This window comes from Myotis daubentonii, chromosome 10 (genome assembly GCF_963259705.1).
Source record: "Myotis daubentonii chromosome 10, mMyoDau2.1, whole genome shotgun sequence".
NCBI lineage: Eukaryota > Metazoa > Chordata > Mammalia > Chiroptera > Vespertilionidae > Myotis > Myotis daubentonii.
In genome coordinates this window covers 75,406,982-75,695,339 of record NC_081849.1, presented here as the reverse complement: position 1 = coordinate 75,695,339, position 288,358 = coordinate 75,406,982, and the positions used below count along the sequence as shown (strand labels likewise).

The window sequence follows — 288,358 nt, the reverse complement described above, 5'->3', positions numbered from 1 at the left end:
CCTCTCTCTCTTATCTCTGGCTGCTCCCGCTGTTATTGCTGGCTGCAGTCAAGTGAAGAGCTATTACCGATCCGAGGACTTCTCCATTACTCCCCACCCTATTAAAGCTCAACTAGCATGTGAGAGATTCAGGAGGCTTCGGAGGGGAAAGAAAAAAGAAGAAGAAGAAGAAGAAAAACTTCTTTGAAAGCAACCTCACCAACACGGCTTTAATTGTGGGATGTGCTTTTGTGCGAATGTTTTTACACCTTGTTCGGTCTTTAATGCAGTCAGAAGAAAGGAAGTGCTGGGTTTGTACTTCAGCCACAGGCTGAAAAGGCAGGCGCACCCTATGGAGGAACCGCTGGCTATTTTAAGAAGCCTTCTCCCTGGGGGACCAGCAATTAAACCCTATCCCCCCCCCCCCTCGAGTGAGCGGAGAAAGGGGATCGGGAGAAAAGAGTCCGCCAAATCCTTTCCTGGAATAAAAGCGGTTTCTTATGTAAATTCCTTACACACCCTGAGAAGTTGACTCCACCGGTCCCAGATTTGGGACCCACGCCAACGCCAAATCAAATGCACATTTCAAAGCAAACAATGCACCACAACATATAGGAAAATTGGTCTAAACATTTTTAAAGGAATTGGAAAATACTTACAAACTGTCCGATAATTCGGAAACCTAGAGCATCCTACGCCCAGAGCATTAAAGAAAATGGAAGGAGGAAAAAAAATCACCTTCAAAAGAGGCAAACTTTCAGCCCCAGTAATTTAAATCTGCTTTATCTCAAGCTCATTAGAAGGGCAATTTAGGATCAGAGAAATATTGTCCAAGTGTAGCCTTTTATTCCATTGGCAAACCAAGATGCATAATATCGTTTTAGCAAAAGTATCGGATGCAGAAGGGAAAGAAAAGCACGAAGTGCCCCCTTTGCGTTATCTGGGAGCTATTTATTGCCAAGTTCATGCCTAAATGGTTCCTGGGCAGGAAACAGGTGACCAGTGCAGGAGCAGGTGGGGCCACATGCTCTCGTGTCCCATCATTACATTGGTTGTGGTTTGCCTGTGGTTATTTTTTTAAATGTATTCATGCCTGAAAAGTGAATTTGATATGACACATGATAATCTATGAAAATGTTAATCAATACAAATAGTTTAAGCTGTCATCAAATGCACTTCTTTAGTCAATACTCATACCACTGAAAACAATGTCACTGTCACCAGGGCTTAATTTGCACAGCACTTAAATATTGGACTCTGTGCATCAATGCACTTCTTCTTCAAATACTGTAGGTAAACACATTTTCTCCCTATTTAAGGCTGAAGCACTCAGCACGCATTTAGCTGAGCCGAATCCTCCCTTTTGAATACCTTGATAGGTCCACTGGAGGGCAAAATTAATACTTAATTGAATCTCACAGTCATCAAAATAATCAATACTTTTTTATTATTTATTCTTTACAGTCTGTTGACTGTTTCAAACCTCTGAGGGAATGGTGGAAAGGATTCATGGCTTTGAAACACTGTCATTTAACAAGGTAATTTTCAGTGGGGCATTAGGGGTTGTGAAACATATAATAAAACAAAAATGGTGGCTTATAATAGGAAGAAAGAAAAGAATTATATTTCTGCCATCTAACAAAACAGGATAAACAAAAAGCAAGTGCAGAGAGAGAGAGAGAGCGAGAAAGGAGGGGGACGGGGGCGCAAGAAAGACTGGCTTTTGAAGGGTTTTATCATATCAAGAGCAGAGCCGAGCTTTCATAATGCTGACATTTCTCATCCTGACAATCCTAAACAAGTGGAAAGGATGAGACCGCAGATATCATCTTTCATCACATTCCCCAGCTTAAGAACCAACATGACAGCTCCTCTCCCCTTTACACTGTTAATTACTAAATAAAATACCACTCTCTGTCAGCATCAGCAGATGATTGCAGATAGCAACCACAAACATCTCTCCATCGTCCCCCCCACCCCCACCCCGCGCACCCTGAAACAGTAATACCTCCTTGAACTCTTTAGAAAATAAATGAGGCTTGTCTTCCTATATTGTAAATATCTGAAATGTAATCAATGTAATCAATGTGGTCGATCACAGTATTGGCAGCCTAAATTTGCTGGTGATAGATTAGCATTTCATCTACTGTGTTTGGCTGCTGTGGTTTGGAGAGCTTAAAATGAATTCGGGACCGGAAGCAGGCAGAAGGGAAAGGAGACACAAAATTCTCAGATTTCCCCCAAATTTCTTTCCTGTGTATCTAAGAAAGAATATGTGTTTGGATTCGTTGGATTCAGTTACTAGAGCTGAGTGGGTTGAGAAAGGAGCACTCACTGCTTTATCTCATGGCTTTGATATGTACACTTATCACATGAGGTAAAGAGCCTGGATTTACATTCTAATACGTCCTTTTTCTTTTATGAAATGCTCAGTACTCAATATCTCTAAGCTAATGGAAGGGGTGTGACTTGTGCCTAGTCTTTGAGGCCACCTTGCTCATTTGAGCATTTTTTAGGGTGTAGCGTTCATGGTAAACTGTGTTTAGAATGGCATGCACTACCTCATGATAAGCCAAATATGGTTATTAGTGTACAGTGAATATCTGGGTAATCTTAAAACAAGAATATTCTCTTCTTGCTTTATTTGTAAATGGTTCAACTGAAGCTTGAACCACAGAGAGGAGCCGAAATGCAGCTGCTAAGTTCAAGTGCACTTAAATCTCTAAGATGCTCAGTCTGGTTGATGTGTGCAAAGCATGTCCTGGCAGATGGTATATATTCACTGACCATTAGCTCTTCTTTTTAAAATTACTGTTATGTACCTCATACATGGCTAGGTCCTCAACTAGTATCTTTCGGTGACTTGAGCCTGGAAATTTCAGGAGTTTGTTATTCAAGTATTCATTTGATTTCTCATCTCACAAAACACTTTACATTTGCCATGATGCAGCTGCAGCCCACGTATATATGTGCCTGACATGGTTAAACAGGAAACCTCCAGTGAGGCAGAGAGCAGACAGCTTCTAATCACAGCTGCAGCCACTGGGGGGTCCATTTGAAAATGTGTCACAAGCAGTAACCACTGAGTACAGTCGGATATGTGATGGGGGAGTGCCTCTTTCAAGCAGCACAGGGCCTGGAAGTCCTTCTCTCCCTGCCAAAAGCGACGGCAGTCTGTAAAATCCCTTTCTGCCAGAGTGGAGAAATGGTTTTCCGATGTGCACCTGCGCAGGGGCAGGCAGGAATGTAAGAGGGCTGCAAGTTCCTCATGTACAAGGATGCCTGCAGCAGCAAACGGGAACGGAAAGAGCCAGCGCCAGCAAAAAATCAAGCTGGTGAAGACCTTTTACTTAAAAATCTGAAATTGTCACGTTACAGGTGAAGAAGCCGGAACTTCCCTGCAATGCATTTATCAGCCCTGAGAAAAGAAAGTGACTGGTCCGCTATGAACGATGGTGAAATGTGCAAGAACAGGACATAGTATGTGCCCATAAAGAACACTCACAAGGTTCATCGGAGACCCAAGAGCCAGACGGTAAGAAAAGAAGCGTGAGAGGTAGTTCCTATTAGCAAAATCTCAACAAAAATTTCACTATAATGGAAGGACTGCAATCAACCTCAGAACTACACAGAAATTATTTCAATCTCCTCCAGGCATTGTTACAGAATAAAAATACGCCCCATGTATCGAATGCCTTTACCAGATAGGCACTTCTAATATATTTAATGCCACCAAACGGTGCCAGGTATTAGCCCCGTTTTAGAGTTACAAGACTAAGACTCAGAGAGGCTAAGTGACTTGTCCCAAAGCCATACAGCTAGTAAGTGGTGAAGCTGTATTTGAGCCCCCGTAGACTCATCTCCAAAGACTGACAGCTTTCTATACTGGACAGCGGGCACTGCGTGAAAACACCCATGGACTTAGGAACTCATGGCGTTTTCTAGAACTTGAATTATGGACCATGAAGGGTCGTCTTAAACTCTGGATAATGGATTCCCAGAGGACGCTCTGTTGGTATCTCTTCCCTTCAGACTCTAAGAACAAAGCACTTGTCTGTCCGACACTGCGTGGGTGAAATCCATGGGGCGATAAGGTGTGGTAGGACACCAGGCGGTGTCAACTGTCCAGGCATGCATTCAGGTTCACTCTGTACATAAATTTAGCAAATCATTTAACCACTCGCACCTCTGGTTTTCTTATCTGGAAAATGAAAACGCTGGAATAAAACAGTATTTTCCAAAGCCCGTACCACAGAACACTTGTCCCAAAAGATATTCTACAATAAAGGAGTTTTGCTCTTGGCCAGTGTTCTCAGTGGTTGAGTGTTGACCCAGGAACCAAAAAGTCACCAGTTCAATTCCCAGTCAGGGCACATGCCCTGGTTGCAGGCTCCATCCTTGGTGGAAGGGTGCAGGAGGCAGCTGATCAATGATGTTTCTCTCTCATTGATGTTTCTATCTCTCTATCCCTATCCTTTCCTCTCTCTCTAAAAATCAATAAAACCATTTTTTTTTAAAAAAGGAGTTTTGCAATTACACACACATGAAAAATACAGTAGAAAAGTCTTCCAGGAAAGAAACAAATTTAACTCTGCTTAACATAACATTTCCCCAAATTATACAACTATGGAAGGCCTTTCCCTTATCATCTTTATTATATTACCTAATGGATCTAGTGCTTCTTGAAACTCATTCTAGAATGTGCACACTTAAATGGCAGTGAATGTACATGAGCACATGTAAGTCAGAGCTCTAACTTTTAATGATTCTGCAATAATAGGCTAGAAGGCTTCACCAAGTTCACTTCTGTCCAGTGCTTCTCATATTCTAATAATTTTTTACCTCTTTAACATTCCTTTCAGTTTATTTATATATAACTATATGCAGACTAGTACATGGTAATTCTCATCATATATTAATTCATAATATTTTAATATAATTTTTACATAAAGATTTCCCTGTGTATTTCTGTTGTAAAACCTTTATTTGAAGAACAGATATAAGGCACTGTATGAAGGAGGAGAATTCAACTTGGCTTTTAGCAAGTTGTTAAAAATGCCAGATAAACAAAGATATAATTCAGCTAAAGACCGTCAATAATTCAACCAAAAGGGTTTTGTGAGCATAATCATTCTCATTTTATAGTCAGAGAAACGAAAGACAGCAAGATTATTAACTCAGCAAAGCATCCGTGTCGAGTGACGGTCACGCGATAGAAATATCCAACCCCTCTAAACTGAGCTTGAACCAGGTCCAGCATATTTTTATGCACATAGAAGCCAACTATGAAACAGGCAGTCATAAGGGCTTTTAGGAAGATGTACATAAGACAGTCAAGCTTCAAAAATCCAAGGAAACAATCCATTTGGTTGTGAGGAGCCAGAGTGTGGCAAGGTGATACTCAACAGATCAATAGAAAATTTATATCAATTATAAAGATAAAAATGTATTGGATTCTCCCCTCTCTTAAAATGCCAAGATTCAAATAGGAAACATGTGAAAACAAATTATCTACAGCAAATTTAAGAGGCAAAGACAGCATCATATCTTGTGTTTAATTTCTCCCACTGAGAATAGGTAAAAATCAAAATCACAAATAGTTAAGAGGAAGAAACTAGACCTTCCTGGGTTTGGGGTTAAAGAAAACTTCAAGGGTTTTTTTTTTTGTTTATTTCCTTATTCACAAAGAAAACTAATCTCTGTCTTTCTTTTACCAATTAGCAATTAGTAAATAGGTTAGTTTTCAATACGATATTTAAGGTAGTATAGGATGTTTTCTCTCAAGAGAATTTCTAATTTTTTATCATTAATATTCCATCCTATCAACAATCTTTAAAAACACAATCTATTTGACTTTGGAGAATAAAGCATAGTTTATTTTTATGTTTTTTATTGATATAAGTATATATATTTATTGTTGAAATTTTGAAAATTAATGACAATCAATAAACACTGAAAGTGTCACTTCCTAGACTGCAAACAAAAATTGTTTTGCAAAAAGCAGAAAATCTCACATTCTTAGCAAATACTAAACAGACAGAAAAAATTGCATAAATGAACTTAATTTCTAAGCTTAAATATATTTACGCTTGATTATTTCACAATAGATATTCACAGCAAGATATTGATCCCAATCTACATTTCCTTCCTCAACCCAATAATCTCAACTGCTATTCCCCTCATCTCTCCACTTTACAGTTAGTGTGGCTGAAATCAGTGAATATAATCCAATCCCAAAATAAACGAGTATTGTGTGAAAACCAGGCAAGGTATTCAAAGTGAATCACCACCTCTTCCATCCTGGTTTCCATACCAACATGGCTTTATATAGCTCAAGGGGGTTCCTGTGACACTAGCGCGAGGTAATGTACAGATAATGTATATGAATATGCTTGGAACAATAGAAAGTGTCACACAGATAGCCATTTCCATCATACCACCTCCCACAAAAGACATGCAATTGACTGTGGTTTACTTTTCTCTCCACACCTTCAATTTGGAAGAGGAGAATATGCCGTAGTGGATGCTGTGGTGTGACGCCCAGATCCCCTTTTTTAGGGACCAACTTACTAATTTCCCAGCTGCCACAGATGATGATGGCTGAGGATGGCTCACAGCTGAGTCCTTCCCCTGGACTGGCCATTGCCTGAAGGTCATGTCCTTTCCTCATGGGGCAGCCCACATTTTGCTCCTGGCCTGCAAAGCCTAAAATATTTACTCTCTGCCTCTTTACAGAAAAGCTTTTCAGACCTCTGAGCTCCACCTGAGGATCAGTCCATTCCCTTCGTCAATGCTCAGGTGCCAGGGCTAGCATGTCATCAGAGACGCCCACTCCACAAACTCTTCAGTTCTATCTCTGTTCACTGTTCACTGCCCACCACTCCCTCACCCTGTATTTTACTGATTAGTATAATGTATATTAATTTCAGTAAAATTCCTGAGTTGCTCAGCATGAATGGGGGTTGGAATATGTACTGGCTAAAGTATTTTGGAGCTATCCCCCACTCCTGTGTGCAACCAGAGAATATTTAGAATCTAGCAAGTCCTATCACCTATGATCTTGAGGCCAGGGGACTAGGGAGTGACCCCCCATACTGTCCCATGTCCAGTCTTTCAGTCAGAGAGTTCTAGTTGCCTGATGCTAACTGTGGTAGAAAGAGATATTGCTTCTGGAATCTTGCTCAATCTTCCTTAATGAACCGTCCATGCAAGGTTCGTTAGGTTCACTAAAAATGACAGAATTATGACTTCATCAAGCTTACAGACACACTGAAAGAACTATTTTGACATTGTATTCAGTAAGTATCTCTATTTATGGGAGCTTTTGGTCTCAGAGCTTGTTTTCATTATAACTAGGTAGCTAGACTTTGGGGATATAGTCTCCAACTACTGGGGATTACCAAAAGGAACCTAATAGTTGTGCATACAAAACTGGTGTGAGCCCACAGTTAGAACACTCCCCTTAGGGGCTGGCAAGATCATTACAGAGTGAAATAGGGTTTAGAGCAGCCATGGGCAAACTACGGCCCGCGGGCCGCCCGTTTGAAATGAATAAAACTATTGAAAAAAAAAAGACCGTACCCTTTTATGTAATGATGTTTACTTTGAATTTATATTAGTTCACACAAACACTCCATCCAGGCTTTTGTTCGGGCCCTCCGGTCCAGTTTAAGAACCCATTGTGGCCCTCGAGTCAAAAAGTTTGCCCACTCCTGGTTTAGAGCCTCTGTTCAGAATATGCTCTGGGAAAATTACACTATTTGCTGCCCCCACCAATCCCTAACACTTTATCCGGAAGATATTTAGTTAAGGTGAATGTCCAGAATCACTCTGAAAGGATAAAATAAGACTGCAAAATATCTCCTTTGCTTCAGTGTCAGAGGATGGTATTTCATTTAACTGTGTACATGTCGGCACAGTTTGTCTCTTGTCTTTTTTTGAACCTCAAGTAAATGTGCAATCTCCTTCTTCACCATTAGTCCCCACCTATGGTCTCTATCATTCTTCCAATCCCACCCGGAGTGCCACATCCTCTTAGCAATGTTTATACTCTAGCAACAACCCCAATTAAAGAAAAAAGCAGTAGAAACAGCTGTATTGAAACAAAAACAAGCAAATAATACAAGCAAAACAGCTCATCAGTGCAAACCCGTAGGTTGAAAAAAACAACAGAACAGTCAGCCAAACAGGAGTCTGCCAGTTCCTGACTTCTACAAAGCATCTACTGTGCAGTTACACACATCTCATCTGAACCACACCTTGAATCTCTATAGCTCCTCTGCCCCCAAGAGGTTAAAATGACTGTGTGGGTGATGCTTCGTATATACTTATCTGGGAAGAAAGGGAGACACTGGTATTGACAACCTAATAGCACCATCAATTCAATTTCTGCTGCCTTTGTGAAAAAGCATCAATAAGGGTTCAATCTGGGCTCATCTAGATCTGGTCTTTTGGTAATGGGTTTATACAGCAGTATCGACATTGCATACACATACCCTATATTCATACATTCTTCATAATCTGATGGCTTCAAATGGGTATCAAAATTTAATCAGAATATAACTCAGATTAAAGTGAATTTCCATTTAGTTATTTGAATGTACAGAGAACATCTGATCTCTATCCTAAAAAAGCTTACTTTCAACATCTTAGAAATTCTAACAGACATAACTAATGTGTATATGTCTGCATACATATATACTGTATATTGTGTGTATATACATAATTTTGGGGTCTCAACATTTGTAACCTTTGGAGAAAGTGGATAACGCAGACCTGGTCTCTAGTCTCAGGGTTTTTAAACTGAGCACTGAACTGAGAAACCTTAAGGGTTTTAGGGAGATGCCTCCAAGACCTCAAAGGGAAGCAGGGGAGGACCAAAGTGCCCACTCTGGGTGTTTACCACCACACTGGCTCCTCTCACCTATTTTACATGAAGTCTTCAGTATATGTGAAGAAAGGCTTTCCCAGGCCTGCCTATAGTGCGTACTTAAAATGCATCACAGCCCTAACCGGTTTGACTCAGTGGATAGAGCGTCGGCCTGTGGACTGAAGGGTCCCAGGTTCGATTCCAGTCAAGGGCATGTACCTTGGTTGTGGGCACATCCCCAGTAGGGGGTGTGCAGGAGGCAGCTGATGGATGTTTCTCTCTCATTGATGTTTCTAACTCTCTATCCCTCTCCCTTCCTCTCTGTAAAAAATCAATAAAATATATTTAAAAAAAATAAAATGCATCACAGAAGCAATAAAATCACAACACTTTTTCTACTGGATATTCAAAAATACTGAAGTGTTAGACTCTACAGCTGAGATTTTTGAGTTCTTTGCAAGCATACATGTCTCAGAATTCCCAGTACAGGTCATTTTGTTGGATAGAAACAGGCTCCCAATAAAGGTGTTTTGATTCATTGATTAATGGATTGCTATGAGGAAGGAAAGAGGAAGGAAGGAAGGAAGGAAGGAAGGAAGGAAGGAAGGAAGGAAGGAAGGAAGGAAGGGAGGGAGAAGGAAGGTTGGTTAAGGGCAAGGATTGTCCTTGGTTGATATTTTTAACATTTTAGGAATACATTTAATTATGTCTAAAATTACCCCAATATGAAACTAAGGCCTTACCTGCTTATTCTACTTGTCTGGCATGTTCACACCTACACTGACCCATATTCTGCTTCTGGAAATGGAAGTAAATTTGGTTTTGTGTGATTGTGTTACTTTGTTTTACTGTAGGACAAAATGGAAGAATTTAATAGCAACACTGAAAGGGGAAAAAGTTTTTATTTTCCCTGGAACTGAGTTTGAATAAGAGAAAAGCTGCCAGCAGTCCAGGGAATAAGCTTGCCCAAGCAAAGGCACGAGCACTGGAGCTCAGGGTGGCCCCAGGTGAGTGCAGCCTCATAGCTCTGTCCATGCCCCTTGTTCAGCCTGGAAGCCTGACACCATCCTACACAGCTGACTCTTCCTTCCAGTATCCTTCACTGGGCATTCAGGAGCAGTCTCATCTCACACATACAGCATATTAGAAATACAATCTCTCTATATAAAAGCCTAAGAGACCATCCATTTGACCGTTCGACAGGTAGTTATGACGCACACTGACCACCAGGGGGCAGATGCTCAATGCATGGGCATGGAAACATGGAACAGACTGATGAATCTCAGAGGGAAGCAGGGAGGAGGGAGAGCATGAAGAGATTAACCAAAGATCTTATATGCCTGGTGCCAATGGGGTCCCTCAGCCTGGCCCGTGGGGATCAGGCTGAAACCAGCAGTCCGACTTCCCCCGAGGGGTCCCAGATTGTGAGAGGCCTCTAGTTTTATTATAAACTAGAGGCCCAGTGTATGAAATTCGTGTACTTGGGGTGGTCCCTCAGCCTGGCCTGTGCCCTCTCACAGTCCCGGAGCCCTCAGAAGATGTCCGACTGATGGCTTAGGCTGTCAGTCAGACATCCTTAGCGCTGCTGCAGAGGCAGGAGAGGCTCCCACCACCACTGCTGTGCTCGCCATTGAGCCCCTGGCATTGAGCGTCTGCCCCCTGGTGGTCAGTGCACATCATAGCGACCAGTCATTCCTCCGTTAGGTCGATTTGCACACTGCCTTTTATTATATAGGATGCTCTAATTCTGTCATTTTTCTCAGAGGCCAACATTCATTTAAATAATACATTAAATATGTGGAGACATCTAATTCTAGTCTTCCATTCTGAATGGCAAAGGACACACAGTTGAGGAGAAATACTTTTTATTCAAAATATGCCCAGTGCCCTATAGTTCCATAAATAAATAAAAAATTCTATTCTGCCCCCTGCTGACAAACGAATACTCTTAAAAATTCAGTGTGAAACCTGATAGTTTCCTCAGTACCTTCTCACTTAGGCCCAAAACCCTGCTTAACACACCAGACCCTCCACACCCAGCAGCTGCAGCGTAGAGATAGTCACTGCACAGCCACAGAACATGCCGTGCACATTTCTGTAATGATTGTAGACATGCTAAGACGATTTTCCGGCAGGTGCCCATACAGTGTCAGGGCACTGCCTGGTCTACCTGGCACAGAGACGCCTTCCCTTTGGCCACGGTGGCCAGCCTCACCAGGACCTTGCACATCCGGAGGCCTGCAGTGCCAGGGTGAGAACTTGGACACTGGAGCCAAGAGCCTGTGTGCACCCCAGGGGTCACCTTCTACTCACTGACGGGCCTGGGGCAAGAGACCTACTACATCTCTCTGAGCCTCAATGTCCCTGAAGGAAATGGGAGTAATTATAGCATAATGCCCCATGGGAGAGCTGTGCAGATTAAATAAATAATTCACCAATAGTGCTCAGAGTAGGCCGCCTGCACAGAAATAATACGAGATGTATATACTGCACTTTGCGACTCTTCTTTCAAAGCAGGACAGCGTGTCCGTTTTGTTATGGAAAAGCTCCTTAGTCTTCATCAGACTTTCAAAGAGATTAATGAGCCACCTCCCTAACCACCATCCCCCAAAAAAATCCTCCCCCCCAAAAAAACATCAATAACTAACCACTGCTGAAGTGCAGGGGCTGTCACGGCATCTCCTTACTCCAAACATTAGGACAGTGCTTGGCACATAATAAGCCCTCACTAAATATCCTCTCAAGTAAATATTGATTTTATTTGAAAAACAAAAACAAGAATCAATATTTATAAATGAAGAAAGGTCAAAAAATAGATTTTTGAAAAACGAAATTACTTTGACGTCTTTTGCGAAGGAATTTACTTTATGAATCCCACGGCTTTATTATTTTAAGAAATTAACCATCAGGGGGCTGTACATTCTGTAGAACTGCATCCCTGAACTAAAGCAATATCTGGCTTTTCATTTTCCAAGGTTCATGGGTCCACATTCTCTAAAGGAACCATTCCATTTCTGCTCAAAAGGCCACTGCCTAATTGATTTCACTAATAGGTGTTTTCCCTTCTTCCACTCTCACACTGCACGAGCACCGGCCCCTGGACACGGAGAATGTGGGTTGCTAGTTGCTACTCCCTGTCCTTCTGAGCAGTCCGTGCAGCGTCCTCTCCACCAACAGCAGCTCCTGTGGCGCTTTCCCTCATTTTCCGCCTTGGGTCTGTACACGGCTGCGCCTGGCCCCAGCTGCTCCCTTCCCCTCTCTCTCCTGTAATACACTCTCCTTTAATATTCCAAGGGTGACCCTTGACCGTCCTTTGAATGCTGCTCCAAATCAAAAGGCTTCTGAGCTTTTAGACTGAGCAGAGATAACATAATTCCAAGGAGATGGATGAGGGGAGGGAGGATGGGAGAATGTGATTGGAAAGATTAGCTAAATCTTCTCATTCCTGGGGATTTGTGGGCTCACAAATACAAGGACTGGGAGGTTTGTTTTGTTACGGGTTCCCCCCACCCCATCAGCTATCTTGTTAACCCCAATTAAAAATATTTTCTGCCGAAACCGGTTTGGCTCAGTGGATAGAGCGTCGGCCTGCGGACTGAGGGGTCCTGGGTTCGATTCCGGTCAAGGGCATGTACCTGGGTTGCGGGCACATCCCCGGTGGGGGATGTGCAGGAGGCGGCTGGTCGATGTTTCTCTCTCATCGATGTTTCTGACTCTCTATCTCTCTCCCTTCCTCTCTGTAAAAAATCAATAAAATATATTTAAAAAAAAAAAAAAAAAAAAAAAAATATTTTCTTTCCAACCCAAACTATAAAAAAAGAGACTTAACTAAATATTCCTTTAAATCTCTAACCTTTGAAATTGAGGACAACTTTAAAACAAGGCTGGCTTTTAGTTATTTATGTCCCCTTTGGTTTGCATGATTAGGGTGGCTCTGAATCAGGGTCTACGTAAGACAAAACTCATGCAATTCAACCAATATTTATTGAAAATTCATCCTGCATGAGGTGTTGTGCTAGGGACTATGGGGAATGTAAGGATCAAGAAACATTTGCTCCCATCAAAAATGTCACAATCTAGTACACATCAGTAAAGGAAACATTCCGCATCTTCTATGGGTCTAGTATACTTGCTTTCTGGTACATTTTCTTGGCGTCCTTCCCTCCCCTTTCTGCAAAATGCCAACGTATACTAAGCATTGGCACACACATGCACACACAACACCGTTTCTTTGAAGCACTGTTTTAACATCATTACAGATGCTAATGAATAAACATGTTGCTCCCCAGGGAGTATCAACTTGGTTTTTCTAGAGTTAATTCCACTGTGTTTCGACCCACACGCTAAAACAAGGTGTCAACACAGCAATCCGCAGGATCACTGGCTACCAAGGCTGCGAGGCCAAAGGAGCAGCTGAAGCATCTGAGTTTGCCACTGAGCATTTCTGAAGAACTGCTTCCCTAATATCCTCAAGCACTTACAGCCATGAGAATTGGTATTGTCTTGTCAAGAGGAAAACAGACTTTGTTTTAACAAATCAGTAAGGCACACTCATAAAATCACATAAAAACAGATGTGCTAAAGTCTTTATAAACAACTGGCTCTTTTCCGTGGGCTGTAGAAGCCTCCACCTACCCCCACCCCCACCCCTCTACCATTAACTGGCTTAGACTAATGCTTCCTAGACTAAAACAGACCATTTTATCCCAAATCTGACTGTGTAAGAGGGTCCATTCCCATGACACTGATGTACCAGTGCCCCAAGAAGGCCCAGCCAGCCCTGCTGAAACGTCACCTCATTACACAACGCTCTTCCATTCTGCTCCACTGAGCTCCTGCGCTCTTTCTCCACATGCACCCGCATATGGCCTGCGGAGTTTTCTGTTTCCTGCACAAAACAAGTGAGAAATGCACTGTTGCTGGGTTCTCCTGCTTTCCCACTACGTAGATGACAGGGCCTATGTCCCTACTTTCCTCCCAGCCCGCTAACAGGTGAGTCCCGCTGGGAAGCCTGTGGGATCTGCACTCTTCCTGGAAGGCTTGCCCTCGGCCTTTGGGTCTTGAGGGGCCCACCTGCGGGCGCTGGTTTCCTGAGTATGCCAAGCAAAAACACTCATCAGACCTGCAGAGGACTTTGTTTAAAAAATAATCAGTGAGAAATCATCTTTTTTTTTTTTTTTTTACTAAAAGCAAGCAGAAAAGTGAATCCAAATTAGCATTGAGATAAAGTAGGAGATAAATTTCCTAAGTATTTGACATAAAAGTAAATATAGTCAATTATGATAGATTTTGGAAAACTGGATAACGTTTTTAAATCCAGTGGCAAACAGTTTGGTTTGTTGTTGCACTTGGAGATTTTTTTTATCCTCATTTAACTTTGATATTGAGAGTGTTTTTTAATGCTAGTTATTCATTTATTAAACAATTATGTATCCAGTGAGTCCTGTATACCATGACACCTACTTGGCAAGGCGATGGGAACACATCATTGAACAGTGCAGGCCTTCCCACAACTAAAATGACAGTGGGGAGACGGACACTAGCAAATAAACAATTCGGGAAATATCGTGATGCTGGGTGGTGATGAGTGCTATGGACAGAAAGAAAGCAGGCTGAGGTGTGTGGGTGTGGAATTTGCATAACAAGACCAAGAGAGGACGCACAGATAAGGGAGTCTTGGAGATAAAAAAAAAAAAAAAGTTTTTAACAGCTTGATTGAGATGTAATTGATATACAAAACTCTGCACATATTTAATGTATATAATTTGGTGAGTTTGGACATATGCACATATGCGTGAAACCATCACTATATTACAGGTAATAAACATAACCATCACCTCCAAAAGTTTCCTCATGTACTTGTGGATAAATTTTAGATTGCAAAAGATGTACTGTACCATATAAGAGGTCTACTGTATCATTCCTATGAGACCAGAAAAAAATTTCAATAACTTGAATCTTATGAAAACCCAAATTTAAGCCACATTTTTTCCTTACTGTGTTACCACAACAGCCTTTATATCAACTTAATTTCTTTTGAGAAGTAATCAAATGAATCATCTCTCAGCTTTACCTGCCTTTGCAGAACCTGCACTGCTGTTTTCCTCTGGCCTGTTGGGCTTAGCGGATTTATCACAAGTGTCCCCCTGGACACCTGAGGCCAGGTGGGGAAGGGACTGGGTCCTTACTAACCTCGTAGAAGTCATAGAAGTCCGTTCTTGTTCATAGCTGATTAGCTCCCACTGCAGTTGTAGGACAACCACTTTAACTTCTCTGAATATTTCCTTCAGTTAAAATAATACCTGCCTCATCCCAGTGGGACTTAAAGACTGTACAGAATCTTAAGCTTATAAGAAAAAAGGACATCACCGACAGGACTCTCTCTTTCCAGGCACTGGTACTCCTCCCAGGGCCTGAATATCATTTGGTCCCTCAAATTCTGGGCTTCTGACCTAGTCCTTCATGATAAAACCCCCCTTTGAAACTGTTAATGGCTTGCACAGACCTCAGTTTACGGACCTCTGCTTTTAAGAGCCCTCTTCTTAATGCAGCTGTTGGTACCGTGGTGGCACTAGCAAGAGGAGCATGTGCCTTTTTGCCGGAAGCCAGTCCATCCTTGCTGTTTCAAGGGACCTGGCATATATGGCATACTGTTCTTAATATGTTTGCTCACCTTCTTGGCACTATGTGTTTTAACCAAGGTCACCTCTCTGAGAAAGGTTGTTTCCCCAGATAGGGATTTCCCCCTGAAGTTAGGGAGGGAATAAAACCCCTTAACTAAGTGCCAGGCGGGTAATTAATCCCTTTAACTACGAACAATCATGCTTAAGCTACATAATCTTTACTCCCTGGAATGGAGATAAGAAACGCCCTAACCTTTGGTATAGAGATTGATAGGATTGGAATCAACTGGTATAAATACAGATGTAACAAGACAACAGGAGACAGAACCTAGACACAGAACCTAGACACAGAACCTACACAGAACCTAGAGACAGAAGAACTTCGCTGGAGAGAACATGGCAAAAGATCCTGGACAGGACCTGGCTACAGAACTTGGTTGGAGAACCTAGCCAGAACCTGGCTGAAGAACCTGGCTACAGAATCTGGTGATTGAACCTGGCTGGGGAACCTGGGGAACCTGGGGAACCTGCGGAACCTGGCTGGAGAACCTAGCAAGAGAACATGGACACAGAACCTGGCTGGAGATCCTAACCAGAACTTCGCTGGAGATCCAGACCAGAACTTGGCTGGAGATCCTGGCTAGAGATCCTGGCTAGGCTGCTGATCAACTGAACGCTGTCTCCGTGTCATTCCTTCTTCACCGACTCCGTCCACACCTTTGGGGACCCCTGGACCTGCTGGGGCTGGACCCCAGCACCTTTTAAGTCTCCACTTCAACCCTAACCCATCTCTCTACTGTCATCTATTTTGGGTCACTAGTACCCACAATAGCCAGCCAGGTCCTGGGGATATACTGGTGAGCCAGTTAGGCACTATATTTACCTTCATAGACATTATTGTATTATATTGTAATCATGGTCTCAAAATTAAATATTATCCAAAGCTGTGATTTCAAACAGCTGCATATATTTACTCTGATTAATCTGCTATGATTTATTTAACTCTTTTCTAACTGCAGAATAGTCCACCCAGTCTATGCGCCCAGTGGTCTTTGGGATGGGGTACATGCACACCAGGAGATGGTTCAGATAATATGTTGAGGTACAGGAAGAAAGTATTAGAATTTCTATTTTTACTTCATTTTCTTTTCAGTTCTATTTGCTTTTATTTTTATTCTTTAAATATATTTTTATGGATTTCAGAGAAGAAAGGAGAGAGATAGAAACATAAATGATGAGAGGGAATCATTGATCTGCTGCCTCCTGCACGCCCCCTACTGGGGATCGAGCCCAGAACCCAGGCATGTGTCCTTGACTGGAATTGAACCCTGGACCCTTCAGTCCCCAGGCTGACACTCTATCCACTGAGCCAAACCAGCCAGGGCAATTCTATTTGTTTTTAGTGGTAAAAATGTACAGTATAAAAAAACAAGAAATACATTTACGTATATTAGAAGCATTTGGTAAAAAAATATTTTCATTGATAAAATTGGGATATCACAAAAACTTTGAGTCCCTTGATTTAAGATATGCTCAATTATTCACACAAAAGTAAAATTTAGACAGTTTTAAATATATTCTCAAGAGTGAAATTACAGGTGAAAGAGTATGGACTATTGCCAAACTGCCTTCAAGGTGAGTTGTGGAAAATCTATGCGCCCAGTATAGGAGAAAGCTTCTCTTTTGTATTATATTTAAAAGCTTTGTCTAATTTATTAACTGGAAACTGGCATTTTATTAATGCTTTAATTTGCATCTCATTAGCAAGGCTAAATTTTTCAAGTTTATTAGCTAATTAAGTTTCTTCTTTCATCAATTACTCACATCCTTAGCCTGTCTCTCTATTGAGTTTAAGAATTTTTACTCACTTAACTTTGCATAAGATATATACAAGCAGTAATAATTATAATAAATAATTGCTGACACTGTTTTGATCACTGGGCCGTGCTATAAATATATACTTTATTTTTAGCCTTCTAAACAACCAACAGCACTATTATTCCTATTTCATTGATAATGAAATTGAGATGAAGTTAAATAACATATAATTGGGCAGTCTTCCTGATTTCAAACTGTAAGAATTTCAAATAGTTTTTCTAGAATTCATTATTTTCCTTTGATTTTTATTAATGTTGATTTTTTTAAAAAAAAAAGATGTTATGTGGGTTTGTGGCGTTAATTGAAAATCTCACAATTCCACAAATAGTCAAATTTTAGAGCACGATTAGTTGAATAACCCATTTGCATATCACGCTTTCTTCTTTTTTGAATCAAAAACTTAGTTTTAATGGAATCTTGGTCTATTTTTGGACCATATACACATATGTATGACCATACATAATGCCATATATACATGTTAAGTATATAAATATATGCTATAAATAGTATATGCATTTTAATTTTGTATTTCTAATATATATTTTATGTAATTATATATGTATTATATATGTGTATTATATAGTATAAAATATATATAATATCTATTATAATATGTAGTAGAGCAAAATTCCTCTATACATTCTTATGTTTTCTCAATTGTTATTTTCCAGATGAACTTTAGATCACTTTGTCAAATTTTAAAGTTAAAATGTTATCTTTGTAATATTCTTTGTCACCATCAAGAAACTTGGTCCTCTTCATTTATTTAAATTTTCTTTTGTAATGTATAGTTATTTTTCATATCTATTACAGACGTTTTTATTTTAAAAATTTCAAGCCCTGTCTGGTATGGCTTGGTTGCTTGGGCATTGTCCCATGCACTGAAAAGTTGCCCGTTCAATGCAGGTCAGGGCAAGTCTAGGTTGCAGGCTTGATCCCTGGATGGAGGGAGGGGAGAGAGCATGCAAGAGACAGCTGATTAATAATAGTTCACTACCACATTGAAGTTTCTCTCTCTCTCTCTCTCTCTCTCTCTCTCTCTCTCTCTCTCTCTCTCTCTCCCTCTCCCTCTCCACTCCCTTCCACAATCTCTAAAAATCAATGGGAAAAATATCCTCACTCTTCCAGTGATGATTTAAAAAAAAATTTTTTTTTAAGAAACTGCTGTTGTATTTTATCAGATGCTTTCTCTTTTTCTTTCAGCTAACTTCCTAATGTGAAATATCATGCTGACAAGTCTCCTAAAGCATCTTTGGATTCCAGGAATATTATGTTGAAAATTAATCTGAGATTTTTTATAGATGTATATTTTTATTGATTTCAGAGAGGAAGGGAGAGGGAGAGAGAGATAGAAACATCAATGATGAGAGAGAATCATTGATCGGCTGCCTCCTGCAGGCCCCCTACTGGGGATCGAGCCTGCAACCCAGGCATGTGCCCTTGACTGGAATCGAACCTGCGACGCTTCAGTCCCCAGGCCAACGCTCTATCTACTGAGCCAAACCAGCTAGGGCTAATCTGAGTTTTGATTTCAGAGTATTTTATTGAGTATTATGCATTGATATCTACTATAAATAAAATTAATTTATATATTTTTTCAGGTGCTGTGTTGTATTTGAGTGTCAAGATGAGGATGGATTCATAATATGATTAAGGTCTTTTTTCATATCTATGGAATAATTTACATAGCAGGGGAATCATTGCCTTTTGAAATTTTGAAATAATTTACCAGTAAAAGTATTTGCACTGTGTCATTTTTATCCTCTCTTTTTTCTTTTGGAGGAATTTAAAAATACTTTTAGAGTTTTCCTATGGTATTTCTTAATCAATTTAGATAATTCATATTTATCACAATTTTAAAGTATATTTAAATGGAATTATGCATATCTTTTTATCATTTTAATCTCCTTCATATCCATTGTTAAATTTCATCTCATTCATGTTGCTATATTTTCCTATTTTACATTGCTTAGATTTATCAAATCTTTATTTTATTACTTTTTTCAAAGAACTTATTCTTTCATTTGTCAACTTAAAAATTATTTGATTTCTTTTGTCTTTAACATATTTGTCTGCCTGATGTCATTATGTTTCTTGATTTTCACACTTAGTTAACCCATATATTTTATTAAAACTAATGAAGGTGTGAATTTGACATGTCCTGTTAACCCTCAAATTCTTTCCTTTATATATATTTTTAAAATAGTAAGTAGTTCATCCTGTCATTTTTTTTCTGAGCTAACAATCATTTTGAAGATGTTTTAAGTATAGGAGAAGCTTTTTGTTTTTTGTTTTAAATTCGGCCTTTTTTATTTTTTTAATTGTAACATTATGGTGGAGAATGTGATGTTTTAATTCATTTGAGAGAATTTATGTGTGTGAATAAAATGAGTCTATCATTTCAATGAAAACAACAGAAAGTATTTGTTGCCAATGATAAAATTTGAGTTCTAAAGAGGAAATTATAATTTTTGCAAACTTATTATCTGCCATGAAAAGTTTGAGAACTTCCCAGTACTTAAAGACTTTTCTGGTGAAATAAGTGGTGATATAAAAAACATGATTTTTTATACTGTGTAATGAAATATGCCAATATTTGGAAACACAGTGAATGAATATTTTCCAAATGATCAATGCATGATGCTACAAAATTATGCATTAATAAAAAATAAATTCAAAATACAGGATACATCAATGAATTTATTTTAGTGTAAATGAGTACAAAAAGTTTATTAATATAGTTTTCCAATCTACATGACAACAAAGCTTTATAAAACAATCACTTGTCGCCAAAACCAGTTTGGCTCAGTGGATAGAGCGTCGGCTGCGGACTGAAAGGTCCCAGGTTCGATTCCAGTCAAGGGCATGTACCTGGGTTGCAGGCACATCCCCAGTAGGAGATGTGCAGGAGGCAGCTGATCGATGTTTCTCTCTCATCGATGTTTCTAACTCTCTATCTCTCTCCCTTCCTCTCTGTAAAAAATCAATAAAATATATTTTTTTAAAAAAATCACTTGTCAGAATTTGTGGTGGAATCAAAGAATAACCACAATTATTCTAAAAAAAACAGCAAAAATCTGCCTTCCTTTTTCTATCACATATCTGCATGACACCTAATTTCTTCATAAACGTTTACCGAAGGAACATATCACAACAAAACTAAATGCAGATGTAGATATAAGATTCCAGCTGTTTACACTTTTCAAAAATAAATATTTATTGTAACTTATAGCTTTTAATATGATCTTTATGTTAGAATGAGTTAAGTAACAATTATTGTTACTGTGGATGAAAGAAGGTGAAGAGATTAGCCAAAGAAATATATGCATAGCCCTTGAACACAGACGACAGATAATCAGAGGAATGGGGATTGGGAGATCCTGGTTGAGATGGGCAAGGTGGGCAGCGAATGAGAAATATCTGTAATAGTGTCAACAATAAAAATAAAGTAAAAGTAATAATAAAATTTTTAAATGCATCAATATGTAACATTTTAAATTTTTCCCAATTTGTATTTCTAATTTAATAAATATCAACAGATATTACCCACAAAAATGAAAGCTCTTTGCCTTTCTCAATAATTTTTGATAATTTAATGAAGTCCAGAGATCAAAAAGTTTGAGAACCATGGTTCTATTTTGTGCAGATAGAAAGAAACAACTTTCTACTTTCTGACCATATACTATTGCTGGACAACCAACAGCACCATTCATATTTCATCTGTCTTGAAGTTAGTAAAAATTACTCTCAGATTTGGATAATAAATAAGTGGATATTAATTTAGACTTGGGGATTTTTTTAATTGTTATGTGTTCAGTTCCTTTACATATTTAGTGGAAAGTTGAGAACTTTCAAAAAATTGAGATATAATTCACATGCCATACAATTTACCATTCTAAAGTATACAGTTCAGTGGTTTTTACAATATTCACAGAATTATGCAGCCATCACCAAGTAAATTTTAGAATATTTCAATACCTTGAAAAATAATTCTTTAGCTATACCCCCATCTCCTCATTCTCCCATCCCTAAAAAAGGAGCTAGTATTCTTTCTTTCTCTATAGATTGATCTCCTCTGGACATCTCCTAGACACTATGTGACATTTTGTGTCTGGCTTCTTTAACTTAGCACAGTGTTTTCAAGGTTCATGCATGCTGTAGCATGTATCAGTACTTCATTCCTTCTTATGGCTGAGTAATATTCCATTGTATGGATATACTGGTTGCTGGATGTCTGGGTTGTTTCTGCTTTTTTTGGTTGTTATGAATAATGCTGCTATAGACATTTATGAATAATGCTGCTATAGACATTTTTAGACAGGTTTTTTTTTATGTACATATGTTTTTAATTCTCTTAGAAATGTACTTAGGAGTGTAATTACTAGGTCATATGTGAATATTCAAATTTTAAAAAACTCCTTGTCCCAATATAAATCACCCATAACTTGAATTTTCATAGATAATCTCTCCAATCATTCAAATTACATGAAAATTTTAATGAACATTTTCAATACAAAACTAGTAAATGAGTAACCGCTTACGAAGAAGAAATGTTAGAATCCTATAAATCTGTTCTTTGTAATTCCAAGTTTCCATAGTGAGAGATCCACTCACCTCCAAATTCTACTCATCAAGAGCCCCCAAATGACTAGACACTAGAAACAAGAAGGCAGACTGATGAAAAAGATGCTCTACCAAATTCCAAGGGGAGATGTTGCCAGTGGTTGGTGATGCACGGGGACTGCTGCAGAAATGCATTCCCAAAGCACAGGCACTCGGCACTGTGCGGGAGACTGCGTGGTTCATGCCTGACCTGGCACTACCGACAGGCAAGGATTTCGCCACTAAGAATCTTTCCATTTCCCCCTCTGTTTCCCCCACCCCACCCCCACCCCGCACCCCCGTCAGTAACTGCACTCACTCTCCCAATTCATTTGAAAATTCTGGTGGACTCCGCGTCCAGAACTCACCAACAGGCTGGTGTATTGCCCTCTGAGACCAGTTCACATGAGAGAACAGAGGGTGTCTTAGGGAAGAGGATGTAGCACATTTAAATAGGGAGCGAATAAATTCTGTTTCTGGTTTTATGGAAGGATGAGAAAGTCTGAGTTGGAAGAGGAGAGACATTAACTTGAGTCAATCAGACCTTTATAGCCTGAGGACCTGCTGGGCACCAGAAATAGGCAGATTCTGTTCATTAACCCTGCTGGCCAGCCAGGAGCTGCGAGGATGGGAGGCTGGCCAGAGACAGTACTGATCTCCATCGGGAGGAATGAAGCAGCACCCAGCATGGGCCTCGCTATGTGAGGAATAAACCAGCTCAGAAAACACCACAGCAAACATCACCGATCAATGGGAAAGGAAGAGACTGTTTAGTTCACGATTTGGGGAAAATGATTTGGGAAACTCTCAACTGACATCCTCACCTCACATTAACAGTGAAATAAACTAGAATAAAGAGATAGACACAAAAAGTGAAACTAAAAAAAAAAAAAAAGAATAAAATTGTGAAAATTAATTGGTCTTAGAGTAGAAAACTATTTTCTAATCTTAGTGCAGTGGGAGAAATCACAAAGAAAAATATTAATTTACACAAAACTATTGAACTTCTATGTGTCAAAAACACTAAAACAATGAGGCGGCAAAAGCCAGGCTAAGACTAATTACTGCAACAAACGAGAGCTATGAGGTAATGTTCCTCTGCAAATCAAAAAGAAACAATAAAAATGGGTAAAGGTAGGAAGCAAAACACATTAGAAGAAATAGGGAAAAATAAAAAGAAATTGAATGATTAATATTAAAGAAAATGCAAATTAAACTAAACCCAAACTACTATTGTTTTTTAATCCTCAACCAAGGATATTTTTCCATTGATTTTTAGACAGAATGGAAGGGAGCGAGGGTGTGTGTGTGGGGGGGGGGGGGGGGAGAGAGAGACACACACACACACACACTGATGTGAGACACATTGATTGCTTGCCTCTCACACATGTCCTAACCAGGACCTGGGACTGAACCTGCAACCCAGATACCTGCCCTTGGCCAAATATCTAACTGCCACCTTTCACTGTGCAGGCCAAAGCTTCAACGACTAAATAACACTAGCCAGAGGACTACCTTTTTTTTTAAATTTAAAATATTTCATTAAAATTTGTTTCTGTTTTAAAATCGTGGTGTGCCGGGGTCCAACCCCAGCAGGTCCAGGGGTCCCCAAAGGTGTGGACGGAGTCGGCGAAGAAGGAATGACACGGAGACAGCGTTCAGTTGATCAGCAGCCTAGCCAGGATCTCTAACCAGGATCTCCAGCCAAGTTCTGGTCTGGATCTCCAGCGAAGTTCTGGTTCGGAGCTCCAGCCAGGTTCTGTGTCCATGTTCTCTCGCTAGGTTCTCCAGGTCCTCCAGCCAGGTTCTGTAGCCATGTTCCCTCGCTAGGTTCTCCAGCCAGGCTCTGTAGCCATGTTCCCTCACTAGGTTCTCCAGCCAGGTTCTGTATCCAGGTTCTAGTCAGGTTCTCTTGCCATGTTCTATAGTCAGGTTCAGTCCAAGATCTTTTGCCATGTTCTCTCACTAGGTTCTGTCTCTAGGTTCTGTTGCCAGTTTCTGTCCAGGATCTTTTGCCATGTTCTCTCCAGCAAAGTTCTTCTGTCTCTAGGTTCTGTGTAGGTTCTGTCTTCTAAGTTCTGTCTCCTGTTGTCTTGTTACATCTGTATTTATACCAGTTGATTCCAATCCTATCAATCTCTATTCCAAAGGTTAGGGCGTTTCTTATCTCCATTCCAGGGAGTAAAGATTATGTAGCTTAAGCATGATTGTTCGTAGTTAAAGTGATTAATTACCCGCCTGGCACTTAGTTGAGGGGTTTTATTCCCTCCCTAACTTCAGGGGGAAATCCCTACCTGGGGAAACAACCTTTCTCAGAGAGGAGGCCTTGGTTAAAACACATAGTGCCAAGAAGGTGAGCAAACATATTAAGAACAGTATGCCATATATGCCAGGTCCCTTGAAGCAGCAAGGATGGACCGGCTCCCGGCAGTGGTGTAAATGTGTTGTTTCCCAATTATCTCTTTAAATGCATGCAAAAATAATAAGGAGAATTAGAAACAGAAACAGAAACTCTACCTTCAGCAAAACCGAGAGACATCTGAAACCTTGAACTATAAAAGCAATGAAGGTATAGTGGGGTACGGGAAGACTTGGGAGAAAGGACCGCCACACCTGTAGAGCTCAGAAAATGCTACCAATGCACCCTTCTCCGAGGTGAAGGGCACACTGAGGTTAAAACCAACAATTATTATTTTTTAACAATGGAACTGGGGAACTGGAGCTGACAGAAATAAATCTCTGAATTTTGTTTGATTACAATGAGAAGAGAAGAATCAATAGCAAGTCATATTTTCAGGAAGCATTTTATTGGTAAGAGAGTAAAGAAGAAAAATTGTATATTGCCAACTTGTAAATGACCCTGCAATGCCTATCTCCATTGACTGGGGAGAAGTAAAGTCTAAAAGAGCACCTCATATGCACACTCACACAAGCTTGTCATTTAAAGACTTCTTGGCTGTCATGGAACATAGCATTGGCCAACACCACCCTCACATACACAGGCTCTGAGTTCTAATCCCAAGTTCTAGTTCTGAGTTCCGAGAGAATAATAATAAATGGGAACCAATATTTCAATCATATAAAAATAATACTATATTTACAATAGCTAAGATTTGGAAACACCCTAAAAGTGCTCATTCGCAGATGAGTGGATTAAAAAACTGTGGTATAGCCCTAACCGGTTTGGCTCAGTGGATAGAGCGTCGGCCTGTGGACTGAAAGGTCCCAGGTTCAATTCCAGTCAAGGGCATGTACCTTGGTTGTGGGCACATCCCCAGTGGGGGGTGTGCAGGAGGCAGCTGATCGATGTTTCTCTCATTGATGTTTCTGACTCGCTATCCCTCCCCCTTCCTCTCTGTAAAAAAATCAATAAAATATATTTTTTTTAAAAATAAAAAAGTCATGGTTGAAGGAAGAACAAAATTTCCATTTGCTCAAATTGAAGGTAAGTTCAATAAATTATTTAATATTCACACTCCTGAAGATAGAATTTTTTAAAGTATTAATCTGTCTATAGTATTAGTGTTCAGAACAGGATTTGCGGTCAAAAAAAAAAAAAAAAGGATTCTGAGTGTTCTGAGTCTGGTGGCTTCCTGAAACACATGATGAATCATCACCTGCCTTGAAGGAAGAAAGCCTGCCATTGCATCTTTTCTTTTATCCAAAAAGAAAACTGTAAACAACATATAAATCATAGCGCCACACAGCTCTTTTATACCTTTATTAATAGCCTAGACCACAAAGAAACCAAACAAAAACATTCTAAGAGTGGCACACTGAAATATCATTTTCCCTTTCTCATCACCCACACTTCATCCCCAAGGCTAATCAATTCATTTCCTTCACTATCTTTGGACTTTGTCTTCTACTTTGTCCCCATAGTCCACTGCTTCTAGTCCATGTCACTTCAGGGTGACCATTCTTGACCCTATCCAATCCATCCTCCTTTCTGTACTCAAAGTGATTTTAAAGAGCAAATATGATCATGTCATCCTCCCCCATCAACAGACACCAGCCCCCCTTAAGACTCTGCAGTGGCTTTCTGTCAGTTCCTTCAAAAAGTTAGGGACGGTCCTCTCCATCTTTCTTCCTCAGCCCATACCATAGCCATGTCCTACTCAGCTTTTGGGTCTGTTTCAAACTCCTCCATCATTGTAGTCTTTCCAGAGCTACTGCTCCCCTTTCCTCTCCGTATTTGTCTCTTCCAACTTGGTACCCATACCTGAAGGGCCATCATTTGTATAAATTCATATTTTCATTCTACTTCTCAACACCAGAAAATTAAGTAAAAGATGACTATTTTGAAGGTGTCAGAGACCCAGGATGAACCCCTCTTTTAGATTTCCCTTTCCTTCATTTATTCAATTTGTCACCATCTTGTAGGTCTGAGTAGGTTGCTTAAACTTCCTGTGGCTTAGTAATCTATACTAATAATAGCCTAGGTGATGTCACACCCTCACGTCATCACAAGATGGCCGTTCTGCCCGATCGCCGGCCCCACCCCCACCATGGGTTGCCCTCTGTGTGTGGGGCAACTCGCAGAGCAGAGGCCTTGGCCTGGCACCACCTGTGTCCCCCACCACCCACCTCCGGTTCCCCATTCGCCATCAGGCAATCAGAGCCTGCCAGCCGGGGAAAGGTACCAAGAGGTGGTCAGTGTGCCTCATTGTGACTGGTCCAGCGGTCATTCTGGTCGTTCTGCCATTGGGGTCAATTTGCATATTACCCTTTTATTATATAGGATAACTAAAAGGAAAGAAAATAGTGGGGAGTGGGAGAGAGACGAAAGAAGGGAGGGAAAAGGCCCAAGTCGGTTTGGCTCAGTGGATAGAGTGACAGCCTGTGGACTGAAGTGTCCCAGGTTTGATTCCAGTCAAGAGCACATGCCTGGGTTGCAGGCTCGATCCCCAGTAGGGGCTGTGCAGAAGGCACCCGATCAATGATTCTCTCTCATCATGATGTTTCTCTCACTCTCCCTTTCCCTTCCTCTCTGAAATTAATAAAAATATATTTTAAAAAATAGAAGGGAGGAAAAAGAAAAAAAAGAATCAGGATTCTCTATTAGAGAGTTCCTCAATGGACAAAGTTACCAGAGAACAATATAGAAAAGCAGTTTGACACACTACATTGTAAACTTTCCCAAAGGAATAAACTTTCTGGAATAAACATAAAAGACCCACAGGAGGGAGCTGCGATGCTGTCCCTGGGATTGACCTTCTGCACTTTAGGAGTTATTCCTGAAAAGGAGCACTAAGTCCTTCTTTCCCCATCATCCTAAAGGGACCATTTCAGCATAGATTAGCCCTGCCAAGGCCTTTTCTAGTGTTATGCACTGTGCCTCTTCAATATAACCCTGGAGTTTCTGATTCAGTAGGTCTGGGGCAGACACAAGCATTTGCCTTTTTAATCAGTTTCCAGATGATGCTCGCCTAGGGGTCCTGACCTTCAGGAAGCTCTGAAAGCCCAGAGGTAAGTGCACACCATATTGGAAGCAGAGTTAGGTTTTCAAAGAGATAGAAGAGTGGACAAAGCCAAGATCCAACATGTTTCTGGAATACATTGGCACCCCCAAAATATTGAACAGATGAATGAATGATGAATGAATGACATTGTTTTTTGCTAACAGCTTCTATGAATGGCCAAAGGAAGCAGGATATCAAAATAGCTCTGTGACATTTGATTATTATTAAATTTCTCTGGGCCAAAATTTTTCTCATCTTTTTATTGGGGTCAGAGTATCTACCTTACAGAATTATTCTGAGGATTCAAAATAATGGACATTAAACTAGTCCAGTACAGCACCTGTCACATTGTAAAGACACAATATGTATTGTTTATTTTCCACTGTTGTTCCAAAGTTCCCAAAAGTGACATGTGCCACCTGGTATGAAGTGTTTCAGAGCTGAATCCCCTGGTACCCAAATGATCATCAGTCAGCCACGCCAACACCTACTATAGCTACTGGTATGAGTGTGCCTAGCCAGGCTCAGAGTTCATGAATATGTGAGAAGTGAACAGCCACGCAAATGGAAAGTATATAGTGCACTTATATACTTTCCAGACAACACATTACTGTGCATTGCAAGGGTACCCACATCTTCATCAGCATAGAATGATGAACCAGAAAGAAGAAAAACACTCATCGGTACCGTGAGTTTGAGTAAGGAGCTAGAGTAAAACCTTTTTCGTGAGCTTCCTGTTCACTCCCCAACCCAACTAAATCCATATTGCTCCTGCGAACATGCATTAGTAACTGTTTTAACAGAACATTCTTCCTTTTCCTGGGGAAGATAGCAATCAGCATGAAAAAAAATAGCTATACCTCAGTGTTAGATTCACATACCAAGAGCTTTGACTTTTCCAGATTAATATTTCTGCAGAGTGTCTCTGAAAAGCACAGGTAGAGAAATGTGATCATTCTTCAAATGTTCTCTGTTCCTTAATCAGATACTGTACGGCCCTTGATATTATGCATATAAAGTAACAAACAGGCTGTTGAGCATCAGCTCTCACGGGCATTTCCTAACTAAATCCTTTCAAACATACATAATAAGGTACAATACAACATGAAAACTAGCCAGCTCTACAGTTTGATCTCAAGCAAAAACAAGAAGTGAGTTGTCATAACTGCAGGATTGACAACCTTAGAGGGTTTCAAGGAAAGTCATCACAAAGTGAGGTACCTATGTACCCCCCGAAGTCACTAACCAGAAGTCACTAACCAGCACAGCTGTTGCAAAGTAGATTATATAAGATTTGCATCTGTTGAGGGCCCAGAAAGAGGCAAAGTCATGCCCCTGAAATGATCACAGATAGTTCACCTTGTGCGACAAAAAACTAAAAGCAACAAATGAACAAACAAGAAAAACAAACAAAAACTCATAGACTCAGACAACAGAATGGTGGTTACCAAGGGAATGGGCTTGGGGGGTAGAAAAGGTAAAGGGGGTCAAATACAGGAGGACAGAAGGAGATTTCACTTTGGGTGGTGGGCACACAATGCAATACACTGATCATGTGTCGTAGAAATGTGCCCTTGAAATCTATATAATCTTATTAACCAATGTCACCTCAGTAAATTATTAAAAAAATATATTTTACATCATTTCAATTTAAAATGCAAATTAAAAAAAATAACACTTAAATACTATTAAAAATTCAAAAAAGGGGGGGAGCTGAAAGTAATACCAATTAATGTTTCCCAGTTAAACCAATCACAATTACAAAAAATACCACAGTCATGTGAAAATATATCTTTTCTTCTCTGGAATGCCAACTTGAACACATTTTTTCTGCCAAAAAAAGTGCTCATATTTATCAACGTATTCATGGGCTTGGTCAGCAGATTTTAGCCTGTGAGAAATGATGTCCTGTGTTGACCACAACTTGTAAGGACAGACATGGATTTCTAATTTAATCACAGCAAAGAAATCACCACTCACTTCTTGTTTTTGCTTAAGATAAAAAAGTTCAGAAAACATTTGTTATTTCACAATGGAGGTGACAATATTTTGAAAACAACTTTATATACTTGGGTCAGTCTCTGAAAAACTAACATTTTAATTTCAAATAATATTACCCTCTGTTCCTTTACTAAATATGACTCTCTCAAAATATCTTGAAGCCTTTCATTGTCACAAATGGCCCCAGTGACCCTGCACAGGTGGCTCAGTTGGTCAGAGCATCGTCCGTACACCAAAAAGGTTGCGGGTTCAATTCCCAGTTAGGGCACATACCTAGGTTTCGGGTTTGATCCCTGGACAGGGCGAGTATGGGAGGCAACCAATCGATGTTTCTTTCTCACTCTGATGTCTCTCTCTCTCTCTCTCTCTCTCTCTCTCTCTCTCTCTCTCTCTCTCTCTCTCTCTCTTCTCTCTCCACCTCTACCATCCCTTGCACTCTCTCTAAAAATCAATGGAAAAGATATCCTCACTCCTTGGGTGAAGATTTTTTTTAAAAAAGTACATATAGACAATATTATGGGGATTTGTGAAAACCTAGATAATTGGGGACCAAGGACAGAATGGATGCACACTAAACCAAGGAAGCAACTTGAAAATGTTTTCCTTTGGATGATGCAAATAATTATACTAATACAAAACCCAAATCATGTAACATCTGTGTCTTCTATGAGTATTCAAGCAGGACAATTACTAATAATAACCCCCCGATTACCGAGCAAGACATAAATGCAAGGCAGCCGGAGGAATCTGTGTGGGTATTACCATGTTCTTTTCTGGTCACAAATCCAGTTGCTGTGCAATTACTCCAATGTGACACCTTACATAAGCTAGAAATCATGTCTTCACTTTAAACATTGCAAATCAATAAAATTACATCGTAGCCAATGACAACACATACAATTTTGCCTGTGTGATGCCCCATTATTGCAACAGCACTCGCCTTGATTTGGAAAGCAGTCCTCTTCCTGAGAGCATTACAGGAAGTTTCCCCGCCTTGGTCTTCTTGCATCTACGACGTATGTATAGAGAGCAGTATAATCTCATGCAAATTGCTCACACAAATATTCCTTGCTACTTTATAATATTGGTATCCAGTCCTAGGCCAGAGTGTGAAATTTTCAAGAGTTCTATTTTTTTCCAGTATCTTTTGTTGCCATTATTTTAAAAAGATAATGGAGTTAATGACTGCATTACCAGATTAAATGAGTAATGTTAATCATAAAAATGTGCAACGTTTAACTTGTTAAAATTTCAATCCTATGTCATTATTTGCAGATGACATGATACTGTACGTAGAGAAGCTGAAAGATTCTGCCGGAAGCCAATTCCAGCATGTCATAATTGCAAGAGTTTCATCAAAAGGTTGATGGAACTTGGGGACTCAACAAGGGCTGAGTCACATATGTTGTCACCTGTTGGGAATGGCTGATGGCATTTCCCCAAACCTGAAAAGGGATGATTGTTTGCTGCCAGACAGCTCAGAGCATCTTAATCTACATGTTATTGCCTCCTACTGGCCAAACACCTGAAAAGCCATAGGCGATTCCCTCAAATCTGACAATGGACCTGACACTTTGAAGTGTATATCTCTGCCTCACCTCAGGACAATTTGTGTTAATAAAAAGCATGGGGTCCTGAGACAAGGAGATCTTAGTTTCTTTAACTAGGCTCCTCTGACCCCCAAATGCTTTTTAAAATTATGCTTCGTCTCTGGACTATTTAAGTTACACACAGCCCTTTCTCCAGATTGCTGAACCTTTATTAATGCTGGAACAAGAACCCCGGCAGATTCCATCAAAATCTACTAGAACTTATAAATGAATTTAGTAAACTATCAGGATACTAAATAATTATCCAGAACTTGGTTGCATTTTATACACCAATAATAAACCATCATAAAGAGAAACTAAAACAACAACAACAAACAAACAAACCCATTTACAATTGCATAAAAAAGTACTTAGGAACAAATTTTATCAAGGAGGTAAAAGACCTGCTCAGAAAATTATAATACACTGAAGAAAGAAACTGAAGAAGATACAAATAAATAGAAGCATATACCATATTCATGGATAGGAAGAATTAGCATCATTAAAATGTGCCTACAACCAAAACCAATCTATAGATTCAACACAATGCTTATCAAAATACCAATGGTGTTTTTCACAGAACTAGAACAAATAATCCAAAAATTTATATGGAACCACAAGAGACCTCCAAATAGCCACTGAAATCTTGAGAAAGAACAAAATTTGATGTCTGTATCATGCTATCTGATATCAAACTATACTACAAGGCTATAGTCCTCAAAACAGCATGGTACTAGCATTAAAACAGACATAGAGACTAATGGGACAGAATAGAGAACCCAGAAATAAACTCAAACCTATATGGTCAATTAATCTATGAAAAAAGAGGTAAAAATATACAATAAAACATACAATAAAGACAGTTTATTTGATAAATAGTGTTGGGAAAATTGACAGATACATGCAAAAAAATGAAACTAGACCACCTTCCTAAACCATATACAAGAATACACTCAAAATGGATTAAAGACTTAAAGGTAAGACTGGAAACCCATAAAACTCCTGGAAGAAAATGCAGGTAGTAAACTCTCTGACATTTCTCTTCGCAATATTTTTTCTGTATCTCCTCGGGCAAGGGAAATAAACAAAAATAAACAAATAAAATGGAACTACATCAAACTAAAACGTTTTTGCACAGCAAAGGAAACCATCAATAAAACAAAAAGACAACCTACTGAATGGGAGAACATATGTGCCAATGATACATACAATAAGGGGTTAATATCCAAAATTTAGGAAGACCTCATACAACTTAAGACCAAGAAAACAATCCAGTTAAAAAATGGGCAGAGCACCTGAACAAGCACTTCTCCAAAAAGGACATATAGATGGCCAGTAGACATATGAAAAGATGCTCAACATCACTAATCGTCAGGGAAATGCATATTAAATCCACAATGAGCTATCACTTCACACCTGTCATAATAGCTATCATCAGCAGTAAGTCAACAAACAACAAGGGTTCCTTTTCAACACATACTCCCATGACCACTACAGCTGAAGATCTCACAACCTAAAGAGAATATTCTGGATGGGTAACACACTTCACTCCTCCCTATAATCCTCTGGCCAGAACTTGTCAAATGGCTCTTTCTAACTTCAAAAGGACAGAGAAGTAAAGTCCTCCCATGGACTAGAAAACTGTAAACACTAAGAATGTGTATCACAATAGGGAGTATCATTTTAAAATCACCATTCATTTTACTTTAGGTATCTCACAGCTTGACCACTCACATTTTAACTGCCCATTTTCTTCTGCCTCCCTAACATCTTAATGTCATGGTCTTAACTAGCATGGGAAAGGAACTTTTATAAAAATGTTCCCAGGGAGACCAGCTGTGCTCTCTGTTCCTCCCACATTTTCTTCTGCCCAGCCTTTCTTTAGCAGGGGTCCTCAAACTTTTTAAACAGGGGGCCAGTTCACTGTCCCTCAGACCGTTGGAGGGCCGGACTATAGTTTAAAAAAAAACTATGAACAAATTCCTATGCACACTGCACATATCTTATTTTGAAGTAAAAAAAACAAAATGGGAACAAATACGATATTTGTATTTGCATGTGGCCCGCGGGCCGTAGTTTGAGGACCCCTTAGTGTATATGGCCAAGAAGCCAAGAACTATGCCATAAGAAACTATGACTTAACACTCAGGCCACACACACATTTGTAAACCTGGCCCAATGAATACTCATAATATTACCAATCATATTAGCAACTGCTCCTCGCAAGTAAAGAAGCAGAGAAGAGATCATTCCAACATTCTTTGGGTTTTTGGGTGGGAATGGAGGTGCCCTTTTCCATGAAAACATGTGGAGGAAGTCTTAAAGACATCACCAGTCTCTCTCCCTCTCCCTTCCTCCTGAAATCAATAAAAATATATTTGAAGAAAAGAAAGCTTTATGAGTGAGAGTTTTCTAATTTCAGTGAGGTAAACACTCTTACCATATTCCAGCTACTAATGGCTATATCCCAGCTACTAATCTTTAATAATAATTTTATAAGATATTTTCTTTTTTAATTTATTGATTTTGAGAGAGAGAGAGAGAGGAACATCCGTTTGTTATTCCACTTATTTATGCATTCATTGGTTATTTCTTGTATGTGCCCTGACCAGGGATTGAACCCAAAACCTTGGTGTATTGGGACATCATTCTAACCATCTGAGCTACCTGGGCAGGGTATTTGCATTTTTTAAAAAGTACATATGTGTGTGAGTATGTAAGTATGTGAGCATGTATTTGCATGTGAGCATCAAGGCACAGAAAATATAAGAGGAACTATAGCAAGATCAAGTGGGACAAGAGGCAAAGCACCTTTCATACTTTAACATGTATTACTTTAATAGTTTTCTTAAATCAAGATTTAAGTATAGTGGGGCCTTGACTTACGAGTGTCCCGACTAACGAGTTTTTTGAGATACCCGCTGTCTCTCCGACGATTTTTTTGCATTGAGTTGACAGAGTAATTTGAGTTAACGAGCTCCTTAACGAGCTTGGTCTCGGAATGAATTAAACTCGTAAGTCAAGGCCCCACTATATTTTATTAAAAGTAATATATTATGACTTTAGAAAAATTACAAACTATAAAGAGGATAAAGGAGAAAATATAAGTTACCCATAACTATTCTACTTCAGAGTAGCCACTGTTAATATGTTGGTGTAGTTTCTTCCAATTATTTTTCCTTAAAAAAACACAGCTTTGGGTTTTTTCAAACAAAGCTTACATTTTATAAATAATTTAAGTGTATATAAATGTTTACTTTGTTCCTGATTATTCCTTAGGAAATAGTGTTGTTTATTATTGTAAAACTGGTATTAATTACTGATTAAAAGTAAGATTATAAAATATATCTAAAATAGGATGATGAGATTTTATTCAATGAAATTTCAGACTAATATTATTCAACCATATTTTATTTCTTTTTTTTAAATCCTCACCCGAGGATATGTTTTCTTGATTTTTAGAGAGAGAGCAAGAAACATCAATATGAGAGAGAAACATCATTCAGTTGTTTCCAGTATAAGCCCAACTGAGGATTGAACCTGCAACCTTTATTATTATTATTATTATTATTGATTTCAGAGAGGAAAGGAGAAGGAGATAGAAACATCAATGATGAGAATCATTGATTGGCTGCCTCCAGCATGCCCCCCACTGGGGATCAAGCCTACATCCGGGCATGTGCCCTGACTGGAATTCAATCACGACTTCTTGGTTCATAGGTCAACACTTAACCACTGAGCCACACAAGCTGAGCTAACTTGCAACCTTTGCTCCAACCAACCCAGCCACCCAGCAATGGCCAGATTTTATTTCTTAAATGTACTAAAATCACATAGATAGGGTTTTTTTATGGCAGTAGAGATAAAGAAATGCTATTAATATACAGGGGTGGGCAAAAGTAGGCTTATAGTTGTGAGAATGCAAAAGTTTATTCTTATATTACTACTAGAGGCCCGGCGCATGGAATTCGTGCAGTGGGGTGGGGGGGTCCCTCAATTCAGCCTGCACCCTCTCTAATCTGGGACCCCTCGAGGGATGTCTGGTGGGATCGAACCTAAACGGGCAGTCAGACATCCCTCTCACAATCCAGGACTGCTCGTTCCCAACCGCTCACCTGCTTGCCTGCCTGATTGCCCCTAACCGCTTCTGCCTGCCAGCCTGATCACCCCCTAACCGCTCCCCTGTCAGCCTGATTAACACCTAACTGCTCCCCTGCCAGCCCGATCACCCAACTGCCCTCCCCCACCAGCCTGGTCACTCCTAACTTCCCTCCCCTGCTGGCCTGGTCACCCCCAACTGCCCTTCCCTGCAGGTCTGGTCCCCCCCAACTGCCTTCCCTGCAGGCCTGGTTCCCCCCAACTGCCCTCCCTTTCAGGCCTGGTCCCTTCCAACTGTCCTCCCCTGCAGGCCTGGTTGCCCACAACTGTCCCTCCCCTGATGGCCTGATCACCCACAACCACTCTCCCCTGCTGGCCATCTTGTGTCCACATGGGGCAGCCATTTTGTGTGTTGGAGTGATGATCAATTTGCTTATTACCTCTTTATAAGATAGGATTTATTAATGACTGTATTATTTATTTTTATTAGAACTATAAACCTACTTTTGCCCACCCCTATATTTGTTATATCTTTTATTACGTATTCATTATGTTACATGAAAAAAAACTGTAATGCCTACAACAGAAACAAAAGTCAGAAGTTGCTGGAGTTAATTCCAGATAAAGGAATTTAAGGGGAAGAAAAAGTGTTCCACAGATATGTCAGGAAGAAAAGAAGTATTAGAGAGAAAGCAGGACCATTAATAAATGGGAAAGATGAAGAAATTGGTGATGACTAAAATGGTAGAGCTACCAGTGGCTTTTATATATATATAAATATCAAACTTTAACAAGAAAAATAAAGCAAGCCAGTGCAGACATTTAAGAAGTAATGAAAATCTTGTCGATAGAGCTGCTGATATAAAGCAGATAAGGGAATTCAGTACAACCCACTTAAGCCCAGGAATCCAGACACCTGCCTTCACCAGGGATTTGAAGTCATTGAATCCAGCTCTGGAGCTAATTTAATGCCTTCCTTGTCAAGCCCCGAACTTCTGGTTTTACAGTCTAATTTCCAAATGCATTCTTCACCTAAACCTCACACAAAATTCATTGCTCAACAACTGGAAATGCAAAGTTTTAGAAATGTTTTTCATCAGGCACTATATCCAAAGGTATCTCAAGATCTGAGTATATGGCATTATGTGTGTTTCAGGCCAATTGTTTCACTTCGGATTATCAACCCACATGATCATAGTTCCTTACCCAACACCCACCCCCACTCCCTAAGTTATTTAAGTAATTGATAGAGCTATAATATCCATTGAACTAATTAGGATAACTGGGGAACACTATTGTACCTTCCTTTTTGCAATTACGAAGAATGTCCATAAGTAAAGTGAGTAAAGGAAAAAAGTATTCTCTCTCTTTAGTCAAATTCAATTAGTTGATGCATCCCTAAAGGGGCTCACCTATTCTTTGCAAAATTGAAGACACAGACATCAGAGGATATAGATGACAAAAAAATTCAATGGAAATTAATAAGGTATCTCAACTATTGATTCTACTTCTTCTTTTAATAAATTAGAGAATAAAGTGAATGTCCCAGAATCAAGGAAATTAAACGTGATGCCAGCATCAATACAATACAAGACTAACCTCTTGTATCTGCCATTTCCAAACAGAACTTTTGACTACAAGTAACACAGCAAGGGAAATGTTGAGCAAGTCAGATAGAGAGTAATGGAATCGAGGAGCCAATAAGCTGCAAATCAGTAGAAAAAGGGATACCCAAGAGACCCCAATTTGGACTCTGGTCAATATTGTGATACAATTATCCAACAAAAGTTATGTGAATTCAAACTGGCTTGGATCTATGCCATATATAGATAGACAGATAGAGATAGAGAGATAGAGGTATATAGAGAGATATATGATAGATAGATAGATAGATAGATAGATAGATAGATAGATAGATAATAGATAGATAGATAGATAGATAGATAGATAGATAGATAGATAGATAGATAGACAGACAGACATAGATAGATACCTCTTCCCAAGGAACCTAAAACATTTTGTAGGCAGTTTTGTCTTCCACCCTTCTTCAGCACCTACATTTTCCCCTCTGGTGTCTTTGTGGTGCCAAAATATTCTCTGTCCACTGAAGGAGAGACAGGGGTAAGAGGAAGCTCTATTATTTGCCCAGGACAAATCACAGAGGTACAATTAAGGTCAGCCCAAATAGTATTATTTTTAAAGGGGCGTATTTTACACCAGTCAAGATTTAACCAGAGAACTGAAAGAGTTAGTTAACAGGAAAAGCAAGAGTAAGTATAGAAAATAAGGTTTTCAGGGGTTTGGCAGCCAAGGTTTTTAAAGGGATCCACGAGAAAGAATAAATACTACATTTAATTTCAAGGTTCTAACAAAGTCAAGTCATATTGAAAAACCAGAAGACATTTCTCCAAGATTCAAATTGCCTTAAGGCTAAATTTTAGAGATGTGAAATTTTTTGTGAGGGACCTTAGCTATTAGTTATCTTCTTTTAAACTAACTTAAATCTTTTGGGATTCAAATACCTTTACTCTAGGGAAAATAAATCTACCATTTTCTCTGAAACAGAGGCCTTCAAATGTTCATAGCAATATTCAAATTCTTTAGAAATAGCTTAATTTTCTTCTGAAACAAATGCAAATTTTAATGCCCAGAGGACTAGATGACCTAGACAATGGAAAAGTATAGTACAGTCAGTACAGTTGACCCTTGAACAGCAGTATAGGTGAGGGGTGCTGACCCCCACCACTTGAAAATATATATATAACTTAACTCCCCCAAAACTTACCTAGATATGGCCCTTTGCATCTGCAAATTCAGCCAACCAAGGCTGGGAAAGCAAAAATATTCTTTTAGTTGAACCCCTGGATATGAAGGGTCAACTGAAGTTACTGAAAAAAGAATCTGTATGTAAGTGGTCCCATGATGTTTAAAACCATGTAGTTCAAGAGTCTCAATTGCATTAGAGAATAGTGTACATGGCAAAAAAAAAGAAAAGTGAACTGTACCTATATCTTGGTGGGACAGAGTAACAGGGACTCTAGAGTTAGCAAAGCACTTTCTTCTTTAATCTTTGAATTCTCAATTAGCTGCAGCTCCTATTGTCACAAGACTGTGGACAACACATTCATTCAGCTGGTCACTTCAGCACTTTACCCAAGAGAGTAAATGTTTCCAACAAGGGCCCCTTCTTCAAGATCATCACATAAACCTACTGTCTATTTGAATTTGGGGAGCTGTATGGGAAACTCCTTACTGCACATTTCCTATTTGCCTAATCTAATTTGGGGCGATAAACTGTGAAAAGATGTTTTCTTTCCTCTTGGCCTTCAGAAAACTAGAAAAACAGCCTAACCTCTACTGATGATACTAAACCATCAGGGTGATGGGAAAAGGATCTCTCAGAGAGCATGATCAATCAAAACCTTTCTCCAGAACTAGACCAATAAACATGACTTGTCAGTCTGTGATACTGAAACCATGGGAGGGGTGCCTCCAAATAAAAATGAAAACAAACCACAAAAGCGCAGACTCAGACCCTAAACCTCTTTATCTGCCTAGTGTATTGCCAGAGGTGCACCGCAGAAAGCCAACAATACAGGAAAGTGGGGTGTTTGGGTGTTTTTTTCTTTGAGAAAACAATAAATGTTTTCTCAAAAAAAAGTAAGATGAAAAAGACAACCTTCAACTATGAAATTGAAGGAAAGCCCATGGGGTCCAAGACTGAAAAAAATTGCACCCAAGCAGTTCATCTGGGTGAAGATATGACCTCTGTGATGTTCTCGAGGTCTCGAAGCCCCAGGGTTCTGTTCAGTGAATGTGGCTGCATAAGTTAGGGCAGGTAAAGGGACACTGTAATTTATATGCTCAATTTTTCTGAGATCTCAAAAGAGAAAAAAAAAGGAAGAAAAGTGAGGGAAGGGCATGAATGAGGTTAATTTTCAGGGTAGTGCATCCAGGGGTACTTTTGAGAATGAGGATTTTTCCATTATCCCAGTATCCTCACCTGAAGGGAAGTGATTTTGTAGGAAGAAACATCTCAGTGGCAGCTTCATTTCACCTTCTCCAAAAGGCCTCAGGGTCTTTAAACAGTGATTGAGTCTCTCAGATCCATTTTTTCAAATGAGGATCATGTAAGAAAGATTTCAGAATCATAATCAAGGAGTGGGGGGGTTGGGGAGGGGATCTTTCATTTTAAACATGGACCCTACAAGTAAAAATACTGGGACACTAAAAGAGTTAAATAGAATAATAAATAGAATAATAAGTATAAAAGTGAAATAATAAATATAAGGTATAATAAATATAAATGGAATGAAAATATAACAGAATACTAAATATAAATATCATATAATACACTGCAAAATATAAAATAGCATATGTTGTAAATTCATATGAAAATTACATTTACCAGGAATTCCTTCTTGGAATATAAAATATGTGATTTAAAAAAAATCTTTGTCAGAAAAAATTTAGGCATCTCATTATTTTTATAAATAAACATATTTTGGAAAGTAAGAATCGCAACTACAAATTTCAAAGTTCCCCTTTCCTCTTATTTTCAAAAGTCACATGTCTTACAGAATCCCTGGTTAAAAAAAAGAAAAAGTACATATCATTCTACGCATAAGGCAAAATTTATATTTAGTATTATGTAAAACTAGAGGCCCGGTGCACAAAATTCGTGCATGGGTAGGGTCCTTAGGCCTGGCCGTCGATCAGAGCCCATCTGTGGGGCAACCGGCGGGAGTGATGAGGGGGAAGGGGCCCACTGGCACCGCCTTGGCTGGCCTGGAGCCTGTGGGCTGAAGGCAGCTCCTGCATTGAGCATCTGCCCCCTGGTGGTCAGTGCACGTCATAGTGACCAGTCATTCCACCCATTGATCTGCTGTTCAGTCAATTTGCATATTAGGCTTTTATTATATAGGACTAGAGGCCCAGCGCACAAAAATAGTGTGCAGGTACAGTCCCTAATGCTGGCCTGCGATCAGGGCCACCTTCCCCAGCTGCCCGCAGCTGGCCCCGTCCCCTGCTGCCACCCGCCCCCAGTTCCCCATTTGCCATCAGGTGATCGGTGCCTGATGGCTGGGGGAAGGGACCAAGACGTCGGCTGTTCCCACCCACTTGCCAGCCCCGCACCTGCAGCAGGTGGCCATCAGGTGATTGGAGCCTGCTGTCTGGGGAAAGGGAACAAGAGGTGGTCAGTGCACCTTATAGTGACTGGTCCAGCAATTGTTCTGGTCATTCTGCCATTGGGGTCAATTTGCATATTACCCTTTTATTATATAGGACTAGGGGCCCGGTGCACGAAATTCGTGCACTGGGTGTGTGGGGGGAGGGGAGTGTCCCTCAGCCCAGCCTGCCCCCTCTCACATACTGGGAGCCCTCAGGCGTTGACCCCCATCACCCTCCAATCGCAGGATCGGCCCCTTGCCCAGGCCTGATGCCTCGGCCAGAGGCGTAGACCCCCATCACCCTCCGATCGCCTGATCGGCCCCTTGCCCAGGCCTGACGCCTCTGCCAGAGGTGTCAGGCTTGGACAGGGGACCCCCATCTCCCCCTGATCACTGGCTCTGGCCCCCACCCAGGCCTGAGGCCTCTGGCCCAGGAATCATGCCTGGGCAGGGGACCCCCATCTTCCTCTGATCTCTTGCTCCACCCCCCGCCCAAGCCTGACGCCTCTGACCCAGGCTTCAGGCCTGGGCAAGGGGACCATAATATCCCCCCAATCCCCGGCTCTGCCCCCCACCCAGGCCTGATGCCTCGGCCAGAGGAGTTGACCCTCATCACCCTCTGATCACCAATCACCGGATCGGCCCCTTGACCAGGCCTGAGGCCTCTGGCAGAGGTGTCAGGCCTGGGCAGGGGACCCCCAGCTCCCCGCGGTTGCAGGCTCCGCCCCTGCCCAGGCCAAATGCCTCTGGCCTAGGTGTCCGGCCTGGGCAGCGGGGACCCGCAGCTGCAGCGGCCCCGCGATCGTGGGCTCCGCTTTAGGCCCAGGCAAGGGACCCCTAGCTCCCGGGACTGCCAGCTTCGACCGTGTCCAGCTCCCATCGCTGGCTCCACCCCTACTTCCTGCTATCACTGGCCAGGGCGGCAAAGGCGCCTGATTCTCCGATCATGGCTTGGGGGCAGGGCAAAGGCGGCCCCAGGGCCGCCTTTGCCCTGCCCCCCAGCTCTTAGCTCCCCCCTGGGTTTCCAATCACTGTCAGTGGCAGGGGGCTTCTTCCTGCTTTCCCTTTGGCCTCCCTGCATTGTGCCTACATATGCAAATTAACCGCCATCTTGTTGGCAGTTAACTGCCAATCATAGTTGGCAGTTAATTTGCATATAGCCCTGATTAGCCAATGAAAAGGGTATCGTTGTACGCCAATTACCATTTTTCTCTTTTATTAGATAGGATAGAGGCCTGGTGCACGGGTGGTGGCTGGCTGGCCTGCCCTGAAGGGGGCCCCGAATCAGGGTGGGGGGGCCCTGCTGGGGGACGGGGAAGCTAGGGCAGGGGCTGCGGGATTTGCAGGCCGGCCCCACCCCCAATCAGGGTGGGGGTCTCTGCTGGGGGGCAGGGCGAGCCTGGACAAAGGGCTGCCCACACCCCCATCGGAATGGGGGTCCCTGCTGAGGGGTGGGGCTGGCCTGGGTGAGGGGCCTGGGGCGGTTTGCAGGTTGGTCACTCCCTGATTGGGGTGGGGTCCTCGCTGGGGGGTGGGACCAGCCTGGGCTAGGGGCCAGGGGGGGTTGCAGGCTGGCCATGACCCTGATTGGGGTGGGGGTCCCCACTGGGGGGGGCGGGGCCGGCCTGGGCGAGGGGTTGCCGGCTGTTTGCAGACCAGCCATGCCCCCAGCTTTGTCAGGAAGGACTTCCGGAAGATGTCCAGTCTAATTAGCATATTACCCTTATATTAGTATAGATTATTAGTATAGATAAGTGTTGATGACCCTCTTAAAAATTACTTATTGACTAGAATTAAATAGTATAGCATCTTTCATGACAATTAATTATAATGAAATAATTATTTCCATACCTTCCAGGTGTTTACATCATATTTCAAGATTCTACCAAATGGAAACATACTCTAAAATGCCATTTTTAGTATCTTATTTCTGAGTTGTTTTGGGCTTACTATAATAAAATACACAAACTCAAAATGGTTTGGCTAAACTTTAATCATTCCTAGAAATCATTAAAAGAACTTTTGAGGGTTAAGTGTGATAATGCAAACCAAATCACTACATACAAAGACCCATAATTGCAGGCACAAAGACACCCTATTTCAATGCAAAGGCCCTGAAAACAACATCCTATAGGCAAAATTCTTCCATTGTTCACAGCACTCCCTCCATTCTTATCACCTCTTATTCTCTGGGGGTATTTTTCCAGTTTCAGCACATAAATTTAGACCTCTTTGTATTTGACCTGTACTATTACAAATACACTCAATTAGCTCTTTTAAGAAAATGTTTACTTGAATGTGAAAGGCTGCCAGGCTTGTGTGAAGGAGCATGAATTTGGCTTTCTGCCATAGGTCAACAGTGATTTCAACTTATTTCCTCTTGTCTTCTTATACTAAATTAAAACCCTGTTAGTTCAAATTAAATTAAGTTTAAATTAAAAGCTGGCAGCAATGTTATCTTTTAGAGTGTAAGAAAAAAACATCAAGTACCGATTCCGTGGCAAATGGGTTTTAATGCAATGGACGGCTAATATTCCTTCATTTCCCCAGCTTCCTAGCCCTTCCCTAACTGATGTCTTTAGATTGTTTTTCTCAGTAGATCAGAACCCTGATTCACAGAAAGAAGTAAAGTTTTACCCTAAGGAAAATGCAAAATGGACCAGGTACTTTTGTCTTAGGGGCGGGCAGACCTCCTGGGGGAAAGAGTGAAAGAGGTGTCCCTAGAGCCTTACTTCGAATATTTTAATAATTCCAGTCTTTTCTCACTGGCCTTCTTCCCCAAACAGGAAGACAGTGCCTTCCCTCCATGACCTGTTTCCTAAATGGCATACAGCCTGTCTCAGTGGCAACGTGACAGGATGAAGAGGAACCAATAAAAGATTCCTCAGCAGTTCCAGCTTTTATTCTGGTGGGAAAACTGCATTTGTAATTTGTCCTTTTAAACAGGGCAGGGAGCAAGAGGGCTTGAAGAGCTGATGCAAAATCAGAACTCTCCCAGCTTCGTGGGGTATCAAAAGCCTTCCATCCACATTCCAACCCAACAAAACATTGTACACATTTATTTTACAAATGGTATTGATTGAAAATACATACATTAGAAAATCCTATCTTCCAATAAGCAAACTGTTGATGGATGGATAGATTATGGATGGGCAGCTGGATGGATGCATAGATAAAATATAAAAAGATTAGAAATATTTGGTTTCAGTAACCATTTGTTTTTCATTTTTAAAGGATCCCCTTACTTTTTGATTCATTAAAGTTAGCAAAACAAATAAAGAACAAGGTATCCCCCAGCAGTCAAGTAGCTACTCATTTGGTTGCTCAAATAACAGGGCGCCAAACTTGAAAGCAGCACTTGCAGAACGCCTCTCCTGTTCCTTATGCGCCGTATCATCTCATCTCAATTATGATAATAAACAGCCTATTTGCACTGCAATCTACTCTGATCTGAAAAGCTGAGCCAAATCCCATGTGACACGAGAGATGCACACCCAGCAGGGTCCACTTTAAATAGAAAAATCGCATTGATTGCATGAAACTCAGGGCTCATTTTGGTCCATCGATTCCCCTGGTGACCTTCCGCAGCATCCGAGCCCAGAGCGAACCCCGTCTGACCCCGACTTTATGTGCATTATTATATCGAAAGACAGGAGCTACTTACAGTCCATGCCATTGTCTCCATAGATATGTAATAAAGTATCTGAGAACTGCTCCTGCCGAGAGCACTTCAGGTGCGTCTCATTTCCTCCTCTCTCTCGCTCTCTCTCCTCTCTCCTACTTGCACGCAAACACTTCCACACCAGCCTCCTGCCAGTATTGAAATTCTTCGTTTAGGGAACCTTTCTTCCCTCCCAATGCAGAACAACTCGAAAAGCAACTTCAGACTTTGAGTAATGCTGAAATAACTCCCAGTAAACAACATCCTTCACCCAAATCCATAACTAATAATAATGCTCTTTATTAAGTTCTTCTGTGAAACAGTATGTCTAATACCAAGCTCCTCTCCACACTGTTTTAATTATAATAAATCACCTTCATTATGATGCATACTTCAGTATAGCATGCCGGCTGCTTCGCTACTCCAGAACTCCCATAATGAGGGGCAGCAGACGTGTACGTCTCCCTGTTATTTACACTCACACTGAGAAATTCTACAGCATCCCATGGCTTTGTAGCATGAATTTCAACAACTTTTATCTTGCCTTACTGTTCATAACATCACAGCTGAGAAGACAGGGGTAGAAAGAAAAAGCACAGCAGCTGAAAAATGCTGTTTACACAAATAACAGTACCCTGAATACATCCACTAGCATGGAGAAATAAGTCCTGCAGTACAATCATTTCTCTATAAATGTATGAGAATATTTCCCTGCCTGGTGCCACAAATCAGAGATGAGACTCTCGGCTGTGGCGTGCAAGTTCCAAGAGACTGCGTGTCAAAGTCAACTTCCCGGACGGTCCCCTGAGAACTGCGCTGGGCACATTCTCCTGAAAGGTGTGAAAATCTGATTTTCCAAAATGGATCAGTAATTCTCTATGAAGGGGAAAAGGATCGATAAATCTTTGCTAAGTAGATTGTAAAGGAAAAATTATTCTTTCAGTGACAGTACATTAGGATCCTCCAAACAATCTCAATAAACTGAAGACATAGCATTTCTCCACCAGCTACTTCTGACTTCTGATATATTTGTGTAATCTCAGATCATTTTGCAATGCACATACATTTATATTTGCTAGGCAGTGTTCCGCGTTGATGTGATTTATGGGTTTGTGCCATTGTAATGTTTGGCTGTGACTAGAGAAAGAAAATTATAAGCTGCTTGTGACCTGATAGATGTGAAACAACAAAATGCCATTATAACCGTACACACATCTATGTTTCTAACTACATCCGTTCTCCAAGTAGCCACATGGTAAGCTTCAGGCATTCCTCAGCCAAATAGGTCTGTGTCGTTTTTAGGTACCTGTTTATCAATACATAGTGTATCTCTTGATACCTAAAAACACCTGGGGTGTGGTGGGCCTAGAATCATGGGTGTTACTAGTCTTTCCAGGACTATCTCTTGCTCTTCCTAGGCAAAGACCAAGGAGTCCTAGTTGCTGGATTTATCGCACACACCAGATGACACAGAACTGGCGTGGCTACCAGTTCTTCCTGACTTACACATTCTCTGTTTGTCTCACAACCAGGGAGCCCAGGCTCTTTACAACTCCAAGGCCAAGAATCCTTGCTGAAGAATTTAGACGGAAGATGTGTGTCACGAAAACAAGCCTGGGAGCGGACCGAATGCCCCCAGGGGCTCCCTGATTGTGGCATCCTGGGCTGTGTGTGGCTGAGACCTGCCCTGCACTGTGTTAAAGTGGTTATTAAAAAATATGGGCTGTGTGGTCGCAGGGTATTTCAGGGGTCTCAGAGCATGCTGAATATCCTGACTGTTGTCATACCCGGATAAAGCCAGGCAACTCTCAGCATGCAGGCTTAAATCTGAATGTCCCCGTACTTCCTGCAAGTTTATGTCAGAATTAACAGCAGGAGAGCTCCTTTGGGAATGGAAAGCTCTTCCATGGGATGTGCTATTTTCCTCCTTGGATTAAAAAAAGGTAGACAAAGGATTGGCATGTTAAACCCTAGCAAACAGGTTTGATTACAGCATATATTGACCTACAGAAGCTTCACCCTTCTTTTAGTCATATCTCTTAGTTTCCCACTTTTGTAACTTACTCCAGGGTTGTTTATACCTAGGAAAACTAGTATCAAATAAATAGCCTCCTATATTTTAATTCTAAAAAAAATTTTTTTACAGAATTGTTTTCTGTTTAACTATGAAATCAATCTGGAATTTATTTTGGTGTACAATGTGAGATAAAGTTCTAACACTTTTAAACAGGTAATCTATTAAGTAATGGATCTTGGTGGGCCCTTTGGACAGCAGACACGGGGCTTTCTTTCGTACAAGAGAGAGAGTTTCTGATAGAGCACAGATCATCGATCCACTTCACTTAGCTCCCAGGATGCCGCCTATGCCAGCCTCTCCTCCCACTTCACTGGCACTCTTTCTGAATCTCCTTTGCTGTTTCTCAACATGCTAGGGGTTTCTTGAAGAACATCAGTAATGTATGGATTGGGTTTAGATTATCTGCTAACATAGCTTCTACCCTAGCATCGTCTTTTGCACTCTTTGAGAGCTCAATTCATCCTCTGCAAAGAGCAATTACTGGAAGGGGTCAGGGTCAATACCATTTTTGATCTAATGAACATTTTTAATTCCGCCAGCCCCCAGAGTGTTTCCAGTCCTCTCCTCTCATCTTGAGGACCACTTGAGGTCAACAGCTCTAACTGAATTCTAGTGCCTGGCTCTCCTCTGCCCAGAGTGGCACGACTACCCCAAAGCAGGGGGAATGCAATGGCCTCGGTCCGTAAGGACAGCAGCTCCAGGGCTCAAGTCACTGGGAGAGCATAGTGGCCGGCTCTGTTGGCCCACTGGTTAGAGAGGCCCCTCTACCTCTAAAGTGGCATCTCGTGTGTGTGTGTGTGTGTGTGTGTGTGTGTGTGTGTGTGTGTGAAAGCTCTGCACATTCTTCTTGGCAACTGTGTCCTACAAAATGAAGCAGAAGCTGATCTCCAACAGTCAGATTAGCAATGACAGTGAACGGTTATTGCTTCTACTGTGCCCAGTGCGTGACATGCCTTCCTTAACAGGCCAAGGAGGTAAGTACTGTTTGCTACATATTGCTCTACTAAAGGTCACCAGGTACGTCACATTGCTAAATCCAACAGTCATTTCTCAGCTCTCATAGGACTTGACCTTTTAGCAGCCTTCAAGACAGTCAATCACTCCCTTTTCCTTGAAACCTTCTTGGCTTCCAGGACACTACATTCATCAGGTGTCCTTTCTATCTTCAGGGCTTCAGCAATCTGTTTGCAGGTTCCTCTTCATTTCCCACCATATGAGCTCAGAAGCGCCTTAGAGCCCAGCCTCCTGCCTTTTTCTCCCCCATCTACCCTTTCTGCTTTGGAGGCATTGCTCAGGCTCTGTCTTTCAAGTCCATCCGTATGCTGATATCCCCAAATGCCTACCTCTAATCTAGACCTGGTTTCTAAGTGCCCATGTCAAACATTATACCATGCCCTTCATGTATGCCCACTTAAATATCTAATAGCGCGTTAAGTTTACTTGTCAAAAACTGAATCGCTGCTTTTCACCCCACCAAACCGGTCCCTCTTAAAAGCATCCACACCACAGCAGATGCCAATTTCATCCTCTTAGCAGCTCAGGTCAGCTCCCCACATCCCACATCCAATCTAATCGTGAGTCAAAATATAACCAGGATCCAAACACTTCTCACCAACCCCAGCACTTCCACCCGGCCCATGTCACCATTCACTAGGATTATCTCAATAGTCCCCAACTGCTGTGCCAGTATATCATCAGCAAGGGTCCCTTGTTCATTTCACGTCATTCTGAATAAAATACTCTGATAGCTTCTCATTTACACTCAGAAAAAAGGCCAGAGTCCTTTTAATGGCTTAGAATCATACATGACCCAGCCCACCAGCCCCTACTCACCCCACCTGCAAATACTTCCCCTTGGTCCCTCTGTTGCAGCTGCCCTGATCTCTCTGCAGTTTCCTAGGCGCCTCGCACACTCTCATCTCCCAGGCTCGGCAGGTGCTGTCCCTCTGCCTAGATGCGTCTCCTCCAAATAACCAAATGGTGCCCTTTCCACCCCTTCATATCTCTGATTCAAAATCATTTTTTGATAGGTTAATTTAAAAGCAAATGAAACATAACTAAAGAGAGCACTGAAATACTAGAAGATATAGCTAAAGAAATTTTCCAGGGTGCAGTACAGAAGGACTAGCAGAACAAAAACACAAAAGTTAAGTGAGGGGATATCATGGATGCAATGATAAGGCCCACTTTTCTTTAACAGAGTCCCAGAAGGAGAAAATAGACATAAGTTAAGGAAGGCAATGTTTGAAGAGATCATAAAGTCAAAATTTTCCATAAGTGATAAAAGGGTGAAGCCACAGATTTAGGAAATGTAACATTTTCCAAAATTACTAAATGAAAGTAAATGTAAACCTGACATATTATAGTGAAACTGCAGAACATCAAAGAAACAGAATTATGTATCTACTAGAGGCCCGATGCATGAAATTCGTGCACAGGTAGGGTCCCTAAGCCTGGCCGGCAATCAGGGTCCATCTGTGGGGTGACTGGTGGGGTGATCGGGGGCTCGAGGCAGCTCCTGCATTGAGCGTCTGCCCCCTGGTGGTCAGTGCACGTCATAGTGACCGGTCACTCTGCTCTTCGGTCAATTTGCATATTAGGCTTTTATTATATAGGATAAAGATTATCTTTCAAGAACAAAGATGGAAAAGAGACATTTTAACACATTGTTTGCGGGTAGTTTTTATCGCATGCTAACAGGTGGCGTGGGCCATTTTTGCTAATTTTTTGCGCAAATGGCAACGTTCAGTAAAATTACGATAACTTTAGTTTACGTATTTATACGTTACCCGCATTCTACTGCTAGTCTATAAAAAACATATTAATACGTGTCCCGCGCTCTACTACACTGGTAGAACGTATAAATACGTAAGACATATAAATACTTTTCCCGCATACAATGTGTTAATTAAGTACACATAGAAAATTTACTATCAACAGATTTTCACTATAGGATTTTTTTAATGTAGTTTAAATGTTTTTTAATGTAGGGTGGCTCATTTGGTTGGAGCATCATCCTGTACACCAATAGGTTGCAGGTTCAATTACAGGTCAGGGCACATAACTAGGTTGCAGGTTTGATTTCTGGTCAGGAAGCATACAGGGGACAGCTGATCAATGTCTCTCTCTCTCTCTCTCTCTCTCTCTCTCTCTCTCTCTCTCTCCCCCCCCCCCTTTCTTCTCTATCTAAAATAAATAAATGGATCCTCAGGTGAGGATTAAAAACAAATTATAAAATCAGCTATATGCTGCTCGAAACAGACATATATAAAACACAAGGAAATAAAATACAGGAAAGTTGATATAAAAGTTTAGGAAAATATATACCAGACATGTACTAATAAAAATAAATCAAAGAAGATAATATTAATTCACCTAAGACATTTCTGAATAGACATATTACAACTAGTGAAATTGAAGCAGTAATAAAAATTTAAAAAAACTCCAAACCAACAAACACCTTGGACCAGAAGGTTTTATAGGTGAATATTACCAAAAATTGAAAGAAGAATTAACACCTATCCTTCTCAAACTATTTCAAAAAAAGTCAAGAGGAAGGGAGACTCCCAAGATCACTTTACAAGGCCAGCATTATCCTAATTGCAAAACCAGATAAAGAAAGAAAAATATAGGCCAGTATACCTGATGAACATAGGTCTTCAACAAAATATTAGCAAACCAAATTCAGAAATACATGAAAAAGCTTATGCACCATGATCAAGTGGGATTTATTCCAGGGATACAAGATTGGTTCAATACCCCCAAAACAAAAAACGTGATGCACCACATAAACAAACTGAAGGATAAAAAACACATGATCATATCAATAGATGCAAAAAAAAAAAAAGCATTTGATGAAGCCCAGTACCCGTTTATGAAAAAAATTCTCAAAGTAAGAATAGAAGGAACATATCTCAACATTATAAATGTCGTATATGACAAACCTGCAGCCAACATCATACTCAATGGGCAAAACTACAAGCATTTCCCTTAAGATCCGGAACAAGATGGGGATGTCCGCTTTCACCACTCTCATTCAACATAGTACTGGAAGTCCTACGCACAGCAATCAGATAAGAAGAAGAAATAAAAGGCATCCAAATCAGAAAAGAAGTAAAACTGTCATTATTTGCAGATGACATGATATTGTATATAGAAAGCCCTAAAGATTCCATCAAAAAAACTGCTAGAACTGATAAATGAATTCTGTAAAGTAGCAGGATACAAAAATATATATCCAGAAATCAGTTGCATTTTTATACACCAATAATGAACTATCAGAAAGAGAAACTAAGAAAACAATCCCATTTACGATTGCTTCGAAAACAATAAAATACCTGGGAAAAAATTTAACCAAGGATATAAAAGACCTGCACTTTTTTATAGGGATATTATAAGACACTGAAGAAAGAAATTAAGGAAGATACAAATAAGTGGAAGCATAGACCATATTCATGGATAAGAAGAGTTAACAGCATTAAAATGTCCACACTACCCATAGCAATCTACAAATTCAATGTGATTTCTATCAAGATACCAATGGAGTATTCCACAGAAATGTGTATGGAACCACAAAAGACCCCAAATAGCAACAGCAATCTTGCAAAAGAACAAAGTTGGAGGAATCACCCTACCTGATATCACACTATATTACAAGGCCTAATAATCAAAACAGCATGGTACTAGCATAAAAACAGACATATAGTTTTAATCATTTGAAATGCAAATCAATATTATCTTTTAAATATGAACATTCTTTCAACCCGAATAAAAAAGAATATCAAAGAGTGAGAAACAAAAGAAAACAAAATAACACAGCATCTATAAATAGATGGAGGCTTGAAATAATATGACACCTTCAGAATATTCCAGATAACTGCACAAAGTTTTTATGATAGAGCACCAGGTGTATGTTAATGGGGGAAGGGAAGGAGATGTGATTAGCAACATGCAAAGAGGCAGCTCATGGTGAGCAGTTTTTACAGTGTTAGATGCTTGTAGTTTGTCCCATGTATCAAACTTTTCAAGCATTATTAGTCACAGAACCCCCTGAAATCTAACTTCTGAAATGTAAAAAATCACAATAACAGCTGCTCTACCTGGACTTAGAGGACATTGGTCCATGCGAACACAACCCCTCCTTGCTCTCCGTGTGGGTCTCTGAGGACATAGCATAGTGTTCCAAAGGTTTGGGCACAGGTTGAAAAAAAGCCCTTGTGGGAAATAAAGTTGTGAGCTCTGCAGGGTCCCAATCTTAATTTATGTTAGAGAAGCATCCTAGAACATCAGTGTGAGATGATGGCAGGAAGCCTAATGAGTGGTTTTAGAAGACACGTGCTCAAAGCACAGGAATGAATGGGCAGGATTTAAAGTTATAATATCATAGGTACCCAATGTTTCTCAAAGAAGACTCCAAGGTCTCAAGCATAACAAATGCATTTCCTATTACTCATTTAAATTGCTCAAAGCCCTCTGAAAGTACACTATAAGAATCTTGAGTAGTTTATTTGCATCGTTTTCTGTGCTATAAGGAAAAATTGCTCATGTCTTTTATTAATCCTAAGCAAAACCTACACGATACTACTTTCAATCACCAGACTATTGGGCAGTCAGAAGTAAAACAAAACAAGAATGGTGCCCTCGCCAGTTTGGCTCAGTGGATAGAGCGCCAACCCTTGGACTGTTTGGTTCCGGACAAAGGCACGCACCTTGATCGTGTACAGGAGGCAACCAATCAATTTTTCTCTCTCTGTGTCTCTCCCACTCCCCTCCACTCTCTCTGAAAAATTAATAGAAAAATATCCCTGGGTGAGGATTAACAACAACAACAACAAAAAGTAGAGGGAAGAGCAGTCAATTGCCTAAATACATTCCTGAGTATCAGATGGGCACCTGACCTCTGTGTATTAGTTTGCCAATCCCTAAAGTAGAAATGAAAATATCAATCTCCTTACACTTCAACATGAAGTACTCTAGCATTATAGTACAAATATAGCATACTTTTTTGGAGTATCAGTATTATTATAATAATAAATGATATAAGTGATCATTTAAGTTTTACATGAAAAAACACAAAAGGATGTTTAGAGTTTTTGAGTGAACATCACACTGACCTAAATGGAAACATGAGCTCTTTGACCCCTGGGCATTTTCCTTTCCTGGCTTCATTTTCTCCACTTGGAGAGTGGGGAGAATATTATCCAACCTAAGTGAGATTATGTAAAAGTGTACATAGAATAGAGCCTGAATCATAGTAAGTGTTCAATAAGTGGTAGCTATCGTATGCTGTAAAAAATAGAAGACCTTATAAATCTATCAATTAGATGAGAAAGCCTTCCCAATATGAACTCTCCCATAAGAAAAATGGAAAACTCATTGTGACATTTGTGTGTCATTTTAAATCACAATCTCTCAACCTCTCGGCTTTGATACTTGGGGCTAGATAAATCTATGCTGTGACGAGGCTGTCCTGTATATTGCAGAATACTCAGCAGCATCCCTGGCATCTACCCAGCAGTTGCTAATAGTACCTCCACTCAACTGAATTGGGATAAACAAAAATGTCTCCAGACATTGCCAAATGTTCACGGGGGGAACAAAACATCTTAGTTTGGGCATGGTATGAAAAGCAGCAACTATAAAAGAAAAACATGGCAAATTGGACTTTATCAAATTTTAAATTTCTGCTCTTAAAAACTTTTGTTTAAAAATGAAAAGGCATGCCAGAGACTGACAAAAATATTCAAAATATTTATGATGAAGGATAGAATACATAATATATCTAAAAACGTTTGTAAAAATTTTTAATCTAATTTAAAAACTGGGAAAATACTTGAAATAATACATCAAAATCAGATATACAAATTGTCAAGAAGCCTATGAAAAGAGGCTCAACATTATTAGTCATCAGAGCAGTGCATGCCAAACCCATGAGAAACCAGCACACACCTATTAGAATGGCCACAGGTGAAAAGACCCACCATCCAAGTGCTGGTGAGGAAACGGAGCAGCTGGACTCTCACAGCTGCTGTTGGGTGTGTAATGTGGTATGACCGCTTGGAAAGTTAGACGTTTCTTGTCAAGTTAGACATGTACCTATCCCATGACTTAACAATGCCAACCCTATGTATGTACCCAAAAGAATTGAAAACATATTTGTGTAAAGACTTGTGTAAGATTGCTCATTCATAGGAGCTCAAAACTGGAAACAATCCCATTGCCTAGGTCCTAGGAGATAAATGGATGAACATAATAGTTACTCCCCCAATGGAATACTCCTCAGGGGGAAAAGGAAAGAAGAAAAGTAAAAAGAAAGAAAGAAGTACTGACACATGCAAAAACATCCATGAATCTCACAGACATTGCACGGAGGGAAAGAAGCAAGACATGAAAGAGTACACACTGTATGATTTTTTTATATGAAGCCTTAGAACAGGAAAAATTAAATTGTGGTGGCAAAATCCAAACAGTGGTTGCCTCTGAGGCACTCGCTTTCTGGGCCAATGAAATGGTCCATGTCTTAGTTGGGGTAGTGGTTACACAGGCATACACATGTGTCAGAAGCTATTGGAATGAGCATCTGTGTGTTTTATTACAGAAAATGAGGAGCGAGGGGATAATCAGCTGAGCAATCAGAATTACTAACAGAAAACAGTGAATGCAGGAAACTGGAGAACATTAAATATCCATATACATTTGAGCCTTTTTGGTAAATTTTGAAAAGATATTTTATCCAGAAAAAAGGGAGCAAACTGCATGGAAAACAAGCAATTGACAGATGTCTGGAAGACAAATTAGTAAAGTCAAAGGCCAGAATTTTTTTTAAAAAATGCAGAAAATAACAAATAGAGCTTACCATGAAAGGAAAGAGAGAGAGAGCAGAGAAAAGGGAAGAAAAGCATTAATCAGAGATAAAACAAAACAAATTTCCCCTAAGTCACAAGTCTTTCTATCCAAAGGCTTTCCTAAAATCAAAGCAGACCATTTCCTGATACATCCTGGTAAGTTTCTGAATTCTAGGGATAAAGATAAAATCCTGAGGATGTGTAAAAGAAAACAAAAAACAACAACAAAGAAAGAAAGAAAGAGAATAATTTCAAAGAAAAAGTGCTAGGATTGTGGGTTTCCAGAATTGGGTTATATAACATTTTCAAAAATGGTTGCCAAATTTTATTTGTACAAGTAAAAATTTTATAAGGTCAGCATCATCTATCACCATCATCTAATATCAGCACAAGAAAACAGGAAGGATATGTCAAAACTACAAGCAGGCATTGCTCAAAAATATATATACACACACAAATATACCCATTTTTCTTATTTCTTTGCAGATCAGTAAATATATTTTCATAAAAAATTTCCAAACATTTAGATATGTAATAAGATTTCTAGAAATCAGCCCTAGCTGGTTTGGCTCAGTGGCTAGAGCCTCAGCCTGCAGACTGAAGGGTCCCAGGTTCGATTCTGGTCAAGGGCGCATGCCTAGGTTGTGGGCTTGATCCCCAGTAGGGGACGTGCAGGAGGCAGCCAATCGGTGATTCTTTCTCATCATTGATGTTTCTATCTCTCTTTCCCTCTCCCTTCCTCTCTGAAATCAATAAAGATATATTTTTTTAAAAAAGATTTCTAGAAATCTTCCACAAAATGAACTATTTTCCTGGAAATCTATTCTTATGATTTTCCTGGAAATCATTTTTATACTCTCAATGCAAAGACTGAGATATGACATCATGTGCCATTGTGAAATTATTATTTAAGGAAGATATGAATCAACATAAATATAGTAGAATGCAGGGAATTTATAATATACAGGAAATATTTTATGAATAAAACCAATAAAATAAATATTTAGCTTAAGAAATTAACAATATGGTTTAATAAAACTTAGTCAATTATGAAAAAAGACTTCTTTAAAGTAAAATTAATTAAATTATTTTTTAATAAATTCTGGAACTAAAATTTCATATACTTTCAATAAAATATGGCAAACTGGGTTAGAATAAATGAATACTAAAACTTTTAACTTATCCTATGATTATGAAGAGAGGCTGCAAATACAGTTTAGATCTTGCTCTGAGAAAAAAATATATATTTGGCCAAGTACATTTATTACAAAAATTAATATTACCCACTAGTGCAAGAGAAGTAAGATGTAGAACTTCCAAACCAGTAAGAAAAAAATATCTGACCACCCCAAGGAAAGATAGCACAAGATAGAAACCCACAAAACAAAATGTAGCAGGTAAGAATAAGACCAACACCAAACCAATCAATTAACATAACAAATAGAATAAATTAAATTTTTCTATAAAAAAAAACAATGCCTAAAATAGTGATGAGAAAATAAAGGCAAAATCCATCCAGAGGTTTTTTAAAAGAGCATTTTTAAAAAAGGCTTTATTGTTGAGAGTATTCCAGATGTCCCCTATTGCTCACCTCCACCCAGTTCCCATCGTGCCCCAGCCCTTCACCACCCTATTGTCTGTGTCCATGGGCAATGCATATTAGCGTATAAATTTTTTGGTTAATCTCTTCCTGCCCCTTTCCCCCCTTTGCTCTGAGATTGGTCAGTCTGTTCCATGTCTCCATGCCACTAGTCAATTTTAAATAAAATAATAGTGTTGAAAACAGTTGCAGATATGATAAGGAAATTGAAACAAAAGAAAAGCAGGTGGCAATATTACTATAAAAGTATAGCTTAAGTAAAATGCATTAAATGGGATATTTAATATTTATGAAATATACATTCTGCCAAACCAATATGTCAAGAAATTTTATACACTGGGAAAAAAAACTAATTTCAAAATATATTAGAAAAGAAACTTTTAGAAATACAATGAAAAATTGACAGAAACTGCAATCTTTAGGGAGATTTCAGAATGTGAGAGATCAGTAGATAAAAAATATAGAGAGTACTTCAGTAACACAATTAAGAAGTTTGATTTATTGAAAAGAAAGAGTAAGAGAAAAAAAATATTTTATCTACCAAACATAAAAATACTTTTTTCCCCCCAAAATTTTCAAGGAACAGTGATGAAAAGGAGTCATGGGCTGCAAAGACCATCTCAACAAAACCTTAAAGCAGAAACACCAGTTAGCCTACCCTTATTCTCAATGCCATGACTGTGGAAATTAGCACTACTGCATGGACTTTGGAAATGAAAGAGATCACATCAATAAGGGACTGAAAAAACAATATGGGTGATATCAGACCGTTACATAATATCCTAAGTAGATAGTTGAGTGTCTTGAGTAGATAAATATCATTTACTCCTTTCTATTCCCATTCTGAATATTTCATCTCACAGCCTTATAAAAAACTTAGTTATCTAGTCAGGGCCTGGATGAGGGAGTCCCCTCTGATCCTTGTCAACACTTTTTGAAATGGCAGCACTAGCTTCCAGAGTAAGGAGCGGAATCCACAGTGGGGACCAACTTTCTTTTGGGGTCTGGGAGGGCCACCCAACCTGATCACCTCCTCCTAGTTCTACCCATCACAGAGTGAATTCCGACCTAAGTAAGCTTCAAAGGAAAGCCATGATGGCAACACGTAATAATGATCTTACTCCTTTATTCATAAATATAAAAGGACACCAACTATTGTCTGATTCCTAAGAAAAATCAGAGTAAATAACCAAAAGAACCAAAAAGAATAAACAACCCACTGATGCTGGAGAAAACAAATAATTCAGAGATGAGAAAGGAATCTTAAAATAATTTTAATTGGTTTTATGAGAGAGATTTGACAGATTATTTTATGCATAATACAAGAACAGTTTGCAATGGTAAATAACGGTTTGTGAAAATTCAAAATGTAATTCTTGACATTTGAAAGCTTGATGAAAAAGTCAAGAAAACTTCCCAGAATCTAGAAAACAATGACATACAGAAAAGGTGAAAGATTTCAATACAGACAATGATTTCAGGAGGACTGACATCTACCCAGTAGTTCCAGAAAGAGGTAACTAAGAAAAAGAGACATGAGCAATTTACCAAAGGAATAAAAGAATGAAATTACCCCAAATTAAATAAACCAACAATAAATATATCCTCATTTTAAAAGATTCCATATGATGAGCAGAAAACAATTTCGGGGAGAGGGGGGGGATCTACATGTATTACCATAAAATTTCAAAACACCAGGATCTAAAGATGTATTATAGAATTGTACACCTGAAACCTGTATAATTTTATTAACCAATACCACCCCAGTCGATTCAATAAAAAGGAATTACTTGAAAATGTACTCCAATAATAAAAGCGACAAAAACAAAAGTTAGAGTTTAAGAGTTGGGAAATATGAGATTTAGGAAACCATGCAACAAATAAGGCATCAAATTGAGAGGAAATGCCAAGAGATGGCCCTGCTGTGGAGTCCTGGAACTCTGAAGGAAGTGTTTCCCAGAAGCAAATTAATTCCAAATAATAAATCTGTTGGTAGAGGAAGTGGATATTCTTGATGAAAAGGTGAAGGCACATTAAAATACTTAAAAGTAAAAGCACCCTGCTCTATTTGCCTCTCCACTTCCAACTTTTATTAACTGTTTTTCTACTTTTAGCAACACTGCTTTAAAGACCTAAGATTATATGTCTTAACCTATGAAACACTCTATTTTGTTCTATAGTGAATACTTCAAATACTGGGATTTTCCTTTTTTTATATTCAACTTATAAATAAACATGCAAAACGACTCACAACCCCCTGTGTGATTCCACTGGAGAAAGAAATGAACCAGAACTCAGAATTTCAGAGATTTTACAAGGATAGTACAATACTTAGACAATACATAAGTACAACATAAATATATTAAGTAACACTTCCAACATATTCTGGGACATCATGCTGATTAACATTTCTGCAGAAAAAAATTGTAAATGTTTGACATATCAGATCAGATCAGATTTTGTGAGCAAATAGATACAGATAATTGCCTCAAGCATGGTTAATCCTGCCACCGGACACAAAAATTAAACTCCAGGGTGGACTTTACCCCCAGAAAGAACAATCAGAATCATTCCGTATTTCCCACTCCAGGGAGAAAGTATTTCTGAGAATAAACTGATACAAAGGACAATAATGGTGAGAGACAGAGACAGAGGCAGCCTGAAATGCTTCTTTGAAACTCACAGTCCACCTCTTCCCGCAGACAGTCCTATATCTGGACTTACCAAGTAGGTAAGCCAGCTTGCTTAGCAGTTTGATTTGGGTTTCTCTCATTTGCAATGAAAAGAATTCAGATTGACCCTATACTTAAATCACCAGGAACTTTCAACAGGCTGGAAGAAAAGACCCATGCCTGCTATCACTATGAGATTCCTACATGGACATGCGAGTAATAGCCATAGAGCAAGACAAGAAAAAGAAATATATATAACTATTAGGAAAAAAATTAACATAATTAAGAGATAATATAATAAAAATCCAGAATAATCACTTAATAAATTAAGAGAATTAATAAGAGAATTCTGGGGGTGAGAGAGGAATCCATTCACATCACACAATATCTAGAAATAAGCTTAATAAAAGTTTCGAATGTAAAAAAGGAGTCATGTAACTATTTAAGGGAAGGGCATTCAGGCAGAGGGAACAGAAAATTCAAAGCCTCCAAGTTGAGAGCATGTGTGGCACATGCTTGGGGAACTGCAAGAATGACCAGTGTGGCTACACCAGAGTGGACAATGGCACAGGTGGTAAGAGATGAAGTCTACTGGACTGTAGAGGGACCATACCCATCAGATCACACTCCTAGAACTGTGGCTGGCTCACAGTAGAAATTAAAATAGTTGAATTAGGGCAATTATCACTACATTGCAATTATTTGTTGACAGTTTTTATGATAAATCAAAGCTCCTTGATTGCAGAAACCACGTATGTTTGTACTTTTATCTTGGGCATTCAACAAAATGCCTCCCACATAATAAAGCTGAACAAATATATTTTGATTAATTGGTGAGTGAATAAGTTAATGAATGAAATTAATGGGGAAACAAATGAATAAGCAAATTAACTTTTCCCTAAAACCAACTTCTACTTCTGAATTAAATCTCTTTCTATTTTATGTCATTAGAAGAAGAATATACATATAATCAGACCAACAGGTATTCATTAAAACACAGAAATTAGATTCGAAGAGCAAGAAATTATTAGGCATCCGCATTTTTTAAAAATTCTGCTTGTAAAAAAATTGAATATTCTAACCATTACTAATAGATAAATAGATAGATATAGATATGGGTATATAGATATATATAGAGAGAGAGATGTTTTAATTCAGTGTTGTTGTTGTTGTTGTTAATTTGTAGGTAAAAAGGTAAATATTCTTAGTGGTCATCTGAATGGGAACCACAAGGAGGGAGACAATAATTTATCCCCAGATGCAATTCTTTCGCCAAAAGGCTCTTGAACCCCACTAATAGAAGTGAAAGGTCAATATCAGCAGGAAGAAGGAAGCGATAGCTTCATGGAAATAATTCCGTTTTTTCCAAAAGGAAACTAAGAACTAGGGAAGGCCCAGCACTTATTAAACCAGGGATATATTTTTATTGCCTACTGTGAAAAAGAACTCTCCAACATTTATGAAAGGACGCTCCACATGACCCTTGAAATTCAGACAACAGGAAAAGAACTGGGGGAAAAAAATAAAAACAAAACCTGAAGAGGCTCCTTTCCAAGTCTAAGCAATCACGACAAGGAGACGGTAAACACGGAATTAAGATAAATTGGCCAAGCATGAAAATTCTACAATTCAGCTTCGTCTGAATCTCTAAGATTCCACATATAATATGTTAGTGGGATTCATCAGGTCAGTAAGCCTCGCCCTGTACACAGATTTCTCAGAAAACTACTCAATAGTGCTGTCTTCACATTACCCAAGACATAGAAGAAAGCTTTTTTAGCATTAAAAGTTGCTAAACCATGTCTAAAGTTTTATTATTTCTATAACACTAATCTTCCATTTATTTTTCAGTATGTTCACCTTCATTTTTAGAGTTACAGCAACTACTCTCAAGAAAACATGCTCTTCCAATTAGCGGGGAGAGAAGGCCACGCCACCTGCCATCTCCACAGGCCCATCTGAAGTCATCTCCTGCGGGGAAATGTTCATTTAAAGCAGCTTTTGCGAACTGCCGCCACTGGGCAAGGCTTCTCTGAAAGTTCGGCTGCTAAACACTGGCTTTTAAGTAACTGCTTAAAGACACTCCCAAGAGATAGACAGTTAATGGTCTCATAAAGAGTCGATTCTCCTGGCAAGAAAAGATATTTCCGCCACATTCATATTTGATTTTCTGGAAAATCTATAGTAGCCTAAACTTCACGCCAGTATAAGCTTATTATAAGCCTACAGTTTTTCTTTTTGTAACTTGTGTGGACTCTCCCTCAATGCTCTGGGGTGGAAATCCAGAAACAAAGTAACTTGACAAGCTGAGTACATAAATTAAGTGCATAAATTCTTTACAAATGGGGCTCTTGATAGTACATATAAAGTGCAAATAGTGGTTCTACAGCACACCCAAGGAGTTCATTTTTAAAATGAATGGCATGATGCTGGAAAGATGACATTTTAGAATTATTTTCCCCACTCATTGACTTACAGAAGCCCTGTTCTCTTAATGTTTTTAGGCGAATGCTGTTATTAGGAAGAAAGAAACGAGCTTCTGCATGCATGCTGCCTTTTTTTACACCGAGGAACACTATGAAATGGCATTTTCATGGAAAAAGCAGTTGATTATATTATCCCCAGTGTTCTAAAACGCTATCCACCAAGACACTCTGAAGACTTGTCCCATTTTAGAGAAGTATATGTATAATATAAAGAGAAGAGAATCAGAAAGCTGGAGACAAACTGTGTCCTAAATCCTTCAGCACTGACCTAGGTCCCCTTTAGACAACACTGTGCCTTTAAGACACAGGAAGTACATGTAGCTGGAATTTTCTTCCCCATCTTCTTCATAAGGGAATTGTGAGTATCACTAGCTTAATATCTTGTAAACACTTGGGGCTTTCCAGATAGACAGATCATATGGAAATGCAAATGTAAAATAATTACTCAAAGATCTATAGTATCATTCCCTGTAAAAGCCACACTCTACCTAGCTTATTTATTTTTAATGAGATATAATAACAGGAAATAAAAATTCCATAAAAGATCAGGTATTTGCAGTTTGTATTTAGATTGTAAATTCTAATAGTTAAGTATGTAAGCAATATGCACTCAATGCAGGTGTAAGCAAAATAAACCCCTATATCACCCATGGAAACAGGATTAACCACAGTTGGGAACAGGGGATGAACAGGGAATAATTCTGGTGTAAAATACATCTAACCTTCTGGAGAGGCAGCAGGTCAGGATAAAAGGGGATTTCACTGTTTGATTAAAGGAAATGTGGCAATGCTTCCCTCTCGGATTTATGCAATAATCTCACAGATTATAGTTTTGGGGAAATTTTCCTATTGGTAGGCTTTCTGAAAATCAACAAAATTCCTGAAGAAGTGCATTCATTTGCCACTTTCTCTTGTATCATTATAAGAACACTAGGGGCCCAGTGCACGAATTTGTGCACCTTGAAAGGAATGGTGGGCCAAGAGGCTGTGGTAGGCACAGGGGTGGGTCTTGGCCCATCCTCTATGCCCTGCCCAGCCCCTCCCGCCATGGCCCCTGATCCCCTGGCTGCCCGCAGCCCCTCTCAAACCACCCTTGCTCCCACACACTGACAGCGCCAGCCTCGCTTGCACTAGCTGACAGCGCAGAGTAGTTGAGGCCAGCACCAGCAGCAGGTGCAAGTGGTGGCTGCTGCCCTGACTGCCCCTCAGGAGCAGGGAGAGGTGGAGATCAGGACCATCAGTCACCGCTTGCACCCACTAATGGTGCTGAGCATTTGAGAGCGGTGTTGGGGCACCTGCAGCAAGTGCAAGTGGTGGCTCCAGTGCCGGCTGCATGTACGAGTGGGGCCGGCGCCAGCAGCAGGTGTGAACAGGGCCAGCACTGGGTGGGACCGTGGCGCATGGGAGCAAAGAATTTTCAGTAACCATCAAAGGCTCACCCTGATGAGAGTGACCGGTGCCCCACCTTGGTCTGGCACCCCCGCTCACCTGCTTCACCATCCTACCGTGGCTCACGCCCGCTATGTTCTGTGCACGCCCCCTGGTGGTCAGCGCACGTCATAGCGACCGGTTGTTCTGGTTATTCTACCGTTTGGTCTATTTGCATATTAGCCTTTTGTTATATAGGATTCTCTCAGTGTCTTAATAGTAAACAGCACATAGGGTCACACAACCCAAGAGAGTTCATGCCTAGAAGAAAACCCTAATATTTGGTTTAAATGATGGCATTGCAAAGAACACTCAGCTGAAATGACAGACATACTTCTGGTAGGACTTGGCAGATGGAAGACTACACAACTGAGTTCTAACTGAATGAGCTACAGCTCTTCCAAAGAACTAACTGTACAGCAACAACAAAGCCTTCATACCAGACGTCTTCTAGAAATAGAGGAAAAGTAATTTGAAGGTGTGGCCTGTAGATTAGTTTTGTTTTGTCTTGAACAAATCCTGGGTTTTACTATTAATAACCAGGATGAGGAACTTAGAAATACGATCAAGTATAACATGTTTACGAATGCCCCTGACCCCCACGCTTTTAAACTAGATCCTAACTCCGAGTCATGTTCCCCGACACCATGTAAATGCCTGGCACAGCATTGCCTCTCTTTAGAGATTATTTTTTAGGTGGAAAATCTGTTATTGTACGTTGTGCAATTAAACACTATCCCAGGCCTTTGCCAGAGATTAAATAAATATTAATTTGGCTTCAGAGAGCTCCTTTCTGTAAGGCCTATTGTGCCACTTGATGCCAAGATGTGATGAAGAGGTCCAATCATTTCTGAATATAAATACAAACTTGCAGAGTTCTGAAGAATCCTTTAGAAGATAAAGCCACTCTTGGCATTATTATAAATGGTTGGCTTTAGGAAAGTCTGTGCCAAAACAAAGAAAATCAACCCTGGATCGTATTCACTTCAGGAGTAAAACAGACAAAACAACAACCCTACCAGTGCAGGTCAAGGTAACATGTGACTATCAACCAGAATCCACACATTCCTCCCTCTCCCCCCTCCTCCCCTCCCCCCCCCACAAAAGCCTTCATAGTAAATATCCACTCAGACAACAAAAAGCCTCCGTTTTCCTACTGCTTTTGTGCGCTGTGTCAGGAAGCAGTTGTCACTGCATTCATGAGAAATAACAACTGCAGACACTCAGACACTGAGACACATGCCACAATGTTCCAGTGGAAATCAAACTCTGAGAAATTTTTTAAATGTTTTCAACACATCAGCATGAAGCATCGACCTAGTTGGAATCACTTAGATCTAAAGCAAATGCACTGATTGTTTTCACAGCAGGCTTTTCTTCCTGGAGCTGGAACAGGGACGCTGGCGCGGGCCGTGCGGAAAGGTTTTCAGCCCCCTGCCTCGGTCTGCTATAGCCTGTGACACGATCAATACCAGGGTGAGCAGCAGAGGAAGCTCAGGGAAGATTATGAAGATGAGACCAGCGACAGAATTGCCGTTCAGGATTTGTTCTTTCTCTCACCTTGAAGCTCATCTGTCTCGGACCTAGATGGAACACCATCTGGGCACAGACCAAAAATGAGAGGTGGACAGGGGGTAAAGGGCATCGGATACCATACGTGCCGAGATCCTGGCCATTGTGTCTTTTTACGGGTTACAATCATCAGGCAAGGCCAAGTCTTAGAGCAAATCAGGAGTGAGAGTCACTGATTACGGCGAAGACGAATGCCAGCATCTCTGGCAGGCCTGGCACACAGCAGGTGCACAGTAACTGGCAACCAGGATTTTCAGTATCTTTTTATTACTATTGATACAGTTACTTCTCCTGTTTGTACTTTTTTACCCTAGACAGGTACCATTCATGGAAATGTCACATAGGAAGTACAACTGACCCTTGAACAATGCACTCATCACTCCTTCCCCACGCAGTTGAAAATCTACCTGTAACTTTTGACTACCCAAAAACTTTACCAATAGCCAAGTTGTGACCAGAAGCCTTACTTATAGAGTAAACAGCCAATTAATACGTTTTTATGTTATGTTTCATATACTGCATTCTTATAATAAACTAAGCTAGAGAAAAGAAAATATTTTAAAAATCATAAGAAAGAGCAAATGCATTTACAGTATTTTTTTAAAAAAATATCTGCAGATAAGTGGACCCACACAATTCAAATCTGTGTTGCTCCAGGGTCAACTGCATTTAGCTTCCAGTTAAAACTATGGGATGGGATAGACAGGACTAGATGTGCTGTAGGTGCCCTCTAATCACTCATTTATTGGGGCGGGGGGCTCCTTTGCATGGGTCACTGCTAGTCCACAGGTTTTCTTCCCCCAGGCCAGGGGGTCCAGGGATGCCTAAGCAATTGGATCCGTTCACATATTGAGTTTGTCCTGTAGCTTAGCAGGGGCACTGAGGTTAACACAACCAATCCTATTCCATATGTCCAGAATGCAAGAAAACCTTCAGGAAACCCTCTGTTGCTTATTAACCTGATTGAACTCTCCTGATCAATTGCACAGAGTTGATAATGTGTCTAACAATCATATTAACAAGAATATGTCTGAGCTATAACTGCTTAACAATCCACTAGTTCTATCCTAAAGCTTGAGACTTCTTTGCATATCGAGTTTAAACAGTATATACGTGTCTAAGAAAGTCAAAACTCATATTCGCTCTTATTTATTTAAGCCCCTGGGTAAACACAGAAAAAAGTAACACATTCTAGGGCCTAATTATTTTCACCAGAACAACTAAATGAATTCTTATCTGGATCATCTTGTTCTGATTGTTTTCATAAATTATCAGTGTTTATACCTCTCATTTTAAAGGGAATACCTGTTCATTGAAAATTTAAGAAACATGATTTCCCAAACCTAGAAACTATACTGCCAAAAGTTTGGTTATTTATCTATGCTCTTTTTTTTTTCTACACATAGATTTTATATTTTACCTAAATAGTATCTTACTACATAAACTTTTTTTTTCATTTAACATTACACATTACATCATAAGTATACACCTAGATCATTCAACTTCTTAAAACAAAATTTTAATGGCACATCATCTGTGGATTTATCTTAATACCACTCCCCTCTTTTATGAGCTTTCTTTTTGTGTGTGTGACAAAAGTGACATAACTTGTTCACCCAGATGTCTGATTATTTTCAAAATTACTAGAATTACCAAGTTAAAGGACCAAACAACCTAACACTTTCTTTGTGGTTTATATTTAAACTAGAGGCCCCGGTGCACAAAATTTACGCACAGGGTGGGTGCATCTCTCAGCCTGGCCTGCAACCTCTCGCAATCCGGGAGCCCTTAGGGGATGTCCAACTGCCGGTTTAGGCCCAATCCCACTAAACCGGCAGTCAGACATCCCTATCACAATCCAGGACCGCTGGCTCCTAATTGCTCGCCTGCCTGATCATCCCGAACCACTCGCCTGCCTGCCTGATCGCTCCTAACTGCTTGCCTGCCTGCCAACCTGATCGCCCCTAACCACTCTGCCTGCTTGATCATCCCTGTTTGCCTGCCTGCCTGATCACCCCTGACCACTCGCCTGCCTGCCTGATAGCCCCTAACTTCTCGCCTGCCTGCCTGATCACCCCTAATCAGTCTGCCTGCCTGCCTGATTGCTCCTAACTGCTTGCCTTCCTTCCTAATCACCCCTAACCACATCTGCCTCGGCCCTGCTGTGCTGTCTTCATTCGGAAGGACGTCCAGAATGACATCTGGAGGTCGTTCGGCTGTCTGGTCCTATGAGCATATTACACTTTTATTATTATAGATATAGCCCCTTCATTGCTGGAATTTTAGAACTTAGGAAAGGAAAAAACAGAAAATTTTCTCAAAATATCCCACTAGTTAGAGGTTAATATCAGTGTATTCTTTATGGCCCTTGCATGCACATGTAAATATTTATATATGCATTTTATAGTTTTGTATTATTTATAAGATTGAAGCATGCAGTGCATAATGTGTTATAACTTGCTTTTCCCAATTAACAAAATAATTGAGATTCTTTTCATGTCATTAAATCTTCCAAATTCAAAAACAGGAGGTAAATATATTGTGTTGGTTTTTCACAAGTGATTGCCCCTAGATAATGGTTAAGACTAAATATAATCACCGGCAACTTAGCAAATTTTAAAACACTGTGTCAGTTCATATATAATACCTGATCCTAATGAAGCCTTCATATTTAGATGCAGGAGCAGGGAGAGACGGAAGAAATGAAAAAGCATGGTGGAAAGGGAGAAGCTAACCATCAGAAAATATTCAGAAATTCCCCGGGAAAGAAAAATAAGCTAGTGCTTAGAAGAAATTGATCAAATCAATAAATTACCAAAACAGCAGGTCAGTAATCATTTTATTGCCCTAAAATGTTCTTTCTCCCCGGATACTTGTAAAGCATTGATCTCAAGACATAACCAGAACTATATTAAGAAACTGGTTTCAAAACTCCTGGATTTTGCCTAAAAAAGAGCAGAGTAATAGCAGTCTCTTGTTTTTTTGTTTTTGTTTTGTTTCTAGAATTCATTACATAAAAAGAAAAAATACATTCGTGTTGGAAATATTGCTTGCTCCTTTGCCTCTAAGTATACGTTCAAGAGTAAATTGTTCATGGACAAAGGTAAGCTTAAACAAGTTATTTAATATCACCTTAATCATTATTATTCCTAGGTCTTCTTGGATAAAATGTCAAAGAGTGACATTTGATGTAACTTTGTTATTTTCAACATAGAGTAGTTTTAAACCTCATTATGGTTCCTAATCATCATCACCATCATATCTCCCCCATCCCATCAACAGCCTCAATAGCTCACCATTTAATCTTGAGGAGTTAACTTAAACATGGCCTGCCCACTTTCCCCACAGCCAATCATAATTCATCTTCTTAGCAATATTTTTTATTTTCATCCTGGTACTTACCACAATTTATAATTTTTCTTTGTTTTGCTTGTTCTTTTCCCTTATCTACACTGCAGCCTAGATGAGGCCAATGTCACTTATCTTGGCCATCATTTGACTTCCCAGTACATTATTTAGTGCCTGGCCAATAGCAGGCACTCAATAAAAATCACATCAATTAATTAATCAATTACCATTACATATCTTCAACTCTGGTTATAAACTCTAACCTAATTCAAAAAAAAAATCAAAATTGCCTGTGATGCCAAATGATCTTTCTAGGATAATTTGTCTCAGTATAGAAATTTAGTGCTGCTATACCCATAAGAAATTTTTTTAATTTTTGCTTTTGTCTTCTTAAGGCGTTATTTTTAAACTGTCTACAAACCATACAGGCACCATCAAGAACAAGCAGAGGAAGTGGCCTTAAAGTGGATGGACTGAGCGCTTGAGTGAACTGTTCACTCAGAAACACCTCTCACCTGCCCAGCACACAATCCCTGCCATTAAATTCACCTTTAAGTTTAACAGACTGCAATGCCATGAAACTCCTTTTTAAAATCTAATTACTATGTGGTAGTTCACATATTAACACTTAGGTGTGAACTCATCAGACTGTTTGAACAAAGAATGCTGGACAGGCCATTTTTGATTTGCCAAGGACTGGGGTGTTGGGAGATGTAAGGAAAAGGCAAATTCACATTAATACAGATGGACCAGATATTGTGCCAGGAGACCCTGTACAGGGGCCAAGGAAACAACGGACAAGAGTGGTAAAAAAAAAAAAAAAAAGAAGAAGAAGAAGGAGAAGAAGAAAAAATCTCCTTTTAGCTTCAGCTTTTCTAGATATTCTATAAGCAAAATTTATTTTTATTCCATTTCAATAAGTGTGTTTGAGTGAACCCACTCATGAGTTATGAAGGAGAAACAAAGAATCTAAGAGTAGTCTTGAGGCCAGGGCTCCAGATGTAAAAGAGGGATATTAAGATCTGGAGTGTGTGTGTGTGTGTGTGTGCACCCGCTCACGTACATGCTGAAAGGATGGAGAGGATGGGAAATGTGTTAAGGAAGTAAGAGCACACTAGCAGAAGAAATGCGGTGGAGAGAGCCTGGTGTTAACTGCTGATGTGTAATAAACACTGGTAAACTATCCTATTTGCCTCACTGTTTGAATGATCACCAGACGGGTAAAGGCCTTATAAGTAAATCAGTCTTAAAAAATAAGGTGCTCTCAATTTAGAAAGACATAGATACGATGACATTTCCCCTCAGAGAGTAAAACGGATAGATCTCCAAGCTCCAAATAACACACGCAGAACTATCTGCTGGCTCAAAGCCAACCTGTTTAAGCACTGTGCTCCCACATCGGCCAGGGACTGCTGTCGGAACCTGGAGCGGGAGCACTGCACTCCGCCTGACCTCTCCTAACGCCCTCTCACCAGGACACTGCCCCTGCCCTTGGCTTTCTATTCATGAAGCTCAATCGGGAACTCAGAGAAGAGCTAAGAGGTTTAGCTATTTTTCTAAATTTCAAGAAACTCCTTGTAATCTGTAACGATAAACAGACAAGGAAACGTGAAAGTATCTACTTTAAGAAAACAAAGCCACTACGTTTCATCTGTGGCTGCATGAGACAGGATGGAGTAACATATTTATTCTACGTCACTGAACCTAGGAACATCTTACATAATCCAACCATCCCTTGAATTGATCCTCCTTTCAGACTGTTAGGTATAATATAAAAGTACCCCTGACAAAACAACCAGGCATATAAAAATGACCTTCAGAAACATTATCATCGTGTTGCTAGCAAAAACACGATTAAGCACAGAGTTATCATTATCATCCACACATAAGCTTGTAGCTTGATGTGTCAACCAAACTGAGGGTCAGGGAGAGGAAGCTGGGCATGAAAAGGTCGTACGGTGAATATAACGTCTGCATAGACTAGTATGGCCAGCAAGGGCTTATCTTAGGTGAGAAAGGCCTGTGCTTCCCAAAACAACTGTAGCTTAACCAGTTACATATATAGGATACTGTGACACGAGAGCTGACACCACCTACAGAAATACTAAATACTACATATGCTCCAGGAGTACACGCTATTGTTGCTATGGGAGCTGTACGTTTGGAGTGGAAGTGAAAATGGAGTAAAAACCACCCACAAAGCTTTGGAGCATGTCTATATGGAAACCCTATGCTTTCACACACTGGGTAAATATGTATTGAGTGCCTACTATGTGAAAGCACTGTACTGGAAGCTGTGAGAATCCTGCCTCGGGTAGCTCATATGAGACTATACCCTCTGGGATCCTCCGGTTGTTCTACAAGAAATGGGGAATTCCTTCTTCTGTGGCCAATCAGCAGACGCTTCCCACCGTGTTCTTCAAATGCCATGTGGAGAAGCATGGAACGTGGAAATGCTACGAGAAACTACGCCCAAATGACCACTACTTCAACTCCAGCAACTGTCTCCGGGGCTAACCCTCCAATACCCATAGCTGGGTCTCCCACTGCTGGTCTTTAAATTACTGTGTTGGCCGACCCTGTCTTTCCTTGTCCCCTTCCAATTCACCCTAAAACAACTAACACAATAACCCCTTTCCACCCCCCACCCCCGCTCAAAAAATGTTTACTGCTTACATTTTTCCAAGCATTCTCCTTGAATTAAAAATACTTTGCAGAACACTGTCTAGCACGTAACAAGAGTTCATTAAGTGGGTGGGTTTGTAGAAAGATGTCTTTAGACTCCAACATGATGCCTGCCAGGGGAAAGCCCAATATCTGGGTAGACACAGTCAAAAATATGGTTAAGGCAGGAAGTGGATTCGAGAATAGATATGCAGAGAACTGACAAAGTCACTGAGGAAGGGCCTTGCTTCTGGAGAGGAGGAAGCAGCAGCCGCGAGTTAAATAGAAGAAGGGTAAGAAAACTAGGAGTGCAAGGGTAGGGTCAAGAAATTCAAGTTGTGCCCTGGCCAGTGTGCTCAGTGGTTAGCACTGTGTTGAAGATGGTGGTGATACAGTTCACCAAATCATCACCTTGTTTCTTAACCATATACCTATGAGTTCTAACATAACTGAATTATGTATAAAAGGTAAAGGAGATATTTAAAAGTAAAATCTACTTGGTCCTACATCCAAACACAGAAATGCAAATGAAATCATTGTTTTCTGAAAATTTCAAACTACTGAATAGAGAACAGATTTCTCTTTTTCAGCCTCAGTATAGTCTCCAGGACCAGAAATGTTAAAAATGCCATTTGACAGAAAGAAATTTAGTTGAAAACAGTTAAGCAGGATGAAAGATATCCTTTATTTACTTCAATTTTTTTTAATGGAATTATAATAGAATAAATACCACGAGAACTTATATGCATATATGTATAGCCCATGGACACAGACAATAGTGCCATGAGGGCCTTGGTGTGGGTGGGAGCTGAGCAGAGGGGGACAAAGGGTGGGATAATGGGGACATCGGTAATACCCTCAACAATAAAAATAAACAAAATTAAATTAAATGGAAAATAGTTCTCCAAAGTTTAAGAAATACCTCCTTGGTACAATCACTGATTTTCCATAACCTTAATCTTTAATTGAAAGGACAGGACAGGACTGATAGCTGTGTCCCTAACCCAGGGGTGGGCAAACTTTTTGACTCGAGGGCCACAATGGGTTCTTAAACTGGACTCAGAAGAAGGAGCTGTGGCTGTGTTTCCTGACGTTGCCATGTTAACACTGCTGCTGGTGAAGGAGCGGAGGGGAGAGCAAGAGAACCCTCCGCTCTTTCGGCTCTGCGGGCCGGATAGAACAGCCGAACAGGCCGGATCTGGCCGGCGGGCCGTAGTTTGCCCACGGCTGCCCTAACCCCTCCTCCAAGAAATAGCCACAGAATGTATCAGTTACTCAGCCTGCCCTTATCTCAGCCAATAGGAATGCAAGGGAAAACAAACTCAAGGCCAAAAGTATGCTGACTACCACCCCTGTCTTTGTGTAACCAGACCCTAGCTGCACCCTGCCCTTGCATCACTAGCCACCGGCCCTCACTCAACCAACCGGAATCGGCCAAATCAGTAGTCCGAGTGGGCCATCACCCCCCCCCCCCACTCACCGACCCCAAGCCCTATAAAGTCTTTGTTCTTTCAAAACTCGGGGCTCTCTCACATCCTACCGCTGTGCCAGTAAAGGAGGCAGAGGGACCAAGCCCGGGCTTGAATAAAGACTCTATGCTTTTGCATCAGACCCTGCGCTCCCTGGTGGATCTTTGGGGGATCTTGAAATCTGGGCATAACATTAATTACAACAATATAATTAGTTCATAAAAATTAGTTTAGATGTTCCGATGCCCATTTGGCTAGAATTTACTTGAGTTTTTATGAAGAAAGAAGAGAGAAAACAAGCTCATCTTGCAAATTTAATGTTTGAATTCAGATTAAGGCAAGATTGTTAATCAGTTAGATAGATAGATAGATAGATAGATAGATAGATAGATGATAGATAATAAATAGAATGTTAATCAATTAAAATATGAAAGACAAAAGAGTGAGGGTACTAATCTCAAATAGTGAGGACTATTAAAATATAAACTTATTTATATTTTATACACATTAAAACATATATTATAAAATGTAAATATTTTATAAATTATGTATACATATAATAAAATACAAACTTGTTTTTAAACCTTCCCAGATACCACACTAACCTCCACTCTTTTTTTCTGCTGTGAATTTTTGATGGGAGAGGGGAAACATGCCTTATTTAATCTTCACTGCATCCTTTCTTATTATTTCAAATAACCTTCACTCATTTTAAGAGGTACTATGATACAACACATTAGAATAACCGGTAAATCTTTTTAAAAATACCAATACCCAGATAAATTAGATCAGATTTCTGGGAATAGGTCCTGCATATCATATTTTTCAAAGGTTGTCCCACGTGGTACTAAAAGGCAGCCAACGTTAAAAACTGGTGGAGAGGAAAAGAGTCTTAGAAAAAATGTTGGGCTTCAAACCTCACTTCTACTCGGTAGTTGGCTATAAATAAGACACATGGCCTCTCTGAGTCAGTTTCCACTTCCATAAAATGGGAATGATGATTTCTAGCTACTTCTCACAGGTGTAAGTTTCACCTGAGAGCAGTACTCTCAATGGCATGCTCTGCAATTTGCTCCTGAGGACCTGTTTTGAGCCTCCACTGAGGGCGGCTGCTGCTTTTAAATCTATAAACGAAACATTATCATTTCCTACCAGGGCACTTGTACCAGCATTTGTGGGGAAGGCCAGAGAGGGAGAAAACATACACTCACCCACCCAGCAGTTCCACGGAATCAATTCTGAGAAAACTATCACCGTCAGCTCATACTTCCATCTTGTATACAGATATAAGATCTCATTATTACCGACTTCACTTTCTTCTTAGCATCTGTGTAGTGGTGTGATTAAGAGGATGAGCAGAGACATATCTTAAAAGAAATGTACACCATAGTTTTTCACATTCTCTTAAATATTTTAGTATATCTCTTGTCTACCTTACCAAAACCCTAAATTAGTTTAATTCAAGGGCTACATTGGATTAATTTGGATTCAGCCCCTCACTGGCTGCATTATTTAACCTATGAATCATGGTTGAAAGATTGGTCTGTCAATATGAAATACAGAAAACTGGAATTTAATTGACAGGAATTACCATGAATTTCTTCTGGTCTCTTTTTTCACCAATCTAGGATTGCTAATTGAATAATGCATTGAAAACATATATCTCTGTCAATTACCTTTTTACACAGCATTGAGGCCCATGAAATAAAGTATGCTATGCATTTTGTTCAGTTGAGTCGCTGGTTGGAATAAACATAGAGGTTTTAAAGTCACAATGGATCTGCTTGAGAACTGGTGCTTTAGGTCATTAGCTTTTATTTTTACTTCTTTATTACGAAGTAAAATACTGTGATCCTTATTGCTATTTTAGTTGGCCTGAGTATTCATTTTATAAATGTCAACTATCTATTCTTGTGGCATAAAGCCATCCTTCACTTTTAAAATTGCACCCATTTGGAAGATTCTGGAATTTTTTATGCTAAGAAATTAAACGCCTCTACTTGTTAGCGCCACTGCAGAGAATAACATTTTTTAAAAGCTAAACACTCATCAAGAGAAAACTGGTTACTTACTATGGTGATGATTTTGCAATATATACAAATTTGGAATCATGGTGTACACCTAAAACTAATACTTTATACGTTAATTATACCTCAATTAAAAAAAGAAAAATAATTGGTTAAACAACTCATAAAATGGACTACCAGACAATTACTACAATATTGGTAGTAATATGAGATGTACAACATGTTTTTAAAATGTAAAAGTAACTTGCAGCCCTGGCTGGTTTGGCTCAGTGGATAGAGCACTGACCTGCAAGGACTGAAGAGTCTCGGTTCGATTCTGGTCAAGGGCACAGGCCCGGGCTGTGGGCTCGACCCCCAGCAAGGACCGTGCAGGAGGCAGCCAGTCAATACTTCTCTCATCACTGATGTTTCTATCTCCCTCTCCCTCTCCCTTCCTCTCTGAAATCAATAAAAATATTTTTTTAAAAAAAAAAAGTAAGTTGCAGATCTCTATGCATACTATGGATCTACTCAGGTTGTAAAAAGTTTTTATTCTAATCTTACATATGCATAGAAAATTTCTGGAAGGATACAAAAGGGGTTATTGACTCTGGTTATTTGTGGGCAGTGGAATGATAGGGCACTTGCTTTTCACTTTGTACTCTCCTGTACTGTTGAAATTGTTTGTTATAAAGCATGTATTACTTTTATAATTTGTTTAATAGAAATGTTTAAGTCCTGGCTGGTGTGGCTCAGGTGACTGAGCATCATCCCATTCACCGAAGGGTCACCAGTTCGATTCCCCAGTCAGGGCACATACACAGGATGCAGGTTTGATCCCTTGTTGGGGCCTGTGCAGGAAGCAACCAATGGATCTCTCTCTCTCTCTCTCTCTCTCTCTCTCTCTCTCTCTCTCTCTCTCTCCGTTCCTCTCTCTCTCAAATCAATAAAAACATTGTTTTTAATGTTTAAAAGACTCATAGGGTTCCACCATGTAACTCACCTCAATCATCTGCATATAACAATTGTGTTCATGTTCTGCAGGTTTTACACAGATGCTCCACTAGCTCTGCCTGAACTAGATTCTATTTGATGGATAATGGTAGAAAGGGAGAAAGCAATCTCAGTTGATACGTTTCAGCACTGGTAGGAAGTAGCTATAAAATGGAAGTACATTGCAAAACAAAGCACCCCTGATTTTGGAAGGAAATAACCACAATAATCATTCCTTTACAGTATAGTGATCAACTATGTACAGAGATTTCTACAAGAATCTTTATTTCCAGAAGTTGCAATGTATTTTTCCATTCACTTGAACAACATAGTGTAGAGGAGCAGTATTTTAAGTAAAAATTTTTTCATGTATTAAACTAAAAAACAGAGACCTAAAATATTTTTAGATTATTAGAGGTTAATCAAATATTCCTAAAAGGTCTAAGGAGTATGTGTGTTTTCACTAATTAGACCGCCTCATTTTCATTTTTACTCTACATTCTTTAGTCCCTGCAAATCTAGACATAGTTCTATTTACAAATGGAAAGTTTTCAAAAAAGAAATAATTTTAATTCCTGAAATCAGTATTAACATTTTGCCAAGAAACCAAGTATGATTGTCTTGTTTGAGTAATAATGCTACCCTATGTTTCAGAAACTTTTTGAATATTACTAGAAACACTTTTTATATTAACAAAATTAGAAATACACTAAGAAATACATCGAAGAATATGTAAAAACTCACTCTGTTCAAGATTGGAAACAGAGAAAATGAATACACCAGTGTTCTGCTTGTTAGAACATATTTTACCATCTGCTGATATGAATAGTGAGAAATTTTCAAAGTTGGGGTTCATGTATCACAGCCAAATTTCCACAGAATCTCTTATTTTTTCCCCAATTCTGACCTGGGGCATTTTGTGCCACAATCATCACTTCTGCCTACCATTCAAACAGCATCTTGTCAAATCTGGCTGCAAGATTAAGTTTCCCGATTCAGAATTCAATATTGTAACCCTAAGGATATAAGATCCAAGCTGGAACATTCTGTGTTTTTTTTAAAAAAAAAAAAACGGATAAAATTGTTTCAGCCCAGAGACCACAGTGTGCCCTGACCATAATGATGAATCATCGGGACTGACACTAAGTGAAATGAGCTTGATGTCTTGTCTTTATTCGTGCGCATTAAGCAGCATTTTACATTTGTCCCAACTCTCAACCTTTTCTCCAAAAGGTTGAAAGAGCCTTGTTTCCCAGTGTTATTTAAGGCTGACAAAGTTAACCAGCTCTGTCGGGAGCAAGTCTGGCCTGTTACAGCCCAGAGCTGTGTGCCTGGCTCCACGCTCTCCCAAGCTGGCCTTCGGTTTTGGAGGAACACAGCTTAAGACCTAAGAAACATCTACCTGTTTCCTCAGACAGCTTCAATGTCAGTTCGAGTTTCTGGCATCCACACTTCTGTGTTGTTGCAAGATTACCTCTCACTCTCAACAATAATTCAATTTTGTTGAATCTGTATATGAATTCTGCACGGTAAACTAACCTCTCTGTAAATGGTGCGCTTTATTCTTTTCAAGAGTTTACCTGAGTGAGTTCTGATCTATGTTAAATAGATACAGAGGCAGAGCTGCCTCGAACAGACTGTCAAACTACAGCGGGAAGGCCGGGGAGGGTTGGGGGATAGGAGTGGGGCGGGGGAAGAGGTCAACCGAAGGACTTAAATGCATGCATATAAGCATAACCAATGGACATAAGACACTGGGGAGTAGGGGAGGCCAGGGGATTGTCAAGGGCGGGGGGGGGGGGGGGAAGGAGACATATGTAATACTCTTCGTAATACTTTAAGCAATAAAAAAATAAATAAATAAAACATCACTTAATAGGCATTTAATTTTTTAAAGTATATGTGTTTCATTAAGTTTTCAAGGGCTAGGGACAAATGTTTTCTACTTAAAATCGTTTATAATTATTCATGAAAAAAACCCAAGTCCTAAAATATGCAAACAGAGGCAACATCATATTAATAGCCAGAAGCATCTATTTTTAATAGGGCTGCTATTTCACAACACCCAAGCACTGATTACACTCTTGTAAAAAGGTCAAAAAACACAGGGTTGCTTAATTTTGAAATTCATGTTCCATGGCACAGGCACTGTGAAGGTTTTTATTTTTTTTCTTTTTGATTTGTTTTTTAATTTTCTGTCCTGGCCTAAAGCATTGTTTTACTGCTTACTTCTGTGATCTAAAATTGCTGGGTGAGATGACGTACACTCACGGAATAACTCGACAAAAACACTAACTACAGAAGCAAGTGTGGTGGTGAGTTTCCTGCTGCCCTGTTGCTTTGTCTTGCTTCAGGCTTTGTCTCTCTTTCCAGTGCCCTTTGCTGCCCAGCCAGCCCACAAGGATTCACTTCCCACTTATTGCTCATCAAACTCACTCCGGATTACAGTGGGAAAGAGAAGCAGAGCTGATGGAGAAATGATGTGAGGGAAAGAGCAACATACCAGAGCAATGCATTTGAGTAACTATTTCCTTTTCCACACGTTATTTTGTATCTTTGACCTTAGGAGGCGGGGGTTGGAAATTGTATAGGTCTCTCTTCCCACGGGAATATTCCACCCCCTGAGGGAAAAACAACAACAACTGAAAATAGGTTAGATTTAGAATATTCTCTTGATCCTCAATTTTCTTGCTCTTCAGGTTAGAAAAGTGCTGCTAAAGGGAGTAAAGATTCCTGAGCTCACTAGGAATCAGTTTCAAGTACCAACTGCTAATCTCTGTCTTCAGAAGGTTTTGAAGCAAGTGATAAAACAAAAAGTTATTTTCTGAAACCAGCCAATTTGAAAAATAAAGTGTTTCAACACCTAAAGAGCAGCCTTTGACGTAAATAATCAGAAATGTTTGCATTGTATGTAAGTGACTATTTACATACAATGCTTTTATATTTAGAACAGTGGTTCTCAACCTTCCTAATGCCGCGACCCTTTAATACAGTTCCTCATGTTGTGGTGACCCTCAATTTCATTGTTACAAATTGAACATAATTAAAGCATAGTGATTAATCACAAAAACAATATGTAATTATATGTGTGTTTTCCGATGGTCTTAGGCGACCCCTGTGAAAGGGTCGTTCGACCCCCAAAGGGATCGCGACCCACAGGTGGAGAACTGCTGACTTAGAAGGAGTGATAGCTCTGAAATGACAACATAGTCTATTATGGATGGGGTGAAGAAAATAACACAAGCATAGGGCAAACCCGGAAGAAGATCTTCAAATAAAAATTAGACAATTTTTGCCATAATCGACTCACATTGTTGAATGGGAAGAACAAGAAAATAATAGGGGAAAAAAGGATCTTACGGGAATGTAATGACAGTCTCACACAAGGCCTTCTTCAACCTAAGATTTAGAAGAAATATGTAAAAAATAAAATTGGTACAAATTTTGGATGAAATCAAGACAACATAGCTAATGAGTAATTGGTATGCAATCCCAGAACAAGGCTTGGCTCAGTAATTTACTTTATTGGGCACACATCTCACCTACAACCACTCCTACTACTAATAATAATGAAGGGAGAAAGAGAGTGAGGGAAGATGGAAGGGAGGGAAGGAGAAAAAGAACACAAATGGAGGTTTAGAATTATATTTAGAACAGCTATTATCTCCCAAGTAAAAGTTTGGCCACAAAATACAGATTAATGTAAAAGTTGCATAATTTGTATTTTCTGTTAGTGTTCGAATAATGGTCACTATTTAGTTTTTTGCATATTTTTTCTTCAAGCCCGATCCTTTTAATTTTCTCCTTATTTCACAACCTTACTTTTTACTCAATCAAATGTTAGGAAAAAGCAACAGTTCATAGGATATTACAATGCAATTGAAAAGTGGAGTTCTACAGTATTTGCAGACATTAAATTCTAATTTTGGTAAACAATAAGGATGAAAACAGAAAGATGCTTTCAACTGTCGGATAAAATGCGGTTTACACAGTGAAGAAACAGTTAACAAAGAGCCTTTTTTCAGCCACCTCTACAACAACTACTACATATTTTACACATAAACATGTTACATTCAAATTTTCTTTCATAAGGGGGCGGGGCCGGCCAGCCAACCTCCCGCATCCCCTCCCCCCCCCCCGCCCCCCCCGCGCCCCCCCCCCCCCCCCCCCGCTGATCAGCTCTGCTCAGGGCAGGCCAGCTGGACCCCACCTGTGCACAAATTCGTGCACCGGGCCTCTAGTAGAATATAAATAACTAACATCAACTTCCTCTAAGTAGAGGTGGAGCACTGAATGAAATGTGTAAGGTCAATTAGAAATACATGGAATAAATTTAATATTAGTGACCCCCCACACTTAAAAACTGAATACTAGCACTATTTTGTATTCATAAAGAATAATCCTTAATTAATTTGTATTTTCCTACTATGTTATTCACCTGTAATACCCTAAAAAAGGTATTAAATCCAAACAACAATTTCACATCCCCAAAATATATGTCTGTTGAAATGACACAACACCTACAAAAATGAATTTTAGGAGCATATGAGTTATGCCTAGTAGGTGTAAAACAGGGTCAGGTTAGCCCCAAAGTGTAATTTCCATACAGAGGGCATGAAAATCAGTCTAATTGGGCTGAGAACAATCTGCAGCCATGTTATTCCTGCCAGGTCCCCTCCCCTAGACCACTTTCCCTTCGCATCAGCTGCAGTATGTTCTAGGTAAGTCACATTAAATACTTTTTTGGAACAAGCGAGGGGAAAATAAAACGATACATAAAGTTGTTTTGATACTAGAACAGTAAAATATTTTTGTGCCCTAGTTTATATGAGAAAACATGCACTGAGATGCTGTCAAATCAAATGCACTGTTACCCTCACTCCCCCTCTGAGCCATTATTAGCATGCTGAGCATCTGTCCGGGACATCTGCATTCACTTTCTAATGTGCCACTTTCAACCACTTTAAAATGTCTGACTAGACCTTGAAGAAAAGACCCATGTAACTGGTAAGCAAAATGGCAAAAGGTTTTGATTGCACTTGCAATGTTCTCAAATCTGGTTTGTTTGCTCTTGCACTAGTAACTTGGCCATGTCTACAGCAGGTGCACCCATGAGTACTTTTAACCTGCGTTGTCTCTCCCATTCCCCAAAGTATTCATAGATATGCTCAATAAATATTTTTATCTAATTTGCCTCATCTGTTGTTTTCTTATTAAAAACCAATTTAATACCCTCTGTTTTGTAATATTTGCAGGTGTCAGTATATAGATATGTGCTGCCAGCCCAGGCCCTCAGGCCTGCGAATCAAGATGGCAGGCTGATCAAGGGCCCTCTAGGGACAGCCGTGCCAGAAGAAGGAGGCTTGGAGGTGGTGACCCGTCTGTGTGAGATGAAAAAAAAAATCAGGAGGTCTGTAATTCTGCTGAACTAATATGTCCCTCACAAGCTCAGTTTTGCAAGAAAAGAAAAGATGCAGTAAACATATAATGACTATGAGAGGTGGAAGTGTGAGTCTTCCTTTTTAAATGATATTCAAACCCTCTGCTTGACTGTTTAGTTTGAAGTGTTTTTAAAAATCATTCGCAAGTAATAATCCATCCTATAGTTCCAAGGGTTAGAAGGCTCCCTACAGATAACTATCAAAAATCTGGATTTATTTCCCAAAACTGTATGGATGACCCAAGTTTCTTGATCTTGATATGCTAGGCTGGAAGTATAAGTATTAGACTGCTTAATTGCTTGCTTGGGGGAGAGTCCTGGGGAAAAGATCTAAGCAATATCTGCTCCATGAAGTCAGTACACTCTCCCCAGCTGGATCATGGCCAGCAACCCAGAGGTCTTCTCCTTCCCCTCCAGTGGAAGCAACTGGATATTTGATCCTAGAGATGAATGGGGGGAAAAAACTAACGATCATATTTCAAGGGAATCTATCAGTCTCCTGAATGGAAAATGTCATTGAAAACTGGTTATTTGCTCTTCCAACCCCAAGCCATTGAGTAACAGAACTGAGAACAGAAAAAGAAAAGGACAAAAATAATTATTGCAATATGTATTTGAAAAGGAACACACATAAACAGTCTCACGATCAAATGGGACTTTCGCACCTGCTGAGTAGGTATAAGTGATATTGAAATCCAGAGCGGACAAATAAACCACCTCTTTCTGATTATGAGTGACTGCAAAGCAATAAAATATATGTTCACGTTCTTTTATTTACAGTTAGGAGCAGTCATTTGGGTCAATATTATTATCTGTGCTATAACAATTAAAAGGAGATCATTTCAAATTTGCATGCCCTCTTTCTTTGTATATGTATAGATGCAGTTTCAATTTAGGTTTTCTGACTGTTATGTATGCATATGGGACAGTATACCATGTTTCTGTCCTTTTGAATACTTAGTGTTTTTGTTCTAAAAAATAAGGAGCATTTTAGTTTGTTCATTTTTAGCAGAGCAAATTTTACAACCTTCAGAACAATTGCTTTTATAATTTACTAGCTTGACATAAGTATCTGCGTTTTTAAACAAATAATTTATGAGAAATTAAATCTTCAGAAGACTTTGACACAATTATTTATAAAACATTCATAACAAGTAAATCACATATATAGTTCCTGGACCTACTGAGCCTTTAAAAATTAGAGTACATACAAAATACAGAGAGAACTATGTAATAATAACCAATTTTAAATCCTGACAAATTAGAAGTTAAGTCTGGTATCTGTAAAGTGTATACTGATTCCTTTTTTAAAGTATATACTAGAATCTTTTAAAAGTATTCACCTTTGCAATTATTTCCAATAAACATTATTAAATGACATATTGCAAGTACATCTCCTGTTTTCTCACCCATCTCTTTCCCCAAGTAAGAAAAATATATACAGAATAAAATCCTATTTCTTATTTGGTACTAAAACACAGTAATTTTGTACAGTATTAAGATCATACTATGACATATGGAAGAGAGAATATGCTTGCAGTCTAAGTAAAGTTTCATTAATCAGGTCAAAACAGTTATCAGGAATTCGCTTTATTTACATACAAAAAGGTCTTTAAACAAATATTTATTTAATCCTATATGCCAAATTTAATTATTTAATCTATATTTCATATACTTACTCATCGTTGAACATGTACACTGAAATGCATATCAACAGTATATAAAATCAGTTCTTACATATTTTCTTCTGAAAAATATATGCCTGAAGACTTCACTTTATATATGTCTGTATAACAAAACCAATTTGAAAGTTTAAAACAATATTGTTCTGCTTTTAAAAGAGGATAAGCCTGTGGAAACATATCTGACATTTTCCATCTAAAAGTACATTATGAAGCATGCTGGTGTTAATAAACCATGTGCTTTCAGAACCCTAAAGTGCTCTGCTGTAATTTTGTTGAAAACCGATTAAGATGGTTTATCTTCTCCCCATACTATTAATATACAGCCAACAAATTTCATGCCATCACTTTGCCAGGATGTCTTGATTGGAAAGTGTGCAAAAAAAAAAAAAATCCCACAACTTTTAGGAGTTTATCAATGTTCATAACCATATTCTGAATGCTAAGTTATAGTTCATAAGTAAGCACAGAGAACTTAGGAAAATGCTGGTCAAAAAATACATTACAAAACAACAACAACAAACAAACAAACCCCATATATTCTCTTTTTCCTCACCCCACCCCCACCAATCGTCAGAAAAATCACCCTTCCTTTGCAGCCGGACACTAGCATTCCTTTCACCACTTCAGTTATCTGAAAGCAAATGAAAATACAACGATCCTTTCCTCCCCCGATTTAGCTTCCAAGGCAAACATTTCCACACAAACAGAAAGTACCATGTAACAGAAAGCACGGAACCGAAAGAGCAAGACTCACTGACCCATTTGGAAGACAAAGACGACAGAATAGGAAAGCTCTAAACATCAGCTCCTGAGGCCTCTGAGAGAGATTCTTCTGGCATTTCATCACGGCAGCCCCAGACCAGTTCACCTCCCTGGATACCGGGAGGAGGAACTGAATAGAGCTGTTTATTAAAGCTGTGGTGCTGGATTGCATTAGGAAACGCAAGCAGACCACCTGGACCTTTTAGATTGTGTCAGTGTTTAATTTGCAGCCTGCCCCTCTGCAGCAGCCAGGACCACTACTACATTTACCAGGCTCGATCACACATCTCCTGGGCTAGAAGTAAAGGCACGTGTACGTATATATTCACATTTTCCAGAGAGAGAGAGGAGAGAATATAAAAAATATCAAAATAAAAATATTGAACAGAACATTTTTAACTACTACCTAGGAAACATAACACTTTATTCTTGCCTCACACTTTCTTTTCCAAGATCACAATATCCACAGAAAATCAATTCTTAAAAACAGATTTTTTAAAAAACATTCAGACCAAATTGTAAATTAGGTTTGTTCTAGAATAGATTTTTGTTGTTGTCTGAGTTTTAATTTTTAAATATCGCCATGAAGTTTTAAGCTGAGGTTTCCTGGCTAGATTTAATGGGTGCCTTTTGCCTTTTGCACTTTCAGCACTACCCTGGCAGGTAACTGGAGATACAGATAGAAAGATGGTACTGTAAATATGAATTATGTGAATGATATGGTGAGACCCTTGCGGAAAAAAAGGGGGAGTTGAGAAATGGCTGACTCCATACCTGACCAATTACAGCTTGCATGGTCCCTGTGTTCTGCTGGGCTGAGAGATCGCAATCCATCATATGTTGTCTTTGAAAAGGAGAATGGGGGTTTCTGGCATGCATCTGTCAATCAACTTCTGTACTCACAACCATCACCAAAAGCAAGGGGGGGGAAAAGTCAAGCTGCTCCACCAAATAGGATGAAACCGTCATGTGACCTCCGGCAGGCACGCACACACACATTCACTACCTCTATAGAGCGTAAGAATTTTCTGTAGATATGAAATGACATTGACAAATATCCAATACCAAGTAAATAAAGTGAGACAAACAGCTATTCACCAAAGACAAAACATCGGCTGTGATCTTTCACTAAAGGTTTAATAAACCTAAGAGGATTTTTTTTAATGCTCTAAGAACCTATGTTTAACACAAAAACAAAAACAAAATTAACTGTTTCATGTGTTGAGACTTTGATTTCCACATACCATATAATTTTTTTCAATTATAATTAAATATCCTACTTCTCTTAAGTTGTCCCTAATGATTTTATTTTCACATTCTCTAAATTACCTTTCAACAATAGGCAGTAATCTCTGCAGTTTTAGTTAACATCACCTTCCTAGGAGAGCTTAAATGTTAACCCTCGCATAACAAAGGTACCTTAACATTCGCTGATTAAAAATGGATGTATACAATCATTTGTGGAAACTGTGATGACCACTCAAATATAAAATATTCAAAGTGTGTAAACAGTAGTCACTAAACTTTTCATCTTCTAAAACAGGGGTTCTCAACCTGTGGGTCGCGACCCCTTTGGGGGTCGAACGACCCTTTCACAGGGGTCACCTAAGACCATCGGAAAACACATATATAATTACATAATGTTTTTGTGATTAATCACTATGCTTTAATTATGTTCAATTTGTAACAATGAAATTGGGGGTCACCACAACATGAGGAACTGTATTAAAGGGTTGCGGCATTAGGAAGGTTGAGAACCACTGTTCTAAAAGTTTAAGAAATCATTTATTTGCAGCTCATCTGAACTGATGTAATATGATGACAAATATTTCAACTTTTTCCATTGAATTTAAGCTATTTGATCCCACACACTCTGAGGTAGGTGGTCGATGTGTTATGGGTCAGCTATTGTAAGGGTAGCATGAACATAATCTAGAAGCTGCTTAACCCTCTCAGGATTAACATCAGAACCCAATTTTCCATACAACCTGACAGATATTGCAAAGATGCTCTTTGAAAATCCAAAACCATAGATTGTATCCACTAATTTGGTAGCTTTGTGGAGTTACTGAAGTTTGCATTTGTCCACTTTTTACCTTTAAGCTCATTACTTGGCCTACCCCAACTTTTCAAAAAAAACTTACAGGAAAACTTTGTGTTGTTAAAATGGGGCTGCTTTTTCTTTTTTTTTAAAAAAAATATATTTTATTGATTTTTTACAGAGAGGAAGGGAGAGAGATAGAGAGTTAGAAACATCGATGAGAGAGAAACATCGATCAGCTGCCTCCTGCACATCTCCTACTGGGGATGTGCCCGCAACCCAGGTACATGCCCTTGACCGGAATCGAACCTGGGACCTTCCAGTCCGCAGGCCGAGGCTCTATCCACTGAGCCAAACCGGTTTCGGCGGGGCTGCTTTTTCAAGGTTCAAAACTAACGTTAAGATGGAGAGGTAGGGAAGTTATTAGCAATGTTTAATGCTGACTATATACTATTATGTATTTTATGGCATTGTAGTATAGCTTTAAAATTAAATAAAGGGAACTTAAAATAAGGAAATTTCAATACTTTAAAAGAAAGCCCCAGGAGATTGAAGTCTCATAGATTTCTTATTAGGAGTTGCCCCACAGTATAAATAGAAACACACACACACACACACACACACACACACACACACACACACACACACACACACACACACACACACACACCCCAGCATCCCCAACGTGAAACCTAAAGATGATTAAAATGCACACTCCACGCTGAAACCTGTCCATGCCCCTGGAGACACAGACCTACCGGGGTGTTTCTGCAGGGACCTCAGAACCGGATGCCGCTGGCTGGTCTGTCCCCACCCCTGGTGGGGGAGGAGAGGGAGGCGCGGCAGCGGCACCTGGATCCCAGCCCATCAGCCAGCCCGAGCCCTGGGGGGAACCTGCCTGGGCGGTGCCAAACTGGCCTGAAGCCTGCGGGCTCACAGAGGGCGTGTGCAGCGTGACCACTGCTGGTGTCGCCTTCCTGGGACTCTGCCCACGCACACGCCAGACACTCATGGAGTGTGGGGGCACCAGGGAAACTTGTGGAAGAGGGGGGAGCTGAGTGGCTTCCACTCGCTCTGACCACCCATCCCAGGGGCTCTGTCATACAAGGCGCCCAGAGTACTGAATTGCACCTCCTACAGCTGGCAGGTGTACCTCCCTGCACCTCTTACCGCAGCCCCAATGGCCACTTGCCTCCACCTCGCTGCAGGCTCCTCCCTCCTCTGCGACCTAAGCTTTTTGGGCGCCTCCCCAGGGAGGTACAGGGGTAGGGGTGGGGGATGTCCAGGTTGCAGGATGAGGCCTAAGACCCTCTTGGAAGCTCCATCCTCTAAATTGCCATGGTCCAGGCCGGCACAGGGACAACTCAGGTTACTTCCGTGTGGCTTACATCTGGTCTATATTAATTACAACCATTAGTAGGCCACACTGATGGAGTCTTGAGCCAGGCACTGGGTCAGACACAGACTTATATTTGCTCACTAAATCCTCAGCACAACTCAGTAAGGCAGATACAATTATTCCCATTTTACAGATGAGATTCAAAAAAAAGAGGCAGATAATTGCCCAAGATACACAGGGCCATGATTTGAACCTGCTCTGAATTCACAGATGGAGCTGTATGTATGAAAACGGGTAACAAGGAGCATTCTGAATGTTGGCTACCATATATAAAGCATGAGACTCATTTAATAAATATTTATAGAGCCTTACTATGTGCCAGGTACTCTATTATGTGCTAGCGATACAGCAAAACAGACATCATTCCTCTGAGAGCTTACATTCTAGCAGTTTGGACAGATTTTCATCAACAACAAAAAAGTCACAGAAATGTAACTTTTTAAACTATGCTGAGAGCTAAGGGGAAAAGCAAAAGATTAACATAAGGACCTATAGCGAAGGAAGTGACCTAGCCTTGGGTGTGTATGTGAGCAAAGGGGAGTCAGCAAACCTTCCCTAAGCAATTGACTTGAAATAAACTAAAATTGGAAGGATGCCAAGAGAACACAGGAAAGCAGGAAGTTGGGTGAAGGGTAAATATTCTCCGCAGAAGGAAGAAATGTGGAAATGGGGAGGAGAATGGCTTACTGGAGCTCGAGGACAGTCTGGTGTGTGTGGGGGGCACAGCAAGGAAGAGAGAGACCAGAGCACACAGCGTCTCCTGGGTTGCATCAAAGGTTCGCTACCTTAGCCAGGACCACCACAAGGCCACGGAGAGTACTTTAAGCAGTGTCTTCCCACATTTAATTTTGAAACATGTCTCTGCTGCAGTGGAAAGTTAGGGGTGGGGGAGCAATAAAAGGGGATAAAGTGGATTTGGCGAGACCAGTTAGTTATAAGGCGATAGTGCTGGTGATGCAGGAAATTGGATGATTTCAAGATAAGAAGTATAATTCACAGAATTTGGTGGTTTATTGATAATGGAACTTGAAGAAGAGGGAGCTATTTTTCCTGGTTTGCACAAAATGCGCATCCGGTGATGCCATTTACTGAGATAGCGAATCGAGAGGAAGACCATGTTGGGAAAGGGTGTGGTAGGTATTATAATTTTGGTTTGAGATTCATTTTCACTGCAATCCTTAGGGTATGAATGATTATCCCCCTTTTTAAGGAAAAAAGTCTAGAGATTTGAGAGGTGAAGCAACTTGCCCACAACCAGGCAGTAGCTGGTAAGGTTCATATGAGGGAATAACGGTTCTTGGCCCCTTCATGAGCCTGCTGTTGAATACACTGTGATTCTGGCATTGCCCAGTTGATTAACATCCTCCTACCAAGGTCAAATTGATCAGCAAAACCATTCTTAGGAGCCCCCATAATGAAAAGTCTCCAGAGAGCATGAATTAAGGCATCTCAGTTTGGCATGAAAAGTATAGTTGGAACCCTAAGTCCCTGCCCAAACAGAATGGAAGGACTGGTCTCCAAGTCTAACATGGCAATGGCAGGAGGGGTGTGAAGATAAAAACACAAACGTAGTTTTAAGTTGTTCAACTAACAACTAATATGTAGGTACCTCCTGGGAGTCACTCTGGATAATAGAGCCTTGAATAAGACCTGCTTCCTGGCATTCAAAGATTAATAATCTAGTGGGAAACACAAACACATATAAATGACTTCAATGCAGCACAGAGTGTGTTTTTAAAAATTAACTAAATGCATAAAAATTTATCTGGGGTGACTGTTTGAGTCCACCTAGTTGAAGAGGCATACATTTTTAGGTACTGCTAAATTCCGGTTGGATTACCATCTACTCCATCCCTTACCTCCAACTAGGTGTGGCCTTGGGAAAGTGGCAATTTCTTTGTGACATGCGTTTCTGAGAACTCTTCAATGGTACTGTAAGTATTTTTTTTTGGGGGGGGGGGGGATAATGTCTTGTGAGAGCTTATTGACTTATACTTTGTAAGTACCCAGGAAATGTTAGTTATTTTCTCGTATGAGAGGATTATAAAGAGGTAGGAGGGGTGAGTTCTGTTGGGGAATTGAGGAAGGCTCCATGAAGATGGTAGAAGGATTTTAATATAAACAGAAGTCATCTTGTATTCAGATTAAAAAGAATAGCATGAGCCCGACTGGTGTGGCTCAGTGGTTGAGCTTTGACCTCTGAACCAGGAGGTCATGGTTCGATTCCTGATTAAGGTACATGCCTGGGTTTCAGACTGGATCCTTAGTGGGGGGCATGCAGGAGGTAGCTGATTGATAATTCTCTCATCGTCGATGTTTCTCTCTCTCCCTCTTCCTTCCTCTCTGAAATCAATAAAAATATAAGACACGCACACCCAAAAATAAGAATAACAATAGCAAAACCATCGCTCCATCGGTGTGGGTGGCAGATACTTTTAAGGTTAGAGCAATGGAAAGCAAATGGAAAAGGGCAGGAAGTATTTCAACTAATTTTTACTCCCACTTCCACAATAGAATTTAGGAAAGAAAATTCCTTAAGTGAAATATTCACCATTACTGTCACCTCTTCTACTCTCCCTTGTCCCCACCAAATTTCCATAAAATCCTGCTTTTTCAACCCTCTCAGTCTGTCTGCCTTCTTACATCAGAGACCAGCTAGACCTGCCCTTTTCCCAGAGCTGACCACTTGGTGTACAAGACAACAACAGATCACCACAAATTAGACCTAGTCCCCAACTTCTTAGGATAGGGATGTTCTTTGTTGTAGTAATAGTTGTTTGAGGTTTTTTATCTCAGAGAGAGAGAAACATCGATGTGAGAAACATCAATTGGTTGCCTCCCACACATGCACCAACAGGGGATAGAACACACAACCTGGATATGTACTCTGACCAAGAATCGAACCCGCCACCTTCCGTTGTGCAGGACGACATTCCAACCAATGGAACCATACTGGCCAGAGTAGGATAGGGATGTTCTTAATTTCTTAATCATTAAACCACAAAGGATACTGAGAGATAAATGTTACAAAGAGAACCAAGATAAAAGTGGAGGTGTCGGGCACCTCTGGTATTCAGTCAATCCTTTGCAATGTTTAAGGTGAGAAGAGATAACATAGCAGTCTCCCCTTATCCAAAAGGGATACGTTCCAAGACCCCCCATGGATGCCTGAAACTGTGGATGGTATGTGCCATGGTATGAAACTGTGGATGGCATGAACCATATTATGTTTTTTCCTATACATACATACCTATGGTAGTTTAATTTATAAATTAGGTAAGAGATTACCTAATAGTAAGAGATTAACAGCAATAACTAATAATAAATAGAACAATTATAACAATATACTGTAATAAAATTATGTGAGTGTGTTCTCCCCCCCCCCCATAACTGATCTGATAACTGAGACAGATACTGAGTGGCAGTGACTAATGTATACAGAGCGGAGACATTGAACAAAGGGATGACTTGTGTCCCAGTCAGGACGGGGTGAGATGGAGAGAGTTCATCACACTATTCAGAAGAGTGCACAATTTAAAACTTATGAATTGTTTTCTTCTGGAAGTTTCCATTTCATATTTTCAGACCAGAGTTGACCATGGATAACTGAAACTGTGAAAAATGAAACTGTGAATGGGGATGAGGGCTACTGTATAACTGGGTGCCTCCAGAATGCCAGAACCAAAAGAAAATGTTCATCAAGAAAAATCAAGAGGAATCCACTCCTACTTAGACTTACCATATTTCCACTTATGCTGTTGCAACATGTAGGTTTACTTCAATTCTACACTTCTGCCTTTTCTCTCTGCTAAGACTTATTCTTTCTCTTGCTTATTGTTCGTTCCTTTGTTACAGTTTTATTTTCTTGATTTCTCTACTTCTCTTCACCATTCATTCCTTTGCTTCCTGGTCTCTAAAAAAATTAATGTCACCATTCCTTCAACTAGTCTATTTTCTTACCCCAGATCTCCCACCCACCCCTATTCTTTACATGTCCACATGACCTTAGCCTTCCTTCTAGAATATAAATCATGGCAAAGTGTTCTCTAGAGTTTGCTCACTGGGCAGCTGCTGCATGATTTTCAAGGCTGATGTAGGAGCGAAATAATAGGTGGATGAGAGACAGCATGGTAGGAATAAGTACACACAGTCATGATTTCTTGTGGCGCCCTTCCTCAGTCTTCAGTTCGCTCTCCTTTGGCACAACTCCTGCCCTCTATTTTGAGGTCATTTTTTTCCCCTTAGAATTTCATTTTGTACCACCAGCCTCTGGAATGATCCAGTCTCTGGAATGATTGCTTTCTCTTTGCATCCTCTCTCAATTCCACATTTTTGCCTAAACTTTCAAGTTTTGTAGATCATTTTTCTGGAATGATCTTTTCAACCACCATCAGTTTCCTTAAGCAACATTAGAAGGATTTTACTTCCATGGACCCTTAAGCCGTGCAACTAACCTTTACCCTTGGATTTTGTTGTTATTTTTACATTTCTAGGGAAATTGAGCACAGCAATCTATATCTACACTAATAAAAGAGAAACATGCAAATTGGTTTCACTCCGCTACACTCACCAGCCAATCAGAGCAACTATGCAAATTAACCCAACAAAGATGGCGGTTACTTTCCATACACAGGCGCAGAGCGAAGACTGAAGGCTCCAGCTGAAGTGAAGACTGAAGACTGAAGACTCAAGAGGCTTCGCTTCTCCGCTGCAGCCAGACCAAAGGCCTGGGTCCCGGGTGCCGGAGGAAAACCGGTGCCAGCAGCCAGGGGAAGAAAGGCCTCTTGTGCGAATCTTTGTGCAAAGGGCTTCTAGTATATATATAAGGCTAAGTGTCTTTCTATCTGACCAGTAGCTATGACACACACTGACAACCAGGGGACAGACACTCAATGCAGGAGCTGCCATAATGTGCACTGGCCATTTAAAAATAAACAGCACCACGGACCTGGTGCCAACAAACCAACACTTTGCTTCCCCCAAGTGGGACACAGGCCCCGCCACCACCACAGAGTGATACCCCACCAAATTGCAGCCAATGCTGCTGAGACCCCATGGAACACATATGTGGCCCCCAGCCCAGCCCAGCCCAGAAACGGTGGTTGTGGGTGCTGGCTAATGATGTCATATAGCGGCGCCCAGCTTCCTCTCCCTAGCAACTAGCATCCTTGGAGTTTTTTCAGCCAAGGAACCCAACTTGCTTTATAGCCAGGTGCAAACATTTTACAGTTTAACCAAATGTTTGTGAAGCGTTTTCCCATGCCTCATCTCATTTGATCCTCACAAAAGTCCTGAAGTAGGTAGATAGGAGACTCGGTAGAATCCTATTTTCTTTTCATTAGCAAGACGCAAATAGCGATATTAAAATATTTCTTCTAATTAATTTCCTTTCAATGTGTATGAATCCGTGCACCAGGACACTAGTTATTTTTATAAGATAACAAGAGGAGGAAGGAAACTTGGCACAAAGACTCAGGGACTGACTACAGGATGGGGAGTGGCTTGGCAATGCTGAGCCAGGCTACATTGGTTGTGAGGGCCTGTGATTTAGCTTATTTTCTACAACATAATTTGGGAGACCTGTTTTCCCCTGAGACAAAGGGTTAAGATTTCACCTTTCAAATGAATAGCTGAGGAGTTGAAGAGCCTGGGGATTCCCTGCAAGGATGGCCTGTGAACATACGAATGCATTATCAGACCTCTGACTTTGTTATCTCTTCTACCAGGTATCTGTATCCTGGATAAAAACAGAAAAAGCCAGCACAGGGAGCCAATTACCCCTTAATTTCCATTTTCCCCTTTCATGAATTGCTTTGGAGACAGTTATGCATTTTGGTCTTCCAGAATCTATTTCTTCTCCCTGAACACCCTTGAAGAAAGGCATTGAAATGCTCCTGGGTTCATTGTACTATCTGCAGTTTTGTTGTCTGAGCCCAAATGCTAACACCTAACTTCTCATGAAAATTCTCCACCATAGTACAAACACACACTCTGTGTCCTCACAGCAAGAGTACACTAGAGGGACTTTTCCTCCTTATTTCATGGCTATAGCTCCATATGCCTGAAAAAGCTAAACACCACTATCCTTTTATTCCTCATATCAATAGGTTCACAGCACTTTGACTGAAACCTAGTTCCACTCTTTCAAAGACAAGCAATTTTTTTTAATTCCTATCCAAGAATATGCTTTTATTGATTTTAGAGGGAGAGGAAGAGAGAGAGAAACATCTATGTGAGAGTGAAACATCAATCAGTTGCCTCCTGAACTTGCCCCAATGGGAGGGAGAATAATCAAACCCAAAACCTGGGTATATGCCCTGACCTGGAATCAAAACCTCAACACTTGGGTGTAAGGGACAACACTCCGACAAACTGAGCCACACTGGCCAGGGCTCAGAGACAAGCATTGTTAAGGGGATGTCTGCATGGAACCAGTTTCATTAAGAGAACTTCACAACTCTGAGCTCTAACTTTGGAAAATCCATTTCTACCCTGGTTTTCTCTGTCATCATCATGATCAATAATCATAACAATAGAAAATATAGGAGTGTTTCTCAAGGTGTAGTTTATTTGAGGGCTCCTGGGGGTCCCTGAGACTCTTCAGGGGCCCATGGAGTCAAAACTTTCTCAAAATAAAATGAGATTTGCCTTTTTCACTCTTATTTTGTGAGGAGAGTTCAGCTGATTTTTCCAAGGCTTTCTGACTTGTTATTTCACAGCAGACTGAATGCAGAAGTAAGTGTGGTTCTGAGTATATCCTAGTAAGCCAGACAGGACCAAGACTAGATTTGCAAAAATGTCAAACAATGCTACTCTTCTCACTAATTATTTCACTTGGGGAAAATATAGTTTTTTTTCACTTAAAAGTTATGTTATCATGTAATTATTTAAATGACTTCACAAATAAACCTTTTTAAAGTTTCTTTAAAACACAAAAGCTTTTGGGGTGCTACATAATTTTATAATAATAAAGAGGTACTAAGACAAAAATATTTGAGAATTATAGACAGAGTAGAGTATTAACTATATTCCATGTACTGTCCTAAGCACTTAATATGTATTAATGTATTTATCCTCACCCTGGCGCTAGAAGGTGGATAATTTTTATCTTGATTTTACAAATGAGGACACTGATTGCAGTATTTTGACAATTATAAAGGTTCTTAGACATCAAGGAACCAATATAAGAATTGGTATACAATGTAATATAGTGGCAGGTTAGTAAACTGAAAAATGCAATACCTTCTGAATGGGAGTGTTATAAAAATCATTGAGTTAGGGTTTTTAAAGGTTTTACCCAGAACACTCATCTGTGATCAGTATCAAACCTATGTCATGGTAACTGAAGAGTGTCCCTGGTTACTGCCGCATGACTCAAAGTAAAGCCCAAAATAATAATTATCCGGTCCCACTCCTATCTCTGCCACTAACATCTTTATGACATTGGGGATGAATGAAGGTGTTGGACTTTTAATACCCTTCCAGTTATAACGGTTTTGTATTTTTCCAAATCCCCATGTCAAGTAGGCAAGCAGATCTATACAAAACATAAAAGAGTAATATTTATAATTCTTAAACATTCATTTGATTATAAAACTATAGTTGGAAGTGCTGGACCAAAAAAAAAATGATGACACCTATGAAAAAGAACAGAATGTATGTAATGACATAATTACCTAGCCATGCCATTCAGGATTATCCTTTTATAGAGGGAATTTTATTTCTTCAGGAAAATATTTGATAAACTGCTTAGCCAGGAAGACCTAAAGGCAAGGTTGAAGAAGTCAAGTAACAAAGACATAGTAAACTAAAATAAAATTCTAGGTCAGAGAGAATAGGAAATCAGAAAAAGATAAACAAATGGGACTACTCAAGCTAAAAAATTCCGCACAGCAAAAGAAGCCATCAACAAAATGAAAAGAAAACCCACTGTATGGGAGAACATATTTGCCAATGATACATCAAATAAGGGGTTAATTTCCAAAATATATTAAGAACTTATACAACTCAACACCAAAAGACCAACAATCCAATTAAAAAATGGGTGAAGAGCCTGGCCAGTTTGTTCAGTGGTTAGGATGTCAGCTCTCAGACCAGAGGGTCTCAGGTTCCATTCCCAGTCAAGGGCACATACCTGGGTTGAAGGTTCACTCCTCACCCCAGGTAGGGAAGCATATAGGAGACAACCAGTCGATGTGAAATCTCACATCAATCTCTATCTCTCTCTATCTCTCTCTCTCTCCCTCCCTCTCCCTCCCTCCTCCCTCTCCCTCTCCCTCTCCCTCTCCCTCTCCCTCTCCCTCTCCCTCTCCCTCTCCCTCTCTCTCCCTTGCTCCCTTCCATGCTCTATAAAGCAAAGGAAAAATATCCTCTGCTGAGGATTAACAAAAAATAATAATAAGAAGAATAAACAAACAAACCTCCTAAAAATAAATAATAGATAAAATACCTTCATAGCTTTACAACAATCTTGTTTTCAGTTTGGTGAAGTTTCTATAACTTGGGGATGTCACTGTTTAGGTTAGGTAAATTATCTGTTAAAAATAAATAGGGTCTTTTTGTTGTTAATCCTCACCCAAGGATATTTTCCCATTGATTTTTAGAGAGAGTGGAAGGGAGTGGGAGAGACAGAGAAAACCATTGATGTGAGAGAGACTTCAATTGGTTGCCTCCTGCATGCACCCTGACCAGGGCCTGGGATCAAGCCTGCAACTGAGGTGGTAAGTGCCCTTGACAGAAATCAAACCCAGGACCCTTTCAGTCCTTAGGCCAGTTGCTCTATCCACTGAGCAAACTGGCTAGGGCAGTATTGTGGGGGGGTTTCTGAGAAAAAGAATAAGAGACTTTTCTCAGAGATAGGAAAAAAGCTGAACAAAGATCTCTCAATGTGCAGAAACCGGTCCCCCTGTACAACAGCTTAGACTGTGCACTGCACAACTCCAGAGAGTTGTTCACATCTTGGTAGACTATGGTGCTCCCCGAGATGTGCAAAACCGGCAGCCATACAGTCCCAAGCAACGACAGTGGATCCCTAAGTCACCAACTGTATGCTGTCGCTCAGCATACATATATATTTTCAGCACTTAAAACTAATGAATACAATTTTACTAACTTTTCCTGATTAAAAAAAAAATCCTCCTTTTATAAAGTTTAGTACTTACAGAAAATCACAACCGTGGGAATAGAAATCACCAGAAAAATACTGCTAGGATAGCTATTAGAATTGCACTAATTTGCAAATAATTGATGTCTTTACTATATTTTGTTACCCAGCTAAGATCCACATTTTGCTAATTTTTCTGCGTTTGAATAAAATCTTGTCATTTGCTTCTTATAACTTCCTGACAACTCTTACGGAGGCTCTTGATGGATAGCTACTGGTTTTGGTTTTCAATGTGAGTAGCAATTTTTTTTTTAGATATGTAAATCTTGACCTTCCAGCTACATTGAACTCTTCTTCTAGATCCACTCTTGTGAACCCTCCAAAACTAGGCTGTTTACCTTTCCTTAAGTTTGCCCTTTGATTCTATACTGAATATCTATTGCTTGCTGAGTAACTAGCTGGAAACCATATATAAAAATAAAATCTTTGATACTTTGTTATTACTTGTGTTTCAGCCAGAGCAAATGATTAACATTGTGTTTGAAGTTGCTGATGCTATTCTGAAAACTCTGATCCAAGGCAGATTTCATGATAAATAGCAAATCATTATCATGTCCCTCCAAATGAGACATCTAAGTTGTTAAGGAACACTGCAACACATTTTCCACCATATTTTCATTTTGAATAATGTAATTCCATTCAACTTCAGTTACTTTGAGTATATCCTGCTATGAGTATTTCCAACACATCTTCCTCTATGGCAGTGGTTCTCAACCTTCCTAATGCCGCAACCCTTTAATACAATTCCTCATGCTGTGGTGACCCCCAACCATAAAATTATTTTCATTGCTACTTCATAACTGTAATTTTGCTACTGTTGTGAATCATAATGCAAATATCTGATATGCAGGATGTATTTTCATTGTTACACATTGAACATAATTAAAGCATAGTGATTAATCACAAAAACAATATGTAATTATATGTGTTTTCCGATGGTCTTAGGCGACCCCTGTGAAAGTGTCATTCGACCCCCAAAGGGGTTGCAACCCACAGGTTGAGAACCACTGCTCTATGGGAACAATTATGTCTTACTGAACAGAAGGCTAAGAGTGCATCACAGAGAAGAGCTATTTGAATAGTCCAAAGCAGTGAATTGGATGGTAAGAAATCTTAGTTTTGTAACAGCCAAACACATGCAATAGTATCCTATATAATAAAGAGCTAATATGCTAATGGCCATGATGCCCTCACGCCATAACAACTGATCAGCAGGAGGCACGCACGGGTGGGCAGGGGCTTAACGCTGCATCCCCACCAGCGGGGCTTGACGGAGGTGGGGCTGGCTGGGTCTGGGTCTCTTCCCTTTTAATGTGCACGAATTTCGTGCACCAGGCCACTCGTTTGTCTATAATTGTGTATGTGTAACTGAAAGTTAATATTCTTATGTAAGAAAATATTTGCAATTTCAAGTGTCCTGTAGCCTTAATGTTAAGCATGGTAAACAGAGTAGATTAAAAATCAGCAGACTCCTCTAATATTAAATTTGAAAGGAGCCTGAAATTTAAAAGACCACCCAGCCCATCTCCTCCAAAAAAAGGTTCAGTGGTGTGATCCAAGGATGTCTTTTTAAATATGAGAGCAAGCCAATGCTGCAGACTGAAGTCAGCCCACAGATATCAACTGATAGCCTCACCTGGTAACTTTGCTAGCTACTGTAGATTTCACGAAATACACCCTAAACAGATAGCCCAGAGCATAAGAGGTTAGATGCCACAGAGGACTATTTTTCTTACCAATCTCACCCACGGTTAAGGGCAGAGGGAAATATTCTCATTTGGTATTTACCTAGTATTTGCGGATTAAAATGCCAATTTAGAACTATGCCAGTAGTTTATCTAGATGATAATTCCTGAAACTTTATTTGGCACATATTTAATATTGGCATGATTACCTGAAGGCAATTAAAGTTAAATGCTTTGAAGTATCATAGTACGTCTTTATATTAGTTTGTAAGTGCTGCCATCACAAAGTACCAAATGATTTAAACAAAAACAAAAACAAAATTCATTTTCTTACAATTCTGGAGGCTCAGAGTCCAAAAGGAAAGTGTCAAAATCAAAGGGCTGGTTTCTTCCGAGGCCCCTCTCCTTGGCTTGTAGGTGGCTGTGTCCTCCCAGTGTTTGTGTCTGTGGCCTAATCTTCTCTTCTTTTAAGAACACCAGTCATACTGAATTAGGGCCAATCTGCATGACCTCATTTTATCCTAATTATCCTTTAAAAACCTTATCTCCAAATATAGTCACATTCTGAGGTACCGAGGATTAAGACTTCAACGTATGAATTGGGGATTGGGCTGGGACACAATTCAACTCATAACCATTCCCTATCCAATAACTTTCCCTGTCCCTTATCAGATGGGTCATTGGCAAATATGTTCTCCCATACAGTGGGATCCCTTTTCATTTTGTTGATGGTTTCTTTGCTGTGCAGAAGCTTTTTATTTTGATGAAGTCCCATTTGTTTATTTTTTCCTTTATCTCCCTTGCTCTAGGAGGCGCATTGGCAAACATATTGTTATGAGAGATGTCTGAGATTTTGCTGCCGATGATTTCTTCTAGGTTTCAAATCTTGCATTTAAGTCTTTTATCCATTTTTAGTTTATTTTGGGTATGGTATAAGTTGGTCTAATTTCTTTTTTTTTTTTTTGCATGTACTTGCCCAATTTTCCCAGCACCATTTATTGAAGAGATTGTCTTTACTCCATAAAGAACTCATATAACTTAACAAAAGGAAGGCAAGCAATCCAATTTAAAAAGTGGACAAACGACCTAAATCAACACTTTTCCAAAGAGGACATATAGATGGCCAAGAGACATATGAAAAAAATGCTAACAGTCACTGATCATCAGAGAGATGCAAATAAAAATGACAGTGAGGACCATCTCACACCTGCCAGAATGGCTACCATCAACAAATCAACAAATGACAAGTGCTGACAAGGATTTGGAGAAAAGGGAGTCCTAGTACACTGCTGGTGGTAATGCAGGCTGGTGCAGCCACTGTGGAGAACAGTATGGAGTTTCCTCACAAAACTAAACAATGAAACTGCCATTTAACCCAGTGATCCCATTTCTAGGAATACATCGTAAGAATCCTGAAACTCCAATCAGAAAGAATAGATGCACCTTATGTTCATAGCAACCCTGGCTACATAGCTAAGATTTGGAGACAGCCCAAGTGCTCATCAATAGATGAGTGGATAAAAAAGCTGTGCTACATTACACAATGGAATACTATACAGTCATAGCATTCATTGTGTAAAGAAGGATCTCTTACCCTTTGAAACAGCATGCATGGACCTAGAGAGTATTATGCTAAGTGAAATAAGCCAGTCAGAGAAAGACCAGTATCACATGATCTCACTCATATGTAGACTCTAATGAACAAAAGAAACTGAGGAACAAAATAGATCTAGAGACATGGAAGCATGGAACAAACTCACAAATCTCAGAGCGGGATAAGGAAGAGAAATTAACCAAAGAACTTACATGCAATATGCATAACCCATGGACACAGGCAATAGTGAAGTGAAGGCCTGTGGAGGGGTGGCAGGAGTCAATGGGGGGAACACGGGGGACATATATAACACTTTCAACAATAAAGATAATTTTTTTAAAAAAGAACTGTCCCTGCCTAGTTTTCAAACTCCTCCCTTGTGGTTCTTCCTTTTGCTCCCTGATCTCCAGTCCTTTGGCCCTCCTCTGGATTACTAAGAAGTGCTGAGATTTCTTCTGCATTAGCTCCCTAGACTGCACTGCCTGCCTAACTGTGCCTCACCAACGCCTTGTCCTTCTTAAGGTCTCAGTTTACATGTCTCTTCTCCACAGAGTAGAATATCATGTTGGGCTCCCTCTTCTTTCATAGTTTTCTGTACGTTTATCTTACAGTACATTACACATTATAGTGTGTACAGAGGCATTTATTTGCATGAGCATTTAAGTCAATCATGATATTTATGAAGTGCCTAATAGGTACTAAGTAAAATAATTAAAAGTGATATGCTCCCTGCCTTAATTAAGCTTACAGAGATTAAAAATGTCTTTTATAAACTTTTATTTACCACACATTTATCATTTCCAGTGCGCTTCATCATTTTAAGTGGCGTGTCATGTAGAGGTTCAAATATGGACAAGACAGAGTTGAAATGAGACAGGCTGAGTAGATTGGAACAAGGCCTCCCAGAGGAGCACCTAAATTAGAGACTCTTATCAGCATACAGGAGTGATCAGGCCTGAGACACTGTTTTGGAAAATGGAAGTGTTCAAAAAACTAAGGTAAGCACCAGGACTACCAGTTTGTTGATTTATGATGAGAAACAGAGGTCAGATGTGCCAAAATTCTGGCATCAGCATAACCAAGGAAAATCTTATAAAAAGTCAAAATAAGAAAGTTACCTAGTGGACATGCGTATTAAGTAGATGAATCAACAAATTAAATGATTAGCAGCCAGATTATGCTGTTTTGTCTTATTTATCTCTACAACAGGGACAATATTGATAATGGAGCACACAAAGTTGATGGCCAAGTTCTGATTGTCTTGCCATTATCTTTCTTTAGAAAAATAATACCTTAAATTTGGTTACCATTGAATCTTATAATTCTGTGTTTATTATGTCACTTCAGGTCATTTTTACTGTTACATTTTATGTGGACCATAAGGATATGCTTCAGTTTAGCATGTTATTTGTCATTTCCTAGCCTCCATACCAACAGCACAGAAATAGCACCCTTCATTGCCAAGGAAGTACAAGACTCATTACAAGACCCTTCACAAATAACCTGCTTTCCTTTGTACATTCTTGTGGTAATATGGTGATGCTCTCTGAAGGGCTGTCTGCTCTAAGTGACATTTTTCCTCAGATATGAACATCTGAATTATTCTGTTTCATCACATTTTTTTTAATATTCATGATCATGAACACATTACATTAAGCTTTATGGACTGTTCAAAAGCAGCACCAAAATTGTATCCTCGCTCATGAGAAATCTTAATTTTAGTTGGGAAAAGTTCTTCATAACTTCATTCAATGCTACTCTGTGCCTGAAACTGCAGTTACAAAAGGAAAACTAGTGAAATAAGATTATGGAGATCAGTGTGGGGTGGAACAAAGATAAGAAGATGTCTTGTAGAAAGGGAGGTGAGTTGGATTTTGTGGGATATTTAGAATGGATAAAGGAGGTGGGGAGAACCTTCTAGACTAGGGGCACAGCAAGAAGGACAGGTGGTAACAATGAATACAATGAGTGAGACCGAGAGGAGAATGGAATGCAACCGATGAGGTTGCAGCCAAGAGATGAACGAACGTATCAACAAAAGAGAAGAAGTAGCATGTCAGGTCTGTACATTCCTTATCCTTCCAGGCCTCACAAAAGTTTCAGGAGGTAGGCATTAGTCTCCCCATTTTACTGTGGAAACTCAAGTGCACACACAAACTCTCCCTCAGCTAGGAAGCTCTGCATCAAAACTCTAGGAAGGGGCAGTGCCGGATCTGTCTCTTGCTTCAACAGTGTTTGGACGGAGGAGACCCAGGGACGCCCCTTCTCCCAGCCTCCGACCACCCTCCTGCATCTTATCCAGTCACCACCTCCAGAACCACCTCCAGGACTAGCCAGGACACTGCCTTTGTTTCTACCTCACTCCTTATTGCCGAACAACCAGGAGCTCCCAAACTCATCAGAATCACTCCACCGAGGTGGAGGCTGCGGTCAACTGCCTGGCCAGCCTGCACCTGGGGGCCTCCCACACCCCACACCTACCTCTCTCCGGGCTTCTACTTCGACTGTGACGATGTGGCTGGGCCTGGGCCACTTTTCCCAAGAGTTGGCAGAGAAGAAGCAGGAGGGCAGGGTGCTGGGCGTCTCTTAAAGTTGCAAAACAAACGCAGTGGCCGCATTCTCTCCAGGTTGATGGGCAAAACTCAGGACGCCATGGAAGCCGCCCTGGCCTTGGGGAGGAACCTGACCCAGGCCCTGGTGGAGCTGCAGCCCTGGTTCCCCCCGCGCAGATCCTCAGCTCTAGGACTTCCTGGAGAACCACTTCCGGGGTGAGGAGGTGAAACTCATCAAGAAGATGGGCGACACCTGACTCACCTCGCAGGCTGCCGGCCCCCAGGCTGGGCGGGGCGAGTATCTCTTTGAAAGGCTCACCCCCAAGCATGACCAGGAGACTGTGGAGCCCAGAGGCCTGGGAGGGGCCCCTCTGCGTCCCCTGGGGTCTGGCTTTTACCTGAGCCTCTCCCTGAAGCTACTAGCCATTCTTTTAACCACCCTGAAGCCCTCTCCCACGCATTGGACCAAAGGAAACAATAAAGCTTTTCACAGCAAACACACACACAGACACACACACACAGACACACACACACACACATACACATACACACACACATACACACACATACACACACACACACACACACACACACACGCACGCACCCTAGGAAGGAAGTACTGTTTTTCTGTTTTTCTCAAGGAGAGTTAAGCAGACAGCTCTGTCCCACCGGGCAAAGGAACCCTGGAGTGACATTACGCAGGGATCACACACCGGGAGCCACCGACGGCATGTCTTGCTGACATTTTTGACCCACAGCCTTTGTTTTTCTTTTCAACTTTTGTCACTGTCCTATCTAAATAACAGGGCATTTCTCATAAAAATACTGGGTCTGCCTTCCAGCTGGGATGTATCAGAAGACAGGAGCCCTTCAGGTGAGGCAAGCCCTCTGCAATTATCACTGGCTGACTCGGACGTTCCCCTCATGTCCAGAGCCAGCTGAGCTGCGCATGGTATTGCTGCCTCGCATCCATTTCCTTTGGCCAAGCAGCCTGTAATGACGTTAACTGGGCACTAGCCCCTCCTGCAAGCACAGGCCCTATGCAGCACTCCCACGCAAATGTAAACTCTTGATGGACAGCCCTTTTGATCAATCTCTGTGCACCCCTTAGCGAAGACCCCTGTGAACTGACCAGTCTGACCCCAGCCCAGGAACCCCAAATCACTCCAGCCACGGACCATAATAAAGACAGGTGCCCCAGGTTCTGTTGCTTTCTGTCTGCACTCTGCCTTGACCTCCCCGTACGGCCTCTTGTAGTACGCTGTGTACTTCCTCCAGGACCCGTGAGGAGTAGACTTCTCTAGTTCACTTTCTCCTTGGGGTCTGTTGTTGAACTGTCACTCACCATCCAGCACCCTGTACTCCACTGAGCAAATGTTAATTTAACAAAATCATAGCAACTCATTTTTGTCAACTAATTCTTCCCCCTTCGTTTAAAAATGCAAACTCTGATTTAGGACACAGGGCTCTAATTTAAGGCATTGTGCTAAGAATTTAGGCTTAGGGTAAACCTCTTCCTTCTCAGGAGCTCTGTGTGTGGGTGTGTATGTGTGCCTATGTGTGTGGGTGTGTCTGTATGCCTGTGTGTGTGGGGGGATATATGTGTGCCTGTGTATATGTGCCTGTGTGTGTGTGCCTGTGTGTGGGTGTGCCTGTATGGGTGTGTGTGGGTGTTAACTGCCTCTGATTTACTTTGTTGATGAGGAAGGGATCCCTGAACTAAGGTTAGGGGTATGGCTGAGCACATGACATCATTAATGGACAGGTGATATCAACAGCAGTTTGTTAGTTATATATACTCACAATCCGGAGTGTTCTCCACACACCACATAGGGACACATGGGGTTTGCATTCAAAAACAGTGAACAATCAAGTTCTGTGAGAGGCAGTCCTTGTAGTATCAGGAGGATGGGGTGCCCAGTCAGTGTGACTCAGTGGTTGAGCGCCAACCTATGAACCAGGTCACAGTTCAATTCCTTGCTAGGACACATGTCAGGGTTGCGGGCTCGATCCCCAGTAGGGGGCGTGCAGGAGGCAGGCAATAAAAAATCTCATTGATGCTTCTGTCTTTTCCTCCCTTCCTCTCTGAAATCAATAAAGATTTTTTTTTTTTTAAAGAGGATGGGGTGTCCCCTGGTTCTCAGGGGAGTGTGTGGTTGGCTCCTTTGAATAATTCCAGGCACTGTCAGGAACGGGAACTGGAAGTGAGGAAAAAGCAGGCACTGTGCTTGGTTCTTGAAGAGGAGGGTTATTTGGAGAGAACCTTATCTGTGGGGGCAGAGTTGCGAGGGGAGCTTATGGTGGTTCCACCATTCAAGGCCATCCCAGGTCTACCAAATGTCAAGGCAGCACATAATACTGAGCCTTAATTTTAGACTTTAAATCAGTGTGTGTGTGTGTGTGTGTGTGTGTGTGTGTGTGTGTGTGTACACGTGTCAAGGTGAAGTGAAGTGAACACGTGGCCACTGAGTGTTTGGAGAAACAAGGGACCCTGGAGGCTGACAAGATCAAAGGCAGTGCCCATCCCCTTCCCTCCTCACACCAGTCCCGCACTCCTCTGTCTGTAAGCCATTTGCCACCTGTCTGCAAGGAGGTAAGTACAAACATCCGGAGTATTTAAATACTTTTGGAGCAGTTTGACCCAAATCTAATAGTACATGATTCTAGGCACATGTACAAGGCAAGCACACGACAGCAGGCATGGTTTCACACCGAGGAGAGCTCAGGTGTGGACACCGGTGAAAGTTGGTCGACAGGAGTGTTATTTTATTAATGGTTAATTCTGTTCCTGCACTCCTATCCCCATTCCAATTAAGTATAAAATACACATCTCAAGATTTGATGCCAAACCGTAAAGGCTAGAGACAAGCCTCGCCATCCAGCAGTAAATATTAAGGGAAAGATTTAATGTAAACGGCAGCATATGGCAGTGCTGATGATTTCTCATAAACTACATGGACTAATTTAGAAAGGAAAAAAAAAAGGCATAGAAGCCTTCAAGGAAGTAATAACCCAGAGGTAAAAAATATTGATTAGGGAAAAATATTATCTTAATCAAAATATGTCTTTTAGCTGGAAGTTGTTTGGGCTCCAGAAAAAGGAAACGAAGTATGTTTCTAAGATGCACATTTTTTCCTGTGGTTTTTGTTGAGCAATGAGCAAGGCCATCACTCTTTCTGAAGGCTTTGCTCCATAAATCAAAACGAAGGCTTCACTAATCCCACAGGAAACCGTATTTACAGCTCTGATGAAGAGTAAGCAATGTTAATTGTTTTCATTTATTTATTTATTTTTATTTTATTTATTTTATTTTTATTTATTTATTTATTTATTTTTTAATTGCTTAAAGTATTACAAAGGGTATTACATATGTGTCCATTTTATCCCCCCGCCCCCCCCCCCCGCCCTAGACAGTCCCCTAGCCTCCCCTATCCCCCAGTGTCTTATGTCCATTGGTTATGCTTATATGCATGCATACAAGTCCTTTGGTTGATCTCTTACCCCCCTCCCTCCTGCACCCCAACCCTCCCCGGCCTTCCCGCTGCAGTTTGACAATCTGTTTGAGGCAGCTCTGCCTCTGTATCTATTATTGTTCAAATGTTGATAATGGTCTCTATTATCCATGAATGAGTGAGATCATGTGGTATTTTTCCTTCATTGACTGGCTTATTTCACTTAGCATCATGCTCTCCAGTTCCATCCATGCCGTTGCAAATGGTAAGAGTTCCTTCCTTTTTAGATACCTTACTACATCCCTGTGACTTTTGGTATCTCTTGAAGATAGATCCTGATAAATTTTATAGGACTGGCCCCATACTATGTTTTCCTCCAATGAGAGCATCTTACTTCTGATCTTTTTCATCTCTGTCTTCAGAGGCAAATGATTCAAAGTCACTTGTTCCTGTTAGCATTTGCTGGTGCTGCGCAACTTATTTTTTACTATCTTTCCAGATTTAAGCTTAATCTTTTAAACATTACAATCAGACAATGTTTAAATATGCCTCATGTATTTTTTAGGGATTTTTAAAAATCAAAATTTAAACTGAATTTAAAGTAGGTAAGAGTTACTTCAAGTCCTAACACCACTCCCGTTTTTCCTTTATCTTATCATGTGTGGCTGTCCTCAACATTTTGTAGACCAAAATACCTCGTTTTCATTCACCATTTGGACTGCATGAAGAATATTATTCATAGGAGAAGCTGCCTTGGGAACACGTGACACCATTTTGCCTCCTCTTTGGGGAGAAGCAGAAACAGTGCTAAGTGATGTGCGAAGAGTGATGGGGGGAAAGCAAAATCAGAACATATTCTCTCACTACTCACTCCGTGTCTAGGTACACAAAGTAAGAAGTTGACAAATTATCCAATAAATGTAGTCATTATAGCCGAGAAAATGCAGGTGTAATTGATGAACAATGACCCAAATCCTTCAGGGATCCAAGTCCCTCAGAACCCCAGGCCTGATTCATGTGCAAACACTGGCTGTCCCCAAGGTGCCCTTCCCTGACCTGTGTATGCATTCCCTCACTCTGATTCTGAACATATTTGCAAAACCTTTCTGTTTGAGGAAAGCTACAGTCTTTAGTTTTGCGTGCAAAGTAAAGAAAAATAAAACTGGATTGTTTTGAATCAAATCTTTTTTTCCTTCATCCAAATATGCAGTGAGCACCCCCTGTCGGCTGCCCAGCAGCAGCGAGTCATAAACATGCTGCCTTGTCTGTTGCCATGGCCAGGACACAAAGAAGGCAGCAAACCGAAGGGCCATGGCCATTTGCACGCCTGTATCACCAGTGGGGGAGGGGAAATCAATATTGGCTTGATAGAAAAGGAAAGCACGGATAGGGAAGGAAGTTTATTCTCAAGCTTTTAATAGGGTATCTTAACACTAGGAAGGGAAACATTTCTCTTTCTCTTTCTTTCTTTTTTTAAACCTAAAGCTAAATTCACTTTCAGTGTTAGATGCGTTTCAGAAAGGAATAGTAGGGGAGCAAACCTAACACATATATTTGTTTGGCTAAGGCCACATCTGACATTTTAAGTTGTGCTTTTCCTCTATTTTATGCAAGTCAAGAGCTAAGAAATCTATTGTAAAGTCTAGGTTTCCCCCCTTCCATGTTTTCATTTTTATTCTCCTTCCATATTTTCAAGTAAGATGGGCATTGAAGGGGGGAAATGGTTAGGAGAATAATGCATAAGCACATATATGCTTCCATTCTGATGTCCTAAGGATTGAGTCAGTAGAAATAGATTTCCTTTCTATTTATCATAAATATGCTTCCAGCCCCTTCAAGTCTACCTGCTAAAATCTGGTTTTACTCATCTACAGAGAAAGATAGATTTTACTTTAAAATTCTGTTTTAAAAGTACAATAATGGATTACTTTTAAGACAATAAATACTTTATTAATCCTGCCAGTAGAGGAATAAGATGAATTTTTCTCCAAGAAACCTCTTCTGTTGGAAAGTTTAAATATTCATTTTTTTTATTCTCAATGATATCTTTCCCTAATTATAAATTTTAAATATATGATTAGTGAGCTGCATGGCAAGAACACTAGACTAAAAATTAAAAGGCTTGTGTTCTAATCCTGTCTTTGCCAGTTTCTATCCCTATAGCCATGCAGGCCATTTAATCTCCCTAAGTTTCAATTTCCTCATTTGAGATATGGAAGTCATTAATTTGACCATTAATTCAAGATACATTAGATGACAATTACTAGAGGCATTAGCTCTCCTTGCCATGTGGGAGAGAGACTTAAAATAATAACAGTGAGCTTGTATTGAGCTTCTGTTATGTCCCAGTCACTGTGAATGTCAGTGATTGACTCACAGGAACTCAGAGAAGCTCAGCTCTGGAATCAGACTTGGTCTCAATCCCAAATCTGCCATTTTTCCATCCAGGGAAACTAGTTAATATTTCTGAAACTCCGTTTCCTTATATACTAGTAGAAACATTGGATTGTTTGCCCAAAGTCACATGAATGGAAAATGACAGGGACAGATTTGGAATGCAATCACGCACTGGAGGAGCATGATTTAGAGTGAATTGCCACAAGCAGAACATTGTAATGCTGTTCAACTTCCTTCTTTTATTTTTCACTAGAGGCCTGGTGCATGAAATTTGTGCACTGGGGGGAGGGGATGTCCCTCAGCCCAGCCTGCACCCTCTCCAATCTGGGACCCCTTGAGGGCATTCTGACATCCAGGGATCGGGCCTAAACCGGCAGTCGGATATCCCCCTCACAATCTGGGACTGTTGGCTCCCAACCACTCACCTGCCTGCCTGCCTGCTTTCCCCTAACCACTTCTGCCTGCCAGCCTGATCACCTCCTAATCACTCCCCTGCCAGCCTGATTGATGCCTAACTGCTCCCCTGCCGGCCCAATTGCCCCCAACTTCCCTCCCCTGCAGGCCTGGTCGCCCCCAACTGCCCTCCCCTGCTGGCCATCTTGTGGTGGCCATCTTTGACCACATGGGGGCAGCCATCTTGTACCCACATGGGGGTGGCCATCTTGTGTGAGTGTGTGATGGTCAATTTGCATATCACCTCTTTATTATATAGGATTCTATTCCTTGAATGGCCCTAAATGTCATGCTAAAGGGCTGAGACATTACCTTGTAGTTAAAGGGGAGGTAGTGAAATAGTATGAGGAGGGAAACATGATCATGATTAACTCACCAGAATCTTGGGAGAATTTAAGAAGCACCTATATATGAACAAAATACATTTGTGTAAAGCATTATGATTCTATTTGTAGGTGATCATGTAAGGAAAAAACCCACAGACTATTTCTTGCTCTGATATTTCAATATTGGGTTCTAATATGATATCCCACGAGGATAAAGTAAGACTACTTCCCTACAGTTCAGAGATATTAGAGGAGGAAACTTTCTAGGTGTCAGGCATACTGGAAAAAAATATACAGGAGAAGAAATTAAAAACTGGAAACCGAGTCAGTGGCCAGAGGTAAACCTTTCCTGTCTTCAGTCATCACTTCCTTTGGCCTGGATTCTAAGAAATGCTTGAAAACTGTCTACAATGGTGTGGAAAACTGACCTCTGTCAAGGGAGGCAGCCAGTCCTTCTCACCTGAAAATTCTCTCTCCAGTGACAGCCGTGGAGCATTGTAATGTGATGAAGTTGCAGCGATACACGTGAAGAGCATGAATAAGGATAATTTTGTTGCCTTAAAGAGAGGCACCCATTTTACTGTTGCTATAAAGCAAATATAAATCAACAATGGCACTTAAGTTCAATATCTAGTCCTTGACAATCAGGAATATGTTCCAACTAGTGTGACATCTAACTAGTTAATTTATTGCCAAAATGTAACAGGATTATGTTAAACTTTGGTTATAATTCCTAGTGCATGCAGTGCCTGATTTCATTATTTCATTTGGGGCTGAAAGTCGAGGGGGGGGGAGGTGAGGGGTGAGCCGTGTTATTATGAAAGGTCTGCATGCAGTGAGTATAGCTTTTCTAAATCTGGGTCATGGGTTCATAAAAGGCTTATGATCTATCCAGATGCTTTGTCTGAGTCTACAGAATGAAAAGAATGTAGAAAAGCTATTGTTTGGGGAAATGCTTTGCCTGTTCTTAATACCTGATAAGTTCAGGTATTAACTTCCTCTGTAACATAGTCACCCAATTAGAATGCTCTACTTAAAATGTGTGTCTTTTGAATGTCACATAATCTTTTCAAAAACCGTAGGTCTCCCATTTCTGGAAAATTCCTCTCCCTCATGGATTAGGAAGGTGGTTCTCTCCCTTAATAGCGACAGCCTCCTCCTCCAGGACAGATCTGTTTGCCTCCACTTGACCCTGGGGACGGGGCTTGGCTTTAATTCCCTGAAACCTACAGATACACTCTCCACCCTGGGAGAGGCTCTTAGCTCCAAATGTATTTCCTTAGAAAGGTTTACTGAGAAGAAGAGGAGAGGGAGGAAAAGAGCACGACTCACCACAAAGCCAGGCACTTAAGCAGGTTCTTTCAAGCACCACTTAATGGCGTGGAGCCGACCGGCACCGATCAAGATTCTGACATCGGACGCAGCTACTCGGTGGCTTCTTAGTCAAGGGCTGCCCACGGGTGAGCGCTGGGGCCTCCGGGCTCTGGGATTTCATCAATTATTGAAGGAGTTTGAGGAAAAAGAGAGGAAATAGGAAGGACAGGCTGTTTCTACAAAGAGGAGAGAATTGATACAGCCCTGGAGTGGAAATTTTCCTGGGAGATCCATCCCACTGGCAAGGCTGTGATTAGGTGCCAGGCACTTCCATCAGAATTTATCAATAAAGGTCGGGGACCTGATCTATCGGAGGCTTCTCGGTGCATCATTTACTCTGGGTTTCTTCAAGTGCAGTTAATGCCAAATTTTACTCCTCAGGAAATGTTATAGGAAAACGCCTTCATTGAGCGACACAGGTTGAATGTTTGTGGCTAAACTACAATGACATTTGTGACAATGCAGGGTAGTTTTTTACTAAAAATAAAAAAAAAATGTACAGGTTGATAGAATGGAAGAAGCCTTGGGAAGCCACCCAGGCCAACCCCCATTCTATAACCTACATTCCTGCACCCACCCACTCCCCCACACTGTGAGGGTAGGGAATCTTGTATTAGTCATATTTCTATTATATTATCAGTGCCTGGCACTGGGCTTAATTAACATTGGTTAACAGTTAACTACTCTTACGTAGAACTGTCTCTTAGTTTGGGGGTTCATGTGTCTACCCTTACTACATACTAATTGTTAAATGAATGAATATCATCTGTGTAAATGAGTAATAGTAGCCTTGCCTTTGAACAATCATTAAAGAAAATGACATAGTAACAATATATTGATAATATTTCTGAGTGAATAGGGATCTTAGACACATTTCATTAATGAAAGAATCCAGTAAAGGGCTCAGAACAAATTTAGGGGAGCTCTAGGACAAACTGCTGCCCCATATAATTCTTTGAGTAAGCTGAATAAAAATTCTCCCAGACACCTTCTTGCATTAAACCATGAGAGAAAGTATTTAAGCACACTTTACTCTCACAATATTAACTACATATCAACCAGACTTAGTGTACAGTGAGTCATCACTGTTTATAGGTTGTGAAACTTTAAGCGAAATAACTTAAAAACAATTTTACCATAGGCTAATTGATGTAAACAAGAATTAAGTTTCTAAGACATATCCTCAATATTATGACAAAATGATGTTGAATGAAACGATGTTATTCAAAGACCTGCTAAATTATAAATGTCAATATCTTACACATGGAGTGAAGAAGAGCTGCCTGACAACATTAAGTGAATAGCCAACAACCTTTACCCTTCAAGAATTCACACCCTGTTACAATAGGAGAAGACTTTTTGGTTGAAATACCTGTTATCTACAAGGTAGCACAGATCTTGCATGACCAGTGGATCTGGGAGTCACTCTGGCATGATTTCTAAGAGTTTCAACTAGGCTAGTCCAATTCATGGAATGCAGGACGAGCAAACACAGAAAAGAGCCATTATTATAGAATGAAATGACTCTGGGTTTATAGATGCATTAAAAGCATTGATCCTCCAGTCATTTTGCAGCTATGCGGCACTTGGAGCATAGTATATAACTGTTAGCAGTGAGTCCTTTCCCAGGTATGAAATTACACTGAAATTACACCAGGTCTACAAAGACTATCAATATTAAAGTCTATTTTCTTCAATCCTGAGGTTTAGCATACAAGAAGCATCTCAGATAACATTTACAAATTGTGGGCCAAAGTGCAAACTTAGCAACATTTTAGATCATTAGAAAAAGAAAAACCTATAATTCATTTCAGTTTGCTCGTGGGAAAGGAAAGATTTCCAAGTATTATAAGATGGGAACTCAAAGAAGGTAGAAATTCAATCTCTGAGAATAAACTGTACCTTATTTAGGAAGGGTTGTAACGCAAAAAGTCATGCCTAAGTCTTGGTTGTCCAGTCCTTTATTCCTTTCTACCAAACAAGCAGGAAACTTCTCTTTCAGCCACATGACAAATAAGTGTCTATGTATCACTTTGAACTCAAATGAGAATACTGCCGAGGCCGTTGCATGTAGGTTTTTGGCTGGCTGCCTGGTTGGCCTCAGGACTTTCTTGAACACTCTTTCCTTCATCGTCATCCCACCTCCAGGTCAACCAGGAATGGGAACCCAAGGCTAGCACTCGACTGACCTGGTCCCTGAACCAGATAATAGTATCTGTGAAGAGCTCAGTATTGTAGTTTCTCCGGAACTTGAAATTGCCTTTCAAACCGGCTCCTGGTCTGATATCCAGCTAATCTGTGATTGCTTATCTGAAATCCAGCAAAGAAGGCATGGTAAAATCAGTTGCTGGCTGAAACTCAGCTGCTATCAGAAGGGTGGCAAAATCCTGCAGGCCAGTGAGGGAACATATGAAGGAGAGATGGCCAGTAGTAGACTCATCCAAAGAGCAGGGCGTCCATCCAGTCCTGTCTCTATTCTCAGATACCTTTCCTTAATCCCCTTGAGATGGGAATGAAGACCATTACCCTGGTTACCAAAGCCCACTTGCCAAAGCAAAAGGCAGGGAAGATATGACATAAAGATAGCTTGGAGGAGAAAGCCAATTTGTGTGTGTGTGCACATATCAGTTAAATGAATTAGGGCTTTTTAAAAAATTTTGTTTACTTTTTTAAATTGACTTTATTGGGGTGGCGTTGGTTCTAAAAACCATAGAGGTTTCAAGTGTACAACTCAATAAAACATCATGTGCCCATTGCCCCCACACTGACAGAGGTGGGGGTTGAAGGACTGGATGAAAGAAGATGAAGGGATTAGCCAAAAATCATATATATAACACATAGACGCAGACAACATTGTGGTGATAGCCAGAGAGAAAGGGGGTGAGTAAAGGGGGTGGGAATGGAAATGAAAAAAAAAGGGGGGCTTTTTTTAAAAAAACAAACAAAACAAAACAAAACTGTAAACATCAGAAAACTAATTTGAACTTGTTTCAACAACAACAAAAAGTTTCTGGGATATCTTACAGAATCAGGGATAGTTTGCCCTCTCTCAGTCTTAATTCCAAAAATCCCAGAGAAGGAATGAAGATCAACAAACTGTATCCAGTAAGTGGAAGGACTTCATAAGGCACTATGTGGGTGGTGGCCAGAAGCATGGGGTAGTAGGAAGACATATCCTAGGAAAGGGTGCTAGACAAACAATGGAATAAATATCTGCCACAACAGATCATAAATATTAAAAACAGGTTTTTCAACAGCATTAGGCCTTCTCAACTGCAACAAACACACCTCGGATGGAAAAAACCTTGGTCAGCCTAGGCAGAGAGTGGTCCACCGTCCACATCAACTGATGGTAGGGCATGGTTTTCTTCTCCATGGCAATCTTATCTGAAAGACCTTCCCACTCACCGGCACCACTGACAGGCACTGAAGCACAATGAAGAGAAGGGGTTGGGGGGAGCAGTATCTCTAGAATGAGATGGAGTAAGAGCTGGCTTGTGAAAACAGCAAGGCCAGAAGAATCCCAGTTTGAAGAGTAGGATCTATAAGAATCATAGTGGGGGAAAGGCGTGAAAGGAAGAGCATTCCAGACGGGCTTGGGAGGAGGTTGTCAGGAGAACAGAGGGGTTCCTCCAAAACTTTCCTGGCATTTATATATCAAAGGAGAAATTGGTTTTATATCATCTAGAGATTCCAGGCTTTAGTTCTTGCACAGCTACATAAGTATGGTGAGGACTGGGCAGCTATATTTCCCCATGAGCTGTCAAACCAGTTAGAAACATCACGTGGCAACCTAACAAGGATTACCTAAAGATTCAGGTCTGGCTTTTAGTACATGTCATCTCATGCATTCATTTTGTGAACTTCCTTCTTTCTTGTAGTCTTTTTTCTTAGGCTGGGAATTTTTTATTTTATTTATTTAAAATTTTGTTTTATTGCTTAAAGTATTACAAAGAGTATTACATATGTCTCCTTTTTTCCACCCCCCTTGACCTTCCCCCCGCCTCCCCTACCCCCCACCCAGTGTCTTGTGTCCATTGGTTATGCTTATATGCATGCATACAAGTCCTTCGGTTGATTTCTTACCACCCCTCCCCCCCCCCTTGTAGTCTTCTTAATATGCTCTCTTTCTAAGGGGTAAGGCTTTCCCTGTCATAGTTAAAGCAACAATCAAAGGACCCTAGATGGTGACTGCCATAAATGGTGACTAAGGCCCTCGGTTGTCACATTTCCATAAATGACTGAAGTCCAGCAGAAACACAATCAAGTAAAAAACAAAATCTTGTGATGATTAAGTGTAGTTTTCTTCATGAAAACTACAAAACCGTTAAACCGACATCTTGATGTTTTTATTTTATGTAATTACTGGAACTACAACAGCTATGTTTTCTCTTTCCTAACATGTATAGATTCAATAGTACTGTGGATTAAATAGTTTTCTGGCTAAAAAACATGTACATTACTGTTTATACAAAAAAGTAAACATTAGATTTCAATTAATTAACATACTGGTTATGTTAAAATTTGGAAGACAAGTGAGAACTGCCATTGCTTTCATGTAGTGTAGCCAACCCTTCCTCCTCCTCCCCTTTTCTCCTCTTCTTCTTTTTCAATGTTTGTGTCTTTGTGTTTGAAGGACTCATATATATGGAAGAGAAAGGCTCTTGTTCCACAAACATACCTTGAAATTGGATTCTTGCTGAAAAATGGACCTTGTTTCACAAATGATATTTGGATCCAATGGCAGGATGTGTTTAAGTATTTTGTTTCAAAATTTTGATTGAAAATGAAAGATTCTCTATAAAATAATACATTTTCTTGGCACAGCTAAACACCTGGATTCAGAACAGATTGAATTCATGCTTTAAGTTAAAAAATTAGTTTTGTGCTTTCCTGTCAAAAATATGAAAGAAGTTCAGTAAATGGATTGCACATAAGCAGTCTATGTCTGGGGAAAACTCAAACAGATGGCCTTTGAAATATTTGTTAGTAAGACATATAATAGGAATCTGATGGATGAATAAAAGACTTGCTACAGTATTCAAAATGAGCACATTAGTATATTCTTGCTATTTCCACAGAACTCTTCTTATAATAACTTCAAAGGTCCACTGACCAATCCATTCTATTTCTGCACATTTTTCTAAGGAAGTATTTGTCAATTGTACAAGTGTGCAAAGACACAATGTTCACCACATGTGGTTTATAATAACAAAATATTGAAAGTAATATTCAAAAGTGGGGGATTGGGTGCATAAATTATAATAATCAATTTGGTAGAAGACTATAAGAGCACAGACAATTATGTAGCTCTATATATTTTACTTGTGTGAAATTACATTTTTTATATGTTAATAAGTAAAAAAAAAGTTCTATAGAACTGTAGAGCATAATCCAAATTATATTTAAAACTCACACATAGATAGTCCCCTGTATATTCATCTGAGAAAAATAATATGGAAAAATAATCCCAAAGTACCATTTTGCACCCCCACTGGCAATAAATGAGGGTTCCTATTGCTCTATATCCTAACCAGCATTTGCTGTTGCCAGTGTTCCAGATTTTGGACATTCTTATCAGTGAGTAGTGGTATCTCATGGTTGTTTTAACTTGCATTTCCCTGCTAATTCATGATGTGGAGAATCTTTTTCATATGCTTATTTGCCATCTATGTCTCCTTTAGTTAGATGTCTGTTTAGCTAGATGTTTGTTGAGGTGCTAATGTCAATGGTGTTGTGTTTTTGGCCCAATTTTTAATCAAGTTGTATGTTTTCTTACGAGTTCTTTGTATATTTTGGGTAAATTATCAAATGTGCCATTTGCAAATATTTTCTGCCAGTCTCTGGCTTGTCTTCTAATTCTCCTGACATTGTCTTTCACAGAGCTGAGGTTTTTAATTTTAATGAAGTTCAGCTTAACAATGATTTTTGTGTGGATCATGTCTTATTCGGTTCCATTGATCTGTTTGTCTGATCTTTCACCAATACCCATGTCTTGATTGCCATAGTTTTATAGTAAATCTTGGAGTTGAGTAGCATCAACCCAACAGCTTTGCTCTTGTCCTTTAATATTGTGTGGACAATTCTGGCTATTCAATATTGTGTTGGATATTTTGCCTCTCTATAAAACTTTAGAATCATTTTGTTGATGTCCATATAATAATTTTCTGGGATTTTTATTGGAATTGCATGGAGTTTGTAGACCCCATTGGGAAGAACTGACCTGTTGACAATATTGAATCTTCCTATTCAAGAACATGGTATATTTAGTTGTTCTTTAATTTCATCCATCAGAGTTGTGTAGTTTTCCCCATATAAATCTTGTACATATTTTGTTAGTGTTATAGCTAAGTATTTAATTTTTGAGGTGCTAATATAAAGGTAATGTGTTTTTAATTTTAAATTCTTAGTATATGTGCTGCTCAAGCAAGCACAATTTCAAATTGTTTTAGGTGTGGTTTGAAGTCTCTTCCCAATATTAGGTTCTATATACTGTGAATGAGAGGTTGACTCTTACCCCCACCTCCATAGATTGAAGGTGAGAAAGGTGAATTGATGATGTACAAGAAAGAAACAGGTAATTTTCCAGAGAAGGAAAGACTGTTAAGTCCAACATTTCTCAAATTCTAATGTAAATATCACCTGAGGATATTATTGAAATCCAGTTTCTGGTCCAGTAGGTCTATGGAGAGGCCCTAAGCTCTTAATTTCAAACAAGCTCCTAGGTAATATTGATGCTGTTGGCCTGTGGATCACACTTTGAGTGGTAGGAGGCTAGAGGACCACCTAGATAAGGGAGACCCAAACTCTCATTTCACTTGAGGAAACTTGGGGCTTGGAGGTCATATGTGAATTTCATCTTGCTCATGGGCCCAGCATGAACCTGCTTGCCTCTAGTGGGTTTCTTCCTCTAAGTCATCTTTCATATGTGTCTTTTCACCTTTCTAGTCTGTCCCAAAGGACATTGTAATACAGTGGTTCTCAACCTTGGCTGCACATCAGAATCACCTGGGAATCCTTTTAAAATCCTGATTTCTGGGCCTCATCCTCCGGAAATTCTGTTTCTTTGTTATGGGGTGGGGCCACAACATTAGTAATAAAGAAACAGAATTTCCGGAGGATGAGGCCCAGAAATCAGGATTTAAAAAAGATTCCCAGGTGATTCTAATGTGCAGCAAGGTTGAGAACCACTGTTGTAATAGATTCGGTGCTCATCGTATTTATTACCGTCAAAACAGAACACTGAATGGGGAACAAACTTGGGGGACCCAGAGTCTCTGAGGTTGTGTGAGCAGGGGAGAATCTGCAGTGAACTTTGAGTACCTCTTCGATCAGACCCACTAAAGTGTATGGCTAGGCCTATCTCATAAGGGAAAATTACAGTTTGTGAGGAAAGTCAGAAAAGTAGAGGGACTAGGGTATTTTCTTATTTTTCCTGTGGATACTTGACTGAGGGTTTCCACAGCCTCTTTAGTCTGGTAAGAGGATCCTTGTGGGACGTGAAGCCCATCATGGGCACTCTTGGGTCCTGTGCTGCTTGGTGAGAAAAGGCCTTACTGCATTGGGTGCGTGGCTATGGATAGCTAAATGCTTTGGGGTTGGTCTTTCATTATTCTCTTGTGACTTAGTGATAAGCAAACTGGAAGAGGGATTCCAGCAAGTCTTGGAGGAAGAGGATGGAGCGAAGGCTTTTAAGTCCCAGGGGAGAAAACAAGTGTCTCAGATGAAGTCACCCTGCAGCTAGAGACCTGGGAGGCACAGAATACTAAGTCCATGACTTCTTAGTAGGTCAGAGTCAATAAGGACAGAGAGTCCAAAAGGGTACTGGGCACACACCACAAGCTGCCATATGTGATGCCCTCTTTTAGTTATCAGCGGCTGGAGATGAGTGGGAAAGAATAAAATCCCTGTCTTTGGATAAGATACTACAAATTCCTGAGGATTAGGAAGGTGAATTTAAAATGCCTGGACACATGGAGAGGGAATCATTCATTCTAAAAGTTGTAAGAAATACAGTGGTTTTACAGATTTTACCAAGGATAAATTTTTATTTCATTTCAAATATTTATCTATGGAATATACTCAATACAAGTTTAATAAATAATTTGAACAACAGAGATTTTTAATGTCAATGTCCAGATTCCAGAAGAGCCCTCAGGAGAAAATGTCAACTTAAAGCAACAAGCAGTAGAATCCAAATAAATATTTTTGGAGTATAAACTATTCTTTGGTTCTCCTCTGCAAAGACTGTTTTATATTCACTTAATATGCTTTTTTAAAATTGCAAGAACACTTTTAGACTAAGCGGCACTTGGTAGTCAAGTCTTTAGCATCAGGCGAGGCCAAATTTAAATTTTATTTCTGTCTCTTAGTAGCTGTGTGACCTCTGAGGCACGGTATTCTCCTCTATAAGTGGAGATAATAGTAGGGATTTCTGGAAGGATTAAATGAGATAATTCATGCAAAACTGTAAATCCAGTTTTTTATATTTACTGATACATAGTAAATACAAATAAATATTATATATTATAATTATCACGGAAAAATAAGGGCAACAACAAAATAAAACATCAACAACGGTTATGTTCAGATTCTCCAAAGCATAACTTCATTAAGCTTGGAGAGTTGGAAGCAGAAACAAAGGCCTAATAACCTTACCAAATAGAAAAGATGTCCAGGCTCAGATGCTGCTGAAACTACATTTCCCAGCAGGCCCTGGGCCTCAGGCTCTGGTTTTTCTCTCATTTCCGGGTATGTCACATGACTCCCCAGCTGCACCATGGCGGAAGCCGAGGAGCAGGTAAAGGCTACAACTGCTGGGCAGGGAAAGGGTAAACGAAGGTGTAGTGGCCGGGCCTTGGAAAGGGGCGCGTGGAGGTGCGGAGCTGCTGGAGGGCCGGCAGGGCGGGCGGGCGGGCGGGCAGGCGGGCAGCGAAAGGCCATTCGGGAGCGGAGACGCGGTGGGATGCCGGTTCTGGGAGGGCACCTGGGAGAGCCACCGACACACCCCCAGCGTTTGCCAGCTGGTTCTGCCCTGTGGCCTCTGCCCAGTGGCTTGGAGGCAGCCTGGGCTACGGCAGGGACTGACTGCCCACGGGAGGCGTGACAGATGACTTGAGTTTTGAGGCTAGGAAACTGGAGTTTCCATTCCTTTCCGCTCCAAGGAGGGCCGTGGGAGCGGTTGGCAGGAGGGCTGGGACAAGGTAATCGATGTTCGTTTCGCATCTGTTGCCTTTGGACACACAGCCGGGTCCCTGTGGCGTGTAGTGGCGGTCACGTGCATCTGTTCTAGAGCAGAAATGACTGGGCTCCCGCGCTGGTTCTCTGTCTTACTATGTGACTTTGGGCTCGTTATTTAACTTGTAAATATAAGCTCTTTAAAGATAGAGATATACGGTAGAAATAAGATAGATAAGATCGTATAAGATAGAGATAATATAGTGCCGTCTTTGGAAGGTGGTTTAAGTTGGAATGAATTGGTACACAACATTGAAGTGCTTAGTAAAAGTTGGGCACAAAGTTACGAGAGGAGTGCTTTGTTGCTGGCAGAAGGTCCGATGGCAATGTCCAGCCAACCCATGGCAAAGTGGCACTGGAGTTTAGGATAGAAATTAGTGATTGTGATACAGTTGTATTCATTACAGGCAATAGTGGCTGCCAGAGTAACATAAATAAGACAAAAAGAGCAAAGAAAGTCCGGAGCCTGGGGAAATACCTTCATTTTCCATTTCCGGGGCCATTTTTAAGCCTAGCACTGCCTTTCCTCACAAATTAACAGGGTCATCAGTATCCAGAATTGCCTCTAAGAAGGGTTTTGATGATAAGCTGTTTAGTATCATAATAACAGAAGCTTATGGAGTTTATAATTTGTACCATTGGCAACATACTTTACTTACATAATGAGAATCTGCCCTTTGTACACATTAATTAAGAAATAAGGTAGAAAATTTGTTTGTGTGGTCAGTGCCGAGAAGAGTCTCTCTACTTACCACTGGAGCCTCCCTTTTCTGTTGTAGGCAGTTCAAAGGAAAATGCTCATTAAGCACGTGTCATCTCATGACACATTGTTGGGTTTGATGATAGTGCTGAGATTGGTTTTCATATTGTTCACCTTTCACATTGAAATATAATTTTTTGGTGGTTTGATTTAAAAACAAGAAAAAAAGGAAGCTCCTATGTTCTTAGATACAGGGTGGCAGAAATGGAGACAGTTGTTCTTAGTATTCGCTACTGTTTTGTGCAGGAGTTTGGCCAACCTGTCTGATGGAGAAAGACATGCATAAAGTTAGTGGTACAAAAAGAATGCTTTGAATTTGACAGCACTTTTCAATTTAAAGAATCCCTTCACATTCGCGTTTGGTCCTCAGAGAAGAATTCTGTGTGGTAAATGTTCTGATGTGTATGTCAGGACAAGCACCTCCTACTTCCGAACTTTCTGGTCCTTCTCATTGCGCTCTGAGGGAAAGCCAGCGTCTTTGTAATAGCCTAGTTGCCCTACAGGACCTTGCCCCAATTGCGCTGTCCCCATTTTCTGACCTAATTTTTCAGTTTTTGTTTCCCTTCTATCATTTTGCATCAGCTAGACTGGCTCCCTTACTGTTCCTTCAACAAACATGGCATGTTTCTCCCTAAGGGCCTTTGTTCATGCTGTACCCTCTTTTGACCCGAGATATCGACAGGGTTTTCTCCCTCATTCCCTTTGTCTTTATCAAAGTGTTATCTTTTTTATTTTTCATTTTTATTCTCTCCTGAGGATATGGTTATTGATTTTTTTTAGGGGGGGGGAGAGGGAGAGAGAGAGAGAGAGAGAGAGAGAGAGAGAGAGAGAGAGAGAGAAACATCAATCTGTTGCCTCCCATATGCCCTCTGACCAGGGATCAAACCAGCAACCCAGGTATTGCCCTGATCAGGAATCAACCAATGACCTCTTGGTTTATGGGTCGACACTCAACCACTGTGCCATACCGGCCGGACCCAAGTGTTCCCTGACCATTCTTTGCAACTCTCCTGCATTATTTTTTTTCCTTCGTGCTCGACTATTTTTTCTGTATATTCTCTATGTTTCTATATTCATTTCGGTATATTCTCCCCATTAGAATGTAAGCTCCATGATGGCAAAGATTTGTTCACTACTGTTTGCCTAACACATAGAGTAGTGCTTGATATGCAATACATATTAAAGGATTGAATTTTCCAGGTAAACAGTAGAAATCCAGGCAACTTCAGTTACTTGCTCATACTTGTATATATACTTTTATGTATAATAAATCTCCTGTCATCTAATTTCAAAGCTCATGATTAATAGCAGAAAGAAGCGAACATTCACATTGTTGTCCTGTTTATTTTTTTATTTTTTTTAAATATATTTTATTGATTTTTTTACAGAGAGGAAAGGAGAGAGATAGAGAGTTAGAAACATCGATGAGAGAGAAACATCGATCAGCTGCCTCCTGCACACTCCCTACTGGGGTTGTGCCCGCAACCCAGGTACATGCCCTTGACCGGAATCGAACCTGGGACCTTTCAGTCCGCAAGCCGATGCTCTATCCACTGAGCCAAACCGGTTTCGGCATGTTTATTTTTTTAAAGAAAGCTAATAAATAGTTGTACCTGTATTTAATCTATAGATTGTCTTTTGTAGATTAAAAATAGTTAGACTTTTCCCACTCTGCTTGTGTGTGCATTTCACATTTTACAGTAGGAAGCCATTAAAATCTCAACTGAGATAGTATGGCCTTTATTATACATGTTTTTGAGGGCTAAAAGGGTTCAAAAGTGGAGTTAAGTAAATTTGCTAATTGTTCCGTTTTGATACTCTGATGTTTTAGAAAATCTTGACATAATTTTTGTCTTCTGAATGCTTTAAGCAGTGGGATGTGTTTTAAAGTAACTGATGACAGGTTAGGGCAAAGGAAGCTTTTTTACTGTAAATGCAAACAGCCCTCCATGATAAGGAAGACAAAACTAAACCTCTCCTCTTAACGTTTCTGAGCGTTGTATTCTTTGGTGATTGCTTGCCCTCCCCTTTAATTTTAGGAAGAACCAATATACTGAGCAAGTTAACGAAACATAAAACAGTTCATAGACTCTCAAACTAAAAATCACTTTTTGGATATGAATAAACATTTTTAAGCGTTACTGGGATATCTTTGTGTATGCTGAGTATGGTAAAGGTAGTTCCCCCAAATACCTACATATGTTATACAAGGAAGAGCTAATACCCTGCCTTCTGCCTGGAAATCTTCTAAACAGCCGTTTTATCTAGCGCCAAAATGATTTATAGTTGACCTTCATAATCACAGATGCCCCTCGGTATTTGTCCATACCTCACTTATGTATGAATAACATTCTGCTTGAAGTCTGGTTGTTTGTGTATTTATCTTGTCTCTCCCACAGATTGCTGAGTCTTCAAGAATAAAGGACTAGCGCTTACTCATGGCTGTAACTCTCACAGGGCTAGTGCTTTACAAGTACTAGGTCTTAATAAAATGTGTAAATGAATTTATGAGGAGAGAATAGCCTTCTGAATTGAAAATGTCAAATTGTAAGTAAGGTCCAGTAGAATTTGGATTGTTATTTTATCTTACTTGAAACTTTTGAAAGTTATTAATTTAAATGTATTGTAGATTACTTTTCCTACGTAGACTCCTTACTCTGCCAGCTCCCCAAAGTACCCTTTCATCTTTCCTACAGCGGGGAACCTAGTTTGTTGAAATAGTTGATCAATCAGACCATCTACTGCTTAACCAATTAGGAAAATTTCTTTTTTGACTTCTCTGTCTATGTTTTAGAAATTAGGGAAATTCTATCCTTATGGTAGAGCATTGACATATTAACAGGGGCACATTCATGAGCCTGTATACTCCCATATGGTTGTGCCCCATGTTGTAAAATAAAAATCAAGTCAGTAAATAATTGAGTGCCTCAGTTTCCTTGTCTGTAAATTGGCGATATTACTCTCCAGGACTCTTGTGAGTATGACAGAAAGCATTTTAAAGTGGCCAGATTAAAATGGTTGTCTTATAAAGAGGACAATGATTGATCATCCAAATGTGGGCTTGTCTTAGGTATGCACGCCTCTCTTCTCTTACAGTTTGGCCAAGACAGACTTACAAAAGCAACTTTACTTATAACTAAAGGAAAAAAGAAGCCCCAAACAAGTTGCAAAAGTACAGTTAGAGAAATTTTTAGACGGCCCACTCTTTACTGTCATGTAACTAAAGAGTGGTCACAGTTTAGCTTAGCTGGGGCATGCTCGTTGCCTTGTTAGTCTTTTTCTCTCATATTTGCCTGGGTTGGTTGGCTGAAGGCCGATGTCACCAGCTGGCTATTAGCAGCCTCCCCAGCAGCCACATTGCTACCTTGGAGAGGGAGCCCTTGGCAGATTAGGGTCTTCCGTGTTTCATGCAGCTCCCCATGCATGGCTGCCCAGTCAGTGTTGCCCTTTTTTCTTCTAGAAACTTGGTCCTCCTCATGTTTTTGTTACGAAATGCTTGTGATTTTAGGCTCTCTTAATACCCACTGAATCAGAATCTGTGAAGATAGAGTGTATTAAAAGGTATTAGCCAATCCCCCAATGAGTTTAGATGATTCTGACGCAAAGTCAGATTTGGGATTGGGTCACTAAGCCACCAAGCTGAAGCAGGTGTCAAGATACTTCCTCACTTGCTGAATGAGATGAGTGCAGTAGCTAAGGCTAGTGGGTTGAACAGATTTGGTAACCTGCATCTTCTTGCTACTGCTCGCTCCCCAGATATTTTAAAATCTTACCTACTAAACCAGCCTAGACCCTGGGTACCCCAAAACTTTTTGAAAATAAGACTTTGTGACACAAGGATATCAAATACATATCACACAAAAGACTCCTTTTTTTGTGCCTGTGTCAGACATTGAGAGCTATCACACTGTCTTTTCCATTAACCTCTGCTGTGTCACACACATTGCTGGGAAGGAGTGTTTAGTGTCTGATTTCCTGGGCCCTGGTCTTTGTTCTGTTTCTTCATCCTGTAGAACTTGGAGTTGGCCTTCATCAAGTTCCAGCCTCCCATTTCTCTCCCAAATTTCCTTCATCGCCCACAACCCACAGTGTGTATACCCTCAAAATTCTGAGGACTTCATAACCGGGGAGGTCCTGGCTTCTCTCTCCTGGGATGACAGCCTTCCTTACCCTTCTGCCTCTGAGGCCAGCTGGGCTGAGTCTTCTCCCAGGTCTTGGGATTAGGGGTGAGGATAGTTTGGAAGCCTTTATTGGAAGGGTCATCAGAGAACCCAGTTAGCTTCTTTCCTGGGCGGTTGCTAGGTGGTTAACATTCCATTTGAATCTCTCTACCCTTGTTTGCTGCAGTCTTCCTCCAAGCCCCCTCCTGTAGCCATAAGCTAATTGAAGCATCTGCCTGGAGAAAAGGCACCTGCTATTGCTCATAAGTGGAAAAAGGATTATATAAAGGAGGGATCGGTTGCTTATTTTTTATCATCATCACCAGTAAATGGTGTTGAACTGTTCCTTTGGGTAGGATAATGAGAGACAAGAGGCAAAAGCATTTGGGCTTAGCTACAGTGTATTTTAAAGGATAACTTAGGATAAGGCTGTTAATGTTATGTGTGAGCTGAGGGTTATAGGAAGAAACAAAGGCTACAGGAGCCCAGGTCTGAACCTTGTGTCTTTGGCTCACTAGAGACAATTATGTGAAAGAGGTGAGATGTAGGTTGGGAAGAAAGGTTAGGATTTAGAAACAGCCAGTGCATTTCAAACTCAAATAACACACAACACAAAGCAGTAATTGGCAACATGAAAATATAAACCATGAAGTTAGAACTCTGTTGTTGACTATCTACCTCCCGGAGGTACCCTTGTGGGTTTCCTTGAACCTGTAGAGCATGCTGGGAGTTGGAAGACTGCTAAGATGAGTGTAGAATTGGGCCAAGGGCCTTCTAAGCTGAGGGAAGCACTTAGGAAAGACTCAGTGCAAACTTCACAAGTTCAAGGCAGGCACGTGGCAATGGAAATGGGTGGGATTGTCTTGATATAAGGGAATCAGGAGTTACAGGTATTGATGGGTTAAGTGCATTCTGTCTTATGGGTATAGCTGTTCAGCTCCAGCTGATGTTATATGGAAATGTAGATTCTGGTAAACATGTAGACTGATTTTTATATGAAGTCAGAAATACAGATTTTTATGTGGAAGTCTTTTTTCAAAAATATATTTTTATTGATTTCAGAGGGGAAGGGAGAGGGAGAGAGAGATAGAAACATCAATGATGAGAGAGAATTATTGATCAGCTGCCTCCTTCATGCCTCATACTGGGGACCAAGTCTGCAACCCAAGCATGTGCCTTGACCAGAATCAATCCTGGGACCCTTCAGTCTGCAGGCTGATGCTCTGTCCACTCAGCCAAACCAGCTAGGGCTATGTGGAAGTCTTAAATACACTATCCAGGCCGAACAAAACACCTGCGGGCCACCTTTTTGTTACCTCTGGCATAGAGGCCTGAGCATGTGGCATCTTGGTGAGAAGTCCCCCAATGTGGCTGGAGGGCCCTGGATTTGTGCAGAGTGGGAAGTGAGGTTATAAGTCTATTTGGGGCCAGGTTGGGGTGGGCTTTGACTACCTTGCGGAGGAATCTGAAATCGGAGTCCCAAGGATTCTTTGAGGAGAGTAGTGACTAGTCTGATGTGTGTTTTGAAAGGTATTCTGACGCAGTTGGTGAATAGATTCGAGGGGTGTCATGTCAAGGTAGGGAGAACATTAGGTTTAGGTAGATGATTGAGTTTAAGGGCTTGGTCTGCAAAACAAAGGTAAGGTGAAACAATTATTGAGTTTAGCTTTTCAGCCTTTTGCCCAGAATTTGCCTGGCTATGCACTTGTGTAACTGGGTAACTTTTAGCCCACCATTTTTGCTATAACCAGAACAGCACAATTTTTTTTTTATTGTGGTAAAATATACATACCATATTTACCACTTTAACCATTTTTAAATGGATGATGCAGTGCCATTGAGTACATTCACATTGTTGTTCAGTCATCACCAGCATCCATCTCAACAACTTTTCATCACCTCACACTGAAACTCTGTACCCTTCATTACTCCCTCCTCCAGCCTTGCTCACCTCTATTTTACTGTCTCATATAACAGTAATCCTAGAATATTTCTCATTTTGTATCTGGCTTATTTTACTTAGAGAACAGCACAGTTTCATAACTTACATTTTCATGATTTGAAGTTAGATTATTTGAAAGATAGGGTGTGTACTTAAAATTTTTTTGAAAATCGCCCCAGCCGGTTTGGCTCAGTAGATAGAGCGTCAGTCTGTGGACTGAAGAGTCCCGGATTCGATTCTGATCTAGGGCACATGCCCGGGTAGGGGGCATGCAGGAGGCAGCCAATCAATGATTCTCTCTCATCATTGATGTTTCTGTCGTTCTCTCCTCTCCCTTCCTCTCTGAAATCAATAAAAATGTATTTAAAAGAAAATATTTTTTTGAAAACTGCTGATTTTCTAAATTATAATTATTCTCAGGGTTCACCCTTGTTTCTAGGATCCCTCACTGGGGACATTGATGTCATTTCTTACTTGCCTGTCTCTAGAGCAGTGGTTCTCAACCTTCTGGCCCTTTAAATACAGTTCCTCATGTTGTGACCCAACCATAAAATTATTTTCGTTGCTACTTCATCACTGTAATGCTGCTACTGTTATGAATCATAATGTAAATATCTGATATGCAGGATGGTCTTAGGCACCCCCTGTGAAAGGGTCGTTCAACTGCCAAAGGTTGAGAACCGCTGCTCTAGAGCATTAAGCATAGGGCTTGATGAATAAATGAAGCTAAGAAATAACAGAGCAGGCTAATTCTCAAAGTCACTCATGCGTTGCTTTGGTAGGATTGTGGAAAAAGGTAATTTTTTTGAGGCAGAGCTGTGTTTGCGAGGTTTGTGCTGGTGCTCAGGAGAAGTCTGAGCGAGACCTGGAGTAAATGTTCTTGGTGGGTCCTGGCAGTCACAGGAAGCGCCTCTAAACCTAACGACGCAGGTTTCTGAGATCGGACTGCGTTCTGGTGGGGAGCTAGAGTGTAATCTGGTTTTGGATTGAAATTGCTGAGTGGGGCCTTAAGTCTTTTTTTTAAATCAAGAATGTAAACGGGATCTTTGCGCTTTCCCCCTTGTGCATACTTTAATGAAGTCCAAATGAGAAAAAAAATTCCTCCAGTTTAATGTAATTTTTCTGAAAAGAGTAGTCCAGTATTGTTTCAGAGTTCTAGAGTTGTGAAATAGGAACCTATGTCTGGTTCATTGGCACAGTTGTCAAAGCTTGTTTCAGCTAATGCTAACAACGTAATACTCAGGGACTTTGGGAGTTCATCCTCTAAGCCTCAGTGTTCGTACTGCAGGGGTAGTTAGGAAATTTTCAGATGCTACCTGTAAAGCATTTAGCATTATAAGAATATATATAATAGATGTTCAGTAAAGATGTCAGAATAGTGACTGTTAATATTAAGTGAGGGTATGTTCAGAAGAGTGAAGGGTAAGGATGGCAAGTGGACTCAAACCTGAAACTGGGGATGGTTAGCACAGAGGAAAAATAATTTAGAAGGGTAGTCATGATTTGTATCATTAACTCTTGGAGAACAGTCAGATAGTAGTAGAATAATTGGATTTTTTCCTGGGTCTTATTGGTGTTAAGAATAAAAAGTTACTGTGGAGAGATTGTAGCTCCAAATTAGTAAGAACATCCTAATACTTAGAATAACATTAAACTTAATAGGCTGCATTGGAATGTAAAGAAGAGTCTCATATTCATCATGGTTAATGATGTAACTGCAATAAAAGTCTTAATTACAAGGAACTTTCATCCCACTTTACAGATATTTTTAAAAAAATATATTTTATTGATTTTTTACAGAGAGGAAGGGAGAGGGATAGAGAATTAGAAACATCGATGAGAGAGAAACATCGATCAGCTGCCTCACACCCCCTACTGGGGATGTGCCCACAACCAAGGTACATGCCCTTGACCGGAATCGAACCCGGGACCCCTCAGTCCGCAGGCCGATGCTCTATCCACTGAGCCAAACCGGTCAGGGCCAGATATTTTTTGAGAGCAGAGGCTAAATTGTCCACTCGACTGATGCCCAGGCAGCCTGCCACCTGCCGGGTTCTTACTGATTTTCCATGAATGAACTTAACATGTTTTAAAACACCAGATTTGCATTTATCCTGCTATCCAGTTTACATTGAGTAATATGTGCATCTAACTTTTAAAAAAAATGTTCATTCTTTTTGTTGGAAAAAAAATTGCTATGTCTAAAACAATATTATGCCCTTGCCTCAATTTTTTTTGTTCTTTCTTTATCTCCTGGATTGTTGTGACATGCTTACATGCTGTGTCAGCGTGTTGGTTGTAGCCTTTTATTGCTGTTGATATCTGTAAGCGCGGTAAGTAAATCTTCATTTTGCTGACCTCTTTGCGGATGCATGGCTTCAGCAGGCTCTCTTCTTCAGTGGACAGGTGAGAGATTAGCAGGATCAGGTCAGTTTTCCCCTTTTTGCTGTGTTTTCCACAGAGCAGCAAGATCCATTGTCTCGCAAGAAGGAAACTGTGTTAAATGGCAGAATTCGTCTTCCAGTTAATGGTTTAAAGAGTGGATATAAATTATACAGCTTGTTTGCCCAGCGTCTGATAGGTACCACTCCAGGGGAATTCTTTTGTAAACGTTTAAGCAAGACAATCGCTTTGACTCAACCAGATGAATAGCATAATAATTAATAGCACAAGAGCTTTCCAGTAGAAAAATTGGCTCGTAGATATTTTGAGATGGCAGTTTTCCTCTTCCTTTCTGAGATCTGTAAGGCTGCTTTGCCGGAGCGATTTGCATTTTTAGCAAGAGAAGAGCCTTCTGCTTCCTCACATGACAATTTGTTAACCTCCTGACCACTTGAGGGAGGTCAGCAGGAACTGGATTTGTGAGGCCCCCGAGTAACCATCTCAGTCCTGCAGGGTGTGGAGAAGTAGGAGGTCTGTGAGAGTTGGACCGTGTGGAGTCCTTTACATTGTATTTGCAGATACCTTCAGAAAAGGGCAGGCGGATATTTGTGAGGACATAAGAACTCTTTTCCCTTGAAAATATGTAATTATTATTTTGTCATTATTCTGACCATTTCCCCCCTCTTTGCTTTGTAGGAAACCGTGTCTCTTGAAGAATCTACCGATGAGTCTGAGGTAAGGTGGTGATTCAGGAGCCTGGGGATTTCTGGCTAACCAACCAGGTTATCCTGAAGTGGTTCTGCAGCGCTAATACATACAGCCTTCCCAAGGCTCGAGTGGTAAAGTAGGGCCCTAGGTAGTTAAGCCGTGGGGAAGAACAGGCCAGTTGTCTTTAAAAAATTTTAATGGATTAGTTTAAAAAACAAACAGGAAAAGGAACAAAAAGTTTTCTTCTAATCCTGAGCAATATTGTAACCTGAATGAAGCATGTTGGCAGTGGGAAAATTGATGGAAAGTTTTACAAACGAATCTTGACATCAAAAAACCTATTTTAAAAAAATAACCGCTGTTGGTTCTGCAATATTCTTTTATCATTCTCTTAATAAATATGGCGTGCTCATTGGTATAATTTCTGAGTCATTGAAATTATAGTTTATTTTATAAAATCAAAAGGGAAGTAGTTACCTTAAAAGCTGCTGGGAGCTAAGTTGTATTAAAGATTTCATTTTAAGGAGGAAAAAGTGATATATAAGGAAGGGTTTTTAAAAAATTCCTTTTCAAGGTGAAGAAACAGTGTTTAGTTAAATTGCCCATGGTCACTGGGCTGATAAAATGAATTTGAACCCAGTGATCTGACTTTAAACCTTGCTCTTCGAACTTGTTCAACTACTGCCTCCAACTTCACTGTGCTCTATCTAATTTTATGCCAGACTCTTCCTTTATGTATCTTTGTATAAGTGGACAGGGTTAAAAAAAAAACTTCCTTTGAATTCCTACCGATGTATAAGATGATATTTTGGGTGATGTTACAGTTTGACTTACTCAACTAGTAGGAAAAGATATCGATTTCAGAATCTTTGAACTTTGCTTTCTTTTACGGAAAAGAGATAATTGTCTAGCTAATTTATATATAACATTAATAATTTTATTAAAATTCCTGTTTTACCACAAAATAAAGTTATTTATTTAGAAAATAATGATTATAAACATATTTAGAATAGTTAATTAGAAAATAGTGTTCATTACAACTTTGTTTATAATATAAAAATTTGGAACAGGCTAACTATCCAGAAATAAGGAGTTATATTATCTTTTTAATTGAAAAAAGCTTTTTACAAAAATGCTATTTAGAGCAGGGGCTGGTAAGCTTTTTCTATAAAGGTCAAGAGGATATTGTGTAGGTTTATAAACAGATAAAAATATAAAAATCCACTGGAAGGCTGTACTAAAATGGGCGTTCGGCTGGATTTGACTGTGGCTGTAATTTGCTGATTCCTGATTTAGAACGTAATCTAATCTAGCTTCTTTCCACCCTCCAAAATCCACATGTAAGCTTAGAACAAAATTACCATAAGACGATATTATTACTGGGTTTTGTGATTCTTATTTTATTTATTCTCATTATCTGCCTTCATTTTCTAAATTTTCCCTAACAAATATACATTGCTTATATACTTAGCAAAACAATTCAATTATTATTTTTTAACAAAACACAATATTCTCTGAATGTTTCATAGTAGTGTTTTGTGTTGATGTTACAGAACTTGTGGGTTGCAGAGCTATGGAACCCAGACTGAAACCATATGTCCTTTCTTCCCCACCTCAGCTTCTAACAAGGGATTTAGGGAAAAGGTTTGGTTTATTTCTTAGTCTCTTTAGTTTATCTAAGATTTTAAATAAGCCAGAATTGTTTTTACTCTAACATACTATATTTTTTCTTGAGATTTTTTTAAAAAGTTTTTTATTTTGAGATAATTGTAGATTCATATGCTGTTGTAAGAAAACAGGCAGAGAGATTCTATATAACCTTCACCCAGTTCCCAAAGGGTAACATCTTCCATTTTCCTAGTACATCAGAACTAGTAAGTTGATATTGATATAATCTACAGACTTATTCTTATCTCACCAGTTTTATATCCATTAATTTGTGTTTTTGTATGTGTGTGTGTTTAGTTCTGTGCACTTTCATCACATGTGAAGATTCATGTGACCTCCACTGTATTTAAAATACCTTCAGAACAGTTCATCATCAGGTTATCTGCTACCCTTTATAGCAGGGGTCCTCAAACTTTTGAAACAGGGGGCAAGTTCACTGTCCATCAGACCGTTGGAGGGCCGGACTATAGTTTAAAAAAAAACTATGAACAAATTCCTATGCACACTGCACATATCTTATTTTGAAGTAAAAAAACAAAACGGGAACAAATACAGTATTTGTATTTGCATGTGGCCGGTGGGTCGTAGTTTGAGGACCCCTGCTTTATAGTCATGGCCACTCTGTCCCCCACATTCATCCCCTGGCAACCACTGATCTGTTCTCCATCTCTATAATTTTGAGTGTATTACTTCTTTTTTTTTTTATTAGTCTCACTAGTTTATATATATATTATTGATTTTTTACAGAGAGGAAGGGGGAGGGATAGAGAGTTAGAAACATTGATGAGAGAGAAACATCGATCAGCTTGCTCCTGCACACTCCCTACTGGTTATGTGCCAGCAACCAAGGTACATGCCCTTGACCAGAATCAGACCTGGGACCCTTCAGTCCACAGGCTGACGCTCTATCCACTGAGCCAAACCGGTCAGGGCTGATTGTATTACTTCTTAATGGTTGCTCTGGGTATTAAAACATCTGTCTATAATAATAAAAGCATAATATGCTAATTAGATTGGACAACCAAATGACCTTCCGGATGTCCTTCCCGATGAAGCTGGGGCTACAAGGGCCAGGCCCTTTTGCATGAATTTTCATGCATCGGGCCTCTAGTATATATATAAAAGCCAAGAGACCAGAACGACTGGAATGACCGGATGGCCACTGTGGCCAGCCAGCCGGCCTGATTGGGGGCGGGGCCGGCTGGCCAACCTCCTGCAGCCCCTCCCCCAGGCCAGCCCGTGCCCCGATGGGCCCCCCCATCCCAGTTGGGCAGGGCCAACGGGCCAACCTCCCATGGCCCCTCTCCCCAACCCCCCTGGCCGGCCCTGCCCTCAATCACCCCCCCACCCCAATTGGGGGTGGGGCCAGCCAGCCAACCGCCATAGCCCCGCCCCCTGGCCAGTCCTGCCCTGATCAGCTGCAATCAGGGCGGACCAGCCCAAACCCACCCATGCAGGAATTCGTGCACTGGTCCTCTAGTATATACATAATTTATCAGAGTGTTTGGTATCCATGATTTTTACCACTTCTTATCAAGTATAAAAACTTTACTTCCATGTATGTCCCTTTACCCTCCCCACGTTTTAAACACAATTGTCCTAAATATTTACATTCATTGAGCACATCATTTGGTAATAAACATTTTGCTTCACCTATCAAATATGATTTAAGAAACTCATGGAAAGGATAATTTACTATATGTACCCCTTTTCATCCTTCTTATATTCTTTTTGAAGTTCTAAGTCTTCTTTTGTTATCTATCTTTTGTTTTTTTCTGTTTAGAAAACTTTAGCCATTCTTTTAGGAAAAGGTTTACAAGCCACAAATTCTCTTTGTTCATCAGAGAATGTTTTTATTTCCCTTTCATTTTTGAGGGATATTTTCACCAGATACAGCATTTGCAGTTGATAGTTCTTTTCTTTCAGATTCTGAGAAATGCTGTGCCACTTACTTCTGGCCTCTTATTCAAATGAGAAATGCATTGTCATTTGAGTTGGTGCTCCTTCATAAGTAATGTGTCGCATTTCCCTGGCTGCTTTCAAGTGTGTGTGTATGAGTGTGTGAGTGTGTGAGTTTAATCTTCACCCGAGGATATTTTTTCCATTGATTTCTAGAGAGAGTGGAAGGGAGGGAGGAGAAGGAGAGAGAAACATCATGTGAGAGTGACATCTAAACTGGTTGCCTCCTGCACATGCCCGGATAGAAGGGGACCTGCAAGTAAGGTATGTGCCCTTGAGCAGGAATTGAACCTGCAGCTCTTTGGTCAGTGGGCTGATGTTCTAACCCAGGGGTGGGCAAACTTTTTGACTTGAGGGCCACAGTGGGTTCTTAAACTGGACCGGAGGGCCGGAACAAAAGCATGGATGGAGTGTTTGTGTGAACTAATATAAATTCAAAGTAAACATCATTACATAAAAGGGTACGGTCTTTTTTTTTTTTTAGTTTTATTCATTTCAAACGGGCCGGATCCCGCAGGCCGTAGTTCGCCCACGGCTGCTAACCACTTATCTAAACCAGCCAGGGCTGTGTGTGTGTTTTTACTTTAGTTTTCAGAAGTTTAATTATAATATCTCTTGGTGTGTATTTCTTTAATTTGTCTTTTTGGGAGTTTGCTCAGCTTCTTGAATCTGTAGGGTTATGTCCATCATCAAATTTGGAGAGTTTTCAGCCATTATTTCTTTGTTTGCATAAATTTTCACTTCCACTCTTTCTTCTCCTGCTGGGACTTTTAGTATGAATGTTAACTCTTTTGTTATTGTCCCACAGATCCCTGAAGCTCTATTAATTTTTTTTAGTCACTTTCTCTCAATTCAGATTGGGTAAATTCTATTGATCTGTTCTCAAGTTCATTGGTTCTTTCCTTGTCATCTCCACTCTGCTATTGAGCCCATCCAGTCAATTATTTCTTTTGGTTATTATACTTCCCAGTTATAAATTTTTCATTTTTAGTTCTATTTCTTTGCACAGATATCCTAGTGCTTCACTTATTTCAAGGATATTTATAATTACTTGTTGAAACACGTTTATGATGGCTGCTTTAAAAGCCTTGCCAGGTAATTCTAATATCTGATTCATTCTTGTGTATTTTAAAGGAAAAAAATATTTAAGTAATGAAGAATCATCACTTACTTCAATTTTTCAGGTCCACTTACTATGTACTGTGGGTTGTGCTGAGTGCTTTATATGGATTATCTCATTTAATATAAACCACAACTTATCAGGTACTGTATAAGGCAGGAGAGGCTATCTATGCTGCAGTAACAAACAGTTCCAAAATTGTAGTGGTTTAATATATCATAGTTTTATTTCTGAGTAGATTCAGTGGTGTAGGGAGAGGAAATTGTGGTATCAATAATACAGAAATGTCATCATTTTCTGTAGGGTGTTTCCTATTTATGTATGGACCAGTCTGCTGTGGAGTACTTGGTGGTCATACAGCTGGAAACTGAAGCAGCTCTGTTTCATGGAGATATATACTTTTTAAAGCCCTGCTTACTTTGAATAGGCTTTTGGTATATTATTATTTAGAAGTATATTTCACGTTTTTTAAAACGAGTTTAATATATTGTACAAAGAAGTTTGCAGTAGAAGCATCAAATTGTTAGCCTGACATTTCAAGATCGAACTTGTGCAGCAAAGAGAAGAATAACAGGGGAAAAACCATTAGGCTAAGGAGGGGTGGCAAGGAAGTAGAGGAGTGTACTTAATGGAAATTAATTTGTAATAAGGTCTGCTTTCTACCAGGTATGGGTTCCAGTGACTTTTTGTTGTTTGTGAAAGCAGCTGAATAGTTAAACTAAGGATTATTCTGTTTATGGTGTGTTCCTTTGTAACAAAGATTGCATATAAATGATATCACCCCTTGCCTGAGCCATGGCATGTAATGACAGAGAGTTAATTAGTGCCACCCCTGTCTTTACAACTTTTGTTATCATTATTAACAAACATACTCCCTAAATAGATGTCCATTCAGATATGGCTTAGTTCTTGCAAATATCACAATTAGGAGGCCTTGAACATGTTACACATATTAACTGTGGACTGACAAATAGCTATTTAAAATAAACCAACATGCAATTTTTGTTGACTGAGAAACTAATATTAAAATAAAATGCAACTTCTAGATGTATCAGCCACATGGAGAGTTCTTTTTCAGATTTTTTAAAATAAAAATCAGTCATGAGAAATCAGGAGATAGATTTTTTTAAAGTCAGGAAATGCATCACACAAAAATTATTTATTTATTTTACCTGGTGAGTAGAACATTGTGAATAATTTATTAAAATATAAATTGATTCTTTACATGTATTAATTATAATAAACAAATTTATAGTAACTAAAATGGTAATGCACCTTGTTATGAGATTGATTGCTGAGAAAAATGAAGCATGGGATTATAATAGATCCTCCCAAATTGCCTTTGAATTTAAAATTTGCTCTTTCATTTAATGAGCTATTAATATTAACAGGTTCTGCTGACTATTGCATCATTCATACAGGCATGGATAAACATTCCCTTTGAAGCATATATTATAAAAATTATGTTTGGAAACTTAGTAGAAACTTTCTGCATGCAAATACAGATTGTGAACATATATTTCTGCCACTTGTTAGAGATCGGAAAGATAAACATGACTCTAGCGTAATATATCTTTGAACAGAATTTATAATTTCACTACCTAGGAGAAAAATTATTTTAGGCAGTCCAAGATAGACTGATTGATCATTGTATTCAGTTAGCAAATATTTATTGAGTACTTTTGTTTTCTGGGTGCTAACATACACCAGTATTTGATGAAGAAGGGAGACAGTCAGCAAAAATATATACATCAGGTGGTAATAAACATTGAAGGTAAAAAAGATAACATTGGGCAAGAGGACTGTGGCATGGACTGAGGTGTTGATTTGTCTTGGTCAGGAAAGGCCTCTCTAAGGAGATGAAATGAGAGTAAATACCTGGGGGAAAGGTCTTGTAGGTAAAAGCAAGAGCAAATGCAGTCTGGTCAGGTGGGGTCATGCTAGACATCTTCAAGGATGGGAGTGGGGCTGGAGCTGTGTGGTAGCAAATGAAGTAATGAGTGGCCAAGAACATAGAGCCTGTAAGTCAATATATGGACTTTGGTTTTTACTGTAAGATGGGAAGCCATTGGAGAGTCATTGTTGTTGTTTTTATTAATATATTTTTATTGATTTCAGAGAGGAAGGGAGAGGGAGAGAGAGAGAGAAACATTGGTGATAAGAATCATTGATTGGCTGCTTCCTGCATGCCCTACACTGGAGATCAAGCCCACAACCCAGGCATGCTCCCTGACCAGGAATCGAACCATGACCTCCGGGTTCATAGGTGGATGCCCAACCACTGAGCCACCACAGCCCGGCAGGAGAGTCATTTGTTTTTTCATCAATCAATCAAATTTTATTGTTGGAAGTATTACAGATATTCCTCCTTTTTCCCCCATTGACCTCACCTTGCCCATGCTCCCCACCAGGCCTCCACTACACATTATTGTCTGTGTCCATGGGTTATGCATATAAGGTCTCTGGTTAATCTCTCCTTCACTCTCCCTGCCTTCCCTCTGAGATTCATCATTCTGTTCAATGCTTTTATGTCTCTGGATCTATTTTGTTCATTAGTTTATTTTGTTAATTAGATTCCACATATGAGTGAGATCATGTGATTCTTGTCTTTCTCTGACTGGCTTATTTCACTTAGTATAATACTCTCCAGGTCCCTCCATGCTGCCACAAAGGGTAAGAGTGCCTTCTTTATACAGCTGCATAGTATTCCATGGTGTAAATGTACCACATCTTTCTTATCCACTCATCTACTGATGGGCACTTGGGCAATTTCCAGATCTTAGCTGTTGTAAATAGCACTGCTATGAACACAGGAGTATATCTATTTTTTGTGAATGGTGTTTTAGGATTCTTAGGATGTATTCCTAGAAGTGGGATCACTGGGTCAAATGGCAGTTACATTTTTAGTTTTGTGAGGAAACTCCATACTGTTTTCCACAGTGGTTGTACCAGTCTGCATTCCCACCAGCAGTGTACTAAGGTTCCCTTTTCTCCATGTCCTTGCCAGCATTAGTCATTCTGGTGGGTATGAGGTGATATCTCATTGTCGTTTTAATTTGCATCTCTCTGATGATTAGTGACTTTGAGCATTTTTTCATATGTCCCTTGGCCATCAGTATGTCCACTTTGGAGAAATGTCTATTTAGATCCTTTGCCCATTTTTTAATTGGATTATTTGTTTTCCTTTTGTTAAGTTGTTTAAGTTCCTTATATATTTTGGAAACTAACTACTTAGCAGATGTATCATTGGCAAATATGTTCTGGGCTCTCTTTTCATTTTGTTGATGGTTTCTTTTGCTGTACAGAAGCTTTGTTTTAGTAAGATTATTCTAGATGCTGCTTGAAAAATTTCTGGGGTAGTGGTGTGTAGCAAGGAGGAAGCAGCAAGATTAGCTATGAGGCTTTGGGAACTCTTATTAAAGGTGAAAAAGGACTTAGGGTATTTTTGAAGTAGAGCCAGGATATTTGCTGATTAGGATTTGCAGGTGTAAGTGAAAGAGGAGTCAGGTTGAACAACTAGATAGGTAGACTATTCCAGGGGACAATAAATGCACAGTCCATAAGGCAATAAAGAGATTAGTGAGTTCAAGAAACGAAAGGAGTCCAGAGAAGATGGAGTGTAATGGTCTAGAGTAGTGGTCGGCAAACTCATTAGTCAACAGAGCCAAATATCAACAGTATAACGACTGAAATTTCTTTTGAGAGCCAAATTTTTTTAAACTTAAACTATATAGGTAGGTACATTGTTATTAGGGTACTCCTAAGGCTTAGGAAGAGCCACACTCAAGGGTCCAAAGAGCTGCATGTGGTTCGCGAGCCGCAGATTGCCGACCACGGCCCTAGATCATCGATAATGCACTGCCCAGCTGTTACGGGCTGTGGTCTCTGCTGGTAGAAGAAGGATGTAGACAGTTGGTGGCCAGGGCTGAAAGCCTTGATGTGGAGAAACAATGGCCCATGGTCACCTCCTTTTGGAGGACAAGTTCTAAGGGGTGCGGAGGGCGTCTGCTTGGGCTAGAGGAGCAGGCTCTGAGTCGTGGGCATGGAGGGCTGGTGGGATTGCTGAAAGCATCTTTCTACCTTTTGGTCAGGTAGTTTATGTTTTCATCAAACAAGTCAAGGTGTGTCATGAATTCTAATTCATAGTAAAGAGAAGTATTAGCTTTCCCCTTGATTTTGATAATCATTTATCTTAATTTTTAATGTTATTGTAGGTTTTTATCTTCATAGAAACATTTGATAAGCTGTCAGAGACTTTGATGGGGGTAGCTAGTAGGGTGCTTCTTTGCAATCTCCTCTAAAATATAAGATAATCCCAAGAACTGTAGCATATTCCTTTTTATATAAGAATAAACATAAATTATAAATAAATGTAATTTTCATGAAAATTTAGTTGGCAGGACCTCTTTGCTACTGTTGGTAGATGGGGATACAGCTTCATTTCTATATATTTGTCTATAATTATAATTTATACTGTTTCAGAATAGCCACCCTGTCTGTAAATTAATACATAGCTTAGATGATCTCTGAGGTTCCTTTTGGCTGATAGTGTATGATTTGGCTTTTCCTGTCTGGAAATCTCAACGAGAATGTCTTAAAAAAGCTTCTTTCTAAACTCAGTCTGCTGTTACTACATACTTTTGTTTTCACTGTTCTTTATTAGGTACCTATAGTCACGCTAGCTGCATGACTGTACACACAGTTTTGGTAGGTGAAGTTCAGAACAAGGAAAAGGCATAAACCCTGCTTCTAAGGAGGGAAGAAAGGAAAAGAGGGTTATGTTGGCTTTAGTGTGGGAATTGTCCACTTGAATGTCATATCTTGAAGATTGGTCAGGTTATTCCATGTGGCTGGAAATAAATGAAAAGCTTATTTGCTTTTTTCATTTGTGGTCCTCCTCTATATATTCTTATCGCTTTCCCAATATAAAGTAAGTGATGGGATTTGAACGTGTTTATGGTGTTTGGCTTAGGGCATGAGAACTTTCACCTTATTTTTTTCCTGCTTCACTTGAACATGAAATTCTGATACTACAGGGCAAAGGAGAGACCAGGGTTTATGAAGACTGCATATCTTGTGAATCTTAAGAAGAGCTCTTCAATTATTAGAGGCTCAATTTTTTCTCACTTTTCCAAAGTGCTATGATAAGGAAAGCAGCTTTCAGAGATAAGAATCTTAGTTCAGTAAATACAAAGTTTTGAAGAGGATGTTGAACAATGGCTTTAAACTACTACTTATTTTTGTCATATACTTATTCTTTTAATATATATTTTTATTGATTTTAGAGAGGAAGGGAGAGGGAGAGGAGATAGAAACATCAATGATGAGAGAGAATCATTGATTGGCTGCCACTTGCGTGCCCCAGCCTGCAACCCGGGCATGTGCCCTTGACCAGAATCGAAACTGGGACCCTAGCCAAACCAGCTAGGGCTGTCATATACTTATTTCTGTAGTAAATATAATACACGTTTATTTTGGAAAATTTAGAGAATATTGGTAACAGCTCATTAGGGATTTTTCTTTTCTGTTTCTGGAATGATGACAGCAGCCCTGTGATATAAGTCCCATTATCACTTCCATTCTATAGATGAAGAGACTGAAGCACAGGAAGGTTACTGTTTTGGTGGCTAGCATTCTGCTCCCCTTTTCCCCGTGTGTGTATAAATTTCTTCAATAAAATTTGGATCATGCAAAGCAGATTTTATGACCTATTTTTTCACCTAATACAATGTTTTGAGAACATTTCTCTTCGTTGTTAGTCTTTAAAAATAGATTTTAATGTTTATACAATAATCTTTTGAAATTTATTTAACCCAGGATTTCTCAACCTTAACATTATTGGCCAAATAATTTTTTGTTCTGGGAGATTGTCCTGTACATTTTAGGATGTTTAGCATCATCCCTGGCCTCTGTCCACTAGATACCAATAGCACCATCTCCTCCCACTCAGATGTGATAACAAAAATGTCCTAGGAACACAGAATCACCTCCTGTTGAAGACCACTTATTTAACCATATGCGTTTTACATTTTTATACAGTATTTCTCATCATAGTACTTTTTTTCTGGAAAGGCTCAAGATTGGTATAGCACAGTGATGGCGAACCTTTTGAGCTCGGCGTGTCAGCATTTTGAAAAACCCTAACTTAACTCTGGTGCCGTGTCACATATAGAAATTTTTTGATATTTGCAACCATAGTAAAACAAAGATTTGTATTTTTGATATTTATTTTATATATTTAAATGCCATTTAACAAAGAAAAATCAACCAAAAAAATGAGTTCGTGTGTCACTTCTGACACGCGTGTCATAGGTTCGCCATCACTGGTATAGCATATTTGGAGATGTTCTGTATTGTCCATGTGCATTTATTGATACCATTATAGTTTCATATAAATGTATAATTATATATGATTTATACAATGATATGCAGTTTTTTGAGCATTTATGTTACTTTGTTGATAATAATGAATAGATCTCTTAAAAATTTTGTTAGTTGTGTTTTTGAGACTCAAATTGTATGCTTTGATTGACTTACAGTATAATTTCAGTTATGCTTTAAAAGAAAAGTCTTGTATTTGACACCAACTGTGTTTTGTTTTGTTTTTTTGTTCTCCCTCTATCTTTTCTGATAGTAATAAAAATAAATATTTTAACATAGGCTATGATTTATGAAGAGAGAATTATTTAAAATGTAAATTTTCTAAAATGGAAATGTTCTGATATTAGATTTTGATAGCTTTTTTTGTATCTTAAACTTAGAAGGTTGACTTACCAGTTTTGAATATTTCAATTCTCCTTAAGGTAATTAGAATCCTATAGAGAATGTTCCAGAGGAAAGACTATTTTATACCTTTCTATTGATGGTTGATTATTAATTTGCTTTTTATTAATACTTGCTTTTTCAGTGTGGAAGTTTAAATTGCATTTTTTAACAAGAATTTTTTTTTTAGTATGTGAGTGTTCCCTATTATGTCTAGCTTTAAATCACTGGATATTTATTATAAGGATTTGTCCCTGGTCAGATGTAGTTTATGGCCTGAGACCAAGGAAACCAATCAGTCACCTTATTAAAGTTCCTAGAGGTTCAGCTGAGGTTTTTCTCATAGGTGAAGCTGGGTGGGACAAAGGCCATCTCCATAGAGTGAGATTGTGAATTGTCTAGGAGTGCTCAACTGGTGGTATTTTTCACTAACTTAACTTGACTTTGTATCTTACCTCTCCTCTTCAGTCTATCTATTGCAATTTTATTTTGTGGGGTGGAAAAAATAAAACAAGATAAAACTGGATTTTAATAAATAGTATCCAGAAATAAAATTTTAAGTTCTGTATATTAATAGTAACAACAGAAAAGGTAGTGATCTTTCTGTCAACCTCCAGAATTCATGTAACACACATTTAAAAAAAATAAAATCCAAGTCTTCATTTGGACTGTAATGGTTTATAAAATGTACCAGTGTGTGAAGATATGGATAAAATTTAAACAGCATGAAAAGTTGGTTGACACACCAAAAAATTTCTTATACCCAAGTTTGAAATTGTCAGGTGAAAAGGGCTGTACTCTCATTGGTATCTATGTTAGGTGACAGGATTCCCACCATGCAAATTTACCTTTAATGTTAGTAATAAAATAAGAGGCTTGCCTTAATTTGTTATCCCAAAAGTTGTCTTTTTTTTGCTTTTAAGTTCAAAATTCAGTAAGAATGACTGTGATATGAAATTTATTTTTGGAGTGTTCTAGAATCCTGTACAATGGTTTAAAGGACTTGTCTTGAATTAAAAGTGCTATACACTGAGTGAAAATCCATGTTAGTTGAAGAATTGATTCTTTTTAAAGGAAAGCTGCAAATTTTTCTTGTATGAGTAAATGTCACTCTCTTCATATCTCTGCTTTGCTGCATTTCAGGACTTGTATTATTCCACTAGGTTGTCATAGAAACACAGTTAACTGTCATCTCAACACACTGTTCATGGTTTTATTTGTAGGTTTGCCTGATTATGAAAATTTCACAAAAATTTTGATTTGCTTTTTATTAACACTGGATGGTTTTCCTTGGAAGTTCAAGTTGTACAGAGCCTTTTTGGTGTTTAAATTTTTAAAAAAGTGAAACTCTATTAAATCAGCTTGATTTTTTAAAAAATTGTTTTTTTATTTAGAATGTGACATATAGTCTGCAGCAGTAGAATAACCTCTGTGAATTGTATTTTTGAATCACTTTCCATTTTCTTTGTTTACAGCAAGCAGAAAAAAAAAACTTAAAAATTCACCGTTAGCTTGCTTTTAGCTTAACATAAAGATACCTGTCAGAAAAGTGTGAAATGCTACATCAAGTGCCTAATATTGGAGTTTTCATTTTATTTATGGTTTTTGAAGCCTGGTACGAATGCTCCAGTGAACTGTGTTGTGAAAGTATTTATTTTTATATATTTATGTGAGAGGAATTATTTAGTTTTCACTTATAAATAAGACAGGCAAACCTTATTTACAGTAACTTTATCTAATGGTCCGTGGATGAGTGCTTTTATGCAAAATAGTCTAGAGGCTAGAATTAACTTTTCACGTTGGATGCACATTTGATGTCCAGACTTGAGCAACATGTGGCATCTTATTATAAAGACTACCATTCAGGAATCAATTTGTATTTAACACATTTACTTCAGAATGCACACATCATTTTTGCCACATTTTATGTTAACTTTGCAATGATTTCTGTTTCTTGCTTGTGAGTACATAAGTAGAAGTGTTTACTTGTGGCTTTGTTTGTGATTTTCCTTTTTCTAGGTTCTTTATCCTTGGTTAATGAGCTATTTCATATTTTATTTTAATAACAGGTCACTTCTTGACATGTAACAGCTCCTTGGGTTGGGTTGATTATCATTAGTTACTTTTTAAAAGGAGTATTGGTCTTTTAGATAACTGTGCTTATTATATGTCCATTTGTTGCTATTAGTTCTTAAAGTTATTCTTGCACATAGTAGCTAACATTGTCTTTGATTTTAACACTGTTACTAAATAAACAACTAATAGTCTGTATGTACTTGGGGAAGAAAATTTGACAGCTCATCATATGCGTGGAATGCTGATTTCTTAAAACCAGGTTTATTGCTTTTAAAATATAATCGCCACTCTGTAGCTAGACCACACGATGGCCTCTGATGATCCTCACCTCCTGTTATTCCCGCGCTTGTGTTCTCCCTTCCCACTCTGAATCACGACTGACCTGTGTGATCAGTAGAGTACTGCTGAAGTGTCAGTGTACGGCCTCTGAGGCCATATGCAGCATTGACGCTCAGTTTGCTTTCTCCTGGATCACTTACTCTGGGGGAAGTCACCTTTCATGTCCTGAGGAGAGGTCCATGAGACAAGGAACTATAAAGCCTCCTGCCAACAGCTAGCACCAGCATGCCAACCGTTTGTTTGAGTGAGTCATCCTGGAAGCAGATAGTCTCACCCCATTTTAACCTTCAGATGGTCGCAACTTAAGCTGACATCTTACCTGCAGTCCATGAGTAGATTATTTTTGTGAACTTCTGATTTGTCCAGCTTTATCCTATCACAAGTATTGATATATGCACATTGTTTGGTTTCTCATTACATACCAATGCAGTAAAGTAAAATATTTTTCAGAATCACTGTAGTAATTTTTATATCTATCCTTGATTTATTAATTAATGGCCGTTATAGTCATTAGAGATTTCCTAACTTAACTATGAGGATTAAGGATATCTTGTGATCCTGTTTCAGCACTGAGGTTAAACATATAAAGTTAGTAATATTACCTATAAATGATTAAGAAATTTATTTTATTGTGTTATTGTTAATCCTCACCTGAGGGGATTTATTTATTTAAATATATTTTTATTGATATTTAGAGAGGAAGGGAGAGAGATAGAGAGAGAAGCACCAGTGAGAGAGAAACATTGATGGGCTGCCCCCTGTAGGTCCCTACTAGGGATTGAGCCTACAACCCGGGCATGTGCCTTGACTGGGAATCGAACCACTGACCTCTTAGTTCATGGGTTGACACTCAACCACTAAGCCACCAGCCACAGCTGATTAAGAAACTTTAATGCATATGTAGGTTTATTTATATAAGAGTAAACAAATATTTTTTAACATAAACTGAATAAATAATAATTGTTCATGGACTACCAGTTATTTAAAAGGAATGTTAAAATATTTTTTATCTGAAGGGGAAGAATACATTTTGCTTTATATAAAATTTACAATTTTCTTTGATTTAGTTTTTGTGGTTATGTCTTCTAATTAAGATATTCTCAAATCTGACAAAAATATTAATATTTTTGAAATATAATAATGTCCTTTAGAGGTTTATTATATTCCTATCTTACTGCTGTGAGTTTTTATGACCAGGAGGTCATAATGACAAGTATTTTGCTGACTCACTTCTTTGGCATATGTCTGCAGAGTGGTCAGTTTTGTATTGAATATGCCACAGTTGATTACTATAAACAGTAAGTGTGTGTAATCCTGTTTTCAACTTTTGAAGTTATTCTACCAAAATAACTTACAGTTCGTTGTAGCAGTTGACACACCTCGTTGGAAAAGTGAAACATGAAGATCTTCCCTTTCGCTATGGTTGTAGTTATTGATAATCATTGAGGGAACCATCTCTGGGTCCCCCTTAAGAAATATGTTTTGAGTCTTGGACGGTATCAGATAAATCCATGGCAATGGTCATTTTCTCTGCTTTCTGTGCAGGAAGAAGAGAGTGAAGAGGAACCCAAACTTAAGTATGAAAGGCTTTCCAATGGGGTGACTGAAATCCTTCAGAAGGATGCCGCTAGCTGCATGACGGTCCATGACAAGGTAAGGAGCCCAAGTAGGTGATTCTTCTGTAAGTCACTCTGTTGGAAGCTTGCTTATACTTTGGAGCCCTGATGCTTTTAGAGGTGATTTTTCACTGTAATTGTGTCTTCTGCCACTCTTCCTCTTTTCTTCCTCACCACAAAAAATCAAAACAATGACCGAAAATTTATATATATGTATTTGTACACACACAGAGAGCACACTGTAAGGGTGTGTCAAGTAGAATTTAGACAAGGATGGATGTACAAGATTTATAGTAAGTGGTTCTTGGAAAGACTATTACTTAATTCCTCAAATCCTAAGTAGTAGAATAGAAAAGTATTAAGATTAGAAATAGTGTGGAGCTCAGTGCTTTCATAAGAGTAGAAGGGATTATGTTGGAGTTATTAGGAATTAGTAGAATGACCCCACATTATTACATATATTATATGAATGAATTAATCTATTCCACATCTGAGTCTTTGCTGAAACAAAGCTCCCACCAACTTTCTGAGTCCAGGCTAAGTACTGTACAGCACCCTTAGCCCATTCTCGGACCAAAACAAAATGTGTCATAATTGGAGTATTGGAAGCCAGGCAGTTTCGACTATTGCCCTGTGAGCCCCAGGAGTGAGCCTTTGTCCTCCACAAAAGGCAGACTTCCCAACTTTGATCCAATTCCTGCTTTATCCTGTGTGACCATCAGTGTTGCTTATCCTCCTCCTTGCCCCACCCAGTTCCTTTGTACTTCAAATTTCATTTAATTGTAAGCAGATTCCTGTAATCACATAACCTGTCAGTAGAACCTTTGCTGTCTCTGGTTTTACCAGAAACACCCTTCTTGAGGCACCTGCCTTTTAGCTGCACCACCATCTACCCCCCCCCCCCCCCCATGCTGCCAGCTCCCAACTTCCTTGTCACTTTCCTTTGTTCGCTGAAGACTGGCCTTGCAGTTCTTCAGCCTAATTTAATTACACTTCTGCCCGGTTTCATCTCCCGCCATTAAGGCCACACTCCAGATGGTGTCAGGACCTAGAACCTGAGGATCTTTAAATATACTCTCTGTTTGTCAGGCTTCTGTGTTCATTTTTCTAATCCTGTTCTGTGACTTTATAGAGCCCTGATCTCTGATCCATTCTTTCTTTAAAGATTTTCTATCTAATGGTTAACTATCCTGACTTCACCAGCATCTTCAGTTCTCTGATGCCCCTGTCCTTTGTTGTATCCCTCAGCCACTAAAAATGCTGTTATTGGTTCTTCATCAGTTTCTTTAGTCCTCAACCCTCCATCTCAATCACTATTCCTTCACTTTTAGAGGGTGATGTCATTTCTATTTAATTAAGAAAATTGAAACTGTCAGGCATGGTCAACCTCAGTTCCTGACCCCTTTCCCAGCTCACCTGAATCCATACCCATCTTTCTTTTCTTCGTCCTGTTCAAGGGCCTTTTAGTCTACTTTTGTTCTTTGTCTCACCTCATTTTCTGCCTTCTCTCCTAGTGATATATGCTATGTCATGGAACAGACCTAACTCTAGCTCCACATAATCACTAATCTACTTTTTCTTTCTATAGATTCGCCTATATTGGGTATTTCATATAAATGGACTCATACACTGTTTGGTCTCTTGTGTCTGGCTTCTTTCACTTAGCATAATGTTTTTGAGATTCCTTGTGATATAGCATGTATCAGTACTTCATTCCTTTGTATAAATAGCCAAAGTAGTATTCCATTGTATAAACATAGCACATTTTGTCTATCCATTAACCAGATGATGGACATTTTACTGCTTTTAAAACTGTGGATTTCGCCTTCTCAAAACTTCTGTATCATGACACCATTCTGTTTTAGGTTCTTGATCTTTCTGTTACTCCCTCTGGTTCTTTCACTTACTTTTACCTCGATCTTTCCCCTACATGTTAGGTTTTCCCAAGGTTTGGTCCATTGTCTACATTTCTTCTAATTTTGTGATTTTCCAGTTTCATGATTTCTATGACCACCAACTCTGCCTCTTCCAGAATATTGTACTTATTTATCCACCTCTATCTTTTGTTCTGTTTTTTCTTTTAAATATATTTTATTGATTTTTTTACAGAGAGGAAGGGAGAGGGATAGAGAGAAACATTGACGAGAGAGAAACATCAATTAGCAGCCTCCTGCACACCCTCCACTGGGGATGTGCCCACAACCCAAGGTACATGCCCTTGACCAGAATCGAACCCGGGACCCTTCAGTCCACAGACCGACGCTCTGTCCACTGAGCCAAACCGGTTAGGGCCTTTTGTTCTGTTTTGACCTGAAACTAAGCATGTTCATAATGAACTCATCTTTTCCCTCTAATCTTGCATCTATTTTTGTTCTCTGTCTCATTTGGTGGCACCACCATCTCCTCTGTCATGTAAGCCAAAGCTGACCCGTCTCCTCTAACACCCAGTCATTCCTTAAGTCATGGTGCTCTTCTTACCACCTTGCCCTAGCTGAGGTCCTCATCTTCTGTCTGCACTTATGTGTCTAATCTTTCTACCTTTAACCCATTTGCTACCTGATTGCCAAAATGATCTGTTGAAAGTACGTATTTTAAAACCTTGTATAATTTTCATTATTTACTAAATAGAGTCAAAGTTCCTTAATGTGGTGTGTAAGATGATGATCTTGCCCTCTGTGTAATTGGCCTTGTGTCTTACCACTTTCTGTCATAAGTGTGGTACTCTGACAGTCGTGCTTGGCTGTTTTGGGTTGTTTTTTTTTTAAATTTTTAAATTTTCATTGATTTCAGAGAGGAAGGGAGAAGGGGGAGAGAGAGAGAAACATCAATGATGGGAGAGAATCATTGATGGACTGCCTCTTGCAGACACTCCACTGGGGATCGAGCCTGCAACCTGGTCATGTGCTCTTGCCTGGAATCAAACCTGGGACCCTTCAGTCCACAGGCCTATGCTCTGTCCACTGAGCCAAACCAGCTAGGGTGTGCATGGCTGTTTTTACTCATAACATCTCCTGCCTGGACTCCACCCCATCTCAGCTGCTTGAATGCAGTCCCATCCTGAGTCCTTTGCTTTTAGTTGAGGCATTCTTTATTTCTGCCTGGAACTAATGCACACACTGTGAACCAATCTATTTTCCTTTAACGATTTGCTTTCATTCTAGTCCATTCCTAACAGTTCTTTCTTCTAGAAACCTAAATCTGATCGGATAATCCTTCCTAGAAGCCTTCATTGGCTTCCTGATGTCTTCATAATTTGGACACACATACTCCTTCCTTAAACTTTTCTACTTTTCATCTCTCCATAAATATTAATGCCTTCTATTAACCAATCTTTCCTGCCCCATTGCCTGTCTCCTCCCCTGGGCATGAACTGGGTGCTTCTGTCATGTAAAACTGCGTGTAATTTCCTGACTTTTTCTGCTTTTTTTGCTCTGTGCCTTTGAGCAAGTTGTATTCACTCTGCCTAAAATGATCTTTACCACAAGTCTGCCTCATTTGCCTCAGAGCCTATTGTCTAACTCTTTCAAAGTTCAGAGTTCAGCACACCTAATATCTTTGATGTTTCATAAAGTTCTTAGAGATATTCCATTTTAAGTAACCTTAAATTTAATTATAATTAATCATATTTTTATATCTTTCTCGCTCATTGTAGTGTCACTCTTTTAAGTCATACTTGCTTATTGTCTAAGCATATTGTAGGTGCTTTTGTGTTTTGTGTGTTGAATGAACCATTGAATGGATGAAATGGAGAACAAAGTTTACATGCTCGGACATCACACTTTATCAACACTATACTTAAACCAACTTGGTCAAGGAGCCTGACAGTTGGAACTACAATCCGTGCTAACTTTTATTTCTTTTGTATTTTTTTCGTGCTAACTTTTAGAGCATACACTCTTGATCTGAGGCTCATGTTTCTTTTTATGAGATTTCTGGTGCAGTGGAGAGTGTTTTAACTCTTAATTCTGTACCTAGCTCTGCCATTCATTGACTATTTCCAGGGAAGACATATGAACTGCCCAACTTACTTCCTCTCATGTAATTGAAGGCACTCTCTGCTTTGAAACTAAAAATGCGATGTGAAACAGATAATATGCAGCTGACCACATTTGAAATGTTTTCTCTGTGGTCCAAAGGACTGCTTGTTACTTCTACTTGTTTACGTACAAAAAGCCCAGTCACCCTCACCAGTTTGGCTCACTGGATAGAGCCTGGCCTGCAGACTGAAGGGTCCCGGGCTCAACTCTGGTCTAGGGAATATGCCTGAGTTGCCGGCTCAATCCCTAGTAGGGGGCATGCAGGAGGCAGCCAATCAATGATTCTCTCTCATCATTGATGTTTCTATTTCTCTCTCTCTCCCTTCCTTCCTCTCTGAAATCAATAAAAATATATTTAAAAAGAAAACAAACAAAAATCAACAAAAAACACAAAAAGTCCAGTAAAAGCAGTTATGTTAGGGGAGTGTTCAAAAGGATTGGGTACACAGTCTGATACTTTATAAAATGAATCAAGTTTCTGTAATTAAACCTGGAAGGGGCTAATAAAGCTATATTCTTTGCTTATCCTGGGTTGGAGGTGCTGACAGTATTAAAAAAAAAATTCAGTAGCTACAAATTTTAATGACTGGAAAGTTAGTCACATTTAAAGGACTTGTATTTACATTTGTGATTTATGGCCAATTTTGCCTTTTTGTGTGTGTTGTATTTTAAGTAGTCAAAAGCATTAGCAAATGTATGTATGACTCATCAATAATTTTCATAGTTAAATAATTTTTGAAGACCTCTCCAATTGGCTTATCAAACTTGGATTATTTTAGGCACATAAAGTTATTTCTAAAAGAGAACAGCAGTGATTTATCTAATCTAAATGATTAAATGTTTTTGTAAACAAAAGGTAGCTTATCATGAAAACCACTCCTCCCCCTCCTCCCCAATATTCTAAAGTAATTATAGTTTTTAGGTTAAGCTATAAAATCAAAATAAATATTTTATGTTTCAGATCTTAACTATTAAATGGATTAAACTAGTAATGAATAAAATAAGAAAAAGGGAAGGAATTAATCTTTGGATAAAGTATCCTACATAGAACCTTTAAAACTAATAAAATAAAATATAATTGGAAGTTCAGATATGGCCTTCCCAGAGATGTCAGAGAATGACCTAGGTGTAAAGAGTTTTAAGGCTCCAATCCACCTTAGTTTCCTAACAAACTAAAGACAGTATTTATGAGGAAGTCAGTACTTCAGAGTACTTGGGGTATAGTGAGGTGGAGTACTGTTTGGTTTTAGTTAGTATTGTATGGTTTTTTTTAATTCAAATATGGTCAGTGTCACTGTAGAGAAAAATATTACAACCATCTGAGTCCTCTGTTTCAGATTAGAATGTTCTTTTGTTTTGGAGAAAATATCCTGGTTTTGTTTCTATATGCAACTAATTTCCCCCCAGATTTACCTCTTGGCCCTTCCCTCTCCAGGGTCCAGGCATCCTCTTCTCACCAGGCTTGCTGTCTGCCCTGGATGAGTAATCGGCATGGCACCTGGTGCATTCAGGCGGCCTGTGCAGTGGAATCGTCATACCTAGTTATGTCTGCACATCTGATGTTTTATTAACCAGTATTGATTTTTTTACCCAGGGGACTTTTTTCTTCTTTAAAAAAGGCAACCTTGCAGGAGTGAAAGGCATTGCTGGGGATGAATTTCTAATGAACCCCTTCTTTTCCCTTTTTGTGACTCCTCTTTAAGGTAGCTTCATATTTTAAGTGCCTGAACTGAAATTTCGTTTTAAGCAATTCCATTTTGATAAATCTTTTTAAATCTTGACTTTCTATAAGGTTATTTTTTTAAAGATTGTGCTGCTTGACTGAAATGCTTAGTAGTGCCTATAAATTTGAACATTTCATTATAGGTTGCAATGAAGCATGCTTACATGCAATGAAATAGGGAATTTGGAACTATTTGAGTAGTATGTAAGGAAATAAAAAGGGAGAAAAATCTCATGTCATATTTTAGGTAGTCCTAAAGTTTCTTCTGGTTTATTTAGGTTAGTGCAGATTAAAGGAACAATGGAAGTTATGAACTAGTTTCATATCATAAGATGAATATGGAGCTCAGCAGTTATTTTGTGACAGAAAAATATTTTTTTGTATTAGAATATAAACATTTACACTCAGTATTATACATTAACTTTTATAGAGGCATTCTATTGCTAACTGATAGTATAAGTACATCTGAGTTTTTTCATCTCTAGATATGTGAGTTTTTTCATCTTCAGATATATGGCATGGCTTTTTCTTTCTAAAAAAATAGTACTTTGTTGTTTGTGTGTATATAGGTTGAATTTAAATGATAGCACACATTTACACATTTGCCATAAATTGAGGCAAGTTGCTTAATAATTCCCTTCTGACTTTGAGTTCAACCTTAGGTTGGTCATGCTTTCATAGCTGCATTTTAATTTGCTGCCTCAGTCCATCAGGCATTGTGTACAGACCACATACACACCATTAGTTGTCAGTAGATGAGGGTCCTCATGAGTCATTCTGACAGCTGGCTTGCACTATCACAATAAAGTAGGCCCTGTCCTGTTATTTCCCTGAAGCTGGAAATAGACCGTCTCTGAGGATTGGATATCTTCTAAGGCAGTACAGATCACTTATGCATTAAGAGTCTTGAGTTTGAAAATGGTTTTATTAGTAATTGTGTTTTAATGGTACATTAATAAACTGACCTGTTTGTTCTTCTTACAGTTTTTGGCACTGGGCACACATTATGGCAAGGTTTATTTACTTGATGTCCAGGGGAACATCACTCAGAAGTTTGATGTGGTACGTATACAGTATAAAATAATGTGTGAGCTAAATATCATGCAAAAACTTGAGTTTTAGAATATTAGCAGTTTGTTTTAAGAGCATAAAGGATATTTATCGATTAAGTCAAGTGCTAAGAGCATATATATATATATATATATATATATATATATACTTATATAACTGAATGTTATATGCTAAAAATTTTAAAGGTAAACTTATAAAGAAAGAGGTCTGTTTATATGTATACATTATATATTTTGACTGGATTATCTTTTACATACAAATTCCATTTAAAATCTACTTTTATAAATTTATTTAATTGCATTTCTTTAGTTAATTATAGCCATCCATTTGGACTTAAGTGGAGCATTTAAAATACTTCTATATGTGTTCTTTTAAAATTATAACACTAGACAATGTCTAGGTGAAATGTTATTAAAAGAAAAACCTTTTATTAGTAACTAGGGGTCCAGTGCACGAATTCATGAACCTTGAAAGGAACTGTGGGCTGCGAGACTGTGGTGGGCATAGGGATGGCTCTTGGCCCATCCTCCGCGCCCTCGCCTGGCCCCTCCCTCCGCGGCCCCTGGTCCCCTGCCTGCCTGCCTGCAGCCCCACTCCCGCGGCCGCTGCACCCACAGAAATAAAAATCATTGGGAATGAGACGAATGGAAAGAAGTTTTGAGAAAGATTCACTTCTTTGGAAATAAAACAATTTTGTCCATTTGTTGTGTCATCACTGTTCCAAGTTAACACTTGGGTTTAAATTTCCTGCAGTTAAATTTATAAGCAGTTTATATATCAGTCTTTGCTGTTCATTAAAAACATTCCTAAATACCTTTTTATAAACTTTAAAAAACATCCTCTAACAGGAGTTTCTAACCACCTCCCCCATGAGAGCACATTGGGTGTGACTTAGATGCTGAAAACTTACAAGGACCATTTGCAACCGCATCTGACCCCTCAAACCCCAGGCTGCTGGCCCTGCCCGCCGCCCAAGACCGACAGCCCCTGTGCCCAGCTGCCTGGTGAAAGGCTCAGACTTTCATCTCCTGCTGCGCACTGCCAGGACGGTACAACCTCAGCAGAGGCAGGGGCATGGACCAGCCTTTCAGTCTGCAGAGGGCTGATTAGACAGACGTTCGTTTCCTAAATCCTAACAACCTTTAAAAACACAGGGAGGATTTGGAGGGGATTGTTTCCTAGGAAGCTGGCATACTGCTGATTCCTAGAGCTGTTTTCCTTTTGTTAAACTTCATCTTCTGCCTGTGCCTGCCGCATCCCAGCAGAGAATGGAGGAGGCTGGCTTCCACACAACGTGCATTCAAGACAGTTATTCACAATCTGGGCACAGATTAAAACATAGCTTTGACAAAAGGCTAAATCATTCTATTGGTCCACATTTTTTCTTTTATTTGCCTGCTGTCACTGTGCTCTATCAGGTGCACATTGAGATGGTAAATGTTACCCTTATGAGACTTGCACATCACTGAAACACTGTTCACATTTAAGACAGTGACCTGGGGATGCTACACACCTGCAGTTGCCCTCTGCAGAGAGATGGGTGAGTAGCTAACTGGAGTCAGCGCATTCTCTCCAGAGCTTGCAACGCCCACTTGCTTAACAGTCCGGAGTAGACATTTTGGGGACGTCTCCCTTGATGCCTTGGATGGTTGTCTCCAGTACTAAGTTTGGCAGATGAGTGAGGAAAACTTTAGTAGGAACATCTAAGTAAATCAGTGTGAGCAACAGCATAAGGAGCCAGCCAACTTCCTCTTTCTAATATCCATACTAGAATTGCTGAGCTCTTGCCAGCTACCAGACGCTATGCTGTTGGTAGGCATGATACCACTGTCGAACAATCTGTTTTACTGAAAAGCCATTGTTAAAAGAATTTGTGTGTTCGGTACATAAATGACCTGAGAAGAAATACAACTGACAGTTTTCAAAATGGTGAAAAATAAATGTGTGAAGTCCAATTAAGATTATTTGTTTTTAAACGGAGCCAATTTTCCTTGCTTATACATGTATCCAAAAAAGATACAAAGAAAGGAGTGATTTAAAAAACAAAAGGAAAGCAGATTTACCAGACAAAGCAAAGTTATTGGAATATTGCAAGGGAATAGTGCAGAAGAGAAATTTACTAATAAGTGCATTTAACAAAAGAGGAACTAATATTACCAATAGCCCTACACTATACAAAGAGGCCTGCCTTCAAGGTATCTTATGTACAGTCTGTAATCCCAGCACATGGTAAGACCTCTATTTTAGAATTTAACACATTATATTATAGGTCATTGTTTACATGACTAGCTCCACAACTAATTACACCTGAGATCAGGGGGCTGCATTGAATTATTCTTTACATCCCCTGCACATCCTCACAGAATGTTTGCTGAAGGAGTCAGAAGCAATCACTGAATATGAAAGGTGAACTCCTGTGTGAGGTCATCAAGGAAGGTGTCACAGAGCAGGCGGGACACTGGGCATTTCCACAGGCAAAGATGGGAAAGCATGTTTCAACAGTAGCGGGAGCACCACGTCTGGGTGCACTGCAGGCCACGCTGTGGAGAAGACTGTAGCCCAGACAGCGGGAGCCCTCCGGGCTGCCGAGAAGAGCTCTGTTTTATTCCACAGGCATCAAGGAGGCACTCAAGTGTGTTCAGTCAGGGGAGTAACAAAATCCCAGCGCTCCTGTGGGAAGATTACTTGGGCAGCTCTGTGAAGGATGGATTAGGGGAGACGTGTGGCAGGGAGATCAGTTGGGTTTCACTGCAATAACCCAGCTGAGATTCAATAAAGACTTGAACAAGGGTGGTGGCAATATAAGAAACCAGCAAAAGAAAGAACGAGCTAAGAGAAGAATCTAGGGCCTATACAGGGAATAATGGAGGATACAAGCATCACAGAAATGGAAGTAAACACTGAAGAGCAGAGAAGATGAGGCTTTCTGAGGAGACGATATTCATCAGTTAGGCAAAGATGGGCTTTTTCTTGGCTTCAATATTTAGATTAAAAAAAAATACACCTTTACTTTGGCCCACTAGACCCCACTGATAAAGAAACAAGGACTTAGGAAAGATGCACAGTCTAATTAAAAGGCAGGACCTTGTTGGGAGCAGTAATTATTATTATTTCAAATAATAGTTTAGAATAGAAATAAATACTAATGTTTTAATGCTAAAATAGGTTTAACTGAAAGGTGGACACCATGAATAAGGTATCCTCTGCAGCTGGCCATGCTCTCAAGATTCCTAGCCTACAGGGTTCTAACATGACAATTCCAAAAAACAAAATTCTTTTTTTCCCAGAGAACATTGCTGTAGAGCAGGCATGTCAAACTCGTGGCCTGTGGGCCGCCTGCCTTGTTTATTGGGCACGTGTTAGCCTTTGAGTTTGACATGCTTGCCCCAGAGCAGTGGTCGGCAAACTGCGGCCCCTTGAGTGTGGCTCTCCCACAAAATACCACGTGCGGGCGCGCACGTACAGTGCGATTGAAACTTCGTGGTCACACTTAAGGGGCCAAAGAGCCGCATGTGGCTCGCAAGCCGCAGTTTGCCGACCACTGCCCTAGAGTATATATTTTTTTCTATGAGTTAATGCAACAGAAATGGGATTATCACCCCAGAAACCATGCAATTAGAAAAGGAGCAATAAATGTATTATTATTCTTTAAAATTAATTCTTAGAGGGCTTCCCCTTAAACTACCCAAGTCCTAAGCATCTGTTATGCAACACCTTTGAGGACAAACTTCATGAACAAAGTCAGCTGAAGAAAGCCAAGTATGGTGCAAATCCATGATACTGCAAACCTATGTGAACATCTCAGCAGGGCCCACAGATATCATTGCTTAATTTCTCTATATGTAAGATGCCATCAGTGATAAAGGAATAATCTGTTAGGAGAAAAGACATTCTTTTTTTTTATAATTAAATCTTTATTGTTCAGATTATTACATTTGTTCCTCTTTTTTCCCCCCCATAACTCCCCTCCTCCCAGTTCCCGCCCCACCCTCCGCCCTCACTCCCCACCCACTGTCCTCATCCATAGGTGCACGAGTTTTGTCCAGTCTCTTCCCGCATCTCCCACACCCCTTTTCCCCCCAAGAATAGTCAGTCCATTCCCTTTCTATGTCCCTGATTCTATTATAATCACCAGTTTATTCTGTTCATCAGATTATTTATTCACTTGTTGATAGATGCATATTTGTTGTTCATAATTTGTATCTTTACCTTTCTCTTCTTCTTCCTCTTCTTTAAGGATACCAGAAAAGACATTCTTAACTCTTTCTCACTTTTATTTGTAACATGATAGCAACAGCATTGCTTATGCATTCTATTTATTTAAAAACAGTTGAGAAAGTAAAGCCTTTGTGTTTTCACGAATGGGAAAAAAAAATCACCTATCTGAAAAGGGCAATACAGACACTTTAAATAGCCGAGACCAACTAATTAATCAAATAAAAAAAATGCCCAAGTTGTTTTTCATATATAACCTGAAGAGCATTTAAATCATCACAAATTCAGCTGTATCTTTGCCACAGAAATTATTGTTATAAAGCTCTCTGGTGTAAAAACATTGCTTTATCAATTCCCCTTTTAAGTCATTTCCCAAGAAGATTGTCATCTCTCAACAATTCTCAAAAGAAGCATCTTGTAAACCAAGTTGCTACGTCTCTACTAAAAAATTCCTGGAGTCAATTCACTAGACCTGCATTGGGAACCATTTCACAGAGCCTGGTTACATAAGTAAGCATGTTCTTAAAACACCAAAGAAATAAACCTATTTGTTCCACATATGGAGTCCAAGAAGAAAGTCATTTGACCTGAATCCCCAAAAGAAATTTATCAGCTGAGATGGACTCCTCATGGTCAACCAGGGCCCCGTCAGTCTTCATTTCCAATCATCACAACAGCACTTCTCTTTCTGTATCCGTTCTGGGGTACCTGAATTTCTACTTATTTTATTTTTTACTAGAGGCCCAGTGCACAAAAATTTGTGCACTCAGGGGGTGAGGGGGTGGTCCCTTAGCCTGGCCTGCGCCCTCTCGCAGTCTGGGACCCCTCGGGCGATGTCTGATCCCCACGGGGGATTGGGCCTAACCTGGCAGTCAGACATCCCTCTGGCAGCCTGGGAGCCCTCGGGGGATGTCCGAGTAACATCTTAGCCATCACTCGGACATCCTTAGCACTGCTGCTGGCCAGCCATGAGCCAGCTTCTTGCTGAGCAGCGCTCCCCCTGTGGAAGCACACTGACCATTTAGGGGGGCAGGTCCTGCGTTGAGCGTCTGCCCGTAAGGCACTGGTGGTCAGTGCGCATCATAGCAACTGGTCGTTCTGCTGTTAGGGTCAATTTGCATATTATGCTTTTATCATATAGGATATCTTTTTCTTATTTGGTTGTACTGTCTAGGACCTTTAATAAGGTGTTGTTTCCAAAGAGGAAGCTCTCAACATTTTGTCAATATGTTAGGTTGGTAGTATTTAATTTAATAGCAACATGTCCTTCATCTTTTATTGTAGGATTTTTTTTTTTCAGTTTCTTCCCTTACTATTTATTATGCATGTTCACTTGACATTTAAAAGTGTTTTGGGCTTCTTCAATGTGTTCATGTATTATTATAGCCTTTTAAAAAAATATATATATTTTATTGATTTTTTACAGAGAGGAAGGGAGAGGGATAGAGAGTTAGAAACATCAATGAGAGAGAAACATCAATCAGCCACCCCTTGCACAACACCCTCCTGGGAATGTGCCCACAACCAAGGTACATGCCCTTGACCAGAATAGAACCCGGGACCCTTCAGTCCTCAGGCTGACGCTCTATCCACTGAGCCAAACCAGTCAGAGCTATTATTATAGCCTTTAAAAAAAAACAACAAACTGATGTGCTAGGTAAGAATGATGTATTTAGCTCTTATCACAGGATCATAAATAACAAAAAGGTTCCTTATCATTTTATTCTTTTTTTCAACAGTGTTTATGTAGCTCAGTGTGGTAAGTTCACTAATAGAGAGAATGTGGTTGTCACTACTGAGGGAAGAGAAGGTTGGAAGAAAGCAGTGATCAGTGGGGTCAGTTGTCACAGTGGCTGAGAGAGGCTGAAAGAGGTCTCATTACATGAGCTCCAGAAAGTTCTTGGTGGCTTTAGGGAGAGTAATTGGCAATGAAGGGGTGGGCAACAACTAGTTGCCATGGCGTTTAGGAGTGACGGGGATACAAGGTTGTGGGGACATTGAGCAGATCTCCCAAGGAGCTAGCTGGGACCTTTACATCTTTACTTTTGCTTTCACTGAACCCATATTTTGAGACTTTCGAGAGTTCTCTTAACTTCAAGATTGCCTGTTGATAAATTTATTCCACCTTAATTTAAAGAAGGATTTCATGTGAAACTAGAGGTGAAATCCTGGAACAAATGAGAAGATTTGAGAATTTATAGTTAAAAGTAAGGCATTTTTGGTTGTAGAATAAGTCAGTGAGAAAATAAATGTTTTGTATATTTAAAGAAAAACACACAGGTGTATTTTTCAGACTTCTTAAATCCTAATGGAGGTCTTGCTTACCTTAGAGTGTATCATCAGGGAAGAGTAAAGCAAGCAGTAAAATGAGCTTTTCCCAAGTATAAAAAACAGACTTTTGCTTTTCCCTCATGTAACACAAGTGCAGTTTTCTGGCTAACTGTGACTAAAGAGCCTGAAGCTGCATGAACAGACAGCCATGTGAATGTTGGGATTGCTAACTAGAGGATCTCTGACCGAAGGAAAATGAAATTCCATCTTCTGTTTCTTATTCATTCCACCCAGCGTCCATGGGGATGCAGCATTTGTGAAGGAATCAATTATCCATTTGTTAGTCGGAGGAGACTTACAAATTATACATTAGCAGATTGATTTCTTAGGTTCACTGTTGGGGGACCGATAGCTTAAGGTGGGATGATGAGAAGTACCAAGGGAAAAGAAGTTGCCACAAAGAACACTATTAAAAGCAGCTTTCGAAATGACCGTGAATTTATTCCTAATTGAAGAGCTGACATAATCCATACTAAGTGTATTTATTTCAAGCATTTTACATTAGGTAATTGATTATCACATGAGGAGTACATGTTGGTAATTTTGCCTTTTCTTTACATTTAAGAACTACAGACCACCTGTAGTGGACTTGGACTTAGAAGGTATATGCAAGTCCTTGCCCCCTCCTGCTTCCTTGGGCTTCTTTTTTTGTTCCATTAAGGAAACATTTTTGTATGTTCTGTAGTGTCAGCTTGACATTATTGATTTTTGAACAAACTCACTTATATTGTCCAGAATTCCAAACATGTCTCCATTAGGAATAAAATTGTGGCTAATGGAAAATACAGCTGAGGCCATTTTTCTCAGGTCTTTTTTTCTCTGGTCTCTTACCCTTATCTAAATCTACTCCAGTATCCCAGTTTTGCAAACATACCCCTAAATTATATGCATATAACAAGCATTTGAAAAATCAGTATTGAAGAAAGACAGAATCTTACACTCTATTTTTTTTCTTGTACCCTTTTTCTTTTTTGTTTCTTTTTCTATTGCTGTAGTTATTGTTTTATTTCTAGTATAGACATGACAGACATATATGTCAGACATTTGTTCCTATTTCTGAGAGGAATGATTTTGCACCATTGACAGCTGTAATATTAAATGGTATGGAACTATTATAGAAACATATATATAGTGATAATACTTGATTACCACTCAAGATAAAAATATGTGCTGCAGGTCTCCAGAATGATGGCTGTAGCAATCAAGAGTAATTTTGTGTGTGTTTTCTTAATTGATGAATTTGCTACATAATTATTTGAAATTATTCATCTTTTGATTACAAACAAATTAAATATTTGTTGTAGAAAATTAGCAAAACATAAAATGGGACCATCTAAATGATAATATCTCAGCACCTTGATATAACCGTTGCTGATATTTTGGAGAGTGTACCTCAGGTCACATGCATTATATATATAAACTAGAGGCCTGGTGCATGAAATTTGTGCATGGGTAGGGTCCCTAGGCCTGGCCAGTGATTCAGGGCTGATTGGGGCCTTATGGCTGCCGGCTGGGGCCTTCCTTCTCTGGCTGCTGGCTGCTGGCTGCTGGCTGGGGCCTTCCTTTGTTCTGCGCCGCCCCCTGGTGGTCAGTGCACATCATAGCGAGCAATCAAACTCCCTGACTCCTGGTTGAACTCCCGAGAGGACACTTTGCATATTAGCCTTTTATATCTATACTAGGGGCCCGGTGCATGAAATTCGTGCACTGGATGTGTATGTGGGGGGAGTGTCCCTCAGTCCAGTCTGCCCCCTCTCACATACTGGGAGCCCTCAGGCGTTGATCCCCATTACCCTCCAATCGCAGGATCGGCCCCTTGCCCAGGCCTGACGCCTCCGCCAGAGGTGTCAGGCTTGGACAGGGGACCCCCATCTCCCCGTGATCACTGGCTCTGGCCCCCGCCCAGGCCTGAGGCCTCTGGCTCAGGAATCATGCCTGGGTAGGGGACCCCCATCTCCCTCTGATCGCTTGCTCCACCCCCCGCCCAAGCCTGACGCCTTTGACCCAGGCTTCAGGCCTGGGCAAGGGGACCATCATATCCCCTCAATCCCCGGCTCCGCCCCCCACCCAGGCCTGATGCCTCGGCCAGAGGAGTTGACCCTCATCACCCTCTGATCACCAATCACCGGATCGGCCCCTTGACCAGGCCTGAGGCCTCCGGCAGAGGTGTCAGGCCTGGGCAGGGGACCCCCAGCTCCCCGCGGTTGCAGGCTCCGCCCCTGCCCAGGCCTAACGCCTCTGGCCTGGGCGTCCCGCCCGGGCAGCAGGGACCCGCAGCTGCAGCGGCCCCACGATCGTGGGCTTCGCTTTAGGCCCAGGGAAGGGACCCCTAGCTCCCGGGACTGCCAGCTTCGACCGTGCCCAGCTCCCATCGCTGGCTCCACCCCTACTTCCTGCTATCACTGGCCAGGGCGGCAAAGGCGCCTGATTGTCCGATCATGGCTGGAGGGCAGGGCAAAGGCGGCCCCAAGGCCGCCTTTGCCCTGCCCCCCAGCTCTTAGCTCCCCCCTGGGTTTCTGATCACTGTCAGTGGTAGGGGGCTTCTTCCTGCTTTCCCTTTTGCCTCCCTGCATTGTGCCTACATATGCAAATTAACCGCCATCTTGGTGGCAGTTAACTGCCAATCTTAGTTGGCAGTTAATTTGCATATAGCCCTGATTAGCCAATGAAAAGGGTATCGTCGTACGCCAATTACCATTTTTCTCTTTTATTAAATAGGATATGTATAAAAGCCTAAGTGACTGAACGACTGGTCACTATTATGCGCACTGACCACCGGGGGCAGATGCTCAATGCAGGAGCTGCCCCCTGGTGGTCAGTGTGCTCCCACAGCCAACCTCCTGCAGCTGGCCAACCTCCCGTGGTCCCTCCCCCCAGCCAGCCTGCCTGGATGGCCCCAATTAGCCCAGCTGGCCAACCTCCTGTGGCCTCTTCCCCCAGCCGGCTAACCTCTCATGGCCCCTCCCCCAGCCAACCTCCCGCAGCCCCAATTGGCCCTGATTGCCGGCCAGGCCGGGGGACCCCACCTGTGCATGAATTTATGCACTGGGCCACTAGTATATAAATACCTGTAAATGTAATATTTATAAACATTGGATTGTACTTACACAGAGCTAACCAAATTATGAGATTTGAGGGCATCGTTCTCCAGACTGCAAAGCCTGTTAAAGACTTATGACACCAGCTGCAAGTTCTGGGGGTTCCCAAATCTGCCCCCATGTTTGATGATTAGCTAACGGGCTCATGGGGACTCACTGATAGCTATTATATAGGGTATGCCAAAAGTAGGCTTATAGTTGTGAGTATGTGAAACACAGAGTTTATTCTTATATTATTATTTATTTACTAATTGTTGTATTATTTATTTGAATTATTTGTCATCTTATTATTGGTGTTCTTATTTTGTATCCTTACTTATAATTTATCTTTTGGGTAACGATGGCTGGTAATTTTCCTTCTTTTGCCCAGCCCTGTGTTCATGATTATAGTTTATTTACAGGGAAATTATACAAGTCAAAAAAATCAATCAAAGAAAGAGATGCATTGGACAGAGCCTGGGATGATTGTAAAAGTGATGTTTCCATTGTACAAAGCACATGTTACCTTCCTGGCATAGACGCATGCCTACCAGGGAGGCTCACCTCGGTGTCCCGGGTTTTTATTGGGGCTCTCTTATGTAGGCATAACTGGTTGATGGTTGATCCACATGGTTGATGTCAGCTTTTAGGTTGACTCCACCCTAAATCACAGGCTCCTCTTTCTCCCATGGCCAGCCCCCCCACCCCCCAACCCCCCTTAAGACTATCAGGTGTGACTGGCTCCTGCCATTAACAAAGACATCTCTAGCATGCAAGGTGGTGTGACAGATTATCTTTCAGAAGCCAGAAGGGCAAAGGCCTTCTGTACATTTTTAAATTTTAAAAATTCTGTTTGGGCAAGGTCAAATTTTGTCCTACATAAAACTTAAGGAAACCCACTATTTTGTGGGTTTATGCTTTTAATTGTTATCATTTAGATTCCTTGCTTTTAGAAATTAAGATAATTTCCATGTCTCAGTGTCTTACAAAAGAAACCTGCTGTGAAAAGCATCTTTGCACAGTAATCTTCTCCTTGGGTATAATAGGCAAGGCATATTTTAAAGAATTTTGATATGCCTTGCCAAATAAGCTTTTAGAAAGTTTCTCCAAATTTGAGTGCCCATCAGCAGTGTAAGAAGTGTATCTATTTTTGTGGTTCCTTGCCAAAACTAGCTATTTAAACAATCTTTTCTGATTCTACCCTGGCCTGTTGGTTAGAGTGTAGTCCTGGTATGCTGAGGTTGCAGGTTTGATCCCCAGTCAGGGCACATAAAAGCATCAGCCAATGAATGCATAAATGGAACAACAAATTGATCTCTCTCTCTCTCTCTCTCTCTCTCTCTCTCTCTCTCTCTCCCCTTCTCAAAAAAATTTTTTTTAAAGAAAATATTTCCTGATTCTATGGACAAAATATCTGGCTGTTTTAGTTTTCATGTATTTGTTATTACAGAGGTTGACTCTTGTTCTCCTTTACCTATAATTTACACTGTTTCTTTTGTGAGTTGACTGTTTATTTGTGAGTAAAATATCCAAATTTCTTTCAAAACTAAAGAAAAATTTATAATGTACAGTAAGCTGCAAAATTGTTTACAATGTATATGAGGAGGGATAAGTACCCCTAATCTATAATAACCTGTCATGAATCAGTAGTAAAATGATGGACACCCCAGTAGTGAAACCGTCTCTTTCTCTGGATTTATGCCTAGAACTTATAGTGTAGGATTGCAGTTTTTACTGATGTACTAACTAGCTTTTCTCTTCACTTCTACTTGAAGTGGCCCAAGAAATATAAAATATTTGTACTTTCACTTTAAAATAGGTACGGGAAGGAGGTAGTAAATGAACATGTGCTAAATACCTCATCTTCTAGATGCAATTGTGTTGATTTTGGGAGAGACACATTCATCACTAATAAGATGAAAATAGAATGAACTACTCTAAAATTTTTCTAGATAGACAAGAGAAAACAATTTGAGTAATATAGCAAAAGAATAAGAATGAAATGGGAAAACATTATTCTAAAAAGTATAAAATAATGTAGCAACTAAGCTATATATAGTTTGTCACTAAAAGAAAAATTGCCTCAGCTTTAAAGAACAGATATCTCACAAGATTATGGAAATAAAAAATAAAGATATGAGCAAAAATATACTATAAAAGCCAAATTAAAACTAAACATGTTGGCAATAAAAATGTGAGACAAAATAGGGTTCAAGGCAAAGAGCATTAACTAGCAGAAGATATATTGATTAAATTTACAAATTAAAGGGAAAATATAACAGTTATATTCTTTGATGTGTCAAATTATAGGGCATGTAATATCCAGCCAAAGCTTATTTGACTAACTTGTAGAAAAAATGGACAAAATTGCTATTGGGAAGATTTTGAAACAGTTTCTTCCAGTTTTTGAGAGATCATGAAGAAAACAATGATATATAGAAATGAGATAATACAAATAACATGATTAAAATATATTTATTTTGAAGTCAAATAGAGAATATGAAAGGATGTATCTTAGGTTTCAAAGACAAATCAGTAAATTTCTAAAAATAGATATACACATTCTCTGAATGTTATTGTAGTGACACTAGAGTTTATTAATAACTAGATAAATAAGCAAATAACACTGTCATTGTCCTTAGAAATGAAATAAAACAAAATAAAATGTTACTTTTCTCAAAGAGGAAATAGTTTATTGCATTTCACATTATTTTCTGGCTTGTAGTTTCTGGCCAGTGTTATACTCAAAGGAAAATGCAAATCATTATTTTATGATTAGCAAGTGAGCAGTTATAATTAAAAAGAAATAAATTAATGTAAGGAAATTAGAGTAAGGTCAGCAACACTGTTCGAAGACAAAAAAGGAAAATTAATATTGATTGAGAATAGAAATTAAGAGAAAATATTAAAAATAGAGCAAATTTATTGATGAAGTCTGGCTTCTATAAAAAGGCCTCTACAACCGTTAAACACTTGGTAAAAGCAATCAAAGAAAAAAGGAAATAAAATATTTGCATACCTACCTGTAAGATACTGTTATGTATATATTTTCATATTTGTAAATATAAAATAAAAAATTAATGTTACCTACCACAGAATTGCTGTGAAGATTAAATAATATAAAACTCTTAGAATGAAGCCTGATGCATAATAATCATATATTAAATATTAACTTATTAGTATAGTATGACTTCTTACTACTAATACTGTTAAAATATTAAATGAGCAAAAGATAAAAAAAATATATTTTCATCACTAAAAATTTTAAATGCACTGTTTTCTGAGAAAATAGAAATAAATGACCATTATAGAATTAGAGCATTTGAGTAGCTTTACAACCATGGGGAAAAACAATCTAAGATATAACTCATTGAAGTTCTTTACCCCAGACATTTTCATGGGCAAATTTTCTTTTTTTATTTAAAAATTTTCAATGTTTATTTTTATTATGAACTATAACTTTAGAAAGTATATAAAATGTACAGTGAAACAGTTAAAAAGCAAACACTCATAATAGCGACCACTCTGTTAAGAGTAGACCATGTGACCCTTCTGCTCACAGTTCCCTTAGAGCAGTGGTTCTCAACCTTCCTAATGCCGAGACCCTTTAATACAGTTCCTCATTTTGTGGTGACCCCAAACTATAAAATTATTTTCGTTGTTACTTCATAACTGTAATTTTGCTACTGTTATGAATCGTAATGTAAATATGTGATATGCAGGATGTATTTTCATTGTTACAAATTGAACATAATTAAAGCATAGTGATTAATCACAAAAACAATATGTAATTATATATGTATTTTCCAATGGTCTTAGGCGACCTTGGTGCAAGGGTTGTTCGACCCCCAAAGGGGTCGCGACCCACAGGCTGAGAACCGCTGCCTTAGAGGGTCCCACTGTACTCACCTGTATAGTAATAACTGCCTAGCTTTTCTTTTTCATTTTATACCATCTATGTGCACCTACTGTACACCGTATTGTAGTTTTGTCCATTTTTTATATGTTGTGTAAATGGGATCATACATATCAGAAATGAGAAAAGGATGCTCACTATCATTGCTATTCCCAGAGTAAAAAGTGCAAGACTTCTAAGGGGAAAAGTATAAAACTTCATTCAAAGTCACTAAAGAAGGCCTGAATTAATGGAGAAATGCTTCATGGATATGGATTAGAAGAATCAATATTGTAAATCTATCAAAGGGAAAGCTATCAGCATTTCACCATTAAGTGAGATTGAGGAATTTTTCTCCTAGTGTGCTAAGAGTTTTTACTATGAATGGGTGTTGCATTTTTTTTTTCCTTTTTTTAAAAATTTACTTTGTATTTTCTTTTTCCATCAGCATTTATCCCCTTTATTCCCTCTTCTATTCTCCCCCACCATAACCACCACACCTGTGTGCATGTTCATGAGTTCTCATGCATGTTCATGAGTTCTCAAACTTCATCAACACTTTTTCCATCTACTGAGATGATCTTTCAGTATTCCTCATTTCTTTTATTAATGCAGAAAATTATAATATATTGATGAATTTCCCTATGTTACATTAGCCTTGTATTTCTGGAATAAACATGGCTTTTCTATATATGCTGACTTCATTACTATTTTCTTTAAGCTTTTTCTATTCCTGTTCATGAGAGATTTACTTGTACTTTTTCTTTCTCTTAATAACTTTGTTGAGTTTTGTTATGGTAAGGTTACACTGGCCTGGTAACATGAGTTGGGGAGCATTTCCTTTTAATCTGTTCTCTGGAAGAATTGTGTATGATTGGATTTTTTATTCTTTTAACTATCTCTTTTGAAGTTAATATTCTAGTTAGTGAGTTTGACAGTAAATTGGATAAAGTAAAACACATAAGTATAAATAATAGTTTACTGGCTCTAGAAGAATGTATTAGTCTTTAACTGAGATAGGGATACCATCAAGACAGGCTCTTTTATGATGGAATATCAGGATGTTGGTTTTGGATATGTTTTGATTGAGATGCCTATTAGGCATCCAAGTACATATATAAAGTAGACAGTTCTGTATGTTGGTCTGAAATAGGGAATGGTCCATTCTGGAGATAGAAATTTAGGAGTCATTTCATGACCTGAAAGAGAATACCAAGGGAGCCAGTGTTGATGCAAAAGAGAAAAGGTGGAAGGACCAAACCATGAAATACAAAGATCAATATATCAGAAATGGGGGGCAGGGCCCTTGTGGCAGGGGAGGTCCCCCATGGGTCCAAGGGAAAATTTTTTTAAGAGAGGAAGGGAAAAAAGAGGGATCAGGAATATCCACCCGAAGAGACTGAGAAGGACCAACTAGAAATGTGAAAGAAAAAGAAGTATAGTAATCTGGAAGCAAAGAGGAGAGAGTTGTCACAAGTGTTACATGCTTCTATTAGGAAACGTAAGCTAGGATTGAATAATGACCATTATGTTTAGTAATATGGGGGATATTTCAATTTCCAGTTTATTTGGGAGAATAAAATTTCTTGAAAAAAGCCAAGGAAAGTGTGGAGTTATGACTGGATCTTGCCGCTACCAAATATCAGAACGTACTATATTTATCCTATATAATTAGATCGATGTTGAATTGATATAGCAGTGGACAAAGAGACCACAGTTGAAAACCCAGAAGGTTATTTAAGTGAATATAAACATTTATTATATAATAAACATAGTTTTCTGTAGAATGAGAAGGATGAATTAATAAATGGGGCTAGCCCAACTAGATATTCATTTGGAAGAAAATAAAATGAATCCTGTAAATATTAAAGACTTAAATGTTAGAAATAAAGCAATAACCATTTTGCAAAAAAAATTATAATAGACCACATATACAATGTCTGGGTGCAAAACTGTGCCAAGACCTCATATCCTAAAAACAAAAAAGGAAATTGACAAGAAAACAACAAACATGGAATAGAAAATTGGGTAAGAGCCCTAGCCGGTTTGGTTCAGTGGATAGAGCGTCAGCCTGTGGACAGAAGGGTCCCGGGTTCATTTCCGGTCAGGGGCTTGTACCGCGGTTGTAGGCTCCTCCCTGGCCCCAACCCTGGTAAGGGTGCATGCAGGAGGCAACCAATCGATGTGTTTCTCTCATATGATATTTCCCTCTGTCTTTTCCTCTCTCTTCCACTCTCTCTAAAAATCAATGGAGCCCTAACCATTTGGCTCAGTGGATAGAGCGTTGGCCTGCAGACTGAAGGGTCCCAGGTTCGATTCTGGTCAAGAGCCTGTACCTTGGTTGCGGTCACATCCCCAGTAGGGGGTGTGCAGGAGGCAGCTGATCGATGTTTCTCTCTCATCAATGTTTCTAAATATCCCTCTCCCTTCCTCTCTGTAAAAATCAATAAAATATATATTTTTTAAAAAATCACTGGAAAAATATCCTCTGATGAGGATTAAAAAAAATAAAAATAGGTAAAAAATGTGAACAAAGAGTTTACAGAACAAATTAATTGGCCAAAAGACTTACGAAAAGTGTTTAAGTTTCTTAGTAGTCAGAAAAATAAATCAATGAATATTGATCTTTGGTAGAAAAAAGAAAGAAAAACTTCAGTTGCTAATAGGGATGTAAGGGAAAGAGGATTCTAATACTTTGAAGGTATGATTTCCCTCCCTAATATTGCTTATATGGTGGTACAAACGGGTTCCACTCAGAAAGAAACGGGTTGTGACGAAGTCTGCCTTCTTTGTGTGTAGAATACTAGCACCACGGGGTGGCTTAGACACTGAGGAACAGTCACTAGCTTCCAGACATGGCACATAGCTCTCGAGGCCTCATTTTCCTTGTGAGGCAGAGATAACCATCTGTCAGTGCTGACTGCTTTCCCCTGAGGTTGTGAGGATCAGCTACTGTGTCTGCCAGGTCTTTGGCAATGATAAGTTGTGATTCAGAGGATATTAGCTCAGACCATGAGCTTTTCAAAAGTACCAGTTTAAGAACAAATTTTGTAAATTTTGTGTATGTGAGAAAAAAATGTACTTCTGAATGTTAGTGGTAGTGAAGAAGGGCCTTGTAAAGAAGGATTGCATTCAACCCTAGTTGGTTTGGCTCAGTGGATGGAGCGTCGGCTTGCAGACTGAAAGGTCCTGGGTTCCATTCCAGTCAAGGGCACATGCCTGGGTTGCTGGCTTGATCCCCAGTAGAGGGCGTGCAGAGGCAGCAGATCAATGATTTTCTCCCTCTCCCTTCCTCTCTGAAATCAGTAAAGATATATTTTTTTAAAAAAAGAAGAAAAAGGATTGTGTTCAGCATTGGGGCTGAGTTTCGTAGGCCTGGAACTGTGCGGTGTAATAGGACACTCTGCAGTAATGCATACCTTCTGTGATGTGCGCTTGCTACATGATAGCTCTAGTCCGGTGGCTGTTGAGCACTTGGCATGTATTAGTGCAAATGAGGAATTAAATTCTTAATTATGTTTAATTTTAATTAATTTAACTTTCTATATGAATAGTCCTATGTGGATAGTACTGTATTGGATAGGACAGGTACATAGATCAGGCTCCACATACATATTAAATTATAGTTTGACATAGGTTATAGCCAAAATGGGTATTAAAATGTCATTTGCTAAAGAAAGACCAGAATAAGAAAACTGTTAACAGAAAGTATTTATTGTGGAAAGCATTAACCAGAGTGTAGAAGCTGAGGAGTGGGACTTCTCAGCCAGAAGTGGGGACATGCTGGCCTCAGTGCTTTCCCTGTTCAGCTTTTGTTTTGCTGTGCCCATCACAGCGTTCTTTTTGCAGGACACCTCTTCATGGCTCTGAAGGCCGGAGCCCTGGCTCTGACAATTTTTCTGTTGTGATTCTTATCCATGGCTTTCAGTTTATTCTCCTGTAGAATGGATTAAATATCTCTCTTCAAGGTCCTTTCCTCTTCTAACATTCTGGGAACTTAGGAAGATAGCTTGTGTGGTGATATAGGGATCAAGATGAGAAAAGATTCTGTGGCCAGTTGTTTTAGCCCAGCCATGGGCAAACTACGGCCCGCGGGCCGGATCCGGCCCGTTTGAAATGAATAAAACTAAAAAAAAAAAAAAAAAAAAAAAAGACCGTACCCTTTTATGTAATGATGTTTACTTTGAATTTATATTAGTTCACACAAACACTCCATCCATGCTTTTGTTCCGGCCCTCCGGTCCAGTTTAAGAACCCATTGTGGCCCTCGAGTCAAAAAGTTTGCCCACCCCTGTTTTAGCCTGTACCACAGGAATCTCTCTCACACCAGCCAGTCAATAAGTGGACTTTCGAGGGCTGGGAATCTTGGTTTTTGCCCTCACCTTCACTTACTAGCTTTGAAATATTTTCCATTGGAGAAGGATCCAATTTCAGTTTTGTGTATTTCCATTCATTATTAAGAAGTCAAACTATTAGGAAATAAGATATTTAAAAGTATCTAGGATGTAGATACTAAAAAGAACACTAATTTGCAAGCTCATGTTATAATCATTGATGACTTACTTTTCAGGGTAAGTTTGTTCCTGTCATGTTTTATGTAGATAGTTGGGAATTGCCATTATTTACGAAGAAAAAAAAAGAAGAGCTTGTCATATTTTAATGTTGTCAACATTTGCTGATTTTTACTTCTATTAGAATATCTACCTGCATTAATGTCTTAGTAATTAAACAATTATCTACATAGAGAACTGGAAGGCTATGAAAAATATTAAAAGTACAATTGTGTATTTATACCTGGGAAAATACATCTAATGTAGAAAGCCTGATTTGTATCTTCACAGATTTTTAAATTTGAGATTACTCAAAAGAATGGGAGATAACAAAGTTTGTTAATATCAACTAGACCCTGTGAATTTCCCCCAGGAAGTACTAAGCATAAAGTATAAATAAAAATTGATTTAGTAACTTATAAGAGAAGAATAGATTGGTTAGTGAACCAAAGTAAAACAACTAAAATTTTTTTTTACATTATGATTTTTATTTTGTTTTTTCTTTTGTCCTTTTAATGGATTTGGTTGGGAAAGCATTTTGGGAGTGTGGAATAAACAGAACAGAACAAATAAAAAGGCATATAGCATGTAATAAAAATAACATTTTAGGGACTTAAAGTGTGTGAAATAGACAGTTTGGGGAAATCTTAGGTTTCTGGGCATTTTACATGTCTGGAAACAAAGCTGTATTTTGCCCTTTTCATTGGCAAAATTAAAATATGTTTTTGGTTCATGCATCTAAACTAACAGACAATTTGTATTATTTAATTTTACAAAGATCCAAGGCATTTGATTATTAATATACTAGAGGCCAGGTGCACAAAATTCGAGCATTTGCGGAGGGTCCCTAAGCCCGGCCTGCGCCCTCTCACAGTCCAGGATTCCTTAGGGGATGTCTGACTGACGGCTTAGGCCCGCTCCCAGCAGTCGGACATCCTTAGCACTGCCGTAGAAGTGGGAGAGGCTCCTGCCACTGCTACTGCGCTCGCCAGCCGTGAGCCCCACTTCCTGCTGAGCTGTGCTTCCCCTGTGGGAGCACACTGACCACCAGGGGGCAGCTCCTGCATTGAGCATCTGCCTCCCTGGTGGTCAGTACCCATCATAGTGACAAGTTGTTCTGCCATTCGGTCTATTTGCATATTAGCCTTTTATTATATAGGATACTTTCCTAAAGATTTACGTTTTGTTTCTTAAATAGAGTCCTGTGAAGATAAATCAGATTAGCCTGGATGAAAGTGGAGAACACCTGGGCGTGTGTTCCGAGGATGGCAAGGTACGTGCTGATGTGGTCACGTGGAAACCGTGCTCTGGCACTGGAGTCTCCAAGTGCTTGGAAAAGCACTCCCCTTACTGTATATGTGCATTAAAGAGAAACTTGCTTATTCTTTGTGGACATGGGCTTGCTTCCCATTGCTCATAATTAAAGTAAAATATATTTTTCACAAATGTGCCTTAGGAAAAGTAATTACAAGAATGTCAATAATGTAACTAGTATTAAGCTGATTAACAGCTGTGGCAGGGGAACGTGTCACCTTAATCATTACTGCTATGCCACTTAGACTTCAGTGACTAGTCTGCAGTTCCTGCAAGACAGTAGTGTAATGCCTTTCTGCCATAAATCCACAAAATTGGATTTTGTGGTCATGATTTCTGTGGGCCGGTGGTTTCATTTCACACAAGTTATGAATGTTTCTCTTGAATTATAGAATCTTTTGATAAGCAATCATAGCTTATCAGGAGAATAAAGTGTCTTACAGTGGCCACATTAAATAAATATAAAATCAATATATGTACAGTTTCCTAAAAACCTGGCACCCACTTCCTCAATCGAGGACATACATCATTTGTGCTGTATATAACTAACAATTATTAGTGCTTCTTGCTGATGTTGAGCTGTGACATTTAGTGGTTGTGGTGATTGATTTTCCACTTATAAGAATGTCTTTTTTTGTTTTCCAGTCGATGGAAGTCTTTTCTAATGTTGGTTTGCAATGATAAAATTCTAATGCACAATGTGTTTAAGATACTTTTCTAAAATAACAGTTTAAGAAGAAAGTGCATTAAGAATCATTAGAGAACCTTACCTATTCCTGACGGAAGACAGGAGCTTTTCTAATCTAATTTTGATTTTTACGTGATCTAAATGCAATGTGCCATTAGGATGAGTAAATTAAAAACAGTGTACTCAGTATAAAGGATTTATACCCATTTGATCAGTTACCAAAAGAAAAATGAAGTCTTCTTGACATACAAGAATGCATTTTATGTACCTAAGCCTAATGTTTCTTAGAGTCTTTTGAAATAGTAATTGGAACACAGGTGCTTTTCAAAAAGCACTATCAAATTTTATAGTACCTTCTGAAATTCTGAGATAAACCAGACTGTCAAGGAGAGATTGAGGGAAGAGTTGTTATGTGCAGAAATTGAGAAGAATTATCCGAACTATTGAGACATATTTGTATTTATATATTTGTAAGAAAGGTCATCTTCATTTTGTTTTCTGAATGATGACGAATTCTTTCTGGGCTGTTATCAATTTAATTGAACTAATTTATTGAAAGAGAATATTCAGTTTTTGAATTGAGAAAAATTTTTATTAAGGTAATTCATCTAGGAATGTTTAGGGCTTTAAATTTTGAGCAATTATTATTTGATGTAGCAAATTTGTGGTGAATAATGAGATGACCCTCCTATCTCATGGGGTACACTTTTTGACAAACACCTCTGTTTTTCTATTTTAGTAAAATTTAAAACTAAATTTTACTAAATTTGGTGTAGACCTATGATACATTTTAAAAAATGCTTTTCTCATATATTTTATTAGCATTGGTAGAATTGAAAACAAGTATTTCATGCATATTTTTTATGTAAGCTAGCCTTTACCATGAGTTAGTCATTATTGTGAAAATTGAGTAGCAGTATAGGGTGATCTGGTAAAGTGATTAGTGATGATTAAATAAAGATATTACATAAACTCCAGATATCTAAAGTGAATGCATCTCCTAAGGGCTGTTGTGATTTTCCTTTCTTTAGTGTATTAGGAATCTATCTCTCTATATAAAAGCCTAATATGCAAATTGTCCCCTGGGAGTTTGACCAGGAGACTGATCACTCGCTATGGTGTGCGCTGACCACCAGGGGGCGGTGGGGAAGGAAATAAGGCACTGAGTGGCCCTGATCATTGGCCTAGGGACCCTACCCGTGCATGAATTTCATGCACTGGACCTCTAGTAGTAGATAATTACTTATGTCCTATTTCAAAGATAATCTTCGATATTTGTATTCAGTTTTAAAGCCATAATTCTAACCATTGTTTAAAATGTTCTCTTTTAATTCAGCTGGTGCTCATTTCTGTCTTTATTCCATGGCTTCTCTGTGATTGAGTTCTAAATTTTGAGATATATCGTGTGTGTGTGTGTGTGTGTGTGTGTGTGTGTGTGTATGTATGTGTAGTTTCAGTTTACTAGCATACATTTTTAGGTAACTTTCTGATAAGTGCATATAAGATTTACTATCTGTTACAGATATTTCCTTCATAGATAAACTAGAATTAATTTAGTATAGAGTTCTGGGTTGCAATATTTTCTCTCAAAATTTTGGGGATGTTGCTCCCTTTTGTCTGACTTCCTTTTTGTAGACATGTCAGAGGCCAGTCTAGCTTTGTTCTTTCACAAAACCTTTTTAATTATTCTCTTGTCCTGCCTTGGAGCTCAGACTAATAACACTAGCAACAACAACGACAATAAACGGCCGTTGTAATGGAGTTTGCTAAGTTATGTCATGTTTGGGTCTGTTTTCATTAATTTTGTCTGGAACACAGTAAGTTCTTTAGATCCATGTTCTGAAGTATTGTTTTCATTTCAGGAAAGTTTACTTCCATTCTGATTTTGATTATTGCTCCAGTTCCCTTAGTTTTCATTTCTTCAAAGAAACTCAATAATACATGCTTAGGCTGGAGGCAGTGTGGTGCAGAGGCTCAGAGCAGAGCTCAGTATTCCACCGGCCTGTGTGGCAGCCCAACCCCCGGCCCCTGTGCCATGCTGGGCATGTTGTTTGCCCTCCCAGTGCCTCCGTTCTCTCAGCTGGGCAGTGGGCACAGTGGGAATCCTGCATGGGAATGTCTCCAGGTGTCAGGTGTATGGTGAGCTCGCCACTGATTAACCATTTTTATTGCTGACCATTCATTTCTTAACCCATTACCTTCTGATCTCTCCCCCTCTTACATTATTGCACCTAAACTTTTCAAGGTGAACTGGTGAATGGATAAGCACTATTCACGCTTCCTCTCTTTCCTAAGATGTAGGTTGTAAGAAAATTGGTCATATTGTGTGGCACCCCACCCCCACCCCCACCACGTATGTGCTTAGCTTTCTCATTATTTTTATCCTCTCGTTTCTTTGTCATGGAGAGCTCTACTTGTTTATTCCCTTTGCTGATTTGCTTTTCTTCCAGCATCAACTTTACTTTGTGGAGTAGAGTTTTATTTCATTTTGCATTTTTTTTATTCTCGAAATCTTTGTCTCTCCCAGCTCTGTTTTCATATTAGCCTGATATATACAGTAGGCCCTCGGGTTATGTCAGAGATCCGTTCCTACGGGTCGAAGTAACGCGATTTTCGCTATAAGTCAAAACCCACCTATATAAGCACCTATGTCACTCACATGGAGCCCATACACGGCAGTAATGAAGTGAAACAGTAAAAAAAAATTTAAAAGGAAGATAACAATTCCTGACCTTTACTTGTGGTAAAAAAATAATAAAAAACATAAAGCACGTATGTACATATGTCCAAATGACGGAACTTTTTTAAAAAATAAATAAATGGGAGATGGCGATGTAACCATGAAACAGCGTACGTCGAGTCCGAGTCCGAGTCCGACGTAACCCAAGGACTGCCTGTAGTTAGTTTTTTAATTTACAACTTCTTATGTGTCTTAGAGTGTCAGGCAGTATGGTCTAATGGTTAAGAGTGGGATTACCTGCCACTGTGTTTTAGCTGTGTGATGTCAACTAAGGTATTCATACCTCTCTGTGCCTCAATCTATTTCCATCTCTATCAAATGGAGATAATAATAGTGCCTACCTCATTGGTTGTTAGGAGGAATAAATGAGTTAATATATGTAAATTGTTTGGAAGAGTACCTGGAGTAGAAGAAACATGTGATAATTATTAGCTATTGTCATCCTTGTCATCATCATCACCATCAGTAACATTCTGTGTTTCTGTTCCGGATTCATGGGGGTCTTTTCTTCTTCTTATTGAAGTCGCTAAAGAGTTTTCTAGTTTTTCTTTCTTTTCTGATTATAATTAAAACATTTTTTAAAGCATAGTTTTCTCCCTCAAAATTGTTGGAATTTTGTTCTGCAGTATTCTTTTTATAGCCCTGGGTGTGTTTTTGTTGCTTGTTTATCCATTACAGAATAAGAAGAGCTCTATCTAAACCTGGGTTAACAAAGAGATTCATGTCTGACGGTTCTTGGCCCTGCATGTTATCATTTTGGGTGTTGTAGAATCACTTCTGAGCTCCATGCAGGGGGCCTGTTAACGAGCTCCATTGCCTCTGACCAGAGGTAATCAATCAGGTAAGGCATCCGCCCCAGAGTGAAGTGGGAGCCTGTGTTATCATCCCTCCCTGCTCTCTGACACTCTTCCTGGGTGGAGAAGAGGAAAAGCAGCCATCTCCCTTGTGAGGGTCCCGTCAGCTACCTCCCTCGATGTGATGACAGTTCTAATTCTTGACCTGTTGTTACTTGGAAGCTGGGGTTTGAGAGAGGCTGTGATAAGGGAAGTACCGATTGGGAGGGCTGTCTGACACTGGCCACCTCACTCACAGTCACTCTATGTCAGATGGTCTGTCACCCAATTCTCCGGTTGGCAACTACATTGAAATCCTGGCTAAAGTGGAGAAGGATACGAAACCTTCCTTACTGTTTCCTGAAGGTAGCTTTTCTTTACTTCAGGCAGTAAAACACACATCTCAGACCTTCTGTGGTTCGTACATGTCTCTGTGGTTTTGTGGTTAATGAGAAATCCTCCGGGCCTTTGCAGTAGACTAACTATAAGGCCCATTTTTCTGAATTTTCTATTTTTCTTCATTAGGTATTTCGGTGACAAATTGGAAGAGGTTGTTGGGGCTGCTGTAGGGGATATAGTTTTCAAAAGAATCCTCTCTATTTTAACCTTTTGTTATTCTTAGATGAGGTCTTCCTAACAGCTCTCCAGGCTGTCATTCAATGGAATCTTTTCACAGATAAGTATGATATTCACTGACAAAATGGCAAAGTAAATAAAGGGGGAAAGAGGAAATGAATGAGAACTATTTGAATTTTATTAGTTTTAGTAGTGTAACTTGTGACCAATTAGTTTGGGCTGTCACGTAAGTGAAATGAAGGAAACATCGAAGGCGTTACAAATCACCCTGCTTGTACTGATAAAGTTTCCGACATTTGTCTTACCACGTTATATTGTTTTTTTATGCTGGGGAAGATGAGGACAAACGAGGAAAATGTTATTCAGTGAAGTGTAGTAATAGAGACTGACCTAAAAGTCTAATCATCTTTGCTGTCTTCAGCAAGCACTCCTGGAGCCCTGGCTATGACAGTAGAATTTTTGCTTCTGACTAGTACTCAGGCATAGTGATGAGTGTCAGCCTGTTTGCCAGGAACTTCTGTGATGTGTTCTCTTTTCTGTTTATTCCTTCTCATCACTCTATTATATTTTCAATATGGATTCATAATTTTAAAAAACATTTTTATTAATTTTTAGAGAGAGAGAGAGAAGCATTGATGTGAGAGTAAACCATCGATCAGCTGCCTCCTGCACGCACCCCCACAGGGGATCTGTCTGCAACCCAAGTGTGTGCTCCAACTGGGAATCGAACCAGCAGCCTTTCGGTGCGTGGGAGTACACCCAACCAACTGAACCACACTGTCCAGGGCTGGATTCATAATTTTTAAAGGGACATTTATCCCTGGGGATTTGTAATTTAATTTTCACTATTAGATTCATTATCCTAGTATTTACCGTCTCATTTATTGGTACCTCAGTCTTTTTCACCAGGCTTATACATCATTTATTTATATTGCAAATACTTTTGCCTATAATGAACATCACTTAACTTTTGTTCTTAAAATCACTTTACCTTGCTATAGGCAGACGGAAGTTTATCCTTTTGAATTAATAGTCTGCTTCATTTTTCAACCTCTGTCACAGAGTTGCATAATTCAAGTCAATATTCACTTTCACTTTAGTTTGGCAAATATTTGGGACTTTTGGATATATTTTTTTCCTATTCTACTTTTCTTACACTTTATATGGAAAGATATATATATATGTACTAGAGGCCCAGTGCACAAAAATTTGTGCACTCGGGGGAAGGGGGGGTCCCTCAGCCCGGCCTGTGCCCTCTCGCAGTCTGGGACCCCTCGGGAGATAACGACCTGCTGGCTTAGGCCTGCTCCCGGGTGGCAGAGGGCAGGCCCAATCCCTAGGTGCAGCCCCTAGTCGGGCTCAGAGCAGGGCTGATTGGGGAGTTGGGGCGCCGCCCCTGTCATGCACAGAGCAGGGCGGATCAGGAGGTTGCGATGTCACCCTCAGTCACACTCAAGGCAGGGTCGATGGGCAGGTTGCGGTGCCACCCCCTGTCACGCACAAAACAGGGCCAATCTGGGTTGGGGCGCTGCCCCCTGTCACTCACAGAGCAGGGCCCATCAGGGAGGTTGGGGCTCCGTACCCTGTCACGCACAGAGCAGGGTCGATAAGGGGTTTGGGGAGCTCTCCCCTGTCACGCAAAGAGCAGGGCCAATCAGGGGGTTGGGGAGCTCCCCCCTGTCACAGAGTAGGGCCGATAGGGGAGTTGGGGCACCGCCCCCTGTCACACACAGAGTAGGGCGGATCAGGGAGTTGGGGCACCGCCCCCTGTCATGCTCAGGGCTGGGCCGATCAGGGGGTTGGGGCACTGCAGCCTGTCACACACAGAGCCGCAGGGCGATCAGGGGGTTGGGGAGCTCCCCCCTGTCATGCATAGAGCAGGGCCCATCAGGGGGTTGGGGAGCTCCCCCCTGTCACTCACAGAGTAGGGCCGATAGGGGAGTTGGGGCACCGCCCCCTATCACACACAGAGCAGGGCGGATCAGGGGGTTGGGGCACCGCACCCTGTCACACTCAGGGCAGGGCCGATCAGGGGGTTGGGGCTCCGCAGCCTGTCACACACAGAGCCGCAGGGCGATCAGGGGGTTGGGGAGCTCCCCCCTATCAGGCACAGAGCAGGGCTGATCGGGGGTTGGGGCACCTTCCCCTGTCATGCTGATCCCGGTGCTGGGAGGCATATTACCCTTTTACTATATAGAGGCCTGGTGCACGGGTGGGGGCCGGCTGGTTTGCCATGAAGGATGTCCTGGATCAGGGTGGGAGTCCCCACTGGGGTGCCTGGCCAGCCTGGATGAGGGGATGATGGCTGTTTGCAGCTGGTCACACACCCTTCAGGGTGGGGGTCCCCACTGGGGTGCCTGGCCAGTCTGGGTGAGGGGCTGAGGGCTGTTTTCAGGCTGGCAGGTGACTGAAGCTCCCAACCGCTCCTTTTTCTTATTTTATTCTGGGCCAGCTTTAGCTCTGAGGCTCCAGCTCTTAGGCCTCCGCTGCTGAAAGCAGGTTTCTGGCCTTTGTTTACCTTCTGTATTTGAGACAATGTTGCTATCCTGCTGGCTGAAGCCCGGCGACTAAAGCAGGTTTCTGGGGTTTTGTTTAGCTTCTATATTTGTAACATAGTTGCTTAGAGTTGCAGCTCAGAGGCTGGCAGTGGCAGGTGGGGAACGTTGGAGTCCTCCGTCACTGAAGCAAGCAAGCCTCATGTTAGTTTCAAGCTGCCTGGCTGCCGGCCGCCATCTTGGCTGGCAGTTAATTTGCATATCGCCCTGATTAGCGAATGGGAAGGGTAGCGGTCGTACGCTAATTACCATGTTTCTCTTTTATTAGATAGGATATATATATATGTATATATATATATATATATATATATGCAAATTTTAGGCTATCTCACATAATGGCATTATGTTAAAAAATAGAGCTTGGTACACTTTTCTTGCTTTTGATCACTTTAGGCAAGTAATTTATTTTTCTGAAGAATCGTCTGTTGAATGGGTGTGACGGTGTTTGTTCTCGTACCTGGCAGTGTTGCTATCAGGACCAAGTGAGGCAGAGCAGGAGTTTTAGTACTGGCTGTATCCCGTCAGTTGTGGTCCTTTAAAAATATAGTTTCGCCCCAGCAGAAGGCTTAATTTGTCTAGGGTGGAGCCTAGCCATTAGTAACTGTGCAGGGTAGGCAGGGCCGGAACCACCGAGGTGAAGGATGTGGGATCACTGAGAGACATGTGAGCAGTAGTAATAGAAGATCTGACACAGGACCATGCTGCCGCATTGTTGTACAGAAGGGAAATAGTGATGTTAGAAGAATTTGAACTTCCATGTCCAGCATGAGTTTATACTGAAGTAACTTCAGTGAGTTGACCACTTATTGATTTACTCCATTAAGATTCAGATGATATAGTAACACCCCTACTTTTACCCAAATTTCTTGGATTCTGCTTATCAATTAGGTTAAACTTCCCTTGGGTAAAGTAAAACTCTGAATGCAATGCTTATCTTTCCTACTTCTTAATCACCATTTTATAAGAAGTCTGTTGTATCTTATGCTTAATACATTTATATAAAAATAGTGATTGGATACCCTCTAAACAATGAGAAGCAAGGTAGTGGTGGGCATACATGTATTGTTATGTTAAGAATACATTCTAACAGGCTACTTCAAGGTAAATCTAATTCCTTCTGTGTTACGTTGTACCATGTACTGTTCTTGGAACCCAAAAGACATACTTGGCACAGGGGTATAAAAATAGTAGTCACTAAATGAATGGCATGACCTATAGAGTTTAGATTTTAGTGAATAAACTTTTCTCCAAAAATTATAGCATGGGTAAATTTTTCTCTTTGAACTTGCAACAGTGAACCATGCACAACTTACCAGGATTAAAACAAAAAGAAATAAAAAGTTTGGCAGCTTTTATATCTGTTTAAGAAATTGAATTTGTAATTAAAATCTTTTCACAAAAAAGCCAATAAGATCTAGATGCCAGGCTAGTGAATTCTTACAGAATTTAAAGAAGAAAAATGCCACTTTTATAGAGATTAGAAAAATAGTAAACTCATCCCAAATGTTGGGGAAAGTTCTGTGCCCCTGATAGCTCCAAGTGATTGAGGGCCCCTGGAATTCTTATGCTCTGCTAGTGAGAGTGGAAATTTATCCAAACCGCTTTGTAAAACCGTTTGGCTGCCTATGAAATGTGAATAGATGCATAACCTCTGACTCAACAATTTCATTCCTAGTTATATGAATGTCTATAAAAGTGCACCAGAAGATTTGTAAACAGTGTTTATTGCGGCATGATCGTAATGGCCCCAGTCTGGAAACAACCCCAGTGATCGATACATAAATTTCATACTTTAAAATACTGCACAGCAATGAAAGAAATCAGTTACTGCTGTGTACAACGGTATCGGTAAATCTCACAAAGAAAATGTTAAACGAAAGAAGCCAGTAAAATTACTTATGGTTCATGTACATAAAATTCAGACACCACCACATCCTAACTGGTGATCCTCTTTAGAGTAGCAGTTAGGTTGTGTCTGGGAGGGATGGGAAGGAGCATCTCGGGTTTTCCTTCTTGGTCTGGGTGGTGGTTACAGGTGTATGTTCATTTCCTAAAAGTTGATGAAGCTGTAAATTTATAACTTATACCCTTTATCATACGTCTATTTATTTTTTCAAAAAGTAAACAACTCAGAAAATTGATTAATTATGAATAAAGTGGCCTGGAATGACTTTAAGTAGGCACTGATAAGTAGAAACTTAAACCATACATTTATACAGTCTCGGAATATTCAGCATAAGATTGTAAGTGAAGTGCAGTTCACCTGATTTCTTCCCACGTTGCTCTGCATGGTTGATTTATATGTGACTCAAAAAAGAAGCTCCTTTTTCCTTTAAGGGAAGGAAAAGAATTCCTGTAGGGATAGCCTATGGGAAGCTCATAAAAGAATACTAATGACCTATTCATATGTGTTTTATTTGTTTAAATTGGCATCATTAATAAAAAAAAAATGTGTAGTGAGTAAAGTGAACTCTATCCATGAGATGCTTAGAAGAGCTTAATTGTGGTGGTGTTCTCTCACCCTATTAGAATTGTTTTCATTGGATGCAGAATAGAGACCAGAAGGACCTTCGATTATTAAATGTTTTACTTTGTAGCTGTCGTGGTGAAATGACAGGATCTATTTCCTTTTTAGGTGCAAGTGTTTGGACTGTATTCTGGAGAAGAATTTCATGAGACCTTTGACTGTCCCATTAAAGTAAGTATTCAGTAAATTTTAATTTTTCTAAGGGTTTTCTCAGTGAAGGCCATAGGATTACAATACTTTGAGTGCTACCAATTTTTTAGTAATTTTGTTAATAAGCATCTATTAAACACAATGTACTATAGAAACTATTCAGTCCTTTAAAGGAGTACAAGATGTTTATTATATGATTGTGATCTCAGGAATATTCTTATAGTGGGTAAGATATCTCTCTCTCTCTCTCTCTCTCTCTCTCTCTCTCTCACACACACACACACACACACACACACACACGCACGTGCCTGTAATTAAAGACTCGGTTGGTAAAAACAATATGAAGAAGTCCAAAGCTTAGAGAAAAGTTACCTTTAGCTGTTCTTCTTAGGGACGGTTTTAGATGGAATGATGTTTGGGCTTTAGTGAATGGATAGGGCAGATGGAGAAGTTGGTTTTCCATGTGGAAGAACAAAATAATAGAAACGGAAAGGCCAGAAAGTTTAAATTGTGTCCGGGAAGTGGCAAATAGTCTAGTGTAGATAGTGCGTCCATAAAATACTGACTCAGCAGGATTGCTGTATATCCAGGCTAAGGAATTTGGGCTCCATCCGTTAGATAAGGAGAAATTATTGAATGTTTAAGAACAAAGACATGGCATAAACTGAGGTGAGCTTGAGGAAAAGTAATATGGCAGCTATATGCAGTATAAACTTGGAGGCTGGTAGCCACAAGGCAGGAAGACCAATTTCAGATAAACAGTTATGTTAGTTAAAGCGGTTATTGTAGTTGTTAAAGGAAGAGGTCATGTATTTTTCTCACTTGCTTATTCTAACATCTATGGATTGACAGGCAAAGAGGAGAAAGGACCGGATGGTGTTTGAGAAAGCCAAATCTGTCCAAATAGAGCGTGATTGGAGGAGGAGAGTGACTGGGAACGAGACAGGTTAGAAGGCTAATGCAGTGCTCCAGGCGGGGCGGGGCAGGATCTCAGTAAAAAGAGCAATAGTGAGTGCAGCAAACCTCAGAGATACTGAGGATCCAGTTCCAGACCACTGCAAAAAGGCGAGGATCGCAGTAAAGCGAGTCATTCTCTTTTTGCTGGTGGAGGGTCTTGACTTCACTTTGTTAAAACAGCACCTTTGAAGCTCGATAATGTGAAGAGCAATAAAATGAGATTTGCTCATATTCAAGATGGAGTAGAAGAGATGAATTTGGAAAGCCTTACAGCAGTTCTCAAGCCGTGGATCGCGACCCCTTTGGTGGTCAAACGACCCTTTCACAGGGGTCGCCTAAGACCATCCTGCATATCAGATATTTACATTACGATTCATAAGAGTAGCAGCAGTACAGTTATGAAGTAGCAACAAAAATAATTTTATGGTTGGATTACAACATGAGGAACTGTATTTAAAGGGCCAGAAGGTTGAGAACCACTGCTTTAGGAGGTAGACCTAACAAACCTTGGTGATGGGTTTGATGAGGGTGATGAAAGATGAAGGAGGTGAGGGGAAATTGGGGTTCTTGCTTTGCCACTGGTGTGGGAATGCCATCTTGAAATACGGGGTGATTTGAGTAAGGATGTTGCTGATTTGGTTTTGAGAGTAGATAACTGTAGCACATCTTTTAGGAATATTATGGAGGTTTTGGAAACATGAGTGAGGGGCTCAGGATAGAGAGTGGCCCTAAAATCACAAAGTTGATAACCACAGTTGAGTACGGTGAAACCACTTTGAAGGGCATTATCTAGTTAAAGGTTAAAGAGTGAGCAGAGAAGAAAACATGAAATTTTAGAACATCTAAGTTAAAGGTTCAGGCAGTTGGGGGCGGGAGGGAAGGTGAATGACAGCAGGGATCGAAGAAGCTTCAGAGGGAACAGAGGACATCCAGAAGAGATTTAAGAATAAGAACATAAAATGTATTTAATTGAAGATGCATGGAAGTATAATTGTGTGGATTTTTCTAATGCCTGGAAATTTTTTGTGCTAAGTTAGAAACCCCCCTGAAATGTACTGGTGATTTCGTGGGTTTGGGGATAAGAAGGCGCCAGGCAGAGAATGTGCCGGCTTACAGCCAAGAAGGGAGCCCATAGTCCTGCACTGAATGGTGCCACGAGACCTTCAGAAAGCCACTGGCAAACGACGTGGGAAGTGATGGGGTGGAGCAGCCTGGGGAGAAACCTGTGTAAGGGGTTAGAAGGAGATTGGCTGAGTGGAAACAGAATGAGAACCTGGGGGACAGGAACTGAGGGTGGAGGTGAAAGGGAAGGTCCCAATGGTTAGCTCCATGACGCTCTGGTCTTGCGGCTTTTTGATGTAAGTATACTCGGTGTCTCTGAGGCTGCACAGCCCTACCTGTTCCGCTTGGTGCCTTCAGCCATTTGAAGGCATCCTGGGCAAGGAAGGAGCTAGTTGGGTTCTTTCTCTGGGACCCTTCTGTGAATTATATTCAGTTGCAAACATTCTTGACACCTTGATTGACCTACCTTGTGGCCTGTAAGGAGGGAGACTCCTCACTCATCCAAAAACTAGAACTAATTCACTCTCAACTTTTAGCTTTGACCTGCTTCATAGAAGGAATATTTTTACAGAAGCACAAAACTCAGACATCCTCAATTGTTGCAGAATATTATCTGAATAGATTACTGCCTGCCAATATATAAGGATGATTTTTAGATCATGCTGCCTCTAATGTATAGCCTTTATTCTGTGCCTTAACCATGACTCCTAACCTGGCGTCGGGTTCTTGTTCCCTAGATCATCGCCGTGCACCCACACTTCGTGAGGTCCAGCTGCAAGCAGTTTGTGACTGGAGGGAAGAAGGTAAATGCTGTGTCTGCCCTCACATGCAGGCTTTGAGGGGTTGCTCTTGAATATATCGTCAACATTTTTAATGTTTGTTCATTAGGAGAAATTTTGAGAAATAACAATGTAATGAAATCATAAGACCATCATGCCTTGGGGAGGTGTGGCTCAGTGTTTCCCACTGGCATTCCCATGGAGTAGCTTCAGAGCAGGAGAAAAAGTGACAGGTTGTTACTCAAACTACCTTCTAACACTTTGAAATATTGTCTCTCCCACGAAAAAAGGGGTAGAGGTGGCATTAAAAAAATAACAAAATCAGTTAAACTAGTTTTTTTTTTCCCTTTGTAGAAAATCTCTTGCAGGCCTTGATAAAGTTTTAGAACAATTATGGCTATTTTTACTGACATGTTCCTCACATATTTTATTATCTTAGCGCTATTTTAAAAACAGGAGAGTAAAATAATCCTTTTTTGCATTTATGTTTGTTTATAAGTATAGTAAATTGTAAAACAGTACTTCTGTTTTAGAATGTTAATTTTTTCTATTTTCATTAACCAATGGTATTTTTTAAAACCATCTTTATAGCAAAATGCAACTATTGTGCTGGCACTCTGAACATTATTTCATATTCAGTTTAAAACTTGCTGGAAGGAGGTGGTCTGTGGTCTGCAGTGCATAGCTATGGAATGGGTACTTTGAGGCTCAGACACGGAATGTTTTCTAATGGTTTATGACAGTTACCTGTCTTTTTTCCTTGTTCTGCTGCTTCACAGAATGATAGTGTTACCAAGCAAGGGCCGGCCGCCCGATGCACATAGGAACCAAAACTCGGCACCGCTCAAATCTGTCCCCCCAATCTGGGGTGTGGACAGTATTAAGGGCGAGGGAGAGCAGGGTGGCAGGAGGGAGTGCTAGGGAGCACGTCTGGTTTTGGTGTTATATTTAGGAAGTCATTGCCTGATCTAAGGATCATGACTATTTATGCCTGTGTTTTCTTCTAGAAGTTTCATAGTTTTAACTCTTAAATTTAGCCCTAGAATCCACTTCGAGTTAATTTTTTCGTATGGTATAAGGTAGGAGTTCAAAGTCATTCCTTTGCATAGGGCCATTTGTAGAAAACGTTGGTTGTGTTTTTTGGGTTTTTTTTCAACATTGGCTTGGTCCCTTTGTCAAAAATAAGTTAGCCATAAATTTCTGGACTTCCAGTTCTGTTGATCTGTGTATCAGTTCTTGTACCAGTACCTCTTTTAGGTTTAAGAACCACTAATTTTGCTATAATTACTTATGGGATGACCAACAAATTAACTCCTCTTCAGGCATTTTGATTTTGAGTTCTTTCCCTTTAAAAAGCCATGGTAATGTCTTCTACTTATGTTAGACTAGAGGCTTAAGAAACATTGTCTGTAAATGTATCCTCTATTAGCGACTTCAACATAAAGTATTGACTGATTTATTTGGATTCATTAAAGTTTATTATGTAAATATGTATTTAGTTAATAAAAAGTAGTGTATATTCAATAAACCATAGTGACCTCTTCGTATACAGTTAAATAACTAGAGATTTCCAAAATGTACAGCAATTTGGGGAAGCTTGCCGAAATCTCCAAAGAAGCCCTTCCTTCTCTTCTGTATGTGTATGTACTTTTAAAGAGCACTTTAACTGTGTAGTATTGCCATTAGTGTGTTTGGTTTGCTTTAAAATAGAAAAAAAGCTTTGAATTAAGAAACGGGTAGTATTGTAAAATGATTCTTTCATCTTGAAGTGTTAGCAGATTTTTAAGAGGAGAAGTGTTTGTTTGTTTGTTTTTTAAATAACCAATTACAACATTTTAGACCTTAGAAAAATGAGGAAAGCAAAACTTTACATTGGCCCAATCACAGTACCACTCAATCCAACTTCGTCTAGCGCAGTGATCGGCAAACTCATTAGTCAACAGAGCCAAATATCAACTGTACAACCATTGAACTTTCTTTTGAGAGCCAAATTTTTTAAACTTAAACTATATAGGTAGGTACATTGTTATTAACTTAATTAGGCTACTCCTAAGCTGGCCTTTGCTAAAAACATCCTCAATCTGATTGAGGTACGTTCGCTGAGGTCGACCCCTTCCAACTCTCCCATCCACACTTGTCTTGTACACTTGTTTCGTCTATCTCCTTTCGTTCATCCTCTCTATATGTCCAAACCATCTCAACATACCTTTCTCAATCCTCGACACTACATCTTCTTTCACTCCACAACATTCCCTAAAATTAACTTAATAAACTTTACTTAAAGTACTGTACGTGCGCCCCCGCACGTGGTATTTTGTGGAAGAGCCACACTCAAGGGGCCAAAGGGTTGCCCGCATGTGGCTCGCGAGCCGCGGTTTGCCAACCACTGGTCTAGCGCCACGAGCTAAGCAGAACAGTTTGAAGAATCCAACATTTAGCAAATTGTGGTAACCTTGCAATGATTGTATATTGCAGATATCAAGCCCTCTCAGTTTAGAGCAGATGGCGGACAATGGGAGGAAAAGAAAGACAAATATCATGTAACTGAGAGGTTATGACCTTCTGCCTTTAAGAAATAATTTAATCTTCAAAAAAAAAAATTAGGGCAAAGACCAGACAGATGAAGGTTTAATGTGGAATAAAGCATTTTTAACCCTTAAGAACACTGATTTTCCCTAGACTGACAGCCAAATGAATCTTGGAATTATATGCCAGCTCCTGTTAATAGTGAAAGTGGCATGGAGACTAGAAAAGTGAAACATGAAAAATAGAAATCCCACAGTGAGATATGCATGATATTATTTCATAACGATATTTGAAAGAATGCCTAACTTATTTTAGTTGTTTTGATTTTATTAAAAATTTCCAGTCCTTAAAAACATTATTAAAAGTAATTAGAACATTTCAGAATAACCCTGCAAAAAAAGTGTAGCAGAAAAAACCTGATACTACAGTTTGACACATTTTTTTATATTTCCTTTAAAGGTTCCAGCTTCTTAGGTCTTTAGAGATACTTCATATCCACCAGGGACTAGGAAGAGGATGCTATAGTTCTGTGTGGCATAAACTTTTATTTTAGGCTTTCAAGGTAACTTCTTAGTAGTTGAATGGCATAACTAGATTCATGGACTCCCCTGCCTGACACATGAGCATATAAAAAGCTTATTCTAAATTCTGTTTTGTTTCTATGTTGGGGCAGGAGGAGGGGAGGAAAATAAAAAGCACATCTCTTAAAAGGCCATTGGAGAGAGCTTTCCAATATATGAACCAATGGATTTTTTTAAAAAATGTAACTGCCTTGTGTAGCAAGAATTCTAATACATGAGCATAGCAATGAGGTTTATCTTTTAGAAACAAATCTGTCAGGCAGGTCTTGTCTGGATTTTTTTTTTTAATTGCACAAATTTTTCTGTTAGCAAATAAACTTTGGCTTCCTATGATCTTTACCTTTGAACCTTGAAATGCATTTCATAATAACTGGTTCTCCTATTTGACAAATTATTAAATTGTCTCAGTGCTGTTAGCAGCAGAGTTCATTTTTAGAAACGAGGTAGTCAGCTGTTTGGCATTGTGGTGGGGTAGAATGAGGGGGTGGCTGCAGGGACAAGTTGCTTTGTAAGCTGGAAATTGTCACTCAGCAGATGAGGAAAGGACCTGTGTGAATGAAATGAGGAAAAGCGTCTCACTGTTCGCAGCTGAAGGCTGGTGGCAAATTTCACCTGAAGGACAAAGGCGGTAGCATCAACTAGCTTCTGTAAGTTTCCAGTGGTGATTCGCAGCAGCAAATTGCATTTTGAATCTTTTTTTTTTTTTTTTGGAAGAGGATTCAATAGAGCAGCTTTTTGTAAGAATACAAATCTTTTTTAGATTTCAGATGGCCCAGTGAACCGCTGTGACCACTAAACTCAGGAGTGTAGAGGTGTTTCCATGTGCGTTTGCTGATCTTCTCGTCTGATTGGGACTAGAGGTCTTGGCGTCAAAAGGGATTTGGCATCAGTTATCCCCCTTGGTCCGCTGTCCAGTGGGCCTCCAGGAAGATGCTTCTGCAAGTGGTCAGATGCTTGATCTTAGGCAGTCTTCTACATGCAAACTGTTCTCACACATTACTACACAGGCAACCATCAGTTTTATGTCCTAGTGGTTGCATGTTGAACTGTTGTAATAAATACCTTAATTTCTACTAGGTACTATGCTATAAATTGTCATTCCATTCCTAGAAATTCATTTCATGGATTGAACATACCAAAATTTATTAAAAACCATCAGTTATTAGGAGGTAAAACACAAATACGATGGCCACAATCATTTTTTATGTATGTAAAACCAAGTTGTAAAATAGCTATATTATAAAAGTATATATATTTATGTGCTAAACTGGCTGAAGCTAAAAACAGAAATCTAGTGTTTAAAATAGAAATCATTTTTAGTCTCAAAAATAGGTGTTCATTTCTTTCAAAATTTAGTTTTTTGTCTCAAGTATTAATTACTTTTCCATGTCAGTATGAAGGACTCCCAAAGTCTTTGAGAGGGATCCATGGTAACTTCATTATCCTCAGTGATCCTCCGTGTTTCATGTCCATCAAAAGCCTGTTGAGAATTGAAGCCTTTTTTTCTTCAATGAGTTCAACTAACTTTTCCGTTTGTAATGTCTCCATATGGATTGCAGCGTCCCCCCTGCCACCGCCCACCCCCCCTCTGACTTCTGATGTTAAGCCTCATATCTTCCTAGAGCCATCAAACTGCCTTTGCTGCTGCTGAAAACACTTCGCTTTGCATGTGGAGAGTGCTATGATTGGGCTTAAGTATTTTGAGTAGCAAATGACTGTGCAAGAATCATTACCTAGTTCAGAATGCTTGTCCTGTTTCCTTGAGTTTAATACCAGTTGATTGGGAGGTTTTCTCTGTCTTTTTTTTTTTTTTAAAAAAAGATAAGACTATATATAGCAAAGGGTCACAATTTCAGCCATTGTAAGTTCGCATCACTAAATACAAACGTAATCACATTCATTTCACTAGTGTCTTTGGTTTCTTTTTAAAAATGGATTTTTATTGATTTCAGAGAGAAAGGAAGAGGGAGAGAGAGAGAGAAACATCAATGATGAGAGAGAATAATTGATTGGCTGCCTCCTGCACTCCCCCCACTGGGGGATCGATTCTGCAACCCGGGCATGTGCCCTTGACCGGAATCAAACCTGGGACCCTTCAGTCTGCAGGCCGACGCTCTATCTACCCAGCCAAACTGGTTTCTTGAAGACAATTTTGTGTCAGGGTCCATGTTGGGTCTGTGAATACATAGTATCTGGATTTCAGGAGTGTCAGTGCATTTACAAAGGCAGATAGGTAGAATGCTATGGTGGAAAGCAGTTAGACAACAAGGAAGGAAGGAAAATGAATATACCAGGTTTTTTGAGAAGGAAAAATGTGTGTGTGTGTGTGTGTGTGGGGGGGGGTGTGTGTGGTGTGCGTGTGTGTGCATGTGCGTGTGTGTGAGTGTGTGTGGGGGTGTGGTGTGCGTGTGTGTGCATGTGCGTGTGTGTGTGGGGTGTGTGGTGTGCGTGTGTGTGCATGTGCGTGTGTGTGGGGGGGTGTGGTGTGCATGTGTGTGCATGTGTGTGTGTGTGTGAGTGTGTGTGTGGTGGTGTGGTGTGCGTGTGTGTGTGTGCATGTGCATGTGTGTGTGTGTGAGTGTGTATAGTAATTTTGCAGTCTTTTGTCGTTATGCATTTGGATTTTTCTCCCCTGTTGTTTGTTTCCTTTTAATTTTCTAATTCAGTTTCAACCAATATTCCTCTTTGATGTGTAACAGTGAAAGTTGGGACAAACTAAACGTCTAACAATAGTGAATTAGCTGTGTCTTGACCTGCAGCCAAAGATCACCAGGCACACACTGATGGGGTGTGAGGAGGAAGGTGTTAGAAAGAAGTTATTATAGGATTTGTGTTGGAACGGGGTGATTTGAGAGGGTTTAAGGAAAAGGGGTTTTGCTCTAGATTGGATACTGTCAAGAAGCAAGAATAATTCTATCATTGGTATTTTAATAAATCTTTCCTAGAAGGAGGAAAGGCCAAATCAAGGCTAAAAACATAATTGGTGAAGAAGCAACAGTGTCCGTTTTAGCCTGGTTAGGGGGATGTTTTGTCATGCATGTGGCTGGAAGAGCATTTATATTTTGTCTGCATTCAGACATGATTGTGGAGTGGTGGTGTTTTTGTGCTCATCCTTCAGGAGGCCTTGTCTGATGCTGGTGTTCTCGAAATTGTTTATATCCATTCGGACCACACCGCGCCCTAGCTGGGAGTGCCAGGCCAGTTCTGGATGTCAGCTCCTCTTTCTCAGTTGGAGAAATTCACATGCCGGGCATTAGCTAGTTGCTTCTATTGAGGTACTTTACAAAAATATATGTGTGGTCTGATTCTATTTTTTGTTTGTTTGGAGAAACATAATTATGTAGCAATATTTATGGAAGACTACAGTAAATTATTAACTGTGAAAATTATTAACAATGTCTGGGCAGCATTAAGATTGTTCTTTCTGGTTGTCATTGGCTTTTTTGTATTTGTGGTAGTAAACAGGCATTACTTTTATAAAAATAAAAAGCAATAATAAAAGAATATATAAATTAATTGCAACTCTTTGGATTTCCCTCCCTCTCTCTCTATTTTAAACCTCACCCAAGGATATTTTTTCCATTGATGAGAGAGAGAGAGAGAGAGAGAGAGAGAGAAACATCAATGTGAGAGAGACACATTGATTGGTTGCCTCCTGCTCTTGTCCAGACCGAGGCCAGGGATCGGACCTGCAACCAAGGTATGTGCCCATGACTGGGACTCGAACACAGGACCCTTTGGCCCACAAGCTAACACTAACCACTAAGCACACCAGCTAGGGCGCAAATATTCTTTAACGGTTACATAATATTCTATCCTACAGGTCTATTTAATTTTCTTAACCATTCTCATATAATTGGACCTTTAGATTGTATCCAGTATTTGGTTATCAAATCGTGCTGTAAGGAAGCTAGAAATCTTTGAGCATGATCTTTAGTTTATGCTTTTGGATGTTTGTCTAGCACTGATTCCTACTTTGGGAATTATTGAGTCAAAGATGATGGTTGCTTTTTAGGCTTTTGATACATACTGCTGAGTAAAATTGCATTTCAGAAGACATGCCAATTTTATACTAGCTGTGTGTGAGCAGACCTGTTTCACCACATTCTATTTACCAATTTAATATACAAAGGTAGTTCATTGTTCTATTTTGTAACTCTTTTGAATTATTACTGATTTTGTACATTTTTATTTACTAGCCACTTATCTTATATATCTTCCAATGTAGTTTGTCTGATTGTATTCTTTGCTTGGGGCAGCTTTTAATATTACCATACAAGCCTGGACAATGAAGACTGTCCATTTGATATTTATTGTTAGTTTGAGCACAAATTATTGCTGCTTACTGAATAGCCTGCAGGCTTTTCTCCAATTTTGGCTAAATCTAGGATAATTATTCTTTCTCCCAGAGAGGCCTAATATAGGAGTCATAATGAGACTTTAGAGTAGACATGGCGTGTGTGAGAGGGTGGATATATTCTACAGATGTGTGTCTGCCCCCGACCCTCAGTACTGCCGCTTCCACACAGGCTGCCAAGGGCAGGCCAGTGCGCCCGTCTAGGGCAGGCCATTTGACTTGGTTTCTTCTGTAGTGCCCTGACCTTTAGTTTTTCCCCTTTTGCTTTTTTAAAATTGAGTGAAGTGCTTGTTCAGATATAGAAACTTGTGTGTTCATGTGACTTTTTTGTTATTTAAGACTTAACAATTTTGTATTTTTTTAAATCCTCACCCAAGGATATTTTCATTGACTTCAGAGGGAGAGGGAGGGAAGGAGGGAGGGAAGGAGGGAGAGGGAGAGAAAGAGAGAGAGAAAGAGAGAGAGAGAGAGAGAGAGAGAGAGAGAGAGAGAGAGAGAGATTGCCTCCTGTATGCACCCATGTGCCCAGACCGGGGATTGAACCCACAACCTAGGTATGTGCCCTGAGCGGGAATCGAGCCCACAATCTTTTTGGTGTACAGGAGGCTGCCAGGGCTGCAGTTTTGCATTTTTCTTCATATCCTCACTGTACAAAGATCTCCCTGCAGTCACCTATGATGGAGATTATTTATGTATAGTTAAAATTAGAGGTATTTGCTCATCGCAGAATATGAATCCAGGTTAATCACCCAGTGGATGACTTCTGTGTTTTCTCTCCTTTGCTGCTGAAGGAGTCCTGCATTGAACCCAGTCCTGGGACATGTAGCCTCAGGTGCAAACTGACAGACAGACCCAAGATGTTTGAACAATCAAATCTGTTAAGTCTGTGGATTCCATAATGGAAGCTCCCCCGGCCCCAACTAAAATTGTTTTAAAATACTCTCATTTATTTCTGAAATCACATTTGCAACTGTGAGTTTGCATATGCAGAAATTGCAGATTGCTAGTTTAAATAGGAGTCTACCTCACACGTTGGCTACAGTAGATATGTAGATTTATATCCATCTGTCATCACTAGTTTTGTTGTTGTTGTTAATCCTTACCTGAGACTATTTTTCCTGTTGATTTTTAGAGAGAATAGAAGAAAGAGCGAGAGAGTGAGAGAAAGAGAACAAAACATCAATGTGAGAGAGACACATTGATTGGTTGCCTCCTGCATGCACGCTGGCCCAGGGTGGGGATCAAACCTGCAACCCAGATATGTGTGCCTTGAATGGGAATCGAACCCACAACCCTTCAGTGGAGGTCAGCACTAACCAGTGAGCAACACCGGCCAGGGCACTAGTTTTTAATAGAAAGGAAACTGCTCCTAAGTGGCACTTAGCCTTTTTTTTTTTTTTTTAATCACATTGAACCCAGAGCTTAGATTTCTTGGTCAGTAAATTAACTGTTTCTTACGTTGATGTGGAGTATTTTTAAATTTCAAAACATTATTCTATCTACGTGGTTTTCACAGGATCAGTTAATTTTGAGAGGTTTTCCAGAATCTGTGTGGCATTGGACTTGTGTTTACTCAAATATTACGTGAAGCAAGAGGCCTATCAAGTCACCTGGCAATCGTCTGCAGCAGGATTAGCCTATAGTAACTGCTTTTAAGCATGTTAATTACCTTAAGGCAGTGGTTCTCAACCTTCTGGCCCTTTAAATACAGTTCCTCATGTTGTGACCCCACCATAAAATTATTTTCGTTGCTACTTCATAACTGTAATGTTGCTACTGTTATGAATCGTAATGTAAATATCTGATATGCAGGATGGTCTTAGGCGACCCCTGTGAAAGGGTCGTTCGGCCGCCAAAGGGGTCGCGACCCACAGGTTGAGAACCGCTGCCTTAAGGGAAAGAGTTTGAAGGATTATAACTTGTTCAGAAATAACCATTGCATTTAAAGCAATAATATATGTGGGAAGTTCCCTTTTTCTTCCTATGTGCCTATGTCTTCTCTTGGTGGCGTTTGAAAAAGTTGTGTGTTCTAAAGTTTGGTACTGGGCCGATGCCAGAAGCAAGACAAAGGCACTAGCTGTTCACTGGGGTCTTCTTCCAGCCGCTCCTGCCTCCATCAGGACTCAAGCCTCCTGCCTGCTGTCAGCAGCCATCTACCATCCCGGTCTTCTCGGTGTTACCAGCGTCTTCTCACTTGCCTTCTTGACTTGGAAAATTTCATTCCTCATCTTGGGTGTGTAAATCCTTCTGTGACAAGTCCTCCCCCTCATTATTCCCTTTGTCTGTTTTGAAAGAGAAAAGTCCTATTTGGCATGTTGTAATTTGCTGGGTTTGCTTTTCTTTGTTTCTCTGCTGTATTATCTTGGCTCCAGAATCTTCTCTGATCGAGCGTTTTGCTTTTTATGGAGTCTTTGTGTTCTCTGAGCCCCTGGTCCTTCCTGCAGGAATGCGCCTGGTATCTGAGACCGGCCCAGCGCCTGACCCCTCAGTCCTGTCTTCCCTGCTTTCTTGTCTGCCTGAGAGCGAGCAGGGCTGCTGGTGTTTAGGAAGCCTGAAGGAGTCCAGTGATTTATAGACTTGAAAGATCACAAGATGATTAAAAAGGGGCCAGTCATACTTCCTCTCCTCCATCAGGGAAGAGTGGGTGATGGGTAATGACAGGTGTTGCGCGGCCAGAATCGGCAGCTTTATTACAGCCCGATAGGAATCCCGCCACATGTGAGGGAGACTGGGATGTGCATCCTGACCACTCTGTCGGGTGGGAAAGTACTAGATAGATTTATCAGCCCAAAACATAGAAGAATAAAGTATATTGCTGAAGATGTGAGGGCTCCTATTGAAATACAAGTACTGAGAGTGCTGACTGCCGGAATGTGGATTTATGGGAAATAAAGCCCTAAAATACTTTTCTCCAACAACAACAAAAAAATAGACCTTTTGGAAACAGTTTTTTCTCTCTCTGTACTTAGCTCCCATTGAGCTTAAATTGCTCTCAGTATTGTGATAATGACAATTCACTATTACAGGATGTGGAAGATGAACCAAATAAATTAACCAGCTGCTTTTAAGGTAGTTCACTCAATGGCTAACCCTCTAAAATGCTTTGTAGAACATCCGTGCTTGGTAGGTCTCGAGGCAGTTTTATGACTAGAAGAAAGAAATGGATTTTATTAAATGTCAGTGAAATATAGGCAGATAGTTTTGTGGTAGTTAAATTAGGGTGGGATGTTTGTAAGAAAAGCAGCTTATCTTTACTTAAATCACTGAAGCAGAACTTTCCCTGGCATTCCTGCCAGACAATGTGCTTCTGCTTGAAATATCCATAGATTAGGATTAAAAAAGCAAACGGAGAGTGGATTGTCTGGTCCTCTCCCTCCTGTGTGAAACCGTATGTCCTACAAAATGTGATAAATCAAATCTTGCATGTACAGCAGATGTATTTGGGGAGTTTCAAAGGACAGTAATCGGAATGATTCCATAATTATTAGCTGACATTTAAAGTTTTATGCTATTATTGGTTGGAAAATAAGACTCATTAGTGAAGAATGAAGTGGAGTGGTGAGGGAATGCAGAAATGGAGGCTTCCAGGGCCAGGCAGGCGATGTGGAGGAGAAGCAGACGAGGTGCAGAGACGTGGGGAGAAGGGGCTCGGCAGCAGCCGCAGAGCCTTCAGCCGGCTGCAGACACATTTCAGATAAACACTTTCAGACCCAGTTGACATCCCTGAAATAAAGGAACTGCAATTACCTAAACTGAATAGGGGAAGATTAGCCTTAAAAGTAGTTTTCAAAATTTTGACAAGCTGTGCACAAATTATATCCTCTGGCATTGAGCAAAGGGAAATAGACCAACATTTCAAGAGTAGAACATGGGGTCAGTACAAGCGAGTCCTTTCTCAAAGCAAGGAGATTTATATATTATATGTTTTTATTGATTTTAGGGGGAATGGAAGGGAGAGGGAGAGAGAAACATCCATGTGAGAGAGAACATTGATTGGCTGCCTCCTGCACACCCCTCATTGGCAATCGAGTCCACAACCTGGGCATGTGCCCTGACCTAGAATTCAACCAGTGACCTTCTGGTGCATGGGACAACACCCAACCAACTGAGCCACACCGGTCAGGGCAAAGCAAGGATACATAGGATACATAGTAATTATATAAAGAGTCACAGGATTCTTTCCTTTAGGTTTTTGGGATTAGGGCAAATTCTAATGGACATCACTAACTACAGATGGGCTAAGTAACAAGGGTTTGGGGGAATTTTGTAGCTCCTCTTAAAGGAAACACATTGTGTGTATGAACAATGAAGGAAAGAATAAGATTAGTATACCTAGGAAAGCCTACTCAGTATTTATTATTTATTATGCCTGTGTGTCTAGCCAAGTATAAGATGTGGGCTCTATCCCCAATACATTTACAGTTTGGGAGATTAAAGTTAAATACATGCATCTTTGTGAACAAAATAGAATATGACACTCATTATCTTTCGATAAAACCAGTATGACCTTAAAACATATACTGAACTAAGAAATTAGGGGGTAATTTTTTGACTTGCAAAAGAATTCTTCTGAACAATGACCTTCCTAATATATTTAAGGCTTCTTATGTATACACTAGGGGCCTGGTGCACGAAATTCATGCACGGAGGGATTGGGGTGGGTGGGTCCCTCAGCCCGACCTGCACCCTCTCCAATCATGTCCTACTGATGGCTTAGGCCTACTCCCCATGGTTCTCTGCTCTCTGCGGACCTGCCTGCTTGATGCTACCTAAGGCCCTGGTGTCTGCTCTCTGTGGGGGCCCTGCTGTCTGCTTGCTCCCTGCCAGGGACATTCCTACCCCGCCCCTGGCAGTTCAGCGCCTGCGGGCATAGGCCCAGAGTGGCTGGGGGTGTTCCGGGACCCCGGCCGCTCCAGGCCTACACGCGGGCCTACAGGCTCAGAGCGGCCTGGCTCCCGAGGACGCCTGTCCCCAGGACACAGGCTGCTTGGTACCAGTGCACACGCAAGCGGCTGCCCCATCCCTCGCCACTCCGCGCCTGTGTATGCAAATTAACCCGACATCTTTGTTATGTTAATTTGTATACTCACTCCTGATTGGCTGATGGGCATTGCAAAGTGATGGTCAATTTTCATCTTACTCTTTTATTAGTGTAGATTATTGCCTATTTTTTAATCCAAAAAATATAAAGGTAAAGTGATTGAAACTACTGCTATTTGAAAAACATCAGAAAATAACTTGAGTCTGGCTGGTGTAGCTCTGCAGTTGAGTGTTGATCCAGGAACCAAGAGGTCACCGGTTTGATTCCTAGTCTGGGCACGTGCCTGAGTTGTGGGCTTGATCCCCTGTGAGGGGTGTGCAGGAGGCAGTTGATAGATGATGTTTCTCTCTCATCGATGTTTCTATCTCTCTATCTCACTAAAAAAAAAAAAAAAATCAATAAAAACATTAAAAAAAGAAAATAACATGAATCATGTCTAAAATTGTAATGTAAATTAACATTTACTTCATTTACAGAATTAATATATTAGCCCCACACACACTTTTTGAGCACCCTATGAGTTGCACAGAATGCCTGCTTGCTCACTGCCAGGGACGTTCCTGCCCCGCCCCCTATCATTAAGGGAGAAGCTTTTTTGCTGCTTTGATTTCATGTCAGAGCGTGATACGAGATTTGTAGCAACGGAACTCTGGAAACTCAGACTCAACCACGAGATGGACTGAATTCAGAATTCTCTCTTTCCTTTCTTCTTGCCCTCTGCTGGAAATTTTCTTTGGAGCTAGAGCAGGAGACAAAGGGAGGCCATCGTCCAGCCAGCCACAACTTCCTACCATAACCAAAAAGCACACCAACCACAACAGAAAGGATCAGTTGGAGTGAATTTGGACTTTGGTTGCTATTGCAAAACTTCATTAACAATTTTCTATAGTAATGTTTTATTTAAAAATACAGTTTGTGTGAATTAATTCTAATTCATATTCAGTATATTTCACACATTCCTTCTTTTCTAAATTTCAGTGAATTTTTGAGTTTCACTGTTTTGTTTAAACTATTCCCCTAAATTATCTTGACTGTAAAAATAAGAGAATAATGGATTTTTATCCCCAGGTTTATTAACATTATAAAAATAATTCACATTTCATATAGAATAATTATAAAATAGAAATAACATGAAAATCTATCACTTATTTCTAGGATTAATTATTATTACTTTATGATATTTTTCTAGATTTTTATATATGGATACACATTCATTTTTTATTTAAGTGTCATTGTATTTAAAATTGTTTTACAATCTGCTTTTTTATTTACTATGCCCTGAACATCTTTTTATGTTAATATCCTATATAATAAAAGGCTAATAAGCAAAGCGACCGAACGGCAGAATGACTGGTTGCTATGAGGTGCACTCACCACCAGGGGCAGATGCTCAACACAGGAGCTGCCCCCTGGTGGTCAGTGTGCTTTCATAGGGGGAATACCACTCAGCCAGATGCCGGGCTTATGGCTGGCAATCCAGCGGTGTTGGAGGGAGCCTCTCCAGCCTCTGCAGCAGCACTAAGGATGTCCGACTGCTGGCTTAGGGGGAGTGGGCCTAAGCCATCAGTCGGACATCCCCTGAGGCTTCCTGGACTGCGAGAAGGCTCAGGCCAGGCTGAAGGACTGCCCCCCCCCCGACCCTCGAGTGCACAAATTTTGTGCACCGGACCTCTAGTAAATATATAAGCACATTTAAAAATGAATGCATATGCTTCATATGCCTCACTCTACTGCTTTTTACTCAATCATTCCTGAGTTTTTAGTTCATTTCTGGCTGTTATAAATAACTTTACATACATCTTTACTCACTTGTCTGATCATTTCTTAGCATGAATTTCTAGGCATGGACTTACTGGTTTCATTTTTAAAGCTTTTGAGCCATTAATGCTAAAGGATCCTCTAGGAAGATAGTGGGAATACTACTGGGTAGTTTGAGGAGGCCTTGTTTCCTGCATGCGCGCGCGCGCGCGCACACACACACACACACACACACACACACACACTGTCTGACCTTTTCATTTGATTCATCTTTGTCAGTTCTTTCCTTTCTTTCTCCTTCATCTGTCAATTCTAGGACCATTGCTATACTGTTTTGAGTGGCAGGGCCAATCACCCCCCCCCCACACACACACACACAAATTGCTTAATTTGAAAAAAAAAAAAATTCCTGTTATTCTTACATATTTTCAAATGTATTTATTGTATTTTAGAAGTTCTAGAAATAATTCCTTTGAGAATTTCTTCAGGCTCACATTAAAAACATATATTGATTTAGAAGACTTAAACTCTTCATGAGAATTTTGAGCCTTATTATCCAGGAATATATTACATCTTTCCATTTAGTTAGTTCTCCTTTTAATACCTCAGTAAAGTATTTTTGTTTTTGTCATGTGGTTGGTACATGCACATTTGTTTTTGGTCATTAACTGTTAGAGCTGTGGACTTTCCCTTGTTTATAATTGTGATTGTATCCCCTAAAGTTTAGGCTTGTGGTATTTGTATTCTCATTTCAGAGCGCTCCATTATAGTTTGATTTCCTCTTTCACCCAACGATACCATTTTTTTAAAATTTCAGTTATTTTGTTTTGTTTAACCTTTATTACTAATTTCTTGCTTAATTTTGTTGTCACCTGAGAACAAGAAAGATTATTTTTGAGGTTCTTCTCTGTTTTATGACTGTCATCCATGTGGAGTCAGAGTGGGAGATTTCTCTGGTTCCCTGGATAAGTCCTATTGTTTACAAATACTGAATTTTTCCATATTGCTAGTGGTGTTTTTCTTGTTAGCTCATATTTACTGAGAGGTCTGTTTTCAGTATTTAGAGTTGAAGTTGCTGTGAATTTGTAATAGATTTTTCTGAGAACTTGTTCAAATCTTTTATGTTGGATGTGGTGGGAGAAGGAGGTTTTTGTTATTGCCTGAATCGGAACAAAATTGTCTTAGAAAAATGGCTGCCAAAGAACAATGATCATTGGTGCAGCAGGGAACTGCCTTATTTTTTTTTAAAGCCTGCTTTCTGCATTTACTAAGGAATTGGAGTGTGCACAGGTACTGTCCGCCTCTCATAACTGGCACAACTGTCTTTGGTAGGTGCCTTTCTGTTGCCTGCTTTCCTTCTGAACTGTGTCATCAAGTGAAGGTGGGAGTGGCTACTCAGGTGTCAGCCACCAGTGCTGATCACAGCCTGTGACCTGCATGGCATTTTCCCATGACTCCCCTCACCTCCAGCCCCCTCTGCCCAACCAGCCACTTCCCAGGCAGGCTTTTTCTTGTAGTGAGTTGGATCATGGCCTTCACTGGGGTCTTATTTTTATCATTTTATAGAATTTTTAACTTAAAATATGCGGCATATTTAATTTTCCTAAAACACAAGTACAGATTGTCCCCTTTTTAATCCTGCCTTGGTCACGTCTAGATGGGAATTGGTGAGGACGGGAGCTTGATGTAGTACTCCACCTCCACCACACCTTCGTCCTGACCCGCACTGTTCCTCCAGCAGGTGGTCATGGGGCACTCCCTGGCCCCAGCCCAGTCACCCACCCTGATCCAGACCACAGATGGAAGAGAGACATTTCAGTCTTATCAGTTCCTCATGTTTAATTTACGAGTTTGTTTTCAGCTACCATCATCTTTGGTGGAGTGTGTACCAGGAGTATATTCACAGGTTTTCTCCTCGTTTCCTGAATTTCATACCTGCCCTGTCACAAAATACCAAACACATTCAGTGACCTACCTCCTTGGGTCTTTGGGTGCCGGGGTCCAACCCCAGCAGGTCCAGGGGTCCCCAAAGGTGTGGACGGAGTCGGCGAAGAAGGAATGACACGGAGACAGCGTTCAGTTGATCAGCAGCCTAGCCAGGATCTCCAGCCAAGTTCTGGTCTTGATCTCCAGAGAGGCTCTGCTCAGGTTCTCCAGTCAGGTTCAGTCACCAGGTTCTAGTCAGGCTCTCCTGCCAATCTCCGCAGTCAGGTTCAGTCCAGGATCCCCTACCATGCTCTCTCGCCAGGCTCCGCCTCCAGGCTCCGAGGCCAGTCCCTGTCCAGGATCCTCCGGCATGCTCTCGCCAGCGAAGTTCTTCTGTCTCTAGAGAACGTTCTGTGTAGGTTCTGTGCCTGGGCTCTGTCTCTCTTGGTCCTGTCTTCCAAGCCCTGTGTCCTTAGTTCTGTGTTCTGAGTTCTGTCTGTTGTTGTCTTGTTGCATCTGTATTTATACTAGTTGATTCTAATCCTGTCAATTTCTATTACAAAGGTTAGGGCGTTTCTTATCTCCATTCCAGGGAGAAAAGATTATGTAGTTTAAGCATGATTGTTCGTAGTTAAAGGGATTAATTACCCGCCTGGCACTTAGTTGAGGGGTTTTATTCCCTCCCTAACTTCAGGGGAAAATCCCTACCTGGGGATTCAACCTTTCTCGGAGAGGTGACCTTGGTTAAAACACAGCGCCAAGAAGGTGAGCAAGCATATTAAGAACCGTATGCCATATATGCCAGGTCCCTTGAAACAGCAAGGATGGACCGGCTCCCGGCATTTGGGAAAGCTGAATCACAGACAAAGGACCTAAGGGTCTAACAGGAAGCAGGGACGCATGGTTGGCGATTTCTTTCTTAGGACCTGGGCTGGGAGAGCACGAGAGGGTTAGCAGGTCTTTGAGGGGATATCCTGTAACTGTCTAATGGAAAGACAGGACTCCATGTGTTCCATAAAAGCCCTGCCTCCAGTCTCCACTGTGGACTGCATGAGGACATCTTTCTTTTCTATGGATAGGAAAGAACTTCAGGCCCTTATGGCATTTAAAAGTGACCATTCTCTGCTTATTTGTGAAGATGGACACATTTGATTATAGGATTTCCCCCTTTATTTTGTATTTTTTTGACTATATGAGCCTAACTATTGAGAAAGACATGTTTAAAAATGTAAGTAAAATATGAATTTGCTCTCTTTTTCCTATACTCATTTCCCCTCCCTTGTTTGGGGGTGAGAAGGGACATAGAATATACTAAGGTAAAGTGAAATCAACTCTGATGATAGGAATTTTTTAAAATCCTGTATGTCATCAGCATTGACTTTTAAATGGTAGGTAAACATGTTTCAGGATTACATGTGTGACATTATTGTAAGTTATACATTGTATAAGTACATCTTGTATATATTAAGTTATATATTGTATAAATGTCTTTTCTTAAAGTATTTAAATTGGATATATCAAGAAAAACTATTTTATTGTACCTTAATAATTCATGAATTATTAAATACAGCCTTAGAGGTTTGGACCAGTTATATTTGGTAATAAAACTTACCTAGCAGATATTTTTTTAATACATTCTCCTCTTTACAATAAAGACCCTAGCTACTCTGAACTTTTAAAATAAGTTTAATCCTAAAGCAAATTTCTCTTATGACATGAATTACTGTCAAATGCCATTTAAAAATTATTTTTCTTGGGTTAAATGAAAAACAGACCACAGATGGGAGAGAAACATGCTTCTAACTATTGTAGTTTAATCTGTAACTAATATTTTTACTTTCAGAGAGACATTATGAGGTTTTGATTTCCCAATTTACCAAATAAATTAATTCTTGGGCAATCATTTGAAGAACATTTTGTGATACAGATCTTTTGACTAATGTGCAGTATTCTCCATGAGTTTGGTATGTTAGTGCCATCTTGTGGCTTGACTTTGTAGTAACTTCAACACTCATACATTTTAAACAGTGTCCTGGGTAAGATAAAATGTAGTGGGAATTCTTTCCAAAATGCAAATGATATAGTACTATGAGTCTGAATAAAAATTGCCGAGAATAAGTTGTTTGTCATTTGGTCAATGGCCAGGCAAAAATAGTAAGGAGGGAATCTATGCATGCTTCTTGGTTTCTAAAATTCTCTTTTTATACTGCTTGTCCCTAGTTGCTGCTGTTTGAACGGTCTTGGATGAGCAGATGGAAGTCTTCTGTTCTGCATGAAGGGGAAGGGAACATAAGGAGTGTGAAGTGGAGAGGCCATCTGATTGCTTGGGCCAATAATATGGTAAGAGAGGGTCACCATCTTCCTAATGCTTCTTCAGCGAGAAAGAGGGGCTGCAGTGAGAGGGCTGTAACCAGGAGGAAAGATGCCACTTGTTGCGGTGGTCACTGCTAAAGGATACAAATGGCAATTCATGTCATACCTGGAAGGTTAAAGAAATTAGATTGCTCTTGGCTTTCATAATAGAGGAACTCCCAACATATTCTGGACTCTATTTTAGAGGAAAAAACCTGAGGCATGGAGAATAGTCAAATAAATGAAAAGGCATCTTAATAATTGAAGGGCTGCATTGGGAATGTGATCTTGAAAATAATTTTTGCCTAATAGCCAAGGGCAAGTAACAGTTGAGATGAAACAAGTGCACAATATTGCTGATTCCATTTTACTCCCAATATAATCACAAGAAAAATATAGGCTTGCCTTATAAAAAGTCAATCATGATATTTGGTGCTACACTTATTTAAAAGTTTACTCAATATGAGTTAGAGCAAATAGAAAGTTTAAAATTATCTTTTTGACATCTGGCATATCGTTTTGAATTTCGAGGTATAACTTAGCAAATTAGTTCTATTCTATTCTCCCAGAATCTATCTTGCTATTCAGGACTTACTTTTCCTGGGTCACAGGAAAGGCAAGCAAACCTGTGGCCTCTTGGTTTATTTTCACTTAGCTGCTTGCTCGATGTTTCCATGTGAGTATTTTAAATGTCAAGTGTAGTTTTCTGTACGTAGAAGATTTTAGAAATCAAAGTGTTTCTGAAAAGCAAACTTCATTTTGTAGTGAGTGGAATGAATGTTACACAATTAGAAATGTTACTTGGCTGTCATTTTGGAAATGCAGTTGTCTGCACATTTCACATTTGTGTTGTATTTGAGCCTCCGATGCCATCCACTAATAATCGCCGTCGTGCAGAAAGAAGCACAGAGGCTTTCTCCTGTGTGGGGTTCTCACAGGTTTGTGTGGAGGAGGCATTTTCCTTCGCGTGACTCCCACAGGGCTCCGTAGACGCCGTCCGTGTTGTGCAGAGCTGGTTGTCAGTGGTGTGGAGCCGTGTTTTCCGTTACTTTTCTTCTCCCCAGTAGAGCGTGTTAATGCTCTTTTATTTTCCAGGGTGTGAAGATATTTGACATCACCTCAAAGCAAAGAATCACTAATGTGCCCCGGGATGACATCAGTCTTCGCCCAGATATGTACCCCTGCAGCCTCTGCTGGAAGGACAGTGTGACACTGATTATCGGCTGGGGGACTTCTGTCAAGGTGGTTTTGCTTGTCTTAGAATAAGTCCATGTTGTTATAGGTTCACTGAAGATGCTCCAAAGGAATATGAGTTCTTGAATGCTTCTTGCAACTAAAATACTTTCACCTGAGTATTATCAGCATGTGATAATCATTTAATGCTCAATCCTTTCATATGCTTAAGTTTTAAGACAGACTCTTTCTTTTCCATGCCATGAAAAACAAATTGTGGCCCAGCCCGTGTGGCTCAGTGGTTGAGCGTTGACCTATGAACCAGGAGGTCACGGTTCGATTCCTGGTCAGAGCACATGCCCAGGTTGCTGGCTTGATCCCCAATAGGGAGCATGCAAAAGGCAGCCGATCAATGATTCTCTCATACTTATGTAATGAAATGCTATGAAGACATTAAAGAATTGTGGAAGAATATTTAAATAATATATTCTTTGTAGTAAATTGTTAGTTTTATAAAATATTTTTTTAAAAGGTGGTTAATGGTGTTCACTTTGTGCTGAGACACCGAATAGTATTTGTATTTTTCCCTTTGGGTTCTCTGTATTTTAGAGTTTTCTGTGTTGTAGCTATACTTAGGGATAGCAACTATAAAAGAACACAAGAAATACTATCTAAAGACAAAGGAAAAAAAACCTGATCCCTGATGAAAGTGGCAATGGTCAGTATTTAATTTTAGATTTTTTTCACCTCCATGGCTGAACTTATGTAAATTTTTTGTGTCCTATTACAAAATAGAATATATTTACTTTAGAAAATATAGCAAAGAAAATATCTGTAGTCTTACTACCCTAAAACAACCAGGTGTTGAGTGTTGTGTGTGTGAGTGATAGATAAATACTAGTGTGTGTGTGTATATATATATATATATATATATATATATATATATATATATATATATATCCAAACTGTATACATATAATTTAAAATAGGGATTGGCAAACTTTCTGTAAAAGGCTAGCATTATATATTATAGATTTTAAGCTACATTTTGTTTCTGCTGAATATTTCATTCTCTCCCCTCCCCTCCCCTCCCGTCCCTTCCCTTTAAAAATGTAAAAACTATTTTTAGCTTACAGACCTGGAAAAAGAAACAAAAAAAACAACAGGCCTGGGCCAGGCTATAGTTTACCTGATTTTAATTATATAACACATTGATTTTAATATACTCAAAAGAAGAAGAGTCTGTGCCACTGTGGCTAAGTATTACTAATAAATCACCAATATGTAATCAGAAACACAAGACCTAGTACGAATGTTGCCCAGATAAGCCATCGGCCATTTTGGATATGTGCTTCTGCCAGAGCTTTATTGTCTGATGACAGAAGTAGCTCTTAAGTAGAATTGGAAAGAATGGGCCATTTGAAACGTTAAAACTATATAATAGTTTCCTTCCTTTCTTTGCCCTGGAATAAGACTTTATTGAAGAATAATGTTGAAGAATGTAAGTAACAGTTGCTATATATCATGGAAATTAATTTTTGTCACTTAAGTCAGTGGGTAGATTGTGTGCACTCCATCTTCAGTACTACATGGTTAATTTAATGGAAGTATCATATAGTGAATGACATGTTATGAAGAGTTTTCCATCAAGTGAGTAAAATAACCTGTGAACTTATTCTCTAGATATGCTCGGTGAAGGAACGGCATGCCAGTGAAATGAGGGACTTGCCAAGCCGATATGTTGAAATAGGTATGCCTTCCGTGAGTATGAAACCTCCAAGGAGACTCCGTTTTGCTAAGGGGAAACCTAAGACCATGTTCTTCTTCAGGTCTTATCGCTTGGAACCGTGATGAAACTGGTCAAGGAGCTTTTGTTTTAAGTTTTAAAACTTCATTCCAGAGACCCTTTTGTCTAACTATATTTCTAATTTTACACAAGAACTTTGTAGTTGGCTTTGAAGTTGAATAACTGGGGTCTGGTTCTCTCTACTACCTGGATTTGGAACAAATTCTTATCTACCTCAATATTCTTACCCGGAAATTGTGGAAAAGAATACCTGTCTCACATGTTGTTTGTGAGAATTCCAAGAGTTAATATGTGCACAGCACATAGCACAGTACTGACATCTGGTCCTGTCAACGTGTGTTTTCTGAATATTAATTTTCATCATTACTGGTCTGGTCCAAACTGCCATAATCTCTTTTCTGGATCACTGCAGCAGCCTACTAACTGGTTTATCTCTGTCCCCTGTGAATCACTGTAATCTAGTCTCCCCAGCGCAGTCAAATTACAAATCAGATCATGTCACCACCCTTCAGTCTCCTCCTGTTGTTCTTGGGATTAAAATGAGACTCTTGGACATGACCAGAGGGACCTGTGCCAGCCCTCACCTACCTCTCTGGCATCAGCCAGGCTTCTCCTTGCTCTCTGTGCTGCAGCTACACTGGCCTGCTTACACCGACCATGCTCCTTCCTCCCCTCTGTCTAGAACGCTCCTCCTGCTTCTTTACTTCATTGACCTTGGATCATCCTTAATCACACCTCAGGTCAAGTATTGCTTTCCTGGGAAAGCCCCCTGGGCCTCCCCAACTAGGTCACATCCCCCCAGTATGGGCATGTGGAACTCTCCTCTTTTTAGCACTTGTTTCCTTTGCAGTGATCGTGTGATTATTCATTGCGTATCTGTCTTTTCCACGAAACTATAGCTTCCTTCACAGACACACTTGGCCTGTCTTTGTTCAGTGTTTGTACCTCAGGGATCTGGCACAGTGCCTGGCACATAGGAGATGCTAAATGATCCTGGGCCGAATGAATCAGTGACTCCTGGAAGTATGTCAACGGTGATATACCATTTACTTCTTCAACTTAGTTTTAAAACTTAGTGCCAAAGTTATTTAGATAGAAAGGATGAAAACTGACAGACTTTTGTCAATTAAACAGATACAGTAAACGTGATTTTTGTATTATTTAGAACTGAGAGCAATAGGAGACATATTTGTGTGGCAGGAAAAGTTTTGCTGTCTTACAAGTTAGCTGAAAATTTCATTTACCTATTGGGTGATGAATGGGGAATATAAATTTGATGGATCATTGTAACAAAGTGAAGCTGAGATAAATCATTTGCAGTGACTATATTTCTAAAAACTGAAAGACTTAAATTACATGGCTAATACGGTTACAGCATTTAAATCTGGGATATTTTTTATTTGAAGTCAGATGTTGGTGGTATGGTTTTTAATAACGTTTTGCCTTAGAAGGATAAATACATACAGAATAGATATATGCAGAATATAATGGTACTGAGAAAAACTAAGGAACAAGATAATATAGAAGACTGATAACACCAAGGTAAAGATAATTATTTTATGATCTCTATCTTCTATCCTGCTGTCCTCTACCAGGAAAAAAAAAGAAAACCTTTGAACATCTCAGTACTTAATGTCCTGAGAGATACATATTAGAATATTTTAAATACAGATGAGTTAAAGAAGAAGAAGAAGAAGGAGGAGGGGGAGGGGGAGGGGGAGGGGGAGGAGGAAGAGGAAGAGGAAGAGGAAGAAGAAGAAGAAGAAGAAGAAGAAGAAGAAGAAGAAGAAGAAGAAGAAGAAGAAGAAGAAGAAGAAGAAGAAGGAGGAGGAGGCAACAAGAACTCTGGGAATTTTCGAAGATGTAAAAATTTTCAGGGAAGGATAAAAAAGTAGTCAACATCTCATTAGTTGATGTTTATTGCTCACATAGTAGATATGGGGCATTGTGCTATATGCCTTACCTGCTTTAGTTTACATCACTCTCACAGCTCCCCTTCTAAGGGCACGTAGTATGTTTCTCATGCTATAGATGAAGAAAAATGGGGCTTAGGGACATAAATAACTTGGCCAACATCTTACTACCATGCTGTTAAAATGGATAGAGCCTTCTTGTTAAGGTTACTTCACCTTCCCAAGCCAGAAAAGCCTGGATGGAGGTGATACCTACCTTTGAAGATGGTTATGAGAATTAGACATGACATACATAATGCCTGTCACACATACTTGGCAGATAATAGGTGCTCACTAAATCATGGTGGCTATTGCCACCATGCAAACTTCCACCCAGCTTTGTGATTACTAATAGCTGACCCAGTATTGGCCCTGGAGCCCTGGGATCACGTTATTAAACTGTAGTTCATCTGTACTACAACTGATGTGAAATACAATGTGCTTGAGTACTAACAATATCACATTGCTGACATTTTAGTACTATGGTTAGTGGTTAAGTACCATATTTTTCCCCCTTGAGAGGAAACCTTTAGTAATATAAGCCATTTCCACAACAGGAGGCAAAGTGGTTTAGATAAGAGTCCTTAACTAGGATAAAGGAAAAGAGAAATATTAGAAGGTCTGGATTACAATTTGCTTTAGCCCAAAACAACGTGATTTACTGTTCTCTAGTAAATGAGGCAAAACCAACATTGGGATTAAAGAAGTTCTGTGACTATGCATTTCTTAGACACCAGATGTTTATAACTCTTTCTAATAAGTCAGAATCTCAAAAATACAAAAAAATATTCCTCTCTGTGGGATATTAATTTTTTGTGGCTGTTTCAAAGGGTAATTTCTTTCTTTTTTTTCTTTTTTACAACCAAGTACTATAAGAAAGCAAGAAAAGATTTGTAGAAGTACATGACTATTTTATTTCTTAATTTCACATACTGTAATAATGCTAATTTGTTAAGTACTAAATCTTACAAATTGAGACTTTACAAATTGGGAATTACAATAGTTTAGGCAGAGACTACATGAAGTGCATAAATTATAAACAAAAAAAGATCCTGGTCAAGGTGGCAGCGTAGGTAAATGCAGTACTCACATCCTCCCACAACCACATCAGAATTACAACTAAATCACAGAAAAACCATCATTCAGAACCACCTGAAATCTGGCTGAATGGAAGTCCTACAACTAGAGAATTAAAGAAGAAAGCACATTGACCAAAGTGATGAAAAGCAAGGACCTACAGCCAAGATTACTCTACCCAGCAAAGTTATCATTTAGAATTGAAGGTCAGATAAAGACCTTCACAGATAAAAAAAAAAAAAAAAAAAGCTGAAGAAGTAAACCAGTATTATTTATCACCAAACCAATATTTTATTTACATTCTAATAAAAGTTATACCCAAAGAAATTTTATAGATAGGAAAAGTTATACCCATAGAAATTAAGATGATTTATCCAAGTTCAATTTAGTAGAAGTTAAAACTCAAATTTCCTGATTCTATATTTAATATAATTTACATTATACTATACTAACTTCCCCAGGTAAGAAAAGAGGGTACAGTTAAACCTCCATATAACAGACTAATTTGGGGAAGAGGTTGCCTATTAAAGCCTAAAGTCTGTCATATAATAAGGTGTTTTGTACGAATGTCTATGTTAAAAAAATTGACAAATTAGTTACCTATTTTTACTTATGTGAACATGTTTGTCTAATTAAAATTATTTATGAAAAATTTAATTTCACAGAAGAGTTTTCTATATGTATTACCGTAATTCTAGATTTATACTGAATAGGCCTAGTAAATGCCTGCAAATAAACAGATGCACACGGCCGGGTCATGGCTTAGCACACATTGGCTGGAATGTCTTAAAACTACAACAAAAAGTCATGCCACCCGACAACAGAACCAATTATCTCTCTCAATATGGTGTGATAGCTAATCATTAGCTAACATTGTGTACAAGTGGTGATTCTTGGCTTTAAATATATAGACCCCTCACCATTTATTTCTTAAAGTGATGCGATAATTCTTCATTATAAAGACTGTCTTTAAAAAGGAGAAGGGAATTTATTTCCTCTGACCTTTGTTTCACATAAACAGTAGTTTTATCATCATGTAATCTATATTTATACACCCTTTCCTTCTTTTAAATCTTTAAATAAAATGACTATTAAATGTTAAAAAAAAAAAAAAGAATTATAGTTTCCCAATTACAAATAGCCTTCCTTGTGACCTTTATACACCTGTAATGTCCTAACTGTGAAAAACTCTAACTTAGGCATTTTTAAGAAGTTATTATTGTTATTAGTAGTTTATATTGGGTTTTCATGGGATTTAACTGTCATTTTTAAATTAGCTGGGCACAGTGTCCCATTGGACCATTCATGCTGCTGTTATTATCAGGTTTGCTTTTTGTTTGTGATAGAAATTTTCAAGTGAGGTTTTCAGATGCCCTCTTCTGGGACTGACTGCTGTCAGGAGGGTATGTCTGTGGCCCTTTGTGTTAGATTTCTAAAATGAGTGCATCCGAAATTCAGAGTCGATGCGTCCTTTCCTTTATGTGCTGCTTTTTGCTCCTGTTAATGATGAATCTTTTATCCCTTTTTTTGCAGTGTCCCAGTTTGAAACCGAATTCTACATCAGTGGTCTTGCCCCTCTCTGTGATCAGCTTGTTGTGCTTTCCTACGTGAAGGAGGTTTCTGAAAAAACGGTAATTTATTTCACTTCAAATACAACAGGAAGAGTGGGTTCATTTTCAGCATTATACCTAGGTCAGGTTGTCCATGAAAGGGCTCTGCTATAGTCTGAGCAGAACTTCCTGACCTATAAAATAAGGTCAGCAGAGATTGCCCTGTAGACCTAACGCATTTGCCTTTCAGAAGCTCCACGCATTGCCTGCCTTTGTTCCTTTTGCTGAGCAAAGGGGAGTCCTTTTTTTCCATCTCTCTTGGTATTTTAGTCGAAAGGAATGAAGGATTCCTCTTTCTGAAAGGCGAAGAAACTAAGCTGACACTGTGCATTACCAGAAATGACAGCAGTGACGTTGATCTGCTGCAACAACAGGGCCCCTGTGGTCAGAGGGAATTACGGAAAGGGCAGTTCATTATTTCCTGTGGTCCAGACATATTTGTTTACTTCCCAGTGGCCTAGTGATTCTGAGCAGCCTGATTCTGGCTTTGAAATAGACTGTTGCTAAGTCTCAGCTATCAGTGCAAGCGATGGTATGAAATGTATGGCTAAATAAGAAGCCGCGGAGAGTCTAGACTTTGTGATACATGACTCTGGAATGAAGCCCTTTGCATGGCCCCGGGGAGGGAGGGGCATGCACACTCAGCCTCCCTTCGAAGCCTAGGCCAGCCCCATTTCCAGCTTGTCTTTATGTCCGAGTCCAGGGGTCCTGTCAGGGAGGGGGGAGGGGTGGCTTCAAGGCATAAACAAGGAGAGCTTGTTATAAAGGATTTTGTTTTGATCCTGTATATAAAAGAAATAGCAATTGATTGTCTAGTCCTTTACAGTAAGTAGGCTCTTCTTTTCTGTATCCTCTCCTTTCTTTTCCCCCTTTTCAAATGCCAAGGAATAAAATGGGGAGAAAAACCCTGGGAGGCCCAGTTTTGAAGTGGTAGCTGCTCTCAAGCTTTTCTCTGTGCTAGCACTTGCATCAGGAAGCCATCGCTATAGTAACCTGAAGCTCTGGGTGCCCATGTTGCTAGGCAATGGGAAGCTGTAGACTTAAGTGAACACTCAAACCTGCTAAAATCAATATGGCTGGCTTCTAGCTCTATTGCAGGACATCCATTTTTTATTATTATTATTATTATTATTATTATTATTATTATTATTATTTTGAAAATACAGAAAAGCAGTGGCTCCTGAGAGAGTAAATATGGTACTTTTTGATGAGGAGTGTGGGGAGGATTGAGAATGTGATTGAAAGACATAAGGAAAGAAGTAGTAAAGTGAAAAAGGGAAAGCCTAATAAACAAGTGACCAAGAAAAGAAAGAGAGGAAACCTTTGTTAATAAAAGAGAGTATTGGAAAGGAGTGAAAACCAAGAAAGGCCAACCACATAGAGCAAATTAGAAAATGAAAACTTTTTCAGAGAAAGAAGTGAGGGTCTTGCAGATGACTTAAAAATGTGTGTGCCATTATATTCATTTCATATAACACCAAAGTACCTAAATCCTTACACACAGAATAAACTGATAAAATTAAGACAAAAGGAGTAAAGAAGCAGCTTGGGACCAACAATGCCTCCCCACCTTTTTTTCCATATCTAGAAGATCACTTACCTGCAACATTAAAATTTGTTTTTATATCACTCAATATAGTATCCCCCAACATAGCTCTCTTTTTACCTATGTGCATTTTTTCCACACAATTGCAGTCATAGTTACACGCTATTCCTTATTGCCATATTTTTTGGGTCCTTATTCCATTCGCTCTCCGTGTGGCCATGGAGTCTCCCATCATTATCTCTTACTAGCGGCTCAGTGCAGGGAGTCCCTCAGCCCAGCTTCTCCCTCTGGCAGTCTGGACCCCTCGGGGGATGTCCGGCTAACGGCTTAGGCCTGCTCATCCTTAGTGCTGCGGCAGAGGTGGGAGAGGCTCCTGCTACCACCGCTGCTCTGGGCAGCCATGAGCCAGCTTCTGGCTGAGCAGTGCTCCCCCTGTGGGAGCACACTGACCATCAGGGGGCAGCTCCTGCGTTGAGTGTCTGCCCCATAGTGGTCAGTGTGCATCATAGCGACCTGTTGTTCCATTGTTAGGGTCAATTTGCATATTACCCTTTTCTTTTATAGGATAGTGGTTGTGTACTATTTTATCTGGTTGATATACCCTAATTTATTAAGCTATTCCCCTAATGTTTTATTTTTCTTTCATTCAATAATAAAGGTAATGATTGTGGTAAGCATTGAGGGTTAAAGTCCTTTATAATAAACTCAGGACCCAATTCCATGCTTCTAGGAAGTTCACAGATAAGCAGGGTTTGTTTGGCCAGTGAACAGTGGTTATCAAACAAGGCGATGAATCACATTGTTCATGGTTTTCTTACACATATAAAGGAGCTCTTTATATGGTCTAGCAAGGCAGTTTTCTTTTAGTATTATTTGGTTCAAATATATTTTTTTCTATTTTGCTATTTTTGTCTTTGTTACAGCAGTTAATTTTTTAAATATTCACATCTTCCGGCTGTTTCTTCATTTTTTTGTTTCAAAATAGAGATAATTCTCATTTATCCACAGATCTGATAAATTATGCTCTATATTCACTGTAGTTTTTCTCTACTAATTGATCTTTTAGAGTTGACATTTATTTTTGGAATGTTTTCAGTGTATGAGGGGCATAGCTAATGTAATTACTTCTCAGTTACCCTAACAAAATTGATCAAGGAAATCCCCGGGGCTTACTGTTTACTTAGGGAACTTGAGAGTTGGTGGTGGCTCTGGACTTCTTCCCTTTGTTTCATTGTGTCACACTGCCCCAGGCCTTGTTGCTTTGGATAGTGGTCAAGTGTATGTTGTATTTGTGTGCTGAAGGCCCTGAATCATGAACTTCAAAGTAAAACAAACTTGGTTTGAAATCCAAGGTTTACCATACGTTCCAGTTTTTTCACAAACCCAGTTTCATCATTTACATATGTAATTTTTATCTTAGTAAATCTTTTGATCCTCAGTTTCTTCATCTGTAAAATTGGGAACACTATTCCTTGCTAAGGGGTAATTTAAGAACTCCGTGAGAACAGTCTTTGTGGAATCACAGTAGGTGAGTGGAGCTGGCAGAGGTCCTCAGTAAATCACCTTTTCCGCTTCTGTCTTGACCTAGCACTGCACTGTCCAAAACTATATGTCACTAACTATATGTTTAAATTAAGTTAGGACTAAATTTAGATTAATTAAAACTAAATATACTTAAAACTCAATTTCTCCCTCATCACAGTCACCTTTCAGGTGTTCAGTAGGCACCAGTGATCATGTCTGTCACGTTGGACAGAGCGGATAGGGAGCATTGCCGTCATCTCAGCCGGTTCTGCTTTAGACATGGGTCTTAAGCTCTGACTTCTTACTTTTAGCATTACTGTCAGCTTACCTGTAGTGGCGGCGATTTGGATAACGGAGCCGTTTGTAATATTATTTGTACTCTGCTCACCTTTGCGACGAAGAGGTGTAGCAAAGTGGTCTAAGGCTGTGGTCACCGTGGCGTTGAGTTGGCTGCCGTCCTGGGCTGCTGACATGGCACAGTAGTACCTGTTTATCTCATGCAAAGGTCGGAAAATAAAACACAGTTACGAGGCTATCTGTGGCAGGTGGTTCGAAGGGCTTAGATGCGCCGAAATGATAAAACCAAGGCATTTAATTATGGCTAACTAAATTTAATTTGTATAATTTGTAGAGATGTCATAAAAATGAGCTGTTTCCGTTCTCTTTTTTTGCCCTTAGGAAAGAGAGTACTGTGCCCGGCCCAGGTTGGATATTATCCAGCCGCTCTCCGAGGCCTGTGAAGAGATCTCCTCCGATGCTCTGACAGTGAGAGGCTTCCAGGAAAACGAATGTCGGGATTATCACTTAGGTGAGAGAGATCCAGGAGCTGGCTCATGGTGATGCTTGCATTTATATTCCCTACCCCCTTCCACTCGAGTAGCACAGCAGGAATTTAAATTGAGGTGCTGAAAGGATCTTAGAGAATATCTGGGCAGGCCTCTTAGGTTGTAAGTGTGGGCATCGAGGCCGAGAGATACTATAGAACTCGCTTGAGCTCCCACAGCAGAAGGGAGGGGGAAAGATGGGGCCAGGATGGAGGTGAGTAGGCTCTGGGGTCTTTGTTTTTATTCTTGGTCTATTGCCCAAACTATTTAAAGTGACACCTAACCTACACTGATGTCAAGCAGCGTGTTCTAATTACTCCCAACTTTTTGTCCCTAGACAGAGTACGCTGGGATGGCAGAGAGGTTATCTTTCTGTTTGTCACCAAATGCTCAGAGCCTAGCAGAGTGCCCGGCACATACTGGGGATTCACTGAATATTTGTTGAGTGGATGAATGGACATACTTAATCACGGCTCACAAATAGAGGGAAAGACGTTGCTGGCTTGTCATACCAGAGGCATCTGTGTTCGGGTATTATCACATCCTTCAAAAACACATGGATGAAAATAGAACAGCTTAGGCTTTGAAGAATGTTTTCCTGCTTTAAAAACAATCGACATTTTTGTGTGATATTTTTAGTTCTCATTTTAACCAAAGCAAATGAAGAAAGAGTCTATACATGTTTGACTTTTCTTATATGAATCCCCTGATCATCTGAGAAATGTGAGAAGAGTATTCTGGACTTGGCAAAAAGCAAACGTGACTCACAACTGAGAGTGTCCAATCTAGGTATTTTGCTCAGAGCAAACTCCGCTGCTGCACACTTAGAAACCCTTCCGAACAAGTTTTATAATTGAATTCTGCAGGAAACCCTCACAACTGGCATTGTGCACAACATGCTGAAATGACAGATTATATCCCCAGGGCTCGGGCATCTGTCACTTATGCTTTCGATGGCCTTGACCTTGATGAGGAGGAAACATTTTTCGCAGACTGTAGGGTGTGGTTGTTCTGTAAAAATAGGACAGTGCTGTAAATGGCCATTAATAAAGTTTATATACAGTCCGTGAATTCTGATATGCAGTAGACATGGAGAGTTTTGAACATTACCTTTCAGCTGAAGTCAGAATATATTAAACACAGAATTTTAAACTCACCTTATTTTTAAGAAGATTTTTGGTATTTCTCCCCTCACCTTCCTTCCTTCCTTTCTCCTTCCCTTTTTTTCTTCCAAATAATTTTACAATTGAATACTTTTTAAAGCACTGGGATAAATTCTATCATTCTCTACCTTGTCCCACCCCTACCTTCAAACAGAACCAAACGCACTTGTTCCAAAGGTGTCGAGTTTTCCGTTCACTCTTACTAAATTGGGTTGCCTAATTAAGTGCCCTAAAACCACTGCCCAGGTTTCTGCTGTTGAGTTGCCCCAGATGTTCCTCTCTCCTCTCACCCGCAGAGCATTCTGAAGGGGAATCACTCTTTTACATCGTGAGTCCAAGAGATGTCGTGGTAGCGAAGGAACGAGACCAAGATGACCACATTGACTGGCTCCTGGAAAAGAAGAAATATGAAGTAGTTTTGATTTTCTTTCTAGAAAATATTGACACATCTGTAGCATAGAGGATAAAAGGTTTTTGTGATAAATCTTTCATGTAGGTGAATTAGAATGCCCTACTCTAGCCAGGACCGGTATGGCTCAGTGGATAGAGTGTCAGCCTGCGGACTCAAGGGTCCTGGGTTCGATTCCGGTCAAGGGCATATACCTGGGTTGCGGGCACATCCCCAGTGGGGGGTGTGCAGGAGGCAGCTGATCGATGTTTCTCTCTCATCGATGTTTCTAACTCTCTATCCCTATCCCTTCCTCTCTGTAAAAAATCAATAAAATATATTTTTAAAAAAATGTTGATAATGCTCTAAAAGAAGAAAAAAAAAAAGAATGCCCTACACTAGAAAATATGTTGGAGGCTAATAACTTTCCAATATTCTTTTTTAGAAATATTTTTGGGAAAAGATCACAAGGAGGTTAACTAGCTTTACTGTTCAGTGGAAGAGGAGTTGGTAGTGGAGGGAGGAAAGGGGTTCCATCCAGCCTGTTGAAGTGTTTATGTTGTGCTTATTCGAGAGGAATAAAATAGAGCTAGTATTTTAGAATTGTCTGTTTGGATATTTTCGTGGAATCATTCCTTTGGTGCTTATTTCATATATAAAAGTAAAGCTGCCAAATTCTCAGTTAGGATGGTTGAACTACCCATTCAGATGGAACGACGCCCCCTTCATTGAGTTCAGATTAATTTTAATAGATAAGAAAAGAAAACATGTTTTAACCTCAGTAACCATAATCTATTTATATGTTGCTTTAAGTTTGTAACCACCTGAAAGGATTCGGGGGAAAATTTTTTAACTTATAAACTATTCAGAGTTCAGGCATTGATACTAAGTTCATACCATACTGCCTTTAGTTCCAGTAGTTTCTTAAAGAAATAATTCTGTGTTTTAAACATTTGTGTTAAAATAATAATTACAAACTTTACAGAATAAAAATCAAATCAGAGATTTTCAAAATGTTATTTGTATATATACCTAAACATATGCATATAGTTTACTTTTTATGTTTCGTAAAGGAAAAGTGTTCCGTTGTCAATATAACTCATACAGATTTAGAATGACAGATGACTTTTTTTGTTTGAACCTGGGAGCTTTAATTATATTTTGATTTCTGTCTGCAAAGTAATTCTAATATCCTAATGTGGAAATGAATTCAGCTGGAAATAAGAGGAGTCTGCATTTTGGTTGGCTGGTTTTGTTTGAGTTTGAATGCAGTGAGGTTCATTCAACCATAGCATTAGCAATTCCTGTGCTTCTAGCAAAAGCTGCAGGAAAATGGGGCTTTATTTATGTGGTGTAGAACTCTAAAACATAATAAATACGGTGTTTATAACCTCCTTTCTTTCTCACGCTCTCCCATTTTTCCTCCTCCTTTTATCATGCTCATGTAAATATAGGAAGCTTTGATGGCAGCTGAAATTAGCCAAAAGAACATTAAAAGACATAAGATTCTGGTAAGTGTGTAATTTTATTATTTGAAATATAGCTTTACCTTTCAATAAGTTATAATGAAACTGAAAGTAATTTTAAAAGAACTGATTCTTCCTGCCTTTTGAGAATTTATTTCAAACTAATTCTCCAACCTGTAAGATCAAAATATTTCATTTTATTGAATCAGTTTCTGCTTGTAAACAAGAGACTTGAACACCTGCTAGGAGGTAGTTTTAGGTAATTTGGAAACTGGATTTATGAAATACACTTTAAATACAAAGCTTTCCAGTTATGTGTGGTGAGATTTCTTTAAATCATAGGTAAAATCACATTATCACAAAATGTATCAAGAGTAGTTTTATGAAAGTGGATTGCTTCGGTGTTTCCATAATAACAGACTCAATTGACTTTGTTATGGAGACTAATCTAGGACATCAAATACATTTTTATTACATTTGGACTCTGGAAAAATATAGTGACTGAAAGCCTATTTCTTTGCTAACTGTGACAGTGAATGTGCAGAGGGAAAGCAGAAAATAAATCTCCTTCTCCTCTGAGTGTGAAGGGTCCCTAGAGACCATCTAGCCCAGGACTCTTGTTTACAGCTGAAGGCTGGAAACTTAGTCTTGTATGGCTACTTGGTTTCAGCACAAATTCCTTTTGCCTATACTTCCCCTACCTTAAACTTCTCTGTAAAACTTCACATAAAGGCCTAATTCTCAAGAACGTACAAGCAAAATAATTCAGGAACTAAACAGAGAAAGAACCAGAGCATCTTTTTATTTATTTACTAGGGGCCCGGTGCACGAAATTCATGCACTGGGTGGCGGGGGGGAGTGTCCCTCAGCCCAGCCTGCCCCCTCTCACATACTGGGAGCCCTCAGGCGTTGACCCCCATCACCCTCCAATCGCAGGATCGGCCCCTTGCCCAGGCCTGACGCCTCTGGCCTAGGCGTCCGGCCCGGGCAGCGGGGACCTGCAGCTGCAGCGGCCCCACGATCGTGGGCTTCACTTTAGGCCCAGGCAAGGGACCCCTAGCTCCTGGGACTGCCAGCTTCGACCGTGCCCAGCTCCCATCGCTGGCTCCATCCCTACTTCCTGCTATCACTGGCCAGGGCGGAAAAGGCACCTGATTCTCTGATCATGGCTGGGGGGCAGGGCAAAGGCGGCCCCAGGGCCGCCTTTGCCCTGCCCCCCAGCTCTTAGCTCCCAATCACTGTCAGTGGCAGGGGGTTTCCAATCACTGTCAGTGGCAGGGGGCTTCTTCCTGCTTTCCCTTTCGCCTCCCTGCATTGTGCCTACATATGCAAATTAACCACCATCTTGTTGGCAGTTAACTGCCAATCTTAGTTGGCAGTTAATTTGCATATAGCCCTGATTAGCCAATGAAAAGGGTAGCTCGTACGCCAATTACCATTTTTCTCTTTTATTAGTGTTGATTTATTTATTTATTTATTTATTTATTTATTTATTTATTTATTTTTTATTCAAGATTGTGGAGAATAGGCAGGGATTACCTAGAAATGAAGCAGCAGGTGGTCCAGCCAATAATATATGTGATGGTGCAGAGTCGTGAAACTGCTTGGCCCGCTTGGTTCTGTGGAGCAGTGAGGAGTTTGTATATCGGGAGACTCTGATTCTGAAGGGCCATGTGGAATTAGGAGCTTGACTCTGTCTTGGAATCTCTAGAAGACAGGTTGAGCTTGCAGTGCCGCATCCATCATATTTGCTTGTTAGAAAGAGTCTGATGGAGATGGGAATCAATGAGATATGATTCCCTTCTTGGTGTGGAGGTGGAAGTGATGAGACCTGCAGGGTTGATAGGAATGGAGTGGTGAAGATAGATGGAAGACATGGTCAACTAGACTCGGGTTTGGTGACCGGCTCTGTGTGCATAGGGAAGTGAGAGTGAGAAATCTAGGCTGACTCCCAGGCTTTGGGCTTGGGCCTCTGGTGGATGGTGATGCCATTCAGAGAGAGAGAGAGAGAGAGAGAGAGAGAGAGAGAGAGAGAGAGAGAGAGAGAGCAAGAGAAAGAGAGGGTTGGGGAGAGAGAGTGAAAGACAGAGAGAGAAGGAGGGAGGAGGAGAAGAAGATGATGAAGAAATGGAGAAGAAATGAGAGAAAGAGAAGAAGAGGAAAGGGAAGGAGAGAGGAGAAGAGAAGGGGAGAGGGAAGGAGAGAGAAGAAGAGAACAGGGGGAGAGAAGGAGACTGTTTAAGGAATAGTAGGATCAGGTGTGTGTTGGGGGGCGGGGGGGTGAAGTTCGATTTAGACACACTGAATTTTTGCCTCCTATGGAACATAGTGGAGCTCAAGAAACATATCCGGACTCAGAAATAGATTCGAGAGAGTCATCAGCAAACAAGGGACTATATGTGTTTGGACCAATCTACAAAGGGCAAGTGTCTAGCATTAGAGAACAGAGGACCACGAATGGAACTATTGGGCACACTCACATTCACAGGATTATGCCTACAAACAGAATTGAAACAGCCAGAGGAAGGTTGTGTCATGGGATCTGAGAAAGGAGAGAATTTCAGGGTAAAGAGAGTTAAATGCTTAAATGGTTGAGGTTAGCAGGCCAAAAGTAAGACTAGCTCAGCTAGTTAGTTGTACATTTGGTTTAGTAATAGGAAGGTTACTAGCGAATTTTATGTATATGTTTGATTTATTCTCAACATGTTCTAGGGAGTGAACAGTGAATAGGAGATTATGAAGTAAACTTAAACGTAGACTAGTTTTGAAGTTGAAAAGAGTGAAGATTGTGGTCGGGGGCTATGGCATCATGGGATGCCGGGGTCCAGCCCCAGCGGGTCCAGGGGTCCCCAAAGGTGTGGACGGAGTCGGCGAAGAAGGAATGACACGGAGACAGCGTTCAGTTGATCAGCAGCCTAGCCAGGATCTCTAGCCCGGATCTCCAGCCAAGTTCTGGTCTGGATCTCCAGAGAGGTTCTGCTTCGGATCTCCAGCGAGGTTCTGTAGCCATGTTCCCTCGCTAGGTTCTCCAGCCAGGTTCTGTCCAGGCTCTCCAGTCAGGTTCAGTGTCCAGGTTCCAGTCAGGTTCTCCTGCCAATCTCTGTAGTCAGGTTCAGTCCAGGATCCCTTGCCATGTTCTCCCGCTAGGCTCTGTCTCTAGGCTCCGAGGCCAGTCCCTCTCCGGGATCCTCTGGCATGCTCTCTCCAGCGAAGTTCTTCTGTCTCTAGGCTCCGTGTAGGTTCTGTCTTCTTGATTCTGTTCTAAGTTCTGAGTGTTTCTGTCTTGTTACAACTGTATTTATACCAGTTGATTCAATCCTATCAATCTCTATTACAAAGGTTAGGGCGTTTCTTATCTCCATTCTAGGGAGTAAAGATTATGTAGTTTAAGCATGATTGTTCGTAGTTAAAGGGATTAATTACCCGCCTGGCACTTAGTTGAGGGGTTTTATTCCCTCCCTAACTTCAGGGGAAAATCCCTACCTGGGGATTCAACCTTTCTCGGAGAGGTGACCTTGGTTAAAACACAGCGCCAAGAAGGTGAGCAAACATATTAAGAACCGTATGCCATATATGCCAGGTCCCTTGAAACAGCAAGGATGGACCGGCTCCCGGCAATGGGAATGTTGGTGGTGCTGGTGAATATTTTGTGTAAGAGAGACACTTAATATGCTTATGTTAGGAAAAGAGACAAAATTGGGTTGAAGTTCAAGGTGTACAGAGAAAGAGGGTGAGTGGCAGAATCCACTCCACATGGAGGGGGGCATGGCATGAGAAGAAAGGTTGCAGAAACGGCACTGCAAAGGAGACATTCTCTTCTTTGAACCTGGACAGACTCCACTGATAGTGTGATATGTGGTCTGTTTGCAGAGACAAATGTAAGCACCCTTTCTTCACTCTGTAGTTCCTATAGATTTGAAATATGATTCCCTACATAGTAGTCATTAAAGTGAAAATATAATGAACTAAGAACTATGGGTAGTTCCCTTCACTTTTGGAATGGGCATGTCCTATGCATTGATTATGCATAGACTTTTCCTCCTGGTACAATATAATTTCATAACGAGGCAGGCAGAGAGAGAAATGAGCTCCTGCCAATTTTGTCACCAAGGGAGAAAGTCCGTAAAAACTTCTTTGTACATAAAGTAGAACTTAAAGTCCAAATTGCGTTATATATGCTGAGTTTAAGCTTCTCATGAAAATGCTTTTGGGTGAAAATAATATTTCAGAAGCAGAGTTGTGGGATGGTCAACCAAGAGCCACAGGCCACCCCAAATCCTTCCAGAACCGAGGTAGAGTAAGTAAATAGACATGAGTACTCTGAATCCAGTAGGCCCAGTTTCCTCATCTGTAAACTTCTGGGTTTGAATTACATATTTTTTCTGGGCTTACTTTCACTTTAACATTACCTTTAATATTTCCCTTTAATATGATGTCCTGTCCTTTTGTTTTACTTACAACTCAGACTTGACATAGACAGGTGGCTCACATTTTACAGATGAAAGTTCATTGTGAATTTGAAAATTTGTGAAAATACAAGTGTATTTAAATATGATTAGGAAGGGAATGAGTATAATTACAGGAATATGCTTAAGAAAAAAAGAGCATAATTACATAAAGCATACTAAGCTGTATAAATAGGTTCCAGTCAGTAGTGCTAATAGGACCCTAATGTCATGGCTTCTTCAGAAATAGACTCAGCTTTTTCGTTGTTCCATTTAATTATGAAATTCCTTCATTAATTTTCTCTAGGACATCGGCTTGGCATATATAAACCACCTGGTGGAAAAAGGAGAGTATGACATAGCAGCACGGTAATAATGACATTTACTTGCTAATATAAATAGAATTGATCAATGTTAGCAGTAAAAATAAACCATTCTCTGCAGTGGACAGATGTTTTTATTCAACCTTTCTAACGGGTAATTTTTGACTATTCATGATTTTAACCACAGCACAGATGTGTGTGTATGTATGTGTATATATATAAACACCTACTATCTACTTTTTACCAAACAAATATTTTTCTCATTAATGATAAAGGTGTCAAAAACCATGAAGAGTCTGAGATTTTATCCTTTTTATAAGCTAACAAGTTAGCCTGTCACAGTTTCAGGGGTGTCTCAGCAATAGTAGTAGCCAAACACCAGCACTTGTGCCCGGTCCCACAGCACTGCACGAAGAGGGCCAGGTGACCCTACCCAGCCAGTGGGTTGTGTTACAGGAAAGGGACTCTGAACTTAGGGTGCCTGATTCTTTTGTAATGGGCAGTAAGCTTGCCTTCCCTTGGCCTCGGAGGAAGATGTTACTTCTGTTATACTGGACAGGAAACAAACCTGTCCTTTGCTCCGGAGGGAAGCACTGTTTGGGTCCTCTAATTTTCAGGGCTCTTCACTTAACCAGTATCCTTGAGAAGAAGATAGTGTAGAATAAAGACAGTCAGTGCCTCTGCTTGCAATTCAGTCAGAATTGTCTCTCAACAAGACAGTGGCAATTAAACGGAAATGATCAGACTGCAGGCTCCTGGTTTGCCGGGGTCTGTGGCAGGCAGAAAACATACCGATGGTTGTATGGGTGTGCCGAGTGAATGGCTTTGCCTGCAGCTATGTGGTGCCTGTACATGGCTGACCGCAAGATAGCCTTCTGGCCTACTTTTCCTCCCCTTAGATTTAGGGAAATATGCTTCTTTCATGTGCAAATTGAGTGAAGTTTTATTCTCCAGATTATATACTATACTGTGGTAGGGTTCTAATTTTCTCAAGTCTAATTTTGTTGTCCATTACTTAAAGCCATTCAAGAAGTGGTTTAACCCCTAGAGTGCCAGGGAGCGCAATCACGCTCCTCCTTTCGCCAAAAGCGCCGGGAGCGCTATCGTGCTCCTCCTGCAGTGTCCAGTTCTAAGTCTGCTTTTATTAGTGATGATGATATTGCTCAGTATGTCAATTCTTGCTGTGAAGATGACGATTTTGTGGAAGATATTGAATATGTAACTTCATTTACTTGCGATTCATAATTTTTTTCCTAAACTGCTGTAAAAGCAGCAAGAATGCCTTGGCAATTTTAGCATAGTTCCTAGGATATTGGTTGGCACTCAAAGGGTTAAATTGGCACTTTGGGGTGTGATGACATTTCTTCAAGGCAAGACAGGTCCCCAGATCAGCGGTGCTCATCTGGATAAATAGGAAACTCAGAACGGGAAAGTCATGAGAAAAACCCCTCATTGTATGTAGTCTTCTGAAAGGTATTCATCTTTATTTATAAGTATTTTCTATTTTTATGATTTCCATCAACCTTGTATATATACAAACAAGTGAGCACCAGTGCTACTTGAGATAGAATTTGGTCAAAACTCTGAGATAAGAGATTAATTTAAAACATGAGGGGAAATGTCTACTTACTCTGCCTCGGTTTATTTCTTTTTACTAAAACTTTCTTTCTCTCGGGGATATTTTTGCTACCAGCAAATGCCAGAAAATTCTTGGGAAAAATGCAGCACTCTGGGAATATGAAGTTTATAAATTTAAAGAAATTGGACAGCTTAAGGTAAGCCTAACTTTATTTTTAACTCTTAATTTTTTTGTGTAGTATATTAATATAGGTATGCCTTGGAGATATTGTGGGTTAGGTTTCAGACCAATGCAATAAAGCAAATATCTCAATAAAGCGAGTCACATTTATTTCCCAGTGCATACAAAAGTTGTTTATACTATACTGTAGTTTATTAAATGTGGAAATAGCATTATATCTAAAAAAATACCAGTACACATACCTTAATTAAAAAATACTTTATTGCTAAAAATAATGCCAATCATCATCTGAGTCTGTTGGAAAAATGGTTTCAATTGAGTTGCTCCATGCAGGATTGCTATAGACCTTCAGTTTGTATTTAAAAAAGTGCAATGTCTATGAAGTGCTATAAAGCAAAGTGCGATAAAACAAGGTATGTCTTTATTGAGATGGAAATAAAATTAAGACAATAGTAGTCACTTCTTTATTAGGAAGTGAGTATTAGCTCAGCTAGGAAGAAAAATCAAACTTTCAGAAATTAGTTTAAAACTTAGTTTATATATTATATGTATAAAAATTTACATATATAATATAGTACATAAATGATGTGTTCACTTTCTTATCCTCTTCCAGTTCTATGTTCAGATGAAGTTTTCATATTCCTTTTTAAATTTTTATTGATTAATTTTAGAGAGGAGTGGGGAGAGAAAGAAATTCGTTGTTCCACTTATTTATGCATCCATTGATTGTTTCTGGTATGTGCCCTGACTCGGGATTGAACCTTCAACTATGGCATATCAGGATGACTCTAACCAACTGAACCAGGGCTAGTCATGTTTTTGTAGTGTGGTTTTTGTTGTTTAATCTTCACCTGAGGTTATGTTTTTAGAGAGAGGAAGGAGGGAGAGAGAATGAGAGAAACATCAATAAGAGAGAGAAGCATCAATTGATTGCATCCCGCATGGGCCCTCACTGGGATTGAACCCAAAATTGAGGTATGTGCCCGGACAGCTAATCGAACCCACAACCTTTTGGTGCACAGGGTGATGCTCCAGCCAACTAAGCCACCTGGCCAGGGCTGGTCGTGGTCTTTTTAATGGATGTGGAAAATAGGTATTATCTCATCCAGTAGATTTTAAAACAGGAGGGTGTTTTTTGTTCATTGTTTTTCAAATTTACTAAAGATGAATGCTTTTTAAAATAATATTTTACTTACTGTAAAATAAATGGAAAAGTTTGATTCTAGCTCTAACAAATAATTTTGATACTTCATTTTTTAATCTTTTTTTTTTGGTTGTGTTTTGTTAATCCTCACCCAAGGATATTTTTTCCATTGATTTTTAGAGAGAATGGGATGTAAGGGAGGAAGAAAGGATGGGGGGAGGAGATAGATAGATAGATAGATAGATAGATAGATGATAGATAGATAGAGAGAGAGGGAGAGAAAGAGAGAGAAAAACATCGATGGGAGAGAGACACATTGATTGGTTGCATCCTACAGGTGCCCCGATCTGGGCAGGGGATTGAATATGCAATCCAGGTACATGCCCTTGACCAGGAATGGAACCTGCAACCCTTCTGTGTGCGGGGCTATGCTCTAGCCAGTTAGCAACACCAGCCAGGGCCATTTTTTTAAAATCTTTTCGACTTGGTGCACAATGACCAAATCAATAAAGTATTCCTATATTTGTTTATAGAAAAAAAACTTTAACATATGTGGGGGCCTTTTCAGTGGTCTCTTAGTGTTATGAATATTCTTTTAAAAATTCCCAGTTACTCAGCTGGTCAGCCCCATATGTGTTCTCGTCCCTGGGAAACCCCCAAGGACACTGCTCCTCATGTTTATTGGGCTGCTTCTGGAGTGTGTTATCCAGTCCTGTGGCCATGTTTACCCAGGGGGCTCCATAACCTAGACTTCTCTTTTGAATATGTTATCTATGTTAGAAGTGTGTGATAGCCATTTTTTGCTGAATATATTATTGATAAGGACCGCTCAAATTAATGTGACTCTATTTTCTTCCCAAATTCGGTCATTCTCCTTTCAATCTGTGTTTATGACATCCCATTATACCCATTCCTCCCTGCTTAGTAGCTCAGCGCCACTGTTTTGATGTGAACTCCTAACTCTCCTTATTCTACTTAAACCTCCAATTCTTGTCAGTTTTACCCTGTATCAATAGGGCCTCTCTCTTTCCTTCTGGTACTGCTCCCTTAACTCTTAATAGATCTACCAGCAACCCTGGCCCAGAGTTAGCTATTTAAAAAATCAGTGTGCCGCTCTCACGTCCCCCATACCTGTTGTTGGCCTCTGCCCGCAAGGTAAGATCTGAACTCCTCTCGTGACCCCGCCTCCCCTTCCTCTCCAGCCTCTTCTCCCTTCAGTGGCCTCATTCCACATCTGTGGCCTCCCTGAATACAGAGTATGCTTTCATGGCCCTACGCCTGTGCTCATGCTGATCCTCCTTTTAATATCATCTCGGTGATCTTCTCCCTCTTGCTATTTAGATTTTCATTAATTCAACAGAAAGAACAGAGTTGTGCAGGTTAACCTAGGCAATTTTTATTCATTCATTCAAGCATACATATCCCTCATAGATACATTAAAAAATTATAATGCGATATAAGAAAATAGAATTCATTTTAATTTTTCCTCCTTATAATAATTTCCCGAAGTACTTTGTTGCCTTAAATTTTAAAATTAAAAATATACTTTCATGTTTTCTGCATAATTTGAGTATAGTTTGGTTTTACCACTTTTTAAAGATTTTTGTTATGTTTTGTTTTTTACCTTTTGCTTCCCTAGGCCATTAGTCCTTATTTGCCAAGAGGGGATCCAGTTCTGAAACCACTCATTTATGAAATGATCTTACACGAATTTTTGGAAAGCGATTATGAGGTATGGCATTCAGGCATGGCCATATTTACTTCTCAATGGAAAATGTTAAGAATTTTAGAAAAATAACATAATGGAGCAACTGGTTTAAAGTTAACTGATTTGCAGTTTGTGTGTGGTAGATGAAACTGAGATAAGATAAACTCTAATGACTACTAATGTTAATGATGTAGATGGTGATAATCTCTAATCCATGCAAATTTTGGAGAATTTCTTTAAGTTACCGCCTTAATAGAAAAAGGGACTCTGTGCCATTTGAAGATTTCATAAATGGAATAGCAGCTGCTATTGCTGTTTATAATCCCCCTTAAGAAATCAGAACTTTCTGACATGTAAGACACAGAACTAAGTTTGCCAGAAGAGAATTAAAGAGAAATTAAGGGAGTAGGAATGGAGCAAGGAATCGGAAATGATCTGTTTGCTTATTGATTAAGAGAAAGGCAGTACATAAATTGATTAGCGACTACATACTGCACTTTTACATGCAAATTGTGATGTTATACTCCCAACAACACTATACACAGTAATTTCAATTTTACAGGTGAGGAAACTAAAAAATGAAGAAATTAACTAACTCGCCCAAGGCCATACATTTAATAAATAGCATGCCAAATTGTAGTTTAAGTTTGCAGTTTGCATGCACCCAAAATGGATTATAATTTTTAAAGTTTGTTAATTTAACACGCATTTATTCTGAAAGTATCTGTTTAGTGCCTACTACATTCCAGGAATGTGCTAGGCACCAGCATACAAGTGTGAGTGGGATGATGATCCTTCAGCAGTCACTCGTGGTCTGAGTCACAGCGAGCATGTAAACCAGTGGTTCTCGACACAGGGGCTGTTTTTGTCCTGGAGACGGGTTTGTGCTCCTGTCAATTAGTGGGCAGAGGCCATCAGGAATGCTGTTAAACATCTCACATGCACACGATAGGCCCCTGCCACAAAGAATGATCTGTCCTCAGATGTCAGTCAACTTCAGTCATGCTCATCTGTGGGAAGGTTGCAGTTTGGATGGGAATGTGTAGCCTGTTGCTGTAGTGTCTTGCCATCCTTCCTGAGGGTCACTTGAGGACAAAGTGTGTAGGCCTTTAATGGAGACTATTCCTGATTCTTCTGTGATTTTCTTCTTACTAAATCCTGGTACTTTACAGAAGCAGGTTGTACCCTACAATTTTCATTTCTAAATATCATTTAAACAAATTCAAAGTAGTTTATTAAAGCATTGGTTGAGTTATTTAATATTAATATGATTTTTTTCAATAATATGAAAAGTTTTACTTTTATTTGCTATATTTTTCCTAAAAGTTGTTAAGGATCAGTAAGCTGCTCTACTGTACTGAGTTACAAAGCCTGAGGGCTGAAGTCGGGGATCAGGAGGGCAGAGGCTGCCCAGGATCCAGGCCAAGAATCAGTCATGGGAGAGAAACAGGATCCAGATAATCTGGGGTTTTCTATCAGAACCACAAAATCTGAGATGAAGTGATAGTCAGGGTAAGAGCCAGGGGATAAGACTTGAACCAAAGTCCCAAATTCCCAAACGAAACCAGGTTTAGAGGCGGAGTGGAAGGAGGACAAAGAGGGTAACTTGTTGAGGGATGCTGTGGGACAAGCCACGGTGAGCCGTTGTGCGGCTGTGCAGCCCAGACCTAGCGTGCGTGAGAGGCGGTGGGCGAGGAGCTGCCCTGACAGCGTCTGTAGGGTGTTAAAGATGTCATCCGCATGTGGTAGCTGGTCCAGAATGAGGACAGAGCAAGTCAAACCTGCATTCTCTGTGCAGTAATGCTTCATTGAAGGACCAGAGGGCATTTCTTATTTGTGCGTTTCATCAAGTAAGAGTAGAAGTGGATGGAGAGTCCCAGCAACCGCTGCAAACCTGGGAGAGAAAGCTGCCTTCGAGTTCCGACCGAAGCCAGACAGTCCCGCTTCTCCCGTTTGAGTCTGGGTCCCCAGAGACTCGCCCGGATCTGGAGCTCAGAGTCTGAAACTCCCTCCCAATTGAAAACAACAACCACGCCCTCCGCCACCAGCCCGCTCCACGCGCACGCACTCCGCACCTGAGTATTTCACTTCAGCACTGCGCCTCCTCTGAGTCTGGAATGTCTTTCCTCCTGGATCCAAGCTTCCTCTCCGTAGGGATGTGGTCCATCGGCGCGGGGGCCCTGGGGGCTGCAGCCCTGGCACTGCTCCTGGCCAACACGGACTTATTTCTGTCCAAGCCCCAGCGAGCAACCCTGGAGTATCTGGAGGAAATAGACCTGAAAACTCTGGAGAATGAACCAAAGACTTTCAAAGCAAAGGAGCTCTGGGAGAAGAAGGGCGCTGTCATCATGGCTGTGCGGAGACCAGGCTGCTTCCTCTGTCGAGAGGAGGCTGCGGACCTGTCCTCCCTGAAGCCCAAGTTGGATGAGCTGGGTGTGCCCCTCTACGCCGTGGTGAAGGAGCAGGTCAGGACCGAAGTGAAGGACTTCCAGCCTTATTTCAAAGGAGAAATCTTCCTGGATGAAAAGAAGAAGTTCTAAGGCCCCCAGAAGCGGAAGATGATGTTCATGGGGTTCGTTCGGCTGGGCGTCTGGAGCAACTTCTTCCGGGCCCGGAGCGGAGGCTTCTCTGGAAACCTGGAAGGCGAAGGCTTCATCCTCAGGGGCGTTTTTGTGGTGGGATCAGGAAAGCAGGGCATTCTTCTTGAGCACCGAGAAAAGGAATTTGGAGATAAAGTAAACCTAGTGTCTGTTCTGGAAGCTGCTAAGAAGATCAAACCACAGACTTCAGCTCAGGGATAACTAGGGGCTCAACTGTGTCCCCAGGATGTCCGGTTTCCACTCGTGCCGCTTAGGCCATCTTCTTAGTCTAGATCATTATTTGGTTTAACTGTGCTCTGTTTAGTAAGACAAAATAAGCCCCAATAACACTGATAACCTAAGATCTGAGTAAGGGGTATTTCAGCTAAAACCTGGAAAACACGAGGCTTAAAATTGGCTGGAGCACCGCATTACAAACGTATATGGTGTTTGAGGTGCTGTTATTTGAAATGAGTTTACTTTCATGTCTTTAAAAATCTAGGGAAATTTGGTGATTGACTAGAAGATTAAGGATAGAAGACTTTTGGCTTCTGTGTTTTCTATAATCACTTGTTAAATAACGTTAAAGTAATAACATAAAGGACTGACATGCTCTGGATGGCTTAATAAAGGTAGATCATAAAATGAAAAAAAAAAAAGAGTAGAAGTGGATGACACCACCTACGTCCCAGGAATGGTAAATAGCGATTAGGGTGCAGTAATTCTGTCTCCCATTTCCAACCCCAAACCCATAGTCTGAAAATTGATGTGTTTATGGACCAACGTTTTCATCATAAAATTATTTTGCCGTTTACGTGAGTACTTTTAGGCATGTCTAGACTATTTAGGTCGTGATCCTATTCAGAGAGTGTGCTTCCTTTCCCCCGTGCGCTAGGGTTTTGCCACGCTGGTCCGGGAATGGCCCGGAGATCTGTACAACAATTCGGTAATAGTTCAGGCAGTTCGGGAGCACCTGAAGAAAGACAGTCAGAACCGGACCTTACTTCAGACCCTGGCGGAATTGTGAGTATGATTTAGTGCTGCTTTAGTATATGTGCTGCCGAAGCGAGCACGATTTAGTGCTGCTTTTTCCAATTCCGTCTACATGGGAAGTTTTTCATATTTTAGGTCTGGTAAACTCTGAGTAGGGAGGACACAGAGGAGGGAAGGGAGCCCTTTATACCATTTTTCTATATTCCCTCTTAGTGAAAACCTTTCATGAACCTTCAGTGAACAACTACGAGGTAAGAAAAATGTGTGCAATTGTAACGTAGTCTGTTTCCCAGAGGAGAAGAGTCCTGGTCAGCAGCACTTAGTAGAGGCTGTGGTTCAGGGAGGGCAGGGTGCTGCGTCTGAGATTACGTAGGCAAAGTGGTTCCCCCAGAGGCTGTGGATTCTGTCGTTCTTGGTTCTCTAGTCAGTGAGTCTCTCAGACCTTAGACTCCTCATCTGTAAGATTGCAGGTAACAATTCCTTAGGGGATGGTTTTAAGACTTCAGTGAAATGTCATAATCAAGAACTAAGTTCAGTGCCTAGCGTTGACTAGGGCGCAGTGAATGGAATCTGGGTTACGTTTCATATTTATTGGCTACTTTTACAAAGCGGCCCTGGCTCTGTGCTATATGCCTGTGATAGAGAGATAGATGAGGCACACCCGTGCCCTCACAGAGCTTTGGTCTAGTGCAGCGGTCGCCCATGGTGGTCCGCGGACCACTGGCGGTCCATGAGGTCTGAAAGGTTGGCGACCGCTGGTCTAGTGAACAAGAAGCAAACTGCAGGTAATCTCAGGAAGACTCTTCCTGCTTCAGGCCCTCCTTGGCACTCCCACCACTTCCTTGCCCATCTTACATCTTTTGCCAAGACCGAGAAAGGCCTTGGCATAGAGGGATTGTGTTTGTGGCATTCATTTTCCTCTGGGAGCACGGTTCTGGACATTCCTTAGGTTCTGTAGTGCTAACAACATACCAGTGATACTCATAATTCTGTAGCAATAATGCTGGGCACACAGTGCAGTTTAGGAGCCGTTGGCTTTTTCAGGAGCCAGCATAGGGAGTGAAGCAATGTGAAAACCATTGTTTTAACAGAAGAACACATTACATGTTATACAGCTCCCTTATAAATAAGCTTTGGGAATGTCATTATTTCTCAGCTGAATACTGTTTATAAGAATTTGAACTGAATTTTCTACTAAAATAAGCATTTCCTTCATTTGGATAATAGGATGTGTGTTTTTTTGTCTGATATGTGAATTTCTATTTTAAAAAATTGAGAATTTCTATAAAAAATTTTGTTGAATACTGTAAATTTTCTAAAATGTTGGCAAGATTGTGAGAAAGAAATATTTATTGGTCATGTATAGTTAAATCCCAAGGCATGGTTTCCAAAAAAAGTTAACTTTCCTCTCTAAACCTGTTTTTCATTTTTTAATATTGTAAAACATGATTTTTATATGAGTATGTGTGTTTAAGTGGAAGTATTGATGAACATTAATGTAAAACATTTTTATTACCAGGTACACCTATGATAAAAACTATGGCAATGCTCTGGAAATATACTTAACATTAAGACATAAGGATGTTTTCCAGTTGATTCACAAGCATAATCTATTCAGCTCTATCAAGGATAAAATTGTTTTGTTAATGGATTTTGATTCTGAGGTAATGTTTTTTATTTTAATACTGATAATTTAACTTTAATCCTCCAAATTTTTAGTAACTAGACATCTATCCAAATGCTAGAGTCGTTAATAAATCACTAGCTTGGCTGTATGCTGATCGTGTTCAGAATACTCTGACTATCTCTATATGTTAGGTATTTTAGAAGAAGTTGGCATTCAGAAATCCTTTATTTGAGGTGGTTTTTCTGTGAAAGCAATCATAATTTGATGAAAACTTTTGAAATTGTGTGTGAAGTAAATTTTTAGTAAAACAGTTCACATAGTTCATAGAAACAAAGAAACTATATGCTTTGACTCATTCAATCCTCTTAATTGTATGTTCCAGAATTAAAATTTTAAGTAAAGTTTTATTCCGATCTATTTATTGTAGTTTTATTCCTTGGTATTTACAGATTTAGCTTGTTGAGTGTCCACCAGGACATGCGGGATGTGTTATTTTATTGTAAGACAAATCTGAATAGTGGATTGCTTGACTAATGATTGCACCCAGCCTCTACAGCTCACAGTGGCTCTTGTAAAGTGATACAAACTGTGTGTGTGTGTGTGTGTGTGTGTTTATAAAAGAAAGTTAATGACAAGTTCTAGTGATTGAAATAAAGAGGTTCATAAACACAGTAGTTTTTATTCAGAAAATTGAAAATTTAGATAAATCAAACAGGAGAACCTTAAGGATCTGAAAGGTTTACTTGGATTTTTTTCAATTTTATTTTGAAATGTAATGTATTTAAGGGTATTATATGCTATATTATGTATATTTGTATTATATACATATGTTATACATATATTATGTGCTATTTATTAGTCTTCACAAACTTAAACTTAATTTAAATAGGAGGTAAATATACTTTTTTTTGAAAGATGATTTTAGCCCATTTTTCATTCTGAATGAATCAAGTCTTTAGGGACTGCAGATCTAAATAGAATTAGTGCAGTTCCCAGGAAGTTCAGGTATAGAGGTTCTGCTTCTCTGGCAGAGATAATTAAGAGGATGAGGTGCTTACATAAAAAATATTACATTTTCCCATGTCCTTATGCCTCTTCATTCACCCATCCATGTGTCTCAAGAATCTAGTTTTGCAAATGTAGATGTAGAAAAAAAAATGAGCTGAAACGAAAGAGTGTGAACCAAAATTAAGGAATCATAGAATTTTCTAATTACAACATACCTGAAGGATAATCTCCAAATAGCCTCATATTTCAGAAGGAAAAACTGTCTGAAGCAGACAGGTAGGGAGTAGCAGAGGCAAGGACGGGACCTGGTATTCTGAGGCTCAGTCTCGTGGGTCGTGGGGTCTTGTTGCAAACACTGTCTAATTTGTGTTTTGTGACTATCAAAGGCAGTTAAAGTAAATTGTAAAAGTCCATAAGCCTTATGTCATTTTCAGAGTGCAGGTATCTTACTTTTTCTGGCTCTTATCCTCTTCTCCACATAAGACCAGTTCCTCACATCTGTGAGATCTGTACAGGGACTTGGTCAGTAATCAGGTGGCCAGAAGAAAAGCTCATTTCTGTGGTACTGGGAACAGTACTTTCTCCATAACGACTGAGAGTCACATGAGAACTTCTGAAGATAGCTGAGGGGTCAAGGAGGCTATAATGTGTGTAAAGATATTTGTATTTGGTGAGTGGTAACAAGATACCATTTCAGGAGTATGCAGAACACATAGACCTCAGGTTGAGGCCCATTTTAAAATGCATTCTTTTATAAATATATCACTTAACGGTGATTGTAAGGCTAAGGACCTCCTTATGTACGGCAAATAAGCCTTCTTTCTCCCTTTAACTGACAGCAAACACTATACATGTGTTCAGTGTTCTCTTCTTATCTGGCGAATTTCAATGACTGTGGCTTTTTTTTTTTTTTTTTAATTTCAGAAAGCTGTTGACATGCTTTTGGACAATGAAGATAAAATTTCAGTAAGTGCCTTTTATTTTATTTGTCTTTTATTTTTTTATATGTTAGCAGGTGAGTGTCTGGGACTGTTGTAACCAAGAAGAGGACAGATGTTTATCAGATAATTTTGCACCTATATTCCTGTCCTCATAACTCTGTGTTTAAAATTTTCCTTTTTCTCCAGATTAAAAAGGTAGTGGAAGAATTAGAAGACAGACCAGAATTACAGCATGTGGTGAGCATAACCATCATCTTCTTTTGCCCTTTAGATTGCGTAGTAGGGCACATCACCTTTCAGTATTGGGGAGAGAATCCTGCAGTGAACTCTTCATGTTAATACTCAGATTGCAGGTTTGATGACAAACAATGTTCTGTAATTATTAATGTTCAGCATGTGCTCTGAATCCAGGTTAGGGATTAATTACAGATCAGACACTTTCATTTGACTCACAAGTGATCTGTGATTTAAAAAAAGTTATATTTATTTTTGTGTTGATCAAACTGTGCCTGGGAGTAAGCACCTTCCTTCTATCATTGCTGTTTGACATAATTATAGCATAAACTAGAGGCCCAGTGCATGGATTCGTGCACTGGTGGGGTCCGTTGGCCTGGCCTACGCCCTCTTGCAATCCAGGACCCTTCGGGGATATCAGAGACCCAGTGCACGGATTCAGCCCGATCCCTGCGGGCCAGGTCAAGGGATCCCACCAGTGCATGAATCCGTGCACCAGGCCTCTAGTATGCATATAAGATCTTTGGTTAATCTCTTCCTACCCTCCTCACTCCCCCCTTCCCTCTGAGATTCATCCGTCTGTTTCATATTTCCATGCCTGTTCATTGAGCATGTGCCCCCTGTTGGTCAGTGTGCATCACAGCTACCAGTCGAACAGTCGCTTAGGCTTTTATATATAGACGAGGGGCCCGATGCATGAAATTCATGCCAGAGCCTTGGCCCCGGCCCCTGCCCACCGCCGCCACTGCCACGGCCCCCGCCCACCACTGCCGCAGCTGGGGGCCTCTGCCACCTCTGCCTCAGCCCCCGCCTGCTGTGGCTTTGTCCGGAAGGAAGGACGTCTGGTCTAATTAGCATATTGTGCTTTTATTATTATAGATTACAACACCACAGAATGATCAAGGAACAGACTTCTTTCTTCCCCCTCACCTGACAGTAATTAATCCCACTTTTCTGGGGTTGTCTTGGTGGTGGTGCTGTTAAGGCCCTCCGTTCTAGATCTTTGGGGGAATATCTTATTTGTGTGCATTGCTGTCATCATGGGAGTAAAGCAGGAGTAGGTGTTTGCTCTGTCCTTTAAAAACTGTATAAGAAAAGGTTTCAGTGACAATGGGAATTATTCTGGTAGAGAGTGCTCTTGTACCTTAGCGCACCTTTTTGTACCCCAGGAAGAGGCTCTGGGAATAGAGTATTATAGTTTTGTGTAGATGCTGTTGCTATATTGTTTGTGATTGGAAATCTCAAGGTTATCTGCTGACCCAAGCACGGTGGCACTGTGCTGGCCACCCTGGCATTTGTTTATAAAACAATGATTTCGGGCCTTCTTGTGCCATGAGGCAGGATTACAGGTGGTGGGTGCCCGTGTGACAGTGTAATTAGTGCAGTGGTGAAATGGTGGCCGATCTCACCCTAAAATGCTCATCTTCCTGTCAGGTAACGGAGTGTCCCTATGCATTTGTTTTGGCTGATGTGACAGAGCCTTCCCTTCCTGCTTATGCCTCTGGGAAATAGCACTGTGTGTCCAGCTCGCACGCTGAACCCAGCCGGGGCCAGTGGAGGGCAGTCGCCTCTGTCAGACCGCGTGGAGTTCGGTCTGACGGCTCCCCCTTTCCTGCCTTCGGAAGATGCATTGGTCGGGGTTAGGCTCCTTTACTGACCCTACGCAACAGAGGATGTCAAAGGTCACCTAACTCACAGACAGCCCCAACTCAGGGGCAGGCGGATGCTCTGTGCTTCTTTTGAACCAGTTTACTAGGGGTGCAGATGCACTTTACATGAATGGTGTGATGCAGTCTTTTAGCCTCCCGTGGGTTATGGGATGTTTGTTTACATTAACTAAACATTGAACATTGATTTCCAATTTCTGTGTGATGTATTGATAGACTTAATCTTGCCTCTGAATACCAAGTGAATTACTCATTTCCTTTGAAGTCCATTAACTGTTTCAGACAGCTAGGGAAAGCAATCAGTTTTGAAAATTAGTTTAGAATACCTGTTCTCTTCTTGATTTTTAGTTGTTATTTTTATCTTTAATGTCACCAGTACAGGCAGCATATCATTGCAAACACAAACTCTCAATAATCCTAACAGAGGAGATATAGAAGATATGAGAATTAATTGAGTGCTTACTGCTCAAATTTTTAAGATCATATTCTTGTCCCATGACTCATCTCCCCCCTTTTATAGAAAGGCAAGAATTTTTATGATCTAGAAAAACCACTAATCAAGGGTTTTATTTCTGCAGCAAAATAGATGATGATGACAATGTTAACAACTATGGTTAACCCTTGAGCAATGCCAGCATTAACCCACAGAGGTGAAAATCATGTATAACTTTTGACTCTACAAAAACTTAACTATAGTCACTCCTCTGTATCCTGGGGTGACTGGCTCCAAGACCCCCTGTGGTTGTCAAAGTGTGCACATGCTCAAGCACCTTTTATAAAATAGCGTAGAATAATGCATACACTCAGCCCTCCACATCGTGGTTCCCCAGCTACAGATCAAAAATACTGTGTTTGATCTGTGGTTGGTTGAATCTGTAATGCAAAACCCCAGATACAGAGGGGTGACAGTATATTTATTGAAAAAAATTAACATGTAAGTGGACCCACACAGTTCAAATCCATGTTGTTCAAGGGTCAACTGTACCATCACTAGCACTTCCGTAGTGCTTAGTGTACGCCAGGCATGGTTCTGAGTGACTTACAAATGGTAACTCATTCAAACCTCACAGCAGCCCAATGAGATTTTTGCAGGTAAAGAAACGCAGTCACAGAGAGATTAGTGACTTGCCCACTGGATAGTAAGTGGTAGAGCCAAGTCACTCTGGGCCAGAGAAAGTCAGTCTCCTTGTTCTGGCAAAGATATTTCTCTTTCACATTCAGATTTTTTATTCTTGTAAGCTGCTTTCCCTCAGCCTCACCACGGAAGCTGTTTAGAATAGAAAATTGGGATGTTAAACAGGTATTGCTTTTCTTATTTTAATATTCATGGTTTATCCCTTTGTTCTTTTTAGTATCTGCATAAGCTTTTCAAGAGAGACCATCATAAGGGGCAGCGCTACCATGAAAAACAGATCAGCCTTTATGCTGAATATGATCGACCGAACTTACTTCCATTTCTCCGAGATAGTACCCATTGCCCCCTCGAAAAGGTAAGTCACAGCTCCCCCACTCACACGCTGCAGGTGAAGAAGTTGTCATTGTGGGTGAGCTGCTGGTTATTCAGTTCTTCCTGTCCCTGCTCGTCCGTCCCTCTTCTGGGGGAAGACTGTTGCTCTAAGCAGTAGGTTTGGCTGGGGCATTCTGATGAGAGGTAGAGATCCTGTTGGATTAGGTTTTGGTAAGAAGCCCAAGTACTTCTCTGCCAGGTTTCATTGGAATAAAGGATTAATCCAGGGCCTAGTCAGCCATAGAGCAGACACTGTGTCAGGAGCCTGAGCCAGTGTACCAGGATCAGCATGGACTCAGAGGCAGCCTGGGAGGGAGACACAGACTGTCCTGAGCCAGAAGCACTTGCTCCACTCAGGACTCAAGGTTGATAACTCAGCCCCTACACCCTGGCTGCCTTAGTCACCTTGAGTGTTTCTGTATTCCTCTCTCACTCTACGGTTCATTTCTCTAGCATACTGCATCCCATTATAATTATCACCATAATTATATTTTAGCCTTTTCCCCCAGTATCTTGTAAATTCTTCAAGGATAAGGAGTTTTTCTCACTCATTTTGGTGAACCCACACCTGTTAGACACTTAATGTGTGTTGCATCATGAGCAAGTGCATAAATTAATACAAACAAGGTTCTAGTGAGGGTTGAATAGGAACTAACAAGTTGAATGTACCTGTAATAAATAAACAATAAATACTTCCTGTGCAGGTACTAGAAACTGGGCAATCTAAGGCCATAGGTATTGTTTCCCATGATTCTTATAACATCTGGAATGCTATCTAACATGTACAAGTGTCTTATTAAATAAATTCAGATGGTGAGGTAAAAAGTACTTTATAACCAGCAGTATGTATCAACAAAACAAGAAAAGTATTTGACCCAGCTTATGTGCACTCACAACCTAGTTTCTTCTTCAGCCCATTATGATTAAACGTATTAGATTTACTATAAACAGTTTCAGCTCAATGGATTTTCAAAATCTGTTGAAAAAAAATATCTTGCCTGCATATTAACTTAATTTATCAAAAACTTTAACATTTTATACTTTGGCCCTAAGACATTTTCTCAAAAAATACATTTGGAAATACATCGTCTTACTCTAAAAGTAAAAGCAAATGTTCTCCCTCTTTTTTAACTACAGAATCTATAATCTAGAAAAAGCTGGGAAATGCAAAGTTTGTAGATTTTTATTAAAGAAATTTAAAGACAAAATTAGATAAACTATGATAGACTCAAGGCTAGGTAGAAATCATTATTTAATTTATTATTGATAAGGTTCTTGTTAATTACCCCAAACTATGTTCCTTACCATTGTACTACATCAGGAAAAGGAAAATTAAAATATTTTTGCAACAATTTTTACTCAATTTCTGTCATTCCTTTTACCTTTATTTTTACTACTACCAGTATTCCACTTTTACCTGTATGTCCTATTAGCTTTAAAAAAAAATCTTAGTTTCCATACTCTTTCCTCTAGAGGGAGCAAGCACTATGGCCCAGGAACATTCAAGAATCTAAAATAAGGAGGCATGATTTTATATTGCACTGTGTCAAGAATAGAAAAATTATTTGAACCAGAAATACTTTTCTCAAAATTTCTAGAAATTACTCTAGAGTCTCTACATTCTCATATATGAGAAAGGATAATTTAAGATACTATTAGGTACATAAAACATTTAAAATTCTGTGATATTCAAATTTCAGAGACTCACATTATCTTTGAGCTTGGTGTCACGTATCTGCTTGCATTCAAGAACCTTCTTGACTTCAAACTTGCCTTTAGGTATCATGTTGTACATGATGATCATATTTGATAGTATCCTAAAAGCTTTCAGCAGTTTTATCCTGTAGAATGTTCTGCAGTTGAATATTTGAAAAGTGGCTAGAGAGGAACTGAATATAATAGATTTCAGTATTTCCACCTGTAGAAAGTGGCTGCTGTCTGGGGTCGCTCAGGAGAGCCTCAGACTGCGTGTGGTTTGAGACAAGCATATTCTCAAGCATTTGCATTTACTCAGGAAGAGGGCGGGTGGGTGGTTCTGTTTGAAACATCTGCTGGCACTTCAAAGTGTCAGTAAATTTCCAGGTACATAATTGATTTATGGATACCTTCCAGTAATAAACTACGTTAGGCAGCATATTCATCTTTATTCATATTGTCTTTGTCTGAGCATTCTACCTATCCAGTTGTGTTATTACCATTATCTGTTTACCTGTGAATGACACAGTCTCACTAAACCATAAACTGTCCATCTGCATCTCTGTCTGCTAGCACAAATCTGGGCACTCCCCTGGTTTCTCATTTTTTTTGTTAAAATAGTCCCAGGTCCTCTGACTTCAGATTTTTGCTTTTTCTCTTACTATTTAAAATTCTCACATGTGTATCCTGACTCTGTTCTACTATCATCCCAGAAGAGTTCAGAGTTGGTAAGAAAGTTCCGTTGTTTAGGATGATGATTTATAGGCATGACGGTATAGAGAGAGGTGGACCATGAACCATCTTTTTAACCAAAATGAATGAGGAGGTGCCGTGGCTGGGTGGCTCAGTTGGTTGGATCATCATCTCCTACACAGAAAAGGCTGCAAGTTCAGTTCTTGGTCAGAGCACATATCTAGGTAGCGGTTTTGATCTCCTGCCTGGGTGCATGTGGGAGACAACCAAAGTCTGTCTCTCTCTCTCTCTCTCTCTCTCTCTCTCTCTCTCTCTTGCCCTCTCCACCCTCCCTTTCTCCCTCCTTCTCTCTCTAAAAATCAATAAAAAGATGAAGATTTAAAAAAAAAAAAAGATGACTATGGAATTTCTAAGTGGTAGTTAGGATTAGACTCAGCCATGAGTGGTAAAAGTTCCAAAATAATAGTGGCTTAAACAGAGTCGCAGTTTAGTTCTCTGTCGCATGGAAGTCCTGGTGGGGTGTTCTGCTGGTGGTGCATGTCACAGGGTCCAAGACCCAGGCTCTTTTCTCTTGCTCCCCCACCTGGTATGACCTTGACCTTGTGATGTGAGCTAGTAGCATCCATGTTCGCAGGATCGGATTGGATGAAAGGACTGAAAATGAGAGAGAGAAGGGTTCACCGTGCTGCTTCTTAAAGAGCACCCCAGACGCTTCCATGTTTCTGGTTCATCACTGGGGAGGCTTGGAGATTTTTTTTTTTTTAATTTTGGGCAGTTCCCCACCTGAAATCTTATTACTGTAGAAGAAATGAGTAAAAGACATTGGGGACAACTAGTTATCTCTGCCATGTAACTTTTAAAGGAATCTTGTGAGAAATTGAATTAATAGTGTTTCCTCCTCTTTGTGACCTTCAGGCCTTCTCATTTCCTCACTGAAATGATTTGTGTACTTTTAAACGCCATCCTAATTTCATTGCCATTCCACAGGAAGGTGTTACTTGTTTTTTTCCCTTTTTTATGTATCATTTGGGTTTTCCCGCCCTACATCATTGATCTCTATGGTCAACATTTTTTTCCTCCCTTTTAGTTGTTAATCTCCAATCATGGACATAGACTTAAATATATATTTTACTCAAAAAATTTTAAGTCAGAAATCAAAATGTCAAAACTAGCTCCTGTTGTCATTTCCCAAGATGGCCCATTGAGCTGAAAGAGCTAAAGAACTTAAGCTGTTCTTTTTACCTCCTTGGTTTTGTTTTTAAAGTAACCTTGGCTGGTTGTTTTTAACTGACTGCTCTAACTGTGCAACCCAGTACTCTTAGTCCTGAAACCTTTTCATTTATTGAAAAAATATTTATTGTACACCTGTGAGCCAGATGTGTGCCAGTGCAGTGAGAGTGAGTGCCTGGGGTCTGGCGTGATGTGGGTCCAAGGAGGCTTTTATCTGAAGGACCTGCCAGGGGTGCACAGTGGAATGGGAAGGCAGCCCTCAAGGCCGAGGGGCAATGGTAGAGAGATGAGCAGGGTCTGAGGCGTTACTGCACAGAAAGGCGGGGCTTCCGAGGCCACAGTAAAGATTCTCAACCTTAAGCAGAGTAACAAAATAAGACGGGTCCTTAGTAGGCATGTGAGTGAGGTTACAGTGAAGGCTCCCGCATACTGCACCCCTTCAGATGCCCCTCTGAAGGGCCACACCGGAACTCAGGTCCTGTATTGATGCGCATAGCCCTCTCTTCATGCTCCCCTGGCCATGAGATTCTGTGTTGTCACTGCTCTGTCACGCTCCCTGGGGGACTCGTGCTGCCTCCACTTCTACTGAGCCACCTCCATCTCCTCCTCATCTTCCTTTTACGTGTCATCGCCATCATCAGCATTTGTATTTCTATCATCGTCGTATCTCCAGCCAATGACTCTCTAGTGCACAGCAGAGTACATAGTAAATTGGTGTCCGTTCCTTTAGATGATTGAATAGTTTATAAGCACATAGTGGTGGTGTTTTTCACACTCAAGGAAATGCTATCACCTTTATAGTCCTTCATTTCTTCACTTGATCTCCTCCTTCTTGATTGTGAGATGTGTTTTTCTCTCACTTTTGACAAATCCTTGAGCAGAGTTATTTTAAACCCTGAGAGCTGGCAGTAGAAATATTCCCGGTACTTAGTTATTTATGTAACAAATGTTTACTGAGCTGGGATGTGCACTCAGTACTGAGGACGTGTGCAGTGAGCAGCATCCTCTCGTGCAGCTGCATCCCATGGAGGGAAACAGCTCCACCACGGACAGTGGAGCAGCTGGGAATGGCAGTGCTGTGAAGGAACCAAGCAGCAGAAAGCAAGAAAGCTTGGTGGGAAGGGGCCTTTCAGCATCTTGCTTTCTGCCTTTACCCATGGAATGCTCTAAGTCAGTGATGGCGAACCTTTTGAGCTCGGCGTGCCAGCATTTTGAAAAACCCTAACTTAACTCTGGTGCCGTGTCACATATAGAAAGTTTTTTATATTTGCAACCATAGTAAAACAAAGACTTATATTTTTGATATTTATTTTATATATTTAAATGCCATTTAACAAAGAAAAATCAACCAAAAAAATGAGTTTGCGTGTCACCTCTGACACGCGTGTCATAGGTTCGCCATCACTGCTCTAAGTTGTCTCAAATATAGGGATGAGCAAAAGTCAGTTGACAGTGGTAACATAAACATATAATGCAACAATGAGTAGACAATAATACAAGAATAAGCTCTGCTGCCCAGTTGGTGTGGCTCAGAGGTTGAGCGTCAACCCACGAACCAGGAGGTCACAGTTCGATCCGGTCAGGACAGTGGCTTGATCCCCAGTACGGGGTGTGCAGGAGGCAGCCAATCCCTAATTCTCTCTCATCATTGATGTTTCTATCTCTCCCTTTCCCTTCCTCTGTGTGAAAATCAATAAAATCATATCTTTAAAAAAAAGATTAAACTCTGCTTTGCATATTCATAACTCTAAATCTACTTTTGCCCACACCTGTACGTTACCATTTGAATTGTATAGGGACCAGTACCTCTCTGAGAGATAAGTGGATCCAGACACCAGCAAACCTAAGGAGAGTTGTGTTTTTGTTTGTTTGCTTTGTTTTTTTTTAAAGTGACGCAATGGAAAAATTCTTTCAAATTGTGTGTTTAAGTGACTCTATTAATATTTGTTCTTGTCTGGTAACCCATGGTAACATTTTTGTCCTGCTTTATTTGAAGGCTCTTGAGATCTGTCACCAGAGAAACTTTGTAGAAGAGACAGTTTATCTTCTAAGTAAGTAGTTTTCTCTCATTTTGGTCCCCATAAACTAAGAAACGGGGTGAAAATGTGATATAAATTGTCTAAGAATTGGCATAGGTTTTAGAGCAAAGTAATATAGAGGTTAAAACCTCTTTGTATAAGAATTTAATACATGAAAAAGGAGGCTTCACAGCTCAATAGAGAATGAAGAGTTATTTAGTAAATGCTGTTGAGGTATCATATTAGTATTGTGTAACAAACAAACACATCAGCTTATATTACCACCATCTTGATAGAAAATAAATAATGTTCATTTTCAAAAATCACACCCTAAATAATGGAGGAAAAGCAATTGAATATATGGTTTTCAAAAGAAAGGGAGAGTTTGTAATATGATCCAGCTGTCAGTTGTCCCTGGTCCTCTGGCTCCTATTTCCACCTTTCAGTTGTCTTAGAAGCAGTAGAGAATTTACAAGGGAAGCATAGTATCCTTTTTAAGTTATAAAAACTTAAAAATCATATACACACTTTTAAAAATTAGCCATTTTTAAAGATATGAACTGTGGGAATATTTGTAGGAAAAGCAAAATGCTATAGAAAATATAACAAATGGGATGTAATTTTACTCACAGGCCAGCTGTTTGCTTTAATAATGGCTGCCCTGAGTGAGAAGGACTCAAGATCCATTACTAGCTCTTGCGGCAGGCCAAGGGCAAGGATAAGGGCAATTGCCCACAGCCAGGCAGTGGCTGTACTTGCTCTGAGTAAAGCTTTCTACATATATTATATTAAAAACTCATGGAAATTGATAATAAAACCATTAAAATGCCAGTAAATGAATGAACAAAGTGTATAAAGGTAATCAAAGTGAAGCATAGTTGGTAAAGAGTTATTTCATGAGAGTTACTGAAAGGGTTTCCCCTGAACTGGGAAGAGAAGGAAAATGAGGTCACTGATCACTGAGGTTGTGGTTGGCACACAGTGTATCGGAAGAGCAATATGCAAAGCTGCCTAAAGAGGCAGAATGACTCCAAGGCCTTTATTTATTTACTTACTTATTTTATTTATTTATTTTTATTGAATTTAATGGGGTGACATTTATCTTCTGTATAATAAAAGCATAAGCAACCGTTACGGTGGAACAACCAGAATGACTGGTCACTATGGTGCACACTGACCAACAGGGGGCAGATGCTCAAATGCAGGAGCTGCCCCCCGGTGGTCACTGCGCTCACACAGGGGGAGCGCCGCTCAGCCAGAAGCCGGGCTCACGACTGGCAAACACAGCAGCGTTGGCGGGAGCCTCTCCCACCTCTGTGGCAGCGCTAAGGAGCAGTAGCAGGCAGGCAGTAAGGCGCGAGGGCTCCCGGACTGCGAGAGGACACAGGCCCGTCTGAGGGACCCCCCCCCCCCGACCCCCATCCCCAGTGCACACATTTCGTGCACTGGGCCTCTAGTATATATCTAAGCCTAGGTGACAGTAACAGCGGAATGACCGGAACGACCGATCACTATGATACCCACTGACCACCAGGAGACAGGTGCTCAACGCAGGAGGAGGGGGAGGGGGGCTCAGCAAGGCCTGGAGGCACATGCTATGGCCCAGGGATCCCAGGAACCGCAAGCCCAGAGCTTGCTTTCCAATAAAAAAAAAAAATCTTTTTTTGAAAAAAAGAAAAGCAGCCAGACACCGCCGCCCTGAGAAGAGCGGCTCCAGGAGGAAAAGGCCTCTCCAGGCCAAGCCCAGCCTGGGTGGGCGCAGCAGAGGACCGTGCACTGACCATGGCAGCACCACCTTCCTCTCCCCGCCCCCTCCCTTCCCCTTCCCCCCCCCCCTCGCCCCCACCTCTCGGTCCCACTGCTCGCAGCAACTCACCCGTGGTGTGCAGGAAACCCCTTCGACTCCAAAGCCGGTTGTGCCGACAGCTGCTCCCCATCCTGCTCCCCATCCTGCTCCATGGTGGACACAGTGCTGCCAGGCTGCTCTGCATCAGCTCCAGCTTCCAGCTTCCTGCCCACCCCTTTGTATACTACATGCGCTTGGGGGCGTGGCTTCGGCCTCCTGGCCAATAGCACTGCAGCACAGCCAGAGTGTGGCAGGACACAGCCACCAGGCTGGCTGGGCATTGATTTGCCGGGGGACTAATGTCCAAGTCCAGTTACACTGATTGTTTACATTTGTAGGGAAGCAGGGCAGCCCACTCCTGCTGCCCGTGTCCCCTTCTAGGCTAAGAAAGGCCCGCTGATCTCCGTGTTCCTCCTCCTGTCCGGAATCAAAACCTCTTGAGGATGAATGATCCCAGCAATGGTCCCAACACACGCTTGGTGTCACTGTCACAGACATTCCCAGTCTTTACAGCCCGTTCCTCAGCCCGCACTGCCCTGCTCCACCTCCTCACCTTGCACTCCCTGAGGACCACCTTATGTTATCCTATTTGAAATGTGAGCAATGCCCCCCTGTCCTTTTTTCTTTCAATAGCTCCCTTGCCCTACATTTCTTCCTCTAAAAACCTTGCATTTTAAATATATATATTTGATTAATTTCAGAGAGGGAAATAGAGATAGAAACAGCAATGATGATAGAGAATCATTGATCAGTTGCCTCCTGCAAGTTCCAAACTGGGGATTGAAACCTCCCACGGCTCCTCCCCCTGGCCGGCAAATCTCCCTCAGTCCCTCCCCTGGCCAGCGGGCCGGTGGCAGCACAGTGGTGAGGGAAGGAGGAGCAGGGGAGGCAGGAAACTGTGCGGCCCCGATGGCGGCTGGCGTTTGTTCCTTCCACGCCCAGCCCAGCAACCGTCGTCTCCTCTCCCGACCCCACGGGGGCCTTCGGGCCCCTATAGGCCCTGATCACCAGCCAGGCCTAGGGACCCCACCTGTGCACAAATTTCGTGCACCGAGCCTCTAGTTAGTTAATAAAATTATATAAGTTTCAGGTGTACAATTCTATTATACATCATGTGTATATTGTGTTGTGTGTGAACCACCCCAAGTCAAGTCTCCTTCCATCACCATTTATTCCCTCTTTCACCTTCCCCCAACCCCTTCACTTCTGGTAATCACCATACTTATGAGGTTGTTGTGGGGTATTTTTTTAAATTTTGTTTTTGCCTCATTTCTTCACTTTTTCTTACCCAACCCTTTAAAAGTCCTAATTGTATGTGGGTATGAGGGGTTCAAATACAGGCCTGTGAGAAGCCAGTCAGCATCTGACAGACCCGGGTTTGGATTCCCGATCTGCTGTTTAGTAGAAACATTTCTGTGTCCTCTTCTATAAAATAGAAATATTAGTGTGACATATCCCATTGGAGTTTAGTAATAATGAAATTATGTCATTCACGTGAAGCACTTAAATGAGTGCTCAGAACACAGTAGACACCTAGCAAATAGGAGACATTTATTTTATTATGTTATGCGAATGTCACATAGGAAAATATGCTTTTGTGTTAGCTTTAAAACTGGGTGAATAAATTAAGAGAGATGCTATTTCTCTAACAACGTTTCATTAAAATGTCCTGAATGAAGTATTTCTCACATCTTTGCTAGGCCGAATGGGCAATAGCCGAAGTGCCCTGAAGATGATCATGGAGGAATTACATGATGTTGATAAAGCAATTGAATTTGCCAAGGAGCAAGACGATGGAGAGCTCTGGGAAGACCTGATTTTATATTCCATCGACAAACCACGTAAGCAGAAAAACCATCTGCGATCATAACTCTTTTCTCTCAATATAGCCAGTTATGTCTAGAGTAAGAATTATCTCAAGACACGGTAAGTTAAAAATATGGTCAAGTATCTATATAAAGATAGGCCAGGCACACCAAAACGCTTTCCAATGCCAGTCCTGTGCAGAGCAGCGTGGAGTCCCATCACTTTGAGTTACCTGAATGTGATAAAGAGCATGTGGCTCACCTGGTAATATTAACTTGTCCCCATGAAGCATATTTTTACCTACTGCACCAGGAATTTACTGATTGGCCCTCTGCTTGACCATTGTGTTGGGTCACCCATCTTGGAAAGAAACAAAAGCAATAATCCAAGTTCTTCTTTGAAGGGAAAAGAAGTGATTCAGAAACTAGCAGCAGCAGTGGTTTAAAATCTCCTCCCTTCTCTTTATTTTTTGGTAGAAGATTTATCTATTTCAGAATTTTCAAGTTCTAGAAATTGCTGTTCTGATTGTCTTTTAAATATGAGGATAGTGTTAGCATGACAAAGTAGTATTTTAAGGATCTTGAAGTAAAGTGGGTGTAAATGTAACACATCATGGACTTGGGTCTGGCTTAGTTTTGAATTTGGGCTTAAAACTCGCTGGTTCTGTGATCCTGGATAGATTAATCACTTCATTTCTCGTTTCTGTAAAATAGGGTCAAATAACACTCCTACCTTGCAGAATATTGGTGAGAAGTGTATGATATTGAGCCATAGCAAAATCTCAATAAATATTTGTTGCACCCTGTTAACATCACAAATTATATTCTGAAGTAATAATTTGTTCTCTGTTTTAAATTCTCTATATTTAGCTGCTTCTTTATGTCATGAGGAAAGTAAAGGAAGATTAGTTCTTGAGAGTTTATAAATTCAAATTTGAAGGACATTTTTTTTCTTTGAGTTGTTTTTGGCTTAAAATTGCATTATGTACATTGCTTATATGTTAATTGCTTTCTGTGGTATTTTATAGCATTTATTACTGGCTTGTTAAACAATATTGGCACGCATGTTGACCCGATTCTACTGATTCACCGTATCAAGGAAGGAATGGAGATTCCCAATTTGAGAGATTCCTTGGTTAAAATTCTGCAAGACTACAATTTACAAGTAAGTATCCTTTTGTAGACAAATAAGTATACTGAGTGAGTTGACTGACTGAAGGATAAACATTTATAGGGTTTATTTTAAATATTAGTCAAATAATTCAATTTGATAGTTACAGTCTGTTTTGAACATTTTACTTGGAAAATTGTTCAGATAGAGAAACTAGAAATATCACCCTTTATGGAAGCCATCTGATATTTAACCACCCCCAAGTTTCCTCTTATTGATGAACAGGTATTCTTACATTTGTGTGGTGAATACAGCATGGCACTGGGGAGGGAGTAGTTACCGTGACTGTTAGATCAGACCACCCAAACCTTTTTTGAGTAGAATGAATATTATGTCCACTTGAGAGAATAAAAAAATATTTTTCAAAGAGTTTGATAATTTCCTTGAATCCACTTAGTAACCTATTGCCTGAAACATGTTAAATACAGGATTTTACTTAACATTTTGTCTGTTTTCTAGACTAGTAACAATTTTATTATCTATAATAATTTAGAATTTGTTGTTTATTTTCATATAAAAAATTTATATGCTAATTTCATAGCATCCTAATCTTTTCTTTAAAAGGACTCTGTGATAATTAATATTTTTTAGAATGCTGGTAGCTTCCATAGAACTTAAAACTATTTAAAGCACGTTTCTTTAACAATTCAGACTACACTTTGCCTACTTTATTTTAAACTGAGTTTTTGTTATAATATGGTTGAAATTGCTTTCCTGGATGCATAGAGAATTTTTCAGGTAGAGCGGGAAGATAAGGTTGGGGTTGGGAGAAGAGAAGTGGTTATCTGGATAAATAAGGAGAGGGGAGGATCATGATGGGGATTTGTGGGGCCTATAGTCACTATGAAAGGTGCAAGTGGGGTGCCTGCTGAATTCAGGTGGTGGCCTCAGTCAGAAAAGAGGCAGGGTGAGCCCTGCCATTGTGGCTCAGTGGGATGGGTGTCATACTAGGCACCAAAAGGTTGCTGGTTCAATGATTCCGTCAGGGCACATGCTCAGGTTTCAGGCTCAGTCCCCGGTAGGGGGTGTGCAGGAGGCAGCTGATTGATGTTCTGTTTTTTCTCTCTTCCTCTCTCTCTAAAAATAAATAAAAATATTTAAAAGAAAAAGAAAAGGCATGGTGAGAAGGAGAAAACATTGAGGAAGATTGATATGAGAAATGTAAAGGAGTGACAGCTGGAGGGACAAGAGCCAGGGAGTGGGATATTGTTACATTAAGTTTCCGAAGGAGTCATTGTGAACATGTTCAGAAAGTGGGGTGAAGGTAGAGGTCATTGGAGTGGAATTAGTGAAGAAAATGTGAGAGCACACTGAGAAGGGGGAGCAGGGGGCTGTCAGCCAAGCTCCATCATTCTTAGTGATCGGGGAGGGTAGTCTCGCAGCTACAGGTGACTGGTATCACTGGGCAACACAACTTTAAAGGAGAAGAGGTTTCTTGAAGGTGGGATATGAGAAAACAAGGAGCCTTCACTCAGGAGGGCTTGTGGGAAATCAGGGTCTTGGGAGAAAAATGGATTAGGACAAAGGGGTAGAGGGCATGTTCTGCAAAAAAAACTCCAAGATATACAGGTATTTATTTATTTGGAGGTTTGCAGATGACCCAATAGTACAGGGTATGCTAGTAACAAATGGATTGTACAAGCTACAACTGGTTGTCTTGAAAATGATGAAGACAAAGGATAAAGGTAATGTTAAATAAAACTTTTAGAAAAACTTAGAATTATGGAGGGAAATGTAAAATTAAGAAAACAAGTGGTAGAGAAGGATGTGGAAAGCAGTTGGCCCATTGATTTGAATAACCTTGAAAAAATGATGGAAAGTCCTATAAGGAAAATTAATGCCTGAAAGATATTATGCTTGGTAAACAATGCCTACAAATGTTTTTTGAGATGGGAACTGATGCCATTATGAAGTTGAGGAAAGAAAAGATTAGACAGTGGTTTACTTGGCTTGGTGAAACTCTAATATGAGATAGATTACAAAGCAGAGATTAATAATGATGTTGTCGTATTGACCAAGTGGAGACATTTTCTAGATGACACAGTAAAGGAGTTCCAAACTGATTTTAATTTCTGAAAGTAATATCAGAGGCTACCCTACACAGAGAATAAAATAGGAAACCAAGATAAAACAGGAGGAAATAGGCAAGAAAGGTTTTGCTGAACAGAGAATGACTTGAACTTTGCAAGGCCAGTAGGCATCCTTTGGAAAACAAAGACTACCTTTGGGGGAGAGAGATGATGGGTCCTTAAAACTTCTTCTCAGCTTAACTTATGTAGCCTATAAATACTCTGAAAAATGTCACAAAATGTATTTGCAAATTCTGTAAAGTCTGAGAAGATATGGGGAAACAGCCAACATAACCATAAAAAAAGAAAGTCCTTGTAGACCTAATTAAATTTTTAACATCTAAAGTCAATAAGAAATAAAAGTTCATTTGACCAAATGTCAAGGTCAATGATAAAGACTAAGATTTTAAGAATTCAAGTATAATAGATTTAAAAGAGAGTAAAAATAGATGTAATCTACGTTGATAGGTATTTGCTTTGCTTAACATGTTCAACAGTATATAAACTAGAAATTATTTTTTCTAAACCAGAGAAGCTTTAGCTTTTTGGATACATGATAGACTAAATTGAATACTCCTTTATTGTTAAAAAAGAATGTTAACTAGGATATTAAAAGATAATTTATTTCCATTTCATAGCTGATCCCAACAGATATGAACAGGTGCCAGGAAACACTGAGAGCAAACCCAAAGTAGAAAGGGGATGTTGTTGCTATGGTAGCCCTCTGGAGTACCAGACACAGCTTCTAGATTATGGGCTTCTTATACCTATGCTAGTGACCCGGTGCACGGATTCGTGCTCAGTGAAAGGAAATTAATTAGAAGGTGGCCGGCAGGGCGGGACTTGGCGAGAAGAGCCAGACACACCCTGGAGTCAACCTCCCGTGGTCCCTCCCCAGCTCCAATCATGCACTGGTGGGGTCCCTCGGCCTGGCCTGTGCCCTCTCGCAATCCAGGACCCCTCAGGGGATAGTTATATATAAAAAGTAAAAGGCTAAGATTATCCAAGAAAAATAAGGAGAGTAGATTTATCAGATATCAAAGCTTAATATGTGGAAATGTAAAATGGTATAACCACTACTTAACAGTTACTTAAAAAATTAAACATCTACTCCATGACATAGCAATTTCACTACTAACTGTTTACTCTAAAGATAAAAAGCAGGTCCACAAAAGATCTGTGCAAGAATGTTCTTTGTAGCTTTATCCTTAATAAAGTCTAGACTGCCAGGCCTCCCTCCCCTTCTCCTGTATTATTCATGCAACAGACTTAACACATCCACCTAGCTCTTTCTGAAACATTTTACCAAACATACAGTCATTGACACTTTTCCCTAAAATTTTATTTGGGTATTCGAGGCTAAGGAGCTTTATATTGTTTGCTTATAAATTTTCTTAAAGTTTACTTACATGAGTATTTCTTAGCTATCTTTCTTACTGTATTTGTTATTTTTTCTGCTTTAATGATGTCAAAGTTTTAATGTCTTTTTTTTAAATGAATCAGAAAAATTCAACCAGTGCCTCAGTTAATGTAGAAACATTGTTACCATTGGTTATTTCCTGCTCACCGATACTGGAAATGGCGGGTGTAAAACTTTAATCTGGACATCAGGTTTGTTTTCTTGAATATTAGCCTTCATATAATTAGGGGAAAGCCCTCTGGCTGCATTCACCCAACACCAGGGCTCTGTGGGGTTTGAGAGGAGCACCTGGTATTGCAGATGACTGGGGATGGAGGACCAAGTCGGTCACTCCCTCCTTCCCTTCCCTCGTGGCCTGAAAACAAGAAAGCAAAACGCTGTGACGCGGAGCTGGACCGCAGTGAGGCGGCAATGTCATCATCATGTGGGTTTCCACAGCAGCACAGGGAACATGCACAGAAGCACAGGCACTGCAACAGACTCTCTGTCCTTCCAGCCTTGAGTGTCTCCCTCTTTGAAAAGCAATAAGTTCTTGTAAAAGTGTCATCTGGCTTGAAAACACTTCACACAGCCTCTCAATTTCTAATAAAATACCTAAGAAAACTCAGAAAAGGGTGGAAACTCACACTCTGTCCAGCAGAATGGGTTTGAAAGGTAAAGTAGGTTGCCTCTTACCTGCTTAAAAGAAGGTGGGCAGTTTTGTCTTCCCAGCTCTGAAACAAAGTCACTATCAATCAAAACGGGCATTTGACCTCTGCTACCTGCATCCTCACTTTGGAGGCTGCTGAAGGCTTAGCTCTGTAATTCTCCAGGCAGAGAGAGGGGAAATAAGGTAGCCTGTGACTAACAGGAAAAATGCATAAGCAAAGAGGACAGCACTGGGAAGAAGGGAAGAAAGTGAGTCCTGAGACAGAATATGTAATATCTGTGGTTGGTTTTCAGTTGCCAGCCTTTTCAGAATCACCAAATTTGAGGATTAATATAATCAATTACTCTTACACATCACATTAATTGCTAAATGGTTTGCACCCTGAAGGGGGTTTAAGGACAGAGATCACATCTGTTTAATTTATTGCTTCATTTCTTCTGCCTAATGCATAATAGAGACTCAGTACAGTGAAATATTTGTGCAGTAAGGAGATGGATTTATGAAATAAATTACTTTGGAATAGCAGGTTTTCCATCCTGGGCAAAGACCAGGGGCTTGGAATGACCAAGTCACGTAGGGGCCAAACGCTGCCAGAGAGAGTCTGTATTGGGAAGACCTATAAGACAGCAGTAGGGGTAGTTAATAGAGGGCCTTCTGCGCCAGACTTTGGCTTGGTATTTGCTTTCACGAGCTCTAAAGGCACCACTGTAGGTTCATGAGAAAAATTGCCATCATGACTGAGTGGAGGCTGGAAAGGTGGGTCTGGCAGTGGCTTGGAGGGAAGAGGGTACTGAGAGCAGGGAGCCAGTGGGTGCCTCTGAAGTATTTTAAAGAAACCGATTTTCTGAATCCCCGGTAAGAGCGCCCTCTCCCACAACTGTAGAGTCTTTTGAAGATGCCATTTCTTTTATAATGTGCGCCTTAGATTCTGCTTCGTGAAGGCTGCAAGAAGATTCTCGTGGCGGACTCTCTGTCTTTACTGAAGAAAATGCATCGAACTCAAATGAAAGGCATTCTGGTCGATGGTGGGTACAATGAGGTGATCATGGTGGAACTGGATGCCTCCCTTGGGGAAGAGACAGAGCAGGAAACATTGTGTAACCACGTGTGTGTGTGCTTCCTTGCAGAGGAGAACATCTGTGAATCGTGCCTGTCCCCTATTCTTCCATCAGGTGAGATTTTTTAGGAGAGGAAAAGAAATCCCCAAATATGTGTTCATAATGAGTGGTATTTTTATAAAATTATATAGCTTTCAGGATCATCAAGTTTAGAGAAGATTTTCAGCCCACAACTCTACTCACTTGCATGCTGATGGTGCCATTCTCAAATTGTGGAGTAAATTGGCCTCGCCTGACAGGCTTGTAAAACCACCATGCTGGTCTTACCCACCGAGGTTCTGATTCAGTAATTCCAGAGTATGACATAAGAATTTGCATTTCTAACAAGCTCCTAGGTGATGTTGATGCTACTGGTTCAGGAGCCATACTTTGAGAAGCACTGCTCTAGAATAAAACAAAATAAAATGAAGACTTACCATCAGGTGTTTTAAGTTCCAAGGTTGAAGAACCATGTGTGTATGTGGGACATTTTCTTATAGGTAGCTTTCCCTTTCCTTTAAATTGTTTTTCTTCTGATCCATTCTATACTACAAAGCTACAATAATCAAAAAAGTGTGGTATTGGCATAATAACAGATATATAGATCAGTGGAATAAAATAGAGATCCCAGAAATAAACTCTTGCTTATATGGTCAATTAGTCTATGACAAAGGAAGCAAAAATATACAATGGGGTAAAGACAGTCTCTTGAATAAGTGGTGGTGGGGGAAACTAACAAGCAAAAAAATGAAATTGGACCATATATAAAAATAAACTCCATGTGGATTAAAGACTTAAAAGTGCTGATACCATAAAACTCCTAGGAGAAAACATAGGTAGCAAACTCTTTAACATCACTCTTAGCAATATCCTGTGGGATGTGTCTCCTCCAGCAAGAGCAACAAAAGAAAATATTAACAAACTAGAGGCCCAGTACACAAAAATTTGTGCACTCAGGGGTCGGGGGGGTTCCCCTCAGCCCGGCCTGAGCCCTCTCACAGTCCAGGACTCCTTGGGGGATGACCACCTGCTGTCTTAGGCCCGCTTCCCAGGGGATTGGGCCTAAGCTGGCAGTCAGACATCTCTCTGGCAGCCTGGGAGCCCTTGGGGGATGTCCAACTGATGGCTTAGGCCCGCTCCTTCCAGGACATCCTTAGCGCTGCCAAGGAGGTGGGAGAGGCTCCCGCCACTGCTGCTGCACTCGCAACTGTCAGCCCGGCTTCTGACTGAGCTGTGCTCCCCCTGTGGAAGCGCACTGACCACCAGGGGGCAGCTCCTGCATTGAGCATGTGCCCACTGGCGGTCAGTGTGTGTCATAGTGAATGGTCATTCTGCCTTTAGGGTCATTTGCATATTACCCTTTTATTATATAGGTTGGGACTATATCAAACTGAAATTTTTTGCACAGTGAAGGAAACTCCAACAAAATAAAAAGACAGGGTTCATATCTAAAATATGTAAGGAACTCATACAACTTAACACTAAGTAAACCAAACAATCTGATTAAAAAATGAGCAGCGGTCCTGGCCAGTGTGGCTCAGTTGGTTGAGCATCTTTCCATGCACCAGAAGGTCACTGGTTCAATTCCCGGTCAGGCCACATGCCCACCTTGCAGGTTCGATCCCCATTTGGGGTGCATATGAGAGGTAACTGATCAGTGTTTCTCTCATATTGATATTTCTCTCTCCTCCCTTTGTCTCTATCTAAAATATCAATAAAAACATTTTTTTTAACCCTGACCAGTTTGGCTCAGTGGATAGAGCGTCGGCCTGCGGACTGAAGGGTCCCAGGTTCGATTCCAGTCAAGGGCATGTACCTTGGTGGCAGGCACATCCCCAGCAGGGGGTGTACAGGAGGCAGCTAATCAATGTTTCTCTCTCATCGATGTTCCTAACTCTCTATCCCTCTCCCTTCCTCTCTGTAAAAAATCAATAAAATATATTTTTTTAAAAAACAAACATTTAAAAATGGGCAAGAGACCTAAATAGACATTTCTCCCAAGAAGACATACAGATGGCCAACAGAAATATGAAAAGATACTGAAAATCACTAATTATCAGGGAGATGTAAATTAAAACCACAGTGGGATATCATCTCACACATGTCAGGATGGCTATCTTTAAATAATCAACAAATAACAAGTGTTGGCGAAGATGTGGAGAAAAGGGAACCCTTGTTCCCTTTTGGGATTATAAATTGGTGCAGCCACTATGGGAAAAGAATGGAGATTCCTCAAAAACATTAAAAATAGAGCTGCCAAATGACCCAGCAAGTCCACTTCTCTGTATTGATCTGAAAACAAAAACAAAAAAACAAAAACATTAATTCAAAAAGATATATGCACCCCTATGTTCATTGCAGCATTATTGACAATAGCCAAGATATGGAAGCTACATGTCCATCAATAGATGAATAGATATAGATGTATATATAATGCAATATGACTCAGCCATAAAAAGGAATGAAATCTTTCCATTTGTTACAACATGGTTAATTAGAGGGTATTATGCTAAATGAAGTAAATCAGAAAGAAAAATGCCATATGATTTCACTGATATGTGGAGTCTTAAAAAACTCACACACACAAACAGATGAATAAACAAAACAGACAGATCTATACATATACAGAGACAAAAAGCTGATGGTTGCCAAAGGGAAGGGGGATTGTAGGGTAGAGCAAAAAGAAGAAGACTGGTTTTAAAACCTCTGACCTGCTTGTTGCATTGAGTCCTTCTCCTTTCCTGTCCTCTACCCCCAGATGCAGCCAAGCCCTTCAGTATGGTGGTCTTCCATTGCCGGCATATGTTCCACAAGGAGTGCCTGCCTGTGCCCAGCATGGTGAGTGGGCAGCTAGGCCACCATCAGCTAAAAAGAAATGGATGCAGTCAGGGGGACGTGCTCAACTTTCTAGCCTGTCATTTTATGGCTCTGTGCGTTCTCAAAGTTACAGTATAGTTTTATATCACATAAGAAAAATTAATTCATCTAATTCTCAAATGTAAAAATGCTTAGAATACTATACTGAACATTATAAAATCATATTCATTTAAATGAATTTGTTCAGGTAAAACTGATGACTGTTGAGCTATAGAGCTGTGGACACGTGAGATACAGTGAGAACCATTTTATGTCTTGTACAACTTTCTCAACCTGATTTCAGTACCATGACTCTGCTTTTTTTAGTGTCAAGTCATATTCCTCTGTCAGATTACACTTGTTTTGCTGTTCTAGACGGAATCCTATGTGAACCAGCAATAATATACAGGAAAAGGGAGTGGCATTTCATAGTGTCCCGCTACCCCCTGACTGATTCTCCCATAATACTTCTGAATATGAAAGTAGAAAGATAAGATATATATATATACATATATATATTTAAATCTGTGTTTTTTATTGCATTTTAGACCTCTCCAGCGCAGTTCTGCAACATCTGCAGTGCTAAGCACCGGGGACCAGGAAGTGCCATTTTGGAGATGAAAAAATAGCTATGTTCTGTTTGTCAGTCTCTTTCTCACCGCTCTTTTGAAGATGATTTTTTCAACAACAGAAGCATTTGTTGATACCAGTGCTGTTAAGAGTTTTGTACATGTTTATGCTATGCTCAAAAAAACTTTCATCTTCACTTGTCTACTAGAGTTTTCTCTTTGCATTTGCAGTTGATAAAGATGTTAGGTTTTTTTTCCCCCATCCATGCCTTGAAATATTTGGGTCCATGGCTAATATTTCATCGTTTATTTGTTTAGCTCACTCTTTGTTTAGGAATGGAAACTTAAGTGTGGGCGTTGGAAATGAAGTTTTAGGTCCTAGTAAAACTGCCTCCAGCTGTCTGAGCATCGCCAGTGTGGCTGTCCAGCCAGCTCCTGCCACATTGGGCCTCGTTCTGCATGCTCTGCAATTCGTTCGTTCTGGATCTGGCTTTTTTTTATGTCATCCATTGTGGTTATTTTCTTAGTAGGTATTTAATGAAACATTATGCAAATTGTCACTTATCCAGTGATGTCTGGGTGACACGAGCAGGTGACATCATGCAATGTCATATTGACTGATCACATGTTCTGTGTGTCCCAATAACTAGCAGAGTCTGGCCCTGGCAGTCACTCAGCATCTGTTAATTGAATAAATATCAGCTCGGCCCATGTGAAAGCCTCACCTTTATTGGGTTGAACAGCTTTGGTCAAGAATTCTGGCACCCTCAGAAGGAATGGAAGAGACTTTGAGCACCTTAGAGTGACGGGCTGTGGTTAGGTTTGTGACAGGGAGGAAAGCATGATACTGTAGAATCTGAAGGATTCTCAGGGGAAATGGCACTGATGCCGGGGCATGGGCTCAATGATGATTTTATTCTCTGGAGCCTCCTCTGCCCTCATCGAACAGAAAAAGCATAAGAAAGAGGGAGAGAACTCAACCATGTGACTGTTTTCTGTTTATTGGCTCCATCCATCTTGGGATGTGTTGGCATTCTCTACTGGGTATGAAAATGTGAAAAGGATATACTCACTGCCATGAACAGGAATAAACGCAGCTTTCCACTTCTATCTTTTGGGGAGAGGGCAGGATTCTAATGAGTACTGAGCACATACCAACCCTGAAACTGGTACAGTCATTCCCCTGAGCAGCATCTCACTTCATTCTCATGGTGCCCCAAGAAGAATATATCGTATCCCTCAGTTTACTGATGAAGAGACCAAAATGTAGAGATGTTATCGCAGTGGCAGAGTGACTGCCTAACTCAGACCACAGGGGTCTGCTTTAAGAAATCACAGGGCCAGGTTCAGAGGAAATGCACAGCACATCTCATTGCATGGGAGTTAAACAGAATATTCTCTATTAGACAACAGACTTTCCAGTAGGCTTAAGTATTTAGAACTGGAAGGTTCTTAATTGTTAGTGAATGTAATGCTCAGTCCTCTCATATTTCCTTATTCTGAGAGAGAAACATCAATGATGAGAGAGAATCATTGATTGGCTGCCTCCTGCATGCCCCCTACTGAGGATCAAGCCCGCAATCCGGGCATGTGCCCTGACCGGGAATCAAACTGTGGCCTCCTGGTTCATAGGTCGACGCTCAACCACTGAGCCACACTGGCCGGGCTGGCTTACTATTTTAGTGTCACTACAAGCTCCTTTCTCCAATCCCTCTCCCCCTCCCCCTTCCTAGGTAAGATCCATTTGTCTCTCCCATCAGACCATTTTGTAGCTTTCTTTTATTTTTTGCCAGATTAACCAACATTTCCTTTTTTTCTTGTTATTTTAATTTACTTGTTGTTGTTGTTGTTGTTGTTGTTAATCCTCACCTGAGGATATTCTTTCCATTGATTTTTAGAGAGAAAGAGAGAGAAACATCAATGTGAGTGAGACACACTGATTGGTTGGCTCCTGCACACACCCCTACCAGGGCCGGGGATCAAACCTGCAACCCAGGTACATGTGACTCTTCAGTGGGGGGGGGGGGGGGGGGGCAGGTGCTCTAACCACTTAGCATGCTAGCCAGGGCCCAACAATTCTTGTAGTTTTCTAAAAAGGAAAATGAATATGAGTATGTTTCCATATATGTTATAGGCTGAACTGTTTTCCCCAAAAATTTATATGTTGAAGTCCTAATCCCCAGTACCTCTGAATATGACTGTATTTGGAGATCAGGGCCCTGAAGGTAACTAAGGTAAAATAAAGTCACATGGGTGAGCCCCAATCCAGTATGACTGGTATCTTCATAAGAGGAGGCAGTTTGGTTGGACACAGACCTGCGCATGCAGAGGAGAGCCCGTGGGAGGGCACAGTGAGAAGGTGACCATCTGCAAGCTAACGAGAGAGAGAGGCCTCAGACCTAAGACCTGAGGGAGCCTTGTTCTTGGACTCTCAGTTTCCAGATTTGTGAGGAAATGCATTTCCATTGTGTGAGCCATCCATTGTGGTATTCTGTCAGTGTTCCCCAAGCAAACGAACACATCATTCCTCGTTGCATAAACGGACTCTGTCTCAGCCACAGCGACATGCTGCCGCGCCCTGTCCGAGGGGCCACGGCCTGCACTGCTGAAAAACACCACGCACGCCACGGAGCCCACGCACACGCTGGGTCTCTTCCCACAGTGCCAGATGTCTCCCGTCATTTCTCTAGGTATTACTTAACATGCTTTCTCTCAGATTCTTGGGTGCCAGGCTTCCAAAAGTATCGATGAGACGATAGCAAGAATTGCCTGTTTATGTAAAACAATGTGGGAAGACTCAGGAACATAAATTTGTAATTCCACAAATCCTAGGAGAGGTGCTCTTAAGAGCTCGGTAAAATATTTGTAGATAATGTGTTACTCTAATTTGAAGTTCATTTTAACATAGGTAGCTTTTTAAAGATTCTTTTTGACTTCAAGAAGCGCAGAACCTAAGTCTGTGCTTATGCTAAGATTTAGGTTCAAAATGTGTACTTTCACCTGTACACAAATTCAGTAATATGACCACGTTAGTCAGGACTTAGCTGCACGTGCGAGAAGCACAATTCACACTAAGCTTGGGCAGAATGGAGAATTTATTGTGAGGGCCCCAGGACTGGGAGGCTGATGTGCTGGGCAGCAGGGTCTCTGAAAAACAGAACCTCAGGCAGCCTGAGGAGACAAAGCTGACTGCCTGGGGGAGGTGGCTCCACAATCCACGTCCCCTCTGCACTCCAGAGGCACAGACTATGAGCCTAAGAGAACCCATGGCAGGATTTGAGCAGCACCTTTAGCTGCATTCTCACATAGTGCTTCTCAGCTGTGAATGCTGTCAGCTAGTGTGTGTGTGTGTGTGTGTGTGTGTGTGTGTGTGTGTGTGTGTGTGTGTGTGTGGAGGGGGCGGGGGGCACTCTCCTCCATGCGTAAGGAGGTCTGAGAAAGTGGTGACAAGCAGGAGAGGGAGCTACTCGCCCAGGGCCTCCTCGCTAACTCCTACATATCCTTCAGCTTCAGCCTCGCTTCCCTAGAGTAGCCTTCTCTGCCTTTCCAGATAAGGCTAGCTTCCCTGTGAGGTGTCTCTATAGCAACCTAGATGTTTCCAATACTCTTGAATTCTTGCAATTATTTAATTTTTCATTTGATTCTCACTAGACTATTAATTCCCAGATAGCAAGGAGTGTCAATTCTATGTCCCTAGTGCCTAGTTATGCACCTGGGATTAATGTGAAAAACATTCAAATCTATGTTCACTGACCAGTAGGATAACAGTAGAGTTAATTCTGCATCTACTGTAGTCTCCTCTGGCCCAAATCTAGTAGCTGAAGGCAAGACATGTTAGCCCCTGTAAAAGTCTAATCGTGGGCCGATCCTCATTCAGCCTGCCCTCTGCTCTGTTCAAGTGGTCATCGTGGTTCAAGATAGTCCAAATTTCAGGCACGATCCTCTCTGTGCTATGATGAAGGAGGTGGAGGAGAAAGAGCAGGAGGGGGAGGAAAAGAGGAGAGGAAGATGGAAAAGGAACAGGAAATCATACCGGCCTTAGAATTGGGAGGTCCAGGAGTTCTACAGTGTACAGTGAAGAGAACAGCAGCTGGTGAACTGTAATACTTTGATAATAGAGCAATTCTGTTAAAATCGCCATTTTCCTGAGCCTTTGGCTTTTTAGGTCCAGAATAAGAATTCGCCTCTCCCTTTCTGTGCTCACCCAGCAGCTTGCACATTTCTCTGCCACAACATATCCTAGTTATCAAAGGGTCCATCTGCTCAACTAGATGGCAATGCTGGAAGGCAACGTCTATGTTTTCTTCATATATATACCTCAGGGCCTATGGAAAGGGGTTGCCACACCTTCCAGGCTTAGTAAGTGTTTTACAGATACACTGTAGATGGACAAGAGCATCCTGAAGAGGACAGTGGTACCCAAGACAGCTGGGTGTAGCTGACTTTAGATGACCAGTTATTCAAGGTTGTACCCTCAATACATGATGAGAATGTTCCTTCACATTCAGTTCTATTTTCCAGGCACATGTATTCTCTCCTGAAATTGTTACAATAAGTCCATGAGATAAGTGCTGTTATCTTCCTTTTACAAAAATAGTGGCTGAGACCCAAAGAGGCAGAAATGCCGCTCAAGTTGGAAAGTGTCAGTCAGTTGTAAGTGGGTCTCTGACTCTGTGCCAGTCCAGCCTCTAGATTTTTATTCTATGTTATTTTTAAATCTCCGTCAACATGCCATCCTGTCACAGGAATAAAATGAAGAATGAAACCTAAAGAGTGTTCTGTGCCTCAACTAAAAAATACTTCTCACCTGAGGATATGTTTTATTGCTTTTTGGAGAGAGAGGAAGAGAGAGAGAGAGAGAGAGAGAGAGAGAGAGAGAGAGAGAGAGAGAGAGAGAAAGGGAGGGGAGGGGACGGGAGGGGAGGGGAGGGGAGGGGAGGAGAAACTTCGATGTGAGAGAAACATGGATTTGTTGCCTCCTGTATGCGCCCCAACTGGAGATCGAACTCGGGTATGTGCCCTGACTGGGAATCGTACTTGCAACCTTTTGGTGTACAGGACAGTGCTCCAACCAACTGAGCCACCTTGCTAAGGCCTAACAAAGTATTTTAAATACAGTAGGTTCTGAATTTATATTTGACTTAAATGCTCCCTAAGGGTGCTGGAACAACTTTGCTAAGGGTTGTCACTCTCTAGTCCTCTTATCTTGCTAACCAAATCCAGAGCCAGGCCATGGGAGAATTATTCTACTTCATGGTTATCCAAAAAGTGCTCATGAAATTAGCACTTTCCCACGGGACACCATTTTATTTGATGCACAGTATGGCTGACCCACCAAGGAACTCAGCTGCTTGGTTTTTAGCTTGCTTTCTTCTTTACACCTCAACAGCAGCCTCAGTCCTGTCTGAAACATCTTTGATTCTTTGCCAAATAACCTTTAAATGACCTTGTATTAAAGGCTGCACCCTTAGTAGATAGGTAGGGTACTTCAAGATCACTGGAACATCATGGATTGTACTTTTCCCCCAAAAGTGCCTATAATTTCTTATATTCAATTGATATAGAAAAATGAGCTTTAATAACCTCAGCATCATGGTACTGGCAGTAGCCACAGGTAAGAGTTTATGAATATAATTTTTCCTTGAGGCCAAGAAAATAATGGAAACTTTATTATCTCGGTAACAAATGGTGATGTTCCTGAATGGAAAAGACATACTAACCTCAAGAGACTTAGCTAAAGTATTTCCTAGAAATGCATTCAGAGTCCATCTGAGGCACAGCTCAGAGGAAAGAGGGCCCTCTTCCAATAGTTCCAGAAAATTCTCTATATTAAGGGTGATTGGCCCAAACTGGTTCATACGCATATCCTTGGAGCCTCTGGATAAAAGGCAGTCCCATCCTAACCACACAGGTTGGCACTGAGAGCGGGGAAGAGGCTGAAGTTAGAAGGAAGCGTTCAAGTGAATACACTTTTTTAATACTAGTACACTAAATAACTCATATAAACCTATTAAAAATAAACCTACCAAATTTCCACAATCTACATCCTCACACATAAGACTACTGTGCTCAATGTAGTGTCCTAGGAGCAGGGTTAAGATAAAAGTTGATAGCTCATGGACACAGAGAATAGATATATATGTATCTTTGTTGCATGATGTCCTTACAATAAATCCTCAGCACAAAATATGCTCATTTTTAAGATTTTTGAAACATATTATCAAATTGCCTCCCAGAAAGACTCTATTCATCTATACCGTCAGCAGCAGTGTCTGAGAGCATGAGCATTATCCTCAGTGGTGAGTGGGCTGGAATAGAAAACCGGTTGGTTTGATAAGGTCAGGGAAGCTCTTTGGAATCCAGAGATGTCAGAGAGGCCAGAAGAGGGCTTGAGGGAGATGGGCAGGAAGGTGAGTCAGGGAGAGCAGCGGGCTGCCCCATCATGGGAATGGAGTCAAGTGGCCAGCTCTGTATCAGACACCCATGTGGACACTCGGTCTACTGAGGAAGGCGGAATTAAGAGTCAAAGGACCTTTGTAAGCAGCAGGAAGGCTGAGGGTTGCTGAAGGATTCTGCGGACACAGTCTGCTGGAACTGAGTTGTCTTGACAACCAAGGATGAAAGCCTTGCAGCCAGCTCCAGTCTGTTCATCCAGAGCCTTCCTGATGGCACACATCAAACTGCGAGTCTGCCTTGAACGCAGCTTTCTTTGGGGTTTTCTTCCCTTGCTCCTGTTTGAATTTCTAATACAAAGAATGTGCCAATTTCCTCATAAAAATGTGTTCAAATCCTTTTTTATTTCCTGACCAGAGATATTTCTGCACAGGGCTGGTCCTTGTCAGATTATTAACTTTCGGTCTAGTTACTCTGTCTACTTTTTATGTGGCTTTGCAATCTCACAGTGGCTGACACATAACCAAAAATGGTGTTTAATTTTGTAAACACCACAAAAATCATTTAGCACAGCGGTAGGTCCAAGGGAGACAGAAAGGATTAAGACACGATTCGTACCTTCCAGAACTTTAGAAATTCCTCTAAATATCTAGAGCAGTGATGGTGAACCTTTTGAGCTCGGCGTGTCAGCATTTTGAAAAACCCTAACTTAACTCTGGTGCCATGTCACATATAGAAATTTTTTGATATTTGCAACCATAGTAAAACAAAGACATATTTTTGATATTTATGTTATATATTTAAATGCTATTTAACAAAGAAAAATGAACCAAAAAAATGAGTTCGTGTGTCACTTCTGACACGCGTGTCATAGGTTCACCATCACTGATCTAGAGCATATAATCAACTAAGATCAATTTTAAGAAGAAAAAAGAAAAGAGCCAAACAACTCAAGTAAGAAAATGACAAAAGATAGGAAGAAGCAAGTCACTGAAATGATAAAAACAAATGGCAGACGACAGATAGAAGAAGCCCAACCTCACTAATACTTAGGGAAATGCAATAAAATTGGCCAAGACTGCTGGCAAGGGTACAGGGAAAAATACATTTATATACTGTATGTTGGGGGCGTAAATTGGTCACAGTTTTTTTGGAAGGTAATTTGGCAACATTAATTAAAATTAAAAATATACATAGCCTCATCGCAGCAATTCAGTCCTAGAGAAATTCTCACACTTGTGCACAAAAGTATGACCAGTGGTGGTCATTGTAAATGTCAATAAGTGAAGGCCTGCACAGCACGGGCCCATGCTATGCGATCCTCGAGTGCAAATAAGCTCCAATCTCTTAGACACACTATGAAGTATAAATAAAGTCACAAAATATAGATATTAAATGATTCCCCTTATGTACAATAAAACAAAGCAGTCATCCCTGGTGTGCTCAGTGTGGTTAGAGCGTCTGCTCTCAGACCAAAGGGTTTGATTCCTGTCAAGGTCATGTACCTGGGTTGCAGACTCAATCCCCGGCCTGGTTGGGGCATGTGTAGGAGGCAACCAGTCGATGTGTCTCCCTCATGTCTATCTTTCTCTCTCTTTCTCTCTTTCCCTCCCTCCCTCTCTTCCTTCCACTCTAAAAATCAATGGAAAAAATATCCTTGGGTGAGAATTAACCAAACAAACACAAAGAGCAGTCACATCCTGCAGGTGTGTAGCTAAGCAAGTAAATGCACAGAAATAGCAGCAGTAAGTTACCTCTGGGGCGGGAGACACACTGGGGAAAGAACTGAAAAAGAGGTATTTTGGCTTTCTCTGTGCTGTTTTTATAAGAATGCAGTTCTACATTACTTGGTTGCCTGAAATAAAATTTATTTAAAAAATGTTTAAAGGTTGGTCAACAGCTGGATATGACTCTTACAATTTTCTCTCCTTCTTAAACGTAAACATGCCTTGTGGTTTTACATCTTCTGATTTATAGTAGGTCCCTCGGTGTTTTACCTGACTAAGAAATGGAACTGTCTCGTCAGTTCTTCCAACTGACAACTCAATTCCAGGTGCACCCTGATCTGGGGAAAACTGTATTGAGTGCCGCTGGTTTCTGTATTTCTTAATGACACCATGAAAGTATTCCTATCAGCTACTATTTTGATGTGTTTTGATACCAGTGTAACTTTGTAGTCTTGACTAATAAGGACAAGACACCCTTTTAGAATGATGGGTCTTCAAGGCATTTTCTCAGCGCCAACTCAAGCTGTGGATTTGCCATGTCATCAGGCTTGTGGGATGTACATGTTTAAGAAGGCGGCAAAACTGGGCTGGCCTTCTTTTGAAAGGCATAATTCTATTTTTTCAGTCTGTGCATTTTGTGACCAGTGTTGAGAAAATGGCTAGAATCAATGATAAAAAATTATGTTCATTTTAAGTTACATTAGAAGAGAAAATGAAATGTTTCTGAAGTCTTGTAAAGAAGATAATTTGGAAACTCTCATCAGCCAGAAAAATTATGGTGTGAACAGTGATATTTTCCTGAAAGAAGCCTACAGACAACCTAAGAAGATAAAGGGGAAGGAGCAGCCACCCATTTCAATGGACAGGAGTGTTGGAGGAGAGCATTTTGCAGTGGTTTGGAGGAAAACGTCCCCGGCAGCTCTGTGGGCTCAGCATATGGAAAGATGAGGATGTGTCTAAGGCCTTTTGTTGAGTCCAACTACAGAAATTCCAAGCTACTTTGTCCCTTTGCTGTGTTTCACTCATGTACGCATCACCACCATTGCCGGCTATTGAAATAACACACGGGCACACTGCGTTACATACAAAATAGGAATCTGTCCAGCTTCATACTTGGGACAGCTTGTGATCTGGAAAACCCTGGTTATCTGCCTTCTTCACACACTTCATGGATAAGGGGATTAAATCAAAGAAAGAGGACGAGAGAAGAATTGCTAGTGAATGTTATTAGATGGCCTCCACAGTATGTCTCCCGTACTTTTCTTACTACTGTTTCCACCACTAGCATGTGGCAGAGGTGACCAAGACCAGGTCACAAAAGTGCTCTATTGTTCTCTTTGAACCCACCTGCCATGCTCTGAGAAAGCCCAGGCCACACACACAGAGCTCTGCATAGCTGGCAGCCCAGCTAAGAGACCAGCAGGCGGCGAGCATCAACCACTACATGTGTGAGTGAGGAACTCTTCAAGGTGACTCCAGCCCCAGCCACCATTGAAGCACAGCCCCCAGTAAGAATTGCCTCACTGAACTCAGTCAACTCACAGCAGTACTATGAAAGGTCATACAAGGATTGCTTTTGTTTTGAGCCACTAGGGTATTTTTTAGATGTAATAATTTTACCTTTAAAGCAATTAATATGTACTAGAGGCCCAATGCATGAAATTCATGCAAGAGTAGGCCTTCCTTCCTCCGGATGCCGGCACTGGCTTCCCTCTGGCACCCGGAACCCAGGCTTCCTTCCAGCCCACTGGCAGGCACCTGGGACCCGGGCTTTGCTCCGGCCCCGACTTCGTCTGGAAGGATGTCTGGAATGATGTCCGGTCTAATTAGCATATTACCCTTTTATTATTATAGATACTGTTAAGAATTGTCACTTAACTTGACAACCATCTATTATTTAAGACAAGACAAGCGAGGCAGAGTGGGAACTGGCAGTATGAGGTTCAAATCTGGTGAGTCTAGCACCCGACCCCCTTCCCGACTCACAGTAGCCTGTTCCTTGAAGGGCACAGGTGAACCCTGGAGAGGCCTGGGAGGCCATCCAGTCCACTCTCCTGTTCTAGCGTGGGGAGCTGGCCTGCCTGGTTTGTACAGCCAGCCCAGGACAGAGGTTCCCCTCCTGTGCTCTAGGAGAAAGCTGCACAGAAAACAGAAGCCATGGCTCTCAATTCCTTCTTCACTTTTTATTGATTTCAGAGAGGTAGGGAGAGGGAGTGAGAAAAACATCAACGATGAGAGAGAATCATTGATTGGCTGCCTCCTGCACGCCCCCCAGTGGGGACTGAGCCTGCAACTCAGGCATGTGCCCTGATGGGGAATCCAACTGCAACCTCCTGGTTCATAGGTTAATGCTCAACCACTGAGTCACACTGGCTGGGCTTATTTTTCTTATTAAAAAAAAGTATACCTGTTCACTAAAAGTACTATTACTACTACTAATAATAATAATAAAATCACAGAGGTTGCCCAATATCACATCACTTAGTAGTTACCACTGTTAACACCTTGAATACATTTTTCCAGTTTTCCCTGGTCTACATGCAGTGGTTCAGGCTGTTCTGTCTTATTACCACTTTCTCCTACTCAACCCAGTGTGCACCCTTCAAACAAGGCAATGGACCCATAATCTCAGAACCGGGCACTCAGGACTCCTTGGAAATGCCAGATGGCAACTGAGTCCTCCAGTGAGTAGTGTGGCCCGTGGGCAGGCAGAGGAGGTCCAGCAGGTCTCCAATTGTGGTCTCACTTCTCTAAAATTCAACACCAAGAGCAGGCACAATCGTGGCCCTTGGCAGGGACTCTGTTTGCTGAATGAATGAAGTTCCCCTTTGCTTCCTGTTCTGCTCGTCCTACCTAAAGTGACACAGCATGTTGCAGAGAACAGGATAAATGCCTCCGAACACTAAAAAGAGAGACATCGTCACCTTCGTGGCAAACCTAAAACTTTAGAATTAAGTCCTTAGCGCGCTCTCTCTCCAGCCCAGTGTTTCCATGAAGCATCAATTTCTCATCCAGTTAAAAAAACACAAGCAACCAAACAAGGGCCTTTGTCATGAAATAAGTTTAGCAAATAGTACAAATTCTCTTCTCACCTTGGAGATACAAAAAAGCACATTAATATATTCAAAGTCCTGATGGTCCAGCAATGAAGGCATCTCCGTGTCACATCAACTTTTATTTCACAGCATGAAAACCGAGGCCAGAAAGGTGATGTGACTTGCTCAAGCCATGCAACTAATGACCACCAGACCGGGGCCTGACTGAGTGCCTCTTCACTCATGGGTCCTTTTCCATCCCTCCCTGCAGCGCCCCCTCCTCCCAGGCTTCTGTCACTTCATGAAGACTCAGAGGGAAAGTTCTAAAATTGGAGCAATGAGACATTATAGATCCCAATGGGCAGACTTCCCACAGAGCGTGAGAAAGTTCATGCAGTTCATGTGCCATCTGAAGATTCGGGCTTGTTGCCAGCTGGTTCCTATGCTGGTTGCTACTTAAATATGATCCATGCAGAATGAAATTTTGTGCAGGGCCCAGTGCTTGAGGTTAACAACAAACGTCTTCTAGTCTTCTACTTTCCATGAGCACTAGTAAATGGTTATTTCTCTTCCAATAATTGTGAGTGCCGTGGCTGTGGTATCTATATATGTAAAAGCCAAGCGATCGGAATGCCGGAATGACTGGAATGACCAGTTACTTTGACGTGCACTGTGGCCCCAATTGGCCCCACTCACCCTGATCAGGGGCGGGGCGAGCTGGCCAATCTCCCATGGCCCCTCACCCTGGTTGGACCTTCCTTCGTTCCATGCCGCCCTCTGGTGGTCAGTGCATGTCATAGCGAGCAATCAAACTCCGGGTCAGCGGAAACCGGTTTGGCTCAGTGGATAGAGCGTCGGCCTGCGGACTGAAGGGTCCCAGGTTCAATAGGGGTCAAGGGCATGTACCTGGGTTGCGGGCATATCGCCAGTAGGAGATGTGCAGGAGGCAGCTGATCGATGTTTCTCTCTCATCGATGTTTCTAACTCTCTATCTCTCTCCCTTCCTCTCTGTAAAAAATCAATAAAATATATTTTTAAAAAAACAAAAAACAAAAAGAAACTCTGGGTCGGTCGAACTCCTGAAGGAACACTTTGCATATTAGGCTTTTATATATATAGATGTGAGCATTCTTAATTTGTCACAAAAATGAAGCCATCCACATACATGATTTTCAAAAGTAATTTAAAAAATGTTTTGTGCATCCTAGGGAAGGTTAATGTTCAGTGGAAATCTGCTAGCCTTTTATTGTCAGAGTACCCTAAACATCACAGCTTTGTCATAGCCACAAATCCCGGCATTGTGACACTGTCTGGGGGGCCGCTGAGGTCTGCACCACAGAGAAGCGACAGCCTGTGCAGTGAGGAGCTCGGGCTCAGGAGGGGACCTGTGTGTGTCCTCTTGGTTCTGCCACACTCAGCCTATGGGACCTCGGACACTCGACTTCATATCTTGATGTCTCAGCTTGTTCCTCTGTCAAATGGGGACAAGTTCCTCTGTCAAGGATGGAGGTAAGGACTTAAAGGGCCTGGCACAGAACCATTCAGTGAGTAGTAAATGCTATTGCCTCTGTGTTTCTGGATGTTTTCAAAATTGATTTTCTTTGCCTTCCTTTTCCTTGAAGATGGACAGTCACTTTTTGCTACTTCTGTCCCAGAGGTCTCCATCGGTAAGGAAGTCCGTCATTCAGAGGTGCTGAAGTCACCTGAGCACCCTCTCCACGTTTGCGTAACTCCTAGTGTGGAAAGGAAGCGCCTATCTTCCCAGGACAGACTTTGAAAAAAATCTGACAGCCTGTCAACTAGACACACCCATGAGATAGCTCGGCTCAGAACCCAGGGTGGTCCTGTCCAAAGCCGGTGGTCAGTATAGACAGGCAGGCAGATATGGCATCAGGAAGGTGGGCGCAGTCCTTTACTTAGAAAGCCGTTGGCTGATTCCACGCAGAGTTCGCAGTGCTAAGGAGACGTGGAGACGTTTTGTACTCCAATTTGTCTACCAGGTCCTACAATTAGTTTATAATAGTTGGATGTCCAGCAAACTTGCTAGAGCTAATCCCTTCAGAGCCACACAAGTCTACCTCTCCCCCTCAGCAGGGAAGCCCTCCCCAGCCTCTCTTCCCATTTGAACCCATTTCCTATCACCCACACCCGGGGCTGGAGCACAGCCTCTGACAGGAGCTGCCTGCCACTCAGCTCTGTTTGGTTCAGAGGGAAAGGAGAGGGATCCTTTCAGACCAGAGAATGGAGGGAGCTGCTACTGAATGAAAAGATAATGAACTCTTTCACACTGCCATGGCCGCCCGCCCCAGGCATCTCTTCTGTGTGTTATTATGTGAGAGAGAGTGCTTGTCCCTTTCTTCATCTTGGGTTTCAGATCAGAGGCCTTTTCAGGTATCTGAGATTTTGTACTTGCCAGGACCATGGGGAAGAAGTGCACTTGGTGGGGGGAGAAGAGGGTAGAGACCTATCCTCCAATGCTAAATTTTCAATTAAGAAATATTCTCCAGCCCGGCTGGGGTGGCTCAGTGGTTGAGCCTCTACCTATGAACCAGGAGGTCACAGTTCAATTCCCGGTCAGGGCACATGCCTGGGTTGCAGGCTTGATCCCCATTGGGGGGCATGGAGGAGGCAGCCGATCAATGATCCTCTTTTGTCATTGATGTTTCTATCTCTTTCCCTTTCCTTTCCTTTCCAAAATCGATAAAATTATATTTTTAAAAAAATTCTCCAAAATCCCAAATTCTTAAAAAAGAGGTCTGCTTGGTCATGCAATCTGGTCATGTTCTAGGACAACCTATTATTTCAATTTCTCACTTGATGAACATGTGATTGCAATTGTGTCCCCAAGTGAAAAGATACAGAATAATTTATTATAAGCTAATTGGAGGAGCTGCGCTTGGCTATGGCAGAGTGGCTGATATCTATCTGACTTAACCAACAATAAAAGCAGGAAAACAACATCCCCCCAAACTCCCATGAAAACAAAACAAAGCTGTTTGAAGGTATCAGAGGGCAACCAAGGTCATCAGGGCTTAGAGAGAAAGGAATCTGGTGCAGACAGAGCTTTTTATCTGCAGAGCGTTTGCTAATTCACATGCAGAGCAAAGAGGCCCAACCGAGTCCAACATGGACTAGAGGTGGACAGTCTCACCTGACTGGGGAGCCCTAACTGCAGTTCAGAGCTACCAAGGCGGCTAGGAAGTGAGAGGCCAAGACCCTGGAGGAAGAGGAACTGCAGAGAAAGGAGTCCACATCCTGCAGGGAATGCACCATTTGATGATTCCTAAAGAAACCTGCACAGCGAGTGTGAGACGCGAGGAAGACCAAGACCGAGGCAGCCATTCCCGAGAGCACTGCACACCCAGTGATGCAGCCCCTAAGAACTAATGAAACCAACAAAAATAAAACTGAACAGGAAATCTTGTGCAGATCAATGGAACAAGAAGTGTGACGAACTCAAGTCTGAGTGTTTTACTGAAGCAAAAGGGAGGAAAGTTGGGAGAAAAGAATAGTTTTACAGGGTGGTTAAAGGAAGTCAAGATAAAGATGATTGAACCAAAAAAAAAAAAAAGTAAAGCTTTATGTATTTTAGTTCAGGTTTGAAGATACCAAAAGAAAAGTTAAATATCATTTAACAATAAAAATTTAGAAGGAGCAGAGGGAGAGGGGATAGAAGGGTTAAAGTGAGTTAAATCCTTGTCTTAGATTTAACCCCCACCGGGAACAATGGCACCAAAATATAATGCCCAGCTGCTGTTCAGAACTGGAAACCCCGCTGTCACCACAGCCTATCACTTGGCACTGCTGATGCTGAGTTAGAGTGTAAGCTCCACCTAGACCACAGAACCTCTGCCACAGTTAGTGTAGACTAATGGGTGTCTCCACCCACCGATTGCCAGAAGACCCCATCGCCTCAAACTGCAAATTTCCTTCTAAATTGTACACAGCAGCATGTCTCCTTGGCGAAAGCTGGGTCACAGATGGAGCCCCAGCTTCAAGAGAGTCTGGGAAAAGTGGGTTTGCGCTTTTTTTTTTCCCCCTTCTTTTTTTTTTTTTTTTTTAAGATTTCCAGATTCTACAGTACACGAAGGCAATAGAGGGTGTTGGCATTTGTGCTGAGTGAACCAATTTGCAGAACTGCCATACTCTATCTGCCTAAATAACACCTGTTACAACATTTTAAAGAATACAAATAATGCATATACAGAGATAAAAAAAAGAAAATTCATACAGCATAGAAGGCTGTTGGGATTCCTGAGGCCAAGAGACCAAAGAAACTGACAACACCAGAATTACATCCAGAGACTATTCAGGGAATTTGTGAATCGAAGCAGCATCCTGGTCAGCAGCAAGGAAGGACATTTTCGTATCCAACAAGGCTTGGGGCTTAGGAGTGGCTCTGCTAACACAGGGCGCTTGTAGCTGGGAGCCCTGTGCTTGTTGAGAGCTCTGCAATCCAAACCAGTAAGCTAGGTAAGGGGCCACTTCTCTCTGCAGGAACATTCCCTTCAGGTGGCAGGGGGCCCCCACCCCCAGGGGAGCTGGCAGTCAGCCTTGCTTCCTAAAATGGGGACCTAGTTCATGTTAAAGTACCAGGAATCATTTTGCCTAACAAAGGCATAAAATTTTTTAAAAAGCTCCTTCTTACACTCTTTTCCATTCTCTTTTCCTGTATTAGCGGCTGCGTAACAGATTACCTCAAACATAGCAGCTTTCAAACCAAAACATTTACCGTCTCAGTTGACTTGGGCCAGAAATCTAAGCACTTAGCTGGATGTCTCTGGCTCAGGGTCTCTCTGGAGAAGCACTCGAGTTATTGCCTGGGACTCCAGGCTCCTCTCAATGCGCCCCTAGAGGAGGACCTCCGTCCAAGCTCCCTTGCTTGGCTGTGGGCAGGATTTGGTCCTGCATAGGCCTCCGGTCCTCACAGGTGATTGGATGCAGGCCCCCCCATCGCCCCCCAGTTCCTTGCCACACAAACCTATGTGAAGGGCAGCAACCAGCTTAATTCAAGTGAGCAGAGGAGAGAAGGCAAAAGAAAGCTCCCAAGGTGGAAGCCACAGTCTTTCTATAACCCCAGTTTGGAAGTGCCATCCTCACTGCTGCTGAATTCTGTTCGTTAGAGGCAAGTCAGTGAGTGCAGCCTACCACGGGGAAGGGGGGCTTATGCAAGGGTGTGAATACTGAGAGGCGGGGTCACCTTAGAGCTGCCTGCCACAGCTCCTCTGCCCCCATGTGTCTGTCACCCAAGAGGCAACACTGTTAATAGTTTCTTATGATTCCTTTCAGGGGGAAAAAATGGATTTAAACCAATTTTCCAAGATTAACCTGGAAGTGCTCCAACAGTTACTGCTAACATGAAATGTCAACCATCCCTAAGAGGCATAAAAGTCATCCTCTTAGCCAAGTAGACCAGATGAGCACTGAAACTCACAGCTTGTGTTCAAGCAAAAAAGGTAAATAGCACAGTCATGTTAATGTGGTGAAAGTGCCCAATGTGTTTACATATTCACAAATTAAAAAAAATATCAACCATGGGACCTAGAGCCATGCCTCACTCTCCTATTCTACGGGTGGTTTTCTGAACCTCCAAATAAACTGTGTGCACTTCAGCATCTCCTCCTGGGGGAAATCCAACTAGGAAAGAGAAAATTGTTATTATTTTGCTGAACTTGTATGCATATATGCATAACCCGTGGACACAGACAATGGGGTGGTGAGGGCCTAGAAGGGGTTGGGGGGAACAGGAGCGGGCTGGAAGAGGTTAATGGGAGAAAAAGGAGGACCTGTGTAATACTTTGGACAATAAAGATTAAAAAACAAAAACAAACAATGTTCTACTAAATTAAGATAACTCTTTAGCATGTAATTCACAAATGCATTCAAACACCCTCTAATCAAAATAGTAGTTGTACTTGTCAAATTTTTCAAACACGTTTATATATACCAGTACAACCAAAATGCTTTTGTGTGTGTGTGTGTGTGTGTGTGTGTGTGTGTGTGTGTGTGTGTAAGCTGAGAGTGGAAACTAAAGACACTGATGAAGGGCAAAACAAGTTTGGGTGTCTTTGCTGCCTGTAATCAACTGAAGCATAGAGACAGTTGAGTCTCTCAGGAAGTACTTTGTAAATCAAATTCAGTGTCCTGCAAGTGGTATTAAAACTTTGCGTAATTGAGTAATATAAAGTTTGTTAAAGCCTTTGAACTCTCACCATTTGAAGTTTTTTTAAAAATTGCAGATTGAAAGCAACACTTGCAGACAGGAAGCTGTTGACATGTAACTCTACAAAAGAAATAGAGGAACTGGACAAATTAATGAGAGTGAAAAGAAGGAATAAGATTTTATTTTGAAGTTCTATATACTTTGGAATATATTGATTTACTAGAGGCCCGGTGCACAACATTTGTGCACTGGGGGGTGGTCCCTCAGCCCGGCCTACGGCCTCTCGCAGTCCCTGAGGGGTCCTTAGCGCTGCTGCAGAGGCGGGAGAGGCTTCTGCCACCACTGCTGCACTTGCCAGCCGTGAGCCTGGCTTCTGGTTGAGCAGCACTCCCCCTGTGGGAGTGCACTGACCACCAGGGGGCAGCTCTTGCATTGAGTGTCTGCCCCCTGTGGTCAATGTGCGTCATAGTGACTGGTCATTCTGCCATTCGGTCGATTTGCATATTAGCCTTTTATTATATAGGATAGGCAGAATCTACTATTTTTGCAGCATCTAAATTTGACTGATAATTAAAAGAATCATAGATATAAATTATTTAATTAGTTTTTCTGGTAAAAATTAATTTTAACAGGTAACAAAAGAAAAATTAAGTAAACCGAATCACATCAAAGTGAAAAACTTTAATGCATCAAAGGATATAATCAACAGGGAAGTGCAAACCCATTCTGCCTCACTGGCTGGAACGGAAATGTAGATGACCTCTTGCTGAACAGGAGCAGAGTGGCCAAGAGCAGAGCAGGTGCCATGTGCACTGGGGAGGAGGGGAGCAAACCCAAACCACAAGGAGAAACCACTGCATCCCCATTAGGACAGCTGCCAAAACCAGAAAATAACAGGTGTTGGTATGGATGTGGTGGAATTGGAACCCTTGTGCACTATGGTGAGAATATAGAATGGTATAACCATGTGAAAAATAATGTAACAGTTCCTCAAAAAATTAAAAAAAGAATTACCATATGATCCAGTAATTCCACTTCTGGGTATATACTCACAATTTAAAGTAGGGACTCCAATAGATATTTGCACTCCCGTGTTCATAGCGGCATTATTCACAATAGTCAAAAGGTGGAAGGAACCCAACTATCCCTGGATAGATGGATGGATGGATCGATGGATGGATCGATGGATGGATGGATGGATGGATGGATATGTACAGCAATAAAATATTATCCGACCTTTAAAAGGTAGGAAATTCTGATCCATGCTACAACACGGATGAACCTTGAGGACATGAGGCTAAATTAAAAAGCTATTCAGAAAAGGACAAATACTGTATGCTCCCACTTATATGATGTACCTAAAGAAGTCAAATTTACCTTCTAGACTTCTTCTGAGGGGTCAGCCTGCAGCCATCCTGCCCTGAGAATCGCCTGAAAGCTCACCCTTTCTTGCCTTCTTCCCCTTTGCCCCCTATTCCCTTAGTGCTTTTTTTTCCTGAATGCATTCTTTTAACAAATCGCTTGCACTCAAATCCTTATCTGTCTTTTTCTGAGAAATTTGACTCAAGACAACAGAGGACTGATGCTAGCTTCTTGCTGGAATTTGCTGAGAAGCAGAATCAGCAGGCAACCCGTGCTGCTGGGACCGTGGTCTCAAAACTGGAAGGTCACCAGGCACCAGGGTCTGGGAGAAATGGTCATGTCTCCTTAGGATCAGCCAGTGACAAGGCTGCAGGAGGGGCCACCTCGATACCTGGGACTCATCTAACTGCCACAAGAAAAAGCCAACGTTGAGGACATCCAGGATGATGGACCAAGAGCGGCCACCAGCTGCAGTTGTGCCCCAGAGCCAGCAAGTCTGATGGAAATGAAGATGTATGTGGCTTCCTCACATTCCACCCAAGTGCACCCCATGCCTGAATGAGATGAAGCTGTAAAGCAGGAATGACTAGAATAGCTGGAAGAGACAAGATCAGTACCCAGTTAGGTGCCCCTGAGAAGGAATGGGAGCTCATAAAGGGAAATGAGATCCATTAGAAAAAATGATTTTCTTTTCTTTTCATACATCTGCTTGGTCACGCACCTTGTACCATTCCCACCTTCTGTTTAAAGGGTAGAAGATAAGATACTACACTTCCAAATGGCCGGCCTTCCTCAGTTCCCTTTATAACTTTGGGTAGAAGCCCTTATGATAGAAAACCTGTCCTGTTGGACAGCAAAGCCTTATCTAAGTCCCATCACAAAGCAACTGTTGTAACGGATAATAGTCTCCTTAGATGCATTTCAATTTCTTAAAGATAGAGTCATCTGAAGATATTCCCATTTAGCCAGTGTGTGTGGGTCCATAAATCAGAATGGGCTGCAGTGGGGCAGGGGTTCAGTGTGGGAGCCCTTGGTGGGGTGGATACAGCCTACTTTGTGGGATTTCAGCCACAGGGTTCACCCTCCTAGGCTGGGAGACACCGCCCCAGGTCACAGGCAGTGGGCCTAAAACCGCTAGGGCCACCTCTGAATGAATGCTCACTGTAAACCGTTGGGTTTGGTCACCATCCCAGTCCATGTGAGCAGGGAGTGAAGTTGTTGGGAATAAGTGATTTCATCTTCTCATTCTAGACTGAGGGAGCTAAACTCATGACTACTCAAAGAAACTGCTTAGTCTAAATCCCGCCTTGAATCCCTGAGTGTGTTTACTTTATTCTTTAAACTATGTATGTATGTGATGTTCGTTTGTATGTATAAAATTTTCACCATTTTCTAGGCAAAACCAAACCAAACCTTCTCTCTTTCTCACATCTTTGTTTATCCCACCACCATAGCACTCCTTTCTTTCACAACCAGACTTATTGAAAGAGAAGTCTGTATTTTGTCTCCACTTTCTTACTTTCCAATCTCTCTTCAACCTATTCCAGTTTCCACACTCCCCTCTCTCCCAGCCACTCCTCTGAGCCAGCTCTGATATGCTCAACAATGACCACCCTGTCCTCGTACAGTGGACGTTGTTCAAACTCTATCTTACTGCACAATTCAGTATGTTCTTGAACACTGTCAGCTACTTCTAATTTCTTGCAACTCTTCCCCCCCTTGCCCTCAATGCTGCCACATTGGATGAATGCTGGTTTCCTCTCTACTTCTCTGCCTGCCCATTCGTAGCCTACTTTATGCACTCATTTTCTACTCAGCCATTGGATTCGAAGCATGTCAGGCCTACGTCTTTTTTCAGTGAATACTTTCTTTCTAGGCAACCCCATCCATGACCATAAGATTTATAACCGCCATCTCTAATCTATTTATATCCAGTTCTATATTAGGCTCTGTTGGTTCCTTTGAGCTCCAGATGCACGTATCCAGCCACCCCTTTAATATCATCCCTCGGTATATTGCAAACACAATTCAGACACCTCATGTCCAAGACCAAACCCAGGCTCTTTCCCCATAAATCTGGTCTTCTGCCAGTGACCTGTCTCCTGGATCCCTCATGTACCTTTCACTGGCCATCTTCTGAGCCACCATGGGATCTTTGCATATCTCAGTCTACCTGCATGGAGTGTTCCTCCCCCTTTTCTCTTTCCTTGGGTAGCTCCAGACATTCTTTACATGTCAACGGTCTCTCTCTCAGAGAATCTTCCATGTCCCACAAGTCTAGGTCAACTTTCTATATTACATTCCATTTCCTTGAAACACTTATCTAGATTTGATGTTTGCATTTATTAATTAGCATGTGTATTTGATAAGTCTCTGGGCTCCCACTGGACTCTTCACTACCTCCCCTGCAGAATCACCCTTGTTATTGCCCCAGTATGACCTTAGTGCCCAGTGCAATGTCTGACACCCATGGATCAGGCTCAATAATATTTGTTTAAAGTATGTGTGTGTAATCATACATGATTAGCATGTAGTGTGATTTAATTTACTTCCTATGTAAAAGTTAAGCACCTTGGGTGCTTGTTGTATTTTGAGGCCTGGATTATTTTATTCTGTACTTCTTTTATTTTGTTGTGTGGCTAATGTCCAGAGAGTTGTGGATTTCACTGGCATACTGGACGTGCGGATGCACTTGAAATTGTTATAGCAGTATAGGCACTGTAGGATATCAGGAGCCCACAGGAAGAATATTTAAAACACACACACACACTGTTATTGAAGAGGAACATTAAAAGCTTCCCATTGCCTCCCTCTCTTGCTAAAAGCTAAAATTCCATTATGGGATATAGGTATTGCGGTAACATGGAGGCAGGCAGGTATTTGAGAAGAGGACATTATAATGTGGACAGGGAATTTAGTCTATAAATGTTTGGGGTGAAAGTCCCTTCTTTTGAGGAAGGTATTAAATGCTGCAATGCCTACGCTTCTGAATATGAAAGAATTCGTGAGGAGCATGAGAATATTCTAAGCTTCTATAAGCAGACTGATCTTTCTCTTCTGTCCATTCCCATAGGATCCCAGAAAGACCATAGAAGAGGCATCCTGGCAATGTAACAGAGGGGACTTACAACCAGGATTAGGAGACTGACAAAGTAAAGAATTCTACACTGAGAAGACAGAGTAGGGGGATGAAACTCAGTGACAAACAGGATGAGGATAACAAGCATTTTTATAGCACTGACCATAATCCTGGTACTAGCCCAAGGGTTTAATGTGTATTAACTAGTTTAATCTTCAACACAATTTTATGAAAGAAGCACAATTTTTACCTTAAGTTTAGGGATTAGGAAAGTGGGGCAGAAAAGGAACTAAGTAACTTGCCCAAGATTATTAATGTCTGTGCCATGGTTATAAACTTTCTCAACAGAAAATGAAGTTAAACATTAAAAGAAAAGCATACTATACTCCATAAAATGAACAAAGGATAGCTAGTGGGAGAAACCTGCCAGGAGTTCCAAAATTAAGATAGACTCTTCACGGAATGGTTGCTGACTCAGAGCTGGGACACACAGTTGTTTGCAAATCTGCCTCCTCCGAAGGTTGCTTACTGCTTGGGTGAGTACTAGTATATTCACTTAGCTATGTCTTACCATTCTGCCTACTCTTCTGAACACATTGAATGTATAAACCAAATCCCTGGGGGCCTACAGAATGAGACTGATGGACACTGATGACTTTTTTATTTTAAAAAATTGGAGTGGGTTGCAATCTGGGAGCATGAATTGTGACCCCAAGTCTTTGATCCATTTGCACATGGATCTTTACCATTTCACTTAGATTCAAGGGCCATCTGGCTTAGCAGCTATGTGCCTCAGAAAACATGACACCACAGACGACCACTCTCCTCTTTGTAAAGAGAAAGTGCATAGAGATAAATAAGAACATTCTTAGTTTAGTTTGACTCGCTGCTCAAGTGACATAGAGATCCAGAATTAAAGCGGCTTGCCAAGAGGCCAAAGTCCTATATGTTAGTGAAACAGAAATACACTCAGAAAATACATTGGTGTCAGAAAAGTTAGGGGAAAAATGTGTAAGGCCCCCGAATCAGTGAATGGCAGCTGTAGGTGTCCTGTGGCAGTTCAGTAAATAGGATCCCAGAGATACAGAGAAGAACTTCTGATGAGAACACTGGGGGACAATAGCAGGAACAGCAGGCAGCTGAGGAGCTGAAGGGGGGTCTCTCTGGAGGTCGTCAGTGTCAGAGCCATTCCACTCCTCAGATGCGTGTGGACCTGGGCCAGGGACCACTGCAAGCAGCTCACAGGACGATGCCGGGCTGCTGATTCACTCCCTAGGGAGAATTGGGTGTCTGAGGAACTACAGGTCTTGAGGCATACAATAGAGGGAACTGTGAAAGAATGGAGGGTGGTGACTGACAAGAACCAGGAGAGATCTGAATGCATTCTAAGGATTAGGAGAAAGTGCCAGAAATGGAGACATACCCCCCAAAAAACAAGAAAAGACAAGAATAGATAAAATTGTCTTAGAAATGCCAAGAGTATGGGATGAGATCAGCTAAAGTCACCCTTAGGGAGATCAAATGGCAGATGGAAAGGTTCGTGGAGAATTCCTCCTACTTAGGGGTTAACTCAGGTGAAAGAGTTTAGACAAGCATACCCTTCAGGGCTTCATCAAGGGCATATGGAGGTTAGTTCCATATGAGCACTTAAAATAAAACATGATTAAACTGAAAGTTGTATCACATTCTTGTCTGAGAAAATTTATCATGAAAATGTGAATTCTCCCATTAGTATAGAAATTTGGTGCAATCCAAACTAGCTCTCTGGTATGTGTGGTTTTAAAATTAAATAAAGTTCATCTAGAACAGCGGTTCTCAACCTGTGGGTCGCGACGCCTTTGGCGGTTGAACGACCTTTTCACAGGAGTCGCCTAAGACCATCCTGCATATCAGATATTTACATTACGATTCATAACAGTAGCAACATGACAGTTATTAAGTAGCAACGAAAATAATTTTATGGTTGGGTCACAACATGAGGAACTGTATTTAAAGGGTCAGAAGGTTGAGGACCACTGATCTAGAAGAATATATGTTTGAGAATAGTGAAGGCATTTTTTTTTTAAAAGGATCTCATATTAAAACAGGTGAAGCATCTAACCTAATAATAGACAAACATGTAAATTGACCGTACCTTTGCTACACTAACCAGCCAATCAGGAGAGTATGCAAATTAACCCAACAAAGATGGCGGTTAATTTGCATATGTAGGCTCCAAGCGGCGGAGCGAAGCTGGATGGCCCCGGGTCTGGAGCAGTGAAGCCGGACGGCTCTGGGGCCGGCTCCAGCCAGAGTCCGGCCGGAGCAAAGGCCTGAGTCCCGGGTGCCAGAGGCAAACCAGTGCCAGCAGCCAAGGGAAGGGAAGGCCTATTGCATGAATCTCTTCATGCAACAGGCCTCTAGTCTACAATAAAAGCAGTATGATGTTGGAATAGGAATAGCAAAAAGAAAATAGTGTTGCCAGAGGATCAGGTGGGTGGAATTTCTCCATTACTAGTGGGAGTGGGGTTCTTGGGGTACAACTGGGAAACTCTTTGTTTTACTGTCAATTTAAAAAATTCCTGGATAGAGCAGTCTTGGTTGCAGAGTGCAGTTTTTCATTACTTTGGATATTTCATGCCTATCCCTTCTGGCTTGATGTGTTTCTGTTGAAAATCATCTAATGGTGTTATGGGAACTCACTTGCAGGTCTTGCTGCCTTTATGATTCTCTGTTTGTCTTTAATCTTGGCCATTTCAATTATGATGTGTCTTGGTGTGAGTCTCTTTTGGTTCATCTTGATTGGAACTCTCTATTTCCTGAACTTGTGTGACATTTTCCTTCACTAGGCTAGGGTAGTTTTCTTTTATGATTTCTTCAAAAGCTTCTCTATCCCTTTCTTTCTTTCGTCTTCTTCTGGCACACCTATGATGTAAATGTTGTTATGTTTCATTTTGTCCCAAAGTTCCCTTAAACTATCCTCCTAATTTTAAATTATTTTTTCTTTTTGTTGCTTTGATTGAGTAAATTTTTTTTTCTATCTTGTCCTCTAATTCACAGATTCTATCCTCTGCTTCATCCAGCCTACTGGCTATACCTTCTAGTGTATTCGGTACTTCAGATATGGCATTCTTCAATTCCAACTGACTATTTTTCATGGGTTCTATTTCCTTTTTCATGATGTTTTTCTCATTAAGTTCCTTGAGCATCCGTATAACCATTACTTTGAACTTTCTATCTGATAAGTTGTGTGTGTCCATTTCCTTTAGCTCTTTTTCTGGAGATTCCTCCTGTTCTTTCATTCGAGGTCTGTTGCTTTGTCTCCCTATTTTCGCTGTCTCTTTGTGTTTGTTTCTATGTATTAGAACTGCTATGACTCCCAGTGTTGGTGGGGTGGCCTTCTATAATAGGTGTCCTGTGGGACTGAGTAGTGCAGTCTCCTTGATCTCCTGAGCTGAATGCTCCAGGAATATGTCCTGTGTGGGGTGTTTGGGCTCTCCTATTGTAGTGGGCTCCCTGCTTGGGGATTATGCAGTCAGGCACTCCATGAGGGGAAATTAGTCTCTGCTTCAAAGCCAAACTCCTAGCCTCTACCAGAGAGGCCAACACTTGTTTCCCCTAAGGGGGCTTGCTGCAGGTTCAGGTTGGGTAGAGTCTGTAGTTTCCTCTGCAGATGAAGTTCAACTGCCCTGGGCTCAGGATCAAAAGAGTATCTGGTTGATAATGTTGCTGGCCCAGCCCACAGGAGGTGGCTAAACACTTCCTCTGAGTCCCAGACAATAGCCTCTGAAGGTCTCATGCTTGGAATGTCCCGCTCTGGGCTGGTCTTCTGTCCACCCCCCCCCCCCCAGAAGTGCACCCAGCAGGGGTATCAGAGACTTCACAGGGCTGAACCAAACAGTCTCCTGTTGAGGGTGGTGCCTGCAGCCTGCAGGAGGACGAGGTGGGGGGGGGGGGGGGGGTGGAGGGAGAGAGGGAGGGGCAGGTTCTACCTCTCCTTCCTGGGGTTACCTGGTGCAATTCACAGAAAGCTCAGATCAGTCTCCCCACAATCAGTCTCCTCACCAGTCTGTCTCCCCTACAGAAGCCCCCTGGGCATACAGTCCAAAAATTCCAGCTCTGCACAGCACTGGTGCCTCCCATCACCAAACAAAGCTGGAGGGGGTAGAAAATCAGTCCCGAGCAGAGCAGGACCCTTACCTCTCCATGCGGCTGATCTCAGAAAAGCGGGGGCCGAATTCTGGGCTCCACTCGGGCTCCAAACTCTGCAGTGCAAGCCTACACTCCCAGACCTGCACTGCTCCCAGCTGTCACCAGCAGGACGGGCTGGAAGGGCAGCTGTACAGGTGGGGAAGGGTTCTGACTATGGGCTTGAGGACGGAGAGACCTTTCCCTTTTCCCCAAGCCAAAGAGTTTAGTCACGGACTGGGGCTCTGCAGAACACCTTTCAAGAAAGTAAAGGGTCCCTCAAAGTCACTACTGGGTGCAGCCCGCAGACGCCTCCGCTGGACGCAAACAGCACAGCCTCTCCAGCAGTAGGAGCTCAGAGTGACTTCTCAGGCTGGGGTTTATCTTTTAGGACGTTTACAGATTGTGTTTTATATTTAGGTCTCTGATCCATTTTGAGTTAATTTTTGGGAAGGGTACCAGGTTTGCGTCCAGATTCATGCTGGTGCATGCGGATGGACAGTTGTAACAGCACAATGGGTTGAAAATGCAACCCAGGGGATGGGAGAAAATATTTAAAAACCACACATCGGATAAGGGGTTACCTTCCAATATACATGAGGAACCCCTATAACCCCATAGCTAAAAAACTAACAACGTGATTTCAAAATGGGTTCAGGGCCTGACCCAGTGGCTCAGCTGTTTCCGTGTTGTTCCGTACACCAAAAAGGTTGCAGGTTTGATTCCCAGTCAGGGTGCATGCCTAGGTTTCGGGTTGATCCCCAGTTGAGGTGCCTACGATACAACCAATTGATGTTTCTCTTGCACATTAATATTTCCCTCTCTCTCTCCCTCTCTCTCTCTCTCAAAAAAGAAGGAAATAAAAAAAAATTGAAAGGGCATTTCTTGACCAGATCTGGGATAATTTGGGCATCATCGAGGTAAATAGAAAAAATAATAGGGTAAATAAAACAAGAATCCATGAGTCCACATTGACAAGAGATAATAGATTAACTATAAGGGAAGAAAGTTGAAGTTCTTTCATACCGTAGAATACTGATTAGTAAATACAATAGCACTGATGGAATTAGGAAATCATTATTTAAAAACAACCTTAGTAAAAATAGATTCAGGCAAGAGTCGTGCTTACCAAATTGGGTGAAGGAAAGTTTGACAAGAAACAGTATTTACATAGGCTTATAGTATCTACCTACAAGTGTTTTGCTTTTATAAATGGAAAAACAATACCACTACAGTGAAGAAACCTGACAGCCCCAATGACTATAATGTCATTAACTGGGGGCAAATGGAACATGTTTAAGTGTAACAGTCTGGGCTTTGAGGAGTATGAACAAATCACCATTAAGGTGCCTTCAGAAACATCTCGGGGTGTGCAGGTGGAGGAATGAAGACATGGCGGGTGAAGAAACAGAAGATATTCGGAGAGGACTGGAGAACACGTGCCTATCATGTGCCAGGAGATCTACATCTGAACCACAGAGAGTAGGGGATGGGCTGCTGCCAGATCCCCTTTCAAGAAGGACTTACTGCTCACCTCTGAGAGTGCAGCCCTGGCAGCCTCCTGCCCACCTGCAGGGAGCTCAGCAGCAGGGAGCTGCCTGGCCCCAGTTCCTACCCCTCCCAGGACACCCGCCCCCTGTCCCAGGACACCCGCTCCCTGTGACGGGTGGGCAGATGTGTAACGGCTTAGCCTGTCAACCAGATGGAGACCATCTAAGGGCAGTGCTCACAATAGAGCCCCCACCAGGTTGGCCAAAGCTTTGTCAGGCCTACCTGAGAGTTGGGCTTCTTCCTCTGCCAATCCTGCTCCCCCCTCCCACTGCCTCTCACAGGTTCATTGATCTCCAATCAGCTTGTAACCCAAACTCAGCCTCTGCTTCCAGAGGACCCAACCCGCCACAGGTTTGCTCCAAAGCTCCTGTTTACCAAATTAAGAAGGAAAATAAAGACAAATCATACCCTTACAAAAATACATTGTTCCAAAAGAAAGCAACAGATGGACACAGGCTGTTCCAACTAATGAAAATCTTGCTGTGGGAAATCTGTTGGTCAGTTACTAAATCAGGAGATAAATTTTTCTCAGATGCACATTCTCTACCCCCCCCCCCTCTTTAATAAAGACACCAGTCATATTGGATTAAGGGCCAACCTTACTCATTACGACCTTGTTTTAACTTACATCTTAATTATATTTGTAAAGACCACACTTGTAAATAAGGTTGTATCTATAGGTACCAGGGGGTTAGGACTTGAACAATACATTGTGGGGATTGTGAAGGGAAAAAAACCCCCAAATCTCCAGGGTGTTTCTTCTCTACTTTCAATACTTCCAGCCACCAAATGGGAGGTAGGGGAAGGGTTTCCTCACACGAAGCAACACCACGTTTCCACGATTCTGCAGCACCAGCTGGTGTTCTACAACTCAGTTCAGCCCTGACACTGTCTGGATTTAGCAGATTAAGGGCTCAGCGCCACAAGACAGCTCACCCCAAGCTCCACTTCAGATCCTAAGTCCAGGTTGTCACCTGTGCATCTGACCAACTGGCTGTAAATCAAAGGTTCCTATGACCCCCTCCTGGGTTCAGTTAATCTGTTCCAATGGCTCACAGAACACAGAAAAGCATTTTACTTACGAAATAACTGGTTTGTTATAAAACGATGCAACTCAGGAACAGCCAGACAGGAGAGATGCATAGGGCAAAGGATGTGATCAGGGGTGCAGATTCCATGCCCGCTCCAGGCCTGCCCCGCTCCCCACACAGCCACATGCTCACCAACCTGAAAGCGCTCTGACTCTCCTACTTCCCCGTTTCATGGAGGCTTCATTACCTAGCATAATTGATCAACTCATTGGCCACCGGTGATTGAACTCAATCTCCAGCTTTTCCCATCTCCCCAGAGGTCGGGTTGGGGTGGGGAGCTGAAAGTTCTAACCCTCTAATCATGTGGTTGGTTCTCCTGACAACCAACCAACCCCCATCCTTAGGGGCTTTCCAAAAGTCACCTCATTAACATAAACTCAGGTGTGGCTTAGAGGAGCTTTCTTGGGAATAGCAAAGGACACTTTTATTGTTCTAATGACTTGGGAAATCACAAGGGATTTAGAAGCTCTGTGTCTGGGACAAGGACAAAGACCAAGTATAATATTTCTCATTATAAATCACAATACCTCAGGGACTCAATTCAGTCCATGATAGAGTGTCCTAAACTAGTCTACAAAGCCAGTTTCAGTCCAATGACGCCGAACCACAGCAGTAACACGGAAAGGAATATTCACAGGCACTATTCCCACCATCAAGCACACAACTGGCTCGGTTTCTGGGAGTGTCCGGGGGCTTCAGAGAAGTGAGGGGGTGAGGGATTCTAGATGTAATCGCAGCGAGGAGGTCATGTGGCCTTTGGAGGGGAAGTGGGCTCTATGGCAGGGAATAGGCAGGTGTGTGGGAGAACAGGATGCTTAGTGCAGGCCTCCCGCACCTGGAATCCTACCAGGCCCCTGGGCTGGCCTTGTCGGCTGAAGCGCAGGCTCCGAGAGGAGGGGCCTTGTTGTTGACGGTAACACATCCATGCTGGTGGCCGCAGCTCTAGGAGCAGCTTTGGAGAGTTTGGAGAGGGGAGGGCGGGGGAGGGGAGGGAGGCACATCTAGGTAGCTATCTTCATATAAAACATAAATATGGACAAACTTGGGTCTCTGCCAACATCTGGTAAAATTAAGCATTTATTAAGAGGTTTTGAAATAGATCACTCTTACCAAGTTGGGGTCTGTCCAAGCTGGAACACTTCCTGATAAAACCGCCCAGCAGCGTAAGCAAGTAAGAGGGTGCTCTCGGTCGGTCGGTCGGTGGGTCGGTAGCTCAGACAAATGTGCTGATTCCCACATTGCGTGTGCAACTTCTATCGCTTATTTGTGAGTAGAAAACAGCTTAAACTATTTGTAGAAACGTGTCCCTTTCTGCAGAAAGAGTTGTGGTTAGTTGGAATTTCCATTATGCTTTGCTCCCTGACTTCTCAGTTGGCTTGTAAGCTACTAAGTGATGTTCAAGCAACGTGTTTGGCGTATAGGCGTTTTGCATCTGTTTTGTATAAAAGCATCAAACATGGCGTCCAAATACATTAACATTATGAGGCAATTTAATAGTGTCCTTGTTTTCCTTAGTGGCCAATGGCTCTGTTTATTTAAAACAAACCTTTTGCCTCCTATTTAGTATTTTGGGATACATTCATGATGCATTATTAATATAGTCAGGATGATATTTTTAGACTCAGTTAAATTAAGAAAGGAAGAGAGTAGTCGTGCAGGCTAAATTTAGTAAAAATATATGTGGAATTAAAATGCAGATAGCTGGCATAATTTGAAGAGTTGATTGTGAATCTACACTTGAATGTTTTCACTTGAAATGTATAAGAAAATACATATATTACAGAGCATCCTCCTTTCACTGAAATTTTAACATTTGTGAGAGAAAATAAAATCTCATCTGGATATTTAAATAAAGAAGTTAAGAAAGTATAAGGATCAGTCATATTTGTTTGGGCCAAAACATCTGATTAAGTTTATCTAAATGTTTAAATGAAATGGCTCCTTAATTATCTATATACCAGGTCCTGGAATAGTGTTGTTTTATTCAATGTCGCTTCATTATAATGTTGATGAGAGGAAAAAAATTAATGCCCAGCCTGGGTCACCGTCTGTAGAGATTACACATTCTCCCAGGTCTTCGTTGGTTTTCTCTGGAGACTCTGGCTCCTCCCTCACCCAAGAGATGTGCCTGTGAGATGAGCTGGAGGCCTAAGTGGTCCCCGTCTGAGTGAGTGGGTGTGGGTGTGGGTGTGGGTGATGCGCCCTGTGATGGAAGGCATCCTGTTCAGAGAGGCCTCCTCCTTGGGCCCTGAGCTGTCGGGGTAGGTTCTGGCCACTCAGAACTGAAATACGTGGCTTGGAGAGTCATTATCTTGCTTGTTTTTAGTAACTTTCTTAAACGTATGTATAGCTCACATTTACCTCAGTATTTAATATCAGAAGTGTTTTAGGCCTCTGTTTCGAGGATTGGTGATATTTTTGTGACCAGAAGTATGCCATAGGACAGGGGTGGCTGACTAGAATACATAGTGTATAGATAACAGCCTTGAATGCTAGCAAAGAGCTAGAGACATTAATAAGGGGATGTAGAAATCTTCTTTCCTAAGGGCCTAAATTGGACTTACAAGATTCAAAGATAGGTGATCAACTTCTGTGCCATTAAGATATGGGAAAGGAGTCTTGTGAAGATATAGTAATTCTGGGCTTATTCCCAATTGTCCAAACCTGTCACAATTCACATTTGCCACTAATCAACCAATCTGAAGTTCACTGTAGAAGGAAGGAGGGTGATTTTGCAGTTAAAATTATTTCAGGAATTCTGTCCTGCTTGGATGAGGATCTGGGGTTGCAGTTGGGGTGCCTTCTGTGAACCTCACCTGAATAAATGTTAAAATATCACTTGTCAGCCAAGCTTGCTTTGATGTTGGAGAGAATGGGGTGACATTTCATACATAGTGAAATCTACATGGAACTGCATGTGCCACATTTTTCCTTGACCGTGGAGAATAATGGATGGCCACTCTGAGGAAGAGAAATCAACAATCAAGGCTGTTGCTGGGCGAGCCCCTTGGTGTTGGAATGAAGGAAAGGCCTGCGAAAGCACAGGGTCCTACACCTTTGGAGATGGAAGGTGTTGTGAGGTCACCTGGCCTGCGGACTCGCGCCCTGTGCAGGGCTTTCTGCACCTCTGAGGCTCTTCCGTAGAGACAGCTGCAGGGAATAGAGGGTGGACTTGGCACCCAGCACTCTCCACAACCAGGGAGGGCCCATCTGATGAACATATTTGGATCTTGCATGAGACTTTGGATGAAAAAGACTTTACTGGATGGCATAACAATGTTTAAAAAATCATTGTAGTTAGGGTCTCCTTCCCCCAACCCTGATCCCAGCAGTATTGCAGAATTATGAGAAGAAATAGCTAAGGATGGATGCTCCTGCGCTAGTCTCATGCATGCATGCATTTTTCCCAACAAATATTTGTGGTGCTCCTATTACGCACCACTGAAAGGGCTTTGTTGGTATTCCAGAGCGGCGAGAATGAGCCACATGGCAAACTGAAAATGGATGCCGGTTTTCTTGTCAGTTGGAGTGAAATGAGTCGATAACAGTTTGCACATAATAAGTTTTTAATGTGCTCAGCATGTGTTCCAAATAGAATTATCAAGAAATGACAAGCTTCCCTTTTCCACCCACATGACAGAACCAGATATGGGCATCTGAGTGGTAAGTTAACCGTTTGTGATTTTGTTTCCAAAGATATGTACTGTGTTTCAGAAATCTTTGGAGGAATAACTGCAAGGAGACACAGAGGCTGGGACAGTGGAAACTGATGACTAGGGCTTGAAGGAAGCAGAGGGAAAGTACACCCACTGCTCAGAACTCTGCCCTTCGATTGTTAGAGGGCAGTGATGTGTGTGTGTGTGTGTGTGTGTGGGGGGGTTGCAGAGAGGGGAGGTACCCAGGCCCAGCACAGAAGCAGAGCGGGCTCCAGGGCTCATAATATGAGTGACCATGAACTGATATGTTGCAGAACATTCTGGTATATTCCAGCATTCTGAGGCTTGTATCCTCACGGCCAAGCTCCCAAGGCAGAGGTGAGGTTCTGAAGCCCCCTGCCTCAGAGAGCTGGCTGAAATTCCTGGCTTCTGAGCAGTCTTTCCTACCGAATGTTGACCAAGAGAGAGGGCTTGAGTTTTCTTGGAATGTTGGGACTCAGGTGACCAACTCATCCAGGTTTGCCGAGGACTTTCCTGGCTTTAGCACTGGAAGTCCTGTGTCCTGGAAATCCCTTCGCTCCCAGGCAGACTGGAATGAATAGTCATCCTAAGAAAGTAAGAGCCAAGTGAATAGACTGGGTGTTTCAGTAACAAACCACCAGGAAAATTAGCGGCTTAAAACAACTACCATTTTATTTGCTCACCATTTTGCACTCCCGGTTGGGGTCAGCCGGGCAGTTTTTCTGCTCGTCTTCTTGGAGATTATTTGTACGGCTGCATTTAGCGAGTGGGTCGGCTGGAGGCTGGGCTCAGCTGGGATGCAGAGACAGGTGGGCCATGTCCCCTGTCCAGGTAACCTCAGAGCCTCTTCCTTGCCAAGTGCCTCTCCAAGGGGCTTTTACAGCAGGGAGCTGAATTTCTACATGGAGGCCCAGGGCTTTTCGGGGTGCAAAACCTGCTTGCCTTCTTAAGCTTAGGCCTGGAACTGGCACAGTGTAAGTCCACTGTATCTTATTGGTCAAGCCGGTCACGGTGCCATGCTAGAATCAAAGCGGGGGACTACACACGGTGTGAATGCCAAGGGGCAGTTCATAGGGGGCTACCAATGTAACGGTCTGTTCCAGAGGTGCAGGTGCTCACATGGACTCCCAGGGGCCTGATTCACTCTAACCTGTTTGCTAGGAAACCTTCCTTGCTCTCCTTATTCTCTCAGAGAGAAGAGAATATGAATAGCTTGACTATTTTTTTAAATATATTTTTAAAATTGATTTCAGAGAGGAAGTGAGAGGGAGAGAGAGAAACATCAGTGATGAGAGAGAATCATTGATCGGCTACCTCCTGCACCCCCCCCCCCCCACTGGGGAATGAAACACAGTCTGGGCATATGCCCTGACTGCGAATCCAACCCTGACCCCCGGGTTCATAGGTAGACGTTAATCACTGAGCCACCCCGGCGGGCACGAATAGCTTGACTATTTATTAGAGCCTTCAAGAGCTCTAGGTAGGTGGAGGACAAGTTTATCCCCACCATTCCTACTTCTGCTAAGCACAGAGAGGATGGTACACCTCTTTTAGGTTTCTGGAAGGTTTGCAAGAAGCAACAGGTTAGGAGGCCTAGGTTTACAACGCTGATGCGAGGCACTAAAGGACCTGACTCTTCCCTTCCCTGCAGCACGTGGTGGGGAGTGGGTGCCCATGCCAGGGTCTCTGCCCAGGGCAGGGATTACAGAGATCCCCTGCCCACGCAGGCCCCACGTCTTGTCTTAAGGTTTAAATGGGTGCCAGC

The 288,358-nt window shown here is 40.6% G+C and overlaps 3 protein-coding genes across 3 annotated transcripts in view; 2 read left to right on the top strand and 1 right to left on the bottom strand.

Moving 5' to 3' along the window:
- POU6F2 (POU class 6 homeobox 2) overlaps positions 1 to 82,858 on the bottom strand; it is a 410,247-nt gene extending 327,389 nt beyond the window's left edge. The window contains exon 1 of the mRNA XM_059656173.1: positions 82,754 to 82,858. Within this exon, the coding sequence (XP_059512156.1) occupies positions 82,754 to 82,858 (105 nt within the window). The remainder of the gene's footprint in view (positions 1 to 82,753) is intronic.
- Positions 82,859 to 117,149: 34,291 nt separating this feature from the next.
- VPS41 (VPS41 subunit of HOPS complex) lies at positions 117,150 to 255,463 on the top strand. Its single transcript, XM_059655731.1, has 29 exons — positions 117,150 to 117,215; positions 127,593 to 127,631; positions 143,074 to 143,181; positions 149,889 to 149,966; positions 169,242 to 169,316; positions 179,385 to 179,447; positions 182,183 to 182,248; positions 200,634 to 200,753; positions 201,861 to 202,007; positions 203,622 to 203,688; positions 208,308 to 208,405; positions 212,133 to 212,262; positions 213,738 to 213,853; positions 215,284 to 215,340; positions 220,048 to 220,109; positions 221,757 to 221,838; positions 224,606 to 224,698; positions 228,149 to 228,276; positions 229,766 to 229,910; positions 231,806 to 231,847; positions 232,009 to 232,059; positions 235,076 to 235,213; positions 240,845 to 240,899; positions 244,413 to 244,553; positions 245,546 to 245,682; positions 250,752 to 250,851; positions 250,954 to 250,998; positions 253,682 to 253,761; positions 254,328 to 255,463. Exons 1-29 carry the CDS (start codon positions 117,195 to 117,197, stop codon positions 254,406 to 254,408), a joined length of 2,565 nt encoding a protein of 854 aa, XP_059511714.1. The 5' UTR covers positions 117,150 to 117,194; the 3' UTR covers positions 254,409 to 255,463.
- On the top strand, positions 226,779 to 227,826 carry LOC132211143 (peroxiredoxin-like 2A). The gene is given in 1 exon segment (XM_059655730.1): positions 226,779 to 227,826. A coding segment is annotated over 1 exon segment (684 nt). The 5' UTR covers positions 226,779 to 226,791; the 3' UTR covers positions 227,476 to 227,826.
- Positions 255,464 to 288,358: the final 32,895 nt, after the last annotated feature.

Coding starts and splice junctions, on each gene's coding strand:
- VPS41 (XM_059655731.1), top strand. CDS start 117,195: ATGGCGGAAGCCGAGGAGCAG. Junction 203,689..208,307: donor AAGCCGATATGTTGAAATAG/GTATGCCTTCCG, acceptor CTTTTTTTGCAG/TGTCCCAGTTTGAAACCGAA. Junction 215,341..220,047: donor TTAAAAGACATAAGATTCTG/GTAAGTGTGTAA, acceptor AATTTTCTCTAG/GACATCGGCTTGGCATATAT.